This window comes from Lynx canadensis, chromosome B2 (assembly GCF_007474595.2).
Source record: "Lynx canadensis isolate LIC74 chromosome B2, mLynCan4.pri.v2, whole genome shotgun sequence".
NCBI lineage: Eukaryota > Metazoa > Chordata > Mammalia > Carnivora > Felidae > Lynx > Lynx canadensis.
This window is the reverse complement of record NC_044307.1, coordinates 48404576-48692933: the sequence shown is the minus strand read 5'-3', so window position 1 is coordinate 48692933 and position 288358 is coordinate 48404576. Positions and strand designations below refer to the sequence as shown.

The window sequence follows — 288358 nt, the reverse complement described above, 5'->3', positions numbered from 1 at the left end:
AGAGGAAAAGGTTCAACTTTCACAATCTCTCAAGATTTTAATGACAATGGAAAGGTCTTATCCAAGGACCACTTTCGGTGTGAATACTCTAATCTCTCCCACTTACTGCGCCTACCGGTAGGCGGGTGGGGACAATCCTTCAGGGAGCTAAAAGGCAAACGTCGACCACACAGTATCCCAATCCCTGGTTCATTCATTTTTCCTCATTAGTGATGTAAGATGGAGAGAGAAGAGTGTTCCAAATACCAGGAAAATTCTAGTCAGGAGCCAGGAAACTAAAACTTGGCCTAGTTACAAGGGCCAGGATAGTTCAAGAGGAAAGGTTTGGACAGCATGGGCCTTTATGGGGAGGGACTCCAGGTCAGACACCCGCTCCCAGCCAAGAACGAATTGCTTGTCTTTCCTATTTCTATCAGCCTGATGCTGACCCTGAATGTTTTTGGAAAGGTTTCTCCATCCTTTTTCCAGTGATTATGTGATAACTTTTCTACTTTCTCTTGGTATTCTCTCCCCCTACCCCAATTCCACTTTCAACAACAGAAGGGCCACTTTGCGTAAAATGTTACCTAATTCCAAACGAGAAAAAGGCAGACCAGTTTATAAAAGAGCTTTGGGATATTTAGGGGAAATTAACATTTCTGACAGACTGTCCAGTCATTTCAGTTTAAGGGTTGTCATTGATTTTTTTTTTAATTCCTTTTTCTTCCTTTCCTTTTTTTTTTTTTTTAAACCTCCTCCATCACGACCCTACCCCGCCCTCCGCGCTGTTTGTCAAAAGCCTAACGCGGATCTGTATTCCGCTTTAGCCTTGCAGCCGACAGGCAACACGGATTCCATAATCGTACAGAGAAGATGCATTTGCAAGCAATTAAAAAGCCTTGCGAATGTATTAGTCGAAAATTAAATAGAAGAACTCTCGTCTGAAGTCTTGTCTTTGATAACAGTGAAACTTGGAGCTGAGGCCCTCATCTGCGAGGGCAGACCCCTCGCCCGCCCGTGTGTAGCAGCTGCCGAGTTGCACCCAGGCATGGCACGGGCTCGCCCACCCTCTCCCGGGGCACCGATAGAACCAGCTTCGCCAGCCCTGCGGAGTCAGAGGGCGCTCACCCCCCTGCAGCCGCGCGAGCCCGGGAGGGCGCGGCGCTCTCGGGGGTGGGGGTGGGGGTGGGGGGGTGGTAGGTGGCTGGCTGCGCTCTTTGAGGCGGGGAGCCGGCTCACTGGCTCACTGGCTCACCGGCTCAGGCTTCGCTCTCCCTGGGGAAACTTGCTCCTTTCCGCAAAGAAACCTGTGAGCTAAGGAAGGGCCATGCTCTGTCCTCTCCCGCCTCCTTCAGTGTTAAACCTTGTAGGGCGTAAGGGGTTTCTGAGGCTTGAGGGTCGTGTATGGAGCCCTGCTGTACTAAGCACTTTCACTAGGATTGACTCATTTGGTCCTGAGAACACTCCTCTCCCCACAGCGCAAGTAGGGAGGATTTGTATAGTTATGGCTTTGTTTTTACAGAGCAAAGAATAACAACAAATAACAGCAAGGATTAGCATTTGTTGAGCACTTACTATTGTCAGGCTGCTTAAAAGCACTGTATCGTTTGATCCTGAAAACAGCCTTCTGAGGTAGGTATAGCTTGTACTAACAATTGTTTGAGGTAACGGGGGTCTAAGTGCAAGAAGGGAAACTGCCCGACTCTCCCTCCTCCTCCGGCAGGTAGGCAAGCCTCCAAAGTGAGGCTTGAAAAGGTAGGAGTAATGGCCAAAGGGTCCCTAAATCTTCTGGCCTGTGCTGTTCGTACTGAAACTTTTCCACATTTTAAATTCCCTTCTTTGTATCTCTTGTCTCCATTCTTTTCTGGATGCCTGACAGAAATCCCCTACCTGGAGGCCCGGCCCAGGTTTTTTTTGTTTTTGTTGTTGTTGTTGTTGTTTTTATTGTTTGTTTTTTTGCAGAGACATGCCATCTTGACGTCTTCCAGTGGAAGTCTTCCGGACTCCAGAGGCCTCAAATCCAGTCTCCCTGAGCCTCTCCCTCTCTTCTCTGGTGATGACTGTGTGCCCGGCGTCCAGAGCCTGTTGCCTGCCCTGGTCTGTCTGTCGCGGGCCCTACCTCTGGGAGTCGGTGGCTAGCCTGCTGCGAAACTGCTGAACGCGGCCAGAGCCAGGCCACAGGCGACCGGAGGTTTCCACCAGTCTACTGCAGCACCTGCTCCCGGTGGGTCCGGTGGCGTCCACCTGTCTGTGGATCCAGCGCTAGATTCCAGGACCCCCTTGTAACCTCTGCAGTCATAGGGTCTGGGCTTCAATCCCTATTCTACCGTAGCCAGTTATTTCATTTTTGACCTGTAAAACGGGAAAAAGACTATGAACTCTTAGCTTATCAGGATGTTGTGAGGCTCAAGGGAATATATATATTCCTTGGCTGCAGGGAAGTTCTTAAGAAATGTTGGGTATTATTATTTGAAAGGATGGGGGTTGCTAAGGAGGTTAACTGAAGAAAGACATTATTAGCAGGGCACGCTTGCTTCCCTAGAGTTGGTTTTTGTAGCCCTGGACAGATGGCACCAAAGAAAATCCAGCTGGGGGGAGCTGTAGGAGGTCATTAGGTCCTACCCTTTGCTGAATCAGACAGCTAAGCAAGTGACAAGGCCAGGGCTGGAGCTGAAACTCTGAAAGTTGCATCCACTCAGTCCAAAGCCTCTCACTCAGGATCCAGGGAAGGGACAGCTCAGTCCTCCTCCCCCACACCTCAATTCCTTTCCCTTTATGACTAATTACTTCCAGTATTTGCTCCTGGCTTAATTAACATTTTGGTCTTTCAAATTTTAGAGTTTCATTTTTTCTTCTTCTCTCCCTTTCTTCCCTTCCCTCCCTCCTTCCTTCTCCCTGTCCATACCCTTCCCCTTCTCTTTCTCTCCTCATCCTTCTTTTTCTCCTGGCCTCCCACTCCCTCATGGGATTGTGCTCTGGTCTAGCTCCCTTCCTTCCAATGTCCACAGGTTTCTGTCTCTCTTTTGCTTCCACATCTTGGGCACCTTCTCAGTGACATGGGGGCTGTAAGAGTGTGTGCTTCTCCATTTTAATACTTCAAGTTCTTGTCACCCTAGTGAATATCTCATCACCTACCTTCTAACTGGCCCCTGTTGATGTGTCTGGTTGCTGACCCTAAGCCCCTGCCTCTTCTCCCTGTTAGTAGCCTTGAGGAGCTTTGAGGCAATCAAGGCCTCCTGGTTTTTTTTGTTTTTTTTTTTTTTTTTCTAAAAGAGCTTTGTCTTCCTCTTCTGTCAATTACCCCAGCAAGCCTCTCAGAGGTCCCGTTTATTTTTCCATTGACCTTTTCTTCCTTATGTACTGGAACAATGCCTTATTATTTTATTTATCTTAATCTCTGGTGCAATCGCCCTTTATTCTTCAACTTGGCTGTGCTAGTGTTTGCCTTTACACTTTCTTGACTTCATTATGTAATCTTGCCGAATCTCCACGCTCTGTGCATGCTGTTTAGACCTCACGTCTGTCTTTTACTTACCCTTGAATAGTTTTGTTTTGAAACTCCTGGTCCATCCATATTTACCTTATTCCTTTGTTTCCTCCTATCTGCTGCCTGGAATGTTCAGGGACATTGTCCAGAAATTTGTAACAGTTCTGCTTTATTACATATCTTACCTAACAGGACAGTCCATTACAATTTTTTTTCCTACTTTGGCCTGTCATTTTTGGTGGCCTGAGGTAATGCCCCTTCTGCCCAAGTCAGTTCTGGTTATAGGCATCATATGGGCATTAGACACAATTGTTAGGATGAACTGATCTCTTTTGATTTCCCTTTGAACAGTGGAGGATGGAGAAGGATGTGTAAATTCTGCCACTGACTGGCTCTGTGACTTCAGGCAAGTCACTTAACCACTCTGCTGTCTTTCACAGCCAGGTTGTATTAAATGGGGATAAACATATATGAATCAACTTTGTAACTGTTAGTGTGCTTTACAATGATTAGGTAAGATTTATTTCTGCAAATCACCTTCTTGCTTGTAGAACAACCCTTCTCCTGGGTTTGTATCAATCCTAATAGTGATAAAGCATATTGCTTCTCTTCCATGACCCATCCTTTCCAACATTAAATTCTACTTTCTCTGTCTTCAATGTAAACATTTCTACTGATTTCCATGTCAGAGCACTATCTTTTGAATTTTAGATTCAGAAGGGACAACTTTGTGTATTCTCCATTCTGGTATCATGAACAGCCTTGAGGGGATCTATAAGCATACTCCTGAATTCCCTCTGTCTTCCAATGTTCTCTCCAAAGGATGGAAGTAGAAATCCCAGAAACACCGTATCACCACTACTGCCCTTTGGTAATCCTCTATTAATATTTTTTCCTGCTCTCAATCACTCACTCCCTTTCTCTCTCTCTGTCTTCAGATAAAGCACCTTTACTGAAGAAGTTACTGCAGAAGGGAAGACAACCACTCTAATGATTCTTGGAATCTTGTCCCCTTAGGCATATCCTGCCACTCTGGCTGGGAATGAGTCATGTCTTGGAACGTCCATTTTAGGAAGTTCGGTGAAATGGGGACGGTATAGGTTAATGTAAATCTTCAGATGTAAAAATAACACCTCTCAAGCCCTCCTTTTTGGAAAATTAGAGACCAAATCTAGCATTGAGACTTCTCTCTAGTATAAGACACTGGAAACACATATAGACTGTGATGTATTAAATATGTACTACATATTAGAAATACCTGTAATGAATGCAGACATTCTGATAAATAATACAGTGTAAGGTTCTTTGTATGATTGAACACTATCTACTTCTCATATATTTATGTGCCAGCAGTTAAAGAGAACAGGTTTCTTTCCCTAGTTAAACACGTTGAAACAGCATTAGGTCTTTTTAGGAGTGTGTTCCAACCTGAATGCTAAGATTTAGATGGTGACAAAACTAAGCACATGTAGATGCTGTTCTCTGGCACATCCAGTTTTGACTTAGAAGAGGAAGCTCTTTCATTAATTATCTAGACTCTGGCAATGGAGGAGGAGGAGTAATGCAGAATGTTAGAGAGGCCTCATTCTAATGTACTTTTCATTTACAAGGTCAAGTGTGTCTCAGGTACAGTCCACAGCAAAGTTCAAAATCCTTGAGATGCAGAAATTGTATACCTTGGCAATGGGTTTATTTACCATTGTTGTATAGATTGTGGTGGCCAAAATAACCCAAGAGCATTATTTTAAAAGGTCTGGGATTTTAAGTTGTTCATTCTAACATTTTTTCTCCCTTTTCAAAATCAGCAATCCAAAGATCACTCCAAAATCTGTGATTTTCCATAGTACACGGAACTTACTCATATTTCCACAGAAAAATAAGACTACTGGCTTATTAAGAAATAAGTGTAGAAAGTTCATCTTGTCCCTTCCCAAGATGGTATATCTAGCATGAGACAGAGGCTATTTTATGTTTCTTGCTAGGTTGGGAAGAATGCCACTTGTGTGGCTTTGAATGACAGAGTTAAAGTTCTTATGACACCATAATGTCTATTCTCAGAAATGATTCACTGATTGGAAACAAGAAATGTTAAATGATAGGGGTGTCTGGGTGACTCAGTTGGTTAAATGTCTGACTCTTGATTTTGGCTCAGGTCATGATCTCACAGTTCATGGGATTGAGTCTGAGTTGGGGTCTGCACTGACTGTGGAGCCTGCTTGGGATTCTCTCCTTCCTTCTCTCTCTGCCCCTCACCCCTCATTCTCTCTCTCTCTCTCTCTCTCTCTCTCTCTCTCTCAAACTAAATAAATAAACTTAAAAAAAAAGAGAGAAATGTTAAAGGATGGAGGGGAGGGTCATCTTAACACCTAATTACAGAACTCTTTACTATGAAGTCAGTATGTTACATTATAGGGAGAGGACATAATGAAAAGAGTGACCCCCCCAAAAAAAATCCAGGGTTCCTTTTAGCTGTGAAACTTGCATTTTTTTTATTCTACTGAGAAATGCCCCTAGTCAGTGTGTCTCTAGCAAATAGACACAATCAATTTCAAGTTCTCTGTAACTGTACAGTGCTATGCCTAGGTACATGTGGCTATTGAGTACCATTTTGGACTGAATTGTTCCCTCCAAAATTCGTACATTAAAGTCATAATCCCCAATGTGACTATATTTGGAGATGGGGCCTTTAAGGAGGTAATTAAGGTTGTATGAGGTCATAAGAGTGGGGCCCTAATCCAATATGACTCATGTCCTTCGAATAAAAGGAAGAGAAACCAGGAATGTGTACCCACAGAGGAAAGACCATGTGAGGACACAGCAAGAAGGTGGCCATCTGCAAGCTGAGAAGAGAGGCTTCTGGAGAAGCCAAACCTGCTGACCCCTTGATCTTGGACTCTAGCTCCCAGAACTGTAAGAAAACAAATTTCTGTTGTTTAAACCTCCCACTCTGTGACATTTTGTTATGGCAGCCCTAGAAGACTAATCCAAACACTTTGAGAAAAAGTTATACTAAACTAAACCACCCCCCTACCCCCCAAATAGTTTCTGACATCCAGGAGTTGAGCTAGCATTATCCACTAGGCCAGCTATAGGCTGGCCTAACTCATGGTCAGGTCTTGGTGTTCTGTTGAACACAAGCCATCTCACAGAACATCAACATTACATAGGGCCACTCTGTGACCATGGTAGATGAAGATGAAAACAAGACTACTCTGTAATCATATGTGAACATAGACGAGACATGAACATTTGTTCACACCTGAAAACACCCAATATACTCCTTTCTTGGCTAATGTGAGTTACTGCTGCTTCTTTACTAATTACAGCTTTGCCTTTAGTCTTCCCTCAATGTAAAATGTTTATCGGGAACCCTAATCACAAAGTTTCCCCCTCTTTCTGAGAACACTCAATCCAGTGTGAACCACTGCCTCTTGCACCATTCCTGAAATCACCTAACCAAAGTTAAAATCCTATAAATTTTTTCTAATGCACTTTGTAGAAAGTTTCCATGACTTCCCATGGTGTTCATACAAGTTATAAACCCATTTTCTTCAACTACAAGTGTGTGTTTGGTGATTTTTGGCTAAAAGCCATTAGCAATTTGAAACCAAGCTAGTCCAAATTGAGATGTGCTATAAGTATAAAACACACACTTGATTTTCATACACTTATTTGAAAAAGAAAAGTTAAATATCTCATAATTTTTGTATTGACTGAAATGATAATATTTTGATATATTGATAAATATATCATTAAAAGGAAATTTACTTGTTCCTTTTTTTCTTTTTAAAATATGGAAAACTTAAAATGACTTATGTAACCTGCATTTTATTTCTGTTGAACAGCAATTGTTTATAATGTCCCATAAAAAGTGAATCATTGGCAATTCTGAGCAAGAGAAGCTTACTATTTATTTTTCTTCACAGGATTTATTAGTCAGATTAGAACATGCTGCACTGTGGTAACAAATAGCTCCCAAATCTCTGTGGCTTAACACAACAGAAGTTTATTATGCTCAAATGTACACTTCATTGTGGATTTGGACACCCCACCAAGGCTGCTATCCTCCATATGGAGGCTCAGGCATCTAGTGAGATCTTTATCTGTGCATTATCACAAGGTGGAGGTTGCAGAGGGTTCTGGAGGTTCTGGCACAGGTAAACAAGTTCTTTGTTCCAGAAACACATTGGCCAGATCTAGTTATGTGGCTGTGACTAACTACAGGCCAAAGAAAGAGTATAATCTTCCTATACACTCAGAAGAAGGAGAGAACTACAGATAAGGAGCAATAGTTATATCTCCCAGATGAGGAGAAATGTAAATAGAAATGCATGTTCTATGTCTTAGTTTAACAAAAATGTGTGATATATGCCTAATGTATTTTATTTTGACTCATATTTCTATGAAAACATCTTAATGTCTCAAGGTACTTAATGCAATGTGTGGTTACCAATAGCTCACAATTCCTTACATCTTTTTCTCACACTCTGATGAACTTTAAAACACAGTTCAAATTTTGTTTGAAAGCAGTATGCAATTGGAATAAATGGAAGAAATTTTCAAGATCAGTGATATTTTTTTTTCAACGTTTATTTATTTTTGGAATCAGTGATATTTTTAAGTTGGTTAATGAGGCTCTATGTCCATCTATATCTATTTCCATCTTTCTATAGATACCTATGCATACTTGTATATACATGCACACTCATATATATATATATACATATACATATATATATGTATACATATACATATACATATACATATACATATACATATACATATACATACACATACACATACACATACACACAGGCCTGTATTACTTCATTTAACAAGGTTTCATAATATTCAAAACAAATGTGATCCTGGAGATTTCATTAGTTAGAATCCTCCCATCTGCAGAAGGGATTCCTAAAATGCAGGCGAACTTGCCTTTATCTTCAAAGGTTTCCTCCTAGCATCAGAAAAGTTGTTTGTAGTAAGCCCAGGGGAGGGAGGAGGGTCTGACAAGCTTTCTCCTCCCCTTTTGTGGCTGAACTGAGAAGCCTTCTAGTATAACTAATTTTACCAATATAGATCAGTAGGTTAATTTCTGAAGGAGGCAAGCCTATGGCTGTGTGGGGTATAAGAAAGAAAGAGGTGGGGGGAGTCAGCACTTGATTTCCTCTCCCGCCCTCTTTCTCTCCTCTCTCTCCAGGGTCTGCCACTGCCCTTATAGACTTCTAGCCCCCAGCGCACAGCCTAAGAGAAAGGAGCTGTCCGTTCAGTACCAGGACCACGTGCAACCTGCCCGCCAAAACACAAAGAACTGAAATATTAATTAAAAAAAGCCAATCTGCTCAATCCTCCGCCCGCAGGCAGGCTCTAACGGAAAACCGCATATGCTTTCCCTTTCTCCTTAATAAATCTTCATGTGGGCATTAAAATACCTAAAAGGATTAGTCATTAAATGCTTGTACATTTGGCTTAATTCGCAAGAAACTGTATGTCACAGGGTTACATCAGAACTGCAGTTTAATCTAATTTGCAGTATTTGCGTAAATGCTCTATTTCTTCTGCTGATTGTTACAGAGGATAATATTAATATCCCAAGTGTCCAGAGGGAGAAGGTTAACACACCAGTACGGAAATGAGCTGGATGCTGACTGATGTACAAAAATATCAAAGCTTCTTTTAAGGTAAAACACAAAAAAAGAATAAATGGGAGTGTGGCTTTTCCTCCTCAAGCTGCATTTATTATTATTATTTATTATTTGATCCTTGGGTAATAAGGAAAATGCGTTTTTTGAAAAGGATTTTTGCACTTCAGTTGGGTATGCTGTCCTACATATTGCATTCAAAAGCTGTGTGTATGGAGACAGTGAAACAACTCTTCAAAGGATTTAATTGCAGAATCATTCTTACTTTCTTCTCAGACATTGCTCTTGTAGCAACAACATCCAGTACAGTTATATGAACCATCCCTTTCCCCACCCTCTTCCAAACATTTCTCCTTTCACTGAACTACTTACTGGACGATGCATTGTTGTCTGTATTATGCATCTACATCTGGCCCTGATAATTTATCTTTTGGTGTTCCTACTTATTTTTGTGCATAAAATAATTCTAATTTTACTGGACAGTAAGTCCCCAGGCAAAAGGGATCAAAACCCTAACATCTATCTAGAAAAATAATTTTATTCATTAAGTACATGTTTATTGATTACTCTGTGTGAGCACTCTGCTGGTTTTCACTGATAGTATATTTTTTTTTTGTAAATTTTTTTTTCAACGTTTATTTTTATTTTTGGGACAGAGAGAGACAGAGCATGAACGGGGGAGGGGCAGAGAGAGAGGGAGACACAGAACCGGAAACAGGCTCCAGGCTCCGAGCCATCAGCCCAGAGCCCGACGCGGGGCTCGAACTCACGGACCGCGAGATCGTGACCTGGCTGAAGTCGGACGCTTAACCGACTGCGCCACCCAGGCGCCCCTGATAGTATATTTTTTGAAATAATTTTTTTATTACATATTTGGGACACATCTCAAATTAATGAAAGGAGCCCTTAATTTGGGTTAGTTCTTGCTTTCTTTTGCCAGAATGCTCATGCCAGAATACAATACAAGCTAATATATTTATTAAAATGCATTTAAAAATCAAAGCTCACATTAATTTTAGTAGAATTAGTTGTTAATAATATATTTGGGGCACCTAGATGGCTTAGTCAGTTAAGCATCCAACTTTGACTCAGGTCATGATCTCACAGTTCACAGGTTCAAGCCCCGTGTCAGGCTCTGTGCTGATAGCTTAGAGCTTGGATTGATAGCTCATGCTTCAGATTCTGTGTCTCCCTCTCTCTCTCTGCCCCTCCTCAGCTAATGCTTTGTCTCTTTCTCTAAAACAAAAACATTAAAAAATTTAAAGAAGATATTTGAATATGAATATCAAATATGAAGTCAACATTTGATTGCCCCAACTTTATCTATTGGTGAAAAGCAGCCTCAGACTGGTAGAGTCCATTGCAATTTAGGTTTTTCTCTGTCCATGATGTAGTGTATGACATAGACATTTGATTAGCAGGAAATATTCTATTGGTATATTGTACAGGTGGTGAAAAAAAAAGGAGATTAATGGACAAGTTGAGGCATTCCTTGGAATAGAAGTTTTTTAGGGGATTCAAAATAACAATATTTATAATTGAGCCAATATACATTATTATACATGATGAGTGAATGTCTATCCATGGTGGTAAAAGGGGCACTTGTTTTATTTATTCCTGGTCCAGTCACTGATTTTCATACCCATAGCAAATCTCTTGGTCTCTAATCCTCATCTCTTATGTTAAGCAGTTATATCAGGCATCTTTAAGACTTCTTCATGCTCTGACCTTCTAGGAGTCTAACTGAACATCTTCAACTTTTGAAGTTTTTATTCCATGTCCTATTGTGACATTTGTTTTTAAGTAAAAGGTGTCTTCTTTTTTTTTTTAATGTTTTTATTTATTTTTGAGAGAGAGACAGAGAGACAGAGCATGAGCAGGGGAGAGGCAGAGATAGAGGGAGACACAGAATCCAAAGCAGGCTCTAGGCTCTGAGCTGTTAGCAAAGAGCCCAACTTTGGGCTCATGAAGTCTTAACCTGAGCCAAAGTCCTGGCTAAGCCACCCATGCGCCCATTTAAAGGTGTCTTCTTTGGGGCACCTGGATGGCTTAGTCAGAGAAATGTGTGACTCTTGATCTCGTGGTTGTGAGTTTGAGCTCCACGTTGGGTGTAGAGATTACATAAAAATAAAATCTTAAAAAAATTGTCATCTTTGAGTCGATTTTTAGTTTGTTTCAAATACAAATAAATAATATGGAAAATATGATCAACAATCAGAGCTGAAATCATCAGATTACTTCAGCTTTTACTTGTTTTCTCAATTTATGGTTTATCTGTTATTTTTACTCCTATCTCCTTTATCTTGTATTATTACTGAATAATTAATTCTTTGTTAAAACATGAATGATTATCATTGCTTTCTTAATAGTTAATAAGGGTCATGATGATTTATTTATCCTAAAAATTTTGTTTTTATTTGAAGAAACTGATTATACAAAATTAAACTGATTCTGATACTAAATTCTTGTATTTTGCCCTCTGTTACATGTAAGTTTAACATGTTAACTTTCAATAATTTAATTAAATTAAAAATTCATTAGCAAATACCTATTTTATTTATACCTAATACTTCATTAGATAGTGAGGGAGGCATTAAAAAGTGTATAAAGCATAACTTTCAGTATTTGGGGAACTTACAATCTAGTTGAGGAAATAATATTCCCATATTTAAAAAGTTAATTAAGAATACAAAATCAATTATATGAATGACAAAATGTAACAAATATGATATCATAAAGTGGGCATTGTGGTTTAGGTTTGTTTTCTGGGACTTGGTGGAGAGGGAAATTCTAACATAACATAGTCATAGCCTTAACATTGATATATGACATTAAAAATCAAAGCCTATAGGGGTCCCTGGGTGGCTCAGTAGGTTAAATGTCTGACTTAAGCTCAGGTCATGATTTCACAGTTCATGAGTTCAGGCCTGGCATCAGGCTCTGTGCTCACAGCTTGGAGCCTGGAGCTTGCTTCAGATTCTGTGTTTTCCTCTCTCTCCTCCTTCCCTACTCATGCTCTGTTTCTCTCTGTCTCTTGGAAATAAATAAATGTTAAAAAAAATCAAAGTTGTAGAATCATAATAATTTATTCACATTTTTAAGCTGTAACTCTTGTTTGACAGATAATTTCTTTCTCCCACTTTTATATTAAAACATGAGTATCATTTCTTTTTTAATTAATTAATTTTTAAATTTATATCTAAGTTAGTTAAGCATATAGTGCAACAATTTCGGGAGTAGATTCTTCGATGCCCCTTACCCATTTAGCCCATCCCCCCTCCCACAACCCCTCCAGCAACCCTGTTTGTTCTCTATATTTAAGAGTCTCTTATGTTTTGTCCCCCCTCCCTGTTTTTATATTATTTTTGCTTCCCTTCCCTTATGTTCATCTGTTTTGTTTCTTGAATTCCTCATATGAGTAAAGTCATATGATATTTGTCTTTCTCTGATGGACCAATTTTGCTTAGCATAATACCCTCCAGTTCCATCCACATAGTTGCAAATGACAAGATTTCATTCTTTTTGATTGCTGAGTAATACTCCATTGTATATATTAAAACATGGGTATCATTTCTGTTTTGTTCTTTACATTAAGCCTTGTTCTTTCCAGGAAAATCTTATGTTTTATTTGCTCTAAGAAGGGAAATGATGCTCACATTCAAAGCATAAACCCCAACTTCCAAGGGATTGCTTGGATAATAACTGGATAAGAGAATTACATTAGGGCAGAAGTATGGGTCATAATCATTATCACATCAAAAGTTAGAGCCAAGTTTGGTGAATTTTGTTTGTATAAGGTCATTTTCAGGCCAGCTCTACAATTAGGTTTCCTTAAATAAGGATAATATTCTTGTCACTGAACAATAAATTGACTTTTTTTAAGACAATACTCTAGCAAATAGAGTACCATAGAGCCAGAAATTAGACTTGATGTGGAATGAATTGAGATAAATAACTCCTAATTAAAATAATGACAATTCAAATATGTGAACCATAAAATTGATTGTATGAGCTTTTAGGCTAAGGATATTGCTTTTTAACAAGTGCATCATTTCTAATGCACTGATAATTCTAGGGAGGGAAGTTTTGTAGAAACATCTACAAGACTCTTTAATATCATCTGTCATCTACAAAAATACATAGCATTTACATCTAATTTGTATTTTTAACAATTATTTTGAGAAAGTTCTTGCTATGACAAACACTTTTTTGCTAATATATTCTGTCTGTTACATTTGATACACATTTACAAACTCTGAAAAGAGAATTTAGGGTAACGGATGCCATAATAATTTAAAAATATGTACTATGTGCTATATAATGGCTTTGTTTAAATAATGTTTAAACTGTAGTTTTAAATTTCAAAATATGGGGTATGTTCAGTGTAGACCCAGAAGATGTATATAAAAACTTAGGACCTAAGTCCAAAATATAAATATACATCATATGGAGTTTTTAAAACTTGTCTGCAAAATCTTTTACACTTTTTCCATCAAGTGTGTGTGTGTGTGTGTGTGTGTGTGTGTGTGCGCGCGTGTGTGTGCATGTGGGCATGTGTGTATTGCTTTTCCTTGGATCTAAGCTGACTTTAGCTATTGTTTTTAGCTAACAGAATGCTGTGGAGGTGATAATGCATGACTTATAAAACTAGAAAGGCTTCCGCCTGTGGGCTTGGATTCTTGCTGTGGAGCTCTTTGTTTTCTTATTCAGCCTAAGAATTCCTATAGTATTCTTAAAAAATGTTAAAGTGAGGAAGAAGCAATAAGTGATGTTAGAGTTTTGTAATATTCTCCAGACAAAATTTTATAGTTAAAGGTGTCATTTCTTGTTTCTTCCTGTTTTTGCATGTTTGTGTGTCCATCTTTTTTGATGCTTTCCACTAGACATATTAAAGTCCTTATACTGTTCTCAGTCTAGGTGAAGATGAACAAAAGAATGCCTTAAAGCTAGTTGGTCTAACAGCTGACTGAAGTGGTGACTGCCATGGTGTCTGACTCTAACCTGCTTTCCTTGGGAAATAAATAGACCTACTTTGCCTTACTCAGTCCCCACAGAAATGTAGTTCTTAATAATGTTTGGTTTGGCGTATAATCTATTCTGGATACTCTGCTAACTATATATATTGTCTTTTTATTCATCACCAAAATTCTGTGAAGTATTCATTATTGTTGTCCATGAGGAAATTGGCTTAAAAGATTAAGTCACTTTCCCAAGATGACTTGTATTGTAAGGACAGCAGCCAGGATTTAAACATAATTATCTTCCTCCAGAGTCTGAGATTATTTCATTTCCTCAGAATCTTGTCAAGTAACACACACACACACACACACACACACAGCCATTGGTAGAGCCATTAAGAAAAACAGCATAGAGGTTCCTCAGAGGAATAAAAATAGAACTACCACAAGATCTAGTAATTCCATTTCTGGGTGTATAGCCAAAGGAATTAATTTTTTTTTTTTTAGCGTTTATTTTTGAGACAGAGAGAGACAAAGCATGAACGGGGGAGGGTCAGAGAGAGGGAGACACAGAATTTGAAACAGGCTCCAGGGTCTGAGCTGTTAGCACAGAGCCCGACGCGGGGCTCGAACTCACGGACCACGAGATCATGACCTGGGCCGAAGTCGGCCGCTTAACCGACTGAGCCACCCAGGCGCCCCTAGCCAAAGGAATTAAAATCACTACCTTCAAGGGGATATATGTAGTTTTATGTTTATTATAGCATTATTCACAATAGCAAGACATGGAAACAACCTAATGGCTGTCAATGGGTGAATAAAGAATGTGGGGCGTGTGTGTGTGTGTATAAAGTATATATCATGCAATTTTACTGTATATATTCCATTATTGTATGAATTATAATTCTATATGAATATTATATGTATATAATGGAATATTATTCAGTCTTTAAAAAGAAGGAAATCTTGTCATTTGTGAAAATGTGGATAAACCTGAGGACATTATGTTAAGAAGATAAGCCAGATATGGAGAGACAGATACTGCATTATCTCACTTGTATGTGGAATCTGGAAAAAAAAATTGGAAGAAGAAGAGGAAGAAGATAAAGAAGAGGAAGAAGATAAAGAAGATGAAGAAGGAGGAGGAGGAGGAGGAGGAAGAGAAGGAGGAGGAAGAGAAGAAGAACTCATAGTTTCAGAAAGTAGAATGATGGTTACCAAGCCTGGGGGGAGCAGGTCATGGGGAGTTATGATTTAATGGGTACAAAGTTTTAGTTTTGCAAGATGAAAAGTATTTCGGAGATGGATGATGGTGAAGGTTGCACAACAATATGAATGCAATTAATACCATTGAGCTATAAACTTGAAAATGGTTAAGATACTAAATCTTGCTATGTGTATTTTAACACAATAAAAAAATGGAAAACAATTAAAGAAAATTGTGCATTTACTATGTTCTTGCTTAACCATTCCTATTGTAGTCATCACTCAGCTTCAACAGAAGAGAGAAAAACACTATCCCAAGTGTAAAAGAACAACAAGATGGCAAAAATCTTGGTTTTGAATGGCCACACTAAACAGACCTGTCCCACTGGTGTGAGCCACCTTTTATCTGGACTATTACATGTGAGAGAAATGAACTGCTCTCATCAAAGCCACTGTATTTTTATATTTATTTGGTACCACAGTTTAGCCTAGAAAACAATTAATTCAGTCTTCTAAGGTTAGTTTTATTACTCAGAAGTTAAATTATCATTCTGAGATTACACAGATCTGTTTGCCTGTGTTCAAATTCCATGCTTGTTCTACTGCAGCACACTAGTTCCAGACACAATGGGAGGAGTCCTAGGAGCTACAGTGAAATAGATTTTTGGGAGCTCACTGAACATTAGACAAATATAGTCTAAATGTGGAAGCTGTTTGGGGGCTTTCTTTGCACACTGCGTCCATATCTATCCAACTATTCTGAGAAATTTGTGTGTGATAGGCATTTTGCTAATCATTGGAATTAAAAGATGAGTAAGATCCAGCCTCTGTCTTTGGACTGCCATGTCAGTCAGTATTATGACAGGAAAGATGATGCCAAGATGATGCAAAAAATGAGGCTTTTATGAAACAACTATTAATAAAGATGTGACTTAGGTTAAAGGAATGAAGGATATTGAGTTACCCAAGGAAAAACAATTGTAGGAGGCCACAGTAGATGTAAAAGAAGGAGATCACTGCTAGGACTAAAGGAGGAGATCGAGGAAATACTGTTATTAGAGACTGGTGAGAGCTGAGTCAGACCTAAAGGGGTTCTGAACAGGAGCTGAGACACAACTTCTGCAGAAGACACTGTGCCATTGTTGTCACCCATTGACCAATCCAAAGGGAAAAAGTGGTCACAGAGTCCAAATGATACAGATTACAGGGTAAGCATACTGGGGTGCAGAGAAGAGCATAGTACGGTGGAGAATAATCTTTTTATTCCCAGAGGAAGCTAATTGAGAAAAACTAGATTGTTTTATAATCTACTTTAGGAGGTGGGAATGGGTCAGTGACCATATGTGTCAATAGACAGAATATAATTTTAGGCATGCATTTTAAGTCTTTAACTTTACCTAAAATCTACCCTGATTACTGAATAGAACAGATAGGTAACCTTCCATGGCCGATTGGGCACAGTCAATCATGGTGGAAGAAACATGTCAAGGGAGAGCTTTCCACTACCTATTTAGTTTAATGTTAGATGACCAACTACTACTATTTTATTAAGGTAATCACAACTAAGTGATTGTATGCCATGGTTCTTTCAAAGATTGCCAAACACCACAGGTAGCATATTTCACATCTTGATATCTTTCCTGAAAAGACCTAGTTTTCCATGGTGTAAATAGGTAAGAATCCTTGTAACAATGAACCCAAACTGATTTTGGCTCATTATACAGAAAGGAAAGTGATTAAGAAGATGTTGAGTGGCTCACTGAATTGCCAGAAGACTGGATAAATTGACTTAGAGAACAGACAAGGTAAAGGAGCCAAGAAGTGTGAACCTCAGGCATAAATCATAGCTTAGAACCCATTCTGCTGACTACCTCTGCTTGCTGAACACGAGAGGCCATCCTGAACCATTGTTACTACCTCCAGCATGCATCCTCCACCATTCCTGAATTTTGTTCTATTAGAAGCTCTGGGAATCAAACCTGGAAGAGCTGTGTCTGATTGGCTAATCCTAGTTCACGTGTCCTGCTTAGCTATAACAGAGGCCAAAAAAGCAAGTATGTAGATTTTTCATCCCTCTGTCCCCCAAGAGATAGATTCTTCCTACCAAGATCTACAAAATAAAGAATTCTTAAAATATAGAAAGAGGATTAAAATACTGGGAGCAATACATATTAATTTCACGTGGGTATACATTTGTATCTATATCTTGTATATAATAAAGCCTAGGATATACATATTACATATACATATATAATGATAAAATGACCAGATGATTCAAAAAAACTCTATCTTCGGGGAAAAGACACTGACAATTACTGACTGATGTTCTTCCCACTCTAAATGTAATATTGACCTTCAATTATAAGTTATTTAAAAGACAAAAAGGTAACACTGGTGTAGAGTAAATGAAATCATTTAACACTTATATGAGTGCGTACATCTAAGCAAAGAGAGAAATATAAATCAAGCATCCCAAGTCTTAGAAGGTCGCCACATGGTTAATAAAGCTTTACATAAATTTCATCTTAAATCTGCAAGTTGAGTAAACGACTGTATTTACTTTTAGACCAAACACATTATATAGTCCTACTGTTTACATTTCAGCAGCTATGCCTCTTACAAGGACCTAATTATCAATACAACAGCAAAATTTAATTTGTTTTCCAACTCAAAATAATTTATAAAGATGTAGCTTTTCCTATGTTATCTTACAGGTTTATGACTAAAACCAGGACTTGGACTTCATTTCAATGTTCATTTTCCTTTTGATCTGCTTGAGGAGTAATTACTAATACTCTTTTTCTCTATCTGAAGAAGGAAAACTTGAGTTACATCCCTCACTCCTTGCAGTTTGGCTATGATCATAACCATAAGAAAATCTGGTGTATTTTGAATAGGGGAGACAATGCTAGGACTTTTAAATTTCATTTTGAGCTGACGCTGAAATATACGGAGAGCAGCTTAGATGTGGACATAACATGTCAGAAAATTTTCATGTTTAATTTTCATGTAGAGTAACAAGGATTTTTGCTTTTGAATTCAGGAGTGATTTGCTGATTGGAGACACAATATGCTTCAAACATATGTTATTCAAGATTGGAACAATTTTCAGAGTCCAGTCTTAAATTATTTCTGAGAACGTCCTGTGGAAGAAAAATGAATTAGAAAGGATCTGATAAGGGAAATTCATTTGCATACCACGTACAACAGAGAACCTGTTGAATGACATTTAAAAGAGGATTAAAGCTGATTTCTTACAAGCTCTAGGATAATCAGATTTCTAAGCTAAAGCAGAATTAGGACTTCTAATTCATTTACAAAGTAACTGATGTCATTGACCAGAGGCTTCACCATGCATTTGCTTCTGGACATATGATCCTCTATCCTTTTATCTCTTTCAGGACTTTGCTTTTTTCCAAATTTTTTTAATGAGGGGGGGGTTTGTGTTGCTGTTTTGTGTTGCTGCTGTTATTAATATGCAAACTCTAAAATGGTATTTTATAGTCAAGACAAATTAGGCCATGCCATAGTTCCTCAGGCTCAATTACATTTACTTGAACAGCAGAGACACTTCCTTTAATAAATATTAATTTAAAGACATCAGCGCATTGTTGAACAGAGAATATTCTTTAAGTGAAAAACAATATGACCATTTTCATGTTGTCAGTGCAGTGTGCACCTTTGAGATCAGGCCACTCTCCTTTTGGAAGCTCTAGATACTGAGACCTACATACTGGATCTCCTTGGGAATAGCCTGATGTTCTCATATTTTCCTTCTCTGTATGTCAAATTTAACTCTGTTCATTGTACAGTGAAAAACAGATTTTGAGTATGATTTCTATCTAGGAGAGACAATGAGAATCTTTCCCCATACTATTCTTTTTCTTTAAGTTGAGATATAGCATTGCATTAGTTTAAGTGTACAATGTGTTGGTTTGATACATTTATATATTGCAGTGTGATTGCCATGCTAGCATTAGCTAATACCTCTATAAAGTCACATGATTATCATTGCTTTTTTGTGATGAGAAAAGTTAAGATCAAGTATCTTGGCAACTTTGAAGTTTATAATACAGTATTGTTGACTAAAATAACTGCTGTGCATTAGATCTCCAGAACTTATTTATCTACTAGTTGAAAGTTTGCACCTTTAAGGGTTGTACTTCACAACCTGAGTTGTGCCACACCCCACCCTATGGTAACCACCATTCTATTCCATTTTTACAGATTTAGCTTGTTTAGATTCCATGTATAGGTCATTTATAGCATGTGTCTTTGCCGGACTCATCTTACTTAGTCTAATGCCCTCAAGATCCATTCATGCTGCTACAAATAGCTGGATTTCCTCCCCACACTCCTCTTTCTTTTAAAATCCTTCTCACCTTCGATGTCAGCTGGTGTGATAGGATTATTTTTCAACAGATATTTACTTTCTTCTCCTCTTACTGAGAGTAGAATATGCTTGACTATCCCATTGAATGTCATCTTTGGCCATGTGAGTTGCTTTGGCCCATGGAATGTTATAAAAGTCTAAAACATGCTATCATAATTTTGCTTCGCTCCTGGACTTCTGCCATTTCCATGAGGATATGTCCTGGTGGCTACTGTCCCTCAGCTTGACCCCAGAATCAGGCTCATGGAACAGGTTTGACCTAGCCCTTGCCCTAGAGCCAAGTTTGGCTGAGTCTGGCTGAGATCAGCAAATCTTCACCTCCTGTGAATAAGAAAAACAAGTACTTGTTGATATAATCCATCAAGAATATGAGGTTATTATGCAGCGTTATTGTGGCAGTAGCTGATTAGACAGCGGGTAAAGTCATTGATCAAGACAAGGAAAAAGAATTCCCAGTGTATAATTGAATCATTAAGAATACACTTGGTCTATCACTTTATTATTCTGAGAGTAAATTGCTTATTTTGCATTATTATGAATGATACTTAAAATGACTTGAGTATTTGCTATACATCCTGAACTGTGCTAAATGCTGTACATGGAATATCTCATTTAACTTTCACCAGAACTCTGAGAGATGGGCCAGGTTATTACTATTTTAGAGCTATGGAAACAACTGCAGTAGTTTTACTGTAATCCCTCAGCTGGCAAGTGATGGATCTAGGATTCAAGCATAGACTAGGCAAGTGGACTCAAAGGACATACTCTTGACATTGACATGATAAAGAAACACTTCTTGGAGTGAGACAAACAGCCCATTGTGCCCAGTCCTGACACATTGACAGGAAGGCAAAATAGTATTTTGTGTGAGAGTATCACAGCCTTTATTTACTTTTACTTAAAAAAAAACAAACCTCAAAAATATATAACTAGATTTCCTTTATCTAGTTCTATGTTTATTATTTTGATCTCTTTTCAATGTATATGTCTATACCTCTAGTTTATGCAACTACTTGATGTAATCTGTATCATAAATTTACTACTCATGAAGGCAAGTAAAAATATCGCCTTCAAATTTCATGGTTTAGTTCCTGGCTGTGAAATTTTCATCTTTGGTGAAAATCTAATCAATCTTATTCATAGCTTTTGTACAAGTTAAAAACGTTTGTACCTTCTCAAACTTTATTTTTCTAAGATTCTCCCATCTGTCTAGTTAGTTAGTTAGTTCTTTCTTTCTTTCAGGGAGTAGTCCTTATTTTCCACCAGAGTTAAGTAGTACTTTCACTTGTGTTTCCGGTTACCCTTCTGGAAGATTTCCAGGATTTTTCTGAACCTTTAGGACTTGGCCTTATCATCTTCACGGATGTGCTTTCTTTAGAGGGACTTCAGCTGAGCTTATGAACTATTCAGCAGCACTTAGGCCACATTTCACCAATACTTTATTTTTCCTAAAATAAGTTTTCCGTCAAATTACAGTGAGTCAATTTTGTGGTTCTCTCTCTGGTAAGAATGCTCAGATTACAGCAAGATTTTGTTGGCTTGATAATGCAAATACGGAGGGAGCATCCATTCATATTATAGCTACTTTTGAAACATCCCTGACAAATGCCATGTAACAGAAGGATTGTAAGCATGACTTTGCCAAAGTGTATGTTTGGTGGTTGTGGTGGTGGTGAGTTGTAGAATAAAAATGAACAGTGTGTTTGTCTACGATCTTCTTTTAGCTATGACAAACACAAGAGGGGACACATAAATATCATGGCAGTAGTCATGTTTACTCATGTCAATCAAAAACAATAATAGAAGATTGGGGTGCCTGGGGGACTCGGTCAGGTGAGTGTCCGACTCCAACTCAGGTTATGATCCTGAAAATTCGTGAGTTCGATCAAGCCTTGCATCAGGCTTGCTTCTGTCAGCACAGAGCCTGCTTCAGATCCTCTATCCCCCCCCCCCTCCCCCCCCCCCCGCTTTTCCTCTGCTTGTGTTCTCGCTCTCTTGTAAAACAAAACAAAACAAAACAACAACAACCAACAAAATACCAACATGAAAAACAATTATATACAATCTAAAGCAGAGCAAAATCTAACATAGGTTGGGATGGGGAATGGGATTTGGTTGAGGACAGGATCAGTTAATTATGGTCTATCTGACTTCTCATTGTTTCAGTGGGAATGTGTTGGATAGTTGGCATAGTGATAAAGTAGGCCTTCCAAAATGTATGAGTAGAAAGTAACAATATATACACACAGACACATGTATAGCACATATACCTACCTGGCCCATGATCCCTGTCAACTGGACTATGAATTATTACTTGGAGCCAAGTTTTCACAAGCCTGTGATTTGGGTGGGGCCCAAATATTTAAGACCAATCATGTGATAGCATCATCACTCTAGATAGATTTTATTTTCACTCCATTTTTGGCTTCTCACAAGGGCAAACAGACAGACTAATAAATCTGAAAAAATCCATTTTCATCCATCTGAATGGTAAGTGTAACTTTTACATTTAATATTTTATATTCTTTTTTTTAAATTTTTTTAACGTTTATTTATTTTTGAGACAGAGACAGACAGAGCATGAATGGGGGAGGGTCAGAAAGAAAGGGAGACACAGAATCCGAAACAGGCTCCAGGCTCTGAGCGGTCAGCACAGAGCCCGACGCGGGGCTCGAACTCACAGACCGTGAGATCATGACCTGAGCTGAAGTTGCAGGCTTAACCGACTGAGCCACCCAGGCGCCCCTAATATTTTATATTCTTAAGAAAGGCTCACAGACCTCTGTGAAAATACAGGGGATGTGACATCTATTATATGGCATGGAATGGAGGCTAGTACAATAGTCCAAGATTTTTACCTCATCCACCAGTGGAAATGCACAAGGATATTACCAAAAGAAAGAAAGGAGAAATTATTTCTTCTATTCAGAAAAGGAAGTACCACAGAAGTTGGAGAAAAGATTTTCAGTGTGATTTTTAGTCCTGTTCGCATTTTAATTGGGATTGGTTTTGGGTGTAGTGAGAGGTTACATACGTATAATGATGGTTTTTGTGCAAGGCTATGTAAAAACATTCTTATACTGATTTCCTTTTCTTGGAGCAGCAGGGGCCTTGGATCATCTTTTCCCTGTCACTCAGGTTTATGACTAACTAGAGAAGAAAACTCTGCAGGAACTAAAGGGACATTCTTCTCCCTTCCTCATCTCTCCAGGGAGACCTTCAAACAGCAGAAAGTCAAAACCACTGGATATCTACTACTTATTTTTATAACTGTGGCTAATTTCTGCCTGTGACCATCGACCTTATATCCTTCTTTTCATCTTCCTGAACGCACCCCTGGACAATACTCTGAAAAGAAGGAGGAAGGGTGCTTTGATGGGTAAATGAAAAACCATCTACTAAACAATAGATTCAGCAGCATCTTTGAAAGAGGAATACAATGTCCGGAGGAAGGGTAAATCACTAAAACAAATAGAAGTAGCAAGTGACTTTCTGCTTCCTTAAAAATTTCAGTTGGCAACCCCCATTTTGAGCAGCTCGACTGTGGTTCAAGAGCTCATTTGAAACCAGGATAGTTTGGCCCTCTGGATTAAGAACTAATTTCATAGTTCTTTTTTTTTTTTTTTTTTAAACCATCTTTCTTTGTTTTCCTAAATCTCTCCAGACTTTGCTGAACTTCAGTTCTCCACTGTCATTCTAGCAGCTCATATTCAGAAGCTTCCCTCCAGGCTAAGAAATCATCAGAAGGTGGCCAAACATCTTTTTCCTTCAAAAAAAAAAAATAATGATTGCATTCCTTTTTATTTAACGTTTACTTACATTATATGATGAGAAGCTACTAACCAAGTTACCACCATCTGGATCCTTAATACCCAGGATACAGTTTAAAATTTGAATTCAGCTATTATTGTGTTCATGATTTTTGGTTCTTAGACATTTTATTATTTAAAATGTTTAACATCTACAATAGTAATTAAATAAGATAATTCATGAAGGCACTATCAATATAGCAAATATCCTTCCCTAAAAAACAGTAAAGTGAACAAAAAGAAAGTCATAAGTTTTATTCTACTTAGTGACCAACTCTTTTTCTTTCAGAAAGTTATATATGTGGGAAAAATATTTTCAATTGCTTAAGAAAATACTGTGATTATGATATGACAAACAGTTTAGAGAGTAAATTATAAAAACACTTTACAAAATAAATATAGTACACTATATAGTACACTAGAAAATATATACTAGAAATATATTATATATACTAGATATACTATATATACTAGTATATATATATATATATATATACTAGAAAATAAATATAGTATTCTATATATAGTACACTAGAAAAAGGGAATTTTCATTTACTAATTCCCTACTGTGTGTATATAGGTAGGCACTATATGTTTCAGTGTGTTATTGAATTTTATTTTCTTTGTTGGTGAAGATAAAATTCAAATGATTGCTTCCTCTTTTTCCTACATCTTCCTACAACAGAGAAATGAATACATTCCAGCTTGTCTGTAGCAAAGATGAACAATCATTAATTCTGTGAAATTTTCATCTGTTAATATTCTCATTCCGAGATTTTTTAAACTATTTTAAGTATGTTAGTAGCACCCAATTGCTTCCAAAAATGAACATTACGAACAACTCTTATTTATTAATTGTTGAAAGACTTCAGAGGCCTCTCTTAGGCAATGCTTCATGAATGTTTGAGGCATTTGAAAGTAAGTTCCGTTTCTCAAAAATTATCTCTGATACTGACTGTTATGCTTACTTCCTTTCTTTCAGTTCATTTACTAACTCTATCAGATCCTACTATGTTTCAGAATAGAGCAGGAAAGGGGGTTAGAGACTGCTAGATGTTGGTGCGGAGGGCTTGAAAGTCTAGGTAAGTAGGACATCTGACTAAAGACCTACAGAAAGGGAGAGAGCAAGCCATGTGGGAGAGGAATGTGGTAGGTAGTGTAAAATGCAGGTGCACAGGTGCATAGAATAGAAATGTACAAGAGGAGTTCTAGGGGACATGATGATTTTGATAAGGTATGTTATTTATTTATTTATTTATTTATCTATCTTGTGCTTTTACTTTGTGCGAGATGAGACAAGATTGCAGAATTCTGACCTGATTTGACATAGTGGGATCGGTCTGGCTGCTATGCTAAGAATTTTCTTGAGGCAAGCACAGGCAGAAGAGTTAACTATTGCAATACTTCAGATGGGAGATGATGGTGGCTTGAGCCAGATTGTTAAAGGTGAAGGTGGTGAAAAATGGTTGCATTTGTATATATTTTATTTTTTAAATTAAAAAAAAATAATTTTTATTTATTTATTTATTTTGAGAGACGGAGTATGAGTGGGGGAGGGGCAGAGAGAAAGGGAGAGAGACAGAGAGAGAGAGAGAGAGAGAGAGAGAGAGAATCCGAAGCAGGCTCCACGTGGTCAGTGTGCAGAGCCCCATGCAGGGCTTGAATTGATTAAACCGTGAAATTGTGACCTGAACCAAAGTTGGACGCTTAATGGACTGAGCCACCCAGGTGCCCTGGACATAATTTAAAGCTGTATCTGATAGGATTGGATTAGAGATGAGAGAGAAAGAATTCAAGGGTGACTTCCAAGTTTTTTTTTTTTTTTTTTTTTTGAGCAATTGGAATTGTTGAGTTATAACTATTCATGATGGAAAAGCCTAAGAGAAGAATAGACTGAAGCAGAAATTTGTGATTTTGATTTGAAGATGTGCTGACTTTTGGAGGCCTATCAGACTTCAAAGTGGAGATGTTAAGAAGGCAATTGGATAAATGAGTTTGGATATTGGGAGTTTGGTTTGCCCTAGAGTTATAGCTTTGTTATAAATTTTGGAATTATAAGCATTTGGATGATTTAGAAACCCATGGATCTGGCTCAAATAACACAGAGAAACAGAAAAATACAAATCCAAAGCCTCAGCCCTGGTGTCCACCACTGTTTATTTAGAGTCTGGGAAGAAGAGGAGTGATCCACAAAGAAAGTTGAGAATGAATATAGTGAGGTAGGTATGGATAGGGAAGCAACTTTAGTGTTGCCATTTGCAGCAACATGGATGAACCAACAACATGGATTTCACTTAGTATAATAAATGAAATAAGAGAAAGACACACCATATGATTTAGTGATATGTGCAATCTAAAAAGCAAGACAGAGGTGCCTGGGTGACTCAGTAGGTTAAGCATCTGACTCCGGCTCAGGTCATGATCTCACAGTTCGTGGGTTTTAGCCCCTCATCAGGCTCTCTGCTGACAGGTCAGAGCCTGGAGCCTGCCTTGGATTCTGTGTCTCCTTCTCTTTCTGCCCCTTCCCTGCTCGCACTCCATCTCTCTCTACCCCTCTCAAAAATAAATAAACATTAAAAAAATAAAAAATAAAAAGCAAGACAAATTAAAGAACAAACAAAAAAAACCAGACACAGACTGATAAATGTAGAGAACAAACTAGTGGTTGCCAGAAAGGAGGGGGTAGGAAGGATGGGTGAAATAGGTGAAGTGGGTTAAGAAGTACAAACTTCCAGTTATAAAATAAGTAAGTCACAGGGCTGAAAAGTACAGTAGAGGGAATAATCAAAAATATTGTAAAAATGTTGTATGGTGACAGATGATCACCACACTTACCATGGTGAACATATGGTAATGTACAGAACTGTGGAATCACTATGCTGTGCACCTGAAACATAATAGAACATTTTATGTCAGTTATACTTCAATAATAAATTAAAATATGAAACAGGGCAATGGTTACAAGAAGAAGTGGGTTCAAGACAGCAGTTTTTTTGGTTGTTGTTGTTATTGTTTTTGCATTTGTTTTAAGATGAGAGAAACAACATGTTTGTACACTGATGGAAAAGATCCAGTGGAGAAAGAGAACATGGGATTCAATAGAGTGAGGAGAATTCCAGAAGGAATGATTGGTCTTGTATTGATCTGAGTGTATGGATCTGTTGTACAGGTGGATTGGTTGACTTGCCCAGGAGCATAAAAAGTTCATCTTTAGTAGTAACAGGAAGACATCATATGCTATAGAGGCTGATCGGGATGCATATGGGAGCTGGTGAATGTTCTCTTTTGAAGCAAGTATGAGGTAGGAATTACCTAAAAAAGCACACTGACTGATCTCACTTCCTCAGGGGTCCTCAGGAGGATTAGAGGACAGAGGATATTAGAGCCTGAAATAGACTTCTATAAGTATAGCCTGGATGAACAAAGGAGATACAGTATGATTTCCAGACAGCACTGAGGACCCCATTGAGGCTCCTGGTCATGCCTTGGAAGTGAGATCAGTCAGCATGCTTTTTCTTCCACATACTTTTCTCCAGCCTGGATGAGCTGTTCAGATTAATTATTAAAAACATTTAATTTTTTCAGGCTAAATACCATGTACTGGAGATATAAAAATGACTAAGAAATAGTGCTGCCCCAGAGGAGCTCACAGTCTACTGAATAGAAAGGATCTGTAAGCTGATAATAAAAAAGTACTGTGACAATTTCTATAGTAGTTGTACAAATATGTTCACACCTTACATTACACTGAATGGAACTCGGTCTTTTACATACCAATTGGTCACAGCAAAGCTTAAAAAAGATCTTTAGGGAATATTTATTCACTTTGATATTTGGCATGTCTGTGTGAAATGTATCCGTCGTATTTGTAAATGATCGCAAAGTATATGCTTTAGGGAAATTGTTAGCATTATGGAAAATCAGAGCTGGAATGAAACATAACTCAGTCCCTGAATTTGACAAATGAAGAAACTAGATCTCAGACAGGAATAGCAAATTGTGTAGAAAGATGTGCCTGGTTACTCAGCCCAGGGCTCTTTCTGCCTTGCCACTTCACTATCTCCAGACCAGGACTTTGCTCAACACAAGGCTCTGTGGCAATTCTTACTTATTATTCTAACTGGATGTGGCACTAGGCTTTTCTATTTTGTAAGACTTTCCACCCTTCTGTAGTTTGATAATAAAAATTTCTCATATTTCAGAGGCTAAACTCAAAAAAAGGTAAAGGAACCCAGAAGTGAAAAAGAGATAAAAGAAAAAAGAAAGTAAAAAACTCTTCAGGAAAGTTACTACAGGGGATTTACATTTTCTCTAAATTTCTGCCTTTTCTTAATATAACATGGAATTGGTGAAGATCTATTATTTATCATCAGGCATATGGAAAAATATAGAACGTCCAAACCTTTGAGAAAATTAACATCGTTGGGCCAAGAGAATTTGCTTTTCCCTCCATTCTGTCTTTCTTCCTGTCGTGGTCTCCTCCATTCATAATCCAGACTTATAGAAACTCATAAGTCAAAGGAGGCATTCTGTGTAATGAAACTATTGAGCATCTTTCTCCTTAAATTTCTGAAAATATCAACTAGGTTTGGGTAACAAACACATATAGAAAAGAGGAAAGACTTTTTTTCCCCTAAAGGACATCATAAAAACTCATAGTCCAACCAGCCAAGTTATTCAATTAGCTAATTATTAAATCAACATTTGAGTATCTATAATATTCCCTGATATTTTGAAGGAGAGAGAGCAAGTGGGGGATGGGCAGAGAGAGAGAGGGACACAGAACCCCAAGCAGGCTCCATGCTGTCAGTCCAGAGCCCTATGTGGGGATGGAACCCATGAACCGTGAATTCATGACTTGGAATGAAACATAACTGAGCCAAGATCAAGAGTCAGGTGCTCAACCAACTGAGCCACCCAAGAATCCTGACAAAGAGTATTTCTTAAAAAAAAAAATTTGTGTCTGTATACTTAAATAAGAATATTTGTTTTCTATTTTTTGTTGTCAGATACTACTTGCTAGTAAAAAGAACATAAGATGGAAATGTGTGTGTGTGTGTGTGTGTGTGTGTGTGTGTATGTGTATGTACACATGGTAAAGGAACAGTGACAATGTAGTCGATGACTTAGTTTGGTGTTTGGGGGGTGAAGGCTACTGGAAGTTAGAGGGCATTAGGGCAGAATGGAGTGCACAAAATCCCTTTTTAATGATCATAAACAAATAACTGGATGAGATATTTATTATTGTTATTTATTTTTGGCTTGGGTTTCCAAATTTATAGTCAAAACAAGAAAATTGGAAAACCACATCCATCTTGCACCATTATTCTTGCTTTTTCCTACTGGTGAACAATCTTCCCTAGTTCTCCATTCCTTTAATTGGTCCTTGGAGAGTCCTCTCAAACCTTTACAATGACATTCAGTGAACATTTCTGAGTGGTGCCAAGCCAGAATCTCTGTGATAGCTCACAAATTACAGATTGAACTAAAGCTGTATTACTTCCTTTTCCGATGTTTAATGCATGAGTTTTCTTATTTGGTATGGCTAAGCTGATGACATACATTCTTTTTTTTTTCTTCTTAAAGCTTCATGAATTTCTGTGAATATGGTTTAAAATGTATTCTTTAAAAATGATTACACGGCAAACCTTTCCTCCTATTGTTTCCTCTGGACATGGTTTGAAGCCAAATGATTACGCATGAACGGTATATTTCTGAAAAAGTAGAAATAGTCTGTGGAGATGGATTTAAGATACTTAAAAGTCAGACTCTACTTTGACAGTTCTACATAAAGAAAAGTGAGTTTTAGAATACCTGCAGATCTCGTCAACATCTCATAAATGAGATGAAAGGCACATTTTGGTGGTTATAGTACATCAGCTTCAAAATATTTTCAGTATTGACCAGATAAGCTTTAGGTGTAGGAGAAAATTATAATAAGTTCTTTGATATAGAGGGGAAAATTTTCAGAATTTACTCATGGGCAATTTTTGTCTTCTGTTTCCCTACATTTCAAAATGGAGTGTATCATGCATAAAATGCAATAAATGTTACTTTGAAAACATTTATTGAGTCATTAAGTACTTCACTTCCATCTCCCCTATATTCCTTCTATCCTTCCTTCCTTCCTTCCTTAGTACATAACATTTTCAGACATAATGTGATGTGCAGTAATTTTTATGTTTACTGCTTTTCTCTAGTGATTAGAATGAAAGCTCCAGGAGGTCAGGGATTTGGTCTAATTGTGTTCACCTCTGTATCCCCAGCATCCAAAACCTAGGCTTAGGAAAAGGTGAGGTCAGCACTATCTAAACAACACACAAAGATTTTCCATTGGAAAAGGGGAATTTTTTTTTTCCAGGAAGTAAGAGCTGCTAGACATATAAAGTAACAGTCTAATATATTTGACTTACTGCTTTCTTAAACCCTCAAGCTAAGACATACATATTGCACACATACAGTTGCACCTGTGTGCTTTTTGCCATTTATGATTTTAAGAGCCATCTCAGATTGCAACTAAAAATATACTCACTCCTCCCCAGTGGGAGACACGTGTCACTTCTTGCTACTGCATCTAGTCCCAATTCTAGATGATGTGTTTTCCTGGAGGTTGGGTCCAGATTTGGCTCTACATGATTTGACAATGAATCAATTACAAATTTCACTGTCTCTAACACTCTCCTGGGCAGGAAAAATGAGGAATCTCTGCCTTGGCAGGGGAGATGGTTTCTTGGTGAACCCAGCAGAAGCCTCTGCCTTGTTCATTGTTTTCCATAACCACCACTGAAGAAGACAGAGAGCGATTTTTATTCTAGAAGCTGCACCACTTGAACCTCTTATCCTCTGTAAGTGTGGTTTGTTGCAGACAGCAGGTAAAGAATTCTTTGCCTTGCTACTTTATTGAATTTCTTTTCCACGCTGTCAGCTATTCACCAATCTTGGTGTTCCTAAACAGTCATGGTCCTTGAATGTAGACATCCATCAAAATCTTCACTTTTGCCTCCCTTTGTGGTTTCCATTCTTTAGCAACTGGTTTCAGAACTCTGTCCATTTCCCCAACCCTCCTAACATTGGCTTTAGTCTGTGCCTGGTCCTTAGATCAATAGGAAAGAACAGGGTTATAGCTCCTGTCCTTAAGCTTCTTCTCTGTAGACAGTGTTTATAATGTAGATAATTAGTACTGTAGTCAGGCTGGAGAACACTGCAGAAGAATTTTGGAGGGACCTGTCAGATCATGCTCCCCCATTGCACTGAGCCATAGCACAGCTTAATTTTCCCCACATACTCCGCTTCTACATAGAACTTCATTTGTGCTTACACTTTACTTGGCTTGAAATTGTCTACCGGCTTTTGCAAATTCTGAAAAATGCATGATTAATAAGACCCACAGGAGTCTTGAATTTCTTGGTCTAGGTGAAAAAGATTTCTTGTAACAAAGATTCTTGTTGTTTACCTTCTCTCTTTTCTAATTTCTTTAATGCTTATTTTTTATTTATGAGTAAGAGAGAGAGGGACAGAGCGCAAGCAGGAAAGGGGCAGAGAGAGAGGGAGACACAGAATCTGAAACAGGCTCCAGGTTCTGAGCTGTCAGCACAGAGCCTGACGCAGAGCTTGAACTCACAAACTGGGAGATCATGACCTGAGCTGAAGTCAGACGCTTAACTTACTGAGCCACCCAAGTGCCCCTAAACTTCTCTCTTTTCAAAGGATACTGTATCAGTCTGAAGAGTCTCTTTTTGACACCACCTTATTTCAATAAGCCAGCACAATTTAACTTCACGATATCTTTCTACCAAATTGCTCAAATCTCCAGTCTAGGTATAAGCATGAGTTACAAGATACAAAATTTTATAAAATATCTGGAGATAAGATTATCCCAAAGCTAATTATGCTTCTTCTGGGCTTAGTAAAAGAAGGAAAACGTCATAATTTTTTTAATGAAACAACTAGCCCGGCAAAAATTGTAACAAAATGAAAACTACAGATTATTAATGCCAAATTTATAACTCAGAAATTAGCAAACAGATTCCAAGAGCACTAAAAATGTATAATGATCAAGTGGAGTTTACTTCAGGAATACAAGGGCAGTTCAATAATAGGAGTGCCATTAATATAAGTTAACAAATTATTAATAGAGCTAAGGAGAAAAACACTTTATCACTTGACGAGAAAAAAAATTGACAAAATTCAACAGTTTTTCATATTAAAAATACACAATCAGTTATAAATTGGAAGTTACTACCTTAACCTGATTGTATATCTAAATTGACATTTATCCATATATACATATGTACCTTAGCCCTAGGTAGTCAGCATCTTTCTTAATGGGAAAATGCTAGCAGCCTCTTCTCTCTGCTGAAGTTAGGAAAAAGACAAGGGTGGCTGCTGTGTACTATTTAATACAATACAACTCAATAAACTTAGATAAGAGAAAGCAAGTAGAAGCATAAAAATGTGAAACAAGGAAATAAAACATTTTTCTACATAGGAATAGAATTACTTATTTGGAAAAGCAAAAAGAATTGAGGGAAACACTACTACAAATAATTAGTCAAAAATATCATTCAGCAATCAACAGCCTACATATATTCAAATAATAACCAGTTAGAGTAAATAGTGAAAAAATAGACTCCATTTACAATGGCGAACATAAAACATCTAGGCAGAAACTTAACAAGAAATCGGTAAAAGCTATTCCAGAAAACTATAACATATTCCTAAAAGGCCTAAAAAGTAGAGTTGAAGGAATGGAAAGTTATCTCTTCTTCCTAGGTAAGAAGCTCAAAACATCACAAGGAAATTCATTCTTGTTAATTTATAAAGATGAAGCAAATAGAAAAAAATGACATAATTTTGTTATTGCTTCTTTATTTTGATGGGCAAATCTATTTAAAGCTTTATTTGGGAAAATAAATAGGCAAGAGTAACTCATTACCATAAAGGAGAAAGGCAATTTGGGGAGGAATACTAAACATACCATATATTAAACAATAAAAAAAGAAAATTTGAGTAATTAAAACACTGTAATATTGATGCTTGATGAAAACCAATGGAGCAGGATAAAAAATTACACAGGGAAATTTAATGATAGATGTGGAATCTGAAATAAGTTGGGGCAACTAGATAAAGCATATGGAAAAGATTTAAATTTGTTTTATTCTTCATATTGCACACTGAAATTAATTCCAAAAGAAAGATCTAAAGGTTAAAAAAGGACAATCTGGAAGAAAGATGAAATCCCTTAAGTGGGAAAAACTTCCCTATCTATGACTTGAAACATAGAAACTATTGAGAAAAGACTGACACATTTATGTGCCTACATGCAAAAACCATTTTGCATAGCAAAACAACAACAAGCAAGCAAACATCTAAGCAAAACAGAAAGGCATAAATATTTGCATCTTATAACATAGACAAAGGGCAATTATCCTGGCATAAAAATACTTCTGAAAACTGAGAAGGCCAAAAATTTAACAGAAAAATGGGTGAAACATAAAAGTGCAAATGGCATTAAATATATGAAAAGATGCTTACTGTTGCTCATAAGAGAAATACAAATGAAAACTACAATGACATATGATATCCAAAAGTTTGAGAACACACTCTGTCGGCAAAGATGTGGGGAAATGGGGACTTTCATATATTCCTGAAGGGAATACAAAATTACATATGCATTAACCCAGTGACCAAGAAGTTACTTCTAAAAATTTATCTCACAGATAAACTGGCAAAACAAAACAAAACAAAAAAAGGAAAAAAAAATGTAAGTTCAAGGCTATTCATTGCCACAGTATTTGTATAGCAAAAGACTGGAAACCACCCAAATGTCCATTAATAAGGGACTGCTAAAAAAATATGGCACATTCATACAAAAGAGTACGTTGAAAGCTGTAAAAAGGAATGGGAAAGATTATTTTATTTTTTAATTTATTTTGAGAGAGAAATAGAGAGCAAGTGGGGGAGGGGCAGAGAGAGAGGGAGACAGAATCTTTAGTAGGCTCTGTGCCCTCAGCACAGAGCCCAGTGCAGCGTTGGAACTCACAAACCGTGAGATAATGACATGAGCCAAAAAATCAACTGAGCCACTCAGGTGCCCCAAGATTTCCACATCCTATTATGGAGTGAGTGACAGAATATATAGTGTCACAAAAAAAAAAAAATGCAACGTGAGAATAGTGTGTATAGAAGGTTTCCTTTTGTGTAGGAAAGGGGTGGGGTATGTGCTGTAAATACTCTAATATGACCCTAAAGACTGTAGTATGACCTTGCGTCTGGTATTCATGCCCTTGGGTGATAGTCTTGAATGTTGGTGAGAACTTGTTTGCAGCCTGTATTATATGACAAAGGTGATAAGTTGTCACTTCTATGATTATATTATTTTTCTTTACCTTATTAATGTGTGGGGATCCTTTATGTTTTCTGGATTACACCTATACTTTTTATTCTCTGAATTTTATTCTTTTTGATGAACAGACGTTCTTAATTTTAAGGAAGTCCAATTTGTTAATCTTTTCTTTAATGGTTAGGCTTTGTGTGTGTGCATGTGTGTGTATTGATTGATTGAGTACCTGAGTGTATGCTTTTATTTTTATTTTATTTTTTAAAAGGTTTTATTTTTAAGTGATCTCTATACCCAATGTGGGGCTTGAACCAACAACTCTGAGATCAAGAGTTGCACGCTTCACTGACTGAGCCAGCCAGGCACCCCTGTGTGTGTTCTTTTAAAGACATCTTTGTATATGTGAAGGTTATGAATATATCCTCTTATATTTTATTCCAGAAGTTTATATTTTAACTTTCACATTTAAGTTCTTGAACCTTTTCAAACTAAGTTTTGTGTATGATATATATTAGAGATCAAGATTGACTTTTTTCCCGTAGGGATTCCCATGTGCCAGAGCCATGAATGGAACACATCATACTTTCCCGATAGAACTGAAACAATCTCCTAACTGGTTTCTTTGCCTCTAGTTTTGCCTCCTATAGAGTCAGTTCTTCATGTAGCAACCAGGGTGATTTTTAAAAACTGTGCTCAAACCTCTCTAATAATTTCCCATCACACTAAATAAAATTAAAGAATCCCGCGACAAACAAGAATCCATGTTACCTGGTTCATGCATAAACCGTCTCCATATCTGACCTCATGTTCCGTCACTCTATCACTCATGCTGCTATACTCATACACACACTGGTCCCTTGCTGTTTCTTGAACTCTCCAAGGCCTTTGTTTTTTTATTTTACTATTTTTTTTTTCTTTTCAACGTTTTTATTTATTTTTGGGACAGAGAGAGACAGAGCATGAACGGGGGAGGGGCAGAGAGAGAGGGAGACACAGAATCGGAAACAGGCTCCAGGCTCCGAGCCATCAGCCCAGAGCCTGACGCGGGTCTCGAACTCACGGACCGCGAGATCCTGCCCTGGCTGAAGTCGGACGCTTAACCGACTGCGCCACCCAGGCACCCCACTATTTTTTAAAATTTTTGAGAGAGAGAGAGCGCGCGAGCGGGGAAGAAGGGCAAAAGGAAAGAGAATCTTAAGCAGGCTTCCTGCTAAGCATGGAGCACCATGTGGGGCTCGATTCCACAACCCCAGGCTCATGACCTGAACCAAAATCACAAGGTGGAGGCTCAACCAACTGAGCCACCCAGGCGCCCCTCCAAGACCTTTAACCTAGTGTTTCCTGTTACTCAAAATGCCTATCTCCAGATATAACTCACTGTACTACAGCACCTCCAATGCCATATCCCAGACAGGCCTCCTCGGAATCATTGTTCTAAGTGGTCTGTAAGAGTACTGTTTTTCTATTGCTGTGCTGCTTTATTTTTCCTCATGGTACATTTCATTACCTGACACTATACTTGTTTGTTTATTGGCTGACTCTGTAGTCTGGCAACGGGTCAGTGTGTATATGACTACAGCAGCATGAAAAAAAAAAATTGGGTTCAAATCTTGATTCCATTATGTACCAGTGCTGTGATCTTTGAGACTCTCTGAGCCTCAGTTTCACTGTAAAATATCAGTGCCTTGCTGATATTTGTTAAATGAGTTATTAAATGCATGGAAAAATAAAAGTTGATGCCAATGATGTAGAAAGACATAAAAGGATGCAGAGAGAAGAGGGGGTTTGAAAATGTACTTCTCTCTTTCGTTTTAACTTTTAATTAAATTTGTATTGTGATACTGTGTTTCTGACATGTACCTTTGCTGTTATTCATTAACAAAATGCAAAAAAAAAAATTGGGTTCAAATCTTGATTCCATTTTGTACCAGGGATGTGATCTTTGAGAGTCTCTAAGCCTCAGTTCCTATAAAATGGGAATTAAAAATACCTGCTTTGCTGTGTCATTATTGTCAGCATTATAAACTATCCATGTAAAATGCCTACTCAAAGGTATACATGTAGGATTCCAAAAATGGTAACTATAATTATTATTATATAATTTCCTCTTTATAAATTAAATGAGGGTATTGTTAATTAAAAAAAAATCTCTTGGTGTACTTCATAGTCACCAGTGGAATTTTTGCATATATGAAGAGCACAATAAATGTTTTTGAAAAAATGAACAGATGCAGACAGGCTCTTAAGAACTAAAATCCAACAAGAGTCTATTTTCTTCTTTCTCTCTGTATTTACACTGATTTAATCTGATTTACATAATATTAATCTGTCGTTGGGCTAATTCATTACAAAATCTCTGGAGGAAAAAAAATCCCCATTTTACAGTCTCTTAGTCCTTACAAAATATTTTTGACTTTTTATTTCTTCTCTAACTTCAGAGCTAGACCTTTTTGATTCTTTGGTATGCACAATTGTATATTTTAATGATTTTTTTCAATAGGCAAAATACTTCTCCCTCTTCCCTTTTCACTTCTAAAACCTCACAAGCTGTTAAAATGTCCATCCCTTCTGCTCCATTTCCTCACCAAAATCCTATCACATACCATATGAATTTTTAACCCTAACACCTGTCTACCCACATGGTTCCAGAGGGGTAAATTAAAAACAACAACAACAATAAAGCTCATACATATCCCTACACAACTAGTCTACAAAGTCTATAAAACAGTTTGTCAACACTGATTACCTAACCACAGGGACCAGAAGAATCCAAATTATAGGTATAAAGGTCACCCCTTTTCCACTTTCCTTAGTTCCTGACCAATGATTGTGTTACTCGTAAATTTGTATGGCTTCAAAACCCTTGGATTTATGGCTTTTGTCTCATTACCCAGGTGCCAAGCAGTCCTCCAGGCTGCAGAGAAAGCTGTTCTGTGAGATCTGCTTCCACTTTAGGGTGTGGTGGATAGCAGAAAAGAACAGGAAGGAAGTGTGTGACTGCCAATTTTAATTTAATTCATTAATTACACAAATGCTTGATATTCACAATTTACTTAACCTTATATTGAATGTGGGTAGGGAAACCTTTCACAAAAGCTTCTGTATGAAGCTGTAGCCCTGTGAATATTTGGATTTCTATATACTGGAAGTCAGTTAATGCTTCTGAAGGGTACTTGGAATGATTGACAAGCTTCTTCCCCAAGCATCCTTTATGATCCTGTGCCTCCTCACATTAACCTCTTATTTATTTATTTGTTCATTCATTCATTCATTCATTCATCTGATGATCCAGTTGGGAACCAAGGGGAATTATGTGTAAGAGCAGCCCACTGTGGCAAGGAGTATTACACTGTTCAGAACTGCTGGTGGTATATGGTGACATAGAAAACTAGACTGATTTTTAGTTGGTTTTATTGTTGTTTTAAGATTTTCAACAGACAACATAATCTCTTATGGCTGGCACCCAGAGCGTATCATTTGCATCCCTTTCCTGACATACTACTGATAGCTTGGCACAGTTGATGTCTGAAGAGATACTGAGGTATGTTTTCGGGAGTTTGATTCGGTAATTAGAAGATGACTATTTTGATGGAAAGAAGAGAAAGATCTATCATAATCTTATTCTATGTTAAGTATTTTATTTAGGGAATTTCATTTAGCTGGGGTGGGGTTATTCCTCTTTTTTTCTTTTTTCTTCTTCTTGTTTTGACAAGTTTCATGCTTAAGGATTTTGCTGGTAGGGCATAGGAGTCAATTTATGAATTATTTAAGCAGCCTGGTTTATACTTTACCCCCTGCTTTAAAGGTCACCAAGAAAGTAAAATAAAAACAATAAATTTGGCAGAAGGGCTTTTTATGTGAGAAGAATACTTTTTATCATTCAATATAATATTAATGAGGCCAAGTTGGGGATTCTAAATCAACAATTTTGTGTTTTATAGTCACAGAGCACAGCTCAGTTTCAATCTTGATTCTTTATCTTGAGAAAACATGCCCTCTTTTGTAAGGTGTTCTGGGGCTATAATGTGTGCAGATGCCATTGATTCTATTATCAATTTGGAAAAACAACTCAAAAGCCATGTCTTGTCCAGTGATGTACCACATTTTGTTGTATCTAAAATGCCTTTGATTATCAAGATGACCCTTCATGTCATGTATCATAAAGAAAGAAAAAATATGCCAACTATGTATGATACAATGCTTATTTCTTAAATATTTATTTTATATGTATTGAAAACAGTTTTTGATATCTATTTAGACACAAATTTTACATTTTATCACACTTGGGCATGCAAATAAAGGAGAAATATAAGTAAAATGAATTGTTCAAGATGCTCTTAAACTTTTTTCATACTTAGTCTATTCCATTTGGAGTCACTTTTAAACTTAGAGCTTCGATATCTGTTTTTTCTAAAAAATACTGTCTTGTGTGTTATCAAGAGTTTTGATGACTTAGTCTTTCTTAAAATAATATCCTACTATTATTGTTAGGATTTTTTTTTCAAGCTAGAGATACCCATTCTTCAAATTTTGATAATGGTGCTCTTTTCGTCTTATTGAAAAATGTTGAATAAGCAGAAGCAATGATAGCTGCATCATGACTGCTAACTTTCCAACGGGAATTGTAAGATAAATTGTACGGTCTACTATAAAATGAATTCCAATTGCAAGTGTTTTAAAATCAATAAGATGTGCTATATCTTAGTTGATTAGAATCTTACCCAATTAGCTTCCTGGTAAACCAGCAAAATAAGAAAATCTTTATGGTTGTAGTGTAGGGTAGTATAGGATACCGACTAAAGAGTATGAGACTTGAGATGAGAAAGGCCTACTTTTTCTCTATTATTGTGTAAACTTGGGCAATGACAATCTACCAGAGTTTCAGTTTCCCCATAAGTAAAGGGAAGATAATATTACCTCAACTTTATTATAAGGATTAAATGAGATACTGTATGTCACAGTACTCAGTGTGACTCTCAGAAAATAAGTATTCAATAAATGGTAGCAGTGATGATGAGGATGATGATTTGATCTGCAAGAGACACATTTGTAATGCAAAAACTCAATCTTAAGTTTTGCAAGAAGGGACTTTTTGCAAAGTTACCTTTGAGCATATGTGTTAATCTTGGCCATTAATCAGAGTATCTGACTACATCAGACATAACAAAACTTGAACAACTTATTACCAGCAGATCCTCACTGCAAGAAATATTGTAGCAAGTTCTTCAGGCAGAATGGAAATGGTATCAGATGGAAATATGGAAAAAGGAATGAAGAATATCAGGAATGATAGCAACATGAATGAACACAAATTATTTTCTTGTTATTTAAGTCACCTTAAAGTATGACTATTTTAATATAAATAATCACAATGTTGTATGGGGTTATAACATGTCAAAGTAAAATGTGTGACAGCCATAGCATACAGTTGGGAATGGAAACATGTAAGAGGGATATCTGAAGTTTCTTACATTATATAAGGTGTATTATCACTTGAAAGTAGACTATGATAAGTTATGGATGTATAGCGACATAAATATTTAAAGTCACACATAACATGATAAAATGTGGCAAAAAAACCAACAAAGAAGATAAAACAGAACTATAAAAAACCCCAAATAATCCAAAAGGAGGCCGGAAAAGAGGAAAATGGAGAAAAACAGATTGGGGAATTAGAAAACAAAAAGCAAGATGACAGATTAAACTTATTAATAATCACATTAAATATAAATATGGCCAATTAAAAGGTAGAAATGGTCAGATGGAAAAAAATAAACAAGACCTAACAATATGCTGTATACAATAAAGACACTTCAAACATAAAGACACAGCCAATTTGCAAATGAAGGTTAGATGAAGATATAACATGGAAACAGTAATTAGAAAACAACAACCCCAAGTGGCTATATTAATATCAAAAGAAGTAGTTTTCAGAGCAAAGATTATTACCAGTGATAAAGAAGTCATTTCATAACGATAAAGGAGTCTTCTCATTAAGAGGATATAACAATCCTACATGTTTATATACCTAATAACAGAACTATAAACACTGATAAAACTGAAAAAAAAAATCACAGTTATAGAGATTTCACATTCCCCTTACAATAACTGACAAAACAAATAGAAAATCAGTATGATTAGAGAAGATTTGGACACTATCAACCAATTTGATCCAATCAATATTTGTTGAACAGTGTATCTAACAATAGAAGATACTTTTAAACTGCACACAAAATATTTACCAGAGTAGATCATAGGTGGGTCATAAAACACGTTCAAATAAATTTAGAAGTATTTGAGTTATACAAAATATGTTGTGACAAGAGTATTAAATTAGAAATTAATAACAGAAAATCTGTGGAATATAACCAAAGATTTGGAAATCAAATGACATACTTTTTTAAAAAAAAATGTTTATCTGGCGCCTGGGTGGCTCAGTCAGTTGATCATCCATCTTCGGCTCAGGTCATGATCTCGCAGCTCTCCTGAGTTCGAGCCCCCGTCTGGCTCTGTGCTGACAGCTCAGAGCCTGGAGCCTGGTTCGGATTCTGTGTCTCCCTCTCTCTCTGCCCCTAACCCACTTGCATTCTGTCTCTGTCCCTCTCAAAAACATTTTTTTAATGTTTATTTATTTATTTTGAGAGAGAGAGTGAGAGAGAGAGAGACTGCAAGCAGGGGAGGGGCAGAGAAAGAGGGAGAAAGAGAATCCAAACAGGCTCAGCACTGTCAGTACACAGTTGGACACAGGGCTTGATCTCAGGAACCACAAGATCATGACCTGAACTGAAATCAAGAGTTAAACGCTTAACTGACTGAGCCACCCAGGTGCCCCTCAAACACCACACTGTTAAATAACCCATGGGTCAAAGAAGAAATCTGAAGGAAAATTGATATATTGTAGTGAGAGAAAACAAAAGCACCAAGTAAGGAATTTGTGAGATACTGTTAAAGCAGTACTTCGAGGAGTAATTATAGCATTAAACACATATTAGAAAAGAAGAAAGGTCTCTGCTTCTGATTCTGTGTCTCCCTCTCTGTCCCTCCCTAGCTCACGCTCGCACTCTCTCTGTCAAAAATATATAATAAAAAAAAAAAAAAAGAAAAGAAGAAAGGTCTCAAACCAATGACCTGAGCTTCCACCTTTAAAAAATTAGAAAAAGTGAGGCAAATATTAAATACAAAGAAAAGGTAAATATTAAAGATCAGAATGGAAATCAATGAAATACATTACAGAAACACAGTAAATAATTGAAATTAAGAGTTCCTTTTTTGAGATCAATATAATTGAGAAACATCTGGAAGGACTAATGAGAAGAAAACAGAAAAGACACAAATTACAAATATCAGAAATCTGAAAGATAATATCACTAAAGCTATACAGATATTACCAGAACAATAAGGGGATATTATCAACAACTCTGTCAATAACTTTGACATCTTTGATGAAGCTGACAAATTCTTTGGAATGTACAAACTACCAAAGCTTAGTCAAGAAGCAATAGATAACCTGAATATCTCTATACTTAAAGAGATTGAATTTTGAAGTTAAAAACTTTTCCACAAAGAAAACTGTAGGCCCAGATGACTTTACTGGTGAATGTTACTAAACATTTACTATCAATTCTAAGCACAATTTTCTATAAAATTGAAGAGAAGGAAATACTTCCCAACTCATTTCATGAGGCCAGCATTACCCTGATACCAAAACTAAACAAATATATAGGAAGTAAAGAAAACTACTGACCAAAATCTCTTGTGAACATAATGCAAGAATTCTAAACAAAATTTTAGTAAATTACATTCAAGGATACATGAAAAGGATGATATATAATGAATAACAGGTCCAATTCCAGAATGCAAGGTTGGTTTAACATTTAAGATCAATCAATGGAATGCACCTTATTAACCAACAAAAGAGGAAATCCATTTGATTATCTCAATAGATACAGAACAATATTTAATAAAATCCAGTATCAGTCAGAACTCTTGGTAGATTAGGAATAGAAGGAAACTTTCACAACCTAATAAGCTCATCTATATGCATCCTAGAGCTAACATCATTCTTAATTATGAAAGGCTAAATGCTTTTCCCTTAAGATCATCAGCTTTCACTTCTTCTATTCAACATTTTACTGAGAATACTAATGGTGGAATAAGCTAAGAAAAGGCTTCTTCCATCTTGGGACTTCACCATCCCCTAGAGCTATGCTGCCCAAGATTGTTACTAGTCTGCATGTGGTTACTGAGCATTTGAAATGTGAGACACTGTTGAACTAAGATGTACTGGAAGTGTGAAATACACATAGATTTTGAAAACTTAGAATTTTTAAAAAATGTAAAATATTAGTAGTTTTTTAATTACATGTGGAAATGTATATATTTTTACATATTTATACATATATTATATATATTGATATATATATATATTAGGTTAAATAAAAAACATTATTAAAATTAATTTCACCTCTACTTTTAAACTTTGGGTGGCTACTAGAAAAGTTAAAATCCCATGTGACTTGTATTTCTGTTAGACTGCACTGTTCCAACGTTCTCTTGGATCTTCTATAGCTGGTTGGAAGATAAAAGAACCAGTGTAAACAATCATAAGTTTTTATGAGGCAGGCCTGAAAGAGATATATATCACTTCTGCTCAGAACTCAGTCTTCTGGCCAGAATGACCACATAAGCTTTTCTGCATGTATTTGTGAACATATGTGTGAATAAATGTTTTGCTCTCCATGTCAGAGGCCAGCTCCTTAAATGTTAACATTTGGAATCTTTCCCTGCTGAGCCTTGAACAGTCACTTAAGCACATGGAGTCTCACTGAATACTTTTTGCCTGGTTTGAGTATCAGTGAAAACAAGGAGGCAGAGGTGAGTGCATCTGAATTGGGGGATACTGAAGATAAGGACCTTACTAGAATGTGTGAATGTGCGTAGGTCAGGAGGTGGGGGTGGGGTAGGGAGGTGAGTGCAAAATGAGGAATAATTGGAAACCTGACAGTGGAAGAAAATTTATGGAAGGCAAGGAATGCCAGGCAGAGGAATATAGACTTGATGCTATAGAATATAAAGCGATTTCATGATTGTGGTGCAGGGGAGGTGGTGAGATCATTATTTAAGAAATTTGATGCTGTGTGCCTGATATATTGGAGTGGGGAAAAGCTTTGAATCAGTGAGGCCTAATAGGAGAAGGCTATTGATGATGTATTGAGGTCAAGTCAGGTTTATTCCTAATATGTATTAGGAAGGAGGCAGGAAGAGAAAGTGCCGTGTTGCTAACCTGCTAAACTTTGCGGCTTCTCCTTTCTAAACAAAGACATCAACTCTGTTTTTTTTTTTTTGACACGGTATACAGCAGACTTCTGTTTGTTTATTCTTCACATGCAAATTGCCTCTTGTTTTCCAGCCAGTCTGTTCATTTCAAAGCCAACCAGGATAGGTGGGAGGCTTATGGCTTTGTAGCCCCAAATAACAAGGAAATGCTAAAGTTTCTTCATTTTTAGAAAAATTCCATGTGGTGTGCCATGAAATCAAGCTGTGTCTGTTTGGTGTCAGTCTCTTTTGTCATACCAATTGTTTCAGAACCTTCTTTCTACTGTAACGGGTAGTAGAAGTCATACTCAGTTCATGACTGAGAATGGAGTCTTCTTGGGGCCCTACAATGCCCCCCTGGGTCAGTGGGAGTGTAACAGTCGTAACAGTTAGTAACACTTGGATGTTAACTCACCTGCATTGTCTTAAAAAGAGAGATCTTTAATCTTTTGATGATGTCTAGAATGGAGACAGTGGAAAATCTGCCACTAATTTAGCAGTGGCAATCCTATGTGTATATGTGTGTATGTGTGTATATGTATGTGTGCATGCAGGTGCATGTGTGTGCACATTACTAAAGGATTTTCTACACTCCACAGTGGTTATAAATGAAGGCTAAGTAAGTCTAAGAGGTTATAAATGTAGACTTAATGTCTAACTATTGTTTGCAATATTGTGATCAGACAACCCTGTATTAAAGCATACAAATCAACCTGTGTTGTATGTCTTTGTTTTGTCTTTAAAACATCTTTAATACATTTAAATAGTATTTTCTGCTGTTATAAATGTGTGGTATCTATTATGTCATTCTATCTTTGTATCAATCCTTTGAGGTAAGGAAAATACAATTTTTCTCATTTAACAGGCTAAAGAAACCAGGATCCAAACAGAAAGCGGTTTACTCTGGTGTATACCATATGGTGACTGGTGGTGGAGCTGAGACTGTGGATGTGTATAATCTTGCTTCATCTCTAGGGGCAGATGAGAGGAAGCATGTATAGTCAAATCCTAATTGGAATGTCATCCAGTTAATTGCGATGTGGGTGACTTGGTTTAGAATCATGGGGGAATCACTGTTAAAAATCCATATTTCTGAGCCTAAGGAAGATGCTGAGTCACCATCCCCAGAAACAGTGCCGAGAATCTGTGCTACAGAAACTACCTCAGGTGATTTTATGTATACCTAAGTTTGAGAACTGGAAAGGAGGGTGCAGTTAGGCCTTGGAGCTTAAAAGTTCTAGATTTGAGGCAGAGCTATTCTATTAAGCTATCTGCCAGTGAGCTTCAGTGTTCTTGTAATTAAAATATGGATAAAAACACATGCAATTATGGAAAATTTTTACCATACAAGAAGAAAAGTGGTGAAAAAAAAGGATATGTTAAAAAATGAGTGAGTAGAAGGATGCCTGGATGGCTCAGTCAGTTGAGTGTCTGACTCTTGATTTGAGCTCAGGTCATGCTCTCACAGTCGTGAGATCAAGTCCTTACAACCCTTTTATATTACCTGCATAAGACTAAAGAATGAAAATAAAAATTAGTAAAAATAAATATACATTGAAAAATAACATAAATTTGGCTATAGACCATGCAAACGTATTTGGCTAACTTCAGAACCCATGTGAAAACCATGGGCTCCAAGTTGAGAAGGAAACATAAAACTTATGAACTTCAGAGTTTAGGTTGTTTCTAACACAATATAATTCAGCTTGGTTAATTTTTTTTTTTTTTTTGAAAATTCAATTCCCCTGGCAATCCTAGAAGCAGGACATGAATAACTTTCAAAAGAAAAAAATCTTTGTTGTTTGCATAGCACAGCTTTCCATTCAGCTGGAAAAAATTACTAAAATTTCCCTTGAAAAGCAGTGATTGAAATGTTCTAAAAAATTCAAAGAACTTTTTTGAAACTATCAGCTTCAAAACAAAATTTCTCAAGGTTTTTATAAAACCAAAATACCAAAACCCTGATGGGTGCTCTCTCATCTCAGGCCTGTGTGTCATCAGCTAATCTGATGCTCTGAATATTTTGGAAAAAGGAATTTCATGTACCATGGAGCCAGATTTTCCCAGTGTCTAGCTTCATGCTGGGATTGGGCCAAAAAATGATGGAATCTTACTTATTTCTGTCAGGCAGAGAAGTTGATAGGAACAATAAACCTTTCTTGAACCCATATTTTGGGCCAGACACTGTAACAAGTGCTTGGGAAATATGAAATGAATAAAACAAGATTCCTATCCTGTAAGCATCAGCAATTTCATATTTATAGTCTATAGAGAGGAAATTGAAATGCTGAGGAATTTATATCAGCAACTATCACTACTTTAGAATCCTTTTGGTACTCAAAGCATGGAGCTGTCAACTTGATTTGGGGGATCTTTAAGAATGAAACATTTCCTGTAATATCCATTATACAAAGAGATGTTTGGTGAGTGGTTTAGATTTGGTCACCCAGAGAATCAAGAATTTTGGATGCTTTTTGGTCCTGACGCTGATATCCCATGTGAGTAAGGACCAGCCTTTTTGATATTTTGTCCGAACTTCAGAAAGAGAAATTACTTAGAGAACATTTAGATTATTTTGGGATGTATTTTTGCAGAACCAGATGGCTACCTTGATGTTCAAGAGATAGACCAATGAGGGGAATTGGTTTTATTGATTGATTGCATGATCGGGGCGCCTGGGTGGCGCAGTCGGTTAAGCGTCCGACTTCAGCCAGGTCACGATCTCGCGGTTCGTGAGTTCGAGCCCCGCGTCAGGCTCTGGGCTGATGGCTCGGAGCCTGGAGCCTGTTTCCGGTTCTGTGTCTCCCTCTCTCTCTCTGCCCCTCCCCCGTTCATGCTCTGTCTCTCTCTGTCCCAAAAATAAATAAATAAATAAATAAATAAATAAATAAATAAATAAATAAAAGATTGCATGATCGATGAAAGTTAAGAAAATTGATTTAGAAAACAAAGTACACAGAAGTGGGAGAAACATTACTTTGAATATTCGGAGTGAGAGAGCAACGCATTTGGAAAAAAGTTCTAATCAAAGGTGCTAGGTTAATCACTACCCTACTTGTTCTGCCTGTGAAAATTTTTTCAAGTATAAATTAATTCTTCAAATCTGCATTTCAGTGTCACCATGGCTCCTTTTATACTATACTTGTTAAGGGTAGCGAGTAAACATTTGCACAGCTAATCACAGACAAACCCAACTCAGAAACAGATAACACAACGTGGCCTTGGAACCAAGAGACAGAGTGGAGATGTGACGTGTCCATAAAATGCCATAGCTCTGTTTCTACTGCTGTTAAGGGATACGTGTGCCATGACTACTTTACAGGGGTACTGGAGAGACTTTAATAAATGAGGGAAAGTTCTTTGAAAAATGTGAGCATCACATGCAGACTTCGTCTATTACTGTGAAGTCCTTAAAAATTGGTATTACATTTAAAATTTCTCTGAAGTTGCATCATTAATCTATGGTAGCTGTATTTCAAGGGGGGATTTTACCAACAGTGGAATCAACGAACTAAAAGCATTAAATAAAATTTTCCTCCCATAAAGCCAAATTTCAATTAGACCCTATGAAGAATTGTTCATTAATTGATTTCCAAACCAAGTTGGGCTTGGCTTCAAGGGTCTAAGCAGGTTCTATGAAACATTATTTCTTCAAGTTACTTTGGAATCAAGGTTCCAAAACTTTAGAAAACAATGGTGTGCTTTCTTTAAAAATTCACAGTGAGAATAAAAATATTACTGACTCTGAGAAGTCCTGCAAAGAAAAAAGCCATTGTGTTTATTTTTGTTGAACTTCATTTCTTACAATTAGTTGAGAGGAAACCCCTCTCACTTTTATCTGGCAGAGGGTAACATCTATTCATATCTGGTTTTTTTTTTTTTTTTTTTTTTTTTTAGGTTGGATATAGGCTCATGCAGGGAGTTTTAAAAAGTTAATCAAGGTCAAATACTTTAGGCTTAGGAATTAATTACTTAAGCAACCTTGTATGGACATCTTTTTCTCAAATAATAATTACCACCATTCCACAGGGTTTATGGTATACAGAGCACACTCCCAGGAATACCGGTCTCAGGGAATGATAAACTCGGTCTATTCCAGAAATCGGGTTTGCTGAAGCTCTATGGAGACCCTCAGTGATGATTGCATTTGGTTTATAAATAGTATCCATCAGAAGCAGCTTCTGTCTAGGAACCCTACCAATCATCTTTTTTTTTCTCCCCCTCAAATTTAAAACACAGCTAGTTTGGGATAAGACCTTTATTGAGCTTATCCACTGGAGTGGAAATAATGGTTTTTGTTTGTTTGTTTCTTCTCAAAGCAATCATCCTATTTTCAGTTACCTGTTGAATCAATGCTAACCACAGTAGGAGGCAGATCAAGGGGCAGAATGTTAATTTCTTTGGTTATTTGTAAATACAACATTCTTTTTACATTTTCCTCTCCATTAGTTTTTGCCTACCAGATACTTTTGAAGCCTTGTTATCTTGTCTTTCATTCATTCAACAGATATTTGAGCACCTATTTAATGCTTGGAACCATGCTAACTGGTGATATGAGAGATAAATAAGATGTGATCCCTGCCTGGAAGGCCTGTGGATACAACAGTGAATAAGAACAATGTTTGCTTTGCTCTCAGGGAGCTTCTTGTCTGCTTTTAGGGTTCTGGTCCATCTGCCTGGCTTCTCTCCCATTGCAAGCTCTGACACTTTTATCCATTCCTCAACTGTGATTTACATAATTGATTTCTGACTTTCAAATATTTTGTGCTGCACAGTTGGTTGCTGACGCCCAGCTTGGCATTGACAACTAATTTCTCAGACTTTCTCTAAACCCAGGGTACTCTGAAACAGGCCAATGGGGGCCTCAGTCTTGCCTCAAGGCTTTCAATCTGTCCTGGCTGCACAACTACCACAAGTGGAATGAGGAAATGTTTAAAGGTTATATAACTCCATCAAACAAGTTTTTGGAATCTATCTTCTTCATCTTGTCAAACAGGCTGAATATCTATCTAAGATGATTTAGGATTGCCAATGTGAAATTTTTGGTGGGTTTTTGAGCACAGAAAATATTTTGATGTTTCCTTGGTCTTTTAAATTAATACTAAATTTATTACAGTATTAAACTCAAAATCTTATTTTACTTAAGCTTTTTGATTTTCATATGTAGTAAATTTTAGCAATTATTTTCAAGAGGGCTTTTTTTTTTTTTAATTTTTTTTAACGTTTATTTATTTTTGAGACAGAGAGAGACAGAGCATGAACAGAGGAGGGGCAGAGAGAGAGGGAGACACAGAATCTGAAACAGGCTCCAGGCTCTGAGCGGTCAGCACAGAGCCCGACGTGGGGCTCGAACCCACGGACCGTGAGATCATGACCTGAGCCGAAGTCGGACGCTTAACCGACCAAGCCACCCAGGCGCCCCAAGAAGGCTTTTTATCAATGTTCAATCGACTTAGAACAGAATAAACACATTTGATAATCAGTTCATTTTCAAAGTTCATTAGTTTAATATCCTTAAACGTTTAAAACTGTATTTATAAATTCAGTATATTCACCTTTCATTTATAAATACTTCAAATATTTAACCTAGCATGTAAAACAATTTAAGTGTGAGTGCCAATATATCTAACAATTAAAATTTATAAATATAGTGAACCATATTTTTTAATCATTTCAAGAATGTTTACAAACATTATTAAATAAACATACTTTTCAACTTGAAATCAGAAAGCTGAAGTCAATTTATATTTTGCATGTTTGATCATATGTCCACTTTTACATATTCAATCATGGGGCTGAATCTTAAAGATATTTATCTAACCTACACATAGTTTACATACCAAATCAACAGATTAATCTTTACATAAATTATTAACAGGGTTTTGATTTACTTAATAAATCTTCTTGAATAAAAACATTTCTCAGAGTTATAAGACATTTATACACCTGTGAACAATTTTAGCTTTCTGAGAAAGTTGTGGCTATAACTCCAGGAAAGTTAGGACCAGGGAATTTTGGCCAGGACGCAAAACCTAGGATTACAGATATACAAGGTAATTCTGATTACAATGTGGACAGATGTGTTGAATTCTTGCTTGTGGCCTTTGCAACTCTCACGTACAATAACGAAGTTAGTCTTATCATTCATAATCCTGGGTACAAGTCATACCATTAATTTGTTACTGTACCTGGTCTGGATCACTTGGCAGAAGAACCAAGAGGCACTCGGCACTCGGAGATCTTGGAAGGCAGGAGGTTTATTTCACACCAGTAGCACCGAAAAGATCACTCTCCAGAGGTCTGAGACTGGAGGGTAAGCAGAGGGAACACTTTATAGTCTGTTAACTTCCGCATTCTGCATTAGTAGTAATTTGGGACGTGCGCACAAGTGCGCGCCTGGGGCAATCTGGGTAGGAAGAAGAACCCGGAAGGGGAGTGTTCGTTCGGTCAGGGACTGGAATTTCCCGATCAGTCCTGTTGACCATCTTAGAACAGATTTTTCCCTATCAAATTGATTTTCTGTCTGAACTGAATAAAGAGAAGTCTGGAACTTCCTCTGCTGCTGGTTTGAACTTGAACCCTGGTAAAACAAATCTGGTTCCAAAGATACCATTAATGTTGTTCCATTGGATAGTTCACACCCTGGTATAAATCTCTTTTAACCTCATTTAATTTTTTTAAAAAATGTAATTGTAATACAATACATATAAAATTTATGATATTAACCACTTTTAAGTGTACAGTTCAATGGCATTGAGTGCATTCACTTTGTTTTGCTACTTTCTGTTTCCCTGAGTTTGACTACTCTAGGTATCCTATACAAGTGAAATCATACAGTATTTGTACTTTTGTTACAGACTTGTTTCACTTAGCACAGTCTCCTCAAAGTTTGTCCATGTTGTAGTATATCATTTATCTGTCAATAGACACTCGAGTTGCTTTTGTCTTTTGGCTATTGTGAATGATGCTTCTATGAACATGGATATACAAATATCATTTTGAGTCGGTTTTCAATTTTTTGTGTATACACCCAGAAGTAGACTCATTGAATCGTATAGTAATTCTATTTTTAATTTTTAAACAAACGCTATAGAAGTTAAAACTACTTCCTTTAATTTTATGTCCTGATTGGGTAGAGAGAACTCTGCTCGTCCACTGTATCCCCCCACCAGAGTTAGCTGCTGTTTTTTTTTTTTTTTTTTGTAACTAATTGTTGCACTGGTTGATTGAATGAATTTAATAATACTTATTATTTTTTTCTGAGTTTATGACCATATTGACTGCATCCTGAACACCTCTCATGGCTTGCCTTCATTCAGAAGTGGGAAAAAAGCACAGAGCTTTGTTGCTTAAAGTATAGTCCATGGACCAGCAGCATGGATATTAGCTACAAGCTTTTTAGAAATGCAGAGTCTCAGGCCCCACCTCAGACCGACTGAATCAGAATCTGCATTTTAGCAATATCTCCAGGTGATCCTTATGCAAATTAAAATACATCCATGTGGGACACCAACTTAAATGATTTCTCATGGCTCTTTTATTTTGGAAAATCTGTAAACCTTAGAGTGAGCACAGATATTGTAACCTAGTATTTGCTAAACATTTCTATTCCTGCTGTTGAGTCAGTATCAGATCTCAATGGATTAAAACTACAAGAAAAACTTTTGGTCATGGGTCATAGCACCAGTGAGCTCCAGAACATTCTAGAATTTGGGCTCTCTGGGAAATCAATTATTTAGGTGATATTAGGCTAGGATTCAGGGACTTGAATACACACAGATGTGAGGGTGGAATATCTGACAGAGTAAAGACATTACCAAGACATAGTCAGTTTCTCAAGGGCAGGAATCATGTCTTATTTAAATTTGTATTCTCAGAGCCTACTAGTGTATGTGGCACATAATTGGTGTTGAATAAATATTTGTCCAATTCAGTATTTGCAGAGCTAACAAAAACCATGACTGATTATCTAGATATGGGGGTCTGTAGTCACAAGAGTTGAATGGAACAGTTATGGAGTCTGTCATAAGTGGTACAATTAACGCTTCTGAAGACCGAGACCTTTCTGAGGGTAGATATTTAAGCATTTATATCTAGCTTTACTTTGACCTAAAGTAGCTCTTCCATGGGAGTCTGGAGAATTTTAAGTTCTGACAGTGTGAAGTTGGATTCTAAATAGAAAAAAGTAGTCTTTGGTCTTTAGGAAATCACTTTTTAAAACAGACCAAATGGTTGCAGAGAAAGGTGACCTAGCTTTGAGAAAACCCAATACATAAATATCAGAACTGCCAAAAGAGATCAATGTTACTGTCATGAAACTGCCTTAAATTTCCATCCCCAAACCTCATTTTAAAATAGTTTTATTTTAAAATGTTCTTTTCTTTAGGAAGAACATAAACTCTTTCAGGAAACAGATCTGGGAACTCTGTACTAGGTCGGGTTGGGAACTCAAGTTATTACTAGAGAGTTTTTGAAAGAAGATCTATTGGACATACAATTCAAGGTCACCTAGCTACTAATTCTAATAAAAGAAAAACATAGCTAGTGCTTGTAATGTTTCCTTTTAATAAGAAAAAAAAGTAATGTTTTTCTTAAAAGTTCTAGTGTTAGATGTAAAAAGTAAGCTTAGACAGTAAGCAGTGAGACTTCTGAGCAAAGAGGGGGCTAGGTTTGGAAAAGAAGAGTCTCTTTAATTGATTCAAGTAGTAAGTAGGACAGAAGAGAATCCATCTGTCCAGTAACCTGGAAACAGGCTGAATAAAGACTTGCTCCAACAGTATGACCGAGTATGACTGAGTATCAAGGAAGTGTTAATACATTAAAGACTATTGATTCCAGCCCTCCCAATTCTTGAAGGCTTGACACTTCAATGGCTTTTAAACTACAAGGTAGGGAATTTGACTTCAAGTTAGCATTCAGGATAAATGATAAAGGAAAGTTAATGATCAATAAAAAAGGTAATAGGTATAGGGATTTCCTTTTTCAAATTTTTCTCTAAAATGTGATATTGAAATGCATTAATTCAGCTAATAGTCACTGAATACCCAAATACTGTGCTAAAGGCTAGGGAAGAATAAAATAGGGGATTAATATTTAAAAACTACAACTTAAGTCAATGAGGAAGAGCTATATTTGTGCTAAAGACAGAGCATTTCCCACATATGGCTAGGGAAGATCACTTCCTCCTGGGATGAAGGTGGAAGGGTGAAAGAGGTGACACTGAAATTGAGCATTCATTGAAGGATTTTTATAGCAAGATAGGAGAGGTGGCATTTTATATCTAAATTTAAGCATTTTAGATACAAAGAATGAGTGAGCAAAAGCTTATAGGAAGCATTCATTTAGTCCCTCTAGGTAACAGGTGTTATATTCCTACACTAGTTTTTAAAAAAGGAATGTGATACAGAAGTGTAATGAGAAAAAACATATGAAAGAAGTAGTGAGGAGATCAGATTTGACTTACCAAATCCTTCTTTAACTGGGAAAATGTGGAAGCTGAGCCTGAGAAAGAAATTGGGGACTAATGATAGAGGTCCTTGAATGCTAGACTAAATCTGATTATTAAAGTAGCTAAATAGAAAGAGCATGAAAAGTTATATTTCAGTGAGTTACATGGAAAACATTCCTAGTTTTAATTTGAATCTCAAAGCAAATATTGGAGGGACCACCACCTGGTGGCAGAGTACTTACATTGCATCACCTGTTATTAATAACTGAATAAACATTTTGAAGTTTCGAACTGCTAATCTTTATTCATAAAATGATAAAGAACATGGTAAAAAAAATGAGATGACTATTCATGTGTAAGTCTTATCCACCAGATTCCTTTCTAAAAAGAGAAATCCCTCAGAGCATCTAAAATGAATTTTTCCTAAAAATGTCAATATATTTGAAAATAGAAAAATAGAGAGAATATTTCCTGTTTATCCAAGTTACTTTGATAATTAATTATAATTCCACCAAGTGTCTAATGACAACATTAGGAGAGAGATTTAACAATTTTACTTTAGGGTATCTTAATCCTAAAATATGCTTTGATTGTATTCTTTAGATATATCTTGATTTGGTGGTAGTTACATATGTGATAAAATTGCATAGAACTACACATACACACATAAAACTGGTAAAATCTGAATAAAGTCTGTGGTTGTACCAGTGTCAGTTTCTGGTTTTAATATTGTGCTATAGTTATGTGAGATGTTACCACTGGGAGAAACTCAGTGAGAGTTACATGTGAGTCTTCTGTATGATTTTTATGTAACTTACATAATTATTTAAAAATGAAAGTTAGGGGTGCTTGGGAGGCTCAGTCGGTTAAGTATCCAACACTTGATTTCAGCTCAGGTCACGATCACATGGTTCAGGTTCAAGCCCCACATAGGTCTCCATGCTAGCAGTGTGGAACCTGCTTGGATTCTCTCTCTCTCTCTCTCTCTCTCTCTCTGCTCCTCCCCTGCTCATGCTCTCTCTTGCAAAATAAATAAACTTAAAAAAAATTTTAAGAATGAAAAATTAATTATAAATATCATTTTGCTCCACTTCTACAAACTCCAACTGCAGAAATGAGGTATAAAAAGATTTACAAATGACCATTTGTAATGATAAATTCTATCAAAGAAAGAAGGTATTTTGGAAATTAAAGGACATCATGTATGAGCATTATGTTAATTTTCTTTCTTAATTAAAAATATACTCACCCAGATTGATGCATTTTGTTCTACTTATAGACTTCTTTTGTCTCCATCAAATAAGTGTATACATTGAATGACATATTAACATTGTAGAAAAATAAGAGCAAATCAGACAATAAAAAGATTAAAGTAAATGGAATTATTATCTCTCAGACCCACTCAAATAGTATAGTTTTTTCATCGATCCATTCATCCATTCAACATTTATGAGCAAGTGTCTGCTCCGGATGTTCTTTGATAATATAGATTAGTGAATGGTACAGCCTGTGGTGCCCTTTCTAATTTGCACAAAGGCTCCCTAAAGGCTGGCATTGGTTCAAAACGTAGATATATACAAAGAACCTACATTAATAACTATCTCAAAACATTGTTGTATTAAATGAGTTTTTCTATATGTCTAGCATACGGTAGGCACTATGGTAGTGTTAGCTGCTATTGTTGTTGTTATTAGTACTAGTATAATTATTAAACTAGAATTTGTCATAAGTATTTGACCCCAAGAAAAGTAGCAGGGCCTGATGATCACAGAACATGGAATCATAGAACTTTTGTTTTTCATTCAACAAATAATTTTGAGTGCTTTAATATGCCAAGCACTGTTCTTGGCAATGGGACTGGGAAAAAAACAGATGCTCCCTCCCACTGTTGCCATAATATAGCTTACATTTATGTGTATTTTGAAAGAACTCACCAAGATTAATTAATCAAATTTATTGTATTTAATGGCTTTAATTAAGTTGTGCTAGATGGCAAGGGAGGAGCTGGAAGATTAGAAATAAAAAGTTTAAAACTATATCTATTCTTGAGAGTTATGGTATTAACAAAGGAAACATGCTTTCATAAAGAAATATCAAGACAAAATGATAAGTGTCAAAATACATGGCACAGATAAAAAGTTTAGAGGGGAAAGTGAATCATAGAGGCCCGTGGTAACCAAGTGCGTTTTTATGGAACAAAGAGGACCTGAGCTGGGGCTTCAGGAATTTATATATCATATCCTGCTCTGAAATGCCTTTTGGATATGTCTTTGTGTGGCACAGAGTAGTTAGCTGCTCTCTAAATCTGACTGCTCTCCCTCTTCAGAACATAGCAAAAATTATACATAATACTTCCAGTTCTGTTCTATAGAAACTCCCATTTGATGCTCCATTTGCTTTGTTTTCTCCAAATATTGGCTGAATGGTGATGCTAAGGGTAACCATGGAAGCCACATGTCAAATTCAGCAGAGACCCCATGAGTCTGCATCCCTGAATGACTATATGAAGCCAAATTTTTCTCTCCCTCTCTCCCCCCTGCCCCCAGCTCCTGGTCTTTACTTGAATGAAAAATCAACTTTCTCATCTGTTTCTAGGTTTGCCTATTACAGCAGACAGCTTTAACACACTATGTAACATGACCAGACTGACTTTGATTTTTTCTTTTTTTTTTTTTTTAGCATTTTTGACCGTGCGAAAGTCAGTATAATACAACCAGCAAACTCTGAATGAGCTAAAAATATCCGATCTACATTGAGGTTATGGTGTGGGGTGGGGGTGGGTCTCCTGTATGGTCATTAATAGATTCCAATAAATTCAGAATTCAAGAGTATGTGTGTGAATCTCTCATTCTGCAGATATAGCGGTAAATGAGAGAAAAGGTGATACTAAGTGGCTTGCCTAATAACTAGTGTGTGAAAGTGCCTGTGTGGACACACAGGAGTGTGTGTGACTCCTGACTCCTAGGCTGGTTCACTTCCCATTACTTTAAATAAATTGCTAAATCTCATCTAAATTATGCTTTAAATCATATACCAGTAGTAAAAGTAGAAAAAAAAAGCACAATTTGGTTATCATCTTTTAAAAAATGATTGTACAGGGGCGCCTGGGAGGCTCAGTTGGTTAAGTGTCGGACTTTGGCTCAGGTCATGATCTCATGGTTCATGAGTTCAAGCCCCACGTCAGGCTCTGTGCTGACAGCTCAGAGCCTGGAACCTGCTTCAGACCTGTGTCTCCCTCCCTCACTGCCCCTCCCCGACTTACATTCTGTGTCTCTGTCTCTCTCTCTCAAAAAATAAACCTTAAAAATAAAAAGAGTGTTTAGTGGCTGATGGGCCATAGTGTGGCTTCACATGCAAGGAACCAATCAGGTGCTAAATGACCATAACTGGGCAGGTTGTTATAGCTGGATCACAAGGGGCCAGATAAGAACAGTGATAACATGAGCTCACCCTGGACTTTACATTAGGACTCTTTATGTTCCCATTGCTTAATATCAATATTGACTCTTGACCTTTGGAAGATTCTGAGCCTGTAAGCAAGGGAAGAAGAGTTTGAATTTTGGGCAGAGAAATATGAGACAAAAAAGAGGCAGGTTTAAGCATCGACTCTTGATCTCAGCTCAGGTCATGATCTCATGGTTTGTGAGTTCGAGCCCTGCATTGGGCTCTGTGCCATCAGCGAGAGCCTGTTTGGGATTCTGTGTCTTCTTCTCTTTGCCCCTCCCCAGCTTGCGCTCTCTCTTTCTCTAAAAGAAAAAAAAAAGCTTTAAAAAAAAAAGCACTTCCAGACAAAAAGGGGAGAATGTGTCAATCATGTAACATGGTCTGAAAGACCCAGATGTGCTGAAACCTGCCTCTTTTTTGTCTCAAATTTCTCTGCCCAAAATTGAAACTCTTCTTCCCTTGCTTACACGTTCAGTGTCTTCCAAAGGTCAAGAGTCAATATTGATATTAAACAATGGGAACAGAAAGAGTCCTAATGTAAAGTCCCAAGTGGGCTTATGTTATCACTGTTCTTATCTGGCCCCATGTGATCCAGCTATGATAACCTGCCCAGTTATGGTCATTTAGCCTCTGATTGGTTTCTTACATGTGAATTGGACTGCACCACCCAGACACCCCCGGAAGTGCTTCTTTATTTAGACATGGCCCCAGTGTCTTCTGTCTTAAAATGCCTCAGGCAGCCTCCTGGTGCTTACCACAGGCTGTGTTCTTGCACTGACTGTACAGAAAGAGAAGGCATAATAAACCTACCCATATATGCCCCAGCCCAGGCCCTTTGCCTGGTCTGTGTTGTGAATGGAGGTCAAGGAGGGACATGGAGATAGATAGATAGATAGGTAGATAGGTAGGTAGATAATAAATAAATAAATAAAATGACTGGGGCAGTGATAATGCTCTGAAAACCAACTCTTTTCTCTTAGATATGAACAAAGTTAAGGAGAGATTGTAAAATCTCTTGAGTCCTTGTCAGTGTCCTTGGGAACAGCTGAGAAGTCTCCATAATGGTAAAAGAAACCATGATGAAAACTTGAGAGATTATTTGGAGGTACAGATCCTAACTAAGGAGTTTAGTTTTTGCTTTCTGCTAGGAGCACAGTGGAAGGTAATATGACTTTAGGCTATGGAAGAACTCATGTGTTTGGATGTCAGATGGGTGCCTGAGACACAGTTCCAGGTCTTGCTGACTTTCAGTGTGTCACCTAGAGAGTTGATGGACAGACAGATGCACCATATTCCTCATGTTTTTGTTCTGAGAAATAGTACTGCCAGGACCACATCCTGTTACAGTGTTGCATCTAACAGGTTGTATGTCACTGCAGCATTAATTAGAAAGTGCCCCTTCCAGTGGCCAAAGCCCTATTTGCTATGATCGTGCTGTCACATCCAGCCAAGGATCTAGCCCTGACACATGGACCACAAAAGGAGGGATGCTTTTTTTTTCACCCAAGTGGAAAAGATGCCTGTGGTAAGCTCTTCCATGTTAGAAATTCACTCTTGCATATCTTATGTCTCTCAATGATACCTCCAAGGATTTCATTTCTTTAGACCTTAAGAGATCTTTGAGGAGATAAAGAGTGAGGATTATCAGGCAGTCACTTGAAGAACAATAGACAAAGGCAGAGGCATCAGAACACACACCAGTGCCTGCACACATCAATGCCTTTGTTATGATATCAGATCACGGTAATTTTCAAATGTTGTAATTTGGCAAATTGGATCTTCAAATAGGTGAATAAGTTCACCTTAAAAAAATAGTACTTTCACACAGAGACTGATTGCTCTTTTTTTTGTAGTTTCTCTTCTCTGAGTGTTTGCTGTGTGTGTTTAACGCTCTACCCTTTGTTTTCCCAGCCCCATAGAAAGTATGCTACTCTCTGCTGGTTTCTTATGATAGCTTTGCTCACTGAGGCAGAGCAGCCTGCAAAACTGTTCAATATATCTGATTGGCAGCTATCCTCAAGTGTAGCTGACAGACCCCGAGAACACACTCCCTCCTCCTTGTTTCTAAGGTATGGCTGCAGTTAATGAGAATTTATTAACATTTACCTGTTTACCTTTTATGTTCTCAAAGACAGTCACGTATTTTTCAAACATAGAATGATTTTTCTTCCTTTATTAGCGAAATTAACCAAATTATGAATAATTTACTTGCTAAATTATCTTAAGTTTCACCTTTGGCTTTTAAATAGAAATATGCACATGTGCTACATTTTCAAGGCAAAGGAAATATGTAACATTAATTTCAGCACAAATTATAAAAAGTATAATGTTGGCACTGTGATGACTGACTTGCTATAGTTAAGCTGATCTTCATAGTTTATTTAGAGAGAATAAACTAATATCCAGTGCTTAATGAAAGATAATCTGAAAATTACCTTTTGTAATATCAGAAAATATTAAATCCTATATGTATCAAATCAATGAGATTGTTAATGCTGATGATACTTTTTTCCTTGCTCACATATCAACTTTCTCTTTCAATAGATTCTTCCTGTTTCCTCTAAAATTCTATTTCCCACTAAAAGTAAGTTATTGAACATTCCATTTCTTTCCTTTAGCAACAGATCTACCTCTTTCTCTTCAAATGTAAACTTTACAAAGTGTTGTCTACATTGTTTCCTTCTTTTTTTTTTTTAATTTTTTTTTTAACGCTTATTTATTTTTGAGACAGAGAGAGACAGAGCATGAACGGGGAAGGAGCAGAGAGAGAGGGAGACACAGAATTGGAAGCAGGCTCCAGGCTCCGAGCCATCAGCCCAGAGCCCGATGCGGGGCTCGAACTCAGGGACCACGAGATCGTGACCTGAGTCGAAGTCGGACTTTTAACCGACTGAGCCACCCAGGCGCCCCCATTGTTTCCTTCTTAATGAAACTAACAAACACTTATTTAACAGTTACTTATATCATATACTGTTCTAAAATTAATTTAAGGGGCCCCTGGCTGATGCAGTTGGTGGAGCAGGGGACTCTTGATTTCAGGGTTTTACCTTCGAGCCCCGCGTTGGGTGTAGGATTACTTAAATATTAAATCTTAAAAAAAATTAAATTAAATTAATCTGAGATTTTTGATCATCAAGACAGTATAAAGAATTCAAAATGATTTGGGGGAGATGAAACTTAATTCAAGTTTCCCCATCAGAGCTATATATGCCAATAACATAACTATAATGGCTGTCAATAAGGCCTTTTTCCCAACTCTCATATTATTTAGCATATTCCTATTTTTTCTTTTGGTTTTACTATTTCAATCAACCTTTATTTACTGTGATAGCCAACTCAATCTATGTCTGTGTCAACATTATACTTTAGTGTGTTTTATTTATGTTACATAATCTGTTAAGTCCCTTAAACCACACGACAGACACAGAGATAGCTTGCTCTTTGGGGGAAGTAGACTTGCATAGGGTGAAGAATAGGACTCCCTCATTTTTGTAAGGACAGACTTTCTCTATGAAGCGTATAGATGATATTTCTAAAGAGTTACCAAAAGCATTGTATATGTATGTGAGTTAGAAATATGGTTTCTCACTCAACCTTTCATGATTCAGTTGCCTCCCTTGATGTACTCTTTGCACAAGACAGTAAAAATGTGGACAGGAAGTAGTTCCATACTGAAGCTCAGCATATACCGAAATATAGATTTTTCTGCCTTTGTATACTCGAGAGATACTGCTTTTGTCAGTGTCTAGGGAGTTTAGGTGAGTATATAACACAAGCTTAACTTGTAATAGCTATTCCTGACAAATATTACCTCTCTGTAACCCCCATTTTCAGGACCTGGTGCTTTAATGTAATTCTAGGGCTGCTTAGAACTCTAGCATTATGTCTCCTATTAAGGCGAAGAACTCCTCCATGAGCCTGACCTCATTATTTCTGTAAAACAAACATATCCTAGGGTCTTTTCCTTCAAGACTGCCCTGATCCATGGCTCAGGACACTAATGGGCGATTGATATCTGACAACCTTTCGGGAAACATAACTGCTTTAAGCAAGATGGGTTTAGATGACCTTACTGGTGGGATATTAAGGATATGACAAGCTATAGCGAGTTTTAAAAATTTGATAGTGGATATTTAGTGCCCTCTAAATTATAATTCATAAATCAACTATGCATATGCTGGCCTTGTTAGAACTTGCAGAATAGATACCGCAGAAACACATAAAGTGACAAACTCAGCCATCAAACTTAAGCCTGTTGATAATATGTTAATTATATTGGTTCTCTAGAGCCCTGTATCCATGTATTCTATTAAAGACATATGATGACAGGCAGTGGTAAATGATTTATAATCCTTAGTGTGCTCAGCCCTATGCAAAATACTTATTCTGTAGAACAATTAGAAAGAATTACCCCCAGTCCCCGCAAAAAAAAAAAAAAGCATTTTAAACTGAGTCAGATCATGTTACATGAAGGCCATGTGGCTAGAGCAAAATGTACAGACTTCTAAAAATTTACTTTTTATTTTTTGTAATTTTTTGCAGACTTCTAAAAATTTTTACTAGAAAATCACTAATGATCTCCTGATTGTTCAACCTTATCACGGTTTTTGATCATCTGTGATCAGGAGGTTATATGGAACAAAATGACTTTTGATTCACTGCTGTGGCTGGGTGGGTGTGGTTGGGCGTAGATGTCTTGTGAGCTGGGCCAGTGCCCTAAAGGAGCCCATTACAGAAGATCACATGAGATAAAGTAGCTAAAACTTGTAAAGCTTTTATCACAATGTCTGGATCATGGTAAACACTCACTAAATGTATAAATTTTAGATTTTATTTTATTTTGTTTTGAGTAGGCTCAACGCCCAGCACAGAGCCCAGCGTGGGACTTGAACTCACGACCCTGAGATCAAGAGCTGAGCTGAGATCAAGAGTTGGATACTCAACTAACTGAGCCACCCATGAATCCGTGAATTTTAGATTTTAAAAAATGTTTCTCACAACATATAGCATATGAACTTGGACTTGAAGGATGGCAATAGTTCAATAAACTTATTCTACTGTATTTGCATATAACAGACCCTCACTAAACGATTCACACATAAATCTATGCTAGTTAGGACACCACTAGTCTCTGTCATAAACACATTTCAAGGTTTCAGAGATTTTCCTAAGAAAGTTTATTTTCTTGTATACATACCAATCCAATGCAGGTGTTCTTGATTGGCATGTGAATTTTCTCCATGTGGTTATTCAGGGACCCAGTCTTCTGCTATTTTCTGATAATGCTATGGGCCCGAGTCTTCATTCAGCAGACAGATAGAGTGAGGAGAGAGAACTTACATTCACTCTTAATTGTTTGGAAGCAGCATGTACCATTGCTACCATTACATTGTCAAGAACTGGTCAGATGGCCTCTTTATATACAAAGAACTTGAAAAAAATTGTCCTTGGCTGGACAATTGATTCTCAGGACAACTCTACACTCTATGGAAAAGGGTGCAGACATTTTTGGTGACCCACTCGGTCATTTCTGCCATAAGAGTATTGTAGAAAGTTTCCAGAATATAAACTGCTAAGTCTGAAGAAGTGGAAATATATTTGTGTTGACTCACATAACTGAACCTCATTCAACACTTCTATGTGATTGTAGCAGTGCTCTAACTTGATGTTTTAAAAGTTGCACGGAATGGATGTTAGTACCGTTTCACGAAGTAACACCTACTCTAGGTGGATCGGTCGCTAATATATTTTAAGGATCTATGTTGTTCTTTGATGTTTTTTTGAATCCCTTTTTATGTTATGAAGCCCTGCTGGTAAGCTTCATGGCTACTAAACATATAGGCTTGGGGTTTGACTGGGGAGAAAATCAAATAATTTATTTTTGTTAAAGTTCAGCCTTGGTCATCTATGTCATTAGATCAGACTCCCAGAAGCTTATCTCTACCTCTGTTTCCTCTAGGCTAGATTATACAAATCCCTGCTTGCTGGCCACTGAATAAATTGCTCTTTGAACTTGCATTTTTTTTTTTATGTTCATCTGCTATTCTATCTTATGTGGAGAAGCCATAGTTTGCTACCATTATTTTATATCATTATTACTGCTATGTGCTACACTTTGAGTGAATAACATAATTTGAAGTTTCTATTATCAGAATAATATGCATATTTATTCAAATAAATAAAATATTTCAAGAAAAAAATGACACTAAAATAAGCCCCCAAACTCATATTTTATTTCTTAGTCAATGAACAACCCAAGTTGAGTTATTTCTTGGGTTTAATGGGCATAAGTGTCTGACATCTTTCCTAATTTTCTTGCATAGATGTTATATCAACAATGATGCATTCTAACTAATTCTTTTTTTTTAAGTTTTTATTTAAATTCCAGTTAGTGAACATACAGTGTAATATTAGTTTCAGGTGTACAATATAGTGATTCAGCACTTACATACAACACCCACTGCTCCATCCTAACTAATTCTTAAAAAGGACAGCCCATAGTGTAAACATAAGGAATTAAGAAAAAAAAAAACCTACTTTTATTTGTATGCAATATGGAATCATGACTTTATTAAGTCATAACCTGTACTCACTCTCAAATTATTATTGTTAATGCATTTTTCCTGATTCCTAATATTGAGGATTTTTATCCCCATCACATACTCTGTTCTATGCAAGAGAGCAGTGGCAATGATGCCTTAGAAATAGTTGAATAGTTCTCTGGATGACTTCTGAATAAAAAACTAAGAGAAGTATGTTTAAAGAATACTAGGAATCAAGATGTGTGTGAGAGGTGGGGATGGTGGGGTATAACGTACTGAGTCCAATATTCCATATACTATCATCCAGTTTTATCATGTTAGCAGATGGGGAAATTGGACCCCATTTACCATCTCCTTTTATTAAATGGTGAAATAGCCACTTAGAAGAGGAGAAATGCAAACTAGTAAGGTACTCAGTTCTGATGCTCCACTGGGGTTGGTAGTCTACTCAAGAGATGTGAATGCCACATTCACTGTCTGTGACCAGCTGATGTCACATTTAGTGCCACACCTTCCCTTGCCTCCTGGACTGGGGAGAAATCCTAGGCTTGGCAAGTAGTTTTCTTGATGACTTCAAAGCTGGTTAAAGAATTAATGTTAATTGTTATAGTTAATTTTATGTGTCATTTTGGCTGGTCCTTGGTGGCCAGGTATTTGGTCAAATTATTCTGGATGTTTCTGTGAAAGAATGTTTGGATGAGATTAGCATTTAAGCGGGTAGACTGAGTAAAGCAGATTACTCTCCATAAATTGGGTAGGTATCTTCCAGTCAGTTGGAGGCTTTAATAGAACAAAGACTTAACTCCTCTAAAGTAGAGGGATTTCTGTCAGAAGACTGACTTTGAACTTGAACTATAACTTTTCTCTGGGTCTCCAGCCTGCTGACTTACCTCCTCAGATTTTGGACTAACCCTAGTCTCCACAGTCCCATGAGCCAATTCCTTAAACACTTTCTCTTTCTCTGTAAATATATATATATATATATATATATATATATATATATATACACACACACACACACACACACACACACACACACACACACACTGACATATACCAAACTGGATAGTTAAAACTTTAGTTTTGGTTACTAAGAAGGTAGTTATAGCTTAACTCTATTATATGATATTATTGAGAATTGGTTATTCTGGATTATTGAGCATTTTATTTAACAGAGTATGTGTAACTACTATGCATTTGCAATCTACATACACATTTTTTTTCTTTTTGGAATTTAGGTATTTTGTAGAAGTAGTTTATATTTGTAAGTAAAAGTAAACAGTTTTGAAATGAACATGTACATCCATAAATATAATAAACATAATAAATATGAATAACGACAATAAATTAATAAACCTAGTACTAATTCTGACACTCAGTGACCTAACCTTTTTAAGAGAAAAAAAGTTAAAAATAGCTATTTTAAAATATTTATAAACTTTCTGTTTTATAAAGTGTTAAAAGCTTGTTTTGCTTCCCTCTCTCTTCCCCCTCCATATATTTATCTATTTTGCTTCTTAAATTCTACATGTGAGTGAAATCATATAGTATTTGTCTTTCTCTGACTCACTTATTTCACTTAGCATAATACACTCAAACTCCATCCACATTGTTGCAAACGACAAGATTTCATCCGTTTTTTTTTTTAAATGTTACTCTATTCAATATTAATTTATTTTTGAGACAGAGAGAGACAGAGCATGAACAGGGGAGGGTCAGAGAGAAAGGGAGACAGAATCTGAAGTGGGCTCCAGGCTCTGAGCTGTCAGTCAGCACAGAGCCCAACACGGGGCTCGAACTCACAGATTGTGAGATCATGACCTGAGCCGAAGTCGGATGCTCAACTGACTGAGCCACCCAGGGGCCCCAAGATTTCATCCTTTCTGATGGCTGAGTAATATTCCAGTGTATATATGCACATCACATCTTCTTTATCCATTCATCAAATAATGGACCTTTGATCTCTTTGTATAACTTGGGTATTGTTGATAGTACTGCTGTAAACATTGGGGTTCATGTCTCCCTTCAAATCACTATTTTTGTATCTCTTGGATAAATACCTTGTAGAGTAATTGCTGGGTTGTAGAGTAGTTCCATTTTTTAAAACTTTTTGAGGAACCTCCATGGTGTTTTCCAGAGTGGCTGCACCAGTTTGCATTCTTGGTGGATTTTTTTCAACCTAGAGTCTTATGTTTTTCAAGTTTTGAAAATAAAAAAAAAAACATTTCTTTCATCTCCCTCCTTCTTTTCTCCCCACTTATTCTCCCTATCTGAGATTCTTGTTATTTGGATGTTGAATCCCCTGAACTGGCTCCTCAGTTTTTAGTTTATTATACCTTACTTTTTTTTTGTTGTTGTTGCTTTTTTGGGGGGGTATGCATCAAGTTTATTTGTCTTCAAACTCTTAAATTAAGTTTTCCATTTTTTCTATTACTATTATTATTATTAATATTAGTTTTGCTTTCTGTTTCAGGATATAATAGCTTATTTCTTTGGGGATAGTTTTCATATCCCTGAATATACTCTGTTCTTGAAGTCATTTTTTCTCTTGGTCGGTTGTGGTCTCTGTCATGTATTTATTTATTTATTTATGCTACGTATTTTAGAGGGAGAGAGAGAGAGAGAGAGAGTGAGAGAGAGAGAGCACGAGTGGGGGGAGTGGTGGAGGGGTAGAGAAAGAGAGAGGGAGACACAGAATCTGAAGTAGGCTCCAGGCTTTGAGTTGTCAGCACAGAGCCCAACACAGGGCTTGAAGTCACGAACAGTGAGATCATGATCTGAGCTGAATTCAGACACTTAATTGACTGAGCCACCCAGGTGCCCCTATTTATTTATTTTTTAATGTTTATTGTTTTGAGAGAGAGAGAGAGCGTAAAGTAAATTTTCCAGAGAAAATAAACTTTTTTTCCCTGGTGATCTATGTTACTTCCATTTTCCAAATTATGGAGATATAAAATTTCCCATTCACTTTCATACTTGAAGAAGATGCCACCATTTGATAGGTGGTTTAACTGCTTTGGATTACAGATTAACAATGGAAGAAGGGGCCAACGTCTTAAATTACCCTAAGACAGACTACTGCCTAAGTAGTCAGGCAGAATAGGTGAAAATCATATAATTAACTATGTCCAGGCAAGTAGACAATGTTCAGCGGTCAACAGATCAAAGGGTAGCATCATGAAACTTCCAGTTCTACTTCCCTCTTGTGGTAGGCATCCCAGAACTTGTGAATATTTATCATGGGCCAGGAATTGGTCAAAAGCATATGGTTCAACCCTGCTCCTCACTGAGGCAGGATAATGATACTTAGATTCATTTAATATTCATTCAACAATTACTTACTGCACACTGGCCATGTTTGTACCTGGTACTCTGTGAGGCATTGTTGGTAACACTGTAGAGCAAGACACATGGACCCTATCTTCAAAGACTTATGATGTAGTAGCAAAGACAAGTAATAACAAGTAAAGTCTTGGGTAGCACATAAAGGCAAAATATAGAATGCTGTCTTAGGTATGGCTCCCTAGAAACAGCCTGAGATCAGAACACTTGTACAAGTTACTTCTTAAGGGAGTGCACTCAGGGAAAATCGAGAGAGGGAGGCAGGATAACCAGAGAAGAAAGTTAAGCAAGATGTGGTCTCCGCTGGAGACTAGTTTGAGCCTGTGCTTACAGGGCATTCTAGAGTATGAATGATACCAACAAGTTGTCCCACACTGAGGAGGTAAGCTTTTTGTAATTCTGACCAATCAGTCTTTGGGTTAGGGTTTCCAGGTAGAGTGAGGGTGGCAGGAGTGTGGAAGGAGCATATTTTATAATTTATTTGGCTTTTTAAAAAAGTTTTTATTTATTTTGAGAGAGAGAGAAAGCACATGTGAGAGAGAGCATAAGAGGGAGCAAGGGAGAGAGAGAGAGAGAGAGAATGAGAGAGAGAATTCCAAGCAGGCTCTGCGCTGAGCCTTGGGATTGGATCCCAAGACTATGACCTCATGACCTGAGCCAAAATCAAGAATTAGACACTCAACCGACTGAGCTACCCAGGTGCCCCTTTATTTGGCTTTTTTAGTTGAAAAAATATGTAAATATGGTTAAAAAAAACACATTAACTTTTTAAAAAAAGAACAAATAAACACATCGTTTCCCTTTTGCCCTAGCCTATGACTTACCCAGTCTACTTGCAAATATTCTAAAAACCTACATACATATGCAAACATACATATGAGTGTGGATGAATATACTTGTGTATTTCTTTTTTTAAGCATATTAACCATTTAAAGGATAATTTCAATAGAGTTAAGTATATTCACACCGTTGTGAAATAGATCTTCCAAACTTCTTCACCTTGTAAATCTGAAACTCCATTCCGATTAAACAATTTCCCTTTCTCCTTTTCCCTCAGCCTCTGGTAACCACCATTCCATATGTTTCTATGAATTTGACTCTTTTAGATACCTCATATAAGTGGAATCAAAAGTATTTTTTTGTTGTTGTTTCTGGCTTATTTAACTTAGTATAATGTCCTCAAGGTTCATCTATGTGGTATCATGTCATAGGATTTTCTTCTTTTAAGGCTGAAAAATATTCCATTGTATGTGTAGGCAACATTGTGTTTATCCATTCATCCATAGATGGACATTTTAGTTGTTTCCATTTCTTGGCTGTTGCAAATAACCCAGTCATAAATATAGGTGTATAAATATGTCTTTGAGACACTATTTTTGATTTTTTTTTTTTTATATACACCTAGAAGTGGGATTGCTGGATCATATAGTAGCTCTACTTTTGTTTGAGGAAATTCCACATTGTTTTCCAAAGTGATCGCACCGTTTTACAGTCTCACCAAAAGTACACACAGGTTCCAATTTCTCCACATTCTCATCAGCACTTGTTATTTATTTATTTATTTATTTATTTATTTATTTATTTATAGGAGCCATCCTAATGGGTGTGAAGTGATGGCTACTTATGTTGAAACATGGGAAATAACTGAGTGGAGGCTGTATCCACATTTATGTGCCTAGTAGGCTTTAGACTTTATTGTAGCATGACCTGTCTGAGCTGTTTTCAGTGAGAAGTCTTTGATGCCAATATGTTTATGTCTTTTCTCATGGTCTAACCATATCCCCTTGAGTACTTTCTCTCGGTCTTAAGTATAGTGATTTACATTTGCTGCTTGTGTCGTGAGGGCCAATATAGGGAAGAGAGATAGTGGTTTCAACATTCAATGCATACATTTTATTTATTGCCCGTTTCCAATTATGTTTGGTGTCTCCATATCCAGGAATCCATACAGCAAACCTCCATTCTTTTGCTGAGTGGTTACTTGTTTGGAAGGAGCTCATGAGATCGAGTAGAGAAATAACTACTTGTACAGACTTCCGTTTAAATCTTTTTAAACTTCATCTTCATTCCTCCTTCCTGGGGTAGTATGGGTGACAATTCCTGTACTTTGTGGGATTCCCCTGTGTAAATTGGATTGTTTCTCCGTTTTTTGTTTTTGTTTTTTGTTTTTTTTTTTTTCCACCGTCAACTGAAGATTCAGCTTTCTTGGGTCTTACACCAGTTAAAATAGTTAAAATACATCCAGTTTGATTTCCAGCTCCAAAAATAATGTTATTCTTCTTACATGTTTACTTTTTTTTTTGCATATTTATATTTTGTTTATGAATGCCTGTGCTATGAATTTAGTGACTTTTTTAGTGGGGTGGTGGGAGTAGTAACATTGAATTAAAAAAGCCCAGGAGCTTGACAGGATTTTATTAGTGTTGTTCCAACCATTACATCAAAAGTGATTTCAATCTCACTTTTGTATCACAGAAGACTGATGCCCTGTAGTCCACAAATAGATTGTTATGGTTGTTAAGATTTCCTTGAGTACACAGGGTTGAACTGATCTGAAGACACGTGAAACAGATCAGTCTTAGAAAAATTCTCCCTCCCTAACTCTTGCAAATTTCAAATTCTCTTTGCCAGTTCATTTTGGGCACCTGGTGCCATTGTCTTCTAAGTGTGCCAAGCTTTGGGACTTGGTACCCAGCCAGACCTTTAATCTTATATGTTCTGTCTTCTGGTCCTTCCCAGTGCTACTTTCCAAAGATTCCAGTAGGTGCTTAGGGCTATTTAAATAAATGAATCCCACATCGTCTGTTAGTTGGCTCCTGTATTACCAGTTACATACAATATTATAGAGTTAAATTAACCTTTATTTTCATTGACAAACACTAAAACATACTCTTCATGTTGGGTTATCAGGCTCTTGTTATAGGATAATAGGACAAATGATGTTTGGCTAGAGACTTTCAAATCACACCCCAAGTATCATAGATCTATCATGTTTATGCTATAGAACCGTCCTATATGTGAAAGTAAATTCCAAACGGGCAGTCACTGAGGAATGTGTATATTTTTTGTATTATTTTGTTCACTGATAGAAATGATAATACATGACAGAAAAAAAATTAAGTACAGTAAAAGATTCACCCAGGATCTCATTATTGCCCTTAAACAGGGTTTCTGATTTTCTTTTAAAGTTATAGTCATACAGTAGGTTTCTTTACATTCTAAATTTATTCACTAAACATTATATGTCATGATCATTTCCTTGTTCCTTAGAAGTCTTTATAATCCTAGAAAGAAGGCTTTATAATCATAGCCGTAAAATTTTCTGACTGTAACATAATTGATTTAACTATCTTCTCATTATTGATAATTCAAATTGTGTCCAACTATTTCTCTGTTACATAGTATATCAATCAGGGTTCTACCATTAAAATTGAAACTACTCTATGTATTTAAAACATAGAGTTTAGTGTTGGAAATTGATCATTCAGGTGGTGGAAGCTTTAAAGAGACAGAGAGTGCTGAGCCATCCCAGAAATTAGCAACAGCAAATTGCCACTTGCACTCCCAGGCTGAAGACAAAGGACAATGGGGTGATGTTAACTAATAAGCCCCAGGGGCTGAAGTCACCCTATTAAAGCTGGAACCATGTTGGAGACTCTGAGGCAGAGGATGGGGCACAGAGAGACAAACCCGGGCTTCTTCCTTCCTCCTGCCATCCATTTTTCACAATTAACTCTGGAACATTGTGATTTATGCTAAGAAGTATATATTTGGTTTTCGTCCCCATTTCTGACATAGAGCTCCTAAAACATTTGGAATTTTCTAAGAATGAGAGTTATAAAGGTGTTTTTGTTATGTTAATGATGTGACTATGGCCCCCACCTAAGGATGGGGCTGGTTGCCAAGAGACCCAATTAGGTGGTAAGAGGGTTGGTAAATTCAGTCACACCCTGACTTCTGGGGAGTGAAGGGGAACTGGAGGTTGATTTAATCGCCAATGGCCAATGGTTTAATTAATTATGACTAGTTAATAAAGCCTCCATAAAAACCCAAAAGGAGAGCTTCCGGATAGGTGGACACAAGAAGGTTCTGGAAGAGTGGCAAGCTTGGAGAGGGCATGGAAGCTCCACACCCCTTCCCCATTACTTGCCTTATGCATCTCTTATCTCTGGGTGATTGTGAGTTTTATCCCCTTGTAATAAACTGGTAATCTGGTAAGTAAAAACATTTCTTTGAGTTCTGTGAACCACTCTAGCAAATTAATTGAAACAGAGGAGAAGGTTGTGAGAAGCTCCTCACAATTTGTAGCCTGTTGGTCAGAAGCTTCCTAGTGATGTCTGAACTGGCAGGGGGTTGAAAAGTGGGAGGCTGGGGCGCCTGGGTGGCTCAGTCGGTTAAGCATCTGACTTCGGTCAGGTCATGATCTCGCAGTTCATGAGTTCAAGCCCCACGTCGGGCTCTGTGCTGACAGCTCAGAGCCTGCAGCCTGCTTCGGATTCTGTGTCTCCCTCTGTCTCTGCCCCTCCCCCGCTCATGCTCTGTCTCTCTCTCTCTCTCTCTGTCAGAAATAAACATTAAAAAAATTAAAAAAGAAAAGAAAAGTGGGAGGCTAGTTTTGTGGGACTGAGCCTTAAACCTGTGGAATCTGATGCTGTTCCTGGATAGTGTCAGAATTAAGTTAAAATTTTTTTTAAGTTTATTTATTTATTTTGAGAGAGCAAGAGAGAATACAAGCAGGGAAGGGGCAAAAAGAGGGGGAGACAGAAACCCAGGCAGGCTCCATGCTGTCAGTACAGAGCCCAACATGGGGCTTGGTAACACAAACGGTGAGATCATGACTTGAGGGGAGATCAAGAGTTGAATGCTTAACAGACTAAGCCACCCATAATAAAGTTGAATTTTTGGACACGCTGTTGTTGTTTTGAGAATTGCTTGTTGGTGTAAGGAACCCCACCCCCACATTGGAATTGGTACCAGGAACCTTAAATAGCCTCCCATTGGCATAATCAGGCTGGCAGCCAGATGAGACTAGAGGCTGAAAGCCCAGGCTGTATCTCAGTCAGGTCCCCTGGGTTACAGAAGTGAACAGGAGCTGTGTGAGGATTAAGACTAAGGAAAATCATATATGTATAACCAACATATGTAATTTACGAAATTTTCAAAAGACTAAAAATCACTGATTTTCTTCAGTATATTCATTGTCTATAAAGTAAACCTATTCCAAGATATCAAAATGAGATAAGTTCTATTTTTAAAAATGGAACTCTATATTCAGTGCCTGGCCCATAGTAGTAGCTTAATAACTATTTAATGAATAACTGCATGGATAGTTATAAAAATGTTTCCCATTTGTAATTTAAATGATTTTGGTTCTGAGATGTCCACTGTTTGTAGTGCCTTTTCAAGCTGCATGCGAACAGGGTCTATCAAATTGATTCATAAGAGCAATTTCACTTATTTTTTTTCTAGTTTAGGCAGTAGTGGCCTAGTGTATTCATTCATCCTTTTCTTCTAGTGTTACAGAACCTGGTCTGCCCTGGCTGGCGGAAGAACCAAGCGGCACTCGGGGATCTTGGAAGGCAGAAGGTTTACTTCACACTGGCGGGCACAGAAGAGATCACCCTCCAGGGGTCTGAGTCCTGAGCGTAAGCAGAGGGAACAATTTATAGTCTGTTACTTCCGCATTCCGCATTAGTAGTAATTTGGCGCTCCTGTGAGTGCACGCGCTCGGCAAGCTGGGTAGGAAGAACTCGCAAAGGGGGTCTTTGGTCAGGGACTGGAATTTCCTTATCAGTCCTGTCGACCATCTTACAACAGATTTTTCCCTGTCATTAGAAATACTATTGGCTTTGTGGCCAAGACTATCTTTTTGAAGTAGTCTGGCTCCTTATTGAAAGACAGAAATGGCACATTGATCCATGTCTCTTCTCCACGTCCTGTTTGTTGGTCTTTTTCAGTTACTTCCCAGGATTCCTGAGACCAAGTAAGGATCTCCTAGACCCTAGAATAAGGTAGGGATGTTGGAAATATCATATAGCATAATCTTTACAGAGTCATTGTAAAATTGGCAACGAGAAAGATTCAATAAAACAAAAACGTATTTCCAGAAAGGAAAAGAAACTTCTTTTCTGAGCATGCTTATATTTTAAATTATAAAGAATTGTAGGAGATTGTGATTTTGGTCTGTCATAGGTTACTAATGACAGTTAATACTCTTTAAAGGATTTGTTCATGTCTCTTTATAAAAACAATGATTTTCATGGGGCTTAGTCTTAGTGCTGCTATTTAAAGTTGCAATATAATACGACCAAATGGATTGAAATGGGGAAAAAACACTCCCCTGGATTCAACGATGATTAGGCTCCCTCATTAATCAACGGCTGTTCAACACTCCTATTGATGCCACTCTGTTGTTTTTACAAATAAGATTTAATAAGTTGTAGTCCTCAGGAGAGTCAATCAATAATTAATATTAGGAGCTACTAAGTGAATCGTTGCAATCATATGTATGCATATAGAGAGTTCGTAGAGAATAATAATTAATTTTGTAAGTCGCTCCTTTCACTAGTAAAATGTCAGGTGTGTTTTACAAGTGATGCTGGCAGAAATTATAACGTAATCTCCGAGGATATAATGGGTTTTGAGCTCTTTCCGTTCTTGGAAATGTTTGGCTGCATCCTACCCTCTCTCCGTCTTTCAAGTAAGTATGAACTCACGTCAGCCCTTGTTAGCTCCTCACTTCATCTTGTGCTAACCCCGTACAGGAGAGCAGGTTACCAAGCAACCACTAGCTGTCTCTAAGAGTGTCTGTGGCAACGGTACCTCCTGATACCTCCTGTCATAATGTCTCCTGTTAAGTTGTCAGGATGGGGGCACCAACGTGGTTGCCATAGTCACTCTTACCAGTGGCCTGTGGTTGCTGGACTGAGAGCATAGTTCTGAGTTCCCAAGATAATTAATGAAATAGTTATGAAATGGGCTATTCTGGCTGTTATTTTTTTCTTTCTTGGGTGGCTAAACAAATTCCTGATGCCTGTGAAGGGATTTAGACCGTTAATGTGTTTGTGATAATTAGGGTGAGAGTAGCTTAAATCTTCGAAGTGGGGCAAAATGGCATTCTGTCTATGATGTTAACATTTGCAAGTGTGGCATTTAGTTACCAATGAGGTGGGTCTTAAAGTAAGTCACAACAGGCAATTATCATTGCTTTTTTACATATGTTAGGAAGCAGCCCTTGTAGAAAGCAGAGTTGGGTCTCTTTAAATTGTTTTCCCATGGTGAATAGCTTCATCTTCATTTAGTTAGTCATGTAAATATGTGCATTTGTATAGTTGCCGGTTTGATTCTTACTTGGAGCCAGTGTTGCCAAGGATAATAACAGCAGTGGTAGTTACACTTACCAGTTGTTTACTTTGTATCAGATCCTGTGCTCAGGGCATTATCTCATTTAATCTCCACAGAGTCTGTGTGGGGAAGATGTGATTTATTTCCCTGTAAAATGTAAGGAAACCAAAACAAAGAGAAGAAAAGTAGTTTACCCAAAGACAGCTCCGAAGAGCAAAGCTGGGATTTTTAACCCAGATCTGTTTGAGCCTGGAGGATTTACGCAAATGAGATTTTGGATTAAAGAACTACAGAAAAGAGAAATCTGTGTTGGATAAAAGGGGCTCTCCTGGTGAGGAATTATTTGCTGTAGAAACTCCTCTTTGCAGCACTGGTTCCTGAAGTTGATATAAAACCAATCTTATGACTGCCTGTATGATATTATTTGAGGACTTCAAGGAAAGACCTTGGGTCTGAAAAAATTCTCATCTTGGGCCCCAGAGTGATTTGAGAGTCTTGTATTTGAATGATGGCATTGAAGTCTAGGAATTAACAGACTCCTTAGTGATCAGGAAAGGAGATTGCTAGTGGTGACTCCAGGGAAGGAGAATTCTCACACAGAGCCTCCCTGGGACATAAGCCTGAGAGGACTGCTAAGTAGCGGTGGGGGCATATCACAGATTATTAATAACCAGGGAAGAGGAATTTACAAAGTAGGTGTGAGTTGTTGAACATAAACTATTGACTTCATAATTTTGCAAAGGAATTGTCCCTCAGTGGATGTTTATAGGAGGATAGGTTTGTTTCATTCATATTCAGATTTAATGATACACAATATTAGACACTTACTGATACACATATTCTACACTTTAGTATGTAATTCTGACAAATGTATATAGTAATGTAAACACCACTATAATCAAGATACAGACAGTTCGATCATCTGGTAAAGTTCCCTGTGCCCCTTTATAAAATAAAAACCCACCACCCATCCCAGCCCCTGGCACTGATGTGGTTTTCATTATTACATGTTCTCCTTCACTTTAGTTGTTCCTTTTCCAGGATGTCATATAAATTAAATCATGCAGTGTGTAGCTTTTTGAATCTGGCTTCTTTCAACACAATACTCTTTTAACACATTTGAGGTACATCCAATTTTTGTGCGTTTGTTCCTTTTCATTGTTGAGTTGTATACCTTTGAATGAATATGCGACAGTCTCTTTATCCAGTCTTCATGTGAGAGAAATGTGGATTGATTCTAGTCATTGATGATTATGAATAAAGCCTCTGTAACCATTCACATTCAGAATTTTGTGTGAACTTTTATTTCACTAGGTGTGTGAAGCTTTATTTCACTAGGGTAAATATCAAGGAATAGGATTGTTGGGTTGTATGGTAATGGTTGGTTAATTGTGTTAGAAAATACAGTCATTTTCTAAAGTGGTTCTATATTGCATTCCCACATGAAGTATGTGAGAGTTCCAGTTCCTCTGTATTGCACATTCTGATAGGTGCGTGATGGTAATATCTCATTGTGGTTTAAATTTGTGTTTCCCCAATGACTAGTTTTGTGGAGCCTCTTTTCATATGCTTATTTGTATTCTACATACCTTCTTTGGTGGAGCAGCTGTTTAAATCTTTTGCCCATTTAATAATGGGGTTGTTTCCTGGGGCTCCTGGGTGGCTCAGTCGGTTAAGCACTGACTTGGGCTCGGGTCATAATCTTGTGGTTCGTGGGTTTGAACCCTGTGTCGGGCTCTGTGCTGACAGCTCAGAGCCTGGAGCCTGCTTTGGGTTCTGTGTCTCCCTCTCTTTCTGCTCTTCCCCCTCTTGTGCTCTGTCTCTGTCTCTCAAAAATAAATAAACCCTATTTAAAAATGGGGTTGTTTCCTTACTATTGAATATTGAGAGATCTTTATATGTATTCTGGATGTAAGTCCTTTATCAGATATGTAATTTGTAAATATTTCATCTGAGTCCATGGTTTATCTTTTCAGTTATTTCACAGTATCTTTCATAGAGCAGCCCTTAATTTTGATGAAGTCCAATTGATTTTTTTTTGAAATGGATTGTGCTTTTGGTATTATATCTAAGAAATCTTTTCTCAACCCAAGGTCACAAAGATTTTCTTCTCTGTTTTAAACATTTTGTAGTTTTACATTTTATAATTAGATCTGTAATCCATTTTGGATTATTTTGTATAAAATGTATGAGTAATTTTACATGGTTCATTTTTTGGCATAGGGGTATCTAATTTTTCCAGGACCATTTATTAAAAAGGCTATCAATTCCTCATTAAATTGCCTTTGTACCTTTGTAAAAAAATCAATTGGCCATATATATGTTGATCTATCTCTGGACTCTGTTCTGTTTCATTGATCTATATGTCTGTCCTTTCTCCAATATCACTCTAGCTTTATAGTGAGTACATGGGGTAGTGTGAGTGTTCCAGTTTTGTTCTTATTTTTACAATATTGTGGATCTTCCAGATTTTACCTTTTTATATAAGTTGTAGAATCAGTATTTTGATTTTGATAAAAAAATTGGCTAAAAGTTTTTTTTTTTAATTTTTTTTTCAACGTTTATTTATTTTTGGGACAGAGAGAGACAGAGCATGAACGGGGGAGGGGCAGACAGAGAGGGAGACACAGAATCGGAAGCAGGCTCCAGGCTCTGAGCCATCAGCCCAGAGCCCGATGCGGGGCTCGAACTCACGGACAGCGAGATCGTGACCTGGCTGAAGTCGGACGCTTAACCGACTGCGCCACCCAGGTGCCCCTTGGCTAAAAGTTTTGATTGGAGGTTTATCAATAGATTAGTTTTGGGAAAATTGACATCTTTACAGTATTGAGTCATCCATTCCGTGAATATTCCATATCTCTTCATCATTTTGATTTTCTTAGATTTCTTCCATTAGTTTCCTTTTAGTTTTAGTATAACAATACTGCACATAGATTGCCATATGTATACTTTAATATTTTACATTTTTGGAGCTGCTATAATCAAATGGAAATTAAAAAAAAAAATCTGATTTCCAAGGGCATCTAGGTGGCTCAGTAGGTTAAGTGTCCAACTTCGGCTCAGGTCATGATCTTGTGGACATGAGTTCACGCCCCTGTCATGCTCTGTGCTGACAGCTCAGGGTCTGGATTCTGCTTCGGATTCTGTGTCTTCCTCTCTCTCTGTCTCTCCCCTGCTCACAGTCTCTCTCTTTCTCTCAAAAATAAATAAACATTAAAAAATTAAAAAAAATACGATTTCTAATTTTTCTTTGCTAGTGGATAGAAATATGACTGATTTTTGTATATTGATATTGTATCATGTAACCTTGTTAAACCCACTTATTAGTTTTAATAGATTGGTGGATTGCATAGGATTCTCTATGTAGATTAACATGTCATTTGAGAATACAGTGTTTAATCTGTAAATTTAATCTGTAAATCTATAAAAAGTTTTTAATCTTTTGAATCTGTAGGCTTTTATTTATTTTGCAGATTTTTGCCTTTTTAGGATATTCAGTCCAATTATCAGTATGGGTGGTGAGAGTAGATGTCCTTGCCTTGTTTTTGGTCTTAGGGAAAAGTGTTAGGTCTTAACTATTAAGTATTGATGTTGGTTGTAAGTACTTTGTAGATGACCTTTATCTGATTAAGACATTTCCCTTCTGTTCCTAGTTTGCTAAGAGTTTTTGTCAGTCATGGATGTTGGATTTTGTCGAATGCTCTTTGCATCTGTTGCAGTGATCTTGTAGGTTTTCACCATTAGTTGGGTAGTAGGTAAATTACATTGATTGATTTCTTTTAAACTTTTGAACCGGCCTTGATGAATCTAGCTTTTTCTCAGCGTAACATCTGTTGGTCAGGATATATTATCCTTTTTCTATACTGCAGGATTCAGTTTGCCACTATTTTGTTGAGGGTTTTTCAATCTGTGTTTATTAGAGATACCAGTCTGTAGTTTTCTTTTGTCCTAATGTTTTCGTCTGGTTTAGTATGAGGGTAATACTGGTGTCAAAAAATGAACTGGAGTGTTTCCTCCTGATTGAAGTCTGAAAGCTCTTGTGAGGAATGCTATTATTTTTTCCTCAAAAGTTTAGTAGAATATGTCAATAAAGTAATCTGGGCCTGGAGTGGTATTTTTTTTTTGTTTGTTTTTAAACTATAAATTCTGTTTCTTTAATAGATACAGGAATATTCAGGTTATCTATTTAATTATTAATGATTTTTAGCACTTTATGTCTTTTATGGAATTTATTCAATTTATCTAAGTTGTCAAAGTTCCTGGGCATATAATTGTTCATGATATTCACTTGTGGTATGCAGAATTCTAAGACCCTGATTGACCCTGAAAGACTTTTCCCTTTATATAATTTCTTTCCCTGTGAATATGATAAGCATCATTCCCATGATTATGTTACATTACGTGGCAAAAGGGGTTTGCAGATATAGTTAAAGTTATTAATCAGTGATCTTAAGATAGAGTATCTGGGTGGGACTGGGTGTCCTAAATAGGTGCACCATTTAAAAGCAGAACAGTTTTCATTGGTTGGTAGCAGAAGATGCAATAAGGGATATTTGAAGCATCAGAAGAACTCTGACTCATTGCTGGTTTGAAGATGGCAGGGGTAGGGTCGGGTGATGGAGGCTCCTGTGGGAAGAAATGTGGGTGGTCTCTAGGAGCTGTGAAAAACTCCCAATGATAGCCAGCAAGGAATCAGGGACCTAATCTCAAAGAACTGAATTCTGGCCATAACTTGAATGGGCAGACAGAAAGTTTCTTCCCAGAGCCTTCAGATAAGAGCCATGTCTAGTCAACTTCCTTGATTTCAGCCTTCTGGAACTTTAAGAAGATAACCCAGTTGAGCCCATCTGAACTTTTGACCTACAAGGTGACTGAGTGGATCAGTTGGGTAAGCATCTGACTCTTGATTTCAGCTCCAGTCATGATCTCATGGTTCCTGGGTTTGAGCCCCTTGTCAGGGACTTTGGGCTGACAGCACAGAGCCTGCTTGAGATTCTCTCTTTCTCCCTCCCTGTCTGCCCCTCCCACCTTGGTGTGCTCTCTTTCTCTCTCAACATAAATAAACTAATAAACTTAAAAAAAAATGAACTTCTGACTTCCAAAACTGTGAGATAATAAATGAGTATTGCTTGGGTCATTAAATTTGTGGTGATTTATTATGCCAGGGATTGAAAACTAAAACACCTTTATTATCCATTTAATATGTAGAGGGTCTTAAGTGATGTCCCTTCTTTTTTTACCTGATTTTGGTGATTTGCATGTTTCCTGTTTTGTTTCTTAGAAATCAGACTGGAGGTTAATACGACTATCTCTTCAACTGGAGGTTAAAAAGATTTTTTAGATCTTCTTAAAGTATTTAGCTTTTGGTTTCATTGATTCTTCTCTATTATTTATCTGGTCTCATTATTTTCTCTTTATTATTTCCTTTTTTTATGCTTGCTTTGGGTTTAGTTTTTCTTTTTTTCTCCTGGTTTATGAACGTGGAAGCTTAAGTCATTGGTTTGCGACCTCTTTGTTTTTAATAATATCAGCATTTCATGCTATAAATTTCTCTCTATGCATTGCTTTAATGCGTCTCATTTTGATATGCTGTTTTTATTTTTATTCAATTCAAAGTATATTCTGAATTATCTTGTGTCTTCCTCTTTAACCTATGAGACATTTAGAAATGTGTTAATTTCCAAACATATGGGGATTATGTATTAATATTTCTGGTTTTGATTAATGATTTAGTTCTGTCATGGCTAGAAAATACTCTTTGTATGATTTTAATACTTTTTAATTTGTTGAAGTTTGTTTTACAGTTCAGAATATTCTTGATCTTAGTGAATGTTCCTTGTGCTCTTAAAAAGAATGTGTATTCTGCCGTTATTAGAGTGTTCCATACATGTCAATTAGGTCAAGTTTATTGATAGGAATATTCAGTTCCTCTATATTCATATTGATTTTCTGTCTACTTGTTCTATTGATTAGTGAAAGAGGAATGATAGAGTGCCCATGTAAAATTATAGACTTACTAGTCTCCTTCTTTAGTTCTATGGTTTTCTTTTTTAATGTTTATTTATTTATTTATTTTGAGAGAGAGAGGAGGGGGAGGGGCAGTGCGAGAGGGAGACAGAGAATCCCAAGCAGACTGCACTGTCAGCACTGAGCCTGACATGGGGCTCAAACTCACGAATTGTGAGGTCATGAGATGAGCTGAAATCAAGAGTCAGATGCTTAACTGACTGAGCAGTCATAAACTGTGAGTTTTTACTAAAAACTTGAAGCTCTAGGGGTGTCTGGGTAGCTCAGTCAGTTTAGTGACCAACTCTTAATTGGAGCCTTGTGATGGGCTCTGTGCTGAGCCTAGAGGTTGTTTAGGGTTTTCTCCCTCTTCGCCTGGGTAAATAAATGAAGTGGAATGGCTGGATTATATGGTAAGTGTATATTGAAATTTTAAAGAAACTATCATATTGTTTTCCAAAGTGATTGTACCATTTTCCATCCTCACCAGCAGTGTATGAGAATTCCAGTTCCTTTATCTCTTTGCTTTATTTTTGCTCTTCTAATGGGTGTGTCACTGTGATTTTGGTTTGACTTTCATAACTGATTATGTTGGGTATTTTCATGTGCTTATTTACCACCTTCTAGTGACGTGTCTGTGTAAATATTCGCCCATTTTTTAATTGGGTTGTTTTTCCTCATAAAGTTGAATTTGGAAAGTTCTTTTATTTATTCTCAACACAAGTCTTTTATCGAATATATGATTTGCAAATATTTTCTCCCAGCCTATAGTCCTTCTTTTCATACTCTTAATAGAGTCTATTACAGAGCAAAAGGTTTTAATTTTGGTGAAGTTCAATTTATTAGTTTTCCACTAATGGATTGTGCTTTAAATCTAAAAACTTTTACCCATTCCTAGATGCAGAAGATTTTCTTCTATGTTTCTTTTGAAAAGTTTTGTTATTTTATATTTGAAATTTAAGTCTGTGATCCATTTTGAGTTAATTTTTTATATAAGATATGATGGTTAGGTTGAGGTTTGGTTTTTGCCCATTAGCCGGCTATGATTTTGCTTCAGTACCATTTGTTGAAAAGACTGTCTTTCCTCCACTAAATTGTTTTTTTCTCTTTTGTTAAAATTATTTGGCCACATGTGTATGAGTCTCCATCTGAGTTCTGTGTTCTGTTCCATGTATGTGTCTATTCCTCTGCCAAAACCATACAGTTTTGATTACTATAGCTATGTAATGGCTTAACATTCAGTACACTGTATCTCTCACTTAATTCTCCTTTTTTTCAAAATTCTTTTGGCTATGCTAGTTCTTCTGCCTTTCCATAGAAACTGTAAATATTTTTATCTACAAAATTACTTGCTGAAATTTTGATAGGAATTTTATTAAACCTGTATGTTGCTTTTTGGAGAATTTATGTCTTTCAACACTGAGTCTACCAATCCATGAACGCATTATGTCTTTGTATTTCTTTAGACCCTCTTTGGTTTCTCTCAGTGGCATTTTGTATTTTTCAGCATACAAGTCCTGAACTTGTTTTGTTAGGTTTATAGGTCAGTATTTCATGTTTTATTCATAATGAATGGTATTGTGTTTTTAATATGGGTGTGTATGTATTTACTGGTAATATGTAGAAATAGAATTTTTTTTTGTATATTTATCTTTTGTCCTGTGATTTTGCTAACTTCACTTACTAGTTCTAGGAGTAGGGGTGCCTGGGGGGCTCAGTCAGTTAAGCATCAGACTCTTGATTTCTGCTCAGGTCATGATTTCAGGGTCTTGAGATGGAGCCTTGTGTTAGGTTGGGCTTCATGTTGGGTGTGGAGCCTGCTTACAAGTCTCTCTCTACCCCTTCCCCTGCTCGCATGTTCTCTCTCTTAAACACATTAAGAGTATTTTTGTAGAGTCCTTGGGATAGTCTATGTACACAATCATCTCATCTGCAAATAAGGGCAGTTGTATTTCTTCCTTTCCAATCTGTATGCCTTTTCTTGCCTTATTGTGCTAGTTAGAACTTCCAGCACCATGTGAAGAAGAGTGATGAAAGCTGACATCTTTGCTATGTTCCCAAACTAAGGGGAAATATATTCAGTCTTTACTGTTAAGTATAATTTCAACTATAGGATTTAAAAATATCAAGTTGTGCAAGTCCCTCTATTTCTATTTTTCAGCATTTTTAAAATCATAAATGGATGTTTTATCAGTTACTTTCTACATCAATTACATTGTCATGTGATTTTTCTTCTTTAATCTGTTAATATGATGGGTTATAGTGATTAATTTTTTAATATTAAACAAATATCCCATCCATGGAATAACCGCCCACGTGGCCATGGTGTATAATTCTTTCTATATATTATTTGTTAATATATTGTGAAAGAGTTTTGCGTCTCTGTTTCTGAGAGATCTTGGTCTATAATTTTTTTATTGTTTTAATATAGGATAATACTGGTTTTGACTTTAGGATAATACTTGCTTTATAAAATGAATTAGGTTTTGACTTTAGGATAATACTAGCTTTATAAAATGAATTAGGACATGTTCCTTTTCTTGGGAAGAAGCTATGTAGAATTCGTGTTAATTCTTTAAATATTTGGTAGATTTTTCCAAAAAAACATCTGGCTGGCTGGGAAGATTTATTTTTTGGGAAGCTTTTACATTACGGTTTGATTTTCTTCATAGTTACAGGGCTATTCATATTATTTACGTGAAATTTGGTGAGTTGTGGTACTTGGTGTTTTTTGAGAAATTGCTTATTTAAGGTAAGTTGTGTAGAGTTCAAATGTGTGTGTATAAAGTTCTTCATTGTATCATTTTGTTGTCTGCAGGGTCTGTAGTGATATTCCCGATGTTGGAAAATTTTGTGTCCCATTTAAAATTTGTCAGTCTTGCTAGAGAGTTGTCCATTTTATTGATTTTTTTCAATGAACAAACTCTGTTTAATTGATTTTACCTATTGTTTTCTATATATTGTCATGTGTTTGTTTAAAAAATATTTACAAATGTTTATTTATTTTTTGGAGAGAGAGACAGAGTCTGAATAGGGGAGGGGCAGAGAGAGAGGGTGACACAGAATTTGAAACAGGCTCCAGGCTCTGAGCTGTAAGCAAGAGCCTGACGCAGGGCTTGAACTCAAGAGAGCAGACCACAAGATCATGATCTGAGCCAAAGTCGGAGGTTTAACCGACTGAGACACCCAGGTGCCCCTATTGTTTTTCTCTTTTTAAGTTCTTTTATTTCTGCTTTTTATCATTTTTTTCTTTTCCTTGTTTTTGGTTTGTTTGCTCTTTTTCTAGGTTCTTGAGATAGGAACTTACATTATTGACTTGAGACTTTTTCTCCTTTGTAATACATACATTTAGTGCTATAAATTCCCCTCTTAGTGCTGCTTTAGCTGTGTCTCAGAAATTTTGATATGTTGTATTTATATTTTCATTTAGTTCAATGTATTTTAAAATTTTCCTTGTATTTTCCTCTTTGACCCATAGATTATTTAGGGGTGTGTGTTTTTTCCCCCTAGCTTTACTGAGGTATACTTGACAAATAAAATTATATATATTTATGTTTTATAATGTGATTTTTTTAAAGGTATACAATTTGATGAACTAATACACATTGTGAAACAATTAGCACAATCAATGTAATTAACACATTCCTCACCTCACATATTTATCATTTGTATGTGTGGTAAGAACTAACACTGTTAGCATCAAGTACATGATACAGTATTATTTTTTTTTAATTATTTTTTAAACATTTATTCATTTTTGAGAGATAGGGAAATAGAGTATGAGTGGGGAAGGGGCAGAGAGAGAGGGAGACACCGAATCCAAAGCAGACTCCAGGCTCTGAGCTGTCAGCACAGAACCTGATGTGGGGCTCCAGCTCATGAACCATGAGATCATGACCTGAGCTGAAGTCAGTCGCTTAACCAACTGAGCCACCCAGGCACCCCTATGATACAGTATTATTAACTACAATCACCATGCTATACATTAAAACCTCAGAACTTATTCATTTTATAACTGGAAGTTTGTACCATTTGACTAACATCTCTTCATTTCCACTGTCCAGAAGCCCTGGCAACCACTGTTCTGCTCTCTGGTGCTACAGGTTTGACTTGTTTAGATTCCACATACAAGTGAGATCATAACATGTTTGTCATTCTGTGTCTGGCTTATTTTACTTAGCATAATGTCCTCCAGGTTCATCTAACTTGTTGCAAATGGCAGGATTCCCTTATTTTTGTGGCTGAATATTTCATTATATATCCATATCTGTCTTAATCACATTTTTAATCTATTCATTTGTCTACAGACACTTAGAGAAATAAACTAGATTGTTTCTATATCTTGGCTATTATGAATAATGCTGCAGTGGACGTGAGAGTACAGACATTTCTTCAAAATACCGATTTCATTTCCTTTGGATATATACCCAGAAGTGGGATTGCTGGATCATTTGGTAGTTCTATTATTAATTTTTTTAGGAAACTTTATACTATTCTCCATAATGAATGTTAATAGTTTACATTCACACCAGTGATGTCCCAGGATTCCCTTTTCTTCACATCCTTGCCAACACTTCTTATCTATTGTCTTTTTGATGACAGTCATCTTAACAGGTGTGAGTTGTGTTTTTGATTTGCATTTCCATGATGATTAGTGATGTTGAGCACCTTTTCATAAACCTCTTGGCCATTATATGTCTTCTTTGGAAAAAATATATATTCAGGTCCTTTGCCACTTTTAAATCAGATTATTTGTTTGCTTTGCTATTGAGTTGTGTGAGTTCATTGCATATTTTTCGGTATTAACCCCTTATCAGATATATGATTTGCAAATACTTTTCTTGTTCCACAGGTTGCCTTTTTATTTGTTGATTGTTTCCTTTGCTGTACAGAAGCTTTTTAGTTTGTTGTCCTATTTATTTATTTTTGCCTTTGTTGCTTGTGCTTTTGGTGTCATGTCCCCCAAATTATTACCAAGACCAATGTCAAGGAGCTTTCCCCCTATGTATTCTTCTAGGAGTTTTACAGTTTCAGGTCTTACATTTAAGTCTTTAATCCATTTTGAGTTAATTTTTGTATATAGTATATAAGTCCAGTTTTCTTTTGTATGTGGATATCTAGTTTTTCCAATACCATTTATTGAAGAGACTATCTTTTCCTTATTGTATATTCTTGGCACCTTTGTCAAAGGTTAGAAAACCATATATGTTTATTTCTGGTTTCTCTACTCTGTTCCATTGGTCTATGCATCTGTTTTTGTGCCAGTACCAAACTGTTTTGATTACTACAGTTCCGTAATTAAGTTTGAAATCAGGAAGTACAGTGCCTCCATCTTTGTTATTTCTCAAGGTTGCTTTGGCTATTTGGAGTCTTTTGTGGTTGCATATGAACTTTAGAATTGTTTTTTCTATTTCTGTGAAAAATGTCATTAGAATTTTGATAGGGAGTACATTGAATCAGTAGAACATTTGAATAGTACATCTGTTTCCAATTTATGAACACAAGATATCTTCCCATTAATTTGTTTTCAGTCTCTTTCATCAATGCCTTACAGTTTTCAGTTACACTTATTCCTAAATATTTTACTGCTTTTGATGCTACTATAAATGAGACTGTTTTCTTAATTTCTTTTTCAGGTAGCTTTTTTGTTAATTTATAGAAATGCATCTGATTTTTGTATGGTGATTTTGTATCCTACTACTTCACTAAATTCATTCATGAGATTTAACAGTTATTTTCGTAGACTCTTTAGGGCTTTTATATATAAGAGCATGTCATCTACAAACAGAGACAGTGTAATTTCTTCCTTTCCAATTTGGATGCCTTTAGTTTCTTTTGCTTGCCTAATTGCTTTGGCTATGACTTCCAGTACTATGTTGAATAGAAGTGAGAATGGGTATCCTTGTCTTGTTCCTGATCTTAGAGAAAAAGATTTCAGTTTTTCACCATTGAGTATAATGTTAGATATTGGCTTGTCATAGGTAGTCTTTGTTATCTTTTGGCATATTTCTTATATTCCTAATTTGTTGAGAGGTTTTTATCATGAAAGGATGTTGAATTTTGTCAAATCCATTTTCTGCATCTTTAATTCTTCATTCTGTTAATGTGTGTATCATATTTATTGACTTATGTGTATTGAAACATCCTTGCATTCCAGGGATAAATCCCACTTGCTCATTGTGTATAATCCACTTAATGTGATGTTGAATTCAGTTTGCTAGTATTTTGTTGAGATTTTTGATGATCTGTGCTCATCAGGGATATTGCCTTGTAATATATATATATTTTCTTGTAGTGCTCTTTTTTGGCTTTCATATCAGGATGATGCTGGCCTCGTAAAATGTGTTTGGAAGTGTTCCCCTCTCTTCAATTTTTGCAAGAGTTTGAGAAGGATTGCATCAATTTTTTAAATGGTTGGTATAATTCATCCATGAAATCATGGTCCTGGGCTTTTCTTTTTTGGGAGATTTTTGGTTACTGATTCAGTTTTAGGAGTGTGTTTTTAAGTTTCCATATGTTTGGAGATTTCCTGTTATCTTTCTGTTACTGATTTCTAGTTTAGATCCAAGTGGTGAGAGAAAAGTGTCTGTGTGATTTTAATTCTTTTAAATTTGATAAGTTTTATGTGATATCCTAGAATATAGTCTATCTTGTTATATGTTCCATGGACACAAGAAAATAATGTGTGTTATACACATTTGTGGAATAGTTAATAAATTTGAAGTAGATTCTGTTGGTGTACTATGTTATTAATTTCTCTTATATCTTTTCTGGGTTTCTTTTGGTCTAATTTTCTATTAATTGTTGAGAGAGAGGAATTGAAATTTCCAAGTGTAATTGTGGATTTCACTATTTCTCCCTTTAGCTAGCTCTATTAGTTCTTATCCCAGATATTCTTCTGCTTTATTGTTTGGTGTATACATATTAAGGATTACTATGTCTTCTTAGTAGATTGACTGAATTTTCATTTTGTAATGTCCTTCAGTCTCTGGTAGTTTCTTTTCCACTGAAGTCATTTTTGAAAAATCTGATATTAATATAGCCACTTCTGGTTTCTTTAATGTTTTCATGAAATATCTTTTTCCAGCTTTTTACTTTCAACCTGCCTATATCATTGTAATTTAAATGATTTTCTTGTAGTCAGCATGTATTTGGTATTTGTTTTTTAATCCACTTCACCACACCTTGCTTTGACTTGGTATATTTGGAACATTTATAACTGATGTAGGTATTAACATGTTAGGGCTTACATCTGCCATGTTATTTTGTGTTTTCTGTTTGTTTTCTCTGTATTTTTTTTCTCTCTTCCTTGCCAATCCTGTAGGTAACACGGACAGTTTTTAAGAAATTTTCTTTTTTTTTACACTTATTTATTTTTGAGAGACAGAGAGAGACAGAGCACAAGTTGGGGAGGGGCAGAGAGAGAAGGAGACACAGAATCTGAAGCAGGATCTAGGCTCTGAGCCGTCAGCACAGAGCCCGATAAGGGGCTCGAACCCACAAACCACGAGATCATGACCTGAGCCAAAGTTGGACTCAACCGACTGAGCCACCCAGGTGCCCCAACACAGACACTTTTAAGAATTCCATTTTGAAAAAAAAAAAAAAAAAAAAAAGAATTCCATTTTGATATATCTATTCTGATTTCTTGAATATCTCTTTATATAACTTTATTAGTGATTGTGATAGGTATTAAATTAAATAAATACAACTGATCACAGACTATTGGTGTCATAATTTTGCCAGTCTGCATGGAGTGTAGAAACTTTACCTTTCTTTACATACCTTTCTCCTCTCTCACTCATACTTGTCTTAGGCCTTTGCTCATCACACGTTTAGAATCACATCAATATTATAATTTATCTTTAGTCCTCAAACATGATTTAGAATACTCAACAGGAGAAGGAAAGTCTATTGTGTTTGCCCACAATTTTTTGCTTGCCATGTGTTTTTTTTCTACCTTCCTGATGTTCCAAGATTGCTTATTTTATCATTTTCTTTTTGTTTAGGGAACTTTGCCTAGCCATGCTTTTAAGGTAGCTATGCTAAAGAGAAATTCTTAGTTTTCCTTTATTTGAGAATATTTTGACTTCTCCTTTATTTCTAATGGATATTCTTACTCAATATAGAATTCTGAATTGATTCTTTTTTTCCCCAAGTACTTGACATGTTCCATTTCTTTCTGGTTTCTCTGGTTTCTCATGAGAGATCAGCTGCCATTCAAATTATTTTCCCCCTTGTAATGAAGATGTTATTTCTTTCACTGTTTTTTTCCCACTCTTTCACTGTTTTTAATATTTTTTCCCTTAGTTTCCAGAAGTTTGGCTCTGATGTGTCTTAAGTGTAGATATTATTAAGTTTATTTTGTCTACGATTCATCAATTACTTGAGTCTTATGGGTTTATTTCTTTTTCTGTATTTTAGAAGCTTTCAACTACTATTTCTTTGAGTACTATTTTTTAGTTCACCTTTTATTCTACTCCCCTTCAGGACTCTAAGGACACAATTGCTACATATATATTTTATAGTCCTGTTGGTCCCTGAGGCTCCATTTATCTTTTGCTAGTTTATTTTCTTTTTCTGGTTCTGATTGGGTAATTTCTCCTGTTTTTTTTTTTTTTGTTGTTGTTTGTTTGTTTTTGTTTCTTTGTTTTTTGTGTTTTTTTTGTTGTTTTTTGTTTTTCTTGCAGTTAACTGATATTACTGTGTCCCCTTTATAGTACTACTGAGGTGATCTGTTTTTAAATTTTATTTGTTAGTTTTTGGTTGTAGAACTTTTATTTTATTCCTTTTATAGCTTCCATTTTTTGCTGAGACTTTTTCCTGAGAATTTGTATTTTTTCATCTGCTTCAGCCATGTGTACAATTGCTTGTTGAAACATTTTCAAGATAGCTGTTTTCAGTTCCTTGTTAGATAATTCTAACATCTCTATCATTTTGATATGATGTCTATGCTTGACTTTTTAAAAATTTTTTAAAAAATGTTTATTTACTTTTGAGAGAGAGAGAGAGAGAGCATGAGCAGGGGAGGGCAGAGAGAGAGGGAGACACAGAATCTGAAACAGGCTCCAGGCTCTGAGCTGTTAGCACAAAGCCCAGTGCAGGGCTTGAACTCACAAGCTATGAGATCATTACCTGAACCGAAGTTGGACGTTCAACTGACTGAGCCACCCACGTGCCCCAATGATTGTCTTTTTTTAATGCAAGTTAAAATATCCCTGGTTATTTGTAAGATAAGTGATTTTCTATTGAAATCTGTATTCAGGTTTCAAAACTGGGATATGAGGCAAACACAAAAATTTTGGATATTATGTTATGAGACTGATCTCATAAAAGCCTTCTATTTTATTTTATTTTTTTTTTAATTTTTTTTTCAACATTTATTTATTTTTGGGACAGAGAGAGACAGAGCATGAACGGGGGAGGGGCAGAGAGAGAGGGAGACACAGAATCGGAAACAGGCTCCAGGCTCTGAGCCATCAGCCCAGAGCCCGACGCGGGGCTCGAACTCACGGACCGCGAGATCGTGACCTGGCTGAAGTCGGACGCTTAACCGACTGCGCCACCCAGGCGCCCCAAGCCTTCTATTTTAGCTGTTTTCCTCTGACACTACTCTGACAGGGGAAGTGTGGAGAGCACTACCTTATTACTGTAAGGTGGAGGTAGATGTCCATGTTCCATTGACACCTGAGGAAGAGGGGACTCTATTGTTACTGCTGAATAAGGGGTATGGATTCTGGCTTTCCAATAGTCCTGAAAGATAACTTCTGTGGCTGACAGGGTTAGAAGTGTCTCATTACTGCTCCCCACATGGCCTCTGCTAAAATAATAAATGAAATGGCCCTCTGGGGGTGGTTGAAATCCCAACTTTCCTTTAGGCCTCCTCTGACATCAACCCAGTATGGAGAGGGTGGCGCACCTCATTGCTGCTGGACGTGGGTAGAAATCTGGGCTTTCTATGTGGTTTCCACTGCCACCGCAGAGATGGGGTTTAATGAGGAAGACTATTTATCAAGTCAGGATGAAATTTCCTGGCTCCCTACTTGGCCTTCTCTGATGCCACCCTGGTGGTGACTGGGGATGAGAACATGAGAGTTTGAAGTTTCTTGTTATTGCCCAGGAAGGGTGGAAGTATAGGCTCCCAGCTTAGCCTTTGCTGGCCTGGGTGGGTGGGGCTGGGCTACAATTTTTTTCTCTGGTGTTTGGCTGGAGCAGATTGATTATTATCTAAGACTTTTCTTTCTTGCTAAGCTGCTCTCCTCTTTGTTTTTTTGGAAAGAGAAAGAGCTTTTTCTTAGGGTTTATTTTGTCTGTGACTCTTGGCATTTAGGTTGCTGTCTCCTTCCACTTTGAGTCTGGGATATGAGGCAAACACAAAACCTAGGGAAGCCACTATCCTGTTGTTTCTTGGCACCTGAAGTGCCAAGCTGGTCTACCTCCTTTTTGCCACCTTTCATAGTCTTCTTCGGTTTGTTTTCTATATATTATCTACCGGTTTTAATTGTATTCAGCAAAAGGAATAGTTGTACATAGTGGGAAGATTATATCTACTCCGTCTTCCCATAAAGATGGATTAAAAAATATATATTTTCCGGTTGCCCAATGCAAAGCAAACATTGCACAGGAAAAAGCGAAACAGTCAAGAAAGACATTATTTAAGGCTATTGCAACAGGGGAGAGAAAACAACAACAAAAAAACTTTAACAAAAGTTAAAGCTTGTAAAATTGAAAATAAATGAGGAAGAATCAAACCTTTAAACACAGAGAACAAACTGATGGTTGCTAGAGGGGAAGGGAGGAGGGTATAAAGGGGAGTGGGAGATACAGGCTTCCAGTTAGGGAATGAATAAGTCACAGGAATAAAAGCATAAGGAATATAGTCAGTGATATGGTAATATTGTTATATAAAATAAATAAAGTATTTCTTGTAGTCAGTGAGAAACAAAGTCAGAGCTCAACTTCAATGAAACAAAGGGCTGGAGAGCTGAGATTGGGGGCAATGGTGGGACATCTGAGTGTGCTAATTAACTTTACCCAAGCAAAAGAGAACTTTCTCATATCTTATGACAGGAGGTGTTTGACAACTTGAGGGCAAGGCAGTCATTGAAGTTAGCATCTTGTTTTCCCACAGAAACTGGAAGATAGGCACACCATCTTCCTTGATATTGCATCTCAAAGGGATGACTCCCAGTTCCTTTAGAAAGACATTCCTGGGTTATTAAACTCTCAAGAGGTGCTTTGAAAGATTTATATCTCAAGGGGCAGAGGAAGAATTTATAGTTACAAATTTTCTAAAAGAAATGCTCTAAGAAAAGGGATGTCAGAGGCCTACAGTCAGGAAGAAGTCTGTGTACAGTTCAGTCAAGTTGAGGGAAATGCCAAGGCCCCCTTGATCCCCTTTTGGAGATAGGTGCCAACCATTGTCTAGACATTGGCATAGCTACTCTTCTTCTGTCTCCCATAGGCATAATTCATTAATAATGTGCATAAATACTCTCATATATTGCCCTTCCTCTATCCATTTGTTCAAAACTGGGTTCTGTGCCTCTAAATATGCATGTGAGAAGAAATCTGTTATACATCATACGTAGGCCAATAAAAGGTAACTACAATACAAACTTGTAGGAGAATATTTATCAGAGCCATCTCATTCATCCTTGTTATATCCCTTGTGATTTCTGGTTTGACTCTATCCCTTGGACTTGTACTGTGTGATTGGCACATTCAAATGTGTCTCTGCATTTTCTTGACTGATCTGCTGATGATTCTACTACCTGACTTGTTCTTGCCTATCACATAATTCAGGGATTCTGATTCCTGGCTGAATATCCACACTGATGAAGTATTACTTTACATCTGATCTTTGACAGGACCTGTTTCATGGGATGAAATACCAGCCCAGTAATGTCTACCACCATACCCACTGCATGCTAAAGATCAGGAGGGGTTATGGGTGGCAGAGGGCAGCTGAGGTACTGTCATTTGCTTTTTACATTTCCAGACATAATCTGGATTCTAACAGCAGAGTTTATTTTACATGGAAGAATGGAATTTAGTAAGCAGTGGCCGTGTGGTACAAAGTTTTATGGATCTACTTCATCATGCAGAGGAAGGAAGAAAAAACCAGAATATGTATATGTACTTCTTATTGAACTTACTATTCAATATGGGTATTGGCAGCCTGAAAAAACAAACATCACACATATCTCAGAGGCCATATTCATCTTTTAGATGCTAAAAAGGATTGCATTGTTTTAAAATAATGAGTTTGAGCGGTGTCAAAATTGTTTAGATCTTCTCCCTTTCTTGGACTTGCTTAAGAAGTGAATGATTCATAGAAGGGCTTCTTCTTCCACAAAGGAAATTTTCATAAACTTATGAGCTCAAAAGCCAACAGTACAAAGCAATACACTTTTGTGTTTCAAGTGACTCTCATATAGCAATTATTATAAAGACAGAGAAATCTTTATTATGCTTGGAGGTTATAGTATATATTACAGTATTTAAAAGCGGCCTGATAACTGGCATTGCTTTATTCTCTCCTTCCAAAGGACCCCCACCAGGGACACGTAACTTAAAGGTAATAACTTAAAAGGCCATAGTATTGTCTTGAAGAGATTGTGCAAAAGATAAAGGAAAGGGATCTGGCTCTTAGTCTAGGTTCTCACAATCTTGGTGCAAAAACTTAGAAAACTCCTTAAAACTCCTTTTTTTTTCTTTAAACTTGATTTACTATATTTGGAACATAATGCACAGAACTTTTATTAAACTAGCATTGAAGGAAATGATAGACATTTATTTTGTGTCTTAATCATGCTAAAAGGGCAGTTTCCACATATTATATCTTTGATCATGATTTGATGTCTGATATATTTAATTCTATATGGAATAGAAACTAATCTTATTAAAATGGGATTTGGTTAATATGACACTATTCTGTCTCACTAGATGGCAGCATGACAAATTAGATCATCTCTGTAAAACGTTCTGGATGCAAAATACCTTACATGTGAAGGTGATATATAAATTTAAGGTATTCTTTTACAGCATTATATGATTTTATAATCTTAGTACATACATCATAAAAGTATCCAGCAAATATTTTGCCATTATTATCCCAAAGTTCACTCAGTCAGTAAATGATAGAACCGGGATTTGGAACAAGTCTGTCTGCCCACAGAGCCTGAGCACCTTACCCTCACATTTTATGTGCTCAGCTGGGATGTAAATTTTGAGTGCAATGAGTCCAAAGATAGAAGTGATCTCTACTGAGGTCTGGAATAATATTAAAGTAAAATATGCCGTAAGAAAACATATTGTAGACAAAGCTGAATCTTACCTGCTACCTCATGTCTTGTTTGCGATTTACAAGTATGAGGTTGAAAATTTAAAAATTTGCCTTTGTATTAAGTATTTGAATATTTTCACATATATCGATCTTATTTTCTACAAAAGAGACTTAAAGAGTGAAGCAGTGCTATTGATTAGCATGTTCTTCTTCCGGCTTCAGTTTTATTATCTATAAATGGAAGAAGTTGGAATAAATGCATGTTACATTTAGTTCTTCCCATAGGTAATGATCTTTATTCTATAATTTTAAAGTATGGGGAATATTCAGTTCATCTATAAATTGATATTACAACTGCTTAAAGCAGTTGCCACCTCTAGATTATGAATGATAATGAAGAAATGGAGACTTACAACTCTCTTTTCCTACAGGCACAGGGTTATGAGTGTTGAAGATCCTTCCTTTTGTTAAACTTAGTATTCATTATAAAGAAGACACATGCCCAAATAACTTGCATCCATGGTATATCAGAAGGATTCTGCTTTGGTATTGACTCATATACAGATTGCTCTACAGTGCCCTATCATGAAATCCTTGGGAAAATGTTCAAATGAAGCCTGAGTACCTCATACCTTCCTGTCACAATTTCCTTTTCTTGGGAATAGATGTGGCTAAAAGATTATGGTCATTATTCTTAAGCAGAGAATGCCATATGTCCTCTGCTCTTTCCTAAAAGCAAGACTGTGTATTCACACAGAGGGGTCATGAATAACATTTTCAAATACTGTGCTTAAACATAATTTGTTTAGGAATCCTAACTGCTTTCTCTTTTTAACATTACACATTCATGGATAGATTAGGGGGGAAATCAGTACTTTCCATTCCATATAAGGTGAAAGGAAGTTATTGGATTCTACTAGAAGCCCACAGTTTGTTCCCTTGAAAAAATATTAAAACTAAAAGGTTAGTAGAACCTTTGTTCGTTAGGAGTTGGGCTGGAAGCTAGGGCCACACCTAGGTCATCTGCCCCAATCCCTAAGGAGAGCTTCTTCCTGAGTTTAGGAATGTTTGGGTTTTAGAAAAGGGAGAAGAGGGCTTGAGGCAGTGCTGAATATCCTAACATCTGGATTTTCTTTGATATTGCATGCATTTGATATATAATACAAGGCTTGTGAATGCTTTGACAAGCAGCCTTTGATTTTTGGAGATCTCAATTTTTACTTCTATGTCACCAAAAGATTTGAAGGCTGATTAGGCCTAGAGAAAAGAAGTATTCCTAACTTTTGAAAGTATTATAAAAAACTTCAGCTCACCTCTGAAACTCTAGGTAAGGAGAACTAGTTCTATTCCTGACGAAGGTTTTCCATATCTCAGTCATGTGCGGATCTTCTTCCTTCTTTTAGGAATGTATTTTATTTTTCCCATTTTACTTGGCAATTTTCTGTTACTTACAAACCAACTGATAGTATGTTTCTTAATATCTGAGACTCCTTTTTTTTTAATTTGTAAATTAAAGATGATGGTATCTGCTTTATCGCCTCAAAGGGAGAGATGTAAATCACAAAAAGTGATATATTTAAAAGTGGTTTTGAGTAGACAAGTAGTCATTATATGAATAATAGTAGTAGAAGTAATAGAAATGGTAAGTGCAGTAGTTATAGTAATTTCTGTGGGAATGCTATTAATAGTAGTTATTGTTAAACCCCATGGGTTAGTAGTGGTTGTGAAAGAGGTACAATACAGAAAATACTGTGTCTATAGGTATATCTGTAGTGTGTCCTATTTCTTTAGTCCTTCGTGTAGTCGGCTGATATTATTAAATGCTCTCAGGCTCCTAAAATCTCGTATGTTTTGGCTTGACTAAAGATTTGCCAAAAAAGCTATTCTATTTCTGAAGACCAAATCAGAAGAGAGATTCCCTGCACCATTTCACAGAATAGTGGTTTATTAACTTTCTAAGTATTCATGGAGATTTAACCTTTATCATAAAAATTATGCTACTTGTCAAATTCTAGAACTTGGGTAGATATTTGAAATTTGATTTCTTGCTCTGCCTCCACTTGTTCAAACCTAGTGAAGTTCTCTTTTATTGTTGATTTAACATCCTTTATATTCCAGGTCCACTTCTTTTATTGTTTTCCTTGGACTGGCTGTTTTTTGTGTTTAATCTTCTGCCATCTTTTAGCTTGCTTACATCGACTGAGGAGGGCTTGGTTTTGCTGTCCCTTCCGAGTGATTTGGAAATGGCTTTAATAGACTCTTAATTTTTAGACTTGTCAATAGAATTGTAGTTGCAAATTGGATTTTCTTAAGCTATGAATAATATTGTGAGGATGACCCCTGTTGTGCATAGGTCCCATTAAACACACTTACGACAGGGTTTGGGTTAGTGTTTCTTAAACTTAGACCATTTGCTTCAGAATCACCTGAAGTATTGGATCCTAGGGCTTGTGAATCAGCCTCACATTTTTTAACAAGCTTTCCCTGAAGTTCTTGTGTGCAAACTAAAAATTTGATTGATATTATTGCCAGTGATGGAATCATCAAAGTACTGTATTTCTTTTTTTTTTTTTTTTTTCAACGTTTATTTATTTTTGGGACAGAGAGAGACAGAGCATGAACGGGGGAGGAGCAGAGAGAGAGGGAGACACAGAATCGGAAACAGGCTCCAGGCTCTGAGCCATCAGCCCAGAGCCCGACGCGGGGCTCGAACTCACGGATGGTGAGATCGTGACCTGGCTGAAGTCGGACGCTTAACCGACTGCGCCACCCAGGCGCCCCCAAAGTACTGTATTTCTAAGAAGCAACAGCGTCTTTGTATATGACTAAGATATTAAGCCATACTAGAGTGTGAGCTCTTCCAGAGCAGGAGCTATAGCTTATTTGTCTGTGTACAGAGTAGGTGCTCAATAAATATTTTAGACCTGAATGTTAAACTAAATATACCAAGGTGCACCTGAGGCAGCCCAATGATCCAGCTTTTCCAAATGGGAGCCCGAATGGTTAAATTGTGCACGGGTCTGGTAACAGTCTTGTTCTGTTATGATAATCATGGAGCTTAAAAAATAATTATGAAATATTAGAGGTGGATGAGAAACTAGAATCAACCATTCATTTTATAAATGAGAAAACTTAGACCTACCATTTGCTGAGATTTAGATAAGCTGTCAAACTAATTATCAGATGGACCTAGGAGCAGAATTTATGACTTTAAACTCCTAGATTATTCTTCTTTCACTATAAGCTCTCAGATATGTTTCATTTTTGATGCTTAATGGAAGGATACTTGCACAATCTTGGTTAAATTAATTTTTTTAAATGTCTATTTATTTTTTTGAGAGAGAGACAGAGTGAGAGCAGGGAAGGGGCAAAAGAGAGTGGGAGACACAGAATCTGAAGTAGGCTCCTGGCTCTGATCTGATCCAGAGCCCAATGCAGGTCTCAGACCATGAAATGTGAGGTCATGACCTGAGCTGAAGTTGCACACTTAACTACTGAGGCACCCAGGCACCCCAAACTGTTTTTTTTAAGTGCCAGGATGTGTAATCAATTAGCTAGTTAAAAATCTGTTTATCTATGAAAAATAAGTCATGCCAGTTTTGTGTAGCTATTGTTCAATATTTTTAGGTGCAGTTGATATCTATAAATGGTATCACATGGGAAAACTCAAGATGAAGGCAAGTGAACAATTGTTTAATGGCCCTTCAGTACGTCCTCAAAACCTATTTCTGTCAGTTTGTGGGACCAACTGCTTACTAGGCTGATGCTTCTCCTCCTGGCTTGTGTTAATCTCCCATGGTACCAATTCTCCATTATCACTTGTGGAGAGGCAAGCATCCACTCCAAACAAGGATGATTATATATCCTGGTTTTGGCACTTTCTAGTTCTGTGCTTCCTACCCCTTGGTGCCACAGTTTCCTCAATGCTAAAGTGGGGTTTTAATAGCGCCTGCCTCATAGAACAATAATGAGCTAGTAATGGAACACCCTTAAAACACAACCAGGGAGATGGTCAGGCACTTAATAAATATTGACACTTACTTGCTGGCATCACATTCCTCTGCTAGTGTTGGTCTCCATAAGTTGGAAGAATAGAAAATTAAGATTGAAAGGACCTGTGACTCCTCTCAGGAAAATTTTTACACATAGAGAAACTAATGCTTAGTTACTTAGACTCATCTCCTCCTGCTTCCCTTCCTGCCCTATCCTGCAGCAAGCGTGGCAATTCACAACATCGGGGTCCCTTGCATTGGTGTCTCAGAATTGCTGGTCAGCTTTGCAGCAGATGTGGATGTCCCCAGTGACATTGTTGGCTAATTTTTAATCTGTTTTGTGGCCTGTGACATGTTCAGTTCTGGGAATTAGGTGAAATACGTAATTCTTTACTTAGTGACATCTTCAAACATGGATGGGTATTTTTTTTCAATTGCATGGAGAAAATATGAAAAGTTAAGAGAGAGAAATTGAAAGTTAATTTTAAAGAGCTAGGTGAGTCTTTGTGGTTTCAGAATTCTCAGAAGGACTTAATTCCAACTGCTGAACATTAGAGATTTTCTCAACTGGTGTGTGGAATCTTTAAAAGAGACTAGAGCTTCTTAGAAATAAACAGGTGGTACTCACAATGGAGCATTAGCAATTGCTGCTGGTCTGTCACAGTATCTGTTACTGAAAAAAAAAAAAAACATGATCTTCCTCTGTGATTCTTACTTAGTATCTCAAGGATTAATGGAGGCAGAGAGGTCTCTGTATACTTGCAAAATGCCCTTCAGACTCTTTACATTTAGTTTTTCCATAGAAATGCCAAGGGGGTTATTACAGTTTTATTTGGTAAAATGGGAAATTAATAATTCGATGAACCCGTCTCCTAATATTTAAATGATATTATGATGTTCTAGTCTGAATACGGCTTAGGGGAGAGGGAGACACCGTGCCTGCAAAGTATGCATACTTGAATTGGCAATTCACAATAAATGTGGAGGTTAAATCTTGAGAAATGGGCCTCTAGAAAAAAAAAAGGCAAGCCAGACTGTGATGTGGGAATAATTATATCATGTAATTTGCATGTAAATATATTTAAACTGAAGAAAATAATTCTAAGTTATTCATAGCATAAGGTTGACTTTGTATTGCCATTATTCCCTACATAAAATATATGCTATAAATCATGCTTTTAATGTAGAGAATAGCTGAGGTGAAAATACAGTTTTCTCTGAGATATACCAAATGCAATTGAATATTCCACGTTGGGAGAGGTAATTCTCAATTACAGCATATTGGAATTACTTGATAATCCATTATATGTAAGTAGTTTAAGCAAAATGTGCCTCTTTGCAACAAATTAACTTTTCTTCAAAGGATGTATTTCTACTCTTTGTGTAAGGTAATAACTATTTATTTATAAACTATAAAACATATAGCACTGTTATGCCTACAGCACTCAGAAATTACTAGGCTATATATTCATTAAAGAGAAGTAATTACTTTCCAGATATCTTGCCTACAATCTTTTATTGACCTCATAATGCAATCGCTATGCTTAATAGATTGACGCAGCTGTTTATGCAATTCTTTTCACAACATATGAGTTTGCTACACAAGTTCAATGATAATTCAAACAGGCACACCCGCTTAATAAGCTTCACAGACAGGAGCACGGAGACTGCAGTACGTAGGAAAATAGCGGTTGAGAGCCCCAAGGAGATGGAAGAGGTGGGCAAAAATGATAAAATGTTTTTATGGCAATTGATTTGTAATTGTTACTGCCCACATTTGGGTCTCATTGGGAAATAATAGGTTTTCAGGATAGTCACTAAGATCATGTGAATTCTGATTTAGAGAAGATAATTTGCAGATTTGGAACTCATTTTCTTGAAGATGCCACAAAAATATTCATAGATCACTATGGACATAAAAATACAGGAACAGTAATGCTAACGATAATACAACAGTAATTTCTCCTTCCTTGGGGTGTGGGAAGGTTGTTCTTGGCATGCTGTATACTCTGTCACGGGTTTTTCATCCAGTATTGTTCTGACAAGGAACAGAAGATAATGGTATGAAATAAAAGTGTGAATGCAAACTTCATTGGAATAGCAAGCAAAATTGAAGATGATTTATGTGATGTGGATTCAAATGATTAGAGTTTGGAATGATGGCTGCTTTCTATTAACTTTGCAAGTAACCAGGTTCGTTAAAAGCAAACATTTGAACCCTCTATATAAATGTTATGTCTCTCATATACACGCATGTAGATAGTCCTAGCTGTATATGTTATATGTGCACTTCAGGCAAGCAGGATGCAAACTTATAAGGAAACGCCTTTTGAAATGTGCTGTAAAGTTGAAATGATAATAGAAATTCTCACTTTACTATAGACAGTACAAAATCCACTATTTATTTCGAAATGTTATTATTTTAGTTTGTTTATTTCTGCTTATAATTTTACTCTAGATAAAGGACATATTCTGAGATAGGAAAATGTACTGTTCTGATTGATAAAACCTTCTTCAGATACAAATGATCTTTATTTGTAGGAAATCTTAAGGAGGGAAAAAAAGCTAGGTACCCATCTTATTGTTTTAGTTATCGAGGTTAGCAAAAGACAACTCAAGCAACATTTTAAAAGAATGTTTATTAAGATGATGGGGTGATTAAATCTAAAACATTAGTGTTCAGCCACTTTAACACTGGACTGTAACTTTGGTCAGGAAAATACTAATCAGTGTTCTCTGCTCCGTATTAGGATCATATGGTAGTATCATTTTTTATTAACATAATACAAATATCCTGTGCAGTGCTACACCTTTCATTGCTTGCGGCTTCAGAATCAAAATGTCACAGCAAATTTTACTTTCACTAATAGATTGAGACTTGTACATTACATCGGTAAAAGTGAACAGTATTGTGGTATTATGCCAAAATGGCAAAGGCAGGCACATATGACAATATCCTAAATTACAGCTTGGTTCTCCTTTGTCCCCAAACAATAGCAAAAAGGTGAGAAGTTGGGAAAGTAGTTTTATTACCTTTTTGGAGAAAAGTTCACCTCTCTGCACCTTCTCTATATGCATTGTCAAAATATCACATTATACAATTCACTGGAAGTGAACTTACTGCTAAATACCCATTAGGTTCCCAGGAGATGCCTTACATTAATTGTTTAGTGAAAGCACCCTTAGGCTATCACCGGGGAAGCACATTAAATGCATAAAAAGAGAAGTTGACAGAGATCCCTGTAGAACAAGATGCATCTACCAAGCTTAAGACTTCTCCAGGAAGAATCCTATGTGGCCGTGTTGAGAATGGTCATTTGGGGTGGGGGTAGTTTTTCTCTCTCTTTTTTTTTCCCCCTACTTGGTACAAACATAAAATTAGCATGGGAGAAAAAAATGATTCGAGAAAACGATTAGAACAAGAGTGCTCTGGAATTGTAAAAAGCATTAGCTTATATGTCTTGGTTCTCAGGCATCAAGGCAGTTTACAGACGGAAAAGGAATTGTAAATGTTGAGACTAAGGGTGTTATCCACCTAATGGTGTTATAAAATAGGAATGATGGCAAATAACCGAGAGAGGAAAGATAAGTTTTGAAGTAAATGAGAAGGAAGTAGCAAAGTTTTAGGCTAATGGCCAAATAGGCTGATGAAGGGAAAAAAGTCAAGTCACAAAATGAATGACAGTGAATTCTGGCAAAATATGTTTTCATGGTCTGTCTGCCACATTGCATCTGAAAACGTTTTCCGTTCTGAATATAGCACAGATTTTTATCACTCTCTTGTTTAGTTACAATTGCTGGTGAAACTATTGTACGTCTATTATGCACTATTATGTTTGTTTATTTCACATCATTTTGTTTAGAATGTTTCTAAAAAGGAAATGTAAAAAAGCAAACAAAATATGTGCTTGGTGGCTGAAATCCCCCCACCTCTTTTTCTGGTCTGCGTTGCTGTGAAAATTCCACTAGAGGGGGCACTAGTAAAACAAGAAGCAAGATCGAACCCGATTTTAACTTTTTCTTTCTTTTCTCTTAGAGGTGAAAAAGACTCACTCTCCTGTTTCCTCATACCTGGACAGGAATATTATGCAAAGGTTTCAGGGAAGCAGTGAATATGTCCTATGGAAGGAATCTTTAGGTCTTTAAAATGCTTCCATTACCTATAGTTTTTAAATTTTAATATTAATATGCTGCAGTTAAATTTTAGCCAAAAAAGCAAAAATTCTTAGTTAAATGTAGGTAGAATTTGATATGTTTGTATTAAGGTGGCTGAAAGCTGAGGTCTTAAAAGAGTTTCATCCATGTGGTTTTTCCTTAGTGACTGTAATCGTTACATAAGCAACTGAAAGCTGAGGATTATTCCCTAGTTGTCAATTTGAATTTACCCAAGGCATAGACACGGTCTTAACTTTACTTCATGACCGAGAACATTTTTTAAAAAGGCAGTGGAAAAATGTGTCATTTGCTTGTAATTAATCTTCATTAAAGGCCAAAAATTTCCAAGCTTTATAAACTTTCATGTAACTATTGATGTGATGCTGTCTTTTATTACTATTATTTCTCTTAAATCGTGGTCACTTACAAAACTCCCCTAACAGCTAACAATGCTAACATGACAGAGGCACTGTCATATCTTGATGTCATATCTTGAGAATCAAGAGCACATCCCATTTGCCATCAGTGAGAAAAGGCGTATCCAGAAAGAGCTCAAATCAACATCTCTTCCTAACTTCGATGCTTCCTAAACTTATAGCATTAAAAAAAAATACATTTTTTCAGTTTATTTCTCAAAAAGTTTGTAAAGTGTAAATTTTCTATTGGATTAAATAAAACAAAACCATCTCAAATTTTTGTCATAATGCCAGGTAGAATATGTGTGCTTCATAAATATTAGCAAATTTTATGTTATTTCTATTCATTCAAAATATCCTATCTTTGTCCCTTAGAATATGTAGTCTGGCTTGGCTTCATGGTATGTTACCATTTTTAGTATTTCTATCCAATCTTTTCTCTGACTTAGCTCAGCATAGATTTTCTGAAGAAAACTGGTTACTCCTTGCTTGAAGATCTGCGTTCTACTCTGACACATTAAAATGTTATGGATTGGTATTTCTTTTGCCTTGTTTTTGGTAGATTGCCAGTATTTTTTACAAATGTCAGAAGTATGTTTTAGAAGATCAATGTCTAAGTTTCCTAGCCATGTAAATTTCATTGTCACTTCAAAATAGCTCTGAAGAGAATAACCATCATGTGCTATATGTCATAGTCATTAGAACATTTGATCTGGAATACATTCTTAGAAATTATTTAGCCCAAATGACCTAAACAAATGGAACCTGAAGACTAGGGTAGTTAGATGACTGCCCAGGGTCACATAGCTCGTGGTGAGCTGAACCAGTGAAATTCACATTTCTGTCCTCCTTTCTTCAAAATAATTTTGCTGCCCAAACTATGGTATTGATCATTTTCTTGTTTGATTTGGGAAAAAAAAAAGATTCTGTGAATAGAGAGAAGGTGGAGAAATGCCTCAGATCTAATGTACATTTGTGTAGCACTTTAGAGTTTATGAAATCTCTTTCCAAACAAGGTTGCCTTTCATGATGCCTTGGTATGTGAGGGAACTTGCACATTCCCTTATACTGCAAGGAAACTTTTCTCATATTTCTTAGCAACTTCTTCATTCTGTTTTTATGAATTCTAATACTCAGTAAAGTAAGGGCTGATGCCCCCATTATGCAAGCCATTAAGCTTTATACAGATGGACTGTAACTGTTTTTAGAAATGGTTATTTAGAGTACTCAGCTCACTGGTGCCGAATTACAGGTGCTTTTTCCTCCTCTGCTTTGCAGTTCTGTGACCTCAGGTGTGTAATAGACGGGAAGAGTGGTGATGGGGTTTGGTGCCTGGGGTGTGCCACCATCATGGAGAACTGTCATGATATCCATACACCTTTAATCCCCTCCCTCCAGCCTAAAGAAGGGAGGGCAAAGGAAGGGTGCAAAGATACTTCTTTGATCCAATTCCCTGTGGCCAACTGCTTTCCTCCATCTCTATTTCAGAACATACCTACTGGCTTCCTTGAGGAGAGATGGGTGAATTACAGAATTTCAGTATTAGAAACTATAGAGACTTCATGTTCAACTCCCTCATTTTACAGATTCACAGTGATTAAAGTGACCAGTCCATGGCCATTCACCCACCCCTTTATCTATTTATTCATTAAACATGGTCTTTTTTTTTTTTTTTTTAATTCTACTCGGTTTTAAGGGTTGAACAACTACTTGGTAGCAAAGATGGGAATAAAAATTACTTTTCTTTAGTCAAAGTCTCGTGTTTTCTCTTAGCCACGAAACTTCCATAAAACTATGGACAGTATTGTTACCAATATTAAACCATTAATTCACTTGTGAGTCTTTGACTTGACTTGTTTAGTTTTTTTTTTTATTTATTTAAAAATTTTTTTTTTCAACGTTTATTTATTTTTGGGACAGAGAGAGACAGAGCATGAACGGGGGAGGGGCAGAGAGAGAGGGAGACACAGAATGGGAAACAGGCTCCAGGCTCTGAGCCATCAGCCCAGAGCCTGACGCGGGGCTCGAACTCACGGACCGCGAGATCGTGACCTGGCTGAAGTCGGACGCTTAACCGACTGCGCCACCCAGGCGCCCCGACTTGTTTAGTTTTCAAAAGTAGGCTGAAAATTACATTTTGGGGAGTTGTTGTCCAATGTTTAGGTAAAATGCCTGATTAACAGTAACAAAGTGTTTGAAGGAATCTTATTAGTTTATGGGGGAGTGGTCTGTGATTCCTTTACGAATACAAGAAATATATATATTTTTTCCATATTATAAATTTACTCTAAAACACTTTTCTTTGATATGTTTTATGCCCCCTTTCTCTCATTTTAATCTTCCCTTCTTTTTGTTAATTAGTATAGATGATATTATTTCAAAAATAATATGGGTTCATTATTTGAGCCTAATAAAGATGGCCAGCTCTATACAACTGGGGATGGCAAAGAGTGTATAATGCAATTTCATCAGCACTTGCAAATAAGTCTTCTGTTCACTAGTTTCCAGCCAGTTTATGTTGGGAATTTCCATTGTTTCACAAATTCCATAGCTGAGTTTAGGATACGGATACAGACAAGGAGTAATCCAATCGCTGGGTGGGTAACACATTTAAAAATATTTTGTCATCCGATTAAGTAATTAGGACTGGTTGTCATAGGACATTTGATTGGCTGGAAGAGCACATTTTGATAGAGGAAAAGAGATAAGAGTCTGAAAATAAGGGGTGCCTGGGTGGCTCAGTCAGTTGAGCATCTGATTTCAGCCCAGCTCTAGATCTCATGGTTGGTGAGTTTGAGCCCTGCATTGGGCTCACTGCTGTCAGCTCAGAGCTTGCTTCAGATCCTCTGTCCCACTCTCTCTGTCCCTACCCCACTTGTGTTCTCTCTCAAAAATAAATAAACATTTTTTAAAAATCTGGTGTAAAAAGAAAATTATACCTGAGCATAGGTGGATTATTGCATTGGGGCCAATCAGGGAGCATTATAGTGAAGATAGGAGACACCAGGGGATGGGAGAAGTATGATTGTCAAAAGACCTTAGGAAGATAGTAAAATGGAGAAATCGAGGCCCATAGATTTTAAAGAAGTAAAGCAGAATCAATGTTAACCCTCTTTTACTTTTTTATTTATTCAGCAATTTTTAGTACCTACTATGTGCAAGACAGTATGCTTGTCCTTTAAAATAATGGTGGGTTTGCATTTTCATTCATTCCCTGGCATATAACAAGTCAGCTGCCTGTGAAACACAACATCTGAGAAGTAGGTATATACTCTAACCCTGCAGGCAAAATCCACACTGTCTATTTGCACCTTTGCCTCAGTCTGTCCCTCTTCCCTTCCCTGGCTGTGTTTTCAAGGGACACCATTAGGATGAAAGAGCAGAACGTTGGAAGGGGGAATGATGGGCTGTTTCTGCCCACAGAATTGTCAACAGGTATGCACACAGCATCTGCCACTCTGGGAGAGCTGACAGGCTAGGAGCCACTGTGGTTTACACTTGAAAATAATAATAATACCCACTTAGGGGTATGGAATTATTTATTACTACTGGTGGAATTTTTGCCAAAGGCAAAAATGAAAATATCCAATGAAAAACATCTTCAGTCTACAGCCCATGATACTCCTGCACCGCAGGAACTGATTAACTCTGTGACCAAGAATAAACTGTACTATAGTTATTACTATTATTATTTTGCTTTTTAAAGACATTAGGAGTTAAGGAATCAGAGCAAACATAACATTTGACAGTTCGTATGAGCAATCTTTATGACAAAGCTGATACGCATAACTGATGCCTCTGAGGGAGTTTCTGTCCTTTCTTTTTTATTTCGTTTCTTTTTCTCTTCCTTTCTCATTCTTTTCCTATGTACAGTCATTCTCGGGCACAAGACAGGGATGTGAAGACAAGGAGAGGTGGGATGGAGACCTACTGACAGTGTTTTTATGAAAACGGCAAGAAGGCCCTCTACCTGGCTGTGTTTTCATGCTGTGTGTAATTAATACTTACGTGGGGGCTACTGTTATGTTTCTAAACTCAGGTTGTCATATTCACTTATTGTTATTCTGATGTCCTGTGTATTGTGTGCTATAAACCACTGCAAGGCATAAGGATATATGTGACTATACACTTGGTGTGAGTTCTTGCCAGCTCTATGGCTCTGCAAGTGGCTTTTTTTTTTTTAATTTTTTTTTTTCAACGTTTATTTATTTTTGGGACAGAGAGAGACAGAGCATGAACGGGGGAGGGGCAGAGAGAGAGGGAGACACAGAATCGGAAGCAGGCTCCAGGCTCTGAGCCATCAGCCCAGAGCCTGATGCGGGGCTCGAACTCACGGACCGCGAGATCGTGACCTGGCTGATGTCGGACGCTTAACCGACTGCGCCACCCAGGCGCCCCTGCAAGTGGCTTTTTAACTGGATAAAGGCCAAGCAACCTGCTGCCCAGATATGGGCTCTCTGTGAGCCTGGGCTACTGGTTTTCTCTTTCTATAAGAGAAGGGCATGTCTGAGGATCCTGTTTCTGTACCAGTATTCAGCCTACATGGATTATGTTTGTGCCTTATTTTAACTCTGGATCTTATTTGAGATCCCAGCTTTAGATTCTCAAGTTGGGTCTAAGAGCACCCAACTGTCTCAGTCTGCATTTCCCCATAGGTGGCCCTTGCTTCTGGGCATACGGCTGCTTTTGTTAGTGTGGTTTTGATTCCTAAGTGTCTATTTCAGGTTCCATTTCATTTCATGGATATCGGCATTGTTTCCAAGCCTGATTCTTTAGAGACCCTTTTTGAGCTTTCCTGGGTTTTTACAAATAGTGCATCCATAGGGGACACCATTCTTCACTTTGATCCTTGAAGAGTTAGGGTCAAGGTGCCAAAGAACCAATGCCTCAGAGGAAAATCAGTCTGTCTATTCTGCTTTTTCCTTCTTTCATTTACCCTTTCCTTCCTTCACTTTTCTCATTTCTTTTTCTCTTCTCTCTCTCTCTTCAATTCATGTGGGTATGCTAAAAAAATCCAGAATGGAATATTTGGGACTTGCCTAATTATTGGGATATATATGGTAATCATGGATAGGGATTCTAATTGTATGACTTAAATTTAATCAGCAAAAAAGCCACATTTTGCTATTTCTTTCCTAAGTGAAATATAATCCCTACAGGAACAAATTTTCTAATATCTCAAGTTAGACTAACATGCAAGGCTCACATTTTTGGGATGTTCTAGGTTAAGAATAGAAAATTGCTATCTTAAAAAAAAAAACCTTTGGATGAAACCAAATAAGTTAATAAAATTTGTGTTTCTCAATCTTCATACTTAATGTCCTTTCATATCCCTGGGGCTCCACATTTTATTCTATCAAAAATATTTAAAGTTTCAGGTTGTGTGTAGACTCTTCATATTTTTAAAAGTTTTTTTTAAAGTTTATTTATTTTGAGAAAGAGAGAGAGAGAGAGAGAAAGAGAAAGTGCATGAGTGTGGGAGGAGCAGAGAGAGGGAGAGAGAGAATCCCAAGCAGGCTTTTCACTGAGAGCTGGGAGTGGACATGAGCCTCAGTCTCACGAACCACAAGATCATGACCAAAGCTGAAATCAAGAGTTGGATGCTTAACCAACTGAGCCACCCAGATGCCCCTTAAAATATTTTAATAGAAATATGGAAAATATTTATGTGGAACATATTAAATAATTAGAGATGTAGTGAATCTTGAACAAATTCTGAATCCCATAAGTAATACTTTTAAAAACATTAAATAGTATTTTAGTGAGAATAGTTTTTAGAATTTTTCAAATCTTTTGTTCATTTTTATAAGTAATAAGTAAATTTTATAAGTAATAACTTAAAAATAGTAAGAAATTTCTAAAAACATTTTCATATTTCCCATCTTCAATTCTGAAATCCAAAAGCCTCTGGAAACCCTAAGTTGTAAGAAATTAATTTGGCATAAAAGATTGACCTAAACTGAGGAGGCTATTTAAAAACTTTATTCATCCTAGTTATTATGAATATTCACAAATTTCACTATGGAAATGTTAATGTGTTCATGAGGATCCAGCCCTAGGCCCCACTGAGGGTTCTACATAATGTATAGTATATTACTTTTAAACTTTTGTGAAATTCTGAATCATAAAATACATCTGGCCCCATGTTTGGGATAGGGGATTGCAGCCCTATATGTGGGTTATATTTCTAAGTAGATGGCAGCTCTTATTTGGAATCTAAAGAGAACAAGTGATATTCAGAAGAGGCAGTTATGGACTGTCACTGAGAAATATTGATCACTAGAGTTTATTTTCCTGCTTCACATACTAGGTAAAACCATTCTGATGTAATAGCACATTACAGCCTTGTTCTCGCCAAGTTGAAAAGGAGACAGATAAATCACCTTTTGTTTATATCTTAGTGTTATATCATCTTAAAAGAAAAAAGGCAAAGCAAAATATCATATGAAACTTTGATACCTGGTTTATTTTTGAAAATTCCGTTCTATATGTTTACTTTTGTCAAAAGGTATATATATATACGTACATATAATTTTCTTTTCGGTTCAAGGAGCTTCTATTAAGCATGTCTTTTGAAATTTCCTGGGAAGTGTACATTGCTCTGATCAACCTGGCTCCTTTCTTCATCACTTGCTAAAACTATAGGAGCCTTTATGTGATTAATCAAGGGTCTCTGTTCACAAAATCCAATGATGAAAACATTTGACTGCTGCTCATCTGGGCGAACAAGGAGGTTTTGATCTCTGTGTGCTCTGCTGAAGCTTAATACTTTACCTCAGATATATATCAATATTCAATCCATACTTCTCTTCATATACATCTGAAGAAGCTCGGGGAACATGAATGTTTGTGACCCTAAAAATGACTGTCCTTAACTTTTGGCTACTTTGTGATTACCACATATTTTATGCACATGAAATGCCATTGCATGTGTAAAAAGCAATTTTCAAAACAACATTTAAAATTTAAAAGCACAATGTTGTTAGTCATGAAACTTTGGCATACCATCTATGTTCAAGAATCTGCCTTGTGTAGGTATTTTAATATGTTCTTTAATTTTCCTTTAAGGCATCAATTTTTTTGAAAATTGTTTTGAAAACTCTACAAAACAAAGTATTTACAAGCATCTTTTTTGGGGGAGGTTCAGAGATCTTCATTAACATGAAAAATGATTTGTGTGCATGCTATCTGGATATATACCTTTGGATATATATGTATATATATATATGTGTAGCCAGTAAGTATGTATACATAAGTACATATACATATATACATATATATAATATATGCCCATCCTTATTTGAGAAATTACTGTCATGATGCATTGTCAGGTATGTTTTGTAAATTATATTCTTCACTTCATTCTCACTTCCAAAGTGCCTGTTGGTAAATTCTCCTAGATATACAAAAGAGAAAATGGACCAAGTAATTCAGAGAACAAAGTGCTTTCAGTGAATGTCAGGGGATCCAGTGGTTTCTGTCAACCACCTGTAAGTATCATTTGCATCTCCTCTCCTTATACCTCTTAAAATATGGCCAGGTTTAACTTTTCTGACCATGGCTTTTCTAGTCTAGACAGCCTGGTCCTCCTGCCTCTCCCCACCACTCTGTTTTCCTCTCTTTGCCTTAATACAACTTACTTTGTACAGTGGGATCTTCCACATGGTTCTTCTCTCTTCCAGTCCACATGCAGCACTGTCTTTCACCTCAGCTGGGGTCACCTCCGTTTATATACATAAATGTTTGCTAAAGTAGGGGTCTAAAGGCTGCATCATTTATCCTCACCATCAGGATACAAGAAATGAAACAGAATTCTTTGTATTTAAATCACAGGAATTTGTTTCAAAAGGTGAAAATCTTATTTCCTAGTTGTTTATTTTTTTACTGTTTGACTCTTTTAAAAGAGAAAGATTTCAGAGAATCAATATGGTTTTATTTTAGCCATGAGATATTTTTCCTTTAGGAGAACAGCACGTTGTAGAGTCCTTGTTACTTCGGAGACACAGTGAAGCCTCATTCTATTAACGATGGCATCAGTTTTATTTTTCTGAGATAAAGGGGCACACTAAGGCTTTTTCCAGCAGCTGGGAAATTATGCCATGATACGAAAATAAATAAATAAAGGCATTCTGTTTCCAGTATGAGATTCCCTCCGGGATTTCCGTTCTGGCTGTGATTACGGGAGGAGTGATAATGGTTTTGAGCCTATGGTGCATTTACTCCTGTGTGCAACTGTGCAATCTGTTCCGTGCTCAACCTTTCCATATTAATATCCTTAGAAGTATGAACTGTGAAGCCATATTCTAGGCCTGAATCATCAGAAAACAGGAAAAGTTAGGCCATACAAGGCCACTTTAGCAACAAGGCAGAGGAGCGTGTATCCTAACTGTGAGGTGTATCTATATCTAGAAGCGTGGGTTATCTACCAGGATTCTATGAAAGATGGATCAGCATGAACATGTGTTCTTTAAAATTTTTTTAATGTTTATTTTTGAGAGAGAGACAGAGCATGAGTGGGGGAGGGACAGAGAGGAAGAGAGGGAGGCACAGAATCCGAAGCAGGTTCCAGGGTGAGCTGTCTACACAGAGCCCATTGTGGGGCTTGAACTCACAAACCCTCAGGAACTGAGAGATCATGACCTGAGCTGAAGTTGGATGCTTAAACTGACTAAGTCACCCAGGTGCCCCTGAATGTGTGTTCTTAATGCCTTAGGTATCAGCTGGTCTTTCTTTCTTTCTTTCTTTCTTTCTTTCTTTCTTTCTTTCTTTCTTTCTTTCTTTAATTTTTTTTAATCTTTACTTATTTTTGAGAGAGTGAGAGAGAGACAGAGTGAGAGCAGGGGAGGAATAGAGAGAGAGGGAGACACAGAATCCGAAGCAGGCTCCAGGCTCTGAGCTGTCAGCACAGAGCCTGATGTGGGGCTCGAACCCGTGAACCCTGAGATCATGACCTGAGCCAAAGTCGGACACTTAACCGACTGAGCCACCCAGGCGCCCCTCTTTCTTTCTTTTTAATGTTTATTTATTTATTTTGAGAGAGAGAGAGAGAAAAAGAGAGAGCATGGAGGAGAGGCAGAGAGAGAGGGAGAGAGCACATCCCAAGCAGGCTCCATGCTGCCAGCACAGAGCCCGATGCAGGGCTTGATCTTAGGAACGGTGAGATCATGACCTGAGCGGAAATCGAGTTGGATGCTTAACAGACTGAGCCATCTAGGCGCCCCAGCTGGTGTTCTTTTCACAGAGGGGCTGGGCTGTATGTTTTTACTTTAAATGATCAGTGTAGCCTGCATATAACTAGACCACTAATAAAACTCCAGGGCCGGGGCGCCTGGGTGGCTTAGTCAGTTAGGCGGCCAACTTCGGCTCAGGTCATGATCTCACGGTCAGTGAGTTCAAGCCTCTCACCGGGCTCTGTGCTGACAGCTCGGAGCCTGGAGCCTGTTTCAGATTCTGTGTCTCCCTCTCTCTGACCCTCCCCTGTTCATGCTCTGTCTCTCTCTGTCTCAAAAATAAATAAACGTTAAAAAAAAAAAAATTTAAAAACTCCAGGGCCATGCAGTGAAATGAAACCACAGAGAAGCAGATAGGAAGGGCAAAACTTGAAAACTCTTCCAAAGATCTACATGCTACTACTACTGCTACTGCCACCTCCAAAAAAGGCTTTTATCTTTTTGGGGGGAGTTTGGTTTTCAGATTTTCAATCGTTTCTTATAAACCTTGAAAAGTAGGACGAGAAGGAAGGGTGGTGTATTACTGATTCCTTCCAAGTGTGGAGGACTATAAGCAGGAGGAAGACTCACGGAGACCGTCTGTCATGCCATCACTGGGGGGAATGAGGGTTTTGTCTTCAGGACCTCACAGCATGCCAGGGACATGATGGCATCTGAGCCCCGCAGCTTTTGCTATTTCAGTTGTTTACTTTTTTGAGTCACTAAGAAGTCAGAGTCCCGCAGCTTCACAAAGCTAAGGCAGCTCCTCAGCCCAGTTTAATCTGAGCCATGCAACCCATCCCTAGTCTAAAAAATACCACTTTGGGGGTGCCTGAGTGGCTCAGTCGGTTAGGCGTCTGACTCTTGGTTTCAGCTCAGGTCATGATCTCACAGTTTATGAGTTTGAGCCCCGTGTTGGGCTCTGCACTGACAGCACGGAGCCTGCTTGGAATTCTCTCCCCGCCTCTTTCTCAAAATAAATTAATAAACTTTAAAAAAAATAACAATTTGTAGATTTCAACTATAAGAGGTTTGTCCATTTATGACCATGGTGCTGCTGGGCATTCATTAAATAATCACTAGATAGTCATTTGCTATACTGATGCCACAAAATCCCCAAAGTTACCAATGCATAATGAAAAATATTTTAAACGTTTCAGATGAAGAAAAGAATTTTAAATTAGCAAAATACTCTGGAAAATTCAGAATTTATGTATTTTTGGTAAATTTATTTGGAAGTGGTAAAAAGCATGTAACATCTATTCTCTCATAATCTCTATCTGGAGACATCTTTGTACCTGTTTTTTCCACCATGAAAACTCAAAAACAGAGATTAAGTGACTTGTCTAGTATTACCCAGTGAGTCATCGGAAAGGGTCCTGTATATTCTAGAACTGATTTTCAATGTTTTACACATTATGTTTCTCCTAGAATAGACATCACATTTTTATACCATTCTCCTTGGAATGTATTTAGTGCCTTCTGTAAGTAACTCCTGTCCCCCTGCTAATTTCATTAAGTACTGGTACTTGATAAGACATTTTCATGAACTATCATGGGTCCCAATAACCCCACTCAACTCAATTTGAGAATTCATATCTCTGTGTAAAAGTGAAATTACTGACTTACCCTTGAAGATCTCTAATCTTAACCCTCCTTCAGACATTGGTTGTAGCGTGGTAAAGATTACAAACTGTTCTGGGCAGGTGGATCATCAAAAATACATTATGTCCCCAAATAACTTCCCAGAATAACCTGAGTTTTTTCTCTTTAGCTCTGAAAGTCAAGTGATCCCTTAGGAAAGAAATCTCAAAATCCATCCAAGCTAAAGTTCTAGAAAGCTTAGAAAAGAAATCAAATATTCCACACTTGCAGATCAGACTCTGCAAAATATCTTGACTGCTAGAGAATCCTTTGGGGATATCACATATTAGAAAATATATTCCAGTGCAATGCTATCTCCTGAGGAGGGTGAGCCACACAGTGACTCTCACATCCTGAAAATAGGACACTCTCCTGGCACTAGTGCTGAAAAAGAGCTACTTGTTGGAGTGGAAAAAAAAATAACCCTGCAATTATCCCAACACCAGACAACTTCTTGAATCCAGCTCACCTAAGCTATTTTTTTTCCCCCTCTACTCTGAGAGCAAAATGAATACTGCAAGCAGTCAGAGTACTAATGGTCTTTTTTTTTTTTTTTCTCTACATTGTTTCCCTTCCTCCCCACTAAAACCCGAAGCAAGCAAGGGACTGGAGAGACTTCAGGAGCCTCTTCACGCTATCACTTCACAGGCTAGAAGGTGACAGCTTCGCCAGGGACTAATGCAGTCCGACATAATTGAATGTGGCCTGGAGCAAGGCAGCTGCCTGCAGCCACTCTTGATTGTAGCTGTCATCAGGTAGCGCCTGCTGCCGGAAAATACATTCCAGTGGAACGCCATCCCACCACTCAGCTCCATGGTGATAGCTTATTTACCCTTCCGCTGCGGCCACAGTTTTGTAGTTAATAATTGTCAGTATCACACTGCTGCGTGAGTGCAGACGCTGGGCCTTTGAATTATCAATAATCTTTTTAGTGATCTCTCTTTCTCGCTCTTTCTCTTTCCCTCTCTGGCTTTCTTTTCCTCTGGAATTTAATCACACCCCAGAATTCCCTTTATATGGCAGAATTTGACCTGATTCAAAAGTACGATTCCATCCATTCTTGAGTTTGTTTCATTTAATGGATTCAAATTTTCTTTGCAAACAAAACAACAGAAAAAACAAAAAAACAAGGATACTCCTGCTTTTTCTGTGTATTGAAACATCTCAGAAAATTATCTGCCAGATTAAGTTTTATGAGTAGTATTATAAGTATTTGACATTTTTGGATTTCCCTTTAAGTGATTTAAAAGCTCATTAAATGCAAATGAATAATGATTCAAAGTATTATATTTCTTCTTCCAACTAGATAGATACAGATTTTAGGGGATCAGGTTAAATTCTATGCAAATAATTTAACTTAAGGGTAAACATTTAATATGCAAATAAAATAATGTGCAATAAAATATACATAGCTATATTTAGTATTTGTGTATTCGCATATGAAAAAACAAGTTGTGCCATTCTGTAAATTGAAGTACAAGTGAACTGAAGATGGAAAAAAAATCATATGGTCTGGATTTTGAGAATTTTATTTTATTTTGTAGTTATTCTTGATATAATAATTCAGTGTTTTAAAATCACACGTATTTCTGACTTATTTGTACCCATTTGACTTTGAGATAAGCATTAAAATCCTCTTATGACATTTTCTGCAATTAATCTTTAGTTATAATTAAATTCTAATGTCAGATTGTGGTGTGAGCCTTATTTCACAGATATGTGAGTGAAGATGCTGAGTGTTTCCAAGGCTGATGCAAGCATACAGATGTCAGATGTTAATGCTAAAAAATAAAAAAAAAGAAGAAAAGAAAAAAAGAAAAAAAATCTAGATTCTTGAAACCAACTTTAAATGATAAAAATCTACACTTTTCTTAGAAAGGTCTATCATTTTTTCACTACCACACCCCTATCCAAATACCTAGTTTCTTTAATCAAATCTTGTCTATATCTATCTCCTGTGGTATCAGTATCCTTCCCAACCCTCCCTATCCCCCAAACTGGGTTCTGTGTGGCTCTCAGGAAGGTATTTGATAAAATATTCAGATGAGTGGCTTAGGTAGTATCTGCATGATGAGGTTCAAATGCAGCCACCTGTCATTTTATTGGGACGCTAGGCCAGTATTTTTGTTCTTTGCTATAAAGTGAAGTCGTGGCTAACCCAGCTACATTTACTCTTCAGTCTCATATCTCCATTTCTTTAAACTTAACCGAAGAAGTTTAGAAAGTTGAACTATTATCTGTTGAATTCTAACAACAGACAATAAAAAGATAAAATAATGCTGGACTTTTCAAATTCTAAAATATTCCCCTTTCATGATCAAACCATTGAGATATATTCCCTATGTTGCTTGAATTTCTTGAGATAGCTACTCATCTCTCTAATATATGGAATCAAATTTAGGAGAACTTAGATTATTTAATTCTTTTCTCTATTAGAAGTAAAAGAGGAAGAGAAGGTAATAGTTTACTGTGTGTGGCTTATAGATTTTCAAATTTTATGAAATTTGATTCTCTCAGTAGTCCTTCAGTGAAATCTACGTTGGTTGGTTGTATTAAATCAGAAGGGTAGATAGGGTTAAGCCCTGATTCAGGATTTCCTAGGGTTACTAGCAGAACCATAGAATAGAATATAGATGTGGAGCAGATTCTACATGAATATAAAATCTTACTATTAAAGTAAGTTGCTACAAATAAGTGTATTGTAATATTTTGCATGGTATTTTTTTTTCCAGGAAGGAATTTCCTGCTTGCCCCTTTCGGTAGATGTTTCACTATATAGATGGTTCTATGAGCTAAGGTTTAAGGTAATTGCTTCAGCAATTTCATTCTCTGGACTTCTAGTATGGAAAGATGGGTGTGGGGTGAATATTTTATTTGCGTGAATATACTGCTCTAACTTGCACAGGACATTTCTGTTAACCAAAAATGTTATGACTAATCCCTTCAACGTGGACATGTGTAGAGGGCAGTGACTAAGATTTAAATGCTGAGGTATAATTTTAGATAAAAGTAGCTTCTGAAGTGGACAATTTCTTTTCAGTATTCTGAGGTGGGAATACTGAATTTTAATGGGTGTGTACATTGCTGAAGGCTGAGTTAAAACTCATTTCTGATTTGTAAATGTAAATCACCAAAGTGCCCTCTCCTAGTCACCCTAGAAACAAATTAAGAGATAATGTTATGACCCTCCATCCCAATTCTGCTGTTAACCTGATCATTGAGAACCAGGAGAGAACATCAACATTGAAATTCCAGCTGTCTCCAGAGGCTCAATTTCATGAGCTTTGTTCATGGACTACTTTGTCTCAGAAAACATAATGGAAATCTAGCATTGTCTTCTAGATATTAATATGCATCTATTTATATGTGCATAAATATAACTATAATATATATACATGTGATAATATAAACATTTCTCACTGAGAGGATAAGAAATTAGTAAATGATCCCCAGGTGTATTAGGAAGAGATAGTGGTAGCTAGCATTTGATGTGGAAACATTCTGTCACCAAAAAATGGCTCTACACGGAGAGTAGAGAAAGTGGTGTCCAAACATTCTTTTGTCTTAAAAATTTTAGCTATGTTGCATCCACACTGCAGTGTAATATCAACCATGATTGTTTCATAGATTCTCTCTTTGCCAGGATTTGTTCATTTCTAGTCATAGTCAAAATCATTTGCTAATGGTTCTTCTGTTTTAATTTTAAAATACATAGTTTGTGTTCTATCACATGTGCTGGGCAATAGTAGCCTTTTTCTTTTTTTTTTTTTGTAAATGAATGAAGACTCTATTTTTACTTTGTCATTTAGGTGCAGGCAGTCTGTATTCCTCTTGTATTTTGCTTTAAAACGCATTGCATTTCATCTGTCAGTGATCAGCCAAATTGCTATTAATCAAGATAATACCACCATCAGCTGGAGCTCTTTTTTTACTTATCATTATTTAGTAACTTCAAAAATATTTGGCAATGGAGATATATAGAAGTCCTTTCAAGTAGTTAACTTAAGAGTTTTACTCTGAAAGAGTATAAAATGGTCACAAGCTACAAGCAGAATTGTTCCCCATCGTACACTATTTAAGATGGATTTTAAAAATAGTATCAGGGCTCCTGAAAATGGGAAAGACATCAGGCAGAAGCATCATCTTTTAAAAATATGACTTCCATGGGGTGCAGCTGGTTGCCTTGGTGAGAGCAAGGGGAAAAAGAAAGGCTTTTGCCTAGCGCTTGCTTCGCGGCCACGGAAAATGAGATTGCTCTTGTCCTAGGATTCCGGGGTCCATCACTGCAAGTGAGACACAAGTTTGCAGTATTTCCGTGAACATGAAAAAGTATATTTTTAGGAGGCGGCCAAGTATGACTAGTCAGCTGTCGGATTGTATTTAGATTTGGGGAAGGCTCTCAGAGGGTTGAAACCACTTGTTTCTCTCTCTCTTTCTCCACTTGTCACTGCAGTAAAGTTGGCTCTGGCTCCAGGGAGCCCTTGGTAAAGTACAATGCCCAGGGCTATGGGAGACAGAGGCCTCAATAACTGATATGAAAGGTCCTTAATTAAGCACTTAGCATTTCAAGGCAGTCATCACTGCTCGCCCACAGCCCGAGCTGGCAGTCCGTCACCGCCGATAGGCCACCTAGAAGACTAACGTGAGTTGAGTCGACTCTTTTGTACTTGAGGCGAGCCGCCCGGAGGCACAGGCTGATCCGGTGACCCTCCCAGATACACTTTCTCTGCCGGAAGGAACAGGATATCGGATGTGACAACACTGCAGCCAGGGAAAGGATTCCCCTCCCCGCTGTCCACCCCACACCCTCTGAAAGATCAGGGATTTGAGGAGAAAGTTAGAATGACAGTGGCACTTTCTTGGCTCAGCACATCAGTAGGAATAGAACTGAACCCAATGAATGAATAATGACGAATGTATTATGAAGCAAAAGGGAACCCCTCCACCATTGTAAAATATCAATTATTTTGCAATTACCCAAAGCCTCGAAAAAGTTAACTAGGAAAGAAACATTTCCTTTTTTTTTTTTTTTTTTTTTGCCCCCCCCCCCCCCCCCACCACAGCACGTAATTCTCTGGGCATGAGAAACTGGAATACACATAAATGTTTGGGGGAAGTTTATCTTTATATTAAGGAGCTGGGAGACTTGGCAGCATTAAAATGGAAAGGGTTAATGGAATGAACTATAGATTAAATTGTAAAGCAATCAAAGAAAACCAAACAGTTTATAGCAGACAACCATCTTCTGGTGTTTGGGTCTGTGTCAAGCCATGGATGTGGAAAATTAAAGCCATACTGAGAAAGGAAATGAACCATGTCTAATACATCCCCAGCAATAAAATGTTTTCACTAGGACTGTAAAACTGTGGCTTACATTAGGAAAAAGAAAATCAAACTATATGTCAATTCCACATCATGGGACATGAAGTGTCCACAAAAATTTATATTACTATTTAGAAGTGTTTCATTCTGGTGTTTTATTGTGATTGGATGCGCCCTCCTCAGTATCTTTTGACTGGTATGAAAATGATTTGAACTACTTTTTTAGCATTTATTTTACATCTATTACCTGTTCTATTACTTTTTATTATTTTATTGTGCTTGTGTAGAGGATTTTGCACAGTTTTCATTATAATGTAACATTAAGTCAATTTATTTGTGTATTACATGCTGTATAATTGCACCTTTTTCTAGAACAATTTGGATTTCATTATCTAACAAATCAGCACTGTTACATTTCTAAAAGCTCTTGTTAGAAATCAAGTGCATTTTCAAAGTAGGACAACAGAGGTCAAGTTTGCACCAAAAAGATTCCTCAGTAACGTTGGAACTATTTGAACATCGGGTGAAGGTCATATTGAAAAGAAGGAAAGACTTGTTTCTTTGAGGAAATATTTAATTATTCACTATTGTACTAGGTTAAGATCAATAAGGATCAATACTGCAAGAAAAGGAATCTTGTAGAACAAAGGGTTCTGACATGGAACAGATAAGAGTGAGCTATAGATCAGGGAACAAACAAATTAATCCAGGAAAAATGTCAATTGTTACTGTGTTTTGTTTATTATGATAAAGGATATCAAGATATCATTTGGATGCTTAGTTTACAAGGGCTATAAATTGCAAAACTACCAAGCATGGTGAAGTGTACATATGTTTTTACATAGCTATCTTCATAAACTGATCTATGCTTAACACAGAGGTGGCATAAATGATTTCAGCAGTCACATAGGTAAAGTGCAAAACACTAAAACAAAACAAAACCAAACCCCGCAATCACTAAGAAGTTGATTAAGCTGTGAAATAATTAACAGAATGTAGATTGATGTTTTATAGGCATAATTATATTTTACATTTTCGATGAGTAAGGATGTAGGGATGATAAGTTATTCGACACTACATTTCCTAGATGGCACACTTGGTATTTTTCCCATATTATTTTGGGTTGTTTGTTAACTTCTCATTAACGTTTGCCTTTTTGTTCTTATTAGACTCTTAATGGCCTCAGGATAGTGACCATGTGATACTTAATACATCTCCACAGCCCTGTCTGTGACCCAGCAGAGAGAATAGTAATATTGACTTAATACTATTAATAGCAGTAAACATCAGGAAATATTATCCCATTGGTTAAGACAATAAGTCACGTATTTTATTTAGTTTATTTAGTTTCTATAATGGTAACCAATACCATTTTTTTCCCTTTAAGGATATATGGTATATGGGAACTTTAGAAATCTAGAGAAAATTCCATTTTCATTTGTAGGGTCAATATGAAATTCTGTTTTGATGAATTTGGTGATGTATTTACCAAATAAAGGTTTTTTGATTTCAAATAATTCATTATACAAAAATGGAATGTATTTTATTCAACCTGACAGTTTTACATGTTATTGAAATTTTACCCACAATCATGAAGTTAAGTAGGATCTCTTGGTGAGGGGTTTTATACCCCCCTCCACACCAAAACTGCAAGGAATGTGGGAGAGGATGCTTTAGCAAAAATTTTAGCACAGTTTTTTGGACATGTGAATAATATTTCATTAAGTCTTGGCCTTTTTAAAAAATAAATTGCTCTCTTTACAAATAATAGCTTTTAATAATGTTTCTGTGATGTGCTGCTTTGTCTTACATAGCAACTCAAGCTGTTGGGAGACAAGAACAAACAACAAACAGTAATAATAAAATGTATCCATGCATTCGATGGCTTAAGTAAGCTTGTGTGAAGCCTTCAATTTAATAGCTTCTTTTGTCCTTTTCTGGTCAATTTTCCTTTTTTTTTTTTTTTTTTTTTTTTTAGCTTCCTGCTTCATGTTACACTTTTGCTCATTTTGTGATCTATTTATACCCTTGGATTTTAGATATATGCTAGTGATAGGAAAGTCAATATATTTATTGGCCAATATATTTATTGGATTTTAGATATATGCTAGTAATAGGAAAGTCAATATATTTATTGGCCTTTAATTGGTTCTTCATTCTTACAGTAAAACTGGCTGGTGCTGGCAGCTAATGGCCTTCAGGATAATAGCCTTGCATTTCTGTTTCTATCAATTGAGATGTATGGTTACCACACATGAGTTCTGTTTTCCCAAATTTGTATTTTTCACTATAATTATATCAACCAGTAAGATCTATGCTAAATATTTGTCTCTGTGACAACTGTTGAATACTTAAAGAATACTTGATAAAATAAATTTCAGTACAAGATTTTGAACTCTCCTGTGAATATGATAGAAAAAAGGTAAACATTTTCAATTCTATACATTGCTTAGCAGATGTGATCAAGACGCTCAATTCTAAAGAAATCCAAACTAAAAATACTGGATAATACTTTATGGGTATGGTTTTTGCTTTAAAAATAGTAACTTCAATCAGGAGATCCATACTCAAAGAAGAGATCTTGGCCCTACCTCCAAGTTTGATGGAGAATGAATAACTATTAATACAAGTTAAACTAAATTATAGATGGATGCATGCATCATTTTTATGATTCCCCTGATAATAGAGCGATACATAGTGCTAGTTAAGCTTATGCAGTCAAGCTGGTTGAGCTTTCTAGGATTCCTAGGAACAATATTTATACCAAAAATCAATTTAGATACATACCACGACACAAACCTAAGTATCTAGGTTTATATGCATCATCCAAATATTTAACCAAGCCAAGCTAAATATAACTGTTCATGGAAAAAGTGAGCTAATATTTATATCTCTCATATTGAGAAATTAACAGACACAATTTTAATTTTCTGGTTAAATTGTGAAAAAAAATAATGAAATATAATTTTAAGTTAAAAACTAATAACTTAAAAAACAAATGAACAACATAAGCTATATTATGAAATTATTGAAGGAGAAATTAAAGAATAAAGACCTATTGCCAAAGATAGGAAAAATAAAGTAGTTACAATAGAAATAAAATGACAATTATAAGACTGAAAACATAATAAAAAAATTATAGAACATGTATATGTTATATATCATACGAAGTATATGATATATGTCTTGGGATAAACATAGTTTTAAAAGAAAAAGAATATGAAATTGTATTAAAAACAAAAATGATTGCCACCCAAAACAAAAAAAAAAATCTCAGTTTACAAGTAGAAAAGTAAAAAATAGGAACAAACCAGTTACTAATCAGTAACTAAGTTATTATAAGTTGAGTTCAGGTTAAAAACTTAAAATGTAGGAGGAAAAACCCAACCACATTAAAAGTAATGATGAAAAGTATGGCTGAAGAAAAATTACATCAAATGTAATGAACTTACATGTTTCAAATTACAAAGCAGGAAAATACGTGAAACTGTGTTCTGATATTTTAAAAAGAATTGAATGTATAGTGATGATTATGTAAATATTAATATACTCTTGATTTCTTGATAAATCTGGGACACAAATTATAAATTACGCTATAGGTATTTTAATAATTTAATAGAATTAATATCATTAATCTAATAATAAGTGTGTTAAATTCTCTGTCATATAGAAAACACAACTTTTTAACATGTTTATGAAACTTTTTTTAAAAGGCTATATATTAGGCCCCTAAAGGGAGTCCTAATAAAAGCAAACATGTTACAAACCACAATTAATCTGTATATCAATAGAGTAGATGTAGGTACCAAATTGGGAAACAGTTGAAAACCTCTCAGTCATTTGGAAGCCCACACCTCTGTTCACTCAACTTTCTAAAAAATCTTTTGTCAAATTCAGTTTATCTAGGACAGTTTTCCTCAGGGTGTTCGAGGACCACTGTATTAGAATAAATGTGGGAGTGTTTGTTAAAAAAAATGAATATTCACTTTAGCACTAATGCAGTCATTCCAAATCAGTTAGTAAGGGTGGTGCCTGGAGATCTGGGTTAGCCATCTAAGGGAGTTTAGATCAACAGTGATCTAGAAAATTAGTGATACTAGCTCTGAACTTAAGTTTAGAAAGAAAATAGAGGCCCCACTGGAAGACGAGAGATAGAACGTGTTTATCTCTTCTTCCTCTAAAGGCCTCTCTGAAATGCTAAAGAAATAAACACATGTAAATTTATAGAGGTAGATAATAGCATCTAAAGTTAGGTAATACTAGATAAAAGTTGAAGAAGAGAGTGTCCTTTAGGCATCAAGAGGTTTCAGCAATTCTGGAAGATGAAAAGCAGATAGCATGGTAATTCATGTAGTAGGACAAAGAAAGATGTAGCTTTGATCTTCATAAAGGAGAATATGGGCAAAGGAGCCAACTTGCCTCTTAGAATCTTACAGAGGCTTAGATCTAAGAGAAACCAGAGTGCAAGTTGAGAAATGTGGATAAAAACAGGACTTGTTGAAATTTATATGTGGGACAGCTGACTCACAGCCAGCCCCTCCTTCAATCAAAATATATATATGTAATACAGTCATAATTCTGCTCCCTCCCAGGCCAGAAATCACAGGTAGGAGATTGAAGTTTTCTTCTATTGGAGAAAGTGAATGGCCTCAGAGAAAAGGACTTCACATTCTGTATTTTTGTACTCCCCTATCAAATTGGCTGGCATTCTGATGATCCTAGATCCAAATGCAAAGTCAATAATACAGGAACACAAAGCTCCCAATCAGAGGCTTAGTGCTTTGTAATTACAAATATATTCAATCAAGAATCATCAAGCATTTGAGGCAACTCCTCAACATGAAAGAGGGGCACTGAGGTGGGGAAAAACATATATTAGAGTAGCCCAGATGTAATGAAGTTCTAGTATAAGATGTTTGTAAAAGTATTTATTGAATCATAATTTTAAAAAAGACCAAGAAGGGATAAGTAAGAAAAAAATAAAAAAACAATTCCTGAAATAAAAAATTCAGAGAGAAGTGATAATATAAGGTAGGAGAAATTTGTTAGGACGTAAAACAAAAAGACCGCGAGAAGGCAAACAGGAGAAGAAATAAAAGAGATGTGAATGATTACCCTTTAAAATTCATTACCTGATTCGGGAGTTTGAGCCCTACATTGGGCTCTGTGCTGACATCTCAGAGCCTGGAGCCTGCTTCTGATTCTGTATTTCCCGCTCTCTGCCACTTGCTGCAAACAGTTCCATACACCTACCCAAAATAACATCAAAATATGTTCTCTATAAAGAAACACGAATCACACAGACACAGATTTTCCAAAATAAGCCGGGAAGCTAAAAGTTAATGAGACAAAACCTTCCAAGTTTCAAGGAAAATGATTTGTAACCTTAAAATCTAAAATCAGACTAATGCCATATCAAACCATTTTTTAATATGAGGAAAGAATATTTTCTGACCGTCAACAGTAAGTAAATTTGCTTTCAATGTTCTCTGTCCTAGGCAGCTACTCGTGGATGTGTTCCAACAAAATCCAGGAAATAGGAGGATATGAGAACCAGAAAAATGTAGGTTCAGCTTAGAGCATCAGGTAAGCAAAGTTGCAAGGAAAATTTCCCCCCTAATCTCCCTAATGTGAATTACATGAAAAATTCATCTATCTCTGTTTCAGGCCTTTGATTCTATTTCTTGAAAATTGGATCATGATGTTAAAAAGAAGCTTACTACCATCCTGCCTTGGGTTAGAATGCAAAGCATCCCTATTATAGACCAAGGCCCGAATTGTTTTCCTTTAATTTGAATGCTTTCCTCACGATTAGACTAGGAGGTAGAAATGTTTACCATAACATATATCTTACTGTGTCTGTGCAGAAAGATGTCCAAAAGATTATTTACTATAAAACTGTATTATGTTGACTCTGGGTGCTGGGACTTCGGGAGAATTAGTTTTTCTCTTCTCTTCATTGCTTGAATTCTTTTTGATGCATGTATATCCCTTGTAAACTGGATTATACATTATAAATTAACAGAGAATAATAAAAGATTGGAAATAACTTAAATGACCATAAATGGAGGGACTGGTTACATAAATCTGGTGTATTGGTACAGTGGAATATTTTTAAGTACTGATACATTGTTAAGTAAATCAAACTCTGTGTAGTCCTCTCAGTGTATAGAGTAAGGTACCCTTAGTATAAAAAGTATATATACATCTATTTATGTGCATATATCTCTGATAGAATATATAAAAGCAGGCAACAGTTGTCTCTAAGGAACAAATGATTTGAGGTTAGGAGTGAGAAGAATTTTTACTATATGCCCTTCTAGAACTTCTGAATTTGGAACTATTTGCATGTACTACTTATTTAAAAATAGCATTTAAAAATTATGACTATATCCTACAATACTCAACTGCCTTTCTCCCAATTTTCAGACTAGAAAACTCCTTAATTTATTCATGCCTCATCCTTTGTGTCTCATCTATTACCAAGTGCTATGAATTTAGCTTTTGAATTTAATCTTTCTTTTCTCTCTTGCTTCTACCACCAGATAGTTCAAAGAACTCATCAATTATTACCTGTATTACTGCAATCAATTCCTAACTATCCTTTCCAATTTTCTTCCACTTCCAAGTCAGTAATTACAGTGTGATCTTTCTAAAATACAAATTAGATCACCTTGCTTTTTAACATTGGTCCTCCAGAACACAGCAACTGAAGCAAGCATTTAAAGGATAATCCATGTGAGAGGTGCCAACCTATGGTGGAAAGAGGAAGAAAAAAGGAAAGTGAGCAAGAGAAGATGTGATGCAAAATGCAAAATGGTGCAATACAAAGTGATTAGCTAGGATTACGGGGTGCCTGGGTGTCTCAGTTGATTGAGTGTTTGACTCTTAATATCATCTCAGGTTGTGATCTCCCAGTCTTGAGATCCAGCCCCAGGTTGGGGTCTGCACTGAGCATGGAGCCTGATTGGAATTCTCTCTTCGGTCTCATATAGCTAGCGTGAGAGAGCGATAAGAGGCGAGAGCAAACGAGAGAGAGGGGACCAAGAGAGCGCATCAAAAGCGAAAGATAGAAGAGCTAGCGAAGGAGAACGAGAGAGGCGCCCTCCTAGACGGCTCTCAGTATCTCTCTCATCTCTATCACTTAATCTCTTTGTCTCTCTCCCTCTCTCTCTGTCTCTCTCCCTCTCCCTCTCTCTCTCTCTCTCCCTCTCCCTCTCTCTCTCCCTCCCTCTCTCTCTGTCTCTCTCCCTCTCTCTCTCTCTCTCTCTCTCTCTCTCCCTCTCTCTCTCCCTCTCCCCTGTTTTAGCTGCTCTATGTCTCAAGATAAGTAAACAAACGTTTAATAACAAACAAAAACTGCGAAAGTGATCAGCTAGGATTAAATATACAAATTGTGTTGTTGTTAGTTTCCTGGGAGAAAGAAAAGGAGGGGGTAATTTTAACTGCTTTCCTGTCTCCCATTGTTCAATGTTCATTCCATGACAAATCAGTTACCCTGCACTTATGGGTCTTTTTATTTAGAAACTTTGTGGTCAGATTCAGATTCAGATTCAAACAGTTGAAAAACTACTATGGATAGTAGTTTCCAAATGGATGTTAGCTAGTATTGCTGATTATTTTTGTTACTACTATTATTATGTTTCAGATGACATCATTGGGAGAAAGAGAAGGAGTGCATTTTGTGCCCTCTTGCAAGCTTCATATTTGGGGGCAAAGAGGAATTTGAGAATTTTATTTGTTTTTATTTTTTTATTTTTTAGAAAGTGTATTTATTTTGAGAGAAGAGAGAGAGTGGGGGAGGGGTAGAGAGAGGGAAAGAGAATCCCAAGCAGGCTCCGTGCTGTCAGCGCAGAGTCCTATGTGGGGCTTGATCCCACAAACTGTGAGGTCATGACCTGAGCCAAAAATCAAGAGTTGGACGCTTAATGGACTGGGCCACCCAGGAGCTCCGAAAGACTTTTAGTTGCATGATTAATTTGTATGCAATTTTCTTCATTATGTCATAGCATCAGGAAGAATTTCCATAACTCAGCCACAGGAGCACTGTTTTCTCAATTTTTTGTCATATTTCTGCCCCAAATAAGTCTGACTTCCGCTCCCTCTCTGCCCTGCTTCACTGTTGTAGTTTCAAGAATGTAGACTCTTCAGTTTCTTTTACCATGTTTTACTTGTGTCTTCATGTAACTTACACATTATAGCAACATAGAGCATATATAATACTTATATTAAAATGAAAGTTTCTAAATACAAACCACATATTTTGGCCCATATTATCTTTGAACTCAAATTTTATGTGTTTATTATTAATCATTTATTTTTCCTCATCTAGTTTCATGGAAGTAATTAATTCATTATTTAAAATATTGTATATAGTTAAGGTGGACAATGTGATGATTTGATCTACATATACACAGTAAAATGATTACTATACTCAAGCTAATTAACATGTCATCTGATGTAGTTACCCTTTTTTTTTGTGTGATGAGAGCTCCCTGAAATCTACTCTTAGCATACTTCTAATAGTCAATATAGTATTGTTTTTATTTGAGAGAGCGAGAGCGCACAAGTGGGGGAGAGGGGCAGAAGGAGAGAGAGAGAATCCCAAGCAGTCTCCACAACCAGCATGGAGCCTGATGTGGAGCTTGATCCCATGACTCTGGGATCATGACCTGAGCTGAAATCAAGAGTCAGATAATTAACCAGCTGAGCCACGCAGGTGCCCCTTAAAGATCTTTGTACAGACCATGATGTTTCCACAAATTCATGATTTTACCTCTGTTGTTTCCTTAGCTTGAAATTGACTCTCTCTCTCTTTCTTTGTCTCCTACAAACTCATTTTTGATTCTATGAAGTACCCAGTACTTTGAAGTACCCATCTCAGGCACCATCTGCAAAAGAAAGCTATCCCCATATAGCCCAGTTTTGTCAATATGCTGTTCTTTTGAACTCTCTTAGCACCTCGGTATATACTTATTATTAAGGCTATCAATTTACAAAAATAAAAATGGTTTTATTTTCTTGTTTGAGTCTCTTACATATTTATCTTCAAGACCCCTTGAAGGAAAGGGAGGTTTATAAAATCAGAGCAGGAAATCTGAAAGGGGTGAACAATGCAGACACAAATGCATGGTGTTGGGAAGGAGCCTTCACATGTGTGGATGTGTTTCCCAATGAGGTTGAGAACTGAGGATCTATGCTTGCACCTATATGCCTTCTCTCCAGTGAGAAAAATGGAAGCTGACATCTCAGGGCAATTCTTTGTCAGAAATATACATCTGCATGAAGAGAAGAGAGTTAAAAATTTAATCTGCAAAGCTATTTAGAGAGTGGATAGGCCTTGACAGGCCTCCCAAATGTATTACAAGAACAAGAAGAGTGGAGTTATGAAAAAAAAAAAAAAAAAAAGCTGTTGCAGCAAACAGAATGAAACTAAGCTTTCTTGACAGAATCAGTTTGCCAAATGACTTTAAAATCACACTTGTCCTTTTTTTCCCCCTTAAATATACTCTAATTTAAATGTGTAAGAGAAAATTTCAGAATGTATGTGGTACCGTTAAAGAACTCTAAGGTAAAGACACCACAATAATATGCATTGTGCTATTTGGGAAAAGGGTGTGTGAAACAAAATTAAAACCTGTCAAACCACTAACCAGTCACAAAAAAGTAATGAGGATTCTGGAGGCATCTATGATAATCTGACTGATAATTTTCAAACTATCACCTTATGTTGAAATTACTGCTTGACATGAATGAACAGAGTAAACCATTGCCAATCAAGTTCCAAAGAATATGACAGTTTGATGTCACTTTGTGCTCCATGTTCATTTTATTCTACTTATTACTTCAGGAAGTTTATATTCCAGCCCACATTTCATCATTGTTATAGGGAAGAGTGCTGTTCTATATTCTGACTTATACTTAGTATTAAATTTCTTTGTCTTTTTTAAAGTTTATTTATTTTTGAGAGAGAGAGAGAGAGAGAATGAATGAGTGGGGGAGGTGAAAAGAGAGAGGAGACAGAGAATTCCAAGCAGGTTCCCCACTGGCAGTGCAGAGCCCGATATGGGGTTGGAACTCACAAACCGTGAGATCATGACCAGAGCCAAAGTCAACAGTTGGATGCTTAACTGACTGAGCCAACCAGGTGCCCTAAATTTCTTTGTCTTTTAATTTCATAGTCATTTCCCTGTATGGTAAAGAAACCTACTTTTTTAAAAAATTTAATTATTTTTTAAAATTTACATCCAAGTTAGTTAGCATATAGTGCAACAATGATTTGAGGAGTAGATTCCTTAATGCCCTTTACCCATTTAGCTCATCCCCCCCACAACCCATCCAAGTAACCCCCTGTTTGTTCTCCATATTTAAGAGTCTCTAATGTTTTGTCCCCCTTCCTGTTTTTACATTATTTTTGCTTCCCTTCCCTTATGTTCATCTGTTTTGTATCTTAAAGTCCTCATATGAGTAAAGTCATATATTTGTCTTTCTCTGACTAATTTTGTTTATCATAATACCCTCTAGTTCCATCCACGTAGTTGCAAATGGCAAGATTTCCTTCTTTTTGATTGCTGAGTAATGCTCCATTGTGTGTGTGTGTGTGTGTGTGTGTGTGTGTGTGTGTGTCTGTGTCTGTATCGCATCTTTTTTATCCATTCATCCATCAATGGACATTTGGGCTCTTTCCATATTTTGGCTATTGTTGATAGTACTGCTATAAACATGGGGGTGCATGTGCCCCTTCAGAACAGCATACCTGTATCCCTTTGATAAATACCTCATAGTGCAACTGCTGGGTCATAGGGTAGTTCTATTTTTAATTTTGTGAAGAATCTCCATACTGTTTTCCAGAGTGGCTGCACCAGTCTGTGTTCCTAACAGCAGTGCAAAAGAGATCCTCTTTCTCTGCATCCTCACCAACATTGTTGTTGCCTGAGTTGTTAACATTAGCCATTCTGACAGGTGTAAGGTGGTATCTCATTGTGGTTTTGATTTGTAGTTCCCTGATGATGAGTGATGTTGAGCATTTCTTCATGTGTCGGTTGGCCATCTGGATGTCTTTTTGGAAAAGTGTCTATTCACGTCTTTTGCCCATTTCTTCACTGGATTATTTGTTTTTTGGGTGTTGAGTTTGATAGGGTTTGGATACTAACCCTTTATCTGATATGTCATTTGCAAATATCTTCTCCCATTCTGTCGGTTGCCTTTTAGTTTTGCTGATTGTTTCCTTCACTTTGCAGAAGTTTTTATTTTGATGAGGTCCCAATAGTTCATTTTTGCTTTTGTTTCCCTTGCTTCCTGAGACATGTTGAGTAAGAATTTGCTGCGGCCAAGATCAAAGAGGTTTTGCCTGCTTTCTCCTCAAGGATTTTGATGATTTCCTGTCTTACATTTCATCCATTTTGAGTTTATTTTTGTGTATGGTATAAGAAAGTGGTCCAGGTTCATTTTTCTGCATGTTGCTGTCCAGTTTTCCAGCACCACTTGCTGGAGAGACTATCTTTGTTCCATTGGATATTCTTTCCTGCTTTGTCAAAGATTAGTTGGCCATACGTTTGTGGGTCCATTTCTGGGTTCTCTATTCTGTTCCATTGATCTGTCTGTTCTTGTGCCAGTACCATACTGTCTTGATCATTACAGTTTTGTAATACAACTTGAAGTCTGGGATTGTGACGCCTCCTGCTTTGATTTTCTTTTCCAAGATTGCTTTGGCTATTCAGGGTCCTTCTGGTTCCATACAAATTTTAGGATTGTTTGTTCTAGCTCTGTGAAGAATCCTGGTGGTATTTTGATAGGAATGGCATTGAATATGTAGATTGCTTTGGGTATTATCAACATTTCAACAATATTTGTTCTATCAGGATATGGAATCTTTTTCCATTTTTTTTGGTGTGTGTCTTCTTTAATTTGTTTCATAAGCTTTCTATAGTTTTCAGTGTATCGGTTTTTCACCTCTTTGGTTAGATTTATTATGAAATATTTTATGGTTTTTGGTGCAGTTGTAAATGGGATCGATTCCTTGATTTCTCTTTCTGTTGCTTCATTGTTGGTGTATAGAAATGCAACGGATTTCTGTGCATTGATTTTATATCCTGCAACTTTGCTAAATTCATGAGTCACTTCTAACAGTTTTTTGGTGGAATCTTTTGGGTTTTCCATATAGAGTATCATGTCATCTATGAAGAGTGAAAGTTTGACCTCCCCTGGCCAATTTGGATGCCTTTTATTTCTTTGTGTTGCCTGATTGCTGAGGTTAAGACTTCCAATACTATGTTGAATAATAATGGCAAGAGTGGACATCCCTGTCTTGTTCCTGACCTTAGGGGGAAAGCTCTCAGTTTTTCCCCATTGAGATGATATTAGCATTGGTCTTTCATATATGGCTTTTATGATCTCGAGGTATGGTCCTTCCATCCCTACTTTCTCAAGGTTTTTATCAAGAAAGGATGTTGTATTTTGTCAAATGCTTTCTCTGCATCTATTGAGAAGATCATGTGGTTCTTGTCCTTTCTTTTATTGATGTAATGAATCACATTGATTGTTTTACAGATATTGAATGAGCCCTGCATCCCAGGTATAAATCCCAATTGATTGTGGTGAATAATTTTTTTTAATGTATTATTGGATCCAGTTGGCTAATATCTTGTTGAGGGTTTTTGCATCCATGTTCATCAGGGAAGATGGTCTATAGTTCTCCTTTTTAGTTCTCCTTTCCAAAACCTTTGTCTGGTTTTGGAATCAAGGTAATGCTGGCTTCATAGAAAGAGTTTGGAGGTTTTCCTTCTGTTTCTATTTTTTGGAACATCTTCCAAGAGAATAGATTTTAACTCTTCCTTAAATGTTTGGTAGAATTCCCCTGGAGAGCCATCTGGCCCTGGACTCTTGTTTTTTGGGAGATTTTTGATTACTAATGGATTTCTTTACTGGTTATGGGTCTGTTCAAATTTTCTGTTTCAGTTTTGGTAGTTTATGTTTCTAAGAATGTGTCTATTTCTTCCAGATTTCCCATTTTATTGGCATATAATTGCTCATAATATTCTCTTATTATTGTTTTTATTTCTGCTGTGTTGGTTGTGATCTCTCTTCTTTAATTCTTGATTTTATTTATTTGTGTCCCTTTTTTTTTCTTTTTGATCAAAGTGGCTATTTGGTTTATCAATTTTGTTAATGCTTTCAAAGAACCCACTTCTGTTTTCATTGATCTGTTCTACTGTTTTTTTTGTTTGTTTGTTTGTTTTGATTGCATTGATTTGTGCTCTAATCTTTATTATTTCCAGTCTTCTGCTGGTTTTGGGTTTTATTTGCTGTTCTTTTTTCAGCTCTTTAAGGTGTAAGATTAGGTTGTGTATCTGAGACCTTTCTTACTTCCTTAGGAAGGCCTGGAGTGCTATATACTTTCCTCTTATGATTGCCTTTGCTGCATCCCAGAGGTTTTGGGCTGTGGTGTTATCATTTTCATTGGCTTCCATGTACTTTTTAATTTTCCTGTTTAACTTCTTGGTTAGCCTATTCATTCTTTAGTAGGATGTTCTTTAGTCTCCAAGTATGTTACCTTTCCAAATTTTTCTTGTGGTTGATTTTGAGTTTCACAGCAAATTAGGTTTGAAAATATGCATGGTATGATCTTGAGCTTTTTGTACTTGTTGAGGACTGATTTGTGACCCAGTATGTGATCTATTCTAGAGAACATTCCTTGTGCACTCGAGAAGAATGCATATTCCTCTGCTTTAGGATAAAATGTTCTGAATGTACAGTGTGTTATTCAAAACCATTGTTTCCTTGTTGATTTTCTGTTTTGATGATCTGTGCATTGCTGTAAGTGGGGTGTTGAAGTCCCCTCCTATTATGGTATTAGTATCAATGAGTTTCTTTATGTTTGTGATCAATTGATTTATATATTTGTATGCTGTCACATTTGGAGCATAAATGTTTACAATTGTCAGGTCTTCTTGGTGGATAGACCCCTTAATTATGATATAATGCCCTTGTTCATCTCTTGTTACAGTCTTTATTATAAAGTCTAGATTGTCTGATATAAGTATGGCTACTCCAACTTTCTTTTGTTGACCATTAGCATGATACACGGTTCTCCATTCCTTACTTTCAATCTGAAGGTGTTTTTAGGTCTAAAGTGGGTCTCTTGTAAAGAGCATATAGATGCATCTTGTTTTCTTATCCATTCTGTTACCCTATGTCTTTTGCTTGGAGCACTTAGTCTGCTGACCTTTAGAGCGAGTCCTGAAAGATATGAATTTATTGCCATTATCTCTTTTGTAGAGTTGAAATTTCTGGTGGTGTTCTCTGGTCCTTTCTAGTCCTTGTTGCTTTTGGTCTTTTTTTTTTTCCCCCATCTTTTCTCCCCTCAGAGAGTCCTCCTTAAAATTTCTTGCAGGGCTGGTTTAGTGGTCATGAACTCCTTTAGTTTTTGTTTGTCTGGGAAATTTTTAATATCCTATTTTGAATGACAGCCTTGTTGGATAAAGAATTCTTGGCTGCATATTTTTCTGATTCAGCATGTTGAATATATCCTGCCTCTCCTTTCTGGCCTGTGAAGTTTCTGTGGATAGGTCTGCTGCAAACTTGATCTGCCTTCCCTTGTAGGTTAAGGACTTTTTTTCCCTTGCTACTTTCATGATTCTCTCCTTGCCTGAGTATTTTATGAATTTGACTATGATATGCCTTGCTGATGGTTGTTTTTTGTTGAATCTAATGGGATCCCTCTGTGCTTCTTGGATTTTGATGTTTGTGTCTTTCCCCAGGTTAGGAAAGTTTTCTGCTATGATTTGTTCACATAATGCTTCTACCCCTTTTTCTATCTCTTAATCTTCTGGGACCCCTATGATTGTGATGTTGTTCCTTTTTAATGAGTCACTGATTTCTCTAATTCTTAAATTGTGCTCTTTTGCCTTCATCTCCCTCTTTTTTTCTGCTTCATTATTCTCCTTAAGTTTGTCCTCTATATCACTGATTCACTGCTGTGCCTCTTCCATCACTGCCACTGTGGCATCCATTTTAGAATGCAGCTCAGTTATAGCATTTTTTATTTCATCCTGACTAGCTTTTACTTCTTTTGTCTCCGCAGAGAGGGATTCTAATCTATTTTCAACTCCAGCCAGTATTCTTATTATCGTGATTCTAAATTCTGGTTCAGACATCTTGATTGTATCTGTGATGATTAAGTCATTTCCTGTTATTTCTTCCTGCTCTTTCTTTTGGGGTGAATTCTTTTGTTTCATGGTTTTGAAGGAAGAAAGGAATTAATAAAGTAAAAAAAAGTAAAATTGAAAAACTAAACAACACACACGCGCGCACACACACACACACACACACACACAAAAGAATCAAATAAATGATGTTAGATCCTAGGTGTGTTTTGGTCTGGTTGTCGAATGGAGCTTGACAGATTAGAGAAAAAAGGAAATAAATAAAAGGAAACTGTTTGAAAATTCGAAAAAATGAATAAAATAGAATAAAGTGAAATTAAGGAAATAAAATAGAATTTGAAAAATTTACAAAAAAGTAAAAAATACAGTAGAAAAAATTAAATAAAAATATTTTAATAGAAATTTCAAATAAAAATAATTTTTTTCTCTTTCTGTATTCAAGAAAAAGAAAAGACACGAAAAAGAGAAAAAAGAAAGTTGAATAGATGGACCAGTGAGTGAACAGACTGAAATATAATTGAAATTACATCATTTTCCCCTACAAGTCAAACTACAAAGCACTTTATAGTCTCTAAACTAAGCAGGCAGAGAGACTTGTGGTGTTCTTGAAGAGCCAGTTTGGCCTAGTTGGGCGGGGCTTAGTGTAATGGTTCTGTTCCCCAGTAGATGGCAGTGCTTAGCTTACTGGGTGGATTGTTGTCACACTTGTAGGTGTGTATACCCATGCGTGGGAGGGGTGAAAATGGTGTCACCCAGCTACCCAGTCTCTAGTGTTAGAACTGTATTCTCCCTGATCAGCAATCACGCACCTGTCCTTTATGTCTGGCTTCTGTCCACTCCCTGCTTTTACACTGTCCATGACCAAGCCTTCAAGTTGCCAGGTGGCACCTCCCTGCTGTGTTTTATCTCAGATGCACCTGTGTTTCCTGACCCCTCCCTTCTGAGGGACTACACGTTTGACCTGCCCAGACCTTCTGGGGGAGGGTCTCACTGAGCAATGGCTGGGTGCCAGCCACAGCCAGGAACATTCATAGGACTGTGCTGTTGCCAATGCCCAGAGACTGTCTGGGTGCCAACCTGCCCCAGAAAATGTTCGCACAATCATGTAGCAGCAGTGTTTCAGGGATTGTGGAAAATCTCAACACACATCTGGCACCAGGTTTCACCCTTAACAATGTTGTTCCCACACCAGCGAATGTGGTTGTTCTCTTGGGTCTGCTAGCACCTTTGTTTGTGGTGGGGCTGCACAGCCTCTACCAAATGTCCTTCCAGCAGGGGAGCCTCCTCCCCCCTGTGGCCTGAGGACCCCCAGACCTCACTCTGCTCCTGGTGATTCACCCTTCCCACCAGAGCAGCGCTGGGTATCCAACTGCGGAGTTTCAGACTTTGCATTCCCCCTATTTAGAGTCTTAATGGAATTTAAACCCTCTCCTTTCTCCTTTCTTCCTTTTTAGTTCAGTACTTGCAGCTGTTTCTACCTTTCCACTTTCTCTCCAGCTTCTTTTGTTTGGGGGAGCTTTTCTGGTACTCTCCCCCCATCTCCATCCTCTCTCCTCAAGCAAAAACAGCTGCATGCCCTCCATGGCTTCTCTGTCCCCCAGTTCACCTCTCTGCACTGCGTACCTGCTGAGTTCTGTGGTTCAGGTTGTGCAGAGTTTTGTGTTAATCCTCAAATCAGTTTTCTAGATGTCCAGGATGGTTTAGTTCTGATCTGGCTGTATTTCATGGATGCAAGATACAAAAAAAGCCTTGCATGCTGTTCTGCCATCTTGGCTCCTCCTCCCATACTTTCCATTTTTTTATAGGTAGTACTTGGGGTGGGTAGATCACCATTATCAAATAGTTAAGAAAATAAAGATATGAATTCATATGACCTTTTCAAGTGATATAGAGACAGCTGTAATAAAATTCAACATTTACTGAATGATTTTAATGTTTAAACCAAGTTCTGGACTCCACTGCTATTTTTATAGTCCTATTTTTTATCTGACCAGGCCTCAGCCTGGGCAAAGGCACACTATTACTCTAGCAATATCCTGCCTATTAATATTGTAGAATTTTTTTCCATTAAAGTCTTCACAGCTACTGAAGCATAACTCTTAAGTCCTAAGATGTAAGTCTATCTTAAAATATTGCTTTAAATCTTTAATATCTAGGGCTTCACCATGCTTTCCAGATTTCCTGTTAAAGTATCAACTTGTTAAATATAAATACTGATCATGTGTCCCCCAGCCCAACATATCTGCTTTTCTTAACCTACCATGTTCTTTGTTAGTGGGTTCTGAGCTAGCTTGCACTCCACTCAGATGTAGGTAACTTAATGGAAAGATTCAGGTTTATCTCATTGTAGTAATTATGAGGGCTGTTTATAAATATATTATTTTTCCTCCTGCTGAATGTATGGTAGCTTTGCATTTCTCTAGACTATTTTGACTATGGTCATGTGCCTTACTCTGGCCAATGAGATGTGAGAAGTGATGTGTTTCACTTCCAAGAAGAAGCCATGAGGCAGGGCATGATATCCCATGTTTTCTTATACTTCTCTGGAAATGTTGGAAATATGTATTAAGATGACTCTTCCATTAGAGTTGGCTTTTGAGCACCAAGGTTAATATAGTCCTCTTCTATCCCCCAATCCCTACTGATGACATCTGTTGGCCTTTTAGTCTGAGAGAGAAATAAACTTTTGCTGTCTTAAGCCACTGAAATTTTGGGGTTTTCTTTTAGCAGAGAATAACTTATTCTATCTTAATTGATGTACCATCCTTTTGGTTGCATGGAATCTGGCTCTTAGGGAGACAAATTTTGAAAGTTAATTTTATTTATTTTTTTTTTAATTTTTTTTTTTTTCAACGTTTATTTATTTTTGGGACAGAGAGAGACAGAGCATGAACGAGGGAGGGGCAGAGAGAGAGGGAGACACAGAATCGGAAACAGGCTCCAGGCTCTGAGCCATCAGCCCAGAGCCTGACGCGGGGCTCGAACTCCCGGACCTCGAGATCGTGACCTGGCTGAAGTCGGAAGCTTAACCGACTGCGCCACCCAGGCGCCCCTAAAAGTTAATTTTAAAATTATTCATCTGTTACTGAATTTTGTCATCTACCTTCTCTGAATGTATTGATTTCTTCTTTTATTTTCTTAATGTGATAGGGTATATTGACTGATTTTTAACAGCTTTATTGGGGTATTATTTACATACTATATAATTCAATTCTCTTATGTGTACAATTCAGTGATTTTTTAAAATATATTTATAGAGTTGTAAATACTCATAACCACAATCTAATATTAGAGCAATCCCATTCCCCTAAAAACATACAAACCAACCAACCAACAAACAAAAACAACTAATGGCTATTTGCTGTTATTTGCTATTGTTGCCTCTCATCCTAGGCAGCCACTAATCTGTTTTCTGTCTTTGCAGATTTTGTCTTTTCTGGACATGTTATATAAGTGAATCATACAATGTGTTGTATTTTTGTGACTAGTTTATTTCATTTAGCATCGTGTCTTCAAGGTTCATCCATGTTGCAAGGCACATAAGTTCTTCATTCCCTTTCATGGATGAATAATATTCTACTGTATGGATATACCAATTCTGTTTATCCACTCACCAGTGGATGAGCATTTAGGTTGTTTACATTTTTTGGCTATTATAAATGATGCAGCCGTGACAATAAATACAGGTATTTATGCACACAAATGTATTAATTTTTCTTCATTAGATACCTAGGAGTGGAATTATTGGGTTGTATGGTAAATTTATGTTGAACATTTTAGGAAACTGCTAATCAGTTTTCCATGGTGGAGGAAGCACCATATGCATAGTTGAACAGCACTGATAGACCCAAAGCACTATTATATCCTTTGGATCTTAAAGGCCCTTATATGGCTGTTCAGTAAAAGTATTCAGGTAATGAATAGAAGATTCTATTTCTCTTTACTTTCTTTTCAACTCATACATACTCACACACACAAACATTCTTCTTGGAGAGTGAGTACCAGTATGTTCTGGCTGGTTAATGATTCCTGGTAGACAAAGAGTCATTGGATTCTCCATTTGTTCCTGAACCTGTCATTTATTGAATCTTATATGAGAAATAATTCCAAAAGGGATTGAGGTCTGTGCTGGAATAGTCTGACACGCAGAGTTAGGTGTCATTGCTTCTCTCAGATTCCTATTTACACCCTTTGACCTATCAGTGATGCTTTAACTGTTGAAAAATCATCTGTCCTGCCTGATCTAATTTTTATCATGTGCATACAGTATTATTCCTCAAAGAACAAAGAGCCAGCTTTTAACACTATGTAAATATAAATGTCTTGATTAAGTTCTTTCAAGTCATTTAAGGAAAAGACCCACCCATTTTGTCATTTATATACTTTATCTTTTGCTTCATTGTTAATTTTCATTTAAGTTGGCTGAAGGTATTAATTCATTTTTTAAAATTTGTTTCAAATAAATACTCTAAATATTTCCAAATATATGTATATATCCTGCATACAAAGACCAGGCCAAGAGTGAAGACCTAAATTGTAATGTTTTCTATGTAACTGAAACAGGTGGCCAGTGGAAGAGAAAATGAGAGGGAGCTCAAACAAGAAAAGCAAGATGATTAAGTTGGTAATGGAAGGACCATGGCAACAGAGAAGTAAGTCCAAGAGCTCAATTTGGGTTTTGAACTCGTTGCTGCTCTAAGTTCTTTCTGACATGTGGAAACAAGGTGTCTTTTCCATGTACTTGCTGCTCAAAAGCAGGCTCCAAACTGAGGCAAAGTTCAGTAATGTCATAGGGTGTAATCACAAGGCTGGCTGTAGGTAAGCAGGATGGAACTAAGGTGTACCTTTGGAGTTACACATCTCCAACTATCCTCTACTTCTCTGAAGTTGGAATGTTTCTCTGTCCAGAGGGAACTGGATCTGATAAGCTACTCACACTGTGGTATCATTTAGTTTGCTTGAATGGTTGGCAGTTCAGGGTGTGGCTAAAAGCTTAGGCTTTGAAGGTTTGGAAACTCATTGTCATCTTCCAGGACTCTTGTGATCATGGGCAATTTACTTAACATTTTGTATTCTGGAGTGCCTGAGTGGCTCAGTTGGTGAAACATCTGACTTCGGCTCAGGTCATGATCTCATGGTTCATGGATTCGAGCCCTATGTTAGGCTCTGTGCTGACAGCACAGATTCTATGTCTCCCTCTCTCTCTGCCCCTCATTCACTCGGTCTCTGACTCTCTCTCTCTCAAAAATAAATAAACATTAAAAAAATTAAAAAAGAATGTTTTATATTTAAAATGGGTATAATTCCAGAATGTCATAGATCTTTTGTGAAGGTTCGTGGATAATATAAGACAGTAGACACAGTGTCTGCCAGGGAGTGAATTCTCCATAAATATTGGTTGTTATTATTAGTGATGAGTGGTTGCCATTCCGTATAGTACTATTTTTCATTCTTTTTCTTTTTAACAGCTTTATTGATATATCATTTAAGTACTATACAATTCCCCATTAAAGTGTAGCATTCAATGCCTTTTATTATATTCACAGTTGTGTGCAAACTGTACAACTTCAGAACATTTCATTACCTCAAAAAAAACCCCCAAACCCTTTATCTACCACTCCCCTATCTCCCATCACACCCCCACCACTAAGTAGCCATTAATCTTCTTTCTTTTCTAGGTTTGCCTTTTCTAGATATCTCATGTGAATGGAATGCTAGAACAGATCTTCTGAGACTAGTTTCTTTCATTTAGCATAATGTTTTTAAGGTTATCCATGTTTCAGCACATATCAATCAGTACTTTGTTCCTTCTTATGGCTGAAAAATATGCCGTTGTATGGATATACCACATTCTGTTTATCTACTTATCAGTAGATGAATTGTTTCCTTTTGGCAATTATGAATATGATGCTATTTTTTTGTGGAAATATGTTTCTATTTCTTTTGGCTAGATGCCTAGTTATGGGATTACTAGGTCATGCGGTAAGTTTGTTTAATTACTTGAAGAATTGCCAGACTATTTTCCAAAGCAGTGCCACCATTTTTTTTTCATCCCCACCATCATGTACAAGTGTCCTGATTTCTCCACATCGACTGTGTCTTTTCTGTTTTTTAAAAGTGAAATGGTTATAATCTATAAAAACTTCATAAGGACTTAAACTGAGAGAGGATAAAGTTAGATCTTATTGAATTTTATGTATTCATGGAAACAACATAAGAGTAAAGATAATGGGCCAAAATTGTACTTTTGTGGGAAGTTTTGATGTCTACAGTCATTTAAAGAAGGCTTATTTTATAGGACATGCATGTAATTTATTGTCCAAACTACAATACATTAGAGAATGGAAGGAGTTCTATGTATAATTATGCTGGGGAACAAGGGTAAGTTGAGGCTGTCCCAGACACACTGGGGCATGTGGTCACCTGATGTGTCATTAAAGGCCTCACTATGCCTTCACTCATTTGGAAATATATTTTATTTTCTTTTTTAGCAGAAGTGATAGTTTGTATTTATCTCACACTTGGAGGCAAGAGTACATGAATACATTTGTTGTTTTAAGTTTTTTTAATTTCAAGATACTTTATTGTTTTATTTAAAAAATGTTTATTTATTTTTGAGAGAGAGAGAGCAAGCAAAAGTGAGTGGGGAAGGGGCAGAGAGAGAGAGAGAGAGAGAGAGAGAGAATCCTAAGCAGGTTGTGCTCTGACAACCTGTGAGATCATGACCTGAATCAAAATCAAGTCAGACACTTAACCAACTGAGCCACTCAGGCTCCCCAAGGTACTTTATTTTTAAAACAGGTCAAAACACTAAGCTTTTGGCCCATTCTGCCAATGTACAAGCTACAAACGCTTGCTCAGCTGCTGGGAGGCACTCTTTAGTAGCATGTTCGACAAGTGAATAAAAATCCAGATGAAACAAATATCCAAATGGTTTCCATAGGAACACACATAAGTGACTCCATCTCCTAGAGTTCTCTATTGCTGCATCCATGCCAACCCTGCTTACAAAGACATCGCAAAAATAGCAGTGATTAAGTTCAACAGTTCCCCCAAATCTCATAATTCAAGCTAAACTTGCATCTAACAGTTACAGGAGTGGCATGTACTTGTTAATGCTAAGTAAAGCACAGGCAACAGGAGAATGCTCCATCCCTCTCTCCCAAGCACAGGACACAGGTAGAGTGCTGATATCCTGCTCTTGTACTTCTAGTGGAAAGTCATGGTTGTATCAGTTGCCATGTTGGTGTCAACATCACATAGATAGTTGGCCTCTGGAACCCACTGAAAGTAGAAGCAGCAGCAACAGTGTAAGCACCTATGTTTTCAAAAAGCATCCACTTGCCTGCATGCATCTTGGGCAAGTGACAGTGCTCAACAATGCCATCAAGGCTGTTACATGTCGGTCCCCATACACTGGTTCAATAATATTTCTCATCTCATCTGGTTTGGGTCTCTCTGCATAAGGGGCTTCATGTGTGCATGATCATAAAGAATGCAATTAAATGATCCATATACCCCATCATTCATGTAATACATAGAGATTTGTTCACTCGACTCATCTCATCATCAGAGCATGTCTATTCCTTTAATACGAGTTTTTTGGCAATGATATTAACCGTGATCATGAAAGCTGATGCAACATAACGTCTGCTGGTCTCAGCTATGATTCTCACTCCTGAGTCTGACGGCAAATACTTGTTCAGTGCTGGGTTGATAACACAGGTGATTGTCTTCAAATTTAAGCTTTACATCTTCAGATCCAGGAAAGCCACCACCGATATCAAGCAGAAACATGTTGAAACCAACCTCAGCTCCCATGTCAAAGACACAGCGGGTATCAGAGATGGTCTGCATGTAGGTCTCAGGATCAGTACAGCCACTTCCATATGGAAGCTGACACTGATGACATCAATGTGGAGCTCTTTTGCCCCAAAAGGAGCCTGCTGGTTTTGAGTGTGGCATCAGATTTAACACCGAGGCAACAGACTGCTTTGGAATCATCAGTGGCAATCTGCAACACTAACGTTGCCTTTGGATGTGCCCTGGCACCTTCCCTCAATTTGACTTCACTATCATCTTCTGGACTCCCATTATTGATAGAATATTTAATCTGAGACACTTGTTTGGATTTGCATAGATAATCCTCTCTAGAGGCACCTAGAGACTCTGTACCAATTGTACTTCAGTCTTGCTGGCTCAATCAAATCCTGTCCCTAAGGCAAGGAGCGTCTTCACTATGGTTCTATTATCATTGCATTTGACTGCATAAAAGGGGATGATCCAAGGACGAGCTTTTAAGCATCTCTGATGTTTCTTTGGAAAGTCTCCCAGGTCTGCGACATAGAAGGCATCCTTATCATTGGAAGACAAAACTTCATTAATTTTTTGGTCCAACATGCCCTTGGCAGTAAGGCCTTCATGGAGGAAATGGCAGTCAAACTGCATTACTAGAGTTGTTCATGGTTTCTTGATCTTTCCATGGAAAACTAAGAGACGGAATTTAAAGAAATTATTGCCACCATTTCTCAAAGGCCATTCTTGGGAATTCCAAGTCCCCCCGAAGATGCGTGTGCTCTTGGTGCAGCAGTGGTGATGTTCTAATAAACACAGAATTTGCTGTCTTAGAGCACACAGGTGCCATGGGCTGGCTCATGGCCCCTAGTACAAAGGACAGCTCCCCCCACCCCAGCCCACCACCTTGCTGCCTCCCTGGGGGGAATGCCAGACCCAGGTGGCCCCTGAGCTCTGGCAGAGGGTCACACCATAGAGGCTGAGGGCACTTACCTGTTGTTCCCTCGGAACAGAGCCAGCATAACTGATGCATACGGAAAATGAAGCCTAGCTGTTCAAATAGGCTGTATTGTTTTTGCAGCTAATCTGAAGCAGATTGCATTATGGATTTTACATTTTATATAATGTTGACATTTTAAAGATTTTTGTGGACCCTATATCATTTTTTTTATTATTATACAAAAATAAACTCCTCCAGGAGTGCCTATTACTATATTAGGCATATAAATGTTGCCTTCTCCTCCAATATATATTAAAAAAAATAATTCAGGTCACAGTGCTTAGTGTTGTGGAAACACGCACGGAAGTCAGTCTGCATTTCAGGGATTGGGGTTTCTGAAACAGATTCTCCCATGCAAATCCTCTTTTCCAAATCCTCTTTTTCCCCCATTTTTCTTCCATTCTACTTCCCTGCTAACCAACCAACCAAACTGAACCCAATATCTGCAGTACTATTGACTCTTAGAAAAATAACAACTGTCCTATTAATTGGAATTCTGATTTCCATGAATATACAGGGTCAGTTCAACAGCCTATAATGCTAGAGCCTGGCAGAGTATCACCATGAAAATGACAAACAAACAGAGAGGCACTTGTTACTGCCCCAGGAGGGAAGGACCAAATACCATAGTCTTACCTTAATTCACCCTCTGGAGGACCTATCTTTGCCAGCAGCACAAACCGAGTCATGACCATTAAAGAACAAACAACTGTGAGAGAAAAGCAAGCTGAGAGGAAAACAATTGCTGTCCACTTGAATACACAGGAGGGCTTCTTCAAGAACATTTGAGTTGCATGGAAGGTTGACCCTCAAACAGTTGCCTAGGTCAGCAGGACCTGAGGCGATCCCTGGGGTGAGGACTGGTCAGGTAAGTTAAAGCCGCCTTCAGGGCACTTTCAACTTCCGGCACCAATTTCCTCAAGACGGAGGATGAGAAAGCAACACTGTTTGAGTTCAACTTTCTCCTTCACTGTTTTTTTTTTTTTTTCTTGTTTCCTTTGTTCCTGTGAGTCGAGTATATCCAAGAGTGACTTCTAATAGTTGGGCAAATTCTTTATAAGGATGTTGCCTCCTGGTCTGATCATGGACTTACTTTTTAGCAATCCAAACTCATTTTATAGGCTCCAGGCATGATTGTGCAGAATGTTTTTAAAAGACATTTTTACTTCCAACCCTCTAAGTTCTAGGTTCCCTTTCACCATGAACTCTACATAAATTTTCTCAGTACCTACTTATGTGTCGGGGAAGCTGCTATTTCTTGCTATAGTTTTCCTTCCCAGTTCTTGACTCATCTCATGTCTATTGTCTTCTATATAGCCCTGAAACTGCCTTATGTCTGTTTGGGCTGATCTCACTCCTACCTTGAGGAATTCAAAACAGAATCTTTTTTTCCAGACAGAAATTATTCTATTTTTATTAATTGACAAAGTAGGATATTTACAGAAATACTCTTTCATGTATGTATTTTTTTAAACATTTATTTATTTTTGAGACAGAGAGAGACAGAGCATGAATGGGGGAGGGTCAGAGAGAGAGAGAGGGAGGCACAGAATCTCAAACAGGCTCCAGGCTCTGAGCTGTCAGCACAGAGCCTGACACAGGGCTTGAACTCACGAACTGCGAGATCATGACCTGAGCCGAAGTCGGACGCTTAACGGACTGAGCCACCCAGGCGCCCCTCATGTATGTATTATTATATTATATATTATATATGTCTCACATGCCCATCACTGAAGAGAAAAAATACTCTGTGGTTTTACTTACACTACCATTAACAAGGCTAATCAGAACTTTGCTTTGAATAAGATTTGGTGATCTTAATATCCTCACTAGATCTCTGCTGAATTTGAAAGTTGTTAATCACTTATTTCCTTAGAAATACTTCACTTTTTAGCTTTTGTGACACTGACATTTGTTGATTCTCCTGTTAATCCTCTGGCTATTTTTCCTGTCTCCAATGGCTTCTCTTTCTCAACGCATTTCATAGTTCTGTGCTTGTAGCCCTGTGCTTCTTACTCTAATCAATGGAATAACATATTCTGCAGCATTCAGACAAAAACTGCTTCTTAGTTACCCATGAAAATCTCCTAAGAAGGTGCCACACTGGAAAACAATATAGCATATATTATCTTTTCCTCCAACATTGAAACTCCAGTTCCTACTGAGGCTCAGACAAAGTAGTGGTTTGCCCTTAAGGGCCATGCTGTATGAAACATACATAACCTTAAAGATAAGCATCCTTTTTAACAAAGCAAGACATCTATCATAGGATAGGAATATGGGGACTGAGACTAAAGGAGGGTATATTTCTTTTGGAATGGCAGGTGGAGTTGCTGTACTTAGTAGATTGTGATCTCTTTCTGTTTTGTAAAGCATGCAAAGTTGAATTTGCAGTAGTGAATTTGCAGTAGTGTGCCTGATCAGGTTTTGTTACTCTCCTAGAATCATCCTGTCTGTGCTCGCCATTTCATGTACCATCTCTCTCTCTATGTGCATATATGTGTAGAAGCTGTTGGTATTTATACTAGTATTAGTGTAGTTTTAACATTCTGATTGAATGCGATAGGTTCGCAGATCACAAAAACATGGGAAACAGTTATGACTAACTACTTATTGATATATAAGTAATTTTCCCATTCATTCAACAATTAATCCATTCAGCTCACTGTATGGAAGGCTCTATGCTAGGTATTAGTGCTACTAGGACAAATTAGGAAAACAATCCCTGTTTAACAGACCATATCACCATATAAAGAGTGGTGAGTACATGCATTCATTAACAGTTTACTGTGCATTAGGTACTGTGTAACACCCTGACAATATAAAGAAGCATCGTTTCTGATTTCTGGGGGCTGCCGATTTAGGGTTCATACAAGAGGGAAAAAGAATACATATATAAAATGGTCATTATGCTACAATAGATACATGCAGTAGCATCATGCAGAAAGTTATGTGGTATTTGAGAAGAAAGAATATTTTTGCAGTAAACTAACCTGCATCAGGGAGATATAAAAAGAAATCTTGACCTAAGAATTTTCTTACTTGTGTGATTTAATTATTGATATCATTGACTTGTTCTTTTGGGGTTGATCACTCCTAAAGGCAACCACTGCAGAGGATTTGATGGCTGGTGGATGACTTTATACAAGAGGTAGCACTTAGTCTGGGGCTTGAATACTGTTATTATTTTAAATGTGGGGACACAGTTAGGGACAGTGGGCACTGTCATAGGCTGGAAGATCACCATAAGCTATAACATAAAGCTAAGTAACATGAAGTAGCATAACGTAAGTTAGTAATAAGGTGAACTTCAGCCTTCCTGACTATATAGAGGTTGTAGGCAATAGGGAAAGGTAAAAACAAGATGAGGTAGTTGACAGGAGGTCAGCTTATAGGGATGACTTATAGAGTAAGCTACGTAGAAGGATATGTATTAGTGCAATATCCATCTTTCCCCACATTGCTCCATCCCAGCAGCTTTTATTAAGTGTTTACATTGCATGTGCACTGCTGTTTTCTGAAAATACATTCGACAAGAAGAGAGAAAGAAAAAAAGACAGGATTTACCTCCAATTGTATAGTTTAATTTAAAAATGGATAAACAAAGTAAGAAACACAGCACAATCTCATAACTGGTGCAGCATGAAAACATACAAAGAAAAAATTCTGGAATCTGCCTGGAGGAGTCAAGGAAAGCTGTTCCCATTTGGTCACCTTGAATCGCATTATGAAGGAGCGGTAAGATGGTAAGGTTGAGGGCACTGCAGACAGAAGAAACAACAAAGACCAAAAGGTATGACAGATAGTGGCTTTCTCGGAGGAACTGTGTGTATTTCTAAAATGCTACAATTTACAATGTTTTTCTCCTTGGAAAGGGAAAGGAATCAGCACTGGTGGGACATGAAAATGGTCAGGAGCTGTTGAGCTTTATCCTCCAGCTTTGTCATGCTCTGCAAGGGATTAATATGGTGGATTATTATACTCAAATTTGTATTTTACAGCTTTAACTCTAGACAAAGTGTAGAAGGCATTTTGTAGTGGTAATTCTAGAAGTGAAGCCTGTCTACAAGAGGACAGTTAGGGGGTTCTTGTCCCACGGTGTGGTAGCAGAAATGGAGATGTAAGAGACATAAAGTTGAGTAGTCAGACTTCAAGACTGAACATATATCTAGGATGAGGAAGTAGAGAGAACATAGGAAACTCACACAGTTCTTGTAATACCTGACTAAGTAGATAGTGGCACCATTAGGTAACCTAACAGGTGATTTAACCAGGCTGCATCAGGGACTCCAAAGCTATGAAGTTACATGATACCTCTTCTCCATAAACATGTTTGGTGTGAGTTGCTAGGCAGAGGGCTATTTCGCTGATTGGAGAGACAAGACCTGGAGCTGTGTCTTCCAAACAGTAAGAAATTAAGGACAGTGAAGAAGACAGCGTGAAGCTAAGACCACTGGAAGAAATTACAAGTATTTATGACTATGTTGTCTGTGCCTACCTATTATAAATTCAAGTAGAACTAGAAAAGGAATAGTGAGAAGAGATTCAACCACAGATTTGCAAAACTCACTCTTCCCTATAAAGATAAGCAGTAGGTCTTTATATGTTTTATAAGCGTGAATTTTTCAAATTATTTGTTAATATTTAGGGTATGCAAATTTTTAGCTAATCCATTTTATAAAGAACAACTTTTTCCAAATGTGGCTTTGCAACAAGAATTTTCATTCAAATTCTAAAGAAGAAATACTCTGAAATACTCAATATGATTTGATTTCATAGGGATATTTAAAAAATAGGCAAAAAAATGTGGAGTATGGTACACAAAGATAATTCATTCTAGTATATGTAAAGAAAAAATATCACGAATCACCATTATTTATCTTCTGCTACGAAGTCAAACATGGAGAAATGCTTTGAATTTGATACGCATTTAAACTGCAAAAAAAAAAAAAAAATTAGAGCTTGTTTTTTTTTTTTGAAATGTAGAAATGTAGAAATTTGTTTTTGTAGAGTCTGTTACGTACTTTTTTGATGTTTTCAAGGTTTTATTAAAACATGAAACAACAATCATCAATCTAATTAGGGGAAAGTCTTCACAATGAACATCTGTTGGTTTTGCCAGTCAGCATCCATAGAACCTTTATTTGGTAAAAATTTCCTCTGGGAAACTGCCTTTCTTTTACTCTTGACAGTGAGATTAAGTGGTAATAAACCACACCTTGCTCTAAGGATGCATTCTGATTGGAATAAGGCAATCAGCAGAGCCCATCTCCCTGACTACAAAATGATCAGTCAGTTCATACATGGGCACACAATTCAAGAGTTAGTTGAGGGCCCTTGGAAAGAACATTTTCTTCTCCTATGGGCACTATGTGAGGTGACTCTAGAGGAATCACTACATAGAACCAAAGAGGAGGCTCCCACTCAGAAGGCAGAGCAGATAAGCTGGATCTTTGTGACAAGGTTGAGCTGCATTTTCCTGTGTGTCCTAATATGCTAGCTAATTTAGTTAAGAACCAGTCTTCTACTGGTCTTCATGAGAGTGCCATGGGGCCTTTAGTAACTTTCATCTTTAATAACTCTAGGTAGTTTATGTACTAATTCAAACATATCATGTCCATAATTATCAGATCATTCAAGATAATGAATATGAAAGGAGAATTATTAGAGATACCATTTTAATACTTTAATAGAGGTTATTAATGGGAGTGCTTTTAATAGGAAATGTAATTGAATTAAGGTATAATTCAGCTTATAAGAGGGAGAAATAGTCAACATGTGTCTTTGAGTATATAACCAAAGCCCTTTGAAAGCTGATGTACTGTGCTTTAGAAAGTTTCCTGTGTCTAATTTTACAATTTTCCCAACTGTTAAGATATAGGAAGTGGAGCAAACAAGGGTGAATGTCATGGCTTTCTATAAAGTCTCTTTATTTCTTGAAAGAACAAAGTGAAGAACTAGTCATTTAGAGTCATATGATAGGAGAACTCAGGAAAGGTCAAGATTAATAGACCTTTATAGCACTTTAGATGAGTATTGCATCTTATTGGCCTCTAAAATGTTTACATAGAGTGAGCATGAGGTTTATCCTAAGTTAGAAGGACACTGTGACTCATTTCTGGGATATTGAAGGCTTCTCTGCATTTAGACCTTTGGGTGGCTGTGTTGGGGCCACTTTGCTGGGCAATGTGCGTGGGTCATAGACAATAGTAGAATGTGTGATAATGGCAGGAGGGAAAGTAAAAAACAGAATTTTAAGAAACAAATCATTGGCTATCTATCATATACCAGCCACCAATGATACAAAGTCAATAGCAAAAGCATGTTTCATCTGGAAACTGTACCCAGGCCTATTACCTGAGGACAGGAACTCTTGTTCTAACAGACCCAACCTTCCCTTTTCATGATAAATCGTTTGTAATCTTCTCTTTACTGTCCTTGAGTGAAAATTATAGATAATATAAATTTAAAAAAATCAATGTAATTAAAAAATCAATATAATCATCTAACTGTAATATCCAAGGAATAGTATATAAAAATAATGTATATTTTTTCAGTATGTAAATGCTTAGGCTCGACTACACTAGATGATACGGTGAGGTAGTCAGGTGCTACAGCTGTACATAGAATTGTGAATACAGAAGCTACAAATAAAGAAATGCTATGATGTGACTTATTGGTAACTGAAATATCAGAATAGTGATGTGCTCTTCAAAACACTGAATAACTCTAGGAAAATTTCAAACCAAATAAAGCTTAATCTTCCCTGGATTTGCATTCTTGGAAAATTTAAGATACTAAAATTCAGTATATTAAAGTTGCAAAAGTTTTATATTTATATATGAAATGGACTTAGGTTCTAGATACAGATATTTGTAAAGTGATTTTAACCTGGTCCATTATTTGTGGTTTGTAACAGATGTTGGACAAATTATCGTTGTGTGAATACATGGTATCCACTCACTAACTGCCAGTAGCACCCCTTAATCATTATGACAACCCCAAAACACCCCTACCCATTTCTAAAACTACCCGTAGAGAGCTGTAATGTCCCTTTGGTAATCAGTGTTTTAAATGTTCATAGTTACCCAAGCCCTAAATCACGATGAAGTGCGAAGCTCCACGTAACTGTGTTATGCACAAGGCCGAATGGGGATGTAGAATAAGGATTTTGTCAAACATATAATTCGTATTCATATACCTTTTAAATTATTTCCATATAAATATACATATCTTGTTCCTAAAAGAAGTTTTTTTTAGTTTTTCTTACTCTAAATTAAAAGAATCGAATGAGAAGCAAATAGTAGTTAGGGGCCTACTTGGCATTTCAAAGAAAAACTTTATTTTGAAACTAAAAGGTCTCTTCTTTTCACATGTTTTATATTTGGTGTAGAGCCTGGAGTATGCTCAGATTCAAACATGCAACTCCAAGAATGGCTTTTATTTTGGAATTGGGTTGTACAGCCTCCATTACTGCCCGTGTGGTATGCCAGCCTGATCAATAGCCTGATGAGGCATGTGTGGCCTGCACTGCCCAGCCCCACCATTTTCAACCTAATTAGCAGCTGCTCAAAGATGGGAAACAGGTGCAGATCCAGGGCCAGACCAGGGAAGTCTGCCTGTAATTAACAAGGAAAAAAGGGTCAGATATTGGGAAGAATATCAAATCGGCCCACTGGGGTTAGCATGCTGGCCTCAAAGGCATAGTCACCTGAGATCTTAAGCATGCTAATGTAAATTATGCAAGCTTTCAAACAACGTGTCTGCATAATCAGTTGGCAGAGAGGAAAATGATTTTTTCTTTCTTTCTTTCTTTCTTTTTTTTTTTCAATAGAGAAGGGAAAAGGGCATCTACAAACTTATTTTTTTCTCACCATGTTGTGGACTTTCTCACCATGTAGTGACATTTCCTGAGAGGCAATCATGAGTCCTTAGAAGAAGCTGTTAAGCAATTACAACTCTTCTAGAAATAAGTGAAGTTTGGAGGAGAAGCTAATAATCAGGTTGTTGAGAGAATTATGTACTAACAGGTAATTGAAAGAAGACACATTATGCACACGTGGTTATGTATAATAAATTTATTTTGGTCATTGGCAACTTTCTGAATTACTCCATAAAGTGAAGCCCATTTAAGATAAGCAAGGACTTCCCAAGGGCCACGTAAATTTGAAGAAAGCTAAAAACCAAATTTTTGAGCAAAAAAACGAAGGACAAGTCCACATGCCGTGTTCTGATTCTGGCTTTAATAGTCAATGCTTTCAGTACCAAGGAATTGGTTCTATTCCAAGTCATGGAGCTTTTTCATGGACTTTAGGCTGAGAAGACTTTACACCCTGTCCTTTTTAGCATTTAGCCTCCCAGTAAACTGTCACCTACATGGTGCCAGATTTCCTAGGCTAGAAGGGAGTTTTATATTTCTGGTTGAGCAATTGGTGGCAATTTCATTCAACCTAGTGAAATTAACATGGGAAAAACAACCCCTAAACCTTAGATACTTAGCAAAGGCTTATTTCTTACTGTCAGTGCATGTCTTGTGGATTAAGTATGGCTCCCTATTGACTTCATTAAAATATTAAGTGGAAGGAACTGACTTTCTCTGGGACGTGGCTATCTTTGTGACAGAGAGGATACAACATGGCAGAACCTTGGGAGTGGTTTTCATCCCACTTACGTACCACTTGATTTCCAATGATGTCAGTGAGGTGGGATATATAATCCTCTCTTGAGGAGGGATAGTAAATACTTTGGGTAATAATAAAATCAACTACAGTGATTTGGACTAAATCTGTATACATTTTTAGAAAGGTAGTCCTTACTGTGGCGTGAATACAAGTACCGATGGGTCTAAAACAGTGAAGTTTGTAAAATCAGAGTCAGAGAAAATGCTACTAGCTGCCTTATTTTTGTTTTCAAAAATGCACCATTTTTGTTTTCAAATATGGATAAAGTGTCCAGGTACTTTATCATTTTCTTTTGTACACTCATAGCAACCTTGGAATCTTGGAGTTATCCCTGTTTTATCAAAACTGTGGCTCAGAGACTTTCAGTGATTTACTCAAATCTGTTCGGCTAACAAAGTTGCAGCATGGGGATTCCAACCCAGCTCTGTCATAGAATGCCCTCTTCTGAATGCACCACATTGCTTCAGAAGATGTGGCAGATCTGGCAGGTACCTTATCTCATGGGCTCATAACACAATCTGTTGCATCTGTCACATTGTGATTGTGAGATTCTTGGGGGCATAAGAGGGAACCTGTGCTGTCTGGAGAGCATCAGCCAGTAACTCTGGGCTCAGTGCAGTGTGCTTGAGTACTAAGCACAGAACACACACTTTCAGGATTGAAGTCAAGATGACTGAAGTCTTTCCAGGGTCCCTTTACTTAAATATCTTTGTATTAGGGTTCCTCAATATTGCATTGTGGATTTTTTTTTTTTTTTTTGCACTGAATAGTCTTTTGCTCTGTGTGTGTGTAGCAGGGCTGTTGAGAAGAATCTCTGGCCTCTACTCATTAGATGCCCATAACAACTTTCCCTTAATTGTGAAAACTAAATTGTCTCCTGACATTGCCAAATGTCTTTGATGTGTGTGTGTGTGCATGTGTACAAAAACACCCCTAGTTATAGGAACAACTACTTTACACCCAAATGATAAATTTGGTACAGAATTACTGTATATGGATACTGAACTCTATTTTATATGAACTCTAATCTTCTTGTATTATATAATAATTATCCATTCTTTAAACAACATTAAGTGATCACTAACTATATTCAGGTACTTTGCTACTTTGGATGGGGGAGGAGTTGCTATGGTAATCAGTAAGACCACTCAGGTCTTCACTAGATGATATGCTTTGTAATTCTGCATCTATAAAGAAGCTAAGAAAGAGAGAAAAGTTGGATTGAAGTTCTTTACGTGGACAAGAAAAGACCGAGGGTTTTTAAAAATATATCAAATACAGCAAAGAATTTTGAGTAGGATTTGATAGGAAAAATGCAGGAAAGAAAATAATGCAGTTAGCTATCCCTCTCTCTCTTCAGGATCAACTCTGACCACCTATTTTTGAGGGTCATCCCAAAGCCTAAAATATCTTTAAATAAATCTCTTGCTCTCGACAGGCTCAGGGATTGATGATGCTAAATCTAGAAAGAACCTTAGCCTCATCTAAACCTTGGGGCTGAGACCTGCCAGGAAAGATGGTAAGGTGAATCAAAAAGTCTCTTCTTAATCTTAGGAAGATAATGAAGAAGATAAGAAGGAAGAGAAGGAGAATAAGGAAAAATGCAGGAAGGAGAGGAAAATGAGGGACTTAGAATGTGATATAGCAGGAAGATCAGAAAATTTAGACAAAGTTGAGGTTCAGACTATGAGACCTTAGGCCAGTTGTGCATTAGATGTTATATCATCTCTAGAATGGGAGGAAGAATTATTGCCTTCCACATGGGTTACTGTAAGAATTAGATATGCCATATTTCCTCTTGAGACACATTTGAACATTTTAAATTGACATGCACATGTAATGTGCTTTTTGTTAGTCTCCTCCCAATTTTGCTACCTATTATTATCATGGAAGGCTGGAAGGAAACTAGACTTTCTGACTGGAAAACTGCAGTTTACCTATAAGTTTTATGTACCTATTTGGAAGTCAGGTCAAGGAGCTTTGGGAAAGGTGAGGAGGAGATGAAGTGGGTTCCTATTAAAAAGGACCTACGTTGGGGGTGCCTGGGTGGCTCATTTGGTTAAGCATCTAACTCTTGATTTTGGCTCAGGTCATGATCTCATGGTTTCTGAGTTCAAGCCTTGAATCAGGCTCTGCGCTGACAGTGAGGAACCTCCTTGGATTTCTCTCTCTGCCCCTCCCCTGCTTGCATGTTCTCTCTCTGAAAATAAATAAATAAACCTAAAAAACCCCCAATAAATATAAAAAGACCTACATTGGCTAAAGAATGGAATCAATGATGGAAAGAGAAGACGTAGTTTGAAGCAATCAATTAGCAGGGTTTAAACAAATAAACAAAAGAGAAGCCATTATACAAATTAAGACCATTTAGCTTCAGAAGAATGTCTGATTACTGACCATGACAAAAAGCCAGGAAGATGGGGCACATTTCTGTTTGAGTGCCCTCCAGTTCTGTTAATAGACCATGTATGGTGGCTATCAGAACTTCACTCTCAGTGTCCACCTTTTTCTTGTTGAATTCCACTGAAAATTTTATGTCTACTGGCATTATAAATGACTTGGATGTCTTAGTGTTTCATCATTTAGTTATGATTCTAATTATATCTTAAATAAGAATGTGCTGGAACTTGTTTTAGTTGGAGACCAAGGCCCATGAAACATTAAGACCCCTATTTTGATTGCATTACTTCGCATGTAGGAACAGCTTAGTGAATATCAGTTGATTGAGACATTGATTCTACACAAATTGAAGTAAAGTTCCATATATGGTTAAGGCTCTCTTTGAAGTCTAAATTTCCTGTTGTGATGCTTGTTTTTAAGTGCAAGACATTATTTTTAACTACAAGACATTCAAATTTAATAGTTGGGTGAACAAGGAAATAAGCCATTTTATCTCTATTTAACACATGAAAAAACTTAAGTCTAGACAGTACAGTGTTTTATTTAAAGTCACATGGAAAGTAAATTTAAGCCGGTACTCTGTTTCTAGGAAATCACGAATTACCCAACCACAGCCACTTTCTCAGCCTTAATCTAACAAACACCAGGCTAAAACATGTCCCCTGTAGGACTGAAATGATTACCTAGGTGCCCTACATCACAGTGCATATTTTTAATACTGGGAGAAAATGGCTATATCTTATAAATTACAAGGAAATAGAGTAGCATCATTAGATATTTCAGCCAAGTTCAACAGCTGGCCTCAATTCTTCTTTTAAAATGCAGAGCCTCAAAATAGACAGACTAAGATTTATAAAAATAGATCTGTCTGTCACTTCTAATTTTACATTTTGCAAACAAGTTGTGCTTCAATGAAAATTTGCAGATAGATTGAGCATCTGGCAATAGAAAGATTGTCAGGATTTCTGTGGTTTGGATTCAGACTACAAAGGATAATTGGTAAAGATAATCTTTTGTTTGAATTGCCTAAATGATTTTACCTCACTAACCCTGACAACAGATGGTGAGTATAGTTATTATCAACTCATTTTTATGAGAGGGAGGCCACTGAAGAGCCAAAGCACTGGATCCCCCCTTGCTGCTGAAGCCATGTATCATTGTGGAATAAGGTCCAGCCTGGGTTCGCAAGCCTAGCTTTGTCACTAACTGGCTTTGTGATCCTTGACACATCTCTAATAGTTGGAGTTTCCTGTGCTGAGCTGTACTACAACAGAGTAGATTAGACCTCCCTACTCAAAGTGTGGTCCATGGACCGGCAACATTAGCATCACTGGAAGCTGGTTAGAACTTAGACTCTCAGGCCTCACTGTAGACCTTGGGAATCAGAATGCACATTCGAAATAGTTCCCAGGTGATTTCTATAAATGTTGCAGTTCAAGAACCCCTGGGCTTAAGGCTCTTATGGCTTCTTCTAGTTGAAACACTATTATTTTGAGCACAGGGATGGTGGGGACTGTCCTACAAGCCCTAATAGAGCCCTTGGCATAGAGTGCATTATGGGATGAATAAACAAATGAGGAGAAAGGTGTTCTTACCCAGCCAACTTCAAAGACAAGTCATTTTGACCAACAAGGCCTTAAAAATCTCAGAAAGCTCCTTTTGTAAGTTGCGCCAATTGTTCCCCCACATAGAAGCATGAGAACCCTGTATTCTTATATCCATTTCTTCCTTTTAAACAAAATGATCTTACTTCCACATTAAAAAAAGAGTTGCCTCTCACCTCTCTCTGCACTTAGCTGATTCTAAGCGGTACAAACACCAAACCAATCTGTCCTTTTCCTTGAAGCTGCTTTCTTTCCCTTTCTCAGTCCACCTGCTCAGGCATCACATTACTGCCAGCCCATTTGCACCATCTGCTCATTTAAGTGTCCGTTGATGGGAGGACAGAGGACACCTGGTGACCGTGAAGTCGGCCCAATACACTGAAGGAAATCAGCAAAGTGGCAAAAAGGCATGAAATAAAACAGACCTTGGGAATCCAGAGGGTAGAGTTTCAGAGGAAGGAGGGATGAGCAAAATGGGTTGAGCTTCTGAGGCCCTGGGCAGTCTTTTAATTTCCTGACCTTTTGCTCTGTGAGCACTGCTCTGTGAAAGGAGAGAGATTCCTAAGGAAGCAAGAACACATTTATTTTCTGCTGAACAGCTGCTTCCTGCAAAGCAAATGGTACATGGTGAGCCTGTTCTGGGTACCTGTTGGAGTGAAGATTGTTAAATGTCTACAAGGCCACCTGTATGTCTAAGCTGCTAGCTAGGTCATTGCTTCTAATTCTGCAAAGCATCCGTAGTCAACTGTTTATCATTTCTGAAAGCAGATTCAGATGGAAAGACCTAGCTATAACCTGCAGAAATATGGCCAGAGGGCTACTCTGGAAGTTTGGGCCTCAGAGAACCACACAGAGGGCCCCAGGCCAAAGTTAGGACACACCATCCTAGATGTACTCCTAGGAGCCTCAACGGTCAAATGTCTCCTCAGCCCAGAGTTACTTAAAACCAACTGTCACACATTTAGCTCATGGTTTCAATTCTTAATAGAAAGTGACTGTTTTGTTTCTCCTCAGCTGGTAGTATGCAAGTTCATTAAAAGCATTAGTAGTGGTGGGCATGAGGATCTGAACCTTAACAGAATTGCTTCAGAATTCACTGCAAATAGTTAATCAGAGCCATTTTTTTTTTTTCAACGTTTATTTATTTTTGGGACAGAGAGAGACAGAGCATGAACGGGGGAGGGGCAGAGAGAGAGGGAGACACAGAATCGGAAACAGGCTCCAGGCTCCGAGCCATCAGCCCAGAGCCTGACGTGGGGCTCGAACTCACGGACCGCGAGATCGTGACCTGGCTGAAGTCGGACGCTTAACCGACTGCGCCACCCAGGCGCCCCTGCAAATAGTTAATCAGAGCCATTTTTACAAAAGAAGTGTAGTGATTAAGAGAGTCATCTCTGGGAATAGAATCCTGACTTAATAATGTACCTGTGTGACTATGGGTGAATTCATGTTTTTCTCAGTTTTCTTGTCCATAAAATGGGATGATGATAGTAACCCACCTCACAGCATTGTTGTAAAGACTGCATGTACCATATAAAGAAATAGAATCTGGCATACAGTTAACTGCTACACTGTTTGCTATTATTGGGGAAGAGAGATTGTTCTGAAACTTGTTTTCTCTTGTCTTTTTTACCCACAGAAGGAAGAAGCTAATTACGGAAACTGTTAGGACTCGCATTTTGCATGGATTCCAGGTGATAAACCTCTTCCACCTTTCCACTTCTTGCCAAGCCTTGTTTCCCATTACCTTATTATTTGACTCCTAGCTCTGTCAGAGAAAATAAGAAAGAAATCTATCTAATGATTCTTTCCTGTAGTGTCTTCCTTGTCAGCATCTGCTCAATCACTAGTAGATATTGACGTATTGAAGGTTCCCTCAAGCTTGTTCAAACAGGGAATTAACTCTAATTCTCAGCGATGAGAGGGGGCTTAGTTGGAGCCAAAGTATCTTGCTGGCCTTAAAACTAAGTCCGGACCCTCACAATGGGGTAAGTCAAGAGTCTCAAACTCAAATGCCCACAGGGGCCTGAGAGCAAAGTGCTATCAGCCTCTCTTCTATTGCTCACTTTAGACAAAGGCAGGCAGATAATTGTGCAAGAGCAGGATCAACAGCCATTCACACCAGATCTTAGTTTGGGAGAAATTAACAAGCGGTGAGGCCTGTGGAGAAATGGCATCCATATGAGCTAAAGAGGGAAGCTGCTCTCAGTTCACGTGAGCCCAATGTTGCTCGATTTTCTGATCTTTAAAGAGAAGAAGCCCTCAAGTGTGATTTTTTTTTCAGGTGAAATCTCCAGATTTGTTATCTGCTGAAAATTGCAGATGTCAGAACATGGAGGGAGACAAATAAAGCGTGTTTATGAGTGGAATCTAATCTGTAGGCTTCAATTTTGGGTTAAGTTATGTGCACTTAGATCCTTCTCTGTGCCAGCCAATATGTTATACAGAATGCTTAATGTGCCTGGTTGAGGGCTGGGTGCTGTAGGGAGAGGGGAAAAGCTTCATCTTGGTCAGGAGATATGAGTCTCATGAATGAGGGATTTTTTTGACTTTTTCCTCTAACTTTTGATTTTGAAATAATTTCAGATACACAGAAAATTTGAAAAGTAGTACAAAGACTTTCCATGTATAATTCACCTACAGTCTCTAAATATGGCTAATATTTTATCATATTTACTTTCTCATTGTCTTGTTCTTTTTTTTTTTTTGAGAGAGAGAGAGAGAGAGAGAGAGAGAGAGAAAAGAACGAGTGGGGGAGGGGCAGAGACTCTTAACCAGGCTCCATGCTTGGAGCCCAATGCAAGGATCAATCCCATGATCCTGGTATCATGACTTGAATCAAAATCAAGAGTCAGACACTTCACCAACTGAGCCACCTGTGCCCCATCTTTGGCTTGTTCTTGATCTCTATTCCTTTCTTCTTTTCTGGGTGTATCTTTTTCTATGTGTGTGTATGTGTGTGTGCACGTGCCTGAAAAATTTGCGAGTAAGTTGAAGAATTAGTGTCCTTTTACTTCCAAATGGTTTAGTGTATTTTCTAAAAGCAAGAATATCTTCTGACATACCACAGTATAATAGATCAAGAAATTAACATTAATGTACATCTATACAGATCTGATCTATAAAGATCGTTCAAATTTCATGCCACAGTGTCTTTATAGCAAAAGAAAAATTTCAGTCCCAGAATCCAACAAAAGTGTCCATATTGCTTCTTTATATTCTTGTTTGTTGGCTGAGGTGGGGGTGGGGAGGCAGTTTGTCTTTCATCAGAAAAGACAAATCTCTCTTGTGTTTTATGACATTAATATTTTAGAAGACTACAGGCCATTCCTCAATAATTTGGAAGAGTAGAGATTACCTTTCATTTTGGGTTTGTTTAGTATTTCCCAACGATTAGATTCAGATCATGTATTTTTGTCAGGAATACCAAGAAGTGATGTTGAGTCCTTCTCAACATGAGAAAGACACAATGCAAGTATTTGGGGGAACACTGTCCATTTGGTTTCTTTTGTTTGTTAAAATTTTATTTTAGAGAGAGTGCTAGCAGGGAAGAGGTTCAGAGGGACAGAGAGAGAATCTTAAGCAGGCTCCACATTCAGCATGGAGCCTGATGTGGGGCTCAATCCTACAACCCTGGGATCATGACTGGAGCTGAAATCAAGTGTCGGATGCACAATCGACTGAGCCACCCAGGTGCTCCAGAAGACTGTCCATTTGTTTTGGGAAGAGAAGTATTAACTGTGCAAGTACTTGCCTTTCAAATTGGCATTTTGCTATTGTTTTTGTTATTTTAGCCTTGTTATTAAGATCCTATTCAAATTCATTCAGTCTACATAAAGGTTTCTCCTCTTGCTCCTCTTCTCCCACTCTACATTTGTTTTCATGATGAAATATCCAGATTCTTTGGGTCCATTTGGTATTGAGATTATATGCAAACCTGTGAAGTTTGATGAATTGGTAGCTGAAAGGATAGCCAAAAAAAGCAGACAGACTCACTATTGAATTTGGTAACAGGAGCCTTTCCCACTACTTGGGCCCCCAGAGACTTTATATATGAAGCAAGAAGCAGACTGTGGGTTAAATGGAGTGTAGACATGCCTACCTACTTCCTCTTCACTTTAACAAAAGAAATAATTCCCTGCATTTATATAATTTTTGAAAAATTCTCAAAAATTTATCACATTTGTTATCTCCTGTTTATAAGAGAAAACAGTACACAGGTAAAGATTTAAAAATACTAGCAGGAGACAGTCCCGCCCTGGATTCCTAGTTTTGTTCCTTGGGACAGTCATTCTGTGGAAATGCCTTATGAAATCCCCAAATTTGAGCAGCATCAGAGAGCAGCAGAAAGGCACAGGCTTTTGAACTAACAGGTTTTAGTTGGAGCTTCAGATTTACTGTCCAGTATTTGTGGAATCCTAGACAATTTGCTCTCTGCAGCTCAGCTTCCTCATTTGTAAAATGGAGGATTATCTTGCCAGACTCTCACAAGAATTAACAAGATAAACAAAAGGAAAACATTTAACTCAGTGTACTTGGTAGATAGTACAGTGCAATAAATGTGGATTTTCTTTCATATTCCTTTTTATCTAGGCACGTTCAAGGGTTTACTAATTCCTTCCTTGTTACAAAGTCCATTGGGAGGAATTTCAGTATCTACTAATACTAACAAAGATTTGGTAAAAAAGAGGCACATAATTTTATTTATTTTTATTTTTATATGTTTATTTATTTTTGAGAGAGAGAGAGAGAGCATATGAGCCGGAGAGGGGCACAGAGAGAGGGAAATAGAGGAGCCGAAGGAGGCTCTGGTGCTGTCAGTGCAAAGCCCCACTTGGGGCTCAAACCCACAAACCATGAGATCATGACCTGAGCTGAGGTTGGATACTCAACCACCTGAGCCACTGAGGTGCCCCTGGAATTTTAAATAATTTTAACAACCTGACATGTTGGACATATGCACACTATCCTTACAGTCCTAAAATCATAAAAGCAAATATCAATGATTGGTAAGTTTTATATGAATATGATGCATTTAACCACAATATTTGCAGAATCAATTTGGCAGTCACAAATAGGAAGCCTCTGGATCTTGGTTCTATGTAGAAATGCCCTTTTTGTAATTTAAACAGTTCATTACAATTGGAACTCAAGCATATGTGTGACAAAGTAGGTGACAAAGTCTTTCATGTATTGAAAGAGATTATCAGGAACTGAAGGAACATGGTCCTACATAGAGGAAATTGCCACTCTTTCAGTTGTTGAATGTGGAATGACAGTGTGCATGGAAGCCCTGGCTTCGGGTTCAGCGGCTTACAGATTCACTTGTGTTCACTTTAGTTTTTTTTTTTTTTTAATGTTTATTTATTTTTGAGAGAGAGAGAGAGTGAGAGAGCCAGAGAGTGAGTGGGGGTGGGGGTGGGGGAGGGGCAGGGACAGGGAAACCCAGAATCCCAAGCAGGGTCCAGGCTCTGAACTGTCAGCACAGAGCCAGATGCAGGGCTCGAACCCACAAACCGTGAGATCATGATCTAAGCCAAAGTTGATTGCTTAACCAACTGAGCCACCCAGGCACCCCTCACTTTATATTTTTCCAGGCATATGACATCATAGTCCAAGTAAATGTAGAACAATCTTGAATTTCTTTTCTCTAACTTTTATAGGAAGTTACCTTGTTATAAAGCTATTTTTGGGGCGCCTGGGTGGCGCAGTCGGTTGAGCGTCCGACTTCAGCCAGGTCACGATCTCGCGGTCCGTGAGTTCGAGCCCCGCGTTGGGCTCTGGGCTGATGGCTCAGAGCCTGGAGCCTGTTTCCGATTCTGTGTCTCCCTCTCTCTCTGCCCCTCCCCCGTTCATGCTCTGTCTCTCTCTGTCCCAAAAATAAATAAACGTTGGAAAAAAAAAAAATTAAAAAAAAAAAAAAGCTATTTTTGCTTTCCTTCTATATTTGTAAGGGAATAAGTCATCAGAAACGGTAGGGAGGATGGAGGCTACAAATGGGAGCATTGGGTACTTCCTAGTTGAAGAGAAAGAACAATAGTGACATCATCCACATTTTTTTTTTTTTAACACTGCTCATATTCAGGATCAACATATGACTGATGATCCAAACTGGGTTACTTGAGAGAAAGAGGGTATTATTAGTAATTTTACTGAGACAAAACAAGTAAACAGACTAACTGAGCCAAACCAGGGCATGCTATCCTTGAGGACTCCCGTCAGGAATTAAAATTACCAGATAGGTTAAGTTTCATAGAATGGCTAAGTAAATAAAACTGCAGATGGGCAGTAATTCCCCTTACTGCTACCATCGCTCTCTGTCCAGTGCCCATCTTTTCCAGGCTGTTTAGGGTACTCCATTGCAGACATCTCCCCACGATTCAGACTTTAACTGGCTTTTCTAGAAGAATGTATGTAGTTGGTACCCCCCCCATTCTCTTGACTCATTTCAGTGTACTGAAAATTTATCTTAGAGACTCCTTCACAATAAGGTGTTTATTTCTGGTGGACTTAGTGCGGTGGCCTTTTAGAACAGAACTCACGGTCATAAACAACATGGGAAATCTGGCACTAAAATAATTGGAAAGTGACTATTTTTGTTTTAGGGAGAGGGGTTGTTTGTTTGTTTTACCATGAAGGCAGAAGTCTTCTCCCCTTCACTTTACAATCCTGTGTACTTGTGAAGCATGGGCATCTGTAGCCTTTTCATGTGCCTTTACTCAATTGTCCCTCCCCACAGGAGGAGCAGGTAGTCTATGTAGGGTGGCTTAGTCACGGAGCACAGGCTTCCCATTCTAAAGAGGAGTACAAATGAGATCTGGAGAGGCAAAGTGAGATGCTCAGTGTCACAGCAAAAAAATTATTTCTGACGTGCATAGATTTGGGTCCAGTTGATGGAGGAGTCACAGGGACTTCTGAATTAATAATAGGGGTACTATAATAATAATAATAATAATAGCCAAAGCATATGGTGCTCACCATGTACAGGCATTGTTCTAAGAGCCTAATGCCTATTAGCACTTATACCTAACATATTAATCAATATTTAAATTTTTTCCCTAATGGTAAGTGCAAAATTTAGACTTTTTTCCTTCATGGGGAATAGAATTAATTGTTTGCAGCACATTAGCTCTGTTTTGTTTTATTTGCAAAGAAAGCTTTGGGTAGATAGTTTCCTCATGTAACTTAGTGCTATTAGCCTTTTGCTTTTACATTAGATGAATATTTTTCAGCACACATCTTGCTGCTTTCGGTTCAAGGCTGAATGTGGCTTTGTCTCGCAATGTTTATATTTGTGCTGAAGTAGTGTGGACTCATATGATTAGGTAAGGTTTGTTGCTCGAGGCAATATTATGCAATTGCTTAAAATCTTACTCCGTTCATATGGTTGATGGTCTTCAGTGGCATTTAACTCCTGTTTTGTGTTTAGTTGTATTCAAGTACTTTAGGACAGGAGTTTAGTTAGCTTCCTGGGCTGGACTTTCTGCCTGATATTATTATTTAAGCTACATTTCAGATATAGTGAGGGAGGCAGGGAGGGGGAGGTAAAAAGAAAAAGGAAGGGAAAAACATGGGACACATTGTCATTCATTACCCATTAAATGTTTAGGAAGTATTGTTTTCCTCAGTATGAACTAGAGATACAACTAGCCTGAAGGGTATCACTTTTTTATTTTTATTTTTTAATGTTTATTTATTTTTGAGAGAGAGAGAGAGGCAGAGAGAGAGAAAGAGAGAGAGAGAACACAAGCAGGAGAGGGGCAGAGAGAGAGGGAGACACAGAATCTGAAGCAGGCTCCAGGCTCCAAGCTGTGGGCAAAGAGCCAGATGTGGGGCTCAAACTCATGAACTGTGAGATCTTGATCTGAACCAAAGTAGGATGCTTAACTGACTGAACCACCCAGGCAGTCTTATAAGGCATCACTTTCTATATAAATCCAAGTAAAGGCTTGCTATGAGTGTTGGAGTGATGTGTGGTTGGCTATAGGCTCTTCACTGTCCAGTTCAGGTTGCAGTGATTTTTCTTGGAGTTCTAGCCACTGAGTTGGGCACTTAGTTAATGCTCCATATATAATGGAATGGAGGGATTAAGACTTAAGGAGACAACTGAAATATGGTAGAATATTAGGAAGGGGTGGTTTTGTCATATTGAAAGATGCCAGGACAGGCTTTACTGTAGATAAAAAAAAAAAAAAAAAAGAAATATTGATAATTAGTTATGGTAGGTGCTGAGCCAGAAGACCCAAGTACCAACCCCAAGTGAGGACTCCCCCACCACTGGAAGACAGCAAAGATCAGAACACAGCCAACCGTTAAGTAGGAGCCCACAGACCTCTCTACCCACTGCCTCATGTAGGCTTCAGATCCCTGCAGAGAACTCAACACACAAGGCACTGGTCAGAAGAGTAGGCTACTCAGAGAAAGAAGAAATGCAGCAAGATCAGTGTCTGTAATATGGCTAACAGGTCTCTCTGATGGCCGCTCAAGGTAGTGGACTGTACATAACACTCTGATGTTGCTGGCAAAGACCCGGTTCTCTTCCTCTGGAGGCAGATGGACTAGTTGGACTGGCCAGGTTCTTTATGACCCACAAGCTTATGTAGTACAAGGACATTCATGTGTATTGAGTTGTATTGGGTTGTAATGGATTGTACTGAGTTGTACTGGGTTGAGTACCCAGAACAGAGGAAAAGTTTCTCCTAATTAGGAAGAAGAATATGGGGCTCCGTGACAGCTCTCACCAAGCTTCCACATAGGTGAATGTTTCAGGTCCAGGATGCTGATGGGGCAAGTCTATTGCAGGGTAGCTGTGTCCCCAACAGTAAGGAAGAGACAGAGGGGAGTGAAGGATCAAACTAGAAATGTACTCCTTGAAAATGAAAACTATTTCTCTCTGTCCCTCCCCTCAATTTTATGAATGGCAGACATTACTAATCAGTCATGAGGGTGTTTCCAAGTGAATTGGGATACAGTCAGAATCCTTTTGCTCTTTTCTTCAGAATCCTTAACAATCATTTCAGGTGGGCATTGTCAACTATAGGGAGTTAGTGTATGATTTAAAATCTGTTTATTAAAAGACTAAAGATCTGATCTTATGAAATTAAAGACATGTCAACTTTGAGGAAGGAAGAGAGTGGAAGACAGCTATCTGTATTGAAGCAGGTCTGTGAAATGCGGTCAGAAGAAGAAGAGAAGATCCCAGTAGGGGAGAAATGGATTGTACAAACTCAACTGGGTTGGCATGGGTGGATGAAGGAATGAATGAATGAATAAATAATGAGAGGTACATTTGAATTAGTCAGAATGTCTGTATTCCCCTCATGGCATTTTTTTCATTTTTAAACAACCTTGGGCAAGCCCCATATGTCAGATATTTCCTAGCAAAACAAAGATCGGAAGTGTGGCAATATCCTGATAATTCAGGCAAAACCTCCACTTCTGTTTAGAGTACAGAAAATACCACTGGGAAAGAGAATTATAAATAAAAACATGTTTTTCTTTTATAACAGCATGTCATTATCATCTTTATGAATTTATATGACATCTTTTACTTAGGAAAGTAAATGGAATTCCATTAATGTTTAGAAATGATTACTAAAGAACTATCCAGTGTAGGATGGCATTGAAATCCAATACTCATGTGAGGAGACTTGAGCTCTTGTTCCTGAACAATTAAGCTGAACTCCCTGTCAGTCATATTTTGACTAAAGCATTCCAATAAGAAGTGTAAAATTTTGTTAATTGTATCTTGAAGACCAAAATAGGCAGCTAACAGAGAATGCCTTCATTTTGTATTTTTCTTAAGTTATTTGGGGTTATGTTCATATAGCTTTTAACCAAATAATCTTGGTTTACTTAGTGATATGGGGCTCATAATTTTAGTTCTCTGCTCGCTGCTGTAGATGACCTGTGCATCTTTACTTCCTTGTGAACTGTTCAATGTAAATTAAGAAGAAATTATATTATGTGCCTTTTAGTTGTCAAAAACTAAAAATATGTAAAATTCTACAACCAAAGCATCCCCTGGTAACATTTTGGTGATATATACCTTTTCAAAAAACACAGCAGAGATTATTTTTATGCATTAATTTGTAAAATGGCTTTGTATTCAGTATGTTATGTGATAAATACCTTTTTTCCATATCATTAAATTTACTTTTACCTAAAACATAGATGCATTATTTTTCAGGGTTGCATGGTGTTTTATTATGTGAGTTTAACACAAATTACTTAACCGATTCTTATTTTTGGATATAATGTTTATTCCCTGAAGCTAAGGATGGAAGCTGGTATCCATCCTTCATACTTCATTGGGAATAAACCTTGGAAGTGCTATTGTAGGGAACAAGGATGTGCACAGTGTTGAAACTTCCACTGTAGCTTAGTGATTGGCTTTCAGAAAGGTTGTAGGTGTTTTCACCTTGAATTGCGAGTTGCATGTGAAAGTTGGAGAAGCCTTGGTGTGTTCTTTTTTCTTTATTTTTTGTCTCTGCCAATCTGGTAAGTTTTGCTACTGTATCTCATTTTAATTTAATATTTTAAATCTCAGTGGTGAGTTGAACACTTATCAGCCATTTGTGTTACTTGATTTGTGCATTGCCTATACAGGCTTTTACAATTTTTTTCCTGATGTGTTGTCTTTCTCCTTGATTAAAAAAAAGGTAACTATTAAGCATACAAACCCATGGGACTGTTTGAATTTCATAATTTTAATAGGCTTCAAAATATTCTATATCAGGATTTTGAATTGTAAGCGAGAATCCACACTCATTCCTACTTTCTTAAACCATTCTCACCACAATGACCATTAGCAAAAAAATAATACTGAACTTGGCAGAAATTGTTCTGAACCATCCTCTTAATGGTCTTTAATAGTAATGAACTAAATTGTAACTGAGCAGAGAATAAAACTCAGTCCATTCCAAAGTAAAATAGAAAATTGAATCAATTATGTATACTTTTCAGCTAATAGCAAGGTCATTTTTTCTTCATTTTCTAAATATTTTAGGCTAAAGTAGATTTGTCTCGTGGAGTTTTTTTTTTTTTTTTTTTTTTTTTGGGAGGGGGAGTGGGGCTGATTCGCCAGATAACTTCTTCAATTCTGCATTGCTTAATAATGCTGGTGTGGACATAGCCAGAGTGTTAATGATCCCAGGATGTAAACTTCAGATGAAACAAAGATCACAGATCAAAGTGATTTTGCCTTGCGGGGACTTGCATCCAGGGTCAAATGCAGGCTCTTGGTAGGTGATTCGGGAAAGATGGTCAGAAGAGGAGATGGGTTTCAGGTTCTTCGCCAGCACTGCCGCAAAGCACTTTCTGAGTGTGACCCCCATGCTTAAGAATCATCGTACTACATCGTGATTCTCCACCAGGCTCAAATCTCAGAGCTTCATCTTTGATTCAGCTGGTACGGGGGATGGATATTCATATCTTTATAGACATGTTGCCTTCCCACCCCTAATTTTTTTTCCTCGTGGTGTTTGGTGTTAGGGTGAAGGGCGAAGGCCACATTTGAACATAAGTCAGGTTTTTTTATTTTATGTGGGGGAAAGCCGGGGGCGTTTGCAGAACTTAAAACAGAAATCAAACCTTTAAAGGTCGACTGTATATGTCCTGCCACTCATATTCTCTTCTGGCTTCTAACTTTCCTTAGGCTTAAAATACATCTGGAGTTTCTGCTTCCTTTGTTCTTCAGAGAGTTCATTTCTTATTCTTTAAAAACATACACACACACACAAAACAAGAAAACAATTTTTTTTTTAAAAAGGGTAACAAACAAAGTTTTTGTTGATCCTAATTTCAAAGCCTTGTTGCCTGTAACTCTATAGAACAAAACAGGGCTTGCTGTTATCTCAAGGGGTGCCATGCTGTACCCTAACTTGGTAGGATTCTCAGTGGGCAGTTCCTCAGCTGAGTGGTTTGCTGACTGTAAAATTAGGAGGAATTGGGGCAGGAGAGATAGACACCACATTTTGAAATGAAGACAGGTGAGGAAGTGCCTCTGGAAAGAACTGTAATTTAGTACACCCAATACAAGCATATCCTGGAGATACTGTGGGTTTGGTTACAGACCACCGCAGGAGAGGAAGTATCACAATGAAGTGAGTCACATGCATTGTTTGGGTTTCTGGGTGCATGCAAAAGTTATGTTTATACCTTACTGTTGTCTGTTAAAGTATGCAATAATGTTATGTCTTGGGGAAACTGGGTGGCTTAGTGTCTGACTTCAGCTCAGGTCATGATCTCAAGGTTCATGTGTTCAAGCTCTGTGTCGGATTCTTGTTTCCCTCTGTCTCTGCCCCTCTTCTGCTCATGCTGTCTCTATCTCTGTCTCTCTCTCTCAAAAACAAATAAACATAAAACAATTTAAATACAGTCCAATACCCCATGGTCCCTATCTTCCTTTACTTCCTTAAAAAAATAGTGTGCAATAGTGTTATGTTTTAAAAACAAGGTACATACCTTAATTTAAAAATATTGTTAAAAGACGCCAGTCATCATATTAGCTTTCAGTGAGTTATCACTGATCAAAGATCACTATAACATATAATAATAATGACGAAGTTTGAAATGCTACAAGAATTACTGAAATGTGACACAGAGACACAAACTTACCAAATGCTGTTGGAAAAATGGTGTTGATAGACTTGCTGGAGGCAGGATTGCCTGCATAAACCTTCAATTTGTAAACAAAACAAAACAAAACAAAAAAACAAAAAAACAACCCCCCCCCAAACCCAGTATCTGTGAAGTGCAGTAAAGTGCAATAAAATAGAGTCTGCCTGTATCTTTAATAACACAGCTACAAAGTTTGGCATCAAACCTGCTTCTAATTATACCTCTTAGTGGTTATATCAATACAAATATTGTAGACTGAAAGTTCATAGTTCATTAAAGCAATTGGTTGAGTGGTAGGAAGGCTGCTTAAGGATTTCTGCCACATTCAGAATGTATTATAAAAAATCAGAATAAATAAATCTTTAACTTCTTATTCTACAGTATACAGATAGTCTTATTCTTTATCAGTTATCTTACTTAAATGTGTAAATAACAAAGATGTCCTAGGCTGCTGTGAGGAAAAAAAATACTATAACAAAGTAAGTACATTTTCTATATTAAAGACACTCTATGCTTTAATTTTGATGGCAAATTTGATTAAGTGAACATTTTGGTATATTCAGTCTTAGAGAAATGTATATTTCTTATCCCTGCCCACTTATCAGTTTTTCCTCCTCTGCTGAGAGATTCCCATGTCTCTCTTCTTGTCCATCCCATATTCCTAATCCTGATCATGGAAGTCTTGACCTTTCTCATTAATTCATTCTCTATGGCTATATTCTGGGAAGAGAGTATGAGCCCAAACAGACAAGACCCCTGTCATCCTTGAGTTTATAATCTAAAGAAATCTTCCTTGATTTTCTCTTTCTGCAACTGCTGGTGTTCCAGTTAGAGTTATTTGCTTTCCTTTCTGTATTTCTCTTAGTTCTTTGAAACTTAAATCTTTATCATAGTTATTTCCCTACTTTATTGAGGTCTAAGTGTTGATCAATTAAATTGTACCCCTCTTCTCCCTTGAGTTATGAACCAATTAAGATCAAACAATAAAGTGAGTGGGATATAAAATGTATTTATTTGGATAAAGCTCAAAATGGGCAGTACCTTATGGGGCCCCTGATACTGAACTCAAAAACTAGACAATTAACTTCTTAGTAAAAAACACCCTAGAAAAAGCAAACCCTGCCATGTGCCAGCTCTTCTAGGTGTGGCACAATGTGAGAGAACTTCCAGCAGATCCCAAAACTTATAAGGTAAAGGGACTAGGAAGAGGGGTAGCTATCCATGTCCAGTTTGTCTTCTCAAGCTGGACATGAATGAAAGAAGAGTGTGGATTAGGCTAGATGTGGGCTCCTTCCATATCTGGAGGGGGAAGAAGTGTGTTCCCTTCCCAACACACTCTGCATATTTTCCTACCAGTGGGTCCTTTCTGAATTTATTTTTTCTTCTTGCAAAGTTGCTAGTACACAAGAGGCATTCACAAAATATTGAATAAGTTATCAGAAGATAAACACATTTCATGGACTTGATCTAAAATGAAGAAGAATTACAAATTCTTCGATTGAGTAAATTCTAGTATTTACTACCTTGTGAATAGTATATTCTACATCATGTATATTTTCATGATATTTACAATGTCAAGATAAGCCCTTCAATCATTATATTCAACCATATCCAGCCTTGTGTACATACTGAGGTGAAAATATGAACATGAGTATCTTAAAAAGTTCTCAGTGTATATGGTGGCAATAAAAACTTCAAATCAATGTAGGCTGAATTATATGAAAAAGGTCTGAGAAGACCTCACTGTGACTCAAAGAGCTTTTTAGAAATCTTGAAACCTGATAGCTTCTTGAATTGAAACCTGGGATGTGGTAGAAAGGAGGAGAAATGTAGAAGAGAAATTCAGGAGATAGGGAAACTTCAGCAACTTAGCTTAAGAAACTCTGATGCTATTTCAGCCATACATTTTAAGTATTCTTAATTAATCTATGTCCCCATCCACCACCTTGTGATGTCAGTCTTTGTTGATAATAGAACATCTGCTGACTTGGTCAGGAAAGCAGCCTTTCATTCAGTTGGGGATATGGTCTGATTTTCCTAACAGCAAAGTTTGCCTTAGGGTTTACCATTAATTAATTGTGTCTAAATATTAACTGACATCCATTCTAGGGTGTGAGCAAAACTCCCCTCCAGGGCACGTCCTCCATGGAAAATTTAACATTTCCATTATGAAAGCCAAGAGGATGAAATACTTTTAGAATGTGGCCGTTGAGTGTAAAGGAGGAGGCAAACATCTCATACCAACTGAGGAAGGAGAACAGAAAGAGTAAGAGAAATGGCTCCAGGGAAGGGCTGGTTAGAGAACAGATTCATGCCAACTTTAAAAAAAAAAAAAAAAAAAAAAGAAAAGAAAAGAAAAGAATCAAAAGAAGGAAGGCAGATTTGCTGAGAAATCTTCCTGTATTAGAGCTACAGAGTCCAAGTTGCCAGGGAGTTGTGATGGACAGGAAGAAGAGCTTTTATGAGAACTTCACCTTGGAAATGGTTTCCTTCCATAGGGGAGATGTTTGTCTGCAAGAATAACTAAGAGCTGATGGTCTTCGGTCATTTAGAAGAATTATATCAAGTCTGTTGTCCTTTAATTTCTAGAGAACTGACTTTAGTTTGAGATCCAATTACAAACTCATGTTCAAGATCTAAATAATGTGTTAGATCTGATGCTATAATTTCATACTCCTCACAAGGAATGATTTTGTCCTGAGGAAATCATTCAAGCAGGATCTTTTCCCCTTTTGGTCATCTCTGTAAACTGAGATCCTCTGTGTCAACATAACTGCACTTAAAATTTTTTTAGCCAGAAAGATCAGAGCATACCGATAAATAACTTCACTCTGCTTCAGAATATTCTCTGTATACCAATTTATCTCGGTAGACATTGTGCTTACCTGGGAAAATAGCTATCTAAACAGGACACTAGATTTCTTACCTGGACTGAGAGCACATTTATAAGGACAACAATCAGCTCATCAAGACTTGCTTCAAGACCCTTCCTATTATGTCACGAACTTTGTCGAGTCTAAGCTAAGACCTCTTGAAAGATCCATCTTCAATCATTTGACCCTAGATCCCCAAATTTTACAAACACCCTTTAATTTCTTCCTTCTTTTCAGAAGCATTTAGGACTCCACCAAAGTAGTGTTTTCCCATACTACAGTAAGTTTAATATACTCACCTTTGTTTGATCCACAGGACTTGTTGGTCTTAGAAATAACTGAGGATCTACCTAATTTGTAGGTAGAAGCATCCATATGGACACTAAACACTCAGGATATCATCCAGATATTCAATTTTAGTGTAGAGTAAATTTGGCATCAGAGTTGTCAGTGAAATTGGGGAGTGACTCAGTGAAGAGACAAAGGAGGTGCTGTCCTTTAAGAAGAGCCTCAGGAGAGCAGGTTTTGAGACATTAAAAGAAAATTAATGGTATGTGAGGACTGGAAACCAGTAACCTGTTTTTTCTCTTGACTATGTGTAATGCCCATGCTTTGTGAAAGAATGAGATTCTCCCTCAGATTTTGAAGGAGGCATCCAGGTTTTGTGTAGGATCCAACAGTGGAAAGAATGTGGTAAATACCTATCTTATTCCATATTCTATGAGGGACCCAGATGTATTAGGAGGAAGTTTTCAGAGAAACAACAACCAAATAGTGAGTCCTTCTTAAAAAGTGAGGATAGAATAAGATTTGGCAATAGTAACTCAGAGACTGGACCTTTTTAGGACTTGGAACTCTTTTATTTCTGAAAATGTATTATAGACTTCCAATTCTCTGATGACATGCCATATATTTCCAGCTGTCTCAATTCATTCGTCTCATTACACCTTATATTTTATGTGGTTAATATCTTAAGTTTTTGTTTGTTTGATCAACTCTCTGCAGTCTTGCATTATTTTATTTTTGACTTAGGATCATTGCTTCTAATGCTTACCAAATTTCTCAACTCCGTTCTCTTTTATCATTCCAAAAATCCATTCCTAGATGGATCCTACTGACCACCTCTCCAACTTCTCTGTTTGGATGGAGTGCTAAGTTTTCTGAGTATTGCTGGAGAATAACCTTCAAATATAAATACATGGTCTCCAATATCTGTTGGGCCCTTGTCACTGCCTAAGAAGTTCTCTATAGGTTCTTGAAGCACTGCCTCACTAATTTCCCACAGGTAAATTTTGAAATCTTCCCTGTTCTCCAAAGGGCACGGATCCTTCTGCCTTCTTTTTGCTTTCAACACTGCTAAAGAAACAAAACCACACCACCACCACCACTAACAAAAAATGCATCAACAACAGTAAAAATAACCATGTAGGGGAGTTTCTTAACGTCTTCAACTTACAGTAATTATTTTTTAGAGTTATATTTGACATACAACACTGTGTAAGTTTAAGGTGTACAACATATTGACTTGATACATTTATATTGTAGTCTGATTGCCATTGTTGTTAGTAGTATCTCTATACCATCACATAATTAACATTCCTTCTAGTGTTGGGAACAGTTAAGATCTAGTCTCTTAGCAAGTTTGATGTTTATAATACAGTTTTGTTTTCTATAATCACTATACTGTGTATTAGGTCTCCAGAACATATTTATCTACTAGTTAGATATTCCCCTAAACAGACCCTCCCGTTCTTCCACCTGCCCCCCCCCCCCACTGTCCCTGACAGTTATATTTACCTATATTTATCTTGTCTTCATCATGTGAAATAATGGAAAATGTGTATATTCCTGAGACTGACCCCCTCATGAATGTTCTAACTCTAATCCGTTCATACCTTTTCAGGTGTTTGGTCCATCTATGACCTTATTCCTGTGTCTCCAGTTTCTCCTATATTGCTCCTTTTGAGTCAGTCTTTAAATATGCTCAATTGTTTTCAATTTTGAAAAAGAAAAGGTATCCTTCTGCAACCTATGCTCTTGTCTACTTGCTACTCCCTTTTCCTCCCTTCTGTCACTCATTATGTTTTTGAGCTGTACTTGCCATCTTTACATGCCAGTCTTCCACTCACTTCTCAACCTGCCTTCTAGCTCTTCCTTCTGAAATGCTACTAAAACGGGTCTGGCAAAAGTCACCAATGAGCTTTTCATGACTTCAGTCACTAGGAGTTTTTCATCTGGATTTCTTTTGTTTTACCTGCAGGGTTTTATGTTATTGAACAAGGAAATTCTCAGAAAAGAGTGAAGATAGACATTACGGGCAAGGGGTCATGCCATAAACAAGGAAAGGTTCATGGAATTAAGGGAGACAGTGAAAAGATATTTTGGCCAGAGCACAAATTTTCTGTAGAATACAAGGAGAGGGGAGGAAGGTATGTTGGTATTAGATCATTGGAAGAGCCCCTGAATACCATGCCAAGGAACTCAGCTAGTATTCCACAGTGATCAAGGATTCTCTTTTCAAACTATTGTAAAAGAAAACAATACATGGTTAGGAGATATCCGTTGTCATTTATCTGCCACTGTGTTTCAACCCAGGTGACTCAGGCTTACTAATGCTTATAAGTCATGGGCAGTTTAGGTAAGGGAAACATAAGGAATACTTTTGCTTTGAGTTTGAGGCTGGGTAAAAATTTCAGTGAAATCCAGCTGAAGATACAGGACTAGCCCTGGAAAAAGGACAGGTCAGACATGCTGATTAGGGAGTTATTTCTGGAGAAGTGAGTGCTGAAGTATTCACCAAGATCTCTGTTGACACAAGCAACTCTTATTAGATAGACCCTTCCTTCCTTTCAATTTGCTTTTTTTTGTTTTTGTTTTTTTGGCACTCAGAGAATTCCTTGCAGTACATTTGTACAAAGTTCCATTTTATCCTACATTTAAAACTGTTGTCATTCATAGATGATACCGTTTTTGTTACACTGATAGGTCCTTTAGTGACTGGTGCATAAGGCATGTTTTTTCTTTTGACAGTTGGCTTGCAATTTTTTTTTTTCTGTATATGCTGAATTGCTTTCTTGCTCTTACAAATATATTCAACATCACAGTTCTTCCACATGACAGGCAGAGAAGGCCCTGGCAGATTCCAACCTCAGGAAGAAATTATGTCTGTTTCTATAGTATTATCAACAGATCCACGTATGTATGTCAGGAGACACCATTGCACTCACAGTGCACTTCCATTAAATGAAAGGCGTACGATGTCAGATTCTTTGATGTCATTTTAACCAACTGGATCATTGTGTTTTAACTTAATTGTTAAAGAGTGGATTAAAAATTGGATTCTATATGCTTCTTATATGATTCCATAAATATGTTTTAAAGTAAAATATAGGGGGCGCCTGGGTGGCTCAGTCAGTTGAGCTTTGGACTTTTGATTTCAGCTCAGGTCATGATCCCAGGGTTGTGGGATCAAGCCCCATATCAGGCTCCACACTGAGCATGGAGCTTGCTTGGGATTCTCCCTCTCTTTTTCTCTCCCTGTGCTCCTCTTCCCTGCTCTCTCTCTCTCCCACTTTCTCTAACAAAAAAATAAAATAAAGTAAAATGTAAAGGTTGATGATTGTATTTGATTATTAACTGTGAAGTTTGGGATCTATAAACAGACAATTGTATGGTTCTAAGTATTAATGACCAAATATCAAGTTTCTGATGATGTAGGTATACAAGTAGATAAAAACTAGAATGTTCAAAATAGTCAATAAAGTCTGCAACAGTTTCTAATCTATTTTTGTTGTGTTTTATGCAGAGATACTGATCCTCCTTAGGTGCTCTGTGATATCTATGATTCAAATTCGTCATGATTACAGTGCACTAGATTTGTCACTGTTGTTTCTTTCTGGAAATGTTGTATTTGTTAAAAAGTCTTTCAATATTCATTCTGAGAGACTTGTTTAAATTTGCCCAGTGTAATGTGTGTATACATACACATATATAATATATATAATATTATGTTCAGCATCTATTTAATATCCTTCAAATGTCAATTACTTCAAGGTTTTTGAGAGTAGGGCTGGGCCTTTCTCAGCATCTTTCCTCTTTGTACAGTGCTTTGTACATAGTGGTTGTACAGTTGTTTTTTGTATTTGTATTCTATTCCAGTGGAATTCAGTTCCCCCTATTTTACTCCCTCTTCTCTATTATCTATTGATGTTTTCTGTGTATATATCTGTTTGCTAAATTCTGTACCTAGACTTTAGATACTCGATATTGTCACAATATAATTGTTATATTATTATTTCAATTTGGGGAGGGAAAAAGACAGCTGCATAATGTCACCTTTAGTTGCATTAAGACAAATCCTAATGATCCACTTTGCTCAAAGGCCAGGAAATTTTCACACTGGGATGGGAAGCAAATGATCTCCAGCTCTCAGCAATCATTTCAGCATAGCCATATCATACCTGTCTAGTGAAGAACACTTTAGTTTCTGAATAGATAGAATTGTTCTAGCTGTGTGATTATAGGCCCCTACTATCCCAGTATCTCAGATCAAATGCTCTTTTTGGATCATTGTACTGGTATTTCAGGGGAGGGTCCATTTTTTCACCCTGAAAGGGGATTTGTTGGAGTGGGAAGATTTATTAGACCAGAAGGTCTATAGAGCAGAGTGTGTTCCCCAGTCCAGCAGTGTCTTCATCACCAGGGAGCTTGTCAAAATAACAGTTCTCTGGTCCCATCCCAGGCCTATGGGATGAGAAGTTCTGGGGGTGGAGCCAGCAGTCTGTGTTTTAATAAGCCTTCCAGGTAATTCTGATGCACAGAAAAGTTTGAGAGCTGCTGGTCTAGAGAATGGTTGGTCACTGAAAGAGGTCATTCAATTTTGAGAATGTGTGACTTAGAGGACTTGTTCCTATTTTCATTCCTGCCCTGATTCAGTTTACAACTTTGGGTCTGAGGTTTCCCATCTATAATACAAGGGGTTATCGTTGCAAGGTCATAGTTAATATGTCTTACTAACTCTCAGCTCTGACAGTGTGGCTGCCTTCCTAAGGAGGAAGTTTTCTCCAGTTAGTCTTAGGGCTGCAATGTAATAAATATCTGGTTTCCCTTTCAGTCTCCTGACTTGGTATTTGAAGTAAGATTAACCTAAATGAAACATGGTAACTTTATAACTGGAAGCTTGATTTATTCTTAAACTTCAGTGACCTTTTATGGTGAGAGACCTGCTGTAATTCTTAGCCCTGTGTCAACATACTTGGTGAGACGGTAGGACTGATTTCTTGTTTCAACCTGCTAACCCAAGATGTTCTAGCAGATAAGATGACTGGGTGCTAGTATTTCTCATAAAATTCATCTCTTATTTTCCTTTTTCCTATATATATATATATTTCCTATATATATATATATATTAATATATATATATTATATAATATATATATATTAACAGAGAAAAAAGGGTGGGAGTATCTAGAGTAGAGAATTGCTGTCTTATAAAATCAGCATATTACATATTAAAGTTTATAGTCTATAATTTTCTTAATGTCTTTATTTTATATTTGAGAGAGAGATAGACAGAGTATGAGTGGGTGAGGGGCAGGGAGAGTTGGAGACACAGAATCTGAAAGAGGCTCCAGGCTCTGAGCTGTCAGCACAGAGCCTGACGTGGGGCTCACACTCACAGATGGTGAGATCATAACCTGAGCCGAAGTCAGATGATTAACCGGCTGAGCCACCCAGGTGCCCCTAAAGTTTATAGTCTAGATGTGAGTGCCTAAAATGAGTTCTAATGGATAAATGCAAAGTTTTACAGCAGCTCTAAAACAAATACAGCTAGTCATCTAGGTTAAAAACTTGGAATCTTGAAATAGTTCATCTCTCTTTTTTATACCAATGGTCATTATATGTTGTCCTATCGAATAATTTTTCATTTACAGTTTGAATTCGTAATTTTGTCTAGATTTTCCACACTGCTGCCATTGACCTCAGAGTCCCTATGGGAGGTTTTCTAATGAACACCTCTACTACAACAATAGCTTCTTAGTGGCATTTGGCAACATGGGCCTCAAACCTTAACATGAGACATAAACTCGACTCTAAAAAGGAGACATTTCCAATAAGCTATTTTTGCCTAGTGAGATTTAAGTTTTAATTAATAAATGTCATACATTTTACTGAATAAACAGAAATAAATTGTTTATTCTTCCTCAGATGCTGCCTATACAGGATGAATCTAATTCCAGAGCTCACTTTAGTGGAGATTTTAATTGACTCTTTCCAAATTATACTAATAGCCTATACGAATCCTTGACTTCAGTGTCTCAGACTGTCTGTCTGTCAGTCTGGCACTTGTTCCAAAAAAAATATTTTGTTTGGAAAAAAAAAAGTCTGAGACCCAAAATAGAACAGGACTGATAAAATTGTGTTCCAGTTTGTGTAAATGATCTAACCTCCTTTTAGTCACCTGGGTCTGGAATGGCTGTTTTAGCAAATTTCTTACTCCATCACCTTGTTAAAAATACAGACGGTTGTATAACTTTGTCTAAGCTCATGCATTATTGAGCTGATAAATCATAGTGGCTTTGAAAGAGCCAATATGCTCCAGCTGCCTCTCATGCAAATTAACTGCATGTGCTAAAATTCCTTATGGAAATTTCAATGGCTAAAAATATTATACACAATTAAAACCCAATGTTATTTTTGCTTTTCCCCTACAATATTTTCTCAGTTAGTAGACATTTTAAGAGGTTTTCAATTGTGATAACTTCTGGATTTTGTTTTATTTTAAAGGCAAAACCTCCACCCCCCCCCACACAAATATAATATAATATATATATGTATGTGTGTATACATATTCTCATTATTAGCAGTAATTATGTTCTATAAGTCACTACAAACACTGAATTAGCAAATACTGAACCATTGCTCCTAGGGGAAATAACAGGGTTAGGTTCCTGTGAGCCTCTGCTCACATTTGGTGAACTAATCAATACCTAACTTTATTTTATGTGATTCTGTTTAAAGACATTTTATGTAATATCTATTGTTGATTTATTGACATGGAATGTGGCCAATGGTACTATAACTCATGTCTGAATGAAGCTCCTCTAATACATATGTTTTATCCATGGGGACTATCACAGGCTCCTTGTGCTTAGGAACACCAGATAACTCTTCAGTGCTATGGTTGAGGGCCATTTTAAACAGTGAAATCCCCCCAACAAGCACAAAAATGCAAAAAAAAAATGTGGCAGTAAATATACTATGAACAGGACACTTGTTTGCAGTCTGAGTGCTAAAACAAGAAAGCAGGCTGGGTGAGTCAGAAGATTCAAAATTGCTGTCACTGCGCCATGTTTGCAAATGACCATGAATGCAGTTATGAGAACCGATTGATTTTGGGGTTACAAATACATTTTAGCAAGTAGGCACATTTGTAAATATGAGATCTATGAAAAATGATCAATTATTTGATAATTAGATGCAAATGGAATATGTTAAAAATTTAGAACTGTAAACTCAAAATAATAACAATAAGTCTCAAGTATGTTCCTACAAGTTTCTAAGTGCTTCATTCTGAGAGTTCCTATTCAATGAAATTGAATTTATCACATATTCTGACCAATGTTGTCTTTGCTACTTATTTCTGCTATATACATAGCTCATTAGTTTGATGACCAAGATTGGTTACTTTTCCTTTGTTCTTTGATTGATTAGTTGTATCTGGTTAGACAGTGCCAACATTCAAAAGACATTGGATGATCTCATTGAACCACAGTTTATTAGTCACCTGTGATTTTTTTTATATGAATTGAATTTTTATATTTTATAAGTAGATTTATTTTTTTCTCTTCAACCTATTAACCAGTCCCATTGTCCTATTGACCTGAAGTTACTTGTCTACTTTGAGCTTCCTTTCTTTGTCTCCAAATGCAACCTGTAAAAGAATAAAAACTGGAAAAAGGAAGTAACTTTCTAATTCATTTTATGCATAAGCCAGGTCCCTTTAGATGCTTATTATTCATGATAATAGCTATTTTTAATAAAAAATATTATCTCTTATTTTGAAGTTCTCCAGGTTTTCCATGGAAGGATAAAACCTTTGTTCCCTATAACTTACTGTGGTGAAAATGTACAAACACCTCAATGTTAATTTTATATCTTCAAGTAAGAATATAAGAATAAGAATATAAATAAATCTAACCAAAGTGAAGTATGTAAGTACTGAATATCATATACATTTTCCCCCCACTTGACAATTTCCAAGTGGATAAAATGTTCAGATATACTGAGAAATTATTAGCATTCTATAACAGAATATATTTCAAGATTGGTCGAAACTAGTTTTGTTGTTATGGAACACTAATTTTGTTGTTTTCTTCCAAAGAAGCTGGATTTTGGTATAGATGATACATTTTTCATTGACAAATGCAGTATCTAGAATGTAACCTATTTAAGAATGTTCTGTGTGAATTTGAGAAGAGCATTTTCTAAGCTCCATAGACCAAGCAGAGTATTAACAATGCAGTACTTATGGTGTCATGTTTATTAACGCCTCGATAGGAGGGACAGACATGAAGCAAGTATAGATGTAATTCATTCTTCATACTATCTTCGTACTGTAACAAACCAACAGGATGAAAATATTTGTATAAGTGATGTGCTTTGTCTGATGTATACTTTTAAAATCCGATAGACTCCACCAAAAGTCTGCTAGAACTGATACATGAATTCAGCAAAGTTGCAGGATACAAAATCAATGTCCAGAAATCAGTTGCATTCTTATACACTAACAATGAAGCCACAGAAAGACAAATAAAGAAAATGATCCCATTCACAATTGCACCAAGAAGCATAAAATACCTAGGAATAAATCTAACCAAAGATGTAAAGGATCTGTATGCTGAAAACTATAGAAAGCTTATGAAGGTAATTGAAGAAGACTTAAAGAAATGGAAAGACATTCCCTGCTCATGGATTGGAAAAATAAATATTGTCAAAATGTCAATACTACCCAAAGCTATCTACACATTCAATGCAATCCCAATCAAAATTGCACCAGCATTCTTCTCGAAATTAGAACAAGCAATCCTAAAATTCATATGGAACCACAAAAGGCCCCGAATAGCCAAAGGAATTTTGAAGAAGAAGACCAAAGCAGGAGGCATCACAATCCCAGACTTTAGCCTCTACTACAAAGCTGTCATCATCAAGACAGCATGGTATTGGCACAAAAACAGACACACAGACCAATGGAATAGAATAGAAACCCCAGAACTAGACCCACAAACGTATGGCCAACTCATCTTTGACAAAGCAGGAAAGAACATCCAATGGAAAAAAGACAGCCTCTTTAACAAATGGTGCTGGGAGAACTGGACAGCAACATGCAGAAGGTTGAAACTAGACCACTTTCTCACACCATTTACAAAAATAAACTCAAAATGGATAAAGGACCTAAATGTGAGACAGGAAACCATCAAAACCTTAGAGGAGAAAGCAGGAAAAGATCTCTCTGACCTCAGCCGTAGCAATCTCTTACTCGACACATCCCCAAAGGCAAGGGAATTAAAAGCAAAAGTGAATTACTGGGACCTTATGAAGATCAAAAGCTTCTGCACAGCAAAGGAAACAACCAACAAAACTAAAAGGCAACCGACGGAATGGGAAAAGATATTTGCAAATGACATATCGGACAAAGGGCTAGTATCTAAAATCTATAAAGAGCTCACCAAACTCCACACCCGAAAAACAAATAACCCAGTGAAGAAATGGGCAGAAAACATGAATAGACACTTCTCTAAAGAAGACATCCAGATGGCCAACAGGCACATGAAAAGATGTTCAGCGTCGCTCCTTATCAGGGAAATACAAATCAAAACCACACTCAGGTATCACCTCACGCCAGTCAGAGTGGCCAAAATGAACAAATCAGGAGACTATAGATGCTGGAGAGGATGTGGAGAAACGGGAACCCTCTTGCACTGTTGGTGGGAATGCAAATTGGTGCAGCCGCTCTGGAAAGCAGTGTGGAGGTTCCTCAGAAAATTAAAAATAGACCTACCCTATGACCCAGCAATAGCACTGCTAGGAATTTATCCAAGGGATACAGGAGTACTGATGCATAGGGGCACTTGTACCCCAATGTTCATAGCAGCACTCTCAACAATAGCCAAATTATGGAAAGAGCCTAAATGTCCATCAACTGATGAATGGATAAAGAAATTGTGGTATATATACTCAATGGAGTACTATGTGGCAATGAGAAAAAATGAAATATGGCCCTTTGTAGCAACGTGGATGGAACTGGAGAGTGTAATGCTAAGTGAAATAAGCCATACAGAGAAAGACAGATACCATATGGTTTCACTCTTATGTGGATCCTGAGAAACTTAACAGGAACCCATGGGGGAGGGGAAGGAAAAAAAAAAAAAAAGAGGTTAGAGTGGGAGAGAGCCAAAGCATAAGAGACTGTTAAAAACTGAGAACAAACTGAGGGTTGATGGGGGGTGGGAGGGAGGGGAGGGTGGGTGATGGTATTGAGGAGGGCACCTTTTGGGATGAGCACTGGGTGTTGTATGGAAACCAATTTGTCAATAAATTTCATAAAAAAAAAATAAAAAAAATAAAATTGCCTTGGAAGCCCCCAGATTTTTCAAAATATTTCCTTTTGTTACATTTTTAGGTAAGGCAAATACCTTTTCTGTGCTTATGTGATAAACTTGCCCTATGTTTGCCTAGACCTAGATCACTTGTCAGTATGAAAGCAATGTAATGGTGTTTATGAATTAAATGAGTTCCTCAGGGACAAAAGAACCACAAGGAATTCATAATAATTATGTCACGACTGGAAGAACATTGGGAGACATTTTGCCTAACCTATGCATCTCTCAAAAGAGGAAACAGAGGTACATTTTAACTAGAAATCAGAAAGAACGTGCACACCAGCAAAATATTTGCCTCTTCCTTTTCCAGTTTTTGTTTAGGTTGAAACCAAATCTTTCATATTCACATAAGCTAGCATCATAAGGAAATCAGGGGAATCTCAATGGTGGTACATCTATATCCCTTCTGAGCATTCACAGTACTCCAGGGTTGGGGAAAAAAAAGAATAGTATTTCTGATGAGACAAGCCAGGAAGTGATCCTCCTGGGGTTGCTGATTCCCAAGAGAGGCAGATTAACATTCCAGAGAAGAAAGTGGCTATGTGGCTCACACAGCAAGAGTGTTAGACTTGGCTCCCAGGCTACAGCCAGAGAGACAGAGAGAGAATAACAATACATTTTAGGAATAATGACACAGCTTTTATAAATATGTTCATTTAAGGTCAGCCAAATAATGTAGTTTTGTTTGTTTGTTTGTTTGCTTTTTGGTTCTGTTTTATAGAGTCCTGACTCTATACCTCTTAAGTTAATGTTAAAAAGCTCTGGACACATTAAATTTTTCCCATGATTGACGACATTCATTTTAAGGATTTGAATTCAGAAAGACACAAAGAAACTTGCCCCCAGTCCTGTGAAATAAGATCATTTATCAGCTCTGCTTTATTTGCAAAAGAAGGTTCAGTTGCCCTTTATATTATTGTTAGAGCTCAAGACAATGTTTCTTTACTTATGAGCAGATGTTTGAAATCCTCCAGGAGGTTTCTATAAGACTATGGAAATGAACTTGGCATGGGTACTGGGCTCCCAGGTGGAGCGGTGCACATGAGCCTCCTTAGAAGTGTTAGATCAAGGCTAGTCCGGGAGAGCAACAGAGCCTAGCCACCAAAAGCCGAGCGCTTTGGTGAGTGACAGGTACAGGCTCCTTCTGAAGCATGAAAAGGAATGCTAAATGATCTCCCTGACAGAATAAATCTTCTGTTTGTTTGGTCTGGACCAGATGTGCTACAGGCTGATGTGGAAATGTCTGCTCATGCCAATTTCACTTTAAATCACAATTTGGCAGGCCGGGTAGTTTTGAAAGTTGCAGTCCATTTAGCACTTTAAACAGAAATGTTTTCTAATGGTCTTTCCAGTTAATTTGCAAATCCATACCAGGGCCCAAATAGGGCTGTAAGAAGCTGTTCTCTAGAGAGGTGGGTCATTTGATCAAAGAATTCTGTCTGGAGATTGAATGGGAAATATGGCTTTATTTCCTGTGCTCAACTGAATAATCTCTAAGTATGGACAGAGTAGTTCTGTGTGTCCAGCACTGTGCTGAGAGCATTACCACACATTTGTCTCTTATTGCTGTTTCACATGCAAGTTGCTTTAGTATTGTAAAAACAGGAGTAAAATGCTGATTACCAGCTTCCAAATGTTCTGAACATTTCTCAAAATCTTCAGTTAGGAAAGACCTAAAAAGACTCACTCTTCTCAACATATATCATGTACTTTGAATCTATGGGCGCTCTAAGTTCCATCACAGATGTGGCCTGTAAAGAAATCTATGAGGAATTTAGAAGTTTAGAGATATAAAAGATTCTCCTTGGAGAAGAGAAATTGTGTTTTGAATTACTTGAAAGTATCATGATCTTACCTTCATGTTTCTTCATGGAAGTGATTTTCAGAGCTCCAGTTAGTGAACAGACATTTACATTAGTATTCACAATCTCATGATGGTAGGAATCTTGCTGTTTTTATTAATTTCTGTATCCTAAGTGCCTGGCAAGAAGCCTGGTACACAGTATCTGCTTGATAAAATTTTGTTGAATGAATTAATTCAGATACTTGAATGTACTTTTATTATTCAGTTGGTGATTAGAGAGTTTGTTACCAAAACTCCAGAAAGAATATTCATTTCTGTGGAGTTAGATGTAAAACTTCTGCTCTTATCAATATTTCTTGATTAAAACATCTCTGAAGACTTCCCATCAATAATGGGAAATGAACATGATATTTGTCATTGGGTCTTGGGACAATGAATCTGTGGTTCCATTGTAAAATTTTAATTTGGACTCAGTCTTATGAAGAATTATATTAAAAAGTTATCATTTGTTTTTATCAACCTCTACCATCTCTGTGAAGAGTACTCACAGAATACTAATGATTAAAGTAAATTTAACATTTTGCTATAGAGACACTGTTTATATAGATATAAAGACATCCTCACCTTCAGAAATACAGGAGAGGTGTTTTAGTTTTGGTTTTGGTTTTAATATTCATCTCAAATGAAAATACCTTTCTAGTCAAGACCAAAAACCCAGAGGTCTTATAAAAAAAAGAATTTAAATTAAAATACAGAAACCATAACTTCTTCCTGTTAAAAAAATAAATGAAAAAAGTTAAAATACAAATTGCAAAGTAGAGGAATATTGTAACATATTTGAAAGCTCTGCTTTAAAATCTTTCTAAGTCAATGAAAAAATATATATAAAGCAAAAGGCACTCAAGCTCATATTTAATGAGAGTAAGATTAATTAAATCTCTGTCAAAATATCATGTTTTCACTTGATCTACTGATAGACACCAAAATGTTTGATAATATACTGAATATAAGGAGTGAAGAAATAGGTACTCTCATGCATTATTGCTGGAGGTATAAATTGCTATATCCTATCTCAAGAGAAATTTCAAAATAGACCTTAAAGTCAAGATTAAAATCACTTGACCTAACAGCTCCACATCAGAGAATTTATCTTATGGGTATACCTGTACTTATGTCTAAAAGTGCATGTTCAAGGATAATCAAGAAAACTTCATTAATATTTTTTGTAGTAGCCAAATACTAAAAATAATCTACTGATATATTAGTGGGAGTAAACTAGTTAAATGTGCTATGCCACACCCATATTATAGGATGGTTTGAGCCATTAAAAAATGTAACTTTTCCATATGTTCTAAAATGAACCAGGTTTGTTTAAAAATGAATCAATAGCATTTAAAATAAAATGCTGGTTTCTATTCTTCATTAGCTCTGTGTATTTAAAAATATACTTTTTACGAATGAAATCTTGCCATTTGCAACTATGTGGATGGAACTAGAGTGTATTATGCTAAGCAAAATTAGTCAAAGACACATATATGACTTCACTCATATGAGGACTTTAAGATACAAAACAGATGAACATAAGGGAAGGAAAGCAAAAATAATATAAAAACAGGGAGGGGGACAAAACAGAAAAGACTCTTAAATATAGAGAACAAACAGAGGGTTGCTGGAGGGGTTGTGTGGGGGGGCGGTGGGCTAAATGGTTAAGGGGCATTAAGGAATCTACTGCTGAAATCATTGTTGTACTGTATGCTGACTAACTTGGATGTAAGTTAAAAAATAAATAAACAAATTATAAAATTTCAAAAAAAATCAAAACATAAAAATACCTTTTTAATATATTTGTAGTATTCAGAAATATTGGAGAATCTGTGTGTGTGTGTGTGTGTGTGTGTGTGTGTGTGTGATGTTATGTGTATCATGGAAAAGTTAGTAATGCCTAATTAAACTTCACTTAACTGTCTCATAAAGCAATCTGTAATATAGCCCTAACTTTTAGTCACATTTACACACATTAGAATTTGTCCAGAGATTTTCATTGATATGGTGTTTTATCTTCCAGACCATAGGGAGAATACGTTAAAGTTTTTTCCTATGTGCGAAACTTTTGGGGCCATTAAAGTGCCATTTTGTAAAATGACTGTTCCAGTGCAATAAATGTTGCCCTGGGAACTTGAAAAAGTTTATTATCCTCCTAAAAAAATGCATATTTTATTTTTTAGTCACTGCAGGAATGAACCTCATAAACTGGATGAGTTTAATGGGCTCACACTGAGCTTAAATGGTGGTATCCGCTTTTTCAATGCCTTTTATCTGCACATTGGAGGTGCCAGCCCCCACGAGATTCTCCACAATGCTGAGCTCCACTAACTGCTTGGCTAATACAATTACCCTCTGAAGGAGAAAGGATACCTGTAAAGCTGAGGTGCCACTCAGTACCTGAACAATTGCGTGCTGATGTTAAAAAAGTAAATTATTGTCAATCACACAAACACAAATATTGAAAATGAAATTGGAGATGGAAGAAATGCAATCCTGGAAGCCCCCTTTTTCTTCTTAATTTGTCTATGCAGTGAATAACCTAGTGCTGTATACAGATGCAGGGAAGTGTTCTTGTTGTGGAGTGTAATCCTAAGAGTGGTCGCTGTGATTAGTTAATGCTGTATGACTGAGTCTTCCGGCAGTTGTGTAGGATGCATTAGTAAATTAATGTACATGGGTTGGTAACCTGGTGAATGAGGTGCCAAGCTTCTCCTTGTTTTAGGTCATGTGGGAAGGAAGGAAGTCAAAAAGTATGGATGAGGAGAGAGTCTGAAGTTTTAATTGTGGAAATTGGCATTTTGTTTGGAATGATTAGAGAGAGATGATTTAGAAATAAGGGTGGCAATGACCTGTGTATATGTATTTAAAACATGTGTCTGTGTTTAATGTAGCATTTGTCAAAGATAGGTTGCCAAGTTTTACTCACTCATTTGCATGGTTTCTCACCATGGTTTCAAGCATCCTTAGAAGATTTGTGGATGGACTTCAGGATGACAGTGAACTTCTAGAATTGAACAGGAGCTTTTTCTTCTAAGTTCATTTTTCCCCCATCACAGAGCCTATACAATTCCTCAGATTCTCAAGGAGGTGAATGTAGCTGATGATATACATAGATCTAGTTTGTTGACATGCACAAAAATATTCAAGCTACTATATATCCTAGCAAACTCTTCAGAGAAGTCTAACAAATCTGTAGAGGTACATAGCTAAGGGGAGTGTGAAAAGAAACAGGCCCAGAAGATTTTAGGAAGCCTCCAGAGCTGTACTTACATAACTTCCTGGTTATAGAAGGCAAAAGTGATGCTCATCACTGTTAACAAGATACAAGTGAATACATCCACCTTTCTAAGCTACAGATGCTGCACCCTAATAGAGTATGTCTAAATATATGTATGGCACTCAAAAAAAAATGAAATATTGCCATTTGCAACTACATGGATGGAATAAAGGGTATTATGCTAAGTGAAATTAGTCGGAGAAAGATAAATATCATATGACTTCACTCATATGAGGACTTTAAGATACAAAACAGATGAACATAAGGGAAGGGAAGCAAAGATAATATAAACACAGGGGAGGGGAAAAACATAAGACACTCTTAAATATGGAGAACAAACAGAGGGTTACTTGGATGGGTTGTGGGGGGGGAATAGGCTAAATGGGTCAGGGGCATTAAGGAATCTACTGAAATCATTGTTGCACTATATGCTAACTAACTTGGATGTAAACTAAAAAACTAAAAGAAAGAAAGAAAGAAAGAAAGAAAGAAAGAAAGAAAGAAAGAAAGAAAGAAAGAAAGAAAAAGAAATGCAACGTATTTATCCTTGTGAACAGTTCACTGAGGCCTTTCTGGTCTGGAAATGAATAGTTCACTGAGGCCTTTCTGGTCTGGAAACATTCTTTTTTTTTAAATTTTGTTTTTTAGTGTTTATTTATTATTTTGAGAGGGGGGGGGAGAGAGAGAGAGAGAGAGAGAGAGAGAGAGAGAGAGAATGTGAGCTGGAGAGGGGCAGAGAGAGAGGGAGACACAGAATCTGAAGCAGGCTCCAGGCTCCGCGCTATCAGCACAGAGCCCGACTCAGGGCTCAAACTTACAAACCATGAGATCATGACCTGAGCCAAAGTCAGATGCTTAACTGACTGAGCCACCCAGGCGCCCCTGGAAACATTCTTTATGGGATCCCTTCATTAAGCTGCCCCCAAATTTGTGATGATAAAATGTTGAAACATTGTCATTGTTCTAGTGTTAAAGCTTCTATTTTTGTTGCTTTTCTTTTTCAGTAAAAATGAGGGGTTGAATATTCGGTGCTGCAAATTCACATATCCGTCATTTCCTTGAAAATGCTAAGAAGAATATATGGGAATTCATTGCATGCAAGATTCATTATTTGTTCCACAAGCATTTGCAGAATGCTTAGCATGTACCAGCAACCAGATTTGTTGTTGGGAGTGCAAAGGTGAACATAATCTCTGTCTCTGTGAAGCTTGCAGATTAATGGAGCTGGGGGCTGGAAGAGACAGAACAATAAGCTTTTAATAAGCTCATGAATGTCTCCTGTTTTATATCAAACTTTCCTATCAATCCCATATTTGAGATTGGAACATAAATACTTCTGGCAGCTCTGTGTTAAGTTAGTGGGTATTTCAGTGATTTGCAACCTTTGGTGCCCAGCAGATCCCCTTGCAGCATTTTAAATACAGTTGCCTGGGGCTGCACTCAGACCTTCTGAATCAATAATCCTGGGGTTGGGGTCCTAGTGTGTACATTTTGAAGAGCTCTCCAGTGCTTCTGATGAGTCATAGATTGAGGCCCTCTGAAGTTTTATTACATTTTTATTATCTGATCAGAAGTATGGCTGTATCACAAGAGTACTTAGAAAGAAAGTCAGGCCCATTACTAGGAACCACATACCAGTTAGGCTTTATCCTTGCCCAGTGCCCATAAGTCCTGTTGACATTTTAACCTTAGGCATGGAGTAGTCTTGCACGTTTGGTAGTTATGTTGCTAAACTTTGTTTTTCTAAGCTGATTATATTGCACTTGGTTACCAGAATCCCGTTTACTCCAAAGGGAAGATAAACTATGTCAACTGTTCGAAAGTCATTAAAATATACCTCGAGGAATAGTTAAGTCCTTATGGAAAACCCTGACACCTGTTGTCTTTTACAGCAATCCCAAGCCTACCTCATACATTTTCTTTATTTTTTTCTCTCGTTCTTGGGAGATGATTTCCATGAAAATGAGATCTTTATTTCTTGAGAGTTCATCTGTTCCTGCTGCTCAGAGGGAAAAAAAAATGCTTAAAATTTAAGCTCGATGAGTTGCATTAGAATGCGTCTCAGAGTTTTCCGCAAGGATCAGTAGCTTTTTGTGGTCTATCAGGAATTCAAGCCCTGCTGCCTACCAGCTGCTGTTGGGATGAAGGTTTGCTGGTGTCGTTTTCATGTGGACATGACGTTCTCAAGAGCGGCAATTCCAGCTCCCGTGACTGCAGTAAGGGAGAAGGCTGCATTTTCTTCAGTCTGTGCTCTTAAACTTTACCCTCCCTGTAATCTGGTCATGCTGGAGTCTGACAGCAGCTTTTCCTCAGAGCATTAAGTTCCAGATGATGGACATAATACTTTATAAACTAGAATTTCTTTTCATAATTCTTTTTTTGTGTGTCACTTTCCCCTTTATTTTATATCTCTTTCTAACTACAAAGTAAGTACCAATGCAAGGAAATGTAACAGAACTTTTATAATTAGGCACTATCCTGGGTTGGCATTTGCAGATAGATGGATCAACAAATGTTTTCTCTTTCAACTAGCTGTTTTCTTTTTGTTTTCAGTATGCTAGTGGCTGAAAAAACTTTGTGCTGTTGTTTCAACTTAGAGTGTGATAGGAAGGGAGGAAAAAAGTGCTATGCTTATGTAACATTGTGATTTATTGCCTTTGGATTTGCATAGAATTGGTGATTAATTTCTTTAACAGAGACTCATGGGATTCTAAAAGCTACATATAGCAAATTGCATTTTAATAGAATTTCCAATATGAGAGGAGTTAATGCGCATACCAAAAAACAAAAACAAAAACAAAATAATATAGTTCTATCTTTAACATCCCCTAAATAATCATGTTCTTGATCTATATGGAATTTATAATAAAATGTTATCAAAAACTGAAGCCATGCATTCAGATTAATCTATTAATTTTCTCTAATTGGTTACAGAAAATAATACAATGAAACTATATGTTCTGTTTTACAACTTTATTAGTGAGAAAAAAAATCCATTTCTTCAATTCATATAGTAAGGGTCCTGAGACAAGTTGGAAAGAAGTTCCTAAGAAAGCTCTTGTTTTTTGGAACCATCCTGAATTTCCTTTTTGCAACATTTATTTTTTAACTATATAGTAGCTTACGCTGATGGTTACCTACTCCAGAGCCATCTCCTCTGTCTTCTCCCACTGGCCAAACACAACAACTAGGGAGAGAGCTGGAAAATACCAGATACTGACTTTCTGAATTTCCTTCCAGCTAAAAAAGACCACGTGAGCTAGAACTTGTCTGTGATGCATGAAGGAAATTATGCTGGAGTTTTCTGGAAGAATATTCCTCCTTGATAAAGGGAAAAAGGTAAGGTATATGAATGGGAGCCTTTGTCTTCCCTGGTTGGTTTTGTACACACCTTGTGTAAGGATGTAATACTTAGAACAGCTGCATGCTTTCTGCAACCAAGAGGAGAAATCATTGACTTCTTGAGTGTAGCAGAGCAGATGGATAGACAATCCTGGGTATTTGATAACATATGGAGTCACTGAATCAATCCTGAAACTGTCAATATTTTTGTTATATGAGTTGGTAATAAATACCCACTCTTATATTGGGATGAGTATTTTTTACTTTGGTATTCCACACCTTTCAATGAAAAGTATTTTGTTTTAGTTTTTTAATATATATATATTTTTAAAGTTTATTCATTTATTATTTCTGTTAGGGAGAGAGAGAGTGAGAGCATCACAAGCAGGAGAGGGACAGAATCCCGCACAAGCAGGAGACAGAGAGAGGGAGACACAGAATCTGAAGCAGGCTCCAGGCTCTGAGCTGTCAGCACAGAGCCCAATACAGGGCTTGAACTCACAAACGGTGATATCATGACCTGAGCTGAAATTGGGTGCTCTTAACCGACTGAGCCACCCAGGCACCCCTCAATGAAAAGTATTTTAATAGATAACTTGGCAAATGCTACAAGACTTACAAAGGACATTAGATCTGCATATTTAAGAGAAGTCTCAAGATTCAGAAATTGTCTAGTTTTATTTAATCGATAAGAAAATTAGATAAGCTATGAAGGAAAAGTCAGTTGATAGACGGCATTTCTGCAACCAAGGACAACAATTGCAGTACAAAAATGGATTAGAAGCCTGTACCAATGAAACTGAGGTGAGAATGAATGCACATCAAGTGGTACTCAGAAAAGCCAGAATCCCAATATTAAAGATCAAGGGGAAGCGACAAGTTAGACACTTAATGGAAAATCCAAATTGAGGTCCATGTACTCTTTTAGGAAACTAAGCCTCTTATAATTTTTTGTCTAGCTTATTGAACTGGAAAAAGAAAGAAAATCAAGTAAAAACAAGGGATACTTTATACATTACATGGGTGGGCCATGCAATTCAGTTTGAAAAAGTGTTAAGCTTTTAAAGTTTTTGAAAGTTTTCAAATAAAAGTGATTTATCAAAGGCATGATGCTTTTAACATAAGTATGGAAATCAGGGGAAGTATTTGACCAAAATTGAATTGGAAACCTACATAACAATACATGTATTTGAAACAAGTATATCTGTGGATACTGATAGAATTATATGTGGGTCTGTCAATAGGCAAGTAGAACTTGACACTAGACAGAGTAACTCAGGAGAGAAAAACCTACACAAACTGAATGGAATATAAGGCCTTCAGTGAAGGGGAAAGGCATTAGTTAGCATACAATCTAAGCTGCTATAAGGGAGATACAAAAATACAGTAGCTTACATTAAACAATTTAGAAGTGTATTTCTCTCACACATAACAGAGTTAGGTAGTCTAAGCCTGGTAGAGTCATTGTCCTTCTAAAAACATGGCTTCCATCCCTGGATCCAGGTCTTGCGAAGGGAACATAGAGAAGACAAAGGAAGTTCATTTCTTTAAAGGGTACAACCTGGAAGGGACAAACATTAATTCTGTTCATATCTCCCTGACAGAACAAAATCACATGGCCGCACTTAGTTGCAAGCGGTGTTGGGAATTCTCTGTAGCTAAGGGGCATGTTCCTTTATAAAACTCAATAGCACTCTTCTTAATGGAATGGAGAATGAACATTGCAAGACAATAGACAATAGTCGTTTCTGATCCAGGAAGAGTCACAGTGTAGGAAGGGATAGTGGGGCTGTAGAGTCTTAGCTTTTAACCCCGATGTTCACCTTGTCTTTGGGGAAATTTTCCTGACTGAATCTGTGATGCAAAATCTGTGATTTTGGAACTAGCCTTAATCAAGTACACCTCCTTTTTAATGCTCTAGCACCAATGTAGATCCCAATGTTACCAGACTGGAACATTTGTGTCTTTATTTTAGTAATTAAAAAAAAGTTACCGAAGTAATACAAAAATAATTCCCACACATGGTTACAAAAGATCATATAGGGTGTAACTTATAAGGAAAAGCATAAGGTTCTTGCTCCATAGTGGCCTTTGTTTTCAATTCCTTTGTCTTCCCACAGGTATATATCCATATTGCAAAACATTATTGTGTCTATGAGCTTTAGATTATTAATTTTAGACATATGTTGAGTCTTAACTCACTTAACAGTAATGGCATACCTCTCACTCAATATAATTATGTTAAAATTTTAGTTCCTTTACTCATTGTCTTTGTAATTTTAAGTAATATGCTTACATCTTCATTTCTTATTTGGTAAATTATAGACGGTATTCCTTGGTTCTCTACTTTGAAGGTGAAGATAGTAGCACTTGTAAACATTTCCTTCCTCTTTCATCTACCATTCTAACCCAAACTTTTGTCCACTTTATTCTTATATGTCAAGGTTGATTATGTTAAATTGTATTCATAAACCAAAATTAAGTATCTTATGATTTGTTATAGGTTGTTTCTAAAAGTTGAAAAATCAATGAATATTGTTTATATTATTATGACTAGTGCAGAGGAAATAGGTTAGCATTGGGTTTGTATGCTATCCTTCCTACTCTGGGGACACAATGATGGAGAAGGGAAAAGTGGAGGGGGTCAGAGGGGAGAAAGGGAGAAGTAACCCATTCTGAAGGGAAACTTAGAATTTATAGATTTATGACCCATGGCTTATTGGAAAATGTTAATGTTGGATGTGTCATGATCAGAGTATAAGAAGGAGTCATTTTATGATGGAAAGGGCTCCCTTTGAATAAGTGATGCATTACTCTGAGATCTTATATGTTAAATCTGGGCCAGGACATGTCCTAACATTGTTGGGAAGGAACTGGGAAAACTTTTTGGTGGTTGCAGACTTCTCCATGCACCTCTGTGTCTTACAGTTATCTATATTCTTTCAATTAACACTACATTTAATACTAGATAAGATCTCCCTGTTCCTTGAGAGTCTGATTTGACAATCCAACAATGTTTATTCTTATCTGTTTCTTAATGATGACTACAAAAGCAAAAATTGTGCCATGAATATATTTTCTTTTTCATTCAGCCTTTTTTCCCTTAGAGTTTCTATATGCCTAGTTTTTTATTCTATTATTATATTTGAATATATGTGTTTGAGTATAATAGTATATATTATTATATTTCAGAGTATCATTACATTTTTATCATGCCCTCATTTCTCTTATTAAGAGATGCCTTATTAAGAAATGTTAAATGGAAAGCATTTTCTGAGTCCTTACATATTAAAGGTATCTGTATTGATTTTTCACATTTGATTGATCCATTGGCTGCTATAGAATTCTAATAAAAGATAACTTTCCCTCATTATTGTGAAGTTATCATCACACAGCTTTTGAATTTGATGTTTACAAGTGTGAGCACATGAATGTATGTTAGCACATCCCCTTAGTATATTTCACAAATGATTTTAATTTTATTATTTACTTATTTACTTAATTTTAAGTTTATTTTATTTTTATTTTTAGAGAGAGAGAGAGAGAGCAAACAAGCAAGGGAGAGAGAGGGACAGAAGGAAAGAGAGAGAGAGGGGGGTAGAGAGAGAATCTTGATCAGGCTCCAGGCTCAGCACAGAGCCCCACACGAGCCTTGATCCCATGACCCTGGGATCATGACCTGAGCCAAATTCAAGAGTCAGACACTCAACTGACTGAGCCACCCAGGTGCTCCAAATGATTTTATTTTGAAAAGAGCTTTGGTTTTCATTAACTCTTTAAAAAAATTCTTTTTAAGTTTATTTATTTATTTTGAGAGAGAGAGAGAATGCACGAGCAGGGGAGGGGCAGAGAGAGGAAGAGAGAATCCCCACCAGGCTCCACACCATCAGCACAGAGTCTCACATGGGGCTTGAACCCACAACTGTGAAATCATGACCTGAACAGAAACCAAGAGTCTGGCACTTAACTGACTAGCCACCCAGGCACCCCCATTAGCTCTTTTAAAAGTTGGCCTAGAATTGCCTGGAGTCATCTGAAGTTAAGCAAGTCATTTCACCTCTAACGTCTCAGATTTTTCATCTAAAATTGGGGACTGGAAAAGTTTCCTTCCCAGTTTTATAAATGATGATAATGATAAATACTATTTTTTTTCCCAAAGAGTTTTGTTATCTATCTTTTATTGTCCTAACACTCCTTCATGAATACTGGAATAGTAGGTAAGACCATTTTTGTTATTCCCATTTTATTGATGAAGAAACTGAAGTAAAAAAAACATTAAATAACCTGCTAAAGGTAAAAATGGCTTTGTTTTATTTAAAATACTATGTTAAAAGTTTGAAAGATGTTCAAATCATAACTTGGCTTAAAATGAAGTGTTCTATGTTAATCTTTTGCCAAAAGTATTCTCTTAACATTTTCCCCTAAGGACTTTCCCCTTGTATCATAAAACAAAAATCATGCTCTCTATCTACTAAAGAGGTTTTAAAAATTTTGATCCATTGGTACATTTATGAGCATGAAATATGTGAGCAAAACACACACACACACACACACATACATACATGCACACGCACACACATACCACCAGCAAACGGGATTTTACTGAGCAGTACAGATAAAGGGAAGATAAATATTTTGTATCTTTGGTACATGAGAGTGGGCTTAAAATTATACTTAAATTTTTTTGTTGTAATAATAATGTCATAGGACATTTGAAGAGACATTTTTTTTGTGTGTTTACCTATGCATAGCTATAGAAGACTGGTTACTTCATTCCTAGCAAAGAAAAGAGATCATTAAACACCACAGTTTTTGTTTTTGTTTTTTAAATGAGCTAAAACTTAATTAGATCCAACATTACTAGGCACTGAAGAGAACATAGATTTAATCCCTGCATGTGAGCTTAAAGATGGGAGTAAACAAGTCTGTAAAGAGGGAAAATGAGAATCATCTTCTATTCCTTTTAATAATGAACTTTTTGATTTTTTTTATGGTAAGTCATGTATATTATAGACAATTTGAGAATACAAAAGATAAGACAAAACAATATGTCACCCAATGATATAGTTAATATATGGCATGCTTACTTTTTTTTTTGTCAAAATTCACTTTTATTAGTAGAAAATAAGCATTTATTCCACTTTCAAAGTTGTTAAAGTTCCTAATAAAAAATTAATTTAAAATGATAACTTAAAAATCCTGTTTTGACTAAGACAGTGAAACTGTAGATTAAAAAATGTATTCAGCTCTATTTACTCATAGGTATTTCAGAATTTATCCTTAAAAATTTCTGGAACTTTCCTGTCTGTAAAGTATCAGAATCATTGACCTACATGAGATAGCTTCTCTGGGACATTCAATAAGTGAAGCAGCCTTCATAAAAGGAATCAATGTTTGTTCAACATGGTGACTTGGATTGTACAACGATCCCCTCCTACCATTTTTTTACCCTCCCACCATTTTAGTTCAAGAAGAATCTGCTTCTAACTACTGAGGTATGAGGAGTTGGGCTGTTATTTGCTTTTAGAATTGGTCTTTCTGGCTAATAACAGTAACTCTGGCATTGATGCTATTGGTCCTTAATGTGTCAATTTTAGGAAATTCTGTAAATAGTTTGGATTTTGTTCCATTCATTCAGAAATTTTTAAAAAAGGAATAACTCAGATAAAATAAAAATAAATCAATCAGTAAAAATATATGTGCCCAGTAACAGTGTTTGTTTTTAAAATATTGAAATACTTCCTTACCTTTCACCTAGATATCTGTTTTTTAGAGATTCTTGAATGTCCCACACTGCCTTAGAAACCCTGGCCCTTTGTTTCTTTCTATCTATGCCTCACTATTCTGCAGTTCATGGACTGATGCTTCATACCTGGAGCAGCATTATTCTTAAGTAATTCTTAATGTCTTAACTCGTTCACAAAATGCTCTTTATATCTTCCAAATGGAATGAATATTTCACTCATTCCTACTAATCCTTTCCACTTTGCCTTCTGGATTTCCTGAGATATGATTTAAAAACAAAAAAAAATCCACTTCATCATGAATTCCTTGGAACATTCCCTTCATCTTGCCTTTCTTCTGAAGATTCTGTTTCCTTGCCACCTCTCACATGGAGATTGGTTTTTCTTTCACATCCTAAGTACATCAGAAGGCTAAGAGTTTGGAAAAACATCATCCTCACTACTTGTTTCTTCTTCCTTCTTTGTCCATTTCTACTCCTTTGATACTTTTTTTTTTTTAATTTGAGGTTTAATTGGTAATAGTTTGCTAATGGCCTTGCCTTCTTCAGTGGTGTCATCTACTAGCTCCCTGGTCATTCATTTCATTTGTGTTCTTGGCTCAGTCATCTCCTCTTCTAGTTCCTGATCATTCTCATTGGCTTCAATATCCAAGAGATGAACAATCCAACCCACTGGCCTGGGCCACTGAGATTGGACTTTGTTGGCACCAGCAGCACCCCATCTCTGAATATTGATTTCAATCCCCCTACTTTCTTCTGCCTCTTATCCTTCCAGCCATTTTGATTTACTGTCCACTACTGCCAATATCCTATAACCTCATGGATCCACCAGTCCCACTGATTCCACCACTCTTCTTTTCACACCTTCCTCTCTTCACTTGTCTCTTTGTCCAGCTGAAATGTTGCTCCCTCATGATATTCACTAACTTGAACATTTTTTCACCTCTAATTTTAATTTTCCCTTCGTTGGTGCTCACCAGTGAATTCCAACCTGAATTGAACCAAACATTTACCTTCTCCGTGCCTCAAGAAAACAGAAAATTCCTAGAGAGACTCATACATTTGAGCTGATAATATTCATTTTATATTAGCTTATTTTCAGAAACCTCACAGGATCATTCAATAATTTCCTGTAATCCTACTGTTTATCCAGAATGTTGTATTTCTTACTTGCTGCATATACTATTTTATTCCTTCTTTAGTCTCCTTGGTCATCACACATCTCTTCTGTTCATTCTTATCACAAACTGTGTGCCATACTTTCTGGGAAAAAGGAAGCCATTCAGTGGGAACCCCTTTATTTTCTACCACAGAATCCACAAACCTCATGTGTCCTCACACATTTCCTCATTCTTCTCTCTTGTTCCTTACATTAGGGAAGCTTTTCCTTTCAAAGATAGGTCTTTCCTCTTTGTTCTGCAGTCCATCTGCTTTTATATACTTCAGGGTTCTGCATGCTCAGCTTTTCCTGTCTGCTGCATAACTAGTCTCTTCCTGTCTCTGGATCATTTCTATCAAATGTAAAGCTACTCTAGCAACTTCCATTTTACAAAAACAAAAATGCTACGTTTTCATTTCTACTGCATTTTTTCATTTCTTGAGTTGTTATTTGATTCTTAAATATCAGTCTTTTTTCTTTTCTTTTAATATTTTTTAATGTTTATTCATTTTTGAGAGAGAGAGAGAGAGAGAGACAGAGCATGAATGGGGGAGGGGCAGAGAGAGAGGGAGACACAGAATCTGAAGCAGTCTCCAGGCTCTGAGCTGTCAGCACAGAGCCTGACATGTAGCTTGAACTCACAGATCATGAGATCATGACCTGAGCCGAAGCCGGATGCTTAACCGACTGAGCCACCCAGATGTCCAAGTATTTTTTCTTAATTAACCTGTTTTCTGGATTTTATTCCTTCCTTTAGCTTTTTGAACAGTTTAAAGTTCCTTTTAGATTGCTCTGGTTGTACAGAATCATTTATGTAATTATGCAAGTTCCTTTTGCCTGCCAAGACAATTGCCCAATTCTGAATGGGTTTTATTTCTGTGTCTCAGCTCAAGGTTTCAAGTTCTACACTGTATGAGATTGCAGACAGATCCCATATAGACTTGTGGGCAAAGTCTGAATGCTCATCTCTCATGTCTCTTTCCACTCATGATTTGAGATAAGCAGTAAGATGCTCTAGTCCTATGCCAAGGAATAGAGATTTCCTGTGCATTCTCAGTAGATTACCCCTAAAAAACAAAGCAAAATAAACTTAGCTACATTCTGAGTTCCCTCCCCCCAGATGGACTCCTATTCTTGGTAGAAGTGAAGTAATTGTCAAGGGTCAAACTTGGTTTTGCTTATCTATAGTCTGTCCATCATGGAAAGATAACCACTCTTTAAAGGTCAGTTTTCATGTGCTATCCCCAGAGCAGCCTAAGAGGGCTCCACTCCAGACCAACAAGATAAGAATTTACATTTTAACAAGATCCCCTGGTAATTCATATGTACTTTGAGGCCTCTGAGGCTAAATTCCAAGAGATCCATGAAAAATAAAATTTAAGTTTTAGAAAAATTTCTCTATTCATCTGATTATAAGTGAAATAGTCTGTAATAGTCACATTATGATGAAGGCAAGAGATAACAGTATCCTTTCTTTCTGATCTAAAATACACAAATTAAATGGGGAGGATGAACTATAACAGTTCTAATAGAAGAATAAAATTACCTTTTGATATTGCCATGTTCTGGTTGATAATACTCTATTCACTGTATACTTTTGTGGTGTTCTTGAAGTTTCCCTACTTTTGGAGAAGTGGCTCGTGGGAGCCAATCCTTTTTTCCTTAGGGTGTTTTGTAGATCCTCACTGTTTCTGTGGCAGATCTTGTTCTTCATATCTTTAGAGATGATTTTCTCTATCATGGGATAGATATATATTTTTAACGGGGTAAAATACCATCAAAATGTGACCAGTCACCTGGGCAAACGGTGTGCCATTTTAGAAAGGAATGCAGCTCTTGAGACAAATTATGACTAATGTTATAAATGCTAAACCCAAGCAAAACTATAGTTGGGTCTTCTCCTAGGAAGAAAGTTTGGCAACTGAACCAGAGCGGCCCTCTCAATGTTTTCCTTTAAGAGAGAAAAAGGAGGCTAAACTGTTTTAAAATCTTAAATAGGAGAAAAAGAGTTTTCCTGAAATCCAAGTTTTTTTTTTTTTGTTTTTTTTTTGTTTTTTTTTTTCAACGTTTATTTATTTTTGGGACAGAGAGAGACAGAGCATGAACGGGGGAGGGGCAGAGAGAGAGGGAGACACAGAATCGGAAACAGGCTCCAGGCTCTGAGCCATCAGCCCAGAGCCTGACGCGGGGCTCGAACTCCCGGACCGCGAGATCGTGACCTGGCTGAAGTCGGACGCTTAACCGACTGCGCCGCCCAGGCGCCCCTTTTCTTCTTCTTCTTTTTTTTTTTTTTTTCAACGTTTATTTATTTTTGGGATAGAGAGAGACAGAGCATGAACGGGGGAGGGGCAGAGAGAGAGGGAGACACAGAATCGGAAACAGGCTCCAGGCTCTGAGCCATCAGCCCAGAGCCTGACGCGGGGCTCGAACTCCCGGACCTCGAGATCGAACTGAAATCCAAGTTTCTTTAGGGTATATACTATTAAAGCATGAAAAATTCATGCATAAAAATTTTAACTTTCAGATCTCATATACCTATAATGCAATGTTATTAATAATAATTAATGATGAACATTTATTGAGATTGTTGCACTATGTACTTAATATGACTATAATGCTTGATTTTCACCTATCAGGTAGGCACTATTCTTTTCATCATTATATGGAGTCAGAAACAGAGGCCCAGAAGCTAACTCATTCATTGTCTCTGTTGGTAAGGAGTGTAGTTGAACTATGAACTCAGGTGATATGATTTTAGAACTTGGGATTAGAACCCCTGTGTTATACCAGAGGGTTTTTTTTTTTTTTAGCAGATACACACAAGGGACATATTTCCCAGACTTGCCTATAGGCATCACCCAGGAAAGTTGTTCAAAATACTCCTTTCTGGGTCCCTCCCTTGAGGTGGATGCCAGTAATCTGTAAATTTAAGTAGCTTCTTGAGTAATTCTTATCAGGAATGATTGGGAAAACATGCTCAAGGGATCATGAAAAAAAATGCAAATATATGAGCAATTTAAAATCAACTAAAATCAGGTTCTTTCTCTTTTTCATAATATAAGGAGGGAAGGAAGCTCAGAGACCCACTAGGGAGAGTTTCCTGGGAAGGAAGGCATATTTAACTAAAAATAATCATTATATATGTTAAAATATTAGAGACAGTTTGATAATAGAGGAGAGTCTGGTTGCTGGACTTCTACTGTACCTCCTTCTTTGTAATATCTACCAAGAATTTTGTCACTGATCATAGTCAGATAAGGGGTAGACATTCACAAGGGTAAACTCCTATCTAAATGGTCAAGTAGAATATTCTTTTTCCCATGAAGTTTCTTATGATAATCTATTATATATTCAGGAATCATGGATTTTAGAACACTTGCACCTGATAAAAAGAGAAAATAATACTATATCAATAAAGTACAACATTCCTGTAATTCAAATGTACTTTCTACACAGAGAAAATCAATATTGCTCCAGGAAAGGTTTTAGGTATATGGCTAACTGAAATTTCTCAAGGTGAGAATTTTTTTGAAGAGTCAATATTTGAAAGAAATGGAATGCCATGATTAAGCAATCCCAAAATCCAAAAGGTGGAACATTCTACAGGAGAACTATCTTATGTCTTGAAAGCATGAAAAGAAACAAACCAAAAAGAGTGAGGCTGTTGTAGATTATAAGAGACTAAACAGATATAATAAAATGCAGTGTGAAAATCTAGACTGGATCCTGGTTCTGCTCAAAAGAAAACAGTTACAAAATTAAAATTTGGAGAATTGGAGAAATTAAAATATGGACTAAATATTAAATGTTATTATAGAATAACTTAATTTTCTTAGGTCAAAGTGACTTTTGGTTCTTTAGGAGATGTGTGCTAAAATATTTAAGGATAAAGTGCCATCCATAATTTTTCAGCTTTTAAATGGTATAGATATATGTATACACATACATACAGATATATACATATGTATACACATACAAACATGTATATACATACAAACATAGCAGCACAGATAGGGAGAGGGAGAGAAAATATGGTAGAGTATTCTGTCAGCTATACTTTTTCCTATTGAAAGAAACAAGAACTCTTTAGAGATATGGGTGATTCTAAGTCTGAAGTAGAAATGTACAAGATGAACCTCAATATTTTATTGCAGCAGATACCAAAGGGAACTGTCAAAGACTACTAGCTTTGTGTAAAAAGACTCAAGAGACAACTTGAAAGGTTTCCTCTGGCCAAACATGGGACAATTTGAGTATAAATAAGGGTAATAACTTCGATAGAATTAAGTACATCAAATATGTTTCAATCTATGAGTTTTTAGTATATATTAATGAAGAAACAGTCATCATTTAAAGGATGGACTAATTTGAAAGGTAATAAAACAAAGGATAGAATATTTATTTTGCCTTTTATATACATACAACTGTACTACTGCACAAGTAAATGGTAGATAAGGGGACATTGCTTTTATAGAAGTTTATTATCTAATAAATGAAGAAATAGAACTAAAATATCAGTGTTTTATAACTCCTAATGAATTAATGGATCTGTGTACTGCACATTAATGGTCGTTAACATCCATCATAAGAAGAGAGACAACTAGTGGGTACAAGCCCCCAATGGAGCAACATACCAGCTACTAGGAAATACCCAAAGATATCACTCCTAAATCTAAGTGTTTAGGTCCAACTACAAATTCACAAGAAATACAGAAATCAGGGGAACATATTTAAATTTTTTTTCAACGTTTATTTATTTTTGGGACAGAGAGAGACAGAGCATGAATGGGGGAGGGGCAGAGAGAGAGGGAGACACAGAACCGGAAACAGGCTCCAGGCTCTGAGCCATCAGCCCAGAGCCCGACGCGGGGCTCGAACTCACGGACAGCGAGATCGTGACCTGGCTGAAGTCGGACGCTTAACCGACTGCGCCACCCAGGCGCCCCTGAGGGAACATATTTAAAAACAAACACAAGAAAAGCTTCACAGGATGCACTCAGAAAAATCCAGATTGTAGAAAAATCTACAAAATGAGTACCTAATTTTGTCAACAAATAGAATATAAATGAGATGGAGAAAGAAAATCATAGACTAAAGGAGGCTTAATAGATTAATATTTAATTGCCATATGTGGGCCTTATTTGGATCCCGCTTCAAACCAACAAGTGATTAAAAAATATTTATAATATGATGCAACTTTTGAGCATTCATGGGATATTTGAAGTTATTAAGCCATTTTTTTTTTTAGGTATTATCATGCTTTTGTGGATATATGGTTTCCATTTTGAGCAGAGTTTTTCTCTTTTAGAGAAACATGAAAGTAACTACAGAAGAAGTGGCACAAGGTGTAGGATATGTTCTATAAAAATATGGAGAGGGAGTAAAAGTAGAAGCAGCAAGGCTTGCTATGATAATGTTTAAATCTTTTGAAAATAAGAATTTTATTGATACTCTGTCTATTTTTATATTGAGCGGCTAGAATTTAACTTGTAATGAGAGAGCAAAAATCTTCCCGGCCATTCATTTGGTTGAGTTGACAGGCACAAATGTTAGCTGCAGAGTTAATAAGGAGTTTTTCTCTTCAGGACCTGGCTGTGGCTGTTCTTTTTCTTCAAGAAAAAGCAAAACAACTATGAAATTGTTACTATTGTAATCTGCATTTTACAGAATGAGGAAACTCAGACAGAGGGGGATAAAGGCAATTGTCCAAGTTATACTCCAATTTGCAGTGGAGACAGGTTCCATATCCAGGTACTCTGTATTTAAGGCTCTGTGCTTAACCATGCTGATGTATATCGCTGGGCTGAGATTTTCACTGGGGTGTTGTGACCTAGCATGGTTGTCAAAGTTTTCTTCATATGGATCTTACAAGGAACTTCATGGCTTATTTGATGGGTGCAGATTCAAAATTAGGTGTAGGCCAAGGAAAAAGGTCATATGACAGGGTTATGCCTCTAGAGTCCCAAGACTTATGAGTTGAATCCATTTTGATATATGGAAACATGTACCAAATAGATATAAGTATGAATTTTGGAGATGGTAGGGATGAGTAATCATGTTATTGTTTCTTTTATCCATATGCAAAATTGGGAATGAAAATATTTCCTTTAGTGTTAGAGAAATGCTATTTCCAAGAAGTGAGAGTCGAGAAAATATTTTCCCATTGCATTGGCCCTAGTAAAATTGGTATCTTCAAGCAAGATAACTGACTGATCAGAATGAATCTAAAAAGAATCCCAGCTTATTAAAAACCTTCCCTATGCTAATGTGTTTAGATATTAGAAACAAATTGATTACATCTCTAATATAGAAAAGAAAGAAAACTGATATCCTCTAGGAATCATCAGGGAGAATTTAATAAGCTGCCTTAAATCACTCAACCTACAACATATCTAAAATGTTAATTAAGCAACTTTTTTTTTTTTTTTTTTTTTTTTTTATCCTCACCTCTGCTCTGCTGGCTTTAGTAAAAGCCTGTCTGCCAGCATAACTCTCTACAGGTAACTCCAATTCTGTTTGAAGTTGGTGATCTGGGTTTGGCTCATAACATTCACAGTAGATTTACCTGAAAGATCAATAAAAGCATGTTCAAAGCTAGATTGGCTTCATAGAGCTCAGGATTTTTATTAATTCATATAAACTTCCTAAAACTTTCACCGTAAAGAAAAAAGAAGGAAACTTGAGAATATTCACATCGTAAGAAATTGAATTGGTATCATGGAGTTTCAGAATTGGTTTGGAGTCCGTGAATCCCCTCACATGTCAGAATTTGTGGAAGCACCAAATGCTGTCTTTCTTAAATCTTCTAGGAGGTCCTAGAATTGTCAATCACATCAAAAAGAGCTTGATAAGCACCAATCTCTTTGTCGTGGATGCTGTGCAAGGTTAGTAACATGGATTTTGCCCTTTGTGAACAGATGCCACCGATCTCAGTAGACTATGCATATCTAGGTGTTAACTGTATGCTTGACTAATTCTGTAAAGGACTTGTAAAGACTGTAATAAAGAAGTTGACTCAGTTAAAGAAGGTATATAGGTTTTATATGGACAATGAGAGGAGGCTGTGTCCTCGTACTTGGGAAAAGAAGGGTCAGGTAACATTTTAGGAGGCATCTAGTAATAGAGTAAAATAAAGCATGGCTTTTTAGAGCCAAATAACAATCTAAGTTAAAGAGTTCTGCACAATTTGCTAAACTCTTTGAACTTCAGTTTCTGTTAGTTAAGGATAAGAAAAAATAATTGTTATTTAAAGGAAGTAATCTGTTTTCTCATTTAAAGAATTAAGGATTTTGAAGGACTATTTTGAAATAATAGCTCATGAATTATAATTATATATTTTGAAATGTGGGGTGATAGAAGGAAGGATATTTATTACATATTCTGGGGTTTGGAGAGGCTTTCATGGAAATAGCATCACTTTTATAGCTTTGTGTTCAATATAAGGGTTCCTGGCCAAGAAAAGTGGGGAGTTTCAGCTACAGAGAATGGAGGGGGATAATTGATGTGTACTTTGACTGGCATTTATCACTTTCTGGAAGAGTGATCTCATGTAAGGACAATTATTTTCTTTTTGTTGGGAGAGGTAATATTCCTGCTTTTTCAAATTTAGGTTGTTGTTTTTTTTTTTTTTTTTTAAGACTGTATGGTTTGACTAAGAGTGTAAAATTAGGACCTAGAAACTAATCAACCAGCAGAGAAGCTTTGATCTTTAAAATGCTGGAATTATCTTTAATCAGAGGAGATTTAAATTGGCTAAATAGTGGGATTAGGGCAAAATTATCATCATTTTGTGCACTAAAATGTTGATTCTTTTTCTACTAATGAAAACATTTCTATGAATAAGAATACAGTCTTCTTTTTTAAGGAAATGATCTATTGCTTTCTAATTGGTTCAGTTTTAAAAATGATTTTACTTTTTAGCACAGCTTTACTATCAGTATCTACCATAGTGAAATATAAATGTTGACATAAGATTTATTATACTCACCAATGTTTTAACTCTTCTCTCCAATAGCATACTGCCAGTAATTTATGTGAGGAAGTTTTATCACAACTATTTTTACCTCTAGAAAAACATGTTGGTATCTGAGCATGAATTTCACCTTTTATTCTATGGGATCCCTATAAGGGACTCTATGGAAGATTGATTTGAAATTTATTTTTTATATATGTTTTATAAGCTGTAACAAAAGCAATATATATACTCAACATTGATATATAACATACTTGACTACCAGATTAACCAAATTTGCACTGATCATGGAAATCAGTGTCCTGAAACATGCGTATATTTGGACATCTTGTAAATGGGTCATTGGTCTTTTATTCATTTATAAATATCACTGATTGAGTTTCAGCTAGGTTTTTAAAAAAGTTTTTAAAAATATTTATTCTTGAGAGAGAGACAGAGTGCTAGCAGGGGAGGGCAGAGTGAGAGAGAGAGAGACAGAGAGAGAAAGAGAGAGAGAGAGACACACACAACCAGAATCTGAAGCAGGCTCCAGGCTCCAAGCTGTCAGCACAGAGTCTGACACGGGGCTTGAACCCACAATCTGTGAGATCATGACCTAAGCCAAAGTCGAGTACTTAACTGACTGAGCCACCCACGTGCCCCCAGTTTCAGTTAGGTTTTATAGGAGCTGGATATGTGTATTGGTTTCCTTAATTTCAGTGCAGTTTGTTCACAAATTGTCCCCTGTACACAAGGACAGGGGAAACTGAAGAAAAAGGCAGGCCACTTTAGATTGGTAGTTTTAAGAGGTAAGTGTTGGAGGAGGTCATTGAGAGAACGTGACCACCAGATGACCCCAGAGCTGGACCTGAGTGATCAGAGGCTCTTTTACTCCCTCCCCCCATCCTTAGAATGTGCATTTCATTTGCTTTTCCCACTCCCAGAAGCTGCCCCAAGGACATAGTCTTGAGATCGTAATGTGATGTTGAGACATCTGGGTGGTATATGTGGCTGAGCCCGGTTAAAGCCTCTGTTTAGGGGCACCTGGATGGCTCAGTAGGTAAGCAACCGACTTCAGCTCAGGTCATGGTCTCACGATTTGTGAGTTTGAGCCCCACATCGGACTCTGCTGTCAGCACGGAGCCTGCTTCAGACCTTCTGTCTGCTTCTCTCTCTCTCTCTCTCTCAAAAACAAATAAACACTAAAAAAAATTAAAGCCTCGGTTTAAACATTTATGATTCTGGTGGAAAGGTGTGGAGATCTACTCCTCTTGTGGCGGCTCAAGACAAGCCTCATTTGTAAGTTCTCTTGTTTATTTCTTTTTTTAAAATTTATTTTTGAGAGAGAGACGGGGGCAGGGCTCAAACTCACAAACCGTGAGATCATGACCTGAGCTGCAGTTGGACACTTAACTGACTGAGCCACCCAGGCACCCTGTTTTCTCTTTCTTCTGTGTCTCCCTGTCCTCTGTTTATAAATTATCTTTTCTCTTTCTTCTGTGTCTCCCTGCCTTCTGTGCAACATGGGCCAGTTTGAGATTATTCTCGGGAAGCTTCTGGAGGAGGTTTTGAACCAACAACAAGGAAACTTAACTGGGTTCAGTCGTGTGTACTGTCCCGAAAATCTCAACAAAACATTACTACCTCAAGGCTCTACCCTTGTGGCAGCTTCTCCAGGTGGGTTGTGGGGAGGCAAGCGGAACACACGTTTTAAGGATAAGGGAGGTGTGTGAGGAAGCTCCAATTGCCTGGATCCAGTTCCTGAGCCAACTGACAGTTACATCCTCTTGGTGATCTCCAACAGGTAGAAAACTTTTTGTCTATTTACTTGATTATTTAATTTATCCTTTTATTTTTTATTTTTTTTAATTTTTTTTTTATTTTATATATGAAATTTATTGTCAAATTGGTTTCCATACAACACCCAGTGCTCATCCCAAAAGGTGCCCTCCTCAATACCCATCACTCACCCTCCCCTCCCTCCCACCCCCCATCAACCCTCTGGAAAGCAGTGTGGAGGTTCCTCAGAAAATTAAAAATAGACCTACCCTATGACCCAGCAATAGCACTGCTAGGAATTTATCCAAGGGATACAGGAGTACTAATTTATCCTTTTAAACTCATGTTGCTATTCATCTCTCAGGTGACAAACAACTCCTTAATTTATTATTAATTCATTCATTTATTCATTAGATATTTACTGAGAAACTTCTTTGTGCTAGATTTCTAGAATTGCAATAGTATACAAAATAGTGTCCCTACTCTTACGGAACTTACAGCTAGCAGGAGAGACTTTAATAAGCACAGAAGCAAGTAATTACACACTGAGGAATGCTTGCTATAAAGGAAAAAAAAAGATTAGCATTAAGAGAGTATAATGGACTACTTAATTTAGAAAGGAGGGTCAGGGGAGACCCTCTTTATAAAGGAGAGTTTAGACTGTGACATGGAAGTTGATAAAGAATTAGGTAAAAAAAAGTCTCTGCACAGGTCCTGAGAGGGAACACTCTTGGACCTTTGGGGGACTTAAAGAAGGCCAGCATGTCTGGTGAAGTAGGTGAGGGTGAATGAGGAACAAGATGGTAAAGAAGTAATAGGGCCAGATGATGAAAGGTCTCAAAGGTAAAGGAAAGGAGGTTAGATCAGTGAGAATCCCTTTAGGAGTTTGAGTAGGAGAGTGATAGTATATTTAAGGATTACTTTCATAATATGGAGAATGGATTGGAGGTAGACAGGAATGGTATGAGGCAGACCTGATATGAGGGTAGTATGAGTCCAGTTTGATGGTGACCTACACCAGGATGGTGATAGTGGAAGTGGAGAGAACTGGGCAGATTTAAGATCTAATCTGAGAATGAAATGGCTATAACTTGATAATGCATAGGAGTATGCAAAGGGGAGGAAAGTGTCAAGTATAGCTCCTGGGTTTCTGGTATGAGCACCTGGATAGTCAGAGATAGAGAACACTGGAGAAGGTCATTTTGTGGAGAAAGAGGGAAGAATTCAATTCTGAACATTTTAAACTTAAGATGCTTGAGAGTCATCTGAGCCGAAGTATCAAATAAGGAGATCAGTCTAGATCTTAGAAGGAAGTTTTGAGAATTGCAAATACATTCTGGAGTTATTGGTGGGTGAGGGGTATATGAAGATGAGGGGGTGGGGCAGAATTATCTTTTGGACACAGAATTTGTGGTTTAAAAAGTTGTATTTCCATCTTTATATACCTTACATCTAAGTATCTGCATCCAAATGTTCATGGCAAATAGGCTTTGTTAAACTGTGTTACTTAAAGGGAAATGGTTACAAATAATTATTGCTGTCAAATGTCATTTGCTTGGGGTAACTGGGTGGCTCAGTGAGTTAAGTGGCTGGCTCTTGATTTTGGCTCAGGTCATGATGTCACAGTTTGTGAGTTTGAGTCCTACATTGTGGATTCTCTCTCGCACACACACACTCTCTGCCCCTCCCCTGCTTGCTCTCTCTATCTCTCAAAATAAATAAATAATCTTAAAAAAAAAAGTCATTTGCTGAGTCAGATCTGAGTCAAGGAAGATAGAACACTCTGGCCGGTTTTCCTATATGCCCCCTGAGGCTTTTGTGTGTATCCAAAATGTAAACATACAGTTCCAAGGACTAGGAAGGGATTCTTTTAAAGAGTGACATCTATAAATTAGGTGATAGTAAAAATTATTTTGTTAGGTTATGTTATTTTCTTTACTTTTCAAAAATCCAAGATGGCTTATCCGGACAAGTGTGAGCAAGAGATTAAGTCTACGTCCCTTCCCACTTGTAGCATGGTGCTAGTTGCAATTAGGACTTGCCGTCTTCAGAGAACATCAAACAGCTTTTGCCTTGTTTTGATTCTCCTCCTAAAACTTTAATATCATGCAGGGTTGTCACTTGAAGCATATCACAAGGTGAGAAACCGTGTATCACAAATATTTGTAGCTGATCCTTGGCTCAGCAAAGTATCTCACAAAATGTTTTGGAAATAATGTTGGTTTGTTTTTTTGGGTTTGTTGTTTTGCTTTGGAGACCCATGCACCTCATGGGGGATGAAAAGGTACTTTTTACAAACAAAAATGACTTTACTTTTTTTTTTTACTTAAAACAGTATCTTTCGGGTAAATATTTAGATTCATTTGAGTAACCTGTCAGTCAGTTCAAAGCTAACACATACTGAGGGTTTTTCTTCTCTAAGGGAAACTTCCTTTCCTGTCCTCCTCCCCCAGAATGGTGTCTGGTGCAGGGAAATGTTAATTCACCATGATTCCATCGGCATGCACCTATGTACATCTTTGCTCTCTTCTTTGGCCTCAGGTATGGTGCTGCCAGTTTGGAATGGTTGGTTTGGTCTTGTCTCTGGACTTCTGGAACTGGTATTCAGTGGTAGGTGGCTGATGTCACTCACTTCTTTTGGACATTGCTCCAACCTTTGTTACTAAAGCACGTGGCCACTGTCTTAATCTCTGGTTGTAAGGTTTCTGAGAGCTAGCTTGTGATCCATCTTGATCCAGGACGTGTTTTAGGACTCTGATTCTCCGAGAGCCTCCATGCCCCTCTTTAGGCTACTACTTCTACATCACTCTGGAGTCTCAAGATCCTGCAAGGCTCTGAGCAACCACCTAAGGAACTACCTCACTTATTTGTAAGTTCCCACCTGCTGCCATGTTGACTGTAGCATCATGCCTCCTTCCTGCCTTCTCAAAGATGTTTGCTGCCTTCTGTATGCCATGTTCAGGTAGGGTACATTATTCATGGCTTCAGATTTTCCTTAGATCTACTTGGATGCTTTCACATCCCCAATATCCATTTGCCTTACAGATGCTCATGACTGACCTCTTGCCTTAGCTTTCTTCTATGTTTTTCATATCTCCACCAGACACAGAATGGCTCTTATCTGCTTTGTCAACTCTTTCACATTTACTCTCCAGTTCTTTGGTAGTTTCCTGCTTAGTTTTTTTTTTTTTTTTTTAAGAAATTGCCAAACTGGTTTCCAAAGGGGCTATACTATTTTACATCCCCATCAGCAAAGTATCCTATTCTCATTCTACTCTGCTGATGGCAACTCTAAATACAGATTCTGTAAAAGTGGGGTTCTGCTCCAAGTTTGTTTATTAACTAATTATAAAGAATTTATCAATGACACCAATTTTCCAACTCCTGTTTTCCTCATTTACACAGTGGACGTGAAGAGAAGTACTGTATCATTTGGCTTTTGATTATACAGTGAGATGATATATCTAAAGTATATGCCATTTGGGAAAGACTCATGTTTAAGTGGGATTTTATGCTTCAAAAAGCTTTTGAGAGTTTATTATCTCACTTAATTAAAGTACAAGAGTGATACACAATTGAAAAAAATATATGTATCTTTATGAGTTACACAAAGTGAAAATCATTGAGAAATGGTATAAATCTAACATTAAAAAATAAAATTATGTCAAACTATCTCATAATTTGCTTCATATATTTAAAGTAAACTCATTTTGAGATGATTATATATTTTTATTAAATTAAAAAAAATGTTTATTAGTTTTTGAGAGACAAAGAAAGAGAATGTGAGCTGGGGAGGGACAGAGGATCTGAAGTGGGCTCTGTGCTAAACAGCAGTGAGCCCGATGAGAGGCTCAAATCCATAAACTGTGAGATCATGACCTGAGCTGAAGTTGGACACCTAACCACCTGAGCCACCCAGGCGCCCTGAGATAATTATAGATTCACATGCACTTGTGAGAAATAATAGAGAGACATCCATGTACCCTTTGCCCATTTTTCCCCTATGGTAATATCCTGCAAAACTATATAGTACAATATCACAAATAGTGTATTGACATTTCTACCGTCAAGAAGCAAAACATTTCTATTATGAGGATCTATCATGTTGGTTTTTTTATGGTCACACCTGCTTTACCCTCACCAATTCCCCTCCTCATCTTTAACCCCTGGCGACCACTAATGTATCTCTTTGGCTACAATTTTGTCATTTCAAGAGTATTCTACAGATGGACTCCTACAGTATGCAGCCTTTGGGATTAGCTTTTTCTCTAGCTATTCATCCAAGTTACTGTGTGTTTCAATAACTCATTCTTTTTTATTGTTGAAAAGTATTCCGTGGGATGGAGGTATCACAGTTTGTTTAAATTTCCTCCACTGAAGGACATCTGAGTTGGTTCTGGTTTTTTGGCTATTAGTCATAAACCTACGCTGAACATTTGTGAACAGCTTTTTGTGTGAAGGTAACTTTTCACGTCTTTGGAGTAAATGCCCAGGAGTATAATTCCTGGGTTCTATGGGAGTTGCACATACATGCACGTGTATATTTGAAAGAAACTGCCACAGTGTTTTCCAGAGTAGCTGTATCATTTTAACTTCCACCAGCAATTTGTTATGGAACTGGTTTATTTCTATCCTCACCAGCATTTGGTATTGTCACTATTTTTTATTTTAGACATTCTGATGGGTGTGTAGTAATATTCCATATGTTTTAAATTTGCATTTCCCTGATGGCTAATGAAAACAAATGTCTTCAGATCTTCTGTGAAATGTCTGTTCATATCTTTTGCCCATTTTCTAATTGTATTTTTATTTTTATATATATAGAGTCCTTTGTTGGCTATGTGATTTGCAAATCTTTTCTGTCGGTCCTTTCATCTTCTTAAAATGGTCTTTCACAGAACAAAGTTTAAGGTTTTGATGAAATCCAGTTTATTTATCGGTAGTTTTCTTTTATGGATTGTGCTTTTGGCATCAAGTCTAAGAAATCTTTGCCTATCTGTGGATGTCAACGACTTTCTTCTATAGTTTCCCCTAAAAGTTAATAATTTTTTTGCATTTTATTTATTTTTGATAGACAGAGACAGAGCACAAGTGGGGGAGGAGCAGAGAGAGACAGAGACACAGAATCCAAAGCAGGCTCCAGTCTCTGAGCTGTCAGCCCAGAGCCTGACATAGGGCTTGGACTCACGAACCGCGAGATCATGACCTGAGCCGAAGTCGGAGGCTTAACCGACTGAGCCACCCAGGCGCCCCTAAAAGTTAATAATTTTAATCTTACCTTTAAGTCTGTGATCCATTTTGAACTATTTTTTATGTAAGATGTGATATTTAGGTAGACATTCTCCTTTTTTTTTCTCCCCCCCCCCCCCCATGAATGTTCAGTTGCTCCAGCACTGTTTGTTGAGAGAGATATTTTTCCTATTGCATTGGTTTTGCACCTTTGTCAAACCTCAGCTGGGCGCATTTGTGTGGCCCTGTCTCTGCATTCTCCATTCTGTTCCATTGAACAGTGTGCCTGTCCCTTCACCAGTATCACAGTTTTGATTAGAGCAGCTATACAGGAAGTCTTGAAGTCAGGTAGTTTGATTCCTCTTACTTTATTCTTCTTTTTTCTTTTCTTTTCTTTTTTTTTTTAACTTTTATTTATTTTTGAGACAGAGAGAGACAGAGCATGAACAGGGGAGGGGCAGAGAGAGAGGGAGACACAGAATCTGAAACAGGCTCCAGACTTTGAGCAGTCAGCACAGAGCCTGACACGGGGCTCGAACTCACGGACCGTGAGATCATGACCTGAGCTGAAGTCGGACGCTTAACCGACCAAGCCACCCAGGCGCCCCTATTCTTCTTTTTTTCAAAATTCTTTTACCATTAAGTTTCCTTTGCATTTCCATATCCTTCTTTTTGAAACTTAATTATTTTTAGAGCAGTTTAGAATTCACAGACAGCAAACCTAAAGTACAGAGATTTCCCATATATGCTGTGCTCTACACACACAGAGCCTCCCGTATCATCCACATCCCCCACCAGAACGGTATGCTTGTTACCACGGATGAGGCTGCACTGACGCATCATAATCACCCAGTCTGTAGTTTACCTTACGGTTCGCTGTTGGTTTGGTCAACTGTGTAACAGGTTTGGACATGTATCTATCATTATGGTATGAGAGTACTTTCATGGTCCTGCAATTCCTTTGTGTTCCACCTATTCATCCCTCCCCTCTCCCAAACCCCTGGCAACCCCTGATGTTCTCACTGTCTTCCTGGTTTTGCCTTTTCCAGAATGTTATTTAGTTGGAATCATAGCATATAACTTTCTCAGCTTGACTTCTTTCATTAGTAATATGCCACTCCTGTTTTGCTTTGATTAGTGTTTGCATAATTTATCTTCTCCCTGTCTTTTACTTTCAACTTACCTTCTTGTGTACACATAGAATTGGCTGATGCTTTTAGTCCATTCTGCCAGTCTCTGTCTTTTAGTGGGGATACTCAGGCAATTTACATTTAATATAGTTGTTGATATGTTAGGGCTCAAAAGTTGGTTTCACCTTCATTCCTGACAGATATTTTCTCTAAATATAAAATTCTGAGTTCACAGTTGTTGTTTTTTCTTTGAGTACTTGAAAAATATACACTTGTTTCTGGCCTCTGTGATGTCAGATGAAAAATCTACTGTTATTCAAATTGTTTCCCCCCCTAAAATGAAGGTGTTATTTCTCTCTCACTGCTTTTAAGATATTTTCTTTGCCCTTAGTTTTGAGAAGTTTGATTGTGATGTGTTTTGGTGTGGATTTCTTTGGGCTGCTCCCATTTGGGGTTTGCTTAGTTGAATCTGTAACTTTATATCTTTTGCCAAATTTTGGAAATTTACAGCCATTATTTCTCTGAGTACTTCTTTACCTGCCCTCTTTGGTCTCCAATGACACAGATGTTAGATCTTTTATTATACTCCCACGAGTGCATGAAGCTCTGCTTTTTTTTAAAGTATATTTTCTTTGTTGTTCAGATTGGTTTATTTTTTATTTTTATGTCTTATCTTCAAGATCGCTGATTCTTTTCTCTGTCCCTTCAATGCTGCTATTAAGTCCATCCATTGAGTTGTTTTCTAAAATTCCAGCTCTTGTATTTTTCAGTTCTAATATTTCCGTTTGGTTCTTCTATCTTTCCCTTCTCTCTCTTTTTAACTTGCGACTTTGTATTTTTTGTTCCACACATGTTCATAATGGCTTGTCCAAGCCTTTTCTTGATGGTTGTTTTAAATCTTTATCAAATATATCTTATACCTCCTTCATCTTGATTTTGGCATCTATTGATTATCTTTTTACGTTTAAGTTGAGATCTTCTTGGTTCTTGGTATGATGAATAACTTTTATTTGACACGTGGACAGTTAGAATATTATAAGACTCTGGTCTTAATTCAACCTTTTGTTTTAGCTACCTCCCAGTCACACTGCTCTGGCAGGGGAATGACAGGGGTGCTGCCATGGTATTGATATTTAAGAATGGACCTCCAGTTTCTCCACTAGGCTTCCTTTGACACAGATGGAGAGGGACCAGGGGAGGGCTCCTCAGTGTTCCTGGGTAGGCTGAGTTTCTGTTTGCCTTACTGGCCCTCTACTGCTAACCATCCTGACTGAGAAAGATAGGAATGCCTCTTATTACATATTACTCATCACATAGCCCTGCTGATATCACAGAGGGTTGGCTCATTACTGCTGGGTGGTGGTGAAAATCTTGACTCTTTGCTAGGCCCCTGACACCACTCAGCCATGGAGAATGGAGTGTCTGATTAATATTGGATGAGAGTGGAAGTCTGGGATGCCCACTTGGTCTCCACTAAAACTGAGGGGGGTGTCTCCTTACTGGCTCAGTGTGAATGGAAGTCCCAGCTCCCTGCTCAGTCTTCTGTGACATCACCTTATTGGGGTAGTATGTGTGTGTGCTGGGGGGAGCTTTGGTATACCTCAGATAGCCTGGTGAGGGTAAAAGTCTACATTCTCCACTTGTCCTTTGCTTGCCTTGGTGTAAGTGGGGCCACAGGGTTTTTTTTTTTTTTTTCCTGTGGTATTTAGGTGCAGTAATGTGGTTGATGTCTAAAAGTTTTCTGTTCTGATAGGCTTCCCTCTTCCTGCTCCTTTGGCTAGAGAGAGACTGCTTGTGTTTTGTTTTGGTTTTTTGATCTGCATCCTTTGGCATTTTTCAAGTATCAGCATCTTTGGCTCTAAGTCTGGGATATAAGAGATAAAAAGAAAACAGGTCTCATCACCTTGTCTTTTTGGGGGTTCTGAAGTCCCTAGGTAGTCTTAATCTTCCCATCTTTCAGAGTCTTCTTTTTCATTTCATTTTTATTTTATTTTATTTTATTTTTTAAAAAAAATTAATGTTGATTTATTTTTGAGAGAGAGAGACAGAGCGTGCCTAGGGGAGGGGCAGAGAGAGAGGGAGACACAGAATTTGAAGCAGGCTCCAGGCTCTGAGCTGTCAGCACTGAGCCTGACATGGGGCTTGAACTCGCAGACCATGAGATCATGACCTGAGCTGAAGTCAGATGCTCAACTGGGAGCCACCTAGGCACCCCTTCTTTTTTATTTTAATATATGTAATGTAGAGAGGTTTTAGTTGTACTTAGAAGGAGGAATGTGTATGTCTACTCTATCTTCCTGGAAGGAGATGTTTGATTTTTTTTTTTTTTTTTAAGAAAAGAAACATTGTAATTTGAAATTTTCCTGTGAATCTTCCCTGGTTCCATTCCTCTCTCTTTCTTTGGTTTTTAATTTTTCTTTATTTATGTGTTTTTGTACAGTAGCTATCCTATAGGGATTTTTACAACTTGATTTGTTTATTTGCTCAAAAATATTTTTTGAAAACCACACATGTAAATAACAGACTCTAAGTTCATTAAGATTGGTGGCCACTTGGAGTTTAGGGTGATAAGAAACTGTTCAAAGCTGGGTTGACACATACATCTCAGAGAAATGGGCTATGAGTGTGCCATTTGTGGTCAGGAAATAGCTGTGACATTAATGAGTAGTAGCTGCTGGCAGAAGGAGAGGCCGTGCCTGGTAGGTGTAGGAGATATTTGGATACCTTCCCAGAACTGTGCTGTCAGACCCATGGTACCACCACTGGACTATGACATGGGTGTGTAGAACAATCGCACATCTTTCTTGACCTCATGAAGTGTTCTAAATGCAGGCTGCAAGACCCTGGCAAATGTGTGTACTGAGTAGGGGAAGGCATAGGCTTTCCTCTAGACGGTCTCACCAACTGACTATGACAGAGAGGCTGGGCTTAGCCCTTCAATTAAATGTCCCAAGTTGCAATGGCTCTTTTACAAAACTATTAGCAAGTATTTCCTTAGGGGTGGTTATATAATATGATTTAAAAATATACAAATAGGGGCACCTGGGTGGTTCAGTCGATTGGGCAACTTCGGCTCAGGTCATCATCTTGCCGTTTGTGGGTTCCAGCCCTGCATCAGGCTCTGTTCTGACAGCTTGGAGCCTGGAGCCCTCTTCATATTCTGTGTCTCCCTCTCTCTCTGCCCCTCCCCTGCTCATACTCTGTCTCTCTCTGTCTCTCAAAAATGAATAAACATTAAAACAAAATAAAAAAATACCTAATATGCCTAAATGCTGATTGATGTATGTGACTAGGGTCTTTTGAATTCTTTGACTTTTCTGGGCTTTTCTTTGGTATTCCAGAGGCCAGTTTGGACTGAACTGGAAGATGGTAAGATATTCTTGGCTTTCTCGGACACTCAATGACATTTAAAGACTACTGGGGCTTAGCTTTGTGCATATCTCAACTAATTAATACCAAACAATAATTGTAGGGCTTTGGTCTAGAGAATTCTAATCAGCCTTGAAGCCAATGAACCATTAAAAAGATTTCTACATTGAAGCCCACTTCACAAATGAGAGTTGTATTTTTTCCGTGTGAGGCTTATTCCCAGACATCTTTGGGATCTTAAGCATCATGATTTTTCATGACAAACTTTCATTAGGTTGGGGAGATATTACAATAATAATCTTTTTATTATAATCTTATTTATATTTTTCTATTCCCTTATTTCTATAATTGATGGCTAGGGATTCTTTACTGTTTTTCTTCTTTTCTTTCATTTTATGTTTTTTTTTAACCAAGATTACATTTATGTACCTTTGAGCAAAAATATTTGAGCCACATGACTGAGCTAACATTACATTTAGAAGTTATTTTATTAGGCTGCATTTTAATTTTATTCCATTTGTCCTCATTAAACAACTGTTTGCCCCCTCAGGCATTTTAGTGCTAACTTTCTGACTCTATATTGGTTCCCAGGCTGTAAAAGTTGAAGCTTATTTGAATTTTTTGCCTAGGACTCTTTTAAAAATACACATAAAAAAACAACTTGAGATATTCTAAATGTTTTGTATGTATACCTGCTTTGGTAACATAATATTTGTTTTACACCCAAGGGATAATATCCTTAAATGATAATAGTAGCATCTGAGTAAATAATTTTCTCTAAAAGGGATGGATGTGTGTATGTGTGTGTGTGTGTTCCTAAAAAGGATATGTGTGTATACACATTTATGTTTATACACATGAATGTGTAGATATAGATATCTATCTATATAGTTGACTCTGGAACTATTAATATGGGTTTGAACTGCATGGGTCCACTGTTACACAGATTTTTCTATAAATACAGTACTGTAAATATATTTTCTCTTCCTTATGATTTTCTTTTTTTAAAAAACGTTTATTTATTCTGAGAGAGAGAGAGTAGGGAGGGGAAGAGAGAGAAGTAGAGAAAGAGAATTCCAAGCAGGCTCTGCACTGTCAGTGTAGAGCCTGATGCAGGGCTTGAACTGACTAACCCATGAGATCATGACCTGAACCAAAATCAAGAGTTGGACACTCAACTGACTGAGCCATCCTGGTGCCCCATGATTTTCTTGTATTTTTTCTCTAGCTTATTTTTATTGTAAGAATACAGTATATAACAAAATATGTATTTAGTAATCAACTGTTTATGTTATTGGTAAGACTTAGTAGTTAGGCTTTTAGTAGTAAAGTTTTGGGTGAGTCCAAAATTATATGCAGCTTTTTCTACTGGTGGTGGGGGGATTGGTGCCCCTAACCCTTGCGTTGTTCGAAGGTCAACTGTATGTATTTATGTGTATGCAGTGTATAAATTTACAGTGTGTAGATTCTGCCTAGGATTACATGAAGCCAATGGGTCCCTGTGGTGTTCAAACTCCATCCTTAGACACCATTTTCTCCCCCCTGCCATTCCTCTGCCCCTTCCATTCACTCTTCCCCCTCTGCAGTACTTCACTGGAGGAACAGGAAGGAACAGGAAATAGGGATGAAGAGCTGGAGAGAGAGGTTGTGGGCCATTCTCATAATCTTTTCTGAACAGTCCACATTTTCCACCATGCTGGAGTTGTATTTTTCCACTGCTCTTTTCTACTCTTCTCTGGGTTGGGGGTAGTGGTGGTGGTGGTGAGAAATGAATCTAGATACCTGGTTCTTGCCAGCTTAAAATTATATTGTTACAAATTCTCATTGTATAGAAGTCCTTAAATCTCTGTGGACTTTTTTTTTTTTTTTAAAGTAGGCTTCATGCTAAGCACAGAGCCCAATGTGGGGCTTGAACTCACAACTCTGAGATCAAGAACTGAGCTGAGATCAAGAGTCAGATGCTTAACTGACTCAGCCACCCAGGCGCCCCTCTGTGGACTTTTTGTTAAGGGATTTAACAGTTGCTTTAAATTAAGAGATTGATTTTCGTCTTTAGGATACTTTTCTAGATTTAAATATGTAATTTATCTTTTGTTTTTTCCTCTTTTTATCAACATCTTGGTACCTTAACTGCTTTATAATTTCCTTCCTCGGGTTTCTTCCTCTTCCCAATCTTTTTGCCCTCTGAAACTATTGTGGCAGAGATCAAGTTCAGAACTATATAAATAGCTGAAAAGAGTTTTCTTTTTTTATGTTTATTATTTATTTTGAGAGAGAGCATGAGCATGAGTGGGGGAGGGGTATAGAGAGAGAATTCCAAGCAGGCTCCATGCTGTTAGTGCATAGCCCAATGTGGGGCTTGATCCCATGAACTTTGAGATCATGACCTGAGCCGAGATCAAGAGTTGGATACTTAACTGACTGAGCCACCCAGGTGCTCCTGAAAAGAGTTTTTCAATAGCAAAGGAAAATAATTTCCTTTTTGTTGTTCAAACTATTCAAAATTCTTACTTTGTTTTCTGTATTAGCGCCATATTCATGGTATGTTCATTTGAATTAGTTTTGTACATTTTCTTTTTACTTAACTGGAAAGAATTTTAGTCAGTGGGAACAACAATTTCATTTACTATATCCACACATATCAAAACTTCCTCTTCCAATGAAATCAGTTACTTGCCCGAGCAAAAAAAAACACTATATGATCATGAATTTTATACCTTGTTGTAATAACTTCATTTTTATATTTGTTGGTGGCTACTGAATTTTGATTTTGGAATATCCTACTAATTAAGACAATTTTCATAGTGTAATAAAAAAAATTCTCAGCCATATGATTAAGTAAAGAAAAGAATGTAAAGTAACCCTACTGAATATGTGTGTGTTGGGCACGCACTAGAAGTAACACAGGTGTGAACTCTTAACCATAGGTAGGTACTGAAGAATGTAAAAAGCTGAATAACTGCTTAATTGTTCTTAAGTGATTAAAATACAGTGTTGTGGGGCACCTTTATATATATAAATTATATATATATATAAATTAGTGTTGCCTAGGGATGAAGAATACCTTAATCAAGGTTTAGGACTTTTATTGATCCAACACTTTAAACATTTGGAACCCCATCATAGACAGTATTATAATGATAATGTGATAATGGTAAAAATGTTGTGAATTTCATGGACAAGCAGGCTGATTTAACAGAAAGACTCCTCATAGCTTTTTTCTGTTATAATTATGTGACCTTGGGATTGTCTTGAACAAGTTGTGAACGTCTAGTGCTCATCTCTAAAATGGGGAAGCAGTAGATGGCACAGTGAAGTTGTACATTGGTTGCTTTCTTACCTACATGACAAAGATCACAACTCAAAGTAACTGTTGGGATATTCTTTAAATTTACTATTACTGTCACCAAATAAATTGGTTTATGCCTCTCTTTGAAGTAGAAGAGAGAGAATTTGGCTCTTCGATAATTTATTGGAAGTGTCTTAATACAGTTCATATACGGAACAAAAGCCATGCCTACATAAGAAAAATGGCAGTAGGAAAAGAATTGTGTTTCTCTGTTTCTGTGTGTGTGGGGGGGACACCTCTTTATTATGTATTAGGAAAAGAAGCTAAGTATGTTACACAAATTGGGTTCATGTCCTAGCTCTGCCACATACCGGTGTCATTTAACCTCACATTTCCTTGCCTCAAAACAATGGTGTTAATGCCTGCCCTGCCTAATTCATGGTAACAGCATGAAGATTAATTTACATTCATTTCCTCTTTTAACTCACACTGCACAAGATCACTTGGAGGTGCAGGAACCTACGGGTTACTCTCCCATGTGAAACAGTGCTTTGCATGGCTTGTAGATTTTAAGATTGCATTTATCAGTTACACATTTTTGAAAATTTGCTGTATCCTTCAGAACATCCTATTTGCCATATTACTTCCAACTCTAGGCTCCATTTCTTTTTCTTAAACAAGTGAAATATGCATAAAAATGTGAGGATGCTTACAGTTTGTTCCAGAATGATATTTTGATGCATAGTACTGGAAACATAAAACCGACTTGGTTGGGACTAATAAAATTTCATGTTTTTTCCCTTATTCACAAATGTTAATGATCCTTTCAAAAAAAATCTCAGTTTTACAAGATAAAAATGGATAGTTTAATGTCATCTTATTCCAATCCTTGTTTTTGAACATTTCAGTATTTGTTAAACTGAAGTGTCTGTCGGTAAATAATATTCACTCATACTTCTTGCTTTTTCTTTTTAATGTTTTGAAAAATTTGACTCTGATGGAAAAATACTGATTAACTATTCCAAAACTATTTTGATCATATTCCAAGACCCAAGTGGTGCATGAATAAGTTCTTTAAGTTTTATATTTTAAAAATAATTGGATCTTTCTAATCCTAGGTGTCCATGTCCCATGTGTTAGCTGGCACAGAACTAAGTAAATAACCCTTTTTTGTATTTGCATTTTAATTTCCCCTTAACGGTTTTGCAATCTATGTTTTCATACAGAGAATATGTCTGCATTATAAATAGATGTCACTTGAGCTGTCATTTCAAAGATCTATGATAGGATTCTGAAAGTCTAGAGACAATGTTTAAAGTGGCAAATTTAGTTAGAGTTTTTGAAACATTTTTTTTAACTGTGCCCCTTAAGATGAAACATTATATAACCCCTAATTGATATCATAACTTGTGGTGTACTACTTATTAATATGAATTACATGCATGCATCAGTTTGATTTAAAGTTTACAAGATAGTTTTTAAACAAAATTATACATACAGCATAAAACCGGATTGTCACCACACTCCCCTTTGATTTTGTGCATTCATAATACATACATACATAATGTTTCATAAATACATTCTATCAGTACAGATAGAGTTTTCCCAAATACATGTCATTCTTCTAATAAAAGCTAAAGACATTTTATATAATCCAAAGGATACATCATATAAGTGAAATAAGCCTTGAATTAACTGTGACTTTGGTGGATTTTTTCGTTGAATTATATCTTTTTGTAAATTTTGTTTTAAAAATGATACTACATTGTTCCTGTTCCTTGCTGAAGTATACTTTGCAGTGGGAAATATTATAAACTAAACACTTCCCATCTGGCCCTGCCAGGGTGAATGTTTCCCTCACAGCCTTGACTTGCAGTCGAAGCTGATGTGAGAGTATGTCATGGTTGTTTTGACAGTCCGGTCATCCTAATCCAGGGATCCGATCCCTATGGTTTGTCAATTATCCTGCTAACCCTACAGCGAGAGCAACACTCAAGGCACTGAACTGTCAACCAATAACCAAGAAATAATGTCAGGAGCCAGAGAGGCAGGAATGAGAGAGGGATGCTTTTGACAACAGAAGTCTGTATCATTCAACATTTATTTTATTTGTGGGAGCTCGTAACAAATTAATTATGGGAATCACATGATGAAATGTCATCCATTGCTTTGGACATTCTTTTGTGTCTAAATTTAAAAAGCAAGGGTTTGGCTGCTTGTATAAGTTTTCCTAGCATAGGGTTCTGGAACATAACTCTATATAGAAAATGGCTAGATCACCTGAACTTAATTTGATTGTTAGTGAGTTTTGTTTTCTCACCTGCTTCATGTTTACTGTAAGGTCTTTTAGGAAAAAAAATATAATGCGCCTGGGGATTATGTGTGTGCTCATGGAAATAATTTTGAAAGTTACTAGGAGTACCATTAATATGGAAATGAACATAAATATGGGGTGTGAAATTGTGCCTTATGTATCACAAAAATGCATACAAATCCAAGAATTTCAAAGGGAAACGTATTTTTGAACAATTCTTGATCATTAATAGTTTAAAAAAAGAAATAAAAGGGACTTTTAAGTGACAATGGTATCTATCTTAAAATGAGAAAATGATAATGAGGCTGTAAATCTGTAACTGCTCTTCAATAGGGCCCGGTGGAACTCTTGAGTGGCATCAGCCAAAGTCTACATGGCTTTTGATTCTGCACTAGTTTGCAGTCTTTGTTTTATACATGTATCAGTTCAAATATCTGTGTATGTATCAATTCAAATATTATGCGTACATAAACTAAGTGGCAGACCATGATTAACCAACGTGAGCCTGGGATCAATTTTCAAATACATGTTTTATTGCTGTATCCAAATGAGACTTTTTACCTGTATGTCTTTACTTAGGAAAATATTGAATGAGTCAAAATTCTGCTTCATAAAGTGCAAAAAGTTTGAAATTTAAATACATTTTGTGAAATTCCAATAAATATTCATACTGGCTCTTGGGATTTAATGACTACAGAACTTATTTTTCCTGGTTTGAAAATTATAAAGTTACTTATAAAATCATGCTTATTTTGGACAGTTCCCAAAAATAAAGAAGAAAGAAAAACACAAACATAATGTAGACATCCATATGTATATTCATTTAGAATATATATATCAGAAAAAAGATCATATTATATCGGTAAAGTTGTACCCAACTTTTTTTTATTTAATGCATATGTTCCCATATTATAAAAAAAATTATTTGAAAATAAAATTTGACACTGTTATATTTTAATATATGAATATAGCATAATTCCCTTAAGTAAGTCTCTAATGTTGAGTTTCATCTTAGTTAAATTGGAAATGATATAAAGTGATTGCAAGGGATAACTCTTATTTCTGATTTAGTTTAGACTTATTTCTGATTTTCATTTTAGGATGAGTTTGTTTCAGGTAAAATTATAAGTCAAGGAGTATCAATAAGTTTGATCATCTGGGAGGACTTCAAATCCTATTTAAAGTTAATGATTAGCTCTTAAAAAAAAAAAAAAAAAGAGGCTCCTGGCTGGCTCAGTGGGTGGAGCATGTGGCTTTTGATTTCCCATTGTGAGTTTGAACCACCTTCTGGGTGGAGAGACTACTTAAAAATAAAATAAGGAGGGCACCTGTTGGGATGAGCGCTGGTCGTTGTATGGAAACCAATTTGACAATGAATTTCATATTATAAATAAATAAATAAATAAGCAAGCAAAAAAATAAAATCCTTAAAAAAATTAAAAAAATAAAGTTAATAATTAGCATTAGAAATTTCCATAGCTCCTTAATATACTGTTAATTTCTTCTTTTTTAGGCTACTGCAGGTGTAGTTGATTAGTAATTATTAGTTATTTGTTAGGTTTTCTGATAAAATAGAAACAAGTCATGGCTGAAGAATAGCATTGGGGACATTAGAAGAAATATTTATATTTTTTTAAAGTTTATTTTTATTTAGGGGCACCTGGGTGGCTCAGTGAGTTAACAGGCAACTTTGGCCCAGGTCATGATCTAAGGGTTCATCAGTTCAAGCTCCATATGGGGCTCTACGCTGACCACTCGGAGCCTGGAAACCTGCTTCAGATTCTGTGTCTTCCTTTCTGTCTGTCCCTCCCCTTCTCATGCTCTCTTGCTCTCTCTCAAAAATAAATAAACATTAAAAAAATGTTTCTTAAAAGTTTATTTTTATTTATTTTGAGAGAGATAGAGAGCAAGTGAGGGAGGGGCAGAGAGAGAGGGAGACAGAATCCAAAGTAGGCTCTGTCAGCACAGAACCTGATGCTGAGCTCCAACTCATAAACCATATCATGACCCCAGCTGAAGTCCAGGAGTCATGTGACGCTTAACCCACTGAGCCACCCAGGCGCCTCAGAAATATTTATGTTTTAATCTAGATATTATTTCTCTGTGCTAGTGGCTTAATCAAAAATTAATATGGTGGATGGCAGATTCCACGTTTGTGGGTTCAGATTCCGCTGTTACTTCATGTAAAATATACTATATTCTCAGACAGACTACTTAACCTCTGTGCTTTAATTTCTCCTTCTGTAAAATGAAGGATTGCCCAAATGATTGCCCACCTCTTTGAGTTGTGGAGAGGATTCAATTAGGAAATGTGCATCATCTCCTTCATGCAGTGCCTGGCACATAGAGAGCCTCCAGTGAATGTCAGCTGCTGCTATTACTGGAATACAGCCATTAGCAAATAAAAATGTATTCAGATTTAACAAGCATTGCATTTCTTGTGAGGAAGTCAAGAATAGCAAATATTTTCATTAGGTACATAATACCTGGTTAAAAAAGCTTTTCTTTGTAGCAATACAAACTTTTTTTTTTTTTTTTAGAAAAGTACAATGTAATATAGTAGCAATTATTCTTGCCTGCTGGGAGCAGCAGAGAAGAGAGATCCTAGTAAGTGTCTTTGTGTTATGTGTTCTATGTCTTATTAGCTCCACGTGTAAGGATGCTACATTGGTATTATGTAATGTAGTCCAGAGCTGCTTCAACTTTAATGAGTCATTTGGGGATCTTACTAAAAGGCAGATTCCGTAAGTCTAGGCTAGGTCCTGAGATTCTGTATTTCTGGCAGATCTCAGGTAATGCTGATGGTCCAATAGGTACATTGAGTAACAAGGATTTAGAATAAAAAATGATGTTAGTGAAGTTTGATAGTGAGTTTTTAAATTCAAAAGAAAAACGTTGCATATTATAAACTTGAGTCCTCTCAGTGTCTTGCAAAAGTGGGAAGTTAACACAGTTATATAAAACTAATATCCTCAAACAATTGGCAGTGGGGGAGAAGAACAGCATTAAAAAAAAAAAAAAAGAAAAGAAAACCAAAACTCTCCATCCACTGATCTTTGGCTGTCTGCAAATACCAAATGAATATTTGGTGCCAGGCTGGGTTTTGTTTTTTCTTCCTCTCTGGCTGCTTCTCAATGTCACTGCCCTCACACAATGGTGTGGTTTCTTTCAGCTGGCCTCCACCAAGACACAGAAGCAGTAATCACATCGTATCAATATTGTTTAATAATGACCATGATGAGGACACACACATTCCTCACATCAGAATCTTTGCTCTGACTGCTTTTGGCCCACTATCCTCACCTGATTATTACAGAGTAGGTATGCAGCCCGGAGGTGTATAGAATATTGCACAACTTTTCCAAATCTTCTGTGAACATCCTTTACTCAAAGACTTAGAAAATCCTATTAACACAAATATGGATCATTTATAGCATAGAATTTGTGTGCATTAAAAAACAGTACGAAAACTTATGGTAGACCACCTCTCTCTGTGTTCCTATACCCCAGGGATATTATTTCACATTATTGTGCCTTTAAAAGTAATTTCAAGGAGAAAATATGAAAGCTATTGGGAGTGAAAAGAACAAGAGAAGAAACCCAGGGAGGCACCATGATAGGAAAATTGATACAAGTCAAAATACTTAGTTTCTAATCCTTGCTTTGCCATTCACATCCTTGGCCAGGCTTTATCTCTGTGGGCCTCCTCAGTTTCTCATTTGCAAAATGAAACAGACTGAACAGCCTCCAAACGCTGGCTTTCTATGATTGTATGATTGAATTATTCTTTTCTTCTGAGACTTTTACCCTAATTCATAGGCGGCCAGTTGACTATTTTGCGTGGTAGAGCCTTCCCTAGCCCTGGATCCTATGGTAGTCTCCATCTGTGACCAGCACTGTCAGTCATTCTGTGATTATTTTCACTGTTCTGCAGAGTCAAAGGCCTACCCTAGAGATGGAGTTTCATTTGAAATACAGTTGAGTGTACCTGATGCTAAAAAACGTGTTACCCCACGTGCAATGGGGTAAGTCTCTGAGAGAATTTACCCCCTGAATTTAGGGTATCAATGAGGCAGTGTAAACCACCAGAACAGCGACTTGACAATTTGTCACTCAACTTCAGCAAAACTATAGAGGAACAGCACAATGAATTAATGAATAGCAACAAATCCCCATGACAACATGTTAGTTCATTAAAATTTTATCAGCATTCTTCCTAAGGAAAGTGTGCCTTCTGTTCTATGTTGAGTTTCTTCAACATTGTTTTACAGCCAATTCACAGCATTCTGGTGCTTCAAAATTAGTTCCTGTGGAGAGTGAGATACACATAGACTCTATATTGTGTCACACATGGGTCTCCTGGGTGTCACGATGAAATATTGCCTGCATTTTTGTGTATCTTATGGCTTAAACATTAACAAGCATTTCCCCACTGCCTTTTTTTGAGAGTAGGTTAATTAGCTGAAAATCCATCTTTGTGTTAATTTTTAGCAAATGTATTAAATTGCATTTCATAAATATTTTTCTAATACTCAACAAAAAAAGCATCAAATTGTATGTGGTGGTGGTGGTGGGGGGATAGCAGAACATTTTTCCTTCCTGCCACAGTGGCATTTTCCCTCTGGTTTTGGAATACACAAAGTAACACATGAGCCTGGATAATTTCCTTGTATTCTTTTTCTCTCTTTGAAAATGTTTTTATGTATAATCCAGATGCCAGTGGTCTGGGTGTTCCCCTATCTTCCAGCATAGGAAGGGATATATTTCCCTTTTATAATTAAAAAAATCTCATAACCCCATCCTATAAACAATAGGGAATGCAGCACAATTCTCAATATTTTCTAGGGCTTTGAGGTGATTATATTCTGTCTATTTAATTTCTGCTATGAGTTCTACTGAATTCCTAATTTCACGCATGTCTCTCCTTTTATAAAAGTATCTAAATGGACACCTATACAGAAGTCAGCCTTTCTTTACTTTATTGACCACAAATTGAGGATTACGGCAATTTAGCAACCTCTTTATTTACCTCCACAAATTGATGATTATGTATTGCTGAAGAATGTGAATTTAGAACATTCATCAATATATATATGACCATCATGAAATCTGTTTTTTTTTTTTGGCACAGAAATTGAAGGAATGATTTTTTCACATGTCATTAAGTGGGTTTACATTGGACTTAATTATGAATTTGTGAATCTGTGTAACCTTTGTATTATAAATTTTAGAGAAGTATCTCAAATAAAATCACAGAAATCTGTGATTGACCTTGACCTAAAAATCATTTTCTACCATATGCTAAAAATAAACAGACATTTACACCAAAATTTGTGTATAAGGATATTAATGACAATATTGTTTATAATAAGAAAAATGGACCTAATCTAAATATCTGATAAAAGTTAGTTAATATAATTTGTTACATTCCTAAATTGGATACTAGTCTGTCATTAAAACTAATGAGATAAATCATGATTTCCTGACATAGGGAATTATTCATAATATATTGGTAAATTATAGGAAAGTATAACATGATTGTATATTTGTCCCAGAGTGTCAGTAAATATGTGAATATTTGTGTGAGATAAAGTCTATAAGACAAAACCAGAAAGTTAATAGTATTGACCACTAGGATGTGGGATTCAAGGTTGATTTTTTTTTCTTTACTCTTATTTTCTAATTTTTCTCTCATGGCCACGTAATACTTAGTAAAATCTTAAAAAATAAAAAAAGTGTTTAATCATAAATTTTAGAAATTTTAGAAAAACCAATTGCAAGGCTCACTTTTTTTTTTTTTTTTTTGAGAGAGCAAACAAAGGAGAGAGGCAGAGGGAGAGAGAGAAAGAATCTTAAGCAGGGCTCTACACCCAGTGTGGAGACCATCGTGGGGCTTGATCTCATGAATGTGAGATCATGACCTGAGCTGAAATCAAGAGCTGGACACTTAACTGAACCACCCAGGTGCCCCAAGAATCATTTTTATGGGATAAATAAATGCATCAGAATCTATTTGCATTATATATGGCACGATATCTTAACAGCCCCACTATAGGCATTTTAGTTCAAATAATTCTTTGTTGTGGGAGCTGTCCTGTGTATCATGAGATACTTAACAGCATCCTTGGCATCTACTTACCTGATGCAGGTAGCATCCTCCAGTTGTGACAGCCAAAAATGTCTCCAGATATTGCCAAATGTCCCCTGGGTGGGAGGAGGGGCAAAACAACACCCAGTTGAGAACCACTGATTTACAGGTATTGATTGATTGATTATACTATGAACCATGATTCTTAATTTGTATGTGGAACAATTATCTTCCCTTACATATTCATTCTTCCAGTAATATTTCACCATTTCATGCCTCCATATTGAAGGGGAAGTTGCTTTTTCCTTTTCTCAGAGACTGAACTAGAGTAAATTGACAAGGTGATCCAAGGCTTGGATCACTGAATCTCAAAGGATTATCTGTCAGTGTGATCACCATGGCTAATTGCTCATATCAGAGCCATCACTTGTACTCCAAATCAGAGCTTGTACTCCCAAACTCATGGGCTCCACACCTGACATTTACCTTAACATAGGAGAATGTCCAGCCAGCTCATTCTAGAGTCCAAAATTTAAAAAAGATTTACTGTAAATATAGGTATGTTATTATTTCCAATAATTATACTGACTCTGAAAAATATATGATTCTTACGATCATGAGACATGGCTTTGAGTTCTGAGCCTGCCACTTTCCTGTTAACATGAATATGGACAAGTCTTTAACCTCTTTTAGTTAAAGTTTTGTCATTTGGAAATAAGGGTAATATTAGCAGTCCCGCTTAATTACATCATTGTAATAAATAACAAGTGCATTTATAGCTTAAAAGTGCTGTGTAAACTGCCAAGGACTCCATGCCCATTGGGAATTCATTTCTCATGAAGGTTATTGGTAGCTGAGGTTGCTACGGCAACCTTTCTGGTTTGTAATGTTCCGAAAGCAATGCCCAATATATACATGGCATGTATTTACACCTAGAAAGCAAATAGGGATAATTAAGGAATTTCACTTGAATTATTTAACTGGTGTCTTCTGAATGTCTCTGTTCCCTTTGTCATGTTTCAGTGCTCATAGTAGAAATGAAATAAGTCTCAGATGCTGGTAGATATGGAATATAAAACTAAAGGAAATAAGAAAGGGAGAGAAAGTAAAATAAAGGTGAATTCTTAAAAATATATAGCATCACAGAAATTAGGAAACACATGTTTGAGCTCATTTCGAGAATTACCAGTGTGAGATTTCCTCTGATAGTTGTTTTCCCTGCTTTATTCAACCCTGTTAAAATGAATCAACCAATGGGGCTTCTGCCATATCCCCCAGGAGCCTCTGCTACACTGTAATATAACTAAACATTAGAATATCTTTTTCTGATTAGCTGTCTCACAGCTTCTCTCCAAAACATCCCCTGTGGATTTCAGAAAATTATAGCAAGCTAGCATCTGAACAAGAATGGAAAATATGCCAACTCCTTTGCCTGATAACTACTATGCCTGCTAAGTTCAAGATTGTACATTGACAACTTTAAGAAAGCAATAATAAAATGGATTTTAAAACATATATCAGCCAACTACTTGCTTTGACTTTCATGTATTCTTACTTTTCAGTTCTTCAAAGTTAAGATATAAGGTCAGATTTAGATATGGTGCCCAAACAGAAGAGGATAATAAATACTTGAGTAAAATGTGGGATATATTCATGTATGCATGTGTATGTGTGTGTGTGTGTGTGTGTGTGTGTGTGTGTGTGTGTGTGTGTATTAAATAATCCCTGCAAAAGGACATAGGGGTATTATGGTCCCAACATGACAAACCTATGTAAACTAATATTACTTTGCTTTCCACCATGTGCAAAGAAAATGCAGCAAGTTCTCTGATTAGCAAGAAAAACATTTTCAAATTAGTTTCCAAAGACAGGGAATAAATTTGGGATTAACTTCTTTTGTTTAGTTTTGTTTGGTCTTCATGGGGAGTAGCACACATTTGAGAAATGACCAAGGAATAGCTTTAAGAGAGTTAACAGCCATAAACTTATAGGTATACAGATCTAGAAGGGAGTTAATGTAATTAACTGAGATGTGAGAAATGGCATGAGAATCCTCAATTTGTCTGGGGAAATGACTGGATCCATTTTTGATAGTTATTCTGTTATTGACAGAATATGCACATAAATATCTAATCATTTAGCAAGCAGATGGAATTGACAATGCCATGACCAGGAATGAAATATATGGGAAAACTGATGTGGACTTGACTGCTTATGCTAATTGGAATTTTTAAGAGTCAGTGAGATGACCAAGGTCAAAAAGTAAGCATATGAAATTGTCAAACTTGTCCCTATTATCATTTATTGTTATTACTTTTTGCATTTATTGTCTGTCTTTCACACTAGACCTTAAGCTCTGTTGCGGAGCCTGCAATAGTCTTGTTTACCATTGTATTCTAGAGCCTAGCATCATGCCTGGGGAGTGGCATCCCTGAAAGAATGAACAAAAGCAGAGGTTATTCATAAGTTCATACAGAAAGCAACTTGGGTTTTGTCATTGCTGTTAGTGATTTTACCTGGAGTGATCTCATCAACCAAAGGATTTAAAGGTCATTTTGCCTCTCCCATCATATAGGCTTTTATATTTTTTATTTAAGGATTTGTGAGTGGCATTGGGTCAGGAATAAGAAATTATGTCTCTCTGTTTCAGGACAGATGGAGCTTGACTGTCATGAAAACACCATTCTCATTTTGTACCAAGGCTCTGTGCTCCACAGGCAGGTATATAGGTAGGATGTACTTAGAAGAAAAGGGTGTGGTGCTTTGGTGCTTCTATGTAGGATTAATCCAGACTCAGCATGAGTCTCTCTTGACCAGGAATGGACTGTGATGGTGGAATGCTCTTTTACCTATTGCACTGAGGTCTGGGTGACCATGGGTTCACCATGTTCTGGTGATTGGCATGTGGGAGGAACTGCTGTGTGCCATGACCAGGCCAGGCTAGACTGCTAAATCTTCTGACACCATCCTTCACACTTTCCTGGCTTCTGGCCAGATGCAGAGGACCTGTGAGGAAGCTGGAATCCTGCAAGATAGCAGAGACATGGAGGGATGATTGCATGGAAAAGAGTTCCATTCCCAAAAAACTGCCTGGAGCTGTGACATGAGCAAGAGATACATCCTTACTGAATTAAGAGCACTAGTAAGTTAAATGGTCAGCATGCGAGTGAGGTTAGTGCCCTGTGTCTTACTCAAGTCCTAGTACATGAATTTTTTTTTTTTATTGAAGTGATTCTTCCTCTCATCATTTTTTTGTCTCAAAGTGATTTCTGAACACATAGTACAACGGAGGTGGGAAATATGGAAGAACTGTCTGTGCGTTCAACTTATGTGTGTTAATGTATTACCTGCTCTGAGGAGGAGGAGTAAAATTCTCCAGATCTGCTATTTTAGCTCTCAGATTGCCTCTAACTCCTAGAAGGAAGGGAGAAGGTAACTCTTCCCCCTGATAGTCTTCATATGTTAGATGATAAATAGCTACTAATTAATAAATGAAATTTGTATCCATCAGTTAAGTTGGAACTTATCTCCTTGTGTGGTCTTCAATTATTTGGTGAGGAACTTTCTGCCAACTAAGGACCTCTCCCTGAGTTTGAAACTTCTTTGACTTTACCAGGATCATTATTCTCCTTGCAGAACAAAGGAGAGAAAGATGTAGTTTGTGGAAAGAGATAATTTGACTTCAATAAGGCCCATTTTTACTGCAATATTGCACTTGGTTATGACTGTAGCTTTAGAATGTCCCTCCAGGGGCACCTGGGTGGCTCAGTCAGTTAAGCATCTGACTTGATTTTGGCTCAGGTCATGATCTCACAGTTTATTCGAGATTAAGCCCTGAGTTAGACTCTGTGCTGACAGTGTGGAGCCTGCTTGGAATTCTCTCTGTCCCCTCCCCTCTCTGCTTCTCCCCCACTCACGCTTTCTCTCTCTCTCAAAATAAATAAACACTTAAAAGTTACACTAAAAATGCATCTTTACTTCTTAAAATAAGACCTTTATTGACTTAAATACAGTTAATTTATTGTTTCATTTTTTTTCTTTATAGTATGCTGAAACTCTTTTCTCTTCTCTCTCTCCTTTTACCCATTATCTCCAATTCCTGATGGGAATCCTTTTTTACTCAGTGATATTTATCTATGTTTTCTTCCATGATCATACCCTTTTTAAATAGATTATACCTTTCCATTATTCATGTCATATATGTTCTTTTGTTCTTCTTTTCCTTGTCCTTACTATATTTTCATAAGTCCTTATTGTTGATGCCTCCTGATTCATCCACTTAAGCTTATATGTATTATCCAGCAATATTTTGGTTGAGATATATGGAAAATTAATCCAAACTGGCATAAATAAAGAAGATAATGTTACACACTAAATAATGGCCCTCCAAAAGATTTCCATATCTCAATTCCCAGAACTTGTGAATTATGTTATCATATGTGGTAAAAGGGAGTTTGCATATGTGATGAAGTTAAAGACCTTAAGATGGGGGGTTACCCTAGATTATTAAGGTGGGTCAAGTGTAATTGCAACAAGTGTAATCGCAACAGTCCTTATAAGAGGGAAGAAAGATCAGAACCAGGAAGTAGTTGAGTGATGTGAGGAAGGGGCCATAAGCCAAGGAATGTAGATGACTTCTAGAAACTGAAAAGGCAAGGAAACAGATTCCTCCTCTGAAGGTGGTAAAAGAAATAAAATCCTGCCAACTGAGGACCACACCCTGATTTAGACTTTTAACCTCTAGAACCAAGAGAGAATAAATTTGTGTTGTTTTAAGTTGCTGAGTTGTGATAATTATTTTCAACAATAAGAAACTAATATATGGTATCTGTTTGCTTATAATTATTGAATGCAGTATGTTTTGTTTTCAGTTCCTGATGAGAGCTCCATGTTTTCATTTTTTCATAAATCTTTTAATGAAACATCTATGATTTTAATGTAAATATATTTAAAGTGAAGCATAAACATGTGACACAGCTGGATCACAGAAACTTTATGGATTTTTATAATTTCCCCCATCACTTGATGATGGTGTCTCACCTGTTTGCAATTCTATAGGAGTTTCTTTGATCTAGTTTTCCTTTCAAAAGCATTCAACTTCTCATAAAAATAACACATAACTTTCCCCCCCTTACGTTTCATTAGTGTATTCAATATTTAATGATTACAATAAATTTGAGAAGAAACACTGATGGCTCTTGATAATAAATTGTTAAACTAGACAGACCACATTTGGTGTGTATGGTTGTGAGTTCACTATGTTTTATTGAAGGCATGAAGAGTATTAGTTAAAACAGAAAGTTGATTAAATACAGATCAGTTAAGAGAACTCATATCATAGTTCCATTGGCCTGTCTTGGCTTCTACATCCATCCTTGACATAATCACCCTGGCCGAAGGAAGATTGCAGATAACATCAGATGGTACCCCCAAAGTGTTTCTCTTGAGCTCTTCACATCCCCCCTACTATTAAAGCTGAATAAGCCATATATTTGAATTTCTATTCTTTATTGCAACTAAAGATGGCCACATGACCCAGTTGTAGCTATTGAGATGGAAGTGGTATTCTGGGGGATTTCTGGGAAAGGGTTCTCTCCCTGATAAAAGGAGAGATGAGTCAAGGCTGTGTTTCTCATTTCACCCTGGCATATACTCTTCCCCCATTTATTGCTTATAGGTGCAGTCATAGGACTATGAGGCAAAAGCTAACAATCTTAAGGACATCCAGCCCGAGGTTGGAATTGTGAAGCTACTGTAATAACCTGGAATTGGTTTTTTAACTCTAATTTATCACTTTCAGTTGGTTTCCCCTTACTTTCAGATGGATGCTTCCTTACTGGTGGAGAATGGAATAAACTGATAGGCTACAAGAGGGTTATGTGTTCACTCCCAGAGACAGGGTGAGGTTGGGGGAGGGTCATTTATTCAAAGGAAAACAAAGGTGCTATTATTAAAAGAAAATGGGAAATGGATCTTAGACAAAAACAACAGCAGTCAACCTCACATGGGCATCAAAAACTCCACCTCTCCTATATGGATCCAAAGTGAAAATGCAAGCACTCAGTGTTGCTTCTAGACAAAACTGAAGCACTCAACTACTCTGCTTTCCTAAGCCCTGCTAATGTTTCTTTTCCTCTCCCTTCTTTTCCTAAGATGCTAGGCACTTGTAAATTAGAAACCTACTTGGAGTAGGAAGATAAGTTGACTTGAGCTAGAGTCAAATGAAACTGTCAAAAGAAGAATGCCAGTCACTTTAAGCAGCTGTCTGAAGTCTGCCTGCCTGTCTCCTTCCTGTAGTCTCTGTAAGACAGCTCTTGTTAAAGGCATATGTCATGTCAGTCAAACACCATAGGTGGTGTTTGGAGTTTGAGGTATTGACAATAGGCATTTGCTTTTGTCTCACATCATCCCATCTCAAAGGGATGTGGTAGGTACAGATGCCTCTTGAAAGAAAAGGGGACACAAATGATGGATGAAAAACTGTCAATGGTAGCCAGTACTACCTATTAACTCCTGACTTTTAGAATGGATACTAGATTAAAAAAAAATGTTCCCCTTTACTTGAGCACAAGATAATTTTCATGACCAATTTTATAAAAATATGTAGTTTTGCAGGTTTGTTGAAAAATGCATGGCTTGCATACATTTCAATTCAATGAAAGTTACTAAGAATCTACTGGTTTAAGTGCATAATTTAAGACTTTGGGAAGGGTAATATAAAAATTAGAAGACATAAATTCCTGCCTTGTGAGTTACAATAGGGGTGGAAGGTGGGGAAGAGGAAGGCAAGATAATTCCATAATTGTACTTCAAGGAAATGGATTAAGCAATAGAGTAGAGGTACAACATAGTATGAATTTTGAACTAACATCTGGTCATAGGGTCAGGGAGTCTTCAATGTGATGATATTTAATGTTTTATTTTGGATGGACTATGTTAAGATAGTAACACCTGTGGGGGCACCTGGGTGGCTCAGTTGCTTAAGCGTCCAACTTCAGCTCAGGTCATGATCTTGCGGTCTGTGAGTTCCAGCCCCACTTCGGGCTCTGTGCTGACAGCTTAGAGCCTGGAGCCTGCTTCAGATTCTGTGTCTCCCTCTCTCTCTGCCCCTCCCCTGCTCACCCTTTGTCTCTCTCACTCTCAAACATGAATACATGTTAAAAAAAAAAAAAAGACTGTAGTACCTGTGTGTTAGGTCCGGTCTTTAATAAACTAGAAAAAAAATTATCCTTATTAACTTTGGGAAAATTAATACCTGAGAAGTTTACCTTTATTAACTCAAGATTCACCTGTAGGATGGGCAATGTTTTATTAGTGATGACATTAGCCTGAAATATTTTTCTTTTTTTCTAGAGAAGTGATTAAATTATTATATGATATATATTTAGGTCGAAGACTTTAAATTGAAAACCTGAGGGTTACTGTAGGGGAGGTGGGTGGAGAGAAGGATTAAATGGTTTATGGGTATTTAAGAAGGGCACTTGTTATGATGAGCCCTGGGTGTTTTATGTAAGTGATGTATCACTAGATTCTAGACCTGAAACTAATGTTACACTGTATGTTAACTAACCAGAATTAAAAAAAAAAAAAAAAACTTGAAAAAAAAAAGTCTTTAAGTGGGATACAAAAAGGAAATGGAGCGATAGATACTTTTATAAATATGTGTACTAGCATCTATTTTTTTTATATAAAAATGCTCTTATAAGATTATATTTATTCCTTTTTGCCTCTGAATTATTTCAAAAATTATTTAGACACTTAATAAAAAGAAAGTAACTCAATTTTTTAAAAGTAAATTTAATTTCTTGATATATATGAATTTAAAAAATTGAAATATTCTAAAAATGGAAGGTATTATGTCATGAAATATACCAAAAGCAGGTAAAAAAAAAAAGAGGTAGATTTTATTGGACTTTTTTTTCACATCTCTGTTTGCAGTGTTAAATCAAAATGTTTTTGAATGTCCATTAGGCAGACCTCCCTATTGTGCTTCATGATATCAGGAAGGTGAGGCTGAGAAAACAGGGTAGAAAGTGTTGGTCCCTTGAGGACCAAATAGTCTACTGACAAATAAACAATAAATATTGGCTGAAGGAATTAATTCAGCATGGAATGTATTTTCAATATCATGCAAGGGACTGATCAAGGGATAAATTCAAGTGAATTCATAATTGCTTTGAGAATTGGGCAAGATAGTTGTTGTCTTTTTTTTTTTTTTCTTTTTGGAAAGGATAATTGTGTATACTTACATGTACAGATCTCTTTTGAGAGAACTAATGTTTCTCAAATGGCAACAATGTTTCAGGGTTTTGTTTTTTTTTTTCAATACTCTGATGAAAACAAAACCCACAACATAAAGCTGAGTAGTAGACCAGGAAGAAAAGATAAAGCATATACCAATTTTAGGAATATTTTTGAAACTTGTTTTTCTTTTTTTTTTTTTTTAATTTTTTTTTTCAACGTTTATTTATTTTTGGGACAGAGAGAGACAGAGCATGAACGGGCGAGGGGCAGAGAGAGAGGGAGACACAGAATCGGAAACAGGCTCCAGGCTCTGAGCCATCAGCCCAGAGCCCGACGCGGGGCTCGAACTCACAGACCGCGAGATCGTGACCTGGCTGAAGTCGGACGCTTAACCGACTGCGCCACCCAGGCGCCCCTGAAACTTGTTTTTCAAAAAAATAGAAAAAAAAAGAAAAAAGAAAAGTCATTTAAACAGTCTGCTTTGAAAATTTCTTTACTCATGATCTCTTCCTTAGCTATTTTCTTTCCTTTCCTTTGGATACACTGAATAATTGGCCTCACTCAGACACAGATGAGGAGAGAAGGGCTGAACTTGGCTCTGACGGTAGTTAAAAAATGTAACAAGGGCAATGATATATCATTATATTCCCAGGACCACATACACAATCAATGAGTGTTTACTTTGTGCTAGGCATTATGTTTGATGTAAACGCACGTACACACCCGCACATACACCGCGCGTGCACACACACACACACACATGCACTCTGTCTGTCTGTCTGTCTCTCTCTCAATACCTATGATGATACTAAAGGGCAGACACTATTATTCCCAGCTGATAAAAGAAAGAGCTGATGTATCTGGAGGTTTAGTGATGAGATGCTGAAGTGGCAGTTTTACTTTAGACACTAAAGTGATATGTGCTGGATCAAAGGGAGTTTTGAGACATCCTCCATGCAGGTGGTCTTAAATCCCCTCTGAATCTTAAATCTGTCCTAAAGGTGGAGGGTCTAAAAAGCATTGGGGGGGCGCCTGGGTGGCGCAGTCGGTTAAGCGTCCGACTTCAACCAGGTCACGATCTCGCGGTCCGTGAGTTCGAGCCCCGCGTCAGGCTCCGGGCTGATGGCTCGGAGCCTGGAGCCTGTTTCCGATTCTGTGTCTCCCTCTCTCTCTGCCCCTCCCCCGTTCATGCTCTGTCTCTCTCTGTCCCAAAAATAAATAAACATTGAAAAAAATAAAATAAAAAGCATTGGGTCATTGGAGATGGCATGGGGGAGGAGTTTTGAAGACCTCAGAGGTGTGAGTCTTATGTCCTCCTCAAAGGGTCAGAGTTGGAGGTGTTTCCTCTCTGGAACGGGAAAAGAATTGATGAGTGAGGTGAAGAGGAGGCTGGAGAGATGGTGAAGGGCAAGGTCATGCAGACATTCTATTTGTCTTTGAAGGACAGAGGGAAGTTGTGAAGGATTTTACTCAACAGGATGGCACACTTACAGATTCACTTTTGCTACTGTTATTTTCTGCAGCAAAGAGTGAAAGCGAGGAGGTCAGTTGGCTGTGGTGGGTGTGGACCTGCTGAGAGCTGACGGCCTGGACCAGGAAGGGGGCAGCTGTAGTGATAGATTCTGTGCATATTTTGTGAATAGAATCAACAGAATAAATTAATGGGGTAGATGCAGAGGCGAGAATAAAAAGCACATTTTTATGGAGCAAATTTAATTTAGAAGAGTAGACAATCTCTGAATCTTTTGGGTTCTCTGAAGCAACCTCATTTTTAGGTTCAATCATACACTGAAATCAACTTTAATAAAGATATTTCATGCCCACTTTCTATGTAATTAAAAAAGGAATTTTATTTTTGTATTTTTTATTTTTTTAATTAAAAAAAATTTTTAATGTTTATTTATTTTTTAGACAGAGAGAGACAGAGCATGAACGGGGAGGGTCAGAGAGAGAGGGAGACACAGAATCCAAAGCAGGCTCCAGGCTCTGAGCTGTCAGCACAGAGCCCGATGCGGGGCTCAAACTCACAGATCGTGAGATCATGACCTGAGCCGAAGTCGGACGCTTAACTGACTGAGCCACCCAGGCGCCCCAAAAAGGAATTTTAAAGGAAAGTATTTGCCTTGTGATTCCAAAAACTACATATACAAGTCAGTCCTTGCTATTTGCCATTAGTTGCACATAATTTTCTTTAGGGAAATAAATCTGTTGATTGTTGGAATTGCCCACCAAACATGACATCCTTAGCTTTGGAAAGATTAGAAATGGAATTTAGAGAGAATATCTTCATGTGTATCTTTTAGAAGTAAGAAAAACTGAGACAAGACCAATGACACATACATAGTTCGTTGGTTGTCACAAAGCTCACAGATCCAGACCCCATCAGATCTTTTTCTATCATCATCAGAGCACAAGATGACACTGACAAAGCTTGTCAGATGTCAACGTCAAGAGGCCTGCAGTGGTGAGAAGCCAAGATCAAGAATGCTGTGGGTCAAAATTATGAGAAAGAGAAACAAAACGTTCAGGTTCATAGGCTGGGATAAGGTAAGCGCTGCCTATTTGTATCATTGGACAATAAGTTTGGGCTGCTGCAGTTGACCAATGGGATCCAGCTCATTTGCTCTTTGAATATAACCCTTAATTTGTTCTGCTGCTAATTTGGCCCCACCCATCTTTCCCCTTTTTACTTTCTTGTTAAATTTAAACAACACTTAACTTGCGCTGATTTGCTTTTGGTAGTAACTAATTCAGTGCTCTGAGCCCTTCCTGAAATTATTATTTCTTCCCCATGAGACACTGCCAGAGGGCATTTTTCTAGGGAGCACTAGTTGGAGGATCCCTTTATGTAGACATAAGCAGACTTTCTACTCATATGTTCTCTCATGGTATATTTAGCAGGATATATTCTCTCATTTTCACCTTCACATAGAATAATGTATATATTAATTTATATTATAATTACTTAATAATGTTACATATTATAGATAGTAACATATAATTATATAAAATGTATGTACTGTAATTATGTTACAATTATATATATGAGTCATATAACTGACATGATTAATTTATCATAACCACCAGAGAGCTGCTCATTCTTTTTTTTTTCATTTTTTTTTTTTTAAATTTTTTTTTTTCAGCGTTTTTATTTATTTTTGGGACAGAGAGAGACAGAGCATGAACGGGCGAGGGGCAGAGAGAGAGGGAGACACAGAATCGGAAGCAGGCTCCAGGCTCTGAGCCATCAGCCCAGAGCCTGACGCGGGGCTCGAACTCACGGACCGCGAGATCGTGACCTGGCTGAAGTCGGACGCTTAACCGACTGCGCCACCCAGGCGCCCCATTTTTTTTTTCATTTTTTTTAAATGTTTTTATTTATTTTTGAGACAGAGAGAGACAGAGCATGAGCAGGGGAGGGGCAGAGAGAGAGGGAGACACAGAATCGGAAGCAGGCTCTAGGCTCTGAGCTGTCAGCACAGAGCTCGACGCGGGGCTCGAACTCACAGACCGCGAGGTCATGACCTGAGCTGAAGTCGGCCGCTTAACTGACTGAGCCACCCAGGCGCCCCCAGAGCTGCTCATTCTGACTTGATTATTTATTTATTTATTTATTTATTTATTTATTTATTTATTTAATTTCGAGAGAGGGAGAGAGAGACGGAGAGAGAGAGGGAGAGAGTGTGAGCACAGGAGAGGCAGAGGAAGAGGGAGAGAGAATCCCAAGTAGGCTCCATGCCCAGTGCAGAGCCTGACACCGTGTTTGATCTCACCACTGTGAGATTGTGATCTGAGACAAAATCAAGAGTTGGACGCTTAACTGACTGGGCCACCCAGACGTTCTCTGACTTGATTTTAATTCACAGTTGGTAATTACAAATTACTGGCATGCCTCAGTTCAGGAAAACCCTTTCTTCTTTCCTCCCTCTCTGCCTGCCTTCCTGTCCTTGTCCTCCTGCCTTGCTGCTTTCCTTCTGTATTCCATCCAGGCATTCAACAAATGTTGAGTTCCCTTTTTATGCCAGGTATTGGGCTAGGTGTCTGTGATCTAACAGTAAAAAGACAGATTTAGTTATTTTCTTAGAGCTTTTACGAGTAGTAGAAAAAGATCTACTAAACAAAGTAATTTCAGATATTGATAAGGGTTCTGAAGAAACATCACTAAGCTATGTTAGAGAGGGATGGAGTATGATTTTACATAGACTTCCCAGGGACAACCTCTCTAACGAACTGATGTCTCCATGGAAAGCTGAAGGATAAAAAAGAACTGGTCAAATATACTTCAAGGGAAGTGTTTCTTTCCATCAGAGGGAATAGAAAGTCCAAAGGCAGCTGTACCCCAAATGGTTTTTTGTGTGATGTAGAAAATGGTGTCCCTTCCTCAAGACGTTGCTAGATAATTACTATAATAAATAGACAAATAGGTGAAACAAGTTAAGCCTCTTATAATTTCAATATACACCTTGTACAATTTTATGTTGCAGCCTGATAATAGCCCTGACAAAAGATGGGAAAGAAATTCACGTATTCATGGTGAATAAAAGATGCCTCATGATTCGGGATTCAACTTAACGTGATGGAGAGAGAGACAAGAATCATGATTATGAAGGGTTTTTGTTGTTGTTGTTTATTTATTTTGTTTTTCCAAGCAACTCAGTATCAGAGCATTAAGTGTATTTCTGCAATTCTTTTCACTTTACTTTCATGGTTGCAGGATGGCTTCAGTGTCTTTCTGTGCAATATATTTGAACAGTTTATTTCAGAAGCAAGAAATAGCAAACAGTCACGGAGAAGAATTTTCTGTTTGACTCCTTTTTGCTCCCCCCACCCCATTTCATTCTTCTCCTCCAGCTTCTCTTCCTTCTTCAATTCGGGGGGGATAAGATTTCCCGGAAGCCCAACAGCAGACTTCATCTTATGCTGATTGGCTAGAATTGGTCACTCCTATATACCTCAGATAGGGATCGCCTCTCTGATATCAAGGGATACCCATCTAAACCTAATACCTCCAAGACTTACCATTCTATTTACAAGGGAGATATGCAGAATAGTGCCTACTAAATTGTTTTGGGCTTAGAAAGGGGTCTGGAGCAGGGCGCCTGGGTGGCGCAGTCGGTTAAGCATCCGACTTCAGCCAGGTCATGATCTCGCGGTCCGTGAGTTCGAGCCCCGCGTCGGGCTCTGGGTTGATGGCTCAGAGCCTGGAGCCTGTTTCCGATTCTGTGTCTCCCTCTCTCTCTGCCCCTCGCCCGTTCATGCTCTGTCTCTCTCTGTCCCAAAAATAAAATAAAAACGTTGAAAAAAAATTAAAAAAAAAAAGGGGGGTCTGGAGCAATCAGAAAGCTCTAAGAGGTGTTCCTACAGCAAGTTACACCATACAATGTGTGTGTGTGTGTGTGTGTGTGTGTGTGTTTTACTTTACTTATTTATTTTGAGAGAGAGAGAGAGAGAGAGAGCGAGCGCAGGAGCAGGGGAGTGAGCAGCAGGGAGAGAGGGAGAGAGAGATAATCCCAAGCAGGTTCCAGACTGTCAGCATGGAGCCTGATGTGGGGCTCAAACTCATGAACTACGAGATCATGATCTGAACCAAAACCACAAATCAGATGCATAACTGACTGAGCCACCCAGGTGCCCCTCTAATGTGTGTTTTAATGAGATACTGCTGAAAACTGGATGGTGAATGTATCAAAAGGCACAAAAGTAGAAGCAGAAAGACAAATTAGGAGGCATTTTCAGAAATTCAGGTGAGAATCCAAGGTAACTTACCCTGAGGTGGCAATAGGAAAAATGAGGAAAAGAGGTAATGTAACCCCAGGAAGACAAAGCGAGCACATAACTATGTTTATTTTGCATCTCTGTCTTTTGAATTAGAAATGAACTCACTGCCAAACTATTATTAGGACAGAGAAGGGTAGACTATTATTACTACCTTATTTTCCTTGTGTTTTATATAATGGGATGCTGTAAAAACAAATCAAACCAAATCAAAACAAGATGGTCACTTTTCCTTTGCATTAGAGAGACTAACCAAGGTTTTTTAAAAGTTATTTATTTTTGAGAGAGAGAGAGAGAGAGAGAGAGAGAGGGAGAGGGAAAGAGAGAATGAGAGAGAGGGAGGGAGGGAGGGAGGGAGAGAGAGAGAAAGAGAGAGAGAGAGAGAGAGAGAGAGAGAGAGGAAATCTCTAGCAGGTTCTGTGCTGTCAGCACTGAGCTGGCATGGGGCTCGATTTCACGAACTGAACTGTGAGATCATGACCTGAGTCAGATGCTTAACCAACTGAGTCACCCAGACACTCCAATAATTCTCAAGTTTTTAAGGAATGTTTTCAAAATCTTTGACTTAACTGGAGATCATGACATCACCAAGTCTTATGACCTGTCTGCTCTCTTCTCTTTTCTTGGTTCTTTTCCTTACCCATCATTCTCTTGCATGCGGTAAGGCCTCTCAAAGACTCCTCACTCAGTTTTTAGAGGTGAAGTAGTTGAAACTCCTGCTCCATCTGCTATGACAGTGTGCAAAAGAACCAATTCCTCAGGGAGCATGCTCCTATTACTCTCCCATTGACTTTGGAGGGATACGAGAAACTCTTTGTGTAAAAATGGCAGCATGCTGTAAATCTCCACTCCCTGTGTGTCCTAACTATCCATGTCAAGTGTGCTGAATTTATTGACAAACCCCACACTGTTCTTCCTGACGGCAGTACAGAGACTTGGGAGCTACAGATGGACAAGCTGTGTTTGGTTCTGCCTTACACATCGGCAACAGAATTGCCTCTTAGTTCACCTTCATAATCTTTATAGTTGATGGTGAAAACGTCTTGGTTTCAGCCACTAAGTTGAAGCCCGAAGCATTAGCAACGTAAACATTTTATTTAATGGGATTTACAGAGAAGAGTGAAATAGCTGTGTGGTTATGTAATTCTTTTAGGGTTACTTCTTTAATTAACTATTCATGAGAATAGTGAGAAAGTTTTATGCTGTCTTTTAGAAGACATAATAAACAATACAGAAATTCCAACCTAGATAAAGCTTCCAAAAAGCATTCAGACCGGCCAGGATAGAACCAGAAAAATGATTTCAGAGTAAAACATTTTTGTTTATTCTTGTTGATAATATTTTAAAATATCTGCACTTAATATTTTATTACCCATTGGGTTTAATGTTTTTGTTTATTTGTTTGTTTGTTTTTTACCTTAGCTAGAATTCACAAACAGTATTTTAAGTGAACAACTTAATATGGTTTATCAGATATGTATTCTAACATAACCCAACTTTCCTGTCAGGTGTAGAACATTTTCCTTATCCAGTAAATCCTCTAGTGCTCTCTCACAGTTTCTACCCATCCCACATGTAGAGGTAACCTTTGTTGTGTTTTTTTAATCATTATAAATTAGTTTTGCCTGTTTTCTAACTTCATCTGATTCATCTTTACTCTTTTGAGTTCATTTTCTTTCAGCATGATATTTTCAGTCATGCACATTATTGTGTGTATCAATAGTTTACTCATTTTTATGAGCTGAATGGTATTGCACTGTATAAATATAACCCAATTTGTTTATCCATTCTCCTGTTGCTGAACATTTAAGTTGTTTACATATATTTACTATTAGAAATAAAGCTGTAAGGAACACTCTTGTATTGATCTTTTGGTGGGTATGTTTTCATTTCTGTTGGTCAAATACTTAAGAGTGGGATTACTCAGTCATGAGGTATACAGTTAATATAAGAAAATACCAAGCCATTTCCAAAGTAGTTATAACATTCACACTCCCACCCAGAGTTTTGGAGAGTTTCTGTTACCTTCCATTCTCACCAACATTTGGTGGTGGTATCGATTTTTGAGTTTTAGCCAATCCAGCAGCTATGAAGTGGTATTTGGTTGCGGATTTAATATTTTCATTTCTCTAAGGAATAATGATGTTGAGTCCTTTTTGTGCTTAATAGCCATTCACATATTTTCTTTTTGTGAAGTATGTAGTCTTGACTTTTGCTCATTTATATTGTAATTTTTAAAAGATAGTATTTTGCAAGAGATTTTTATATGTTCTGAATATAAGCTCTTAGAGATATGCAGTGAGTATATTTTCTCCCAGCTTGTTGTTTAATTTTCATTTTCTTAATACTGTCTTTGGATGAACAGAAGGTTCAAATTTTGATTAAGTCCAAATTATCATTTTTTTTTCTGCTATGGTTAGCCCATAAAATTCAGTACATGAATCTACAAGATCTATTTTTACCTCTATGTATTTATCAGAATAAAATTCCAAATTATGTGTAATTCACTAAACCAGAAACCTTTATTAGCGAAAACTTTCTATGATACTTCACTAATTGGAAAAAGAAGACAAACTTTTTTTAGCATCATGGTAGCCTCTATTCATATAGAGCTACATTCAACTACAAGCACATAGAAATGCTGTGTAAAAATATAACCAAAACAGGGGTGCCTCAGTGGCTAAGTTGGTTAAGTGTCCCAACTTTGACTCAGGTCATGGTCTTGCAGTTTGTGGGTTCTAGCCCTGTGTTGGGCTCCATGCTGACAGCTCAGAGCCTGGAGCCTGCCTCAGTTTATGTGTCTCCCTCTCTCTCTGCCCCTCCCCCACTCATGATGTCTCCCTCTCTCTCTCTCTCTCTCTCTCTCTCTCATTCTCTCTTTGTCTCTCTCAGGGGCGCCTGGGTGGCGCAGTCGGTTAAGCGTCCGACTTCAACCAGGTCACGATCTCGCGGTCCGTGAGTTCGAGCCCCGCGTCAGGCTCTGGGCTGATGGCTTAGAGCCTGGAGCCTGTTTCCGATTCTGTGTCTCCCTCTCTCTCTGCCCCTCCCCCGTTCATGCTTTGTCTCTCTCTGTCCCAAAAATAAATAAACGTTGAATATATATATGTATGTGTGTATATATATATATATATATATATATATATGACCAAAACATTAATTTCCCTGCAAATTTAAAAGAACAGAAGGAAAATTCCTACCTACCAAAGAGAAAAGATAACAACCAAAATCTCAAAGCCATAGCAGTAAAAATGCAAGTTGATGCTTAACAGCTGAGTAAAAGTTTAGGGATGCGTGTAATGGCAGGAAATTGGCTTTAATAGCTACAGGTAGGGCCACGGAAGCTATTGTAGATGCTATGGCTCAGGGCCTGTGCCAAGTCATGAGATGACACCAAACTGTACAAACTGGAAAATGCTCTGTGAAATGGAGACTAGAAAAGTCTACCTTTCTCAAGCTTGTTCCTGTTTGGGAGTATGATTGGGAAAAAGATCTCCCACAAGGGGAAAACCAAAACAGTGAAAGAACCTATAGCTTAATAATACAAAGGTGTATTGAAATCCAAGCTGAGAAATTAACATAAAAACTAGCCATCTTCTGGTGGTGTTCCTGGACATTTGGTGAAAGTAAATGCAGAATGTCTCTGTAGGGAACATTTTTCCTAATCAGACCAAGCAGTACTTCCCACCCCCAACAAAGACAACAACAGCAAAAATGAAAGAAAACAAACAAACAACAACAACAACAACAACAACAACAAAACTTGATTGCAGATTATCTCATACCAAAAGATTATCAAATACATTAGGAAATATTCCACAGGAGAAAAAGTAAGTGTCCTTACTAAACAAGAGTTATATTTTTCTCAAGATTAAGAAGGTGAAACCCTAGAAAAATGTATGTTGTGTGTTTAAAATGATAAGGCATATAAAGAACATATAAGCCACACACATAAGCCACAATGAAATAAGAGAACACTATAAACAAAGAACTGGCAGATTAAAAAAAATCTAGAAAGGCAATATGCAAGATAGATAGATTAATCTGAAGTCTATTAGTGTACTGAAAACCAGATTTAAGGAAGTCCTTGGGATTCTGGGGAAAAAAGATTAATAAATGGGATATATGAGAAAGACATTATGTAACAGTGGGTAGGGTAACAAATTCCTACAAATGTCCAATAGATTTTCCAGAAGATGAACATAGAAAACGGGGGGGGGGGGCAATGCTAAGAGATAATATTTGAGAATTTCCATGAATTACTGCGAATCCAGATCCCAGGACAAAGAATACATCCAGTCTAAAGCAGTGTATTCAAAGACCATTGCATGCACCACTAGAAATTTGAAAAACACTGAAATACCAAGTACAGCAGAAATTATAAGGGCCAATAGAAAAGATGACTCACCTACAAAAAAATCTTCAGCTAAATGTACATTTCTCTCTTACAAAGCTAATAACCAGAACATGAGAGAATAGTATATTTAAAATACAAAGAGAAAGTAACATATAATGTGGAAATTTTTACCCTGCAAAGCTATTATTTAGGACAGAAGTAAAATAAAGATTTATCAAAGATGAACAAAGACAATTTACTGTGTATTGAATCTCAGCAAAAGAAGTACTAAAAAAATGTATTCCTGTAAGAAGGAAAACAAATAGAGAACACTGGACCTTGGTAGTGATGTTGGTTAACTTTAAGTCAGTTATACCAATTAAGAATAGAAATATTAAATATATGTTCTAAATCAACAGAAGGAAAAAAGGGCAATAGCAAAAATTTGTTTCATCTCATACAAGGCAGGAAAGAAAAATAGGCAAAGAAATTATAGAAAAGAGAAAGCATAAAATGGTTAAATATAAATCCAAATCCATCAAAAATCACAAGAAATAAACAGATGAAACACATATTTAAAAACAGATTGTCAGATAAATAAAAAACCCCAAGTATCATTTTTGTAACTTTAGAAGACACAAAAAATTACATGATTTATGGTTACCAAGAACATCATAGGATATAAAGACATGTTTTGCCAGGAGACACATCCTCTTCCAACTATGAATTATATCTGAGGAGACAAAAGCTGCTTCAACTAACCCTGTGATGTTTTATTTCCTAAAAAAATAACAAGTCCAAGTCAAATAGGGCGAAATATTAACATTTTAAGTCCAGAGTATGCAAAATCCTCAGTCATTTGAGAAGTAATCTGTTCTGTCTATTCTGTTCTTACTTCCTTCCATTGAAAATTGAACTGTGTTAGGAACATTTTTGACAAGTGCTCAAACAAAACAAAATTTCTCATTAATGTGGAATTAAGTAGAAGTTAAATTAACCATAGCTTTGCATTTCTTAAAGATTCAGACTTTTGTTGGAATTTGCTGTAAATATGAGTGGATTAGATATGGGTTTTGCCCTCATCCAATGTATTTATTTCTGCCAATAAAAATTCCTATGAAATACGAGATGAAGATAAAATATACATGAGAGAACATATTTTTTTTCTGTAAGTCTAAATGCCCAACTCACATTTACTATTTTTAAAATTTCTTTTAAGTCTTTGGGATTTTCTGTATGACAGTGATTTCCTATTTTTAATAATACTATGACTTTGCACAGAGACCCTTGAAAAGAAAGTTCCACTGCACTTCTTTATTAGACAAATTATCCCCATGGCCAATACAGCTGTGAGATGTGTCCTTGGACTTTGAGAGGTATTTGGATAATCATTCTGTCAATTGAGGCTTTGATAACCTCCCATGTACTGCACAGCCGGTTGTGTAAGAGTGGTATAAGGTGTTAAAATGTTACCTTGTCCTACACATCTGGTCTCTCTGTACTACAGACTTGGGTTTTCAGGGATATATTTGTCCAAGAAAGTCAGGCACTGGGCAAACTGACTCATGACAGCCAAACCCACTAATGGGTTTGGAAACATACTCTCTTCCCACAAAGAAAAGAAAGAAATTCAAATGAAAGAGGAGGCTGCTTAATGAGTATGTGAGGTTAGATCTGGAAAGGAGGGAGGGAGGAAGGGAAGATGAGAGGGAGAGAGTGGGGGAGAGAGAAAGAGAGAGAGCAAGAGCGAGAGAGCACCATCATGTATTAGATGAGTATACATCTGATTTTGGCACATATGCGACCTATGCTGCAAATGGACTATCCTCCTTTTACTTGCTTTTGTCACCTCATTTGTGTCTAAATGTGTTTATCATTGCTGATGTATTTTAAGGAGTTTAGATTTGGGATATGGAAGAAAGTCTGGGATTAGGATAAAGGTATCCGAGGAGTTTATATAAGAGTGTATAGTAAAGTTGTGGAAATGAGAAGACCATGAAAGAAAATCTGAAAAGTAGACTTGGAAGAGTTGATATAGGAAGGAATCTGGGTATAGTCTGCATTATTTTAGGGGTGCCTGGGTGGCTCAGTTGGTTAAGCGTCCAACTCTTGATTTTGGCTCAGGTCATGATCTCATGATTTTTGAGATGGAGCCCCTCATCAGGCTCTGTACTGACAGCATGAAGCCTGCTTGGGATTCTCTCTCTCCCTCTCTTTCTTCCCCTCCCCTGCTCATGCTGTCTCTCTCTCAAAATAAGTAAACTAACATTCCCACCCCCCCCAAAAAAAAAAAGAAAAACTGGGGCACCTGCCTGCGTGGCTCAGTCAGTTAAGCATCCGAGTTGATCTCAGCTCAGGTCATGATTTCAGTTTGTGAGTTGTGTCGATGCAGAGCCTCCTTGGGATTCTCCCTCTCTCTCTGCCCCTCCCCTGCTCATGTGTGGTCTCTCTCGGTCTCTCTCAAAATAAAAAAACAAACTTTAAAAAAAGAAAAACTGAAAAGTAGACTTAGAAGAGTTGATATAAGAGGAAATCTGGGTATAGACAGCATTATTTCTGATGAAGACATGGGTGCCTCTTCCTTCTTGTGTTGTGGATGCTTCATACCATGTAGTTACCTTTGAAGGTGAAGACCTTCTGTTGTGTCCCATTAGAAGGTTATTCTTCGTACTTTCTAAAATTATACCATATGTGTCAGGAACAGTATAGTGAACTCTACAAACCCTAGACAAACCCCAGATCTTTGGGGTTTAATACAATAAAGTTTCTTGGTCTCATTCGGAGTCCAACACTGATGTCTATGGTTGACAGACAGGTCTTTGCTGAGCAGTGATTAAGGTCTCCAGGCTCCTTCCATCTTGTGGTTTTGCCATTTCAACTTCTGTCTTTCATGACCACTCTGCTTCTCTGCCTCATGTCAGAGGGTGGAGGATGGGGACTGTGCATGAGAAGACTTATGAGCAGGTTTGGAAGTGGCGTATATTATTTCTATCCTGGCCATAGCACCTGTAAAGGAGGCTGCAGTAGGTGGTCTTACTGTAAGCTTGACAAGAAGACAAAACTCTCTTGGAAGAATCTCCCAAATTTTCAAGTAAGCATTCCTGTGTCCTCATTGATGTCTGATATTTTATTAAGCAACCCTTTCAATGGGTTCTTATGTTTGTTGCCATATAAATAAGAGAAGTAGGAATTTGGGACATTGATGGATATGTATCCTTTACTATAAATTATTGCATTTCAATTTGTGAGTCATAACTTATTAGCAGATTTGAAAACAATTTAATGTCAAGTTGCGACCTGCACTTGAAAAAGATGCAAAAGGAGGGGCGCCTGGGTGGCTCAGTCAGTTAAGTGGCCAACTCCGTATTTCAGCTCGCGTCACGATCTCATGGTTTGTGAGATCAAGCCCTGCGATGGACTTTGAATTGACAGCCCAGACCCTGCTTGGGATTCACTCTCTCCCTCTCTCTGCCCCTCCCCCACTTGTTCTCTCTCTCTCTCTCTCTCTCTCCGTCTCTCTCTCTCTCTCTCAAAAATAAATAAACATTTTTTAAAAAGATGAAAAACGATAGAATGGAATAAAAAAGTTCACAGTACATTACATAATGTACAAGTAAGAATTGTTTTATATAACTTTTGTTACAATTATATATTATAAAAATATATAATATTTGTATTTATATATATAATACATAATTGTATATTATATATACTAATATATCATTAAAACAAAAGTTATATGTTTCTATCTATACAAATGTATGTGGGTTATTAAGTCTGCTGTAACACAAATTTCTTCCTATACAGATACAAATTTCCTTGCACAAAAAAATGTGCAGTAATATTATAGCCAGTTTATGGCCCTTTTCATACAAGATATTACTTAAGGCAGACATGGGAGATAAGATAAAGCTATCCGATTTCGCAATTTTGCTTAGGGTTGTACAGGGTAAGTGAAAGGATGCCCATTTAAGTTCCAGTATCACCTGCATTTTCTTTTTCCTGTAAATAACAGTACCAGGATAGGACATTTTTGAAATATCCTAAGAAATTGTCACATCTCTACACAAGGCTAAGGATGAGTTGGTGGCAGAATTACAAACTTAACTCTCAATCTGTTTGCCTTCTGTCTGTTTTAGACAGATAATTTTTTTTAATCGTTGTTTCAAGAAGTATCAATATACATGCATAGTATCAGTCCTGTCATCTAAAGTTCTTTATATAAGCAGGTGGTTTCGGACCTTGCCTGCAGCAATAGCCTTTGATCATTTAGGGGCTACTGATGTACCCTAGGCAGCTCCAGTTAAACAGTTATTTGTAGTCATTTAGATATACACCTTTATACTGTATCTTTAATCTTTTTGCACTTGTAATAGGCTCACAGTGAGAGAATATTTGAAAAGATTTTTCCCCCACAGTTATACTTCACCTTTTTCTTTCTGGGGACATACGTAGTGGTTTTTTTGCTGTATGAATGTAATTGAGATTATACATAAGCATGAATATTTGATAAATACAATTAGAGACAAGCCTAGTAAAATCATTTGAGATGGTTTCTACTAGAAGCTAAAGGCAACTGTTTCTATTTGGATGTAACTTTTGAACCTAAGATCTGGAGTTCCTCAGGAATCCCAGAGTAATAAAGATATCTGTTTCCCTCCATATATGATTTACGAAAAATGGAATATAGTGTATGAAGTGGTTAAGGAGGAGGAGAACACAAAACCAAAGGACTGGTCAGTTTGATCCCTACTGTTTTCACATAAAGGCTCATATATTCCCAGTTTGTAGGGATCGACAGCCACAAACCCAGAGATGCCACAACAAATCCCATGTAGTACATGAATGTGTGGTACAGCTCACGTGCATGCTGGTGGGAGGATGCGGGATGAGTTCACCAAGAAACTTCTAGTCAGACGGCTACATGAACTGGGAGGAAAATGTATCGATATTGGTCACAAGGAGGACTGTTCTTGAATCTTGGCTCTGCCATTTCTTCTAGCTACTACTATAGACCAATTATTTGGCTTTTCTATGAATAACTTTCCTACTTGTACAACCAGAATGATAATACTGTATCAGTCAGAAGTGTTTATTGTCAGTGACAGAGCTCAGATCAGCTTAAACAGAAATACAGGTTTTGTTTTTGTTTTTTGGCTCAGCTAATAGAAAACCCAGAGGCATACCAGCATCAGAGGAGCTGCTTGATTTAGGGTCATAAGTCTTTTCATGGTTAGGGGTAGGGGTAGTTTCCAGCTCTCTTTCTCTGCATTACTCAGTTTTGCTGTTATCTTCTTTTGAATTTGGATATCATACAAATTGTATTAACAGCAGCAAAAGTGACTGAAAAGCATCCAAGTTATACAATCCCAGACTAAACAACACAGAAAAGAGGGTATTTGAAAAAATAATTCCCACAGAAGAGTAGAAACCCAACTAGAACTTTCCTATCAAAGGCTCTTCTTGCAATAAATGTGATCACATGACAGCCTTTGAATGGCCACATGAGTGGCATACACTATTAGGGTCTGACCCAGAAACTGAAGGTCAGTCTATCCCACAGGTAAATTCTGGCTGAGAAGTGGTTCTTCTGAAAGAAATTCAGGTTTGGTTTAGAGGAAAAATGCTGGGGAGGCTGGCATCTGCTGGTTGTCACTTGACTACCCCACATCCATATACATTCCTCTTCCCATGAAGGGATGCCGAGGCCTATGTCAGATGTGCTTGATCCATCTGCCCTCCAGGGAGACCATCCAGACCCGCACCCCTGAGTGGGCTTGGTGGTTCAGCACTAGCCTGTCTTCTGGAGGGCCTGCTGTGTGCCTGGCTCTCGGCCAACTCCTGGGAACCACCCTCGGGGGTTCTCCCTCTGTTACTAATGAGTGAGACCGTTTTGTACACCTGGGGCACCCAGCCATGCTTTAGCAACTTGTTAAGACAGCGTGTGCAGACATCTGGTGGATACTGGTTTCCTTCTAGGGCTCTTCGTTTCAGAAATCATGGCAGGGAAGTGAGCCGACATACCCAGTCCCCGATAAAAGTCCTGTTCTCCGAGGCAAGAGGACCTCCTTGGTCAGAAATACTTGGCTTGTGCCACAATTCTTTCTTGGAGGAACAGTGCACCCTGTGTGATTCCTTGAAGGAGGGCTTTGGAAACCTGTGTGTAGGGGTGCATGGGTGGCTCCATCTGGTTAAGCGTTCGACTCTTGATTTCAGCTCAGGTCATGACCTCACAGTTCATGAGATCAAGCCCCATATGGAGCTCTGAGCTGACAGCGTGCAGCCTGCTTGGGATAATTTCTTTCTCTGCCCCTCCCCCACTTGTGCCCACACACTCTCTCTCTTTCTCTTTCTCAAAAATAAATAAATAAATAAACTTTAAAAAAGAAGAAAAAAAGAAAAAAGAAACCTGTACCTAGCTCCTGACAGGCTCCATTCAAAGGTCTTGTCTCCCTTGCTGATCTTGCTTTGTTTCCTTTTACTGTAATAAACATTAGTTCTGGGTTTTGTGAGTCCTTCTAGGGAATCATTAAAGGTGTGTGTGGTTGTACTACTTCCAAAAAAGTCACGTCTTACCATCCAGATCCAAAACTAGGGTTCTCTAGGTTAGTGGTAGGCAAACATGTATATATAAATTTATGCCAGATCTTAAATACATTTGCAGGTAATAACACTGTGACAATTACCTAGCTGTGTGAGCTGTTGTAGTGCAGCTGTAGATAATTCATAAACAAATGAGTGTGGCTGTTTCAGTACAATTTTATTTATAATGCAAGCAGTGGGAGAAGGTGTGGGCAGATCTGGTACACACACTGTAGTTTCTTGACTGCTACTCTAGTAGTGGGCCATATTCTCGACTTTGTTCAAATCTAACTTTCTGTAGTGTGATGATCTGACCAAATTTAGCTTGGAAGCTTAACTTCCTACAATGCAATCAATATAAAATGGAGGATAATGCATAAAAATATGTATATTAATCATGGTCTGTGACATGCATGTTTCTTGCTAGGCCTGCACAGCATAGACTCCTTGATCTGGGAGTAAATTCTCAATGAGCTCGCTGGTGTTTCTAAACCCGCCAAGAAGTATCTCTCTCTCTCTCTCTTTTTAATTTTATATATTTTTAAATTTACATCCAATTAGTTAGCATATAGTGCAACCAGCAATCCTCTGTTTGTTCTCCATATTTAAGAGTCTCTTATGTTTTGTCTCCCTCCCTGTTTTTATATTATTTTTGCTTTCCTTCCCTTATGTTAATCTGTTTTGTCCCTTAAAGTCCTCATATGAGTGAAGTCATAGGATATTTGTCTTTCTCTGACTGACTAATTTTGCTTAGCATAATACCCTCCAGTTCCATCCATGTAGTTGCAAATGGCAAGATTTCCTTCTTTTTGATTGCCAAGTAATACTGCGTTGTATATATATACCACATCTTCTTTACCCATTCGTCCATCGATGGACATTTGGGCTCTTTCCATTCTTTGGCTATTGTTGATAGTGCTGCTATAAACATGGGCATGCATATGTCCCTTCGAAACAGCACACCTGTATCCTTGGATAAGTACCTAGTAGTCAAATTGCTGGGTCATAGGGTAGTTCTATTTTTAGTTTTTGAGCAACCTCCATACTGGTTCCCAGAGTGGCTGCACCAGTTTGCATTCCCACCAGCAGTGCTAAAGAGATCCTCTTTCTCCGCATCCTCGGCAACATCTGTTGTTGCCTGAATTGTTAATGTTTGCCCTTCTGGCAGGTGTGAGGTGGTATCTCATTGTGGCTTTTATTTGTATTTGCCTGATGATGAGTGATGTTGAGCATTTTTTCCATGTGTCTGTTGGCCATCTGGATGTCTTCTTTGGAGAGGTGTCTATTCATGTCTTTTGACCATTTCTTCACTGGACTATTTGTTTTTTGGGTGTTGAGTTTGAGAAGTTCTTTATAGATTTTGGATACTAACCCTTTACCTGATATGTCGTTTGCAAATATCTTCTCCCATTCTGTCAGTTGCCTTTTAGTTTTGCTGATGGTTTCCTTCGCTTTGCAGAAGCTTTTTATTTTGATGAAGTCCCAATAGTTCATTTTTGCTTTTGTTTCCCTTGCCTCTGGAGATGTGTTGAGTAAGAAGTTGTTGCGACCGAGGTCAAAGAGGTTTTCGCCTGCTTTCTCCTCGAGGATTTTGATGGCTTCCTGTCTTATGTTTAGGCCTTTCATCCATTTTGAGTTTATTTTTGTGTATGGTGTAAGGAAGTGGTCTAGTTTCATTTTCCTGCATGTTGCTGTCCAGTTTTCCCAACACCATTTGCTAAAGGGACTGTCTTTGTTCCTTTGGATACTCTTTCCTGCTTTGTCAAAGATTAGTTGGCTATGAGTTTGTGGGTTCATTTCTGGGTTCTCTATTCTGTTCTATTGATCTGAGTGTCTGTTTTTGTGCCAGTACCATACTGTCTTGATGATTACAGCTTTATAATACAGCTTGAAGTCCGGGATTGTACTGCCTACTGCTTTGATTTCTTAATTTTTTTTAATGTTTATTTATTTCTGAGACAGAAAGAGACAGAGCATGAGTGTGGGAGGGGCAGACAGAGAGGGAGACACAGAATCAGAAGCAGGCTCCAGGTTTTGAGCTTCAGCACAGAGCCAGACACGGGGCTTGAACTCACAACCCGTGAGACCATGACCTGAGCCGAAGTCCGCCGCTCAACCGACTGAGCCACCCAGGCGGCCTTTGATTTTCTTTTTCAACATTGCTTTGGCTATTCGGGGTCTTTCTGGTTCCATACAAATTTCAGGATTGTTTGTTTTAACTCTGTGAAGAATGCTGGTGTTATTTTGATAGGGATTGTACTGAATATGTAGATTGATTTGGGGAGTATTGACATTTTAACAATATTTGTTCTTCCTATCCAGGAGCATGGGATCTTTCCATTTTTTTTGTGTCTTCTTCAATTTCATTCATAACCTTTCTATAGTTTTCAATGTATTGGTTTTTCACCTCTTTGGTTAGATTTATTCCTAAGTATTTTATGGTTTTTGTGCAATTATAAATGGGATTGATTCCTTGATTTTTCTTTCTGTTGCTTCATTGTTGGTGTATAGAAATGCAACCGATTTCTGTGCATTGATTTTATAACCAGTGACTTTGCTGAATTCATGGATCAGTTCTAGCAGTTTTTTGGTGGAATCTTTTGGGTTTTCCCTATAGAGTATCATGTCACCTGCAATGAGTGAAAGTTTGACTTCCTCCTGGCCAATTTGGATGCCTTTTATTTCTTTGTGTTGTTTGATTGCTGAGGATAAGACTTCCAATACTATGTTGGACAACAGTGGTGAGACTGGACATCCCTGTCTTGTTCCTGACCTTAGGAGGAAAGCTCTCAGTTTTTCCCCATTGAGGATGATATTTGTGTTGGGTCTTTCATGTATGGCTTTTATGATCTTGAGGTCTGGTCCTTCCATCCCTACTTTCTTGAGGGTTTTTATCAAGAAAGGATGCTGTATTTTGTCAAATGCTTTTTCTGCATCTATTGAGAAGACCATGTGGTTCTTGTCCTTTCTTTTAATGATGTGATTAATCACGTTGAATGTTTTACAGATATTGAACCAGCCCTGCATCCCAGGTATAAATCCCACTTGGTCATGGTGAATAATTCTTTTTAATGTATTATTGGATACGGCTGGGTAATATCTTGTTGAGGATTTTTGCGTCTGTGTTCATCAGGGAAATTGGTCTATAGTTCTCCTTTTTAGTGGGGTCTATGTCTGGTTTTGGAATCAAGGTAATGCTGGCTTCACAGAAAGAGTATGGAAGTTTTCATTCTATTTCTAGTTTTTGGAACAGCTTCAAGAGAATAGGTGTCAACTCTACCTTAAATGTTTGGTAGAATTCCCCTGGAAAGCCATCTCGCCCTAGACTCTTGTTTTTTGGGAGATTTCTGACTACTGATTCAATTTCCTTACTGGTAATGGATCTGTTCAAATTTTCTATTTCTTCCTGTTCCAGTTTTGGTAGTGTATATGTTTCTAGGAATTTGTCTATTTTTTCCAGATTGCCCATTTTATTGCATATAATTGCTCATAATATTCTCTTATTATTGTTTTTATTTCTGCTGTGTTGGTTGTGATCTCTCCTCTTTCATTCTTGATTTTATTTATTTGGGTCCTTTCCTTTTTCTTTTGGATCAAACTGGTTAGTGGTTTATCAATTTTGTTAATGCTTTCAAAGAACCAGCTTCTGGTTTCATTGATCTGTTCTGTTTTTTTTGGTTTTGATAGCATTGATTTCTGCTCTAATCTTTATTATTTCTCGTCTTCTGCTGGTTTTGGGTTTTATTTGCTGTTCTTTTTCCAGCTCTTTAAGGTGTAAGGTTAGGTTGTGTATCTGAGATCTTTCTTCCTTCTTTAGGAAGGCCTGAATTGCTATATACTTTCCTCTTATGACCGCCTTTGCTGCATCCCAGAGGTTTTGGGTTGTGGTATTATCATTTTCATTGGCTTCCATATACTTTTTAATTTCCTCTTTCACTTCTTGTTTGGCCCATTCATTCTTTAGTAGGATGTTCTTTAGTCTCCAAGTATTTGTTACCTTTCCAAATTTTTTCTTGTGGTTGATTTCGAGTTTCATAGTGTTGTGGTCTGAAAATATGCACGGTATGATTTCGATGTTTTTGTACTTGCTGAGGGTAGATTTGTGTCCCAGTATATGGTCTATTCTGGAGAACGTTCCATGTGCACTGGAGAAGAATGTATATTCTGCTGCTTTTAGGATAAAATGTTCTGAATATATCTGTTAAATCCATCTGGTCCTGTGTATCATTCAAAGCCATTGTTTCCTTGTTGATTTTTTGAGTAGATGATCTGTCCATTGCTGTGAGTGGGGGGGTTGAAGTCACCTACTATTATGGTATTACTATCAATGAGTTTCTTTATATTTGTGATCCAGTGATTTATATATTTGGGTGCTGCCACATTTGGCACATAAATGTTTAAAATTGTTATGTCTTCTTGGTGGATAGACCCCTTAATTATGATATAATGCCCTTGTTCATCTCTTGATACAGTCTTTATTTTAAAGTCTAAATTGTCTGATATAAGTATGACTACTCTGGCTTTCTTTTGTTGACTATTAGCATGATACCTGGTTCTCCATCCCCTTACTTCCAATATGAAGGTGTCTTTAGGTCTAAAGTGGATCTCTTGTAAACAGCATATAGATGGATCTTGGTTTCTTATCCATTCTGTTACCTTATGTGTTTTGATAGGAGCATTGAGTCCATTGACGTTTAGAGTGAGTTCTGAAAGATATGAATTTATTGCCATTATGTTGCTTGTAGAGTTGGGGTTTCTGGTGGTGTTCTCTGGTCCTTTCTAATCTTTGTTGCTTTTGGTATGTATGTATGTATGTATGTATGTATGTATGTATGTATTTTTTCATCTTTTCTTCCCTCAGAGAGTCCCCCTTAATATTTCTTGAAGGGCTCATTTAGTGGTCACAAATTCCTTTAATTTTTGTTTGCCTGGGAAACATTTATTTGTCCTTCTATTTTGAATGACAGCCTTGCTGGATAAAGAATTCTTGGCTGCATATTTTTCTGATTCAGCACATTGAATAAATCCTGCTACTACTTTTTGGCCTGCCACGTTTCTGTGGATAGGTCTGCTGCAAACCTGATGTGTCTTCCCTTGTAGGTTAAGGCCTTTTTTCTCTTGCTGCTTTCATGATTCTCTCCTTGCATGAGTATTTGTGAATTTGACTATGGTATGCCTTGCTGATTGTGGTTTTTGTTGAATCTAATGTGAGTCCTCTGTGCTTCCTGGATTTTGATGTCTATGTCTTTCCCCACGTTAGGAAAGTTTTCTGCTATAATTTGCTCACATAATCCTTCTACCCCTATTTCTCTCTCTTCCTCTTCTGGGACCCCTATGATTCTGATATTGTTCCTTTTTAATGAGTCACTAATTTCTCTAATTCTTAAATTGTGCTCTTTTTCCTTAATCTCCCTCTTTTTTTCTGCTTCAGTATTCTCCATAAGTTTGTCCTCTATATTGCTGATTCTCTGTTGTGCCTCATCCATCCTTGCCACCATGGCATCCATTTGAGATTGCAGCTCATTTATAGCATTTTTTATTTCATCCTGACTAGCTTTTACTTCTTTTATCTCCGCAGAAAGGGACTGTAATTTATTTTAGACTCCAGCTAGTCTTCTTATTATCATTATTCTCAACTCTGGTTCAGACATCTTGCTTGTATCTGTGTTGGTTAAGTCCCTGGCTGTCGTTTCTTCCTGCTCTTTCTTTTGAGGTGAATTCCTTTGTTTCATCATTTTGAAGGGAGAAAAGGAATTATTGAGGTAGAAAAAATTAAAATAAAAAAATTAAAAATTAAAAATATTAAAATTAAAAAAAATAAACACACACACACACACACACACACAAAATCGAATAAATGATGCTAGTTCCTAGGTGTGTTTTGGTCTGGATGTTAAAAGTGGCTTGATAGATTATAGAAAAAAGGGGGAAAAAAGAAGGAAATTGTTTGAAATTTTGAAAAAATGAATATACTAAAGTAGACCAAAATGAAATGATGGAAGTAAAATAGAGTTTGAAAAAAATTACACAAAAGTAAAAAAATAGTAGAAAAAATTTAAAAATATTTTATTTCATATAGAAAATAAAAGTGAATTTTTTCCCTTTCTGTATTAAAAAAAAAATAAAAGAAACGATAAAGAAAAAAAAGGAAGAAAGAAAGAAAATTGAATAGATATACTGGCTAACACACTGAAATATGACTGAAATTACTTCCTTTTCCCCTAGAAGTCAAACTATGAAGCACTTTATAGTCCATAAACTAAGCTGGCAGTGAGACTTGTGTTCTTGAAGAGCAAGGTTGGCCCAGTTGGGTGGGGCTTAGTGTAATGGCTCTGTTCTACACTAGATGGTGCTGCTAGCCTACTGGGGTGGATTGTTTTGGTGCTTGTCGTGCGTATGTGCATGCGCGGGAGTGGTGAAAATGGCGTTACCCAGGTACCCAGTCTCTAGTATTGGAACTCTGTTCTTCCCAATCAGCAATCACACCCCCATCCTTCGTCTTCGGCTTTGTCCGCTCCCCGCTTCCACACTGTCTGTGACCAAGCCCCCGGCAGCACCTCCCTTCCGAGTTTTGTTTCAGATGCAGCTGCGTTCCCTGGCTCCTTACTTCTGAGGGACTGCGGTTTTGATCTGTTCTGCCCCTCTGTGGAGGGTCTCACTGAGCGATGAGCCGAATGTCGGCTGCACCCAGGGACGCTTGCTGGGCCCTGCTGCTGCCGGGGCCCCTAGACTGCAGCCGGGTGCCAGCCCGCCCCAGAAAAAGTTTGCGAGACAGTGTAGCAGCAGTGTTTCAGGGATTATGGAAAATCACAACACACATCTGGCACCAGGCTTCACCCCCCAATGACCTTGTTCCAGCACCAGTGAATGTGGCTGTTCTCTGGGGTCTGCTAGGCCCAGGTGGCCTCACAGCCTCTACAAAATGCCCTTCCGGCAGTGGAACGGCTTCTCCCATGTGCCCCAAGAACCTCCCGGACCCCACTCTCCTCCTGGGGATTCACCCTTCCCACCAGAGCACCGCCAGGTATTGAGCTGCAGACTTTCAGACTATATGCTCCCCTTGTTTACAGTCTTAATGGAATTTAAACCCTCTCCTTTCTCCTTTCTCCTTAGTTCAGTTCCTGTGGCTGTTTCCAATTTTCCACTTTCTCTCCAGCTGCTTTTGGGGAGGGGTGCTTTTCCCGAATCCTCCCCTGTCTCTGTTCTCTCTCTGCACACAAAAGTGGCTCCCTGCCCTCCGCGGCTTCTGTCTCCCCAAGTTCACCTCTCCGTGCCACATACCTGTTGAGTTCTGTGGTTCAGGTTGTGCAGATTGTTGTGTTAATCCTCAGATCAGTTTTCTAGGTGTGCAGGATGGTTTAGTGTTGGTCTGGCTGTATTTCATGGACTCGAGACACACAGAAAACTTGCATGCTGTTCTGCCATCTTGGCTCCTCCCCGGAAGTATCTCTCTTAACCATTGTCACTGTGATCACCTCTTGTGTAGGCATTTGAGTGGTATTTACCTTTAGAGCTTCACACGGCACCCCTTGGGGGTACAGCCATCAACATCCTTAATTTCTCACTAATTGGTTGCAGGTTTGTCTTCAAACTATTTCCTTCATACTTTAATTGAATTTTAAGCAGGCTTTAAACTCCTTTTATTAAACATCAAAGGATAGTGAACAAAACCAGAAATGTTATTAGATAATGGCCTTTGAGCATATAACCTGGCATCAGTTTATTTACCAGAAATAGGTGTTTGTTTAATGCCCTTTCCCTGTTCTCTTTTTGGGAGCAATTCAGAGCAATAGGTTGATAGTTGGGGGGTGGGGGGGGTCATTTATTTGCATCTTTGCAATGAAAGGGGATGGTCCCTTTTGTATTTAGAAATGAACAAGAGTTTTCTTGGGAGGTGCCTAGGCATTAGGATTTGTTTAAGGCCCCAATCTTACTTATCACATGCTAATATCTCTTCCCTATGATTTTTATTGCAACTGATTTTAGCTTGGGCTGATAATTCAGTTTTTTTCCACCAGTTGCAAAGTAAACTTCCAGTCAATTTTGATTGCTTGGAGTAGACCAAAACAATCACTCAGAGATCTGTGAATCTTTTTTTTTTTTTTTTTTCTGGACCACATTATTGTCTTTTCTATAGATACTTACAGAAGAGTGCTTTGGTCTTTTCATCAATAAAATGGAGATAATAATTGTAGCTGTGTTGTTAGTAGGATGTAATGGGAAGTTGCTCATATCAGAGGGCTAAAAGCTATCAGCAGAAGGTAGGAAGGGGAAGGGACAGGGAAAGTCTGTGTTTTGTTTTGCACAACCAGAAATTCCCACCCTAAAGCCTTCTAGGTGTTTCACCTGATACCCCTGGCTAGGTATTTCACTTGGTAGCCCCTTTTTTGAGCCAGTTTGAGCTGGTTCGGAGCTGAGGATCTGCATACAAGCCCCCCAAGTTCATCCGAAGTTACCTTTAGCTCGTTATAATACTAAAGTCAGGGTTTTCCACGATTTTTTTTTTGAATATACGATATATGCCCTAGCATGTTGACATGCTAGTCATGCACAATTGAACCAAAGTATCTATTACCAAAGTAATAGAATATGTATAAGTTCCTTAATGTGTATGCAAGTTCCTGGTCCCCAACACCAATACACTGAATAAAAGCCTTCTTTACCAACTCCAAGGGGAGACAGTGTTTTGAGAGCGATCTCCCTGTCTCCTTACTTGTAACAAGTAATGAAAGTTTGTTGCTTTCAGTAGTTTCTTAGGTTGTGTTTGATTTAATGCACCCCAAGAGGAAAACTCCTTGAATCTGGTTACAGTGTCTTCAGTTATTATGAGTGTTAAATGAGCTAATAGAAGTAAACTGTTAGAAAAATGCCTGGTGCATAGTAAATTGTTAATATATGATGGCCAAAAAAAAAAAAAAAAGGTCGTAAGCAGCCAACACACTCATATCTTGAATATTTCCTACTGAATCCTTCAGTGCTTCAGCCTCAGTAGATACATGGTCTGAGCATAAAGCTCCAACAGCTGCCAGTTTTCATATAGCAAAGGGTGCCAGTTTCTTAGCTCTAGTAACAGGATCTTCATTACTTTTTTCCCTACTTCAATTTAGCCAGTGCTGTCTGTTAAAATTCTCTTTTGATACCCCATTCCTGGTTCTCAACTCTATATGATTAAGAATCATTTCCAAAAGGTGGAAAATACAAATCAAAATGGCTTATCCAAAAACAAAGAGCTGAGGATTCTGTTAGCTCACAGAGAAGTTCAAGGGAAACAAAAGCTGTTGCTTAATCTAGAGGTTCCTGATATCATCAGAGCTTCAGTTATATATTTCTCAATGAGTTCCTTGGCTCCACTCTTCTTCATTGATCAGTGACATTTTTAGGTTGTCTTCCATCCAGTTGTTAAGATAGTTAAATGGCTAAGAGAAGTTAGATCCTCCCCTACACTCACGACGCTATCCAGAATTTAGACCCATGCTGGTTGCGACTGCCTGTTAAAAGCATGAACTGACACGTATTAAAAATTTTAAGAGTTTATTTGAGGAAAAATTAATTTGCATTAGGCAGCACCAAACCAGAAGTGGTCAGGAGTGCTGAACAGGTGAGAGCCCAGGGAGACACTTTTATAAAGAAAAGGTGGGAGCGAAATAAGGAAGTTATTGATTGGCTATAGCTTAATGCCTAGTTGGTTATTTATGATTGGTTGTCCTTAGAGTTTCAATTTCATAGCCTTGAAATTTATGGCTTTAGATTTTAGTTTTTTACATAGGCTCCTAGGGCATTACAGCCACCTCAGTCTAATGGCCATCTTGTTTATTTATTTAACACTCAAAGAAGAGGGGAGGCTCCTTATGAGGGCATAAGCTCTTCACTTACTCAACTATTGTGCAAGATAGAGATTCCATCTATCTTGTTGACTGTGTGTGACAGCTCTAGCATACTGGATGCAAAAACTCCATTCCCATTCGCGTGTAATATACTTTCCTTTGTTTTTGAGACTGGGAAGTTTAAGACAGTTTCTGGACCCCATTTCAGATGATACATTTCTGTCAACAGAGCCACTGATGTAAGATTTGCAAGGTAGGAAGAAGCCAGTCTCCACTTTTTGCTTCATCTAGTTCTGTAGGTAAGCACAATTGTGGAGATTTTGTTTGTTTGCTCTTTCTTCATCAATGTTGTTAGAGTTTCCAGAATTCAGTTTTTGTCTCAGGAGTGTCAAGAAACAGGAAATGGGGTTTGAATTTTAGTTGAGGTGATGTGATCTTGGGGCCAACAGCCTGGAAATGATACTGGAGTTAGCAATTGAACGAGTAGCTTTCTGCTTACCCAGCTTTCTGGTAACAAGGTAAGTAACTATGTTAGGACGGTTCTTTTATAGTGAATTTTCTGAGAATGATTTCTAAAGACTGAGACTTGGTTTGGCTTCTTCAGCTCCTCCAATGATTTTGTAAGCACCCTTTATGTAATGCCTTTCTGCTTAAACTGTCTAGAATAGTTTCTGTTGTCTGCACCTGAATCCATGCCCTGCTATATTCGAAGTGCCTAGAATGATAGTTGGCATATTGTATGTAAACACAAATTACTTATCACCTGGCTGATTTTTCTTCCAGAAACCTCTACCACCAAACTTCTTGTTTTTTATTGAGTGAAATTAGTACCGATAAGATACCAGTTATGGGCTGAAATATTAGGATCAGGTGATGGGCTACACTGAGCACTGGAATGGAGGGTCGAGTATAGTTAACCATATGGCTGAGACTGAAGGAACAAAAATTCCCTAAAACAATCTAGTTGTTTTCAAAGAGTAGGAAATAGCACCTGGGGAGGCAAACAATGAATATGTAGTAGAAAGGCCTACCTTAAAATATTGTTTAAACATTTTATTTATTTTTGAGAGAGAGAGAGAGAGAGAGAGAGAGAGAGAGAGAGAGAACAAGTGGAGAGAGGGGCAGAGACAGACAGAAACCAAAGGAGGCTCCAGGCTCTGAGCTGTCAGCACAGACCCTGATGCGGGGCTCAAACTAACGAACTGCGAGATCATGACCTGAGCTGAAGTCGAACACTTAACCACCTGAGCCACCCAGGCTCCCCAGAATGGCCTACTTTTAAAGAATTGTGTGCATCCCAAAAGCACCACATATGGGATATTGGGAGCACAGTAAAAATGAATTGTTTGAGACAATTGTATATACACCCTCTCTCCGCATCAGTTACTCATCCCATCTCCAGTAGTATCAGAATCTCAAGTTTTAGTCTGAGGACATTGCTCCTCAAGTTCTCTAGCAGCTAGGTATAAACCAGTGACTAAGTTATGGGCAATGAGATGTAAGCAAAAGTTTTGTGTGTGACTTCTAAGAGAGTTCCTTACTGGGGAAGAGGCAAATATCATTTTCACCCTTCTACTTTTTCACTTTGCTGGCTTATAACACAGATGTGATGGTTGGAGTTCTGGCAGCTATTTTGGACTAGGAGGTGACCTTGATGATGTAATGGAAGAAGAAGGTCTTGATCTCATTATAATTAATAAGCCATCATAGCAATTCTGGATAGTTGATTTCCAAAATCATTTTTTGAGGGATAGAAAATCTATTTTGTTTAATCCAGTGCTGTTTTAAAGGCTTTCTATCTAATGCAGATGAATCTGATCATATCTAATACAGATATATTCAGGTCTTAAGGGATGGGGATGTGACTTTAAATTCTGTAAGAGAAGGCACCTTATAGACTTATGAAAGAAAATAGAAATGGAAAAATTGGACAAAATCAGAATAAGCAGTGAAGAATGTAGGGCAATTTTCTCAGCGTCAAATGTTAAAATCATCTTGTTGCTGATATTTATCTTTAAAACTTTCTGTACAGCATCTGAGTCTTCTTCCATTTTTTGAGTGTAATATATTGTGATCTTGGCTACTAGATCAATCAGACCACTCAGTAATCAGACCACTCACTCTGGAACTTAAATCAAAAGCAAATGATGCCAGGGAGGGAGAGCAGTAGAAAGTCCTTGGATGTGCCAGGGGAAAGTGTTGACACACAGCATCCAGTGTCAACAATGTGGGACAGTGAGATGTAGGGTTGAGAAATTAGTGGTGATAGCAACAGGGTTACTCTTTGCAGACGTTCTTTGGTTGGATTTTGGCTGTAGTTTTGTGAAAATTAACCAAAGGAAACCTCATTTAAAATGCAGCCAGGAGGCCAGCAGGGGGAGCTCTCTTACCCCACCACTTGTCAAAGACCACAGAAACTTTAGCTACTTTACTTTACTTGCTTTACTTTAGATACTTTAGCTACTACTTTACCATCCCATCAGGAAGAAGAAAGTTTTTCTCTTCCCATGACAACAGCCCAACCAATAAGAGCCTATCACAACTCAGCCAACGAAAAACCACTATACTTTGGACTCTGTTTACTCCTGTTTAAAGCAGCCACTCGGATTCCACTGCCCCCTTCTTTTTTAAGGAAGCCTCACTTTCATTTGTTCCCGAACTTGCCTATTGTTTTGCCTTTACTTGCATTTCCTGTATTGCAGTTCTTTGGTCTTCCCAAATAAATCCATTTTTGCTGGTAACATGCCTGGCAGTTTTATTGTTAAGGTTAACAGTTCTGGCTGTGTTCTGCTGCTTGGTTCTTGGTCTTCTCCAGTCTTCCTTATCTGCAGTTTGGGTTTGCATGGCTTCAGTTACCTACGGTCCACGGCAGTCTGGGCAGTTAGTCTTCCTTCTGAAGCATTGTCAGAAAGTCAATAGTAGTCTAACGCTGTGTCGCAATGCCTGCATCCTTTACTTCATCTCATTGCGTAGGTATTTTATTACCTCACATCATTACAAGAAGCAGGGTGAGTACAGTACAATAAGACATTTTCAGAGAGAGAGAGACTATATTCACATAACTTTTATTGAGTATATGTTACAACTGTTCTATTTTTATTTTTCATTATTGTCATTATCTCTTACTGTGTCTAATGTTTAAGTTAAACTTTATCGTAGGTTTGTATGTATAGGAAAAAAGTAGTACATGCAGAGTTCGGTTCTATCTTCGGTTTCAGGCATCCATTGGTGGGGGGATCTCAGAACATATCCCCCATGCATAAGGGGAGATTACTGTAATTCAAATCTGGGAGCTCCCCAACACCTTTTTAAAAATCCTTTTACTTGCTTACATTAGCCAGAGTCAGTTTGTGTTGATTGCTAAAGTGAACTCTGTCTGATACTCATCTTCTAATAATCATGCAGGATGTAATGCTGCAATGACAAGCTTTGATTTAAATAAGAAATTTCAACCTGTCTTTTTTCCGAATTGATTTTAAATAACATCCATATGTTTCTCCAGGGGCGAGAAGTCTTAGGAGCCTCTTTGATTAGTCTTTTTGCCTTTCTAAATTCATGTTTCAAAACCAATTCATTTAAACTTGAAAAAGATGAATTTGGATTGAAATAATGAACCCATATGTTTCAAATGGATTTTGAATTTACCAAGAAAAAGACTTCCTAAATCCACACTTGATAAATACTCACTGAAACCTATTACAAATGTGACTTTATTTAATGTGTAATAAAGTAATGCACAATGAATGGGACATAGTTTCTGTGTTCAGGGATGTCGTTGTTTCCAAGATCTTTCCCATTTTTCAAGGAAACTTCTATTAAGTGCCTGGCTCATAGTAGGTCCTTAATAAACAGTTATTGATAATTGAATTCGATAAGAATAATAGGATAACTTTCATGGAATTCTGTTTATGTAAAACTCTTGCCCCTTAGACGGAAATAATTTAGCAGCAGGAGGGTCAATAGTAGTGGAAAATGATATATAAGCTGTGTAATTTTTTATGCTGATTAACATGAGGGCTAGTAGATATTTTAAACACAACACAATTCTGCTTTCTGTTTGCAGTTTATTTAACATTTCAGTGTTCATTTCCAAGCACACAAAACTTCCTTTTTGCTGCTATCATCAATGAACATTTTCTAAACAGGCAGATGGATCTTATCAGGTGTGCATTCAGAATTTTCACCATGCTGTATTTCATCCCTTGAAGTACAATGCTTCCTGACCATATTAAGGAAGAGATATTATTACTGTTTATTTACTTTAATGCTTAATATCCCTCTGCCACTGATGGTTTGTTACGTAGATTAAAATTTGTCCTTATTTTCTTTGAGAAGTATAGATTACCCATGTTTATAGTAAAATATCCTCAAATATCACAAAATGAAATTTGGAAATCACTGGCTTCAGAGTTTTGTTCCTGAACAATCACCAGCTTTTTACATTTTTGTTTTATCTTACATTCTTTTTGACAAAACTGCTTTCATTCCCTCCCCTCCCTCATTGTCACAAAAGAAATTCTCTACTTTTTTGCTGTGTTCACTTGTCTGTGTTCCCTCCCAGACCGGAGCTTCTCAAGGTCAGGGCTGCTGGCACTTTTCTTCTTTCAGTAACACTGTCACCTTGCCTGGAATACATAGGTAGCATAATAGCCACTCAACGAAAGTCTATTGTAGAGATGCAAGAGATAGAGATGGACTGGAAGCTTTTTACATGTGAGATAGTGCACTTAAGTGGAAAAAGCACAGACTTTGGGGTCAGAAACATCGTTTCAAATGATTTCTCTATTCCTTGTGTAATAAGTTATACTACTTTATTATTTACATAATAAGTAATATTACTGGCTCTTATACTGTCTGTGTCCTCAGTTACAAAGAAAAGATGAGTTGTTGAGAAGAGTAAGAGGAATAATTGTGTAACTTAGTTCCCTGACAGATGTATGGTAGGCACCAGTAATATTGCCCCCCTCCTCCTTTTTTTACTGGCATTAATACTAGGGAGTATTAAGCATATTATTTTACTTTAGTAGTGAAAGCATGGGGAAAGTGGTTGGGAAAACGGAGTTTAGGTGTTCATTTTGACCTTGAGTAAGTTTGTATAAGATCTCTAAACTCTCTGGGTCTTTGTTTCTTCCATCTTAAAAGGAAAATAACATCTATCAAAGGATAGAAGGTAATAAAATAAACAAGAAAAAAGGCCTTAAAATTTTAGCAACCATGGACATAAAAGGTGTTACCCTCTTTGTTTCTTTTAATTGTGCATAGCACAATATATTGCCATTTGTTACAATTAAAAATATATGTTCTTAGGTACAGGTACTTATTTTGAGGCTAAGAAGATATTACTGGAATGTCCCCCAAGGGCTCACAGAAAATGTTGATTTAGACATAATGATTACATTGAAAAGTAATCTTATGGAAGAAAGTACTCTGGTTAAAGAAGAGATTTTGAACATGATTGAACTAGAAGATTTTGGACAGATTGAAAAGAGAGCTAAGACAGGTGGTGAGGAATGGGTTTTGGAATATCAGATGTGAAATGACAAGGACAGGAACAGAGATTTAACTGTGGGGGGAAAAGTACTAGAAACATATAATTGATTTTCCAAAGGAAAACTGTTCAGCTTGTCTTTGTGTGTAGAATTTTGCAATATGGTCTTTTATACATAGCTAACCCCTGACTAATAAAGCAGGGAGCAACTTGTTTATTATTTTTCTTCATCTGGTAATAAACCTGTTGTCTTATTTTGCTCTATTGCAGTCAAGCTCTCAAAGTTCTCCTTCCAATTCTTCACTGCCACTCTTCAAGAAATTCTTTTTACTGTTTCAAACGAGAAAAATATGTAAATGTTTGAAGAGGAAACCTTTATCTGAAAGAAGACTATCAGCAACCCTTCATTAGAATTTTCTTTTAGAAATAAAAATTCAGGCAGAGAAATATTCAAAGAGAACTAAAAGTTCCAATTTGTGGTGTCTACACCCTCAGCACTTAAATATCTGCCATCCACATTGCCAGTTTTAGAGGAAAATGCAGGCTGTTAGGATTATCAGTAAACACGCTATTTCATTCATATGGATCATTTTGAAAAATGGACATTGGCTTCTTGGTTTCTGTCCTGGGAACTCCTTCTGCCCTCGTCCTAAAGTTTGGAACTTGCCATGGGTTTTCCTACAGCCCTAGATTTCCTGGTCATGATCTGTCTTAGAGATATTGGCCATTCTCACATCCATAAACTTTACTAAAGACTGCCAAATTGATGGTGCTAATCTGAAGTTCTACGGTTTCATCTCCTATTCGTTTACAAACTAGATACCTCTACCTGGATGCCTTATGGGCACTTCAATCTCAGTATTTCTAAATTGTTTCCTCTTATAACTTTTCCTTCCTCCTGTACTCTCTTATTTGATAGTATTACTTTCTATCCAGCAGCCACACAAGAAATCAGGAAGTTGCTACTGACCCCCCCCTCTTGGATACCATACCACCCTTCTTACATGGAATCTTGCGAATTTCCCCACCTAAACAGCTCTGGGATAGGTTCTGTTCTCTTTGTCCTTATAATGCTCTTTGGGTTAACCCTCATCCTCTCATGCAGTTGATTTTTACCTCATCTGCCCCTCTCCAGGCATATCCTGCTGTGATTCATTCTTCATCCTGCCACCAGAGTGATCTCTTAAAAACTCACATTTGACCATGCCACCTATTGGTGTATAATCCTTCAATGGAGAACTAACTCTGACAGGGCAAATATCAAACTCTTTAATGTAGCATATAAGCAACCCTGTAATTTGGCACCTGCCATCTTCACCCCCCACTCTTTCCCCTATTGTCCCTTGTCTACAATGCCATTACACTCTCTTAACCAACCTGCCTTTGCAGAATTCCTGCTAATGTTAGGAGAGTCCATTCAGGCACCCTTCTTTAGGAAGTCTTCCTGGACTCTCCTACTTGCTCTTACAGTGATCCTCAGAAAATGCCTCACTCTGAGCTTTTGTAACAGTTTTGCATTTGTCTGTCATCGCCCTCACCATACTGCATTTTGATTATATCTTTGTGCCAGCTTCCAGGCTATGTTGTGGGTGACTTGAGGACAGGAACCAAGGCTTGTTCTTCTTTATATCCAACATGCTTAACACAGAGTTTGTACAGAATAGTAACAAAAATTATCTTTTCAGTGAATGAAAAAATATATAGACATGCAATGAAGTTATAAAGAGAGGAACGCTATCTTTTTTTTTTTTTTTAAATTTTTTTTTTCAACATTTATTTATTTTTGGGACAGAGAGAGACAGAGCATGAACGGGGGAGGGGCAGAGAGAGAGGGAGACACAGAATCGGAAACAGGCTCCAGGCTCTGAGCCATCAGCCCAGAGCCCGACGCGGGGCTCGAACTCACGGACCGCGAGATCGTGACCTGGCTGAAGTCGGACGCTTAACCGACTGCGCCACCCAGGCGCCCCAGGAACGCTATCTTTAATAACATTTGTCTATGCCTTATATTTTGTTCTTCATTCCTCAGTTTTACTAATATTATAACCAATAAGTCTCAGTGAACAAAGTCATAGGTGAAGAGGGAAAGAAAAGATACTGGGTCTTCCAGGTTGAAGAGTCATTTTCTTGCATTTCTCTCCATTTCTAGATCTAAACTCTAACTAGATCTCTGAAATTTAAACCTAAGTTAGAGTAATTTGGAAGATAATGTATATCTGTTTAAACCTCTCATTTTAATAGTTTTACCACTGTTTAAACAGTTCAAAAATCACTGTTAAAATCTGTATAAAATATTTAGGCCACAATCATTTGAAGACAATTCTGATCTACTCTTTGGATGTGATTATAGATGGCCTTATTGCCTTTCCATATTTTTTGCTTTGGTTTATTTATTTTTTCTTCCAGAGAGTTAATTTGCTGTAGTTAATCTTATAGTTACTAATAAAACTAAGTTTAAGTCCTTTATTTAAGCATAATATATTTTAATGAAATAAACTCAAATATTAAAATAAGTAGTCAGATGCCACCTTCTGGCTCTTGAAGAAAAGGAGAAAGAAAATCAATAGTTGTACACAAATTGGTATATTGAAGGTGACTCTCAGTTCCTTCAGGTTGATTTGTTCCCCACCCCTAAACACATATGGCATATCATGCTGTATCTTCAGGCTGTGTCAGCCACACATAGTATAGCAATGGTAAGGAAGAAACACAAAATGCAAGACTTTGATCTTCAAAGTTACCTAATTTCCCTTTGCTCAAAAGCAGTTGTTAGAGCTACAGATTTAAAAAGTCTTCTAAAGAAATGTAAATGGCCGTCTGTGCAACTTCAGTCTCAGGCAGAAATCTAGAGACCCAGGAAATATTGTCACCATAAATCCAAGTGGCAACAAAGCCCACAGAGGGAAAAGTGAATCATGTTTCTTTGGTGACTAGAAATTAAGCTGGTGGATTTCCCCCACTTCTAAAGGTGGGTTCCCCAAACCCCTACCTTCAGGAAAGTGATCAAAAGTGAATTCTATCAGGTAATAGAAGAGTTATTTTTGAAACTGTGCTTTATATATTCTCATCAGATTGATGATATGGCTGAACCATTAATAAAGCTTGTTAGTAAAATGGGTTTTTGATGATTAGGGAACAACTGTGATATCGGGGGTTTGTTTTTGTTGTTGTTTTTTGTGTTTCACATGTGTCTGTGGTTGTCATAGTTGATTTTCTGGAAAAATAATATAAAACTCAGGACATGTAAAATCTTGCTGGTGGGAAATTTCCCAAGAATTTGAAAAACAATTTCAAAGAGCCCTCAGGTGCTTTACTGTTAAATGGTAGAAATGTAAAGTCAACAACCTTTTGTTTGGCAAATCATCTTCATGAATTTCTGAGTGTGCAAATGTGAGTGAAACATTATTTGGGGTGTTGGAATGGAGAGCTTAATTGCTCTGCACAAGAAATGAACCAGAACAGTAAGTTGGAGGCTGTCTGGTAGAGATAGGAGCAGGATGTAGAAAGTTATATTCAAAGTTGGCCATGATTAATGAGAAATTACTCATGGGAGGAAATGCCCAGTAGAATGTAAAATGATGTCTGATAACCAATTTTAAGATTTTAAAAATATTGCTTATGTAATTATCGCAGCTTGTTGCCAAAAACCTTCAGTAAATTAGGCTGTACAGGTACGGTCTTGTATTAGGCATATTTTGGAGAAATGAGAGAAACCAGGAGAATGTTGTCTGTGATTTGAAGTAATGCAGAAGAGGAACAAGATAAAGTGAAACTAAACTTTTGAATGACACAAGAAAAAGAAACCAGTGGTAACTAGAAAAAACCAGGAAATCGAGAAAGTCCTTAGACATTAGCTAGTTGGGTTAAAGTCTTTTTACGGAAAGGTTAAATGACAAGTTAAGCCCAGACAGTGGGATAACTTTCAGTTTGGGGTAACTCTATGGAAGCCTGTTGTCTCACATAAACAAATCCTTAAAAATGTTTCATGTAATGAGTGAATTCCATGGCGTTCATAATAGTAACATCCAGTGAAGCCTAGACAGAGGAAAGATATTATCCACTTGGATTTGTAGTTTGTTCTATATAGCATATGTGCTTTAAGCATAATTTCTTTACTTTTAAAATTTTAAATCCTGAATTTTTGTTTATGGTATCACTTTTGAATAGAATTTAATTGGGTTATGCACTTATATAAATCAATGGCTTACAGACATTTCTGTTTGCAGAATTTGTTTTCTCACAAAACCTTAAATGGGAAAAAAATAAGTTTACAAAGACAAGCAAATAGAAATACTGTAGCTGAAGTAAAGGGTAGGTGTCACGTTATGGGTGAAATTATATCACCCTTGTCACCCTTGACCCTTGTCATCCTATGGTTTTAAATTTGCTCAGAATAATAACCTCATCAGACAGTGCTTTTTTTTTCTTAAGTTTATTTATTTGAGAGACAATGAGAGAGAAAGGGAGCACGTGCACATGTGTGGGGGAGGGGCAGAGAGAGAGAGGGAGAGAGAGAATCTCAAGCAGACTCTGGACTGTCACCACAGAACCTCATGTGGGGCTTTATCCCATAAACCATGAGATCATGACCCGAGTTGAAACCAAGACTCAGATGCTTAATTGACTGAGCCACCCAAGTGCCCCATTATCAGACAACTACTGACATAATTCACCATATTATATCTCTTTTGTATTTGCTTTCTGGAGTGTTAAAAATTATTTTGCCATTTGTTTGTCTTTCCCTTGACAGACTTTCTATACCCTATTTAATTTGTACCCTTGGTCTTTTTTGCTTCTGTTGGGGAGGAAGACCTTCCTCTGCCCTTCAAGGTCCTTCTAGCTAGACTTAGAATCAGATTGCCATGAGACAGATTAACAGGAGAAAATCAAATTTAATAGTGTACATATGGAGAATCCACACAGACATGATGAAATTTTAAAGACAATGAGCTAACATGAAGCTTATGAGAGGTGAGAAGAGGAGTAGGGTCTAAGGATACAAAGAAGAGGAAGGCCATTAGTAGAGGGTGAAAGGAAATGTTTTGAAAAACAAAGGTTTCACCCTATTGTGAAGTTAAGTTTCTTAGGTAAAGGGGAGTCTGTTAATGGTTCTCTTCCTGGTATGGGCTCTCCTTTCCAAGTTTAGGCAGTTGAGGACCAGGAAGAGAGCTTTTCTTGCATCTGATGAGTTTTGATTAGTTTTAACTAAAAATAATGTTCATGCCATAGTGGCCCATGTTGGGTCAGGCTGCCCTTGGCCACTTTCCACCAACCCTTTAATGATTCCCAAATTATAACTGAACCAGTGTCATCTGTCTTCCTCTATGCTCTTCTGAATATTCCCCTTGTTTCTTCCTATATGTTTTTCAGTTTGTCTGTGCTGTGTCCCCATTTCTCATTTTACTCTGCTTTCTGAATTCCTATAAGTTACTCAAAATTCCTTTGCCATTTGCTTTTCCCATAATGACTAACTTCCCATAGCTGCCCCATGAGGGAAGGCTATTTAGTCATTCATTTTTTTAAATGAAATGACTCTAACTTTATTTTGTTTTTTGAGAGAGAGAGAGAGAGAGAGAGAATGAGTGGGGGAGGGGGCAGAGGGAGAGAACGAGGGAGAATCTTAAGCAGGCTCCACATTTGGCATAGAGCCCACTGCAGGGCTCGGTCCTATGACCTTGGGATCATGACCTGAGCTGAGATCAAGAATCAGATGCTTAACTGACTGAGCCACCCAGGCACCCCTCAGTCATTCATATAATAAACACTTTTGGAAGAGCTTCTTATGTGCTAAACCTAGTTTCAAGCAATTCAGAAGTTACCTGTAAAAACATATCATGGAAATAAACACAATGAGTTAAATCTAAATACAGAAAAATAAAATATGAACTACATTTCCAGTATAGAATCCTTCACTGAAGCCTAAATGTTGTAGAAAGTCAAGGTGAACTACATGCCAGTGCAGACTAGAGTTAACTAAGGAAAAATTCACACAGTTAGAAGGAATACTGAACAATGGAATCAGCATTAATTTACTAAGAGCAAAATGTGCCCATCTATCTCATGTCACAATTTTATCAGGGTTACTGGAATGAGGAGTCCAAAAAATGATGTCAACATAGTGTACTTGGTATTTTGAAAGTATTTTACAAAATACCTAACAATTTTCTTATAGATTAGATAAAACATAAAATGTATATGATTACAACTAGGCGGACTTATTAAATGACAGAACCAAATGATATGGATGATGGGTTTATATAACACATAAGGCGAGTTTCATGGCCATACCCAAACATTCTCCTCTCTTCCCTTTTGTATTTATCATTTTAGTTATTTAATCAGATGGCCACGTGTAAAGCAAGTTTATTAGGTGGGAAGATAACACAAATCTAGGAAGACCCCCTAACCCCAATGGTATGAAAATCCTGGAGTAATGGATCAGATACAAAACAATGAATATCGATTATTATAATGGTCTATACTATTGACTCTAGTTCGCTGCCAAAATAGTGGATGAGAGTAAGGGGCTCAGCAGCAGCAAAGTGTAAAAAAGACATGGGGTTTCCACATTTCACTGAATACAGGATGTGTCAGGATTATAAGGGGCTGCCAAAGCATGGTTAATTCTGCTTATTGTTATGGGCTGAGTTGTGTCCCCGCAAATTTATATGTTGAGACCCTAACCTCCATTGTAATGATATTTGGAGATGTGACCTTTGGGAAGTTAGGTTTAGATGAGGTCGTGAGAGTGTGGCTCTTGTGGTAGGACTAGTGCCCTTATAAGAAGAGATATCAGAATGCTTGCTCTTTCTTTCTGCTCATATGTGAGGACACAGTGAGAAGTGCTATCTGAAAGCTAGAAAGACAATGCTCACCAGAACCCGTCTGTGTTGGCACCCTGATCTTGGACTTCCAGCTTCCAGAACTCTGAGAAAATTAATTTCTGTTGCTCTAGCCCCCCAATCTGTGGTATTTATCTTTCATGGCACTTTGAGGCGATAAATATGTCCATCTTGCATGAGTAGGATTCCTTGATCTTTAAAGAAATGTATTCATTTTTTGAAAGCCTCTGATTACATTCAATAAGTTCAGTTTATTTTATTTTATTATTTATTTATTTTATTTATATTTATTATTTTATTAAAATAGTTATTTCATTATGATTTTTTTAAAGTTTATTTTGCGAGAAAGAGAGAGTAAGCAGGGGAGGGACAGAAAGAGAGGGAGAGAGGGAACCCTAAGCAGACTGACAGCGGGAGCCTGATGCAGGACTCAAACTTATGAACCATGAGATCATGACAAGAGCTGAATTCAAGAGTTGGATGCTTAACTTACTGAGCCACCCAGGCACCCCTGTTCTTTTTATTTAAATATAATTTCAGTTGTTCTTGGCACATAATGTCCTTTTGAGATTGAGCCCCTCAGAAGACTAATTCTATGGCAGGCTTGCCCTCAGACTTATACTCCAGAGAGGAGTATATATATATATATATATATATATATATATATATATACACACACACACACATATATATATATATATGCATGCATATATACACACACACATATATATGCATATACACACATATACATATACATGTATGTGTCTGTATATGTATCTATATCTATATCATCTATATATAATTTTTTTAATGTTTGAGAGAGAGAGAGAGAGAGAGACAGTGTGAGTGGGGGAGGGGCAGAGAGAGAGGGAGACACAGAATATAAGTTTTATTAACTATAAATAGCATAAATGTGTTTTCCAGTACATATTAGACCTGCACATTTAGATCAAATTATTTGGTTTGACCTGTGTCCTTTGAAAGTATATGTTCTCAGGGCGCCTGGGTGGCTCAGTCTGTTAAGCATCTGACTTCAGCTCAGGTTATGACCTTACGGCTCGTGGGTTCAAGTCCAGCTCCGGACTCTGTGCTGACAGCTCAGAGCCTGGGCCTGCTTCAGATTCTAATGCCATGAAATTGAACATATGCATATCTTAAGTAGTCACAATAAAATAGGTATTGGAGCTGGAAGTTGAAGACAGAATTGCATATGGAAAAAATAGGGAGGTTTACATGGCTACAGGGTCAATTATATGATTCAAATTTGAGACCTACATGGTAAAAATTCAATTTTTTTTTGTTTGCTATACACACTTGGACTATGACTAATTTATCACACCTCGTGAACTAAATAAGTTGAAGAACTTAGTCTGAAATCTATTATCATATTCATTTCTTTAACACGTGTGAAAATATCGCTGATGGCACTCCCATGAATTTCTGTGAATTCCCTTTTTTAGTACTTTAGTAAGGAAGTGTGAAAGAAACCATGGCCAAATTAACGCTAAAACATTTCCATAGGCTACAAAAAAATCTGCCTAGAAACCAGGCTTGGAGGAGAAACAAGAAGTCCAATGTGAACTTTTGGTTATTGTTGAGTGTTTTTGTTTTTCTCAATGTGGGCCTGCGAAAAAGAGGTGAGAAGCAGTGCTGAGCCGTGGTCTCTAAGGAAATCCTTTGCCTCCCGCTGTCTTGGAACTGGAGTGTGGTGAATTGCTGGAGGTGATACACAACATATGGAAGAGGGATGGATGTGGTGAGACAGACATAATTTATCTGTCTTTCTCATTTCTCTGCTATTTTCCCACTCCTTCCTATTTATAAATACTGTTAAATTTCATCTACTTTTCCCTCTCTTTCATTTTGTATTTGATAACGTTGACTTCTAATCCTTATTAATTCTGATTTGATTTTCAAACTTAGTTTGCTTTTGTGGAAAGAGAAACAGAAACCAACTGGCTCACTAAAACCCGTGAAAATGGCATAAAGAGTAATACAATGGGATGGTAGGATCTAGACTGCACGCAAATAACCTAAAGAGAGCAAGAGATGAAGGGAGAGGAAAGAAAAAGAATCAAGGTAGAGGGCTTTCTCACCAGATTTAATTTCCAACAGTGTTTTGCATTTCCCATTCAAGATCTAAGAGTAAATGTGTAAGTGGGCATTTTAGGGTATATGAAGACACACACACACAAAGGTTTCCTTTGGTGTATTCTCCGAAACCTCTATTCCACCATAGGGAATTTGACCCAAAGTACATCTGACCCACACGACAGGTGAGCTGTAGAATTTCTGCAAGGACTCTCATAGAGAGGCGGAAGGTTAATTTCCCCAGTACCTTAAGGAACCTCTGGTCACTGGCCACAAAACCAATAGTTTAGTCAATGTTGGACCTTCTTACCCTAAATTCAAATATTTCTGTACCTGACTCCTTTGATGCTTAAAAGACATGTACCATTTTTCTTTAAGGAAAGCCAAGATATGAAACATTTAGTTTTTATGTAATAGGTATATAGGGACTAAGTTTTTAAAAGATATTTTGAGTCGCAGAAAAATTGCAAAGAATTCCTAAATATACTTTACTGAGGTTCCCCAAATGCAAACATACATACACACACTTTTATCCCTGAAATGTGTAAGAATAATTTGCAGACAGAGTGTCTCTTTACTCATTAGGATGTAACTTTTGCTCAGATTTATTCATATGAACGGCAAGGTTATTTAACATACATGACAAATTGATAAACAAAGTTTGTAAACAATTATTTTGTAAATAGGCTGTTGTGAAGTACAAGTGTATTTTATGTCTATTTTATTTTAAATAAGCAAACACAGCTAACAATATTTGCATAATAACTATGTGGATAAATTTAGAAGGTACAAAATGTGATTTAATACCATTTCTTGAATGCCTGCTATAAGCTAGGCACTCTACAAGGTGTGTGTGTGTGTTTGTGTGTGTGTATCAACAATGTGTCTAACAACAATGTCTTAAGGAAGGTCTTATTATCCTCATTTTGCATTTAAAGAAACTGTACCTCAAAGAAATTAAGTAACTTGCATATAGTTATACAACTAGTAAATACTGGAACTGTAATTTTCAGAAAGCATCTTTTTGATAGAGTATATTTTATAAAAAAAACAAAGCCTAGTTTATTGTTAGTCTTCATCTTCCCACAAATGAAGCCAGCCAATTGCAAATTTCAACACAAGTCTCTTGAAGATGGCTTGAGATGAACTTTAATTTCTGTCAGTAATTCATTACTAAGTTATATCAACTGATGCTTGGAGAAGTTAAGTAAATGTCTCAAGGTCACACAATATCTGAATGCTGGAATTGGTGGGATATTCTGGAGAAATGGTCTTGGCCCATTATGTTTCTGGAGGCAGTTGAAAAATGGCTTTCTTGTCTTACATAATAATTGTGTATTCATGATTTTGAAATTATATGTTGAGTCAGCTTTGAAAATTTGTATTTTTTCTGGAAATTTAACTGTGGTTTTGATATTTTAAATTTCATTTAACATGTTACTTTTATATTTTATTGGAACAACCAGAGAATTTTCAGTTGTTTCTCTGTGTTTGTTGAATATTCTTTTTCTTCTTTTGTTTATGAACTTGGATCTTTTACTTTAAAATCAATTTATGTTGTTGGTCTTTTCTAAGAATAAGTTCTTGAATTTATTTATCACTGTACATTTTTCTTTTCCTAATTAAGTTTTTTTGCTTTTATCTTTATTTTTCTAGCTTCTTGAATCAAACTTCACCAATTAGATTTTAACTGCCAAATCCAATGTGTTTTCCTTAGTTCCCATGCTACTTGATCTCTCTGTAGTATTTAATGTTTTTGGACAGAACTTTCTTCTTAAAATACTTTCTCCCATAGATTTTTTAACTCCATAGTCCTTTTTCTCTCCTTACTTCTCAGTCTACTTTTCATTTTCATCATTAGCTCATCTTCTTCCTATTTTCAAATGAAAATCCCCCCAAATGTAGCTCTTGGTTCTGAACTCTTCCCTCTACTCTTGAGATGACAACAACCTCTTGGACTTCAGCCACCATTTTCAAGAATATGACCTTTAACAACCTTATTGAAATATAATTTATACACCCTAACATTCATTCATTGTAAATGTACAATTCGGTGATTTTTAGTAAATTTATAGAATTGTGCAATCATTGCCACAATCCAGTTTTAGTACATTTCCATCACCCCAAAAAGTGCTCTTTTGCCCATCTGTGGTTAATTCCTGCTCCCACCCACAGTTCAAGGCAAAAACTGACCTGCTTTGTATTTGTATAAACTTACCTGTTTTGGGCATTTTGTATAAATGGAATCAGGCAATCAGGGAGCCCTTTGTGTTTGCTTCATTCACTTTGAATAATGTTTTTGAGGTTCATCCATGTACGGATTGTTTGTTTGTTTCTCTTATTGAGTAGTATTTCATTATACAGGTGTCCCATTTGTTTATCTACTAGCCAGTCGATGGACATTTTGGGTTTTCCAGTTTTGGCTTATTGTGAATAATTTAGCTATAAGCATTCAAATCTTTGTGTGGGAATATGTTTTCATTTTTCTTGGATAGCTTTCTACATGTGGAATGGTAAGTTTTTGTTTTGCTTTTGAAGAAAATTCCCAACTGTTTTCCAAGTGGCTGCTCCATTTTACATTCCCACAGCAGTTCAGTAGAGATCCAGTTTGAACACATCTTCACCAATATATAGTTTTTCTCTCTTTTACTGTAGTCATCCCCATGGGTGTGAAGTATCTTATTTTGCTTTTATGTATGTAATTTTTTTTTAACTTAGTACCATCAATCCTGGCCTGCTCTTAAAGGTCTAGGTACATATTTCTAGAAGCTTACTACTATTTCCACTTGGATATTTCACAGTCACCTTAATTTTAACATGGGAAAAAACTAAACCTCTCTATTGACTCCCTAATATTGGTTTACGTTTAGAGGTCCCTCTTCTTTAAAAATAGTAGCATTTTCTTTCCCAGTTTTAAACTTTTCAAATCATCCTCTATGCTTCTTCTCCTGAGCTCCTTGTATTTAATTAGCCAGCAAATTCTACAAATTATTTCTTAATGTCATCTATAACATTTTCTTCCTATTTTCATTACTTCAACTCCAGTCTAAGCTTTTTCTGAAAAGGTATATAAACATTTTGCTCATTGTATTTCCACTGCTCTCTATTTTGGAACTATCAAGATATAGTAGCTTTTATTATTTTATTTTATTTTGGCCACATCCCATTAGGGACTCAAAATTAATTTAGTGTGTTACTCTTTAGTGTTAACTCTATAGGGCTCCAACCCAACTTTTCCATCTGAATAAATTCTTCAACTCCAGTTATAGGGAGACTCCTCTGAACATGTCTGTGCCTTTCAACCTGGAGGCTTTAGTAAAAACTACATCTTACCCATCTTATTTGGAATTATCTTTCTTTGCCTGTCTGTCTTTTCACCAATCTTTAGCAACAACTGAAGTCTCACTGTATGAGTGAAGGGTTTACTATCTGCCCATACTTATATAAGCTAATCCAGTGTGTTAATTCCATCTATTCATTTATTTTTTGAATACTTTGAGAACTTACTGGGAGCCAGGTTTTGTGCTAGGTGCTGAAATGCGCCTATTGCTATAGCAGTAGAGCTGGAGAGAGGATATTTTAATAAAAAAACAAGGAGAGGCACAAAGCCCAGCTTGAGTTAGGCTGGGCATAGGTGATAATGGGAGCAAAGACACAGAGGTAAGAAATAGCCTGGTGTGATTGGAAGTTACCAGCAGAAAGGGTCTACTGACACGTGGTATCAGCAGAGATTGGTGAACATGAATCTAGAGAAGAATTTAGAGACCAAGGCATGAACTGTCTTGTTTCTGGTGCTAACAGTTCAGACTCTATGCTGTGGATAGTGTGACCACACAGGACTTTAAACAGGGGAGTACAATGGTCAGTCTTGTGTTTTATGCCATTCATTTTGTCAAGTATGTGAAGGACGACTTTGATCAGGACAAGACTGTTGGAAGGGGAGCAGAAGGTGTTATTTCTGTGATGAGGTAGTGAATACTTAAGCTAGATGGCAGTCATGGTGATAAAGAGAACAGATGACTAAATGGTAAACATTTTGTAGATGTAATTGGCTGGACTTAGTAGATGTTTGAATGTGGAAGGGAGAGAGATGGAGAGAAAGAGTTGAAAATAACTCCCAGATTTCTGGCTTTTCTCGACATACTAGTGGTGACACCAAATTAGCCTATTTTGTATACCACTCATGAATCACTTAATACTTTGTAGTGTACCTTTTAATGGCTGTGATAGCTATCTTTCTACACCACTGATCAAAGTATTTGAGGGCAGAATCTAGCTTCTAAATGTTTTGCAAAAATGAAAATTCTTTGCTCTATGAAGAATAGTGCCTGCTCATGTTTTTAAGTTAAGAAATTGGAGAAAAAAGTAAAAAAAATCCTTTCAGTATCACCTCAAAAATATTACCACCTAAAGGAACACTGGAACAGAACTAGGATTCAATGCAAAATGTGTTAAAACTTTCTCTTTTAACTCATCATATTATCATGTAGACATTTGTGAGTTTGATTTATATAATGAGTTGTAATTTTGCCTATAGCATGTTATTGTACAGATGAACTATAAGCTTGAATCAATGTTATCATTGGGAATAAGTAGTATGTTTCTAAATTTCAATAGAACAATCCATGCTGGAAAGAAAAAAACAGCCTTCCATATATATTTAACCTTGACTATTAGTCTCATGTCTCCATTTCCTAAGAATAAAGTCCCCAAATACTACATAATGTAAGGATTCTTTCTTACCTGGACTCTTTCTCTCCAGTCTTGTCTCTAGTTAGTTCTCAAGGAGCATCACTTTGTGGCAATACCAACTGTTTGCAACTCAAAACAAATTATGCTAGGTCATGACTTTAAGCCTCTGACATATTCTTTCCCTGCTAGGAATGCCCTTACCCTACTGAATTTCTCCTCAGTCTAAAGATCAACCCAAGGTTATCTTTCCCTAATTCTTGTAAAGAGAGTTGACCATCTTCTGATTTCTGCTGTGCACATTCCTGTTAAAATTCCTACCGCCCTGTATTGTAAATTGTGGTTTTCGTGTCTACATTCCTTCCACACTAGATCCTTTTTGTATTTGGGACTTTTTGTATTTAGGGACTGTGTTTCAATTAGTTTCTAATCCTAGATTCTGTTTTAGCACATAAATAAGACTCAGTTCATGATTATTTAATTCAGTTGACATTGAAACATTTCCAATGGTCCAATACCTTAGATGGCCAAACCTAATTTAAAGACTGAGGAATTTAGAAATCCTCCTGAAAGCAATAGTGAACCTCTAAAAACATTTGCCTTATCCACATTGCCTGAATTGTTTTGATATGGACTTCTATAGACTTTGATATGGATTCTATAGACTTCATTATAATGTAAAGTAAGATGAGATGTAACCTAAGAGAGTTTTAAAAGATCTCTTGATGCTCTTCATGTTTAATTTGAAGGAAAAGTTAAAAAACAACAACAACAACAATAAACCCCCCCCACATAAACCTTCAGTGAGTCCTTGCTGGTTATCTCAAGGAGGAGCAAGCAAATCACAGCAGAAGTGGGAAACACATTTTTCTCCATTTTGACAGCCAAGTAGGGAGGAGTGAGAGACAGAAGCCAGAGATCGGTTATATAAATAATTAAAGAACATTGTTGCATGCACCCAAAATGTAAGTTGAATTTGCAAAATTTTGCCAATGTGTAGATATATTTCTTAATTATTTTGGAAGCAATAAAAAAATTCTTAAATTTTTTAATGCAAATTAAACCCTTAGTTTCTTTTTAAAACGTGTATAATTTTTCTGTAGCAATCTCCAACCCGGAAATCTCTATACAAGTTAAAATGTCTCTTCAACTAATGTCCTAGCCAGTGCCTTTTAAGAGAAGTCTGTAGGTCATAGAGATATTTTTATTGCATAATTTCTAATTAATAAGACATGGATAGGGGCGCCTGGGTGGCGCAGTCGGTTAAGCGTCTGACTTCAGCCGGGTCACGATCTCGCGGTCCGTGAGTTCGAGCCCCACGTCAGGCTCTGGGCTGATGGCTCGGAGCCTGGAGCCTGTTTCCGATTCTGTGTCTCCCTCTCTCTCTCTGCCCCTCCCCCGTTCATGCTCTGTCTCTCTCTGTCCCAAAAATAAATAAACGTTGAAAAAAAAAAAAAAAGACATGGATATTTGAGATGGTACGTTAAACACCCGATTTGTAAAGTTCTTCAGTCCTTAGAAAATTAACTGTCATTCAACTAGTTCTGCCTGTTTCAGCCAGGACACTTTTTGACTGCAAGTTACAGTGAGCAAAGTTTTGGCTCACATAACTGGAAAATTCAGGGGTGCAGCTGGAGTCAGCTTAGTCTAGATCAAGCTATTCAGAGGGTGTCTGCAAAACTCACACTGTGTCTTTCTTCAGCATAAATCCTCTTTGCAAGTGAGCCAATGACCACTATCTTTGGCAAAAATATCAAGAAGATTTTGTTGGGCTTAGTTTGGCTCACTGTGTTTGGTCAACTGGATTTTTCTGATGGGTCAGTGTGTCATCGTTGCCCCTGGAGTGAGAGAAGGATCAGTCTTGCCTGCACCATGCAGAGTAGGCTTTCTACAGACAAAAAGTTCTCTAGTACTAGACAAAGTAGGGGGGAGGGGTCCTGGAGAGACAAAATCAAGAGATGACAGCTATAGTCATTTCTGCCACTATAGGAAGTTGAAGTAGAAAATGAATACCATTTTTTTCCTGGCAAGTGAAATACGGGTCATTTATAACATTACACATCAACTATTTGGCCTTAGTTTTTAGTACCTAGGAATATGGAGCTTATGGGACCACAGTTGAGCCTGAACTCCTGGATTTGCTACTATATTTGCTACATTACAATATGTTACCAATATATTTGCCAAATTACACACCCAGGGAGATTCCAAGACCTGATCTTGACACATATTCCCAGAGAATCTACATTAAACATGCCTTTGAAATACAGGGTTTTCAGAACGTGAAAAAGGTTTCTCTCTCTCTTTTTTAAGTGTTTATTTATTTTTGAGAGAGAGAGAGGGAATGTAAGTGGGGAAGGGGCAGAGAGAGAGAGAGAGAGAGAGAGAGAGAGAGAGAATCTGAAGCAGGCTCCAGGCTTGGAGTTGTCAGCAAAGAACCCCACTTGGGGCCCGAACTCCCAAACCTCGAGATCATGACCTGAGCTGAAGTCAGATGCTTAACCGACTGAGCCACTCAGGCAACCGGAACATGGTCTCTTCTATTGGGTCATCTGTAAAACCTTTTCTGAATGACAGAAAAAACTTTGTGAAACATAAATTTTACTAGATATAAATTTCTATAAATTTTATTAGAATGGAAAGTATAATGTGTACCCTGACCAGCCTCCTGGAAACATAAATGTGCTAATAAATGGGAACGTGAATTTGTTAGGCTTGAGCTCTATAAAAAAACTTTTATAATATCAATGTATCAATCTGTTTTCTGTTGATCCCTTTATTGTATACTACTTTATTCATAGTCTCCAATTTTCACTTTCGTAAAGCTAAACAATTGGTAAAATAAATCTAATTAGTATTTATTAATTTTTGTCTAGTATAAAAAAATCTATTCCCAGGGCGCCTGGGTTGCTCAGTCGGTTGGGTGTCCAACTTCGGCTCAGGTCATGATCTCACAGTCCGTGAGTTCGAGCCCCGAGTCGGGCTCTGTGCTGACAGCTTGGAGCCTGGAGCCTGCTTCAGATTCCGTGTCTCCCTTTCTCTCTGACCCTCCCCCATTCATGCTCTGTCTCACTCTTTCTCAAAAATAAATAAACATTAAAAAAAATAAAAAAAATCTGTTCCCTAGGTTTTTAGGGATAATCTAAATGACAATGGAATATGGTAACAATCATTAGGAATTAAAGATACTATTTAAAAAAATTTAGTTTCTCCTTAGAGCTCACTTTAGTTACTATATTTCTAATATACTAAACTAGATATTTTATCTTCAGAATAAAATTTTACAACACTGTGTCCACAAGTATATCATATCAGTACATCATCATCATCATTTTCAGTATCCACCACATTCATTTTGCACACTGAATATTTAAAATGTGCTCAAAATATTATATTAATTTCATACCTTATAAGAACTGCATAAAGCAGTAAATAAAGCAAAAAAAAAAGTACTTAGGGCTAAGGTTGAACCCTAGTCATAAATGTTAAATGGGATAACCTATATGAAAATGACTAGCTCACGGACGGGAACTTTTGTAGATGTGCAAAGTAATTTTCTTCCCCTTTGCAATTCTTATTTTCCTTTCCTTTTTCTTGTCCTTCTCTCTTTTCATCTTTTCCACCCCTCCTTGTTTTTCCATTTTTTCATCCTTCCTTATAATTTCTTGCTTCTGAAGGGGAGCATAATTTGCCACCCAAAATATATCTCTTTGTAATAAGGATAATCTTGAGTTGGTTATTATTATTATTTTTTCATTATTTAATAATTGAAGTATAGTTGGCATTGAGTTGGTTATATATAGTTTTTAAAGTTTATTTATTTATTTATTTTGAGAGAGGGAGAGAGAGAGCGTGGGTAGAGGGAGAGAGATACAGGGAGGGTCAGAAAGAGAGGAAGAGAAAGAATCCCAAGCACTGATGGTGCTGAGCCTGACTCAGGGCTTCAAACTCACGAACTGTGAGATCATGATACGAGGTTAAATCTGAGTCAGATGCTTAACCAACTGAGTCACTCAAGCACCTTAAGAAAGAGTACACACAAAAAACGCTCTGAAAATGGAGTAGAAGTTACCCTTTTATAAGAGACATTTACATTTATAAGGAAAATCCCCATTTGTGTGTCCCTCTCTATACCAAGAAGAGAAGTTTGACTCAAAATCTCTAGAAACTATTATCAATGGAGAAAGCAGAGACTTAAATCTGCATTAATAACCTTACCCTCTTTTACTGTGCTTTACTTAGAAACCTCCCATAAATGGTTACCTACCCCCAAATATCTTCTTTTGTTTTTAGCTGGAGATGGTATTTAAAATGGTGGATTGGGCCATTTTGGGGAGTCACTCAGTTTCCCTGGGTCATTCTTATGTATAAGGGAGGAATATGTGTTATGAAACCTCTGTTTTTCTCCTGTCTTTTATTACAGGGGCTATTGCTAAGAACCTAGAAGTGTAGAGGGAAAATTATTTTTCTTTCCCCATATTTCTCTCAGATTATCCTTCTTCTCTGTCTTGTTCTTAAGCTCCATGTAACTCCTTTGAAAGCTTCAAGCTCAAATCCTTCCAGGTTTAAGTCCAGTAGGTAAGACTCTGTGGAAGTTCTTCCCACACATTCTGTAATTCACTGTGGACTAACGTGGCATCTGCTCTTAAACCAACCAGTGTTTCAAGAATTTGGGTCAGGTCGTGCAGGAGTGGAAATGTGTGGAGAGAATGTGTGGAAAACGAGGTAGAATATTTTCCCTAAGGGAAACTTTGGGTCCTTTTACCAGAAGAAAATGATTGGATGCTGGATCATCAAAACCTAACAAACATTCACTACATTTTTTTTCCTTTAAGGAAGTTCACAATTTAGTTGCAGTGACAAAATATCTAATGTATATATGTGGTGAAAATAATGTAACTGAACCCAGGTTTATGCCCAGCACACAGCAAAGGCAATCACTGAGACATCAGTAAGTAGCAGGGAAGAGTTTACTCTGAGAAGTAACTAAATAAGAGACTGGAGGGCAGGCAACAAATCCACCTTCCCAAAGGGTTGAGGTTGGGCATATTTAAGAATAAGGGATTTAAGGATAAGAATGTCATAGTGTACATATGCTCATTGGATATAGAAAAAAAGGAGGTTCCTCCTTTCTGATCATGTACATTCAAAAATCATGTGTCTTCATGGGCACACGTTCAAAAATTGGCGATGCAAGTGAGAGAGATCTTGGGTTGTGTTATCACAGGGTTTAATTTCATTCACTCTTGGTCCCTTCTGCACAGTTGCAAGAATTCTTCCCAGTTTGCTCCAGTCCTAGCGAGTCTGCAAAACAGGCTTATGAATCAATCCGGTTAGCCAGAGTTTTCTTAATGCAGAATGGTCAAGCACTTAACTTAATGTGTTGGCTTTAATAACTAATAAGAAATGTCAAGTGTAATTGCTAACTGATAAATAAATTCATCTTTATGATGATTTCTGTAGAGAGACAGTATCTGTTATGGTTATAAACATAGTCTAGAGCCAGAGACTCTGGGTTTAATTCCAAATCTACCACTTGATAAGCTTAAATTCTTAAATTCTCTATACCACAGTGTTCACATATATTCTAGTAACAGTATCTACCTTATATGGCCTTGAGTTAATGCCTCTAAAGCACATAGAACCTTGCTGACATAATAAACAAAGAGAAGAGTTAGCTACTATTTTTATTATTTGAAAGGACATCTATTTCAGCTTGAGAAGACTAAGACAGTTTAGCTGAGAGAAATGGGAAGATCATTCCAAGTAGAAACAGATGGGTGGCTAAAAGTATGAGGAAAGGCTCATTCATGTTCAAGGAACAAGTATCCACAGAGATCACAATACATAAACATAAGAATACACCTCTCAGAATCTTTGTGAAGTGACTTTCTCACCTTGCTCCCTTTCCTTTGTGTCTTTTCACTTTATACTCCTGTTTCTTTAGATCACTCTCTTCCTCATCTTTGAAGACCCATGCTATAATTTACCTCTCCTAGGCAGGGATGTATTATTGAAAAGAAGTCACTATCTGAAATTGTTGCTAGCCTAGTCACCCAGATTTACAACTGAAGATGTGAAATCAACACAGGCCAAGCTATAATTCTTCCACTACTTCATTGATTTTCTCTTTCCAAGGGTCCTGGTGACTTCATTTTTAGATCCCATGGATATTCCTCAAATTGCTTGACTTCTTTGAGTTATTTTATCCTGCTAATCACCCAGTCACTTTCTTCCAGAAGTGTTCCTTTCTTGGTGTCATCGTGATGTGACCTATTGAGGCATTCTTCCTACATTGATGGTCATTCCTTCATAGCCTACTTTCAGGAGCCTCCTCTTGTGCTCTTCACATTACCACTCTTCAAGTTCTTTCCTGGGCCACTTTCTTTTGCCACTCTACATAGTTCCTTGTTTTCTACTGTGACTCCAAATACAATTTATGGGCTATTGGCTCTCAGATCTATATTTCCAATACAGTTTTCTCTCCTGAGACAGAAATCTGTGACGACGTCTGCCAACATCTTCTATCTGATGTTTAAAAGGAATTAAAAACCACAGCACACCTAAAATGGAACTATTTATCTTCCCAAGAAGCCTATTCTCTCCTCTTTTGCTCATTACGGTCTGCCTAGATGTCTAATCTTACATCAGCTTTTCACTTCATCCTTAGCTCCTCTGTATTACTAGCCTTCTAAATGTCTTGGGTCTATTCTCTTAACTACTGCAGAGCCATAATCTTGTCCTATCTTTATCCCCCTTACCTCCTACTCTATTGCTATCATTGCCTCCAAAGTGGTAAATCTGACTCCAGGCATATTCCTTTCTAACCTATTATCCACAGCTTTTTATCCACAGCTTTTTTTTTTTTTAATTGTCTTCCTAATGACCAAATTTGATTAGACCATACCCCTGCCTGAGATTATTCAATGGTCTCCTTATTGCCTTTGAGCAAAATTCAAAATATTACAGCCTTCCTGGTTTCATCTTTAGTCCCATTTTATATTACTGCCTCTATCTTGCCCTGGTTTTAGCCACTAAACCCCTTTCTGCCCTCTGGGTTTCTTACGTGTTGTTCTCTCTCTCTCTCTCTCTCTCTCTCTCTCTCTCTCTCTCCCTCTCTCTCTCTCTCTCTCTCCCTCTCTCTTTCTCTCGATTATTTTTTTTCCTGTCTTTAGTTAAATCATTCTCTCTTTGACCCTCTTTAATCCATTGTTTCCATTTCACTAAATGCTCGAGATTTTCCACATGATTCTGGTACCAATTCAATTTTGTCTCCTTTAAGAGTTCTTTGTCTTCTAAGACCAAGCACTTTGTTGTCCTGTCCTGGAATAATCCATGGGGGAACCTCAGGATTTCCCAACCAGTTGTCTTCATCATGGTCCCCATTCAACTTTCAGTGTCTTTGGTAGTCTCCATTTCAATTAATGATCTTTCATCCAGTCAGCTGTCCATGTTAAATTCTGGGAATTATCCTTGATTCCGTCTTCTCTGTTAACATGCATTGTCAATGAGCCTCCAGATTTTCCTGATTTTACTACCTAAATATTTCTCAAATGTCATCATGTTTCCCTCTATTGCTGCTCCCACTGTGTTAGTTTAGATCCTCATCATTTCTGATATCAATGACAAAAATAGCTAATACTTATTTTTATGGGATGGTACTCTTCAGTGTTTTGCATGCATTATTTTAGTTAATTCTCATGGAAAACTTCTTTGAAATAGAGACAACTATTTTTGCCTTTATGTAGATGAGAAACTGGAGAGTCAGAGAAGTTTGGCAACTTGTCTAAAGTCATACAGCTACTCAGGGTTCATTCCTTTTTATAGGGGCTCTAAAATATAATGGCTGAGAGTCCTTTGTTTTATAATGGTTACTCTTAAAGCCAGGTAGTT

General features: G+C 37.3%; 1 long non-coding RNA gene, 1 other non-coding gene and 1 pseudogene across 2 annotated transcripts; 2 read left to right on the top strand and 1 right to left on the bottom strand.

The window, feature by feature from the left end:
- Nucleotides 1-56758: 56758 nt before the first annotated feature.
- LOC115515154 lies at nucleotides 56759-56888 on the top strand. The gene has a single exon (XR_003969206.1). It is a non-coding gene; the product is annotated as a small nucleolar RNA SNORA51 (small nucleolar RNA).
- A 41307-nt stretch (nucleotides 56889-98195) lies between these two features.
- LOC115514049 lies at nucleotides 98196-202314 on the top strand. The gene is made up of 6 exons (XR_003968871.1): nucleotides 98196-98251; nucleotides 122779-122866; nucleotides 137008-137096; nucleotides 155563-155617; nucleotides 188445-188543; nucleotides 202258-202314. It is a non-coding gene; the product is annotated as an uncharacterized LOC115514049 (long non-coding RNA).
- Nucleotides 139307-140908, bottom strand: LOC115514048 (annotated as a pseudogene).
- Nucleotides 202315-288358: the final 86044 nt, after the last annotated feature.